This window comes from Thamnophis elegans, chromosome 9, assembly GCF_009769535.1.
Source record: "Thamnophis elegans isolate rThaEle1 chromosome 9, rThaEle1.pri, whole genome shotgun sequence".
Classification (NCBI taxonomy): Eukaryota; Metazoa; Chordata; class Lepidosauria; order Squamata; family Colubridae; genus Thamnophis; species Thamnophis elegans.
Window position 1 is genome coordinate 3,942,536 of NC_045549.1, and position 286,563 is coordinate 4,229,098.

At 45.4% G+C, this 286,563-nt stretch overlaps 6 protein-coding genes across 9 annotated transcripts in view; 4 read left to right on the forward strand and 2 right to left on the reverse strand.

The window, feature by feature from the left end:
• Window positions 1-28,321: 28,321 nt before the first annotated feature.
• LOC116513556 (neurophysin 1-like) lies at window positions 28,322-32,257 on the forward strand. Its single transcript, XM_032224699.1, has 3 exons — window positions 28,322-28,441; window positions 31,098-31,302; window positions 32,138-32,257. Exons 1-3 carry the CDS (start codon window positions 28,322-28,324, stop codon window positions 32,173-32,175), a joined length of 363 nt encoding a protein of 120 aa, XP_032080590.1. The 3' UTR covers window positions 32,176-32,257.
• Window positions 32,258-34,866: 2,609 nt separating this feature from the next.
• Window positions 34,867-41,393, forward strand: LOC116512886 (28S ribosomal protein S26, mitochondrial-like). Its single transcript, XM_032223558.1, has 4 exons — window positions 34,867-35,152; window positions 38,520-38,666; window positions 39,227-39,350; window positions 40,792-41,393. The coding sequence occupies exons 1-4, from the start codon at window positions 34,935-34,937 to the stop codon at window positions 40,921-40,923; spliced, it is 621 nt and encodes a 206-aa protein (XP_032079449.1). The 5' UTR covers window positions 34,867-34,934; the 3' UTR covers window positions 40,924-41,393.
• Window positions 41,394-63,122: 21,729 nt separating this feature from the next.
• Window positions 63,123-171,766, reverse strand: PTPRA (protein tyrosine phosphatase receptor type A). Of its 3 annotated transcripts, none has more exons than XM_032223952.1 (24): window positions 171,559-171,766; window positions 130,719-130,790; window positions 102,818-102,896; window positions 101,486-101,860; window positions 100,492-100,512; window positions 96,400-96,420; window positions 94,600-94,684; window positions 88,095-88,168; window positions 87,486-87,622; window positions 85,281-85,371; window positions 83,021-83,097; window positions 82,279-82,315; window positions 81,137-81,234; window positions 78,770-78,889; window positions 77,437-77,603; window positions 76,208-76,343; window positions 75,225-75,374; window positions 74,400-74,493; window positions 73,114-73,190; window positions 69,224-69,358; window positions 67,580-67,705; window positions 65,561-65,712; window positions 64,191-64,326; window positions 63,123-63,514 (listed from the first exon to the last, which is right to left on the reverse strand). In XM_032223952.1, exons 3-24 carry the CDS (start codon window positions 102,888-102,890, stop codon window positions 63,440-63,442), a joined length of 2,457 nt encoding a protein of 818 aa, XP_032079843.1. In that variant the 5' UTR covers window positions 102,891-102,896; window positions 130,719-130,790; window positions 171,559-171,766; the 3' UTR covers window positions 63,123-63,439. The 3 variants fall into 3 exon arrangements, with proteins under 3 accessions (XP_032079843.1, XP_032079844.1, XP_032079845.1); XM_032223953.1 differs by lacking the exon at window positions 171,559-171,766 and adding an exon at window positions 169,933-169,951; XM_032223954.1 differs by lacking the exon at window positions 100,492-100,512.
• An 11,206-nt stretch (window positions 171,767-182,972) lies between these two features.
• MAVS (mitochondrial antiviral signaling protein) lies at window positions 182,973-203,985 on the forward strand. Its single transcript, XM_032224065.1, has 7 exons — window positions 182,973-183,115; window positions 190,913-191,054; window positions 193,164-193,338; window positions 196,470-196,705; window positions 197,618-198,089; window positions 199,477-199,751; window positions 201,660-203,985. Exons 2-7 carry the CDS (start codon window positions 190,926-190,928, stop codon window positions 202,269-202,271), a joined length of 1,899 nt encoding a protein of 632 aa, XP_032079956.1. The 5' UTR covers window positions 182,973-183,115; window positions 190,913-190,925; the 3' UTR covers window positions 202,272-203,985.
• A 4,568-nt stretch (window positions 203,986-208,553) lies between these two features.
• Window positions 208,554-221,280, forward strand: LOC116513529 (pantothenate kinase 3-like). The gene is made up of 7 exons (XM_032224664.1): window positions 208,554-209,079; window positions 211,968-212,320; window positions 215,846-216,099; window positions 216,804-216,980; window positions 218,727-218,850; window positions 220,139-220,264; window positions 220,765-221,280. The coding sequence occupies exons 1-7, from the start codon at window positions 208,827-208,829 to the stop codon at window positions 220,813-220,815; spliced, it is 1,338 nt and encodes a 445-aa protein (XP_032080555.1). The 5' UTR covers window positions 208,554-208,826; the 3' UTR covers window positions 220,816-221,280.
• Window positions 221,281-229,059: 7,779 nt separating this feature from the next.
• RNF24 (ring finger protein 24) overlaps window positions 229,060-286,563 on the reverse strand; it is a 58,555-nt gene continuing 1,051 nt past the window's right edge. The window contains exons 1-6 of one of the 2 annotated variants that reach the window (XM_032224042.1): window positions 246,069-246,390; window positions 243,424-243,573; window positions 235,712-235,754; window positions 234,262-234,303; window positions 231,812-231,891; window positions 229,060-230,512 (exon numbers count right to left, since the gene is read on the reverse strand). In XM_032224042.1, coding sequence (XP_032079933.1) covers window positions 230,371-230,512; window positions 231,812-231,891; window positions 234,262-234,303; window positions 235,712-235,754; window positions 243,424-243,573; window positions 246,069-246,082 — 471 coding nt within the window. In that variant the 5' untranslated portion in view covers window positions 246,083-246,390 and the 3' untranslated portion in view covers window positions 229,060-230,370. Of the gene's footprint in view, window positions 230,513-231,811; window positions 231,892-234,261; window positions 234,304-235,711; window positions 235,755-243,423; window positions 243,574-246,068; window positions 246,391-286,563 lie in introns of those variants that run through there. The other variant, XM_032224043.1, reaches the window with a different exon arrangement.

A 286,563-nucleotide genomic window follows, 5' to 3' on the forward strand; every position in this document is an offset into this window, starting at 1 on the left:
AGAGATTGAACAACTATATGTCTGAAATGATAGACGGTTTCCTGTCTGAGCAGGAGGTTGGACTAGAAGACCTCCAAGGTCCCTTCCAACCCTCTTACTCTGTTCCTTTGTGTCTGTTCTTTTGTGCCAGAAGAAATCTAGCAGAAATAATGGGATCGGGGAAGGAAAGGTACCAGTTAGGAGAAAGTGTGTGGAGCTAATGGGGGGGACAGAGAAGGCAAGGGACCAGCGACAGAAATCAAGTGAGGCTAATGGGGGGGGGAGGGAAGACAGGGGGCTAGTAGCAAAGCTAATGGGGCAGGGAAGGCAAGAGGCTAGAGAGGAGAAATTATTGGCCAAATCTGGGTATCAGCTCGTGCCCCGGTACGCACTATTAGGCAATCCAGGACAGGAAGATCATTTCATTAAGATTTACTGGGAACGTTCCAGTTCGAAAGCATTCTGTTGCTGGAAGAAATGTCCTTCTGGGTTCAGTTCCAAGTGGGGAAAAAAAGACACTGGAAACATGGAGGCTGCTTGGAAAGATGGTTTAATGGTGGTCAGGACCACATGGCCTGAGCTCCTGAACAGAAAATGGGGGACCCCATGCTTCTAAATGTTGGGTGAAGAAGAAGAGAGAAAGAAGGGGGCTTGCTGGGTTTTTATACTCTGTTCGTCTCCACCTCTCTGTTTCCTGTTCCTGTGTAAGAAATGTATTCTGATTGGTTGTCAGACTCCCATGGGGCCATGCAGGGGCCACTCTCTAAGCAGTGTTTTGAGTCCAGGTTTGATTGGGCATTGCTTCTTCCCAGACGTTCTACTCCCCCTCCCCACCTGAAAAGAACTCTGTTTCAACTGCCACTTGCCTCACATTCCGTTACCTCAAACTGGCAGACGTTCCACTCCTTCCCTCAGGAGCGGACTTGGGCTCCTTATAGTACTAAACGTCGGTACCTCACCAAAATATCTATGCCTTCCACCTATGGAACTGCTTCCAGGCTCAAGGCGGCGGGAGTGATATTCCCTTATGTGTTTCAATCACCAACCACTACTGAGCCGACGGATTGAACCGGATTTCTCCTGCATTGCCCAATCCCATAGTTTCGTTGCGAAGCACAGGTATCCAGCTAGCATTTAGTGTTTAAAGAGTATTGGGACCACCCTGCTGACTGTCTTGCAATCCAGGACTGAGCTGAAAATATTCTTTGACTTTGCAATTATCAACCTGGGTCCTCTATTTTGAGGTTGTATTCCAAGCCATTTTGAGGCTATTTTCCAAGCCATTTTGAGGCTGTTTTCCAAGCCATTTTGAGGCTATTTTCCAAGCCATTTTGAGGCTGTTTTCCAAGCCATTTTGAGGCTATTTTCCAAGCCATTTTGAGGCTGTTTTCAAGCCATTTTGAGGTTGTTTTCCAAGCCATTTTGAGGCCATTTTCCAAGCTATTTTGAGGCCGTTTTCCAAGCCATTTTGAGGCTGTTTTCCAAGCCATTTTGTGGCCGTTTTCCAGGCCATTTTGAGGCCATTTTCCAAGCCATTTTGAGGCTGTTTTCCAAGCCATTTTGAGGCCGTTTTCAAGCCATTTTGAGGTTGTTTTCCAAGCCATTTTGAGGTTGTTTTCCAAGCCATTTTGAGGCCATTTTCCAAGCCATTTTGAGGCCGTTTTCCAAGCCATTTTGAGGCCGTTTTCCAAGCCATTTTGAGGCCGTTTTCCAAGCCATTTTGAGGCCGTTTTCCAAGCCATTTTGAGGCCGTTTTCCAAGCCATTTTGAGGCCGTTTTCAAAGCCATTTTGAGGCTGTTTTCCAAGCCATTTTGAGGCTGTTTTCCAAGCCATTTTGAGGCCGTTTTCAAAGCCATTTTGAGGCTGTTTTCCAAGCCATTTTGTGGCCGTTTTCCAAGCCATTTTGAGGCCGTTTTCCAAGCCATTTTGAGGCCGTTTTCAAAGCCATTTTGAGGCTGTTTTCCAAGCCATTTTGTGGCCGTTTTCCAAGCCATTTTGAGGCCGTTTTCCAAGCCATTTTGAGGCCGTTTTCAAAGCCATTTTGAGGCCGTTTTCCAAGCCATTTTGAGGCCGTTTTCAAAGCCATTTTGAGGCTGTTTTCCAAGCCATTTTGAGGCCGTTTTCCAAGCCATTTTGAGGCCATTTTCCAAGCCATTTTGAGGTTGTTTTCCAAGCCATTTTGAGGCTATTTTCCAAGCCATTTTGAGGCTGTTTTCCAAGCCATTTTGAGGCTATTTTCCAAGCCATTTTGAGGCTGTTTTCCAAGCCATTTTTAGGCTATTTTCCAAGCCATTTTGAGGCTGTTTTCAAGCCATTTTGAGGTTGTTTTCCAAGCCATTTTGAGGCCATTTTCCAAGCTATTTTGAGGCCGTTTTCCAAGCCATTTTGAGGCTGTTTTCCAAGCCATTTTGTGGCCGTTTTCCAGGCCATTTGAGGCCATTTTCCAAGCCATTTTGAGGCTGTTTTCCAAGCCATTTTGAGGCCGTTTTCAAGCCATTTTGAGGTTGTTTTCCAAGCCATTTTGAGGTTGTTTTCCAAGCCATTTTGAGGCCATTTTCCAAGCCATTTTGAGGCCGTTTTCCAAGCCATTTTGAGGCCGTTTTCCAAGCCATTTTGAGGCCGTTTTCCAAGCCATTTTGAGGCCGTTTTCCAAGCCATTTTGAGGCCGTTTTCCAAGCCATTTTGAGGCTGTTTTCCAAGCCATTTTGTGGCCGTTTTCCAGGCCATTTTGAGGCCATTTTCCAAGCCATTTTGAGGCTGTTTTCCAAGCCATTTTGAGGCCGTTTTCAAGCCATTTTGAGGTTGTTTTCCAAGCCATTTTGAGGCTGTTTTCCAAGCCATTTTGAGGCCGTTTTCAAGCCATTTTGAGGTTGTTTTCCAAGCCATTTTGAGGCCATTTTCCAAGCCATTTTGAGGCCAGTTTCCAAGCCATTTTGAGGCCGTTTTCCAAGCCATTTTGAGGCCGTTTTCCAAGCCATTTTGAGGCCGTTTTCCAAGCCATTTTGAGGCCGTTTTCCAAGCCATTTTGAGGCCGTTTTCCAAGCCATTTTGAGGCCGTTTTCCAGCCATTTTGAGGCCGTTTTCAAGCCATTTTGAGGTTGTTTTCCAAGCCATTTTGAGGCTGTTTTCCAAGCCATTTTGAGGCCGTTTTCCAAGCCATTTTGAGGCCGTTTTCCAAGCCATTTTGAGGTTGTATTTGCAGGCGTTCCTAATGGCTGCGACCTTAGAAGGCGTGGGGTGGATGCCTTGGGCGTCAATCAAGAAGCCCAAGAATTCCACCCTAGGAACAGCAAACGAGCATTTGCTGCGCTTAAGTTTTAAACCCGCGCCCCTGAAACGTAGGAGGACCTTCCGTAGTATCTCGATGAGCTCTGAGCGGCTGGAAGCAGCGATCAGAACATCATCGAAATACGGAACTACGCCGGGAAGCCCATGGAGCAAACGGTCCATGAGGCTTTGGAAGATCCCCGGGGCCACGGAAACGCCGAATTGAAGGCGGCGGCAACAAAAAGCCCCACGATGGGTGACGATGGTCTGGGCAGCCGCCGCATCGTCATCCACCGGGAGCTGTTGGTAGGCCTGCGCCATATCCAGTTTGGCGAATGTGCAACCCTGCCCCAGGGAATGGAGCAGGTGTTGCACTACAGGGACTGGATAGGGGTTTGCCTGAAGGGCCAGGTTGATCATCGAATTGTAGTCGGCGCAGATCCTCACCGACCCGTCCGGCTTGACTGGGAGGACGATGGGGGTCTACTAGCGAGAGTGGTCTACGGGCTCGATGACTCCCTGCGCCAGGAGCTTGTCAAGCTCGGCGTCAACCTTGGCCCTTAAGGCAAAAGGCACCCTGCGGGCCTTAAGCCGAATTGGAGCAACCTGGGGATCGAGGCTAAGGGAGATGGGGGTGCCTTTATAACAGCCAAGCTGGCCATCAAAAACGTCAGCGAATTCGGCTAGGACGTCCTCTAGGGAGGAGGAGACCACCCGGTGCACCCCCCCTATAGACAACCCCAGGGGAGGGAACCAATCTAGACCCAAGAGAGCTGGTAGGGAGTTTTTGACAACTAGAATAGGCAGTTTTCCCCGAAAAGAGCCGTACTTTACAGAAATAAGGAAGGACCCAAGGGTTGGAATTAGGTTCCCTTGGTAGTCCCGCAGGGTCGTTTTAGCAGGCAATAGCTGGGCTTGGGAGACTTTGGGGCAGAGACGGGAGAAAACAGCCCAGGAGAGTAAGGAACAGGACGAGCCAGAGTCCACCTCCATCTTGCAGGGCTGACCTTCGAGCTGGACTGAGGCCGCGACCTTCCGGGCTCCGGCGGAGGCTTGGCTGACAGTGCCCTCGGTTGCTTGCGGCTGGCAGATAGTGTAGCAGTCGTCAGCCCGCCGAGCGGGCCACGGCAGTTGGCGGCGCGGCTGCGCTTGGGGCTGGACAGCGGCTTGCAGGAAAGATGGGGCAGGCAGAGAGGCCCGGCACACTCGAGCGAGGTGACCCTGCCTGTTGCAACGGCTCAGTGATTAAAAAAAAAATAGAGAGAGAGAGACAGAGAGAGACAGAGAGAAGGGGAGGAGACAGAAAGAGACAAAGACAGAGAGAGACAAAGACAGAGAGACAAAGACAGAGAGATACAGAAACAGAGAGGCATAGACAGAGAGACAGGCAGAGTGGGAGATATATATATATATATATATATATATATGTTTCTTTTACCTTGTTTTGCTCCCTCGTAAGGCAGAAAGCTGCTTAAAGAAGCTCATTGTTTCCTGAGTTACATCTTCCCAGGACAGTGCATCCTTAAAAAGTTCTAACATCTAAAGTCCACAAGCTCAGTTTTGTCCCCTTAGTTGATTAGAAGCCTCCCATCAGCTGGCAGCTGCTGCCTGAAACTGACTGGGTCTTAATCAGAGTCCCTCTGAAGATTTTGGTTGTCCTAAACGCCCGCGTTGCTTGGGAAATGAATTTTTAATCGCCTCACCTTCGTGAACCGTCCCCATCTGAGGCCGTTGATAAACGAGGACTACCTTTACGGAAGAGAGGATGGCTTTTAACTTGCTGAAATCTTTTCAGACGCCTCAAACTTCAACTCCCAGGGCTATCAGGAATTCTGGGAGTTGAAGTCCCACACATCTGGGGGGGCAACTGGTTAGAGAAGCTTTAGGGCTTCAGCACTGCTCAACATAACATTTGACTGAGGACGAATGCAATTAATTTGTTTACATCGTGTCTGATCCTATAATTACCATTATTGCAGCAAATGCCAGGGATTCCTACCTTACGGGCAGGGAGTAGGGGGACGGCCCTCCTCCTGGCATCTTCCTTCTGGGTTGGTCACAAGTAGGCAGCGCGATTCTCCCTCACAACAAATCTTGTCCCCAAAGCACCTCCCTCGGTTTTGCGGGCCACAGTACATACACTAAAAGAGAAATGAAAAGAAGACAATGAACATTGCCTGCATCAACAGAGGGTGAGAATCAAGATCACATGAAGGGTTAATACCACTTTATAATCCCTTGGTGAGGCCACACTTGGAATACGGCATCCAGTTTTGGTCGCCACAATGAAAAAAAGATGCTGAGACTTTAGAAAGAGTGCAAAGAAGAGCAACCAAGAGGATTGGGGGACTAAAACATATGAAGAACGGTTGCAGGAACTGGGTATGTCTAGTTTAATAGAAAGAAGGACTAGGGGAGACGTGATAGCAGTCTCTCAATATCTCAGGGGTTGCCACAAAGAAGAGGGAGTCAAAACTATTCTCCAAGGCACCTGAGGGTAGAACAAGAAGCAATGCGTGGAAACTAATCAAGGAGAGAAGCAACTTAAAACTGAAGAAAAATTGCCTGACAGTTAGACAGAAGAGCCGAAGTGGCGCAGTGGTTAGGGTGCAGTACTGCAGGCCACTTCAGCTGACTGTTATCTGCAGTTCAGCGGTTCTAATCTCACCGGCTCAAGGTTGACTCAGCCTTCCATCCTTCCGAGGTTGGTGAAATGAGGACCCAGACTGTGGGGGCCATATGCTGACTCTGTAAACCACTTAGAGAGGGCTGAAAGCCCTATGAAGCGGTATATAAGTCTAACTGCTATTGCTATTAGAACAATTAATCAGTGGAACTCCTTGCCTCCAGAAGTTGTGAAAGCCTCAACACTGGAAGTCTTTAAGAAGATGTTGGATAGCCATTTCTCTGAAACAGTATAGGGTTTCCTGCCTAGGCAGGGGGTTGGACTAGAAGACCTCCAAGGTCCCTTCCAACTCTGCTACTGTATTGTATTGTATTGTATTGTATTGTATTGTATTGTATTGTATTGTATTGTATTGTATTGTACTGTATTATATTGTATAACATTCTGGAGGCCTAGCTTTCCTGCTAAGGTGCTCCTTAGCTCCTTCCCCCTTTTAAATCCCAAAGCATTAAGGTACACTGTTGCTCGACCTGGAGGTTCCCTAAATGGGCCACCTCAGGAGTCCCATCTCCCGTGCAATTAGTATTAATTAATTAATTATCATTAACACTAATTAATACCAATTCATTAACAATTAATTAATACTGTTTAATTAATACTTAATACTAGTTAATTAATACTTAGATAATAGTTAATTGATAATTAAATAATATGTAATCAATAATCAATAATAATGAATAATCAATAATTAGATGATCATTGATCATTAATTGATCATTGATCCCTGATTACTAAATATAAAATACTAATAATAATCAAGGAAGTAAGTTGTGAGTAAGTTGTGAAAAGCGTGCAGAGAAGTATAAAAAGAATGTCTTGGGAAGCGTTTAGGGCCACCGGCTGTAGCTAATCCTTGCTGGATTCAGCTATGTCAGTGGAGCTTATTGCAATAAATTGCTAATCTAAGTAATGCTATGTTTGCTAAAATTGTACATGAAACAATAAACCTCCGATCTTAAAATAAGATTTATTGCTTGTGGTTTCCCTTTGTTTTTTATATAGGGATATTTTTTATGACAGAATTGATGCAAAACACTGGCTTTTTCATGTTCAAAATTACTCATGAAATAAACTCTTGATTCAAAGTGGAATTGTGGAGGCGTGCTTGTATTTTCTGTTTTTAGTGTCTCGTTTTACGACAGAATGAAGCCGTGCGTGGCTGGACAGCCATTTGTCTGGAACCGTACAGGGGCTCCTGTTTGAGAGGTGGGTTGGACTAGAAGACCTCTGAGGTTCCTTCCAGTTCTATTAATTGCTGTATCACCTTTGCATTGGGGAGGTGGGGTTTACCTTTCAGCCCACCGGTGTGGCTCATGGACAAACCTGCTGGAAATTAAAAGTTTGGTCACCTACAGACAAGGACAGGAGAACGAGAAAGAAGAGAAGGCTATGGGATTCTTCCTTACGATAGAAGATGGGAAGGGTAAATGCAAACACCTTTGCCTTACCTGTTGGGTTGTTATCTCAGGCACGGACCTCTTCTTCCCTCCTCGGGGGCAGTTCGTGAAGTAGCAGGCTGAAGACAAGGTGAGAAGGCAGAGGAGAAACACCGAAAGGATCTCGGCACGCATCTTAGGAACTTTGGCAAGTTGGCGTATCTGATATTTTGCCTTCTGGCTCTTTCTCTCTGAATCCTGGCTGCATCCCCTGCGTATTTATATTGTTTGCATCTATTGCTTGGAGCCCTGTAACACTGTGCCCTCCCCAAACATTTTCACAGGTGAGTGGGCTCTCTTCCTCTTCCCTCCACAGACCTCCAGCCTCCGACCGACCCCTATAATCCACCCACATAGAAAGCAAGGTACCAGCCAGAGAAATCAAGCAGAGCTAATGGGGATCAGGGAAGACAGGGTGCTAGGAGCAAAGCTAATGAGTCAGGGAAGGCAAGGGGCGAGCAAGGAGATTGTACCCCAGCACGCACTATTAAGCAACCCAGGACAGGAAGATCGTTTCAAATCAAAGATTGATTGGGAACGTTCCAGTCCAAAAGCATTCTGTATTACCAAGACAGAACTCAACAGTTGCAATCTTTTGTGGTTCAACTCATCAAAGACTTAAGGACACTCCTTTGCTCTGCCTTCCCTCAGACTCATCAAAGGTAAAGTACAAAGGTCCCAAACACCTAAGCCAAACACACACACCAAGAGTGGGTTCCTGCCAGTTCTGACCTCTTCCATAGAAGAGGTTCCACAGATCTACAGTGCTGTTTAGAACCGGTTCCAGCTCCCTCCCCCCGTCCGTCCGAGCATCATCAAGATGAAGAGCGAGAGGAGGAATTCTGGGAGTCGAAGTCCACAAGTCTTAAAACTGTCAAGTTTGAACACCCCTGGGGTTTTTTTTCTAAAGGGTTAGGAGTGCAAGGGTCTTGTAACTTGACAGCTTTAAGACTTGGGTGCTTCAAATGCCAGAGTTCCTGAGCCGACATGACTGGAGGAGGAATTCTGGGAGTTGAAGTCTTAAAGCTGTCAAGTTTGAACACCCCTGGGGTTTTTTTTCTAAAGGGTTAGGGGTGCAAGGGTCTTGTAACTCGACAGCTTTAAGACTCGCGTGCTTCAAATGCCAGAGTTCCTGAGCCAACATTTGGTTGCTAAGCAAGAGCGTTGTTAAGTGAGTTTCACCACATTTTACAAGTTGGCAACGCCCATCCAGTCACATGGCTGGCAAGCCACTCCCACCCGGTTACATGGCCAGCAAGCCACTCCCACAAAGCAGGCCACACCTACAGAAGAGGTTCTAAAAAAATTTGAAACCCACCACTCACACACACAAACACACACACACACAAACCCTAACCAAGGTTAAAATTAACCAGGGTTGGTTGCTGTGTGAATGCAACTGCTTGTTCTTTGACTTAAGGAGGCCTGCTTTAGAGAACATAGAGAGCTGCCCTCCAGTTAAAACTCTGAGGATTGATTGTGGAATGCCACAAGAGTTAAAGCGGACAATTTGATACGAAACAGCTCCCATTAACCTATTGCAAGGTGTGTCATATTATATACACTTCCTAGTTAATGTGTCATACTACACAGACTTCCTAGCTGGTAGAAAGTGGGGAACAATATATGGGCTTAAAACAGAGCTGCTAGTTAGCTAGAGATGCTTGGAGTGAATTTTGCCTCTGAGAGACTTGTAGTCAAAAGAAGGACTACGGGTGACATGATAGCAGTCTTCCAATGTTTGAGGCGCTGACTCAAAGAAGAGGGCTTCGGGTGTCAACCTGTTCTCCAAAGCACCCGAAGGCAGGGCAAGAAGCAATGGATGGAAACTAATCAAGGAGAAAAACAACCTAGAACTAAGGAGAAATTTCCAAACAGGAAGAACAATTATTCCGCCACCAGAATTTGTGGAGGTTTTTAAGAAGAGATTGAACAACTATATGTCTGAAATGATAGACGGTTTCCTGGTTGGACTAGAAGACCTCCAAGGTCCCTTCCAACCCTCTTACTCTGTTCCTTTGTGTCTGTTCTTTGTGCCAGAAGAAATCTAGCAGAAATAATGGGATCGGGGAAGGTACCAGTTAGGAGAAAGTGAGTGGAGCTAATGGGGGGACAGAGAAGGCAAGGGACCAGCCAGAGAAATCAAGTGAGGCTAATGGGGGGGGGGGAAGACAGGGGGCTAGTAGCAAAGCTAATGGGGCAGGGAAGGCAAGAGGCTAGAGAGGAGAAATTATTGGCCAAATCTGGGTATCAGCTCGTGCCCCGGTACGCACTATTAGGCAATCCAGGACAGGAAGATCCTTTCATTAAGATTTACTGGGAACGTTCCAGTTCGAAAGCATTCTGTTGTTGGAAGAAATGTCCTTCTGGGTTCAGTTCCAAGTGGGGAAAAAAAGACACTGGAAACATGGAGGCTGCTTGGAAAGATGGTTTAATGGTGGTCAGGACCACATGGCCTGAGCTCCTGAACAGAAAATGGGGGACCCCATGCTTCTAAATGTTGGGTGAAGAAGAAGAGAGAAAGAAGGGGGCTTGCTGGGTTTTTATACTCTGTTTGGCTCCACCTCTCTGTTTCCTGTTCCTGTGTAAGAAATGTATTCTGATTGGTTGTCAGACTCCCATGGGGCCATGCAGGGGCCACTCTCTAAGCTGTGTTTTGAGTCCAGGTTTGATTGGGCATTGCTTCTTCCCAGACGTTCTACTCCCCCTCCCCACCTGAAAAGAACTCTGTTTCAACTGCCACTTGCCTCACATTCCGTTACCTCAAACTGGCAGACGTTCCACTCCTTCCCTCAGGAGCGGACTTGGGCTCCTTATAGTACTAAACGTCGGTACCTCACCAAAATATCTATGCCTTCCACCTATGGAACTGCTTCCAGGCTCAAGGCGGCGGGAGTGATATTCCCTTATGTGTTTCAATCACCAACCACTACTGAGCCGACGGATTGAACCGGATTTCTCCTGCATTGCCCAATCCCATAGTTTCGTTGCGAAGCACAGGTATCCAGCTAGCATTTAGTGTTTAAAGAGTATTGGGACCACCCTGCTGACTGTCTTGCAATCCAGGACTGAGCTGAAAATATTCTTTGACTTTGCAATTATCAACCTGGGTCCTCTATTTTGAGGTTGTATTCCAAGCCATTTTGAGGCTATTTTCCAAGCCATTTTGAGGCTGTTTTCCAAGCCATTTTGAGGCTATTTTCCAAGCCATTTTGAGGCTGTTTTCCAAGCCATTTTGAGGCTATTTTCCAAGCCATTTTGAGGCTGTTTTCAAGCCATTTTGAGGTTGTTTTCCAAGCCATTTTGAGGCCATTTTCCAAGCTATTTTGAGGCCGTTTTCCAAGCCATTTTGAGGCTGTTTTCCAAGCCATTTTGTGGCCGTTTTCCAGGCCATTTTGAGGCCATTTTCCAAGCCATTTTGAGGCCGTTTTCCAAGCCATTTTGAGGCCGTTTTCAAGCCATTTTGAGGTTGTTTTCCAAGCCATTTTGAGGTTGTTTTCCAAGCCATTTTGAGGCCATTTTCCAAGCCATTTTGAGGCCGTTTTCCAAGCCATTTTGAGGCCGTTTTCCAAGCCATTTTGAGGCCGTTTTCCAAGCCATTTTGAGGCCGTTTTCCAAGCCATTTTGAGGCCGTTTTCCAAGCCATTTTGAGGCTGTTTTCCAAGCCATTTTGAGGCCGTTTTCAAGCCATTTTGAGGCCGTTTTCAAGCCATTTTGAGGTTGTTTTCCAAGCCATTTTGAGGCCGTTTCCAAGCCATTTTGAGGCCGTTTTCCAAGCCATTTTGAGGCCGTTTTCCAAGCCATTTTGAGGCCGTTTTCCAAGCCATTTGAGGTTGTATTTGCAGGCGTTCCTAATGGCTGCGACCTTAGAAGGCGTGGGGTGGATGCCTTGGGCGTCAATCAAGAAGCCCAAGAATTCCACCCTAGGAACAGCAAACGAGCATTTGCTGCGCTTAAGTTTTAAACCCGCGCCCCTGAAACGTAGGAGGACCTTCCGTAGTATCTCGATGAGCTCTGAGCGGCTGGAAGCAGCGATCAGAACATCATCGAAATACGGAACTACGCCGGGAAGCCCATGGAGCAAACGGTCCATGAGGCTTTGGAAGATCCCCGGGGCCACGGAAACGCCGAATTGAAGGCGGCGGCAACAAAAAGCCCCACGATGGGTGACGATGGTCTGGGCAGCCGCCGCATCGTCATCCACCGGGAGCTGTTGGTAGGCCTGCGCCATATCCAGTTTGGCGAATGTGCAACCCTGCCCCAGGGAATGGAGCAGGTGTTGCACTACAGGGACTGGATAGGGGTTTGCCTGAAGGGCCAGGTTGATCATCGAATTGTAGTCGGCGCAGATCCTCACCGACCCGTCCGGCTTGACTGGGAGGACGATGGGGGTCTACTAGCGAGAGTGGTCTACGGGCTCGATGACTCCCTGCGCCAGGAGCTTGTCAAGCTCGGATTCAACCTTGGCCCTTAAGGCAAAAGGCACCCTGCGGGCCTTAAGCCGAATTGGAGCAACCTGGGGATCGAGGCTAAGGGAGATGGGGGTGCCTTTATAACAGCCAAGCTGGCCATCAAAAACGTCAGCGAATTCGGCTAGGACGTCCTCTAGGGAGGAGGAGACCACCCGGTGCACCCCCCCTATAGACAACCCCAGGGGAGGGAACCAATCTAGACCCAAGAGAGCTGGTAGGGAGTTTTTGACAACTAGAATAGGCAGTTTTCCCCGAAAAGAGCCGTACTTTACAGAAATAAGGAAGGACCCAAGGGTTGGAATTAGGTTCCCTTGGTAGTCCCGCAGGGTCGTTTTAGCAGGCAATAGCTGGGCTTGGGAGACTTTGGGGCAGAGACGGGAGGAAAACAGCCCAGGAGAGTAAGGAACAGGACGAGCCAGAGTCCACCTCCATCTTGCAGGGCTGACCTTCGAGCTGGACCGAGGCCGCGACCTTCCGGGCTCCGGCGGAGGCTTGGCTGACAGTGCCCTCGGTTGCTTGCGGCTGGCAGATAGTGTAGCAGTCGTCAGCCCGCCGAGCGGGCCACGGCAGTTGGCGGCGCGGCTGCGCTTGGGGCTGGACAGCGGCTTGCAGGAAAGATGGGGCAGGCAGAGAGGCCCGGCACACTCGAGCGAGGTGACCCTGCCTGTTGCAACGGCGGCAGGTCGTGTTGCGGAAAGGGCAGGCTGTGCGGGCATGGCGCCCGCCAGAGCCAAGGCATATCGTACTGGCAGCAGTCAGTGCAGCTGACTGTGGTTGAGGTTTGCATTTCGGCTGTGCCCTTAGCTGCCCCACGATTTCATCAGAAGGGTCCTCCGGGGGTGGCATCTCATCGACCAGGTTCGTTTGCGAAGGAGGGCCGGCAGACGTCTGGGCAGGCGAAGCCAGTTGTAAGCGCTCAATATTGGCCGTGGACTGCTCAGAGAGCTCAGCTGCTCTGGCAGTCTCCACAGCCTGGAGTAAAGTGATGTCTTGATGGCGGAACATACGGCTTCGCAGGTTGACATCCCGCACTCCACAGACAAACTGCTCCATCAAGTTTTCTTCTAGGTTGGTAAAATCGCACTGAGCAGCCATTGTTCAAAGCGACTCTAGGAATTGGCTTATGGATTCGTAAGGCTTCTGCACGCGGCGGCGGAAGGCGAAACGACGTGCGATTTTCAATGGGGTTGGGGCGTAGTGGCCTTTTAGTTTCGCCATTAGGTTGTTCCACCCCAGCTTGTAGGCTGGCCTCGGGGCGGCCAGGGCTCTGGCTGAGGCAAACATCGCGGGGCCGCAGCAGGAAAGGATAAAACTACATTTCTCCTCTTCGGGTTGGCCATGGTTCTTGGACGCAATGAGGTAACACTCAAAGCGTTCCATAAAGCCTTCCCAAGTCTCTCCAGCCGAACCGAAGGGAGAGAAAGGTGGTAGTGCTGACGCCATGGTGGCGGTAATTAGCACGGAGCAAAGAGAAGAGCGTAGAGGAGGAAAGAAAATTTCTCCGATTGCTTCACCGGCGCTTGCGTGCCTGCGGGAATCGCGGTTAGGCAGCTGGCTTAGTGTCTTCTCTTGTTTCACCTAGGCACTGCGGGAATCGCTGCATCCCACCTTCGTCGCCAGTTTTGTGGTTCGAGGCAGGAACGACGCAGATGCCAGGTTTCAACGAGAACAGGTTTATTATTACAACAAGAACAAAGTGACAGCGATTCAAATGCGGCAACCGCGCGCCAAGGTATTTATGTAAACTAGTTAACCAATCAGTGGCCGGGGACTGGGCAGCAACCGCTGACATCAGTACCTCGGCCAATCAAGGAGGATCTGTGGCCGGCAACAGCCTCTGCTGCGTCCCAACCAATCAGGGAGCAGCAGGGCTGTTGCTGGCTTCTTATAGAAGAATGCATTAACCAACTAATGAATATTAACAACCCATGGCACTGGACACGCGACAGTTGCCAACGGAAACTGCAGTGGTTTAACCTCCCACGCAACCTAACACGGACTTCTTTAGGATCGACGTCCCAGGTCAATGGCGGTGATCAGGCACCCTCTTCTACTCTCAAGCGCTGTAGGTACACAATACTATATTATACTTGCCTGTCGGCAGGCCTTGTATTCCCTCTCATCCTGGCCAGGATTTGTTCAGATTTTCTCCTTTCCCTTTCTCGCACAAAGGGTCCTTGGGCTGACTGGAATTTCCCTCGACGGTGGAAGGTGTCCTCCCCCGTTCCTCCGAAGCAAGAAGCCTCGTGGTGCCAGAGGTACCCGGGGCTTGGATCCTTCCACCGGCGTGGGGTCCTGGTCGTCCAGAGCGAAAGATCGCCTGGTTGTCCCATCTGGGGTGCCAGAAATGTAGCAGAAAATGAGACAAGACCAGCTCTTTGTCAGAGGGAGAGGTTTATTTGTGAAAAAGGTTCAGTAGTGATTGGTCAAGCAAAATCTGAACCCCGAAGGGCCGGTTGTTTACAGTCTTTTATACTCTTAGACAACATATCGATTATCCCAAAGTACCCGGCCTTCCTGTGTCATGTAGGCCTCGTACACAATCTCGCAAAACAGAGACAGGACATTCATTACTCAATTACCTCCCTACAGGGGGTATTGGTACCTGTTTCATTATCCTGTTTTAGTTAGGTGAAGCAAACAGAACAATTAATCTTAAGGGTAATTAATCCTTTTCCCCATTCCACGTGGTAAAGAAACTTTAATACCCAAATAATCTGTCTAGTTGTCAAATTCTCTTTCACCTCCAGGTAGCCTTACATCCATGAAGGACTACTCGTCTGAGGGGCTGCCATAAAGAAGAGGGGGTCAACTTATTTTCCAAAGCACCAGAAGGCAGGATGAGAAACAACGGATGGAAACTAACCAAGGAGCGAAGCAACCTGGAATTAAGGAGAAAACTCCTGATCGGATGATTAATCAGTGGGACAGCTTGCCACCAGAAGTTCTGGGTGCTCCATCACGGAGGCTTTTAAGAAAGTCACTTGATGTAGGGTCTCCTGCTTGAGCAGGGGTGGTGGTGGACTAGAAGACCTCCAAGGTCTTGATCTCGTAAATTGTGGTCACATGACTACAGGAATATGATTCAGTTGCCCAACACCCAAAATGCGGTCATGTCAGAACTTTGGAACAGAGTCGTAAGTACTGGACGATCTGTCGTACATTTGGGTTGTAAGATGAGGACCACAAGTACACCTACAAAAGAATTTTCTTTCCCTTCTTTACAGAAAGGTTAGGAGTTTTGTGGCCATCCAGGGTTTTGTGATAATGCTTCCCAGCGCAAGGAAAGCGTTATCTCTTCTCTTCATAAACGACGCTTAAACAATTTTGTCACATGACACAAGAAGACTTTTATTAATTTAGAACTGGTTTGGGGGTAGAATATTTATATTTTACTCTTAAACGGTTATACGCTTTGGATCTCTCGGGGCAGCTTCGAGTTCGAAGCCCTTTAAGGCCACGAAATGCCAGCGCTCCGAACGCCTTAATAAAATTGTGGTTTTCCGTGGTGCTGCTTGCTGGCCAGGTGCATCAGCTGGAGAAGGAGGTCTCCAGTTGAGCCGTCCAGCCCGGTCAAATTCCTTTCGGGAGACGTCCATCCTCTCTCGCCGTTCTCACTTCCGCAGGCAGCATCGGAGACGCAACTCTCTGTAAAAGGATGGGAGGCAGAAGAATTCATTGGGTCAGTTCCAGACAGATAGGGAAGACGGCCAAAGCTTTTACGAGCTCTTGTTTGTGGGGTTTTAGCAGCAACTTACTCTGGGTGGGCTTAGGATGGTCCCGAACCTATGTAGAAGAGGGGGTCAACTTATTTTCCAAAGCACCAGAAGGCAGGATGAGGAACAACGGGTGTAAACTAATCAAGGAGAGAAGCAACCTAGAATTAAGGAGAAATTTCCTAACAGTGAAGACAATTAACCAGTGGAACAGCTCACCACTAGAAATTATGGGTGCTCCATCACTGGAGGTTTTAAAGAAGAGATTGGATGACTATTCGTTGGAAGGGTATAGGGTCTCCTGCTTCAGCAGGGGGTTGGACTAGAAGATCTCCAAGGTCCCTTCCAGCTCTGTTCTGATTGATTGGAAAATATTCCCCTCTGGATTTCTGTAAATTTAAGATCTGGGAATAAATCAGTGTTCTGCAGCCTTGACCTCTTTAAGATGCGTGGACTTCAACTCCCAGAATTCCTGGCTGGGGGATTCTGGGAGTTGAAGTCCATTCATCTGAAAGCGACTCAGGTTGCAAAATACGGAAGGAGGTCATTTTTTTTAATTCTTAGCCGATGGGCCAAACAAGACGCCTGCCATTTCTATCACAGCCACAGTTTGTTTATTGGACTTTTATAAGATTATAGGGAGCTGAGAAACTCGATTGTGCAGTAGAAAAAATGCCGGTACACGTAGTCTTCATTTAGTGACTGCCGTTGGTTGCAACAACTCAGTGATTAAAAAAAAATAGAGAGAGAGAGACAGAGAGAGACAGAGAGAAGGGGAGGAGACAGAAAGAGACAAAGACAGAGAGAGACAAAGACAGAGAGACAAAGACAGAGAGATACAGAAACAGAGAGGCATAGACAGAGAGACAGGCAGAGTGGGATATATATATATATATATATATGTTTCTTTTACCTTGTTTTGCTCCCTCGTAAGGCAGAAAGCTGCTTAAAGAAGCTCATTGTTTCCTGAGTTACATCTTCCCAGGACAGTGCATCCTTAAAAAGTTCTAACATCTAAAGTCCACAAGCTCAGTTTTGTCCCCTTAGTTGATTAGAAGCCTCCCATCAGCTGGCAGCTGCTGCCTGAAACTGACTGGGTCTTAATCAGAGTCCCTCTGAAGATTTTGGTTGTCCTAAACGCCCGCGTTGCTTGGGAAATGAATTTTTAATCGCCTCACCTTCGTGAACCGTCCCCATCTGAGGCCGTTGATAAACGAGGACTACCTTTACGGAAGAGAGGATGGCTTTTAACTTGCTGAAATCTTTTCAGACGCCTCAAACTTCAACTCCCAGGGCTATCAGGAATTCTGGGAGTTGAAGTCCCACACATCTGGGGGGGCAACTGGTTAGAGAAGCTTTAGGGCTTCAGCACTGCTCCACATAACATTTGACTGAGGACGAATGCAATTAATTTGTTTACATCGTGTCTGATCCTATAATTACCATTATTGCAGCAAATGCCAGGGATTCCTACCTTACGGGCAGGGAGCAGGGGGACGGCCCTCCTCCTGGCATCTTCCTTCTGGGTTGGTCACAAGTAGGCAGCCCTTTTCTTTGTCACAACAAATCTTGTCCCCAAAGCACTTCCCTCGGTATTCCGGGTCACAGTACATACACTAAAAGAGAAATGAAAAGAAGACAATGAACATTGCCTGCATCAACGGAGGGAGAGAATCAAGATCACATGAAGGGTTAATACCCCTTTATACGGTAATCCCTCGGTGAGGCCACACTTGGAATACGGCATCCAGTTTTGGTCGCCACAATGAAAAAAAGATGCTGAGACTTTAGAAAGAGTGCAAAGAAGAGCAACCAAGAGGATTGGGGGACTAAAACATATGAAGAACGGTTGCAGGAAATGGATATGTCTAGTTTAATAGAAAGAAGGACCAGGGGAGACATGATAGCAGTCTCTCAATATCTCAGGGGTTGCCACAAAGAAGAGGGAGTCAAAACTATTCTCCAAGGCACCTGAGGGTAGAACAAGAAGCAATGGGTGGAAACTAATCAAGGAGAGAAGCAACTTAAAACTGAAGAGAAATTGCCTGACAGTTAGACAGAAGAGCCGAAGTGGCGCAGTGGTTAGGGTGCAGTACTGCTGGCCACTTCAGCTGATTGTTTTCTGCAGTTCAGCGGTTCTAATCTCACCGGCTCAAGGTTGACTCCGCCTTCCAAGGTGGGTGAAATGAGGACCCAGACTGTGGGGGCGATATGCTGACTCTGTAAACCGCTGAGAGAGGGCTGAAAGCCCTATGAAGCTGTATATAAGTCTAACTGCTATTGCTATTGCTATTAGAACAATGAATCAGTGGAACAGAAATTGCCTCCAGAAGTTGTGAATGCCTCAACACTGGAAGTCTTTAAGAAGATGTTGGATAGCCATTTCTCTGAAACAGTATAGGGTTTCCTGCCTAGGCAGGGGGTTGGACTAGAAGACCTCCAAGGTCCCTTCCAACTTTGCTACTGTATTGTATTGTATTGTATTGTATTGTATTGTATTGTATTGTATTGTATTGTATTGTATTGTACTGTATTATATTGTATAACATTCTGGAGGCATAGCTTTCCTGCTAAGGTGCTCCTTAGCTCCTTCCCCCTTTTAAATCCCAAAGCATTAAGGTACACTGTTGCTCGACCTGGAGGTTCCCTAAATGGGCCACCTCAGGAGTCCCATCTCCCGTGCAATTAGTATTAATTAATTAATTATCATTAACACTAATTAATACCAATTCATTAACAATTAATTAATACTTAATACTCTTTAACTAATACTTAATACTAGTTAATTAATACTTAGATAATAGTTAATTGATAATTAAATAATATGTAATCAATAATCAATAATAATGAATAATCAATAATTAGATGATCATTGATCATTAATTGATCATTGATCCCTGATTACTAAATATAAAATACTAATAATTAATAATTAATAATCAAGGAAGTAAGTTGTGAGTAAGTTGTGAAAAGCGTGCAGAGAAGTATAAAAAGAATGTCTTGGGAAGCGTTTAGGGCCACCGGCTGTAGCTAATCCTTGCTGGATTCAGCTATGTCAGTGGAGCTTATTGCAATAAATTGCTAATCTAAGTAATGCTATGTTTGCTAAAATTGTACATGAAACAATAAACCTCCGATCTTAAAATAAGATTTATTGCTGTGGTTTCCCTTTGTTTTTTATATAGAGATATTTTTTATGACAGAATTGATGCAAAACACTGGCTTTTTCATGTTCAAAATTACTCATGAAATAAACTCTTGATTCAAAGTGGAATTGTGGAAGCGTGCTTGTATTTTCTGTTTTTAGTGTCTCATTTTACGACAGAATGAAGCCGTGCGTGGCTGGACAGCCATTTGTCTGGAACCGTACAGGGGCTCCTGTTTGAGAGGTGGGTTGGACTAGAAGACCTCTGAGGTGCCTTCCAATTCTATTATTGCTGTATCACCTTTGCATTGGGGAGGTGGGGTTTACCTTTCAGCCCACTGGTGTGGCTCATGGACAAACCTGCTGGAAATTAAAAGTTTGGTCACCTACAGACAAGGACAGGACAGCGAGAAAGAAGAGAAGGCTATGGGATTCTTCCTTACGATAGAAGATGGGAAGGGTAAATGCAAACACCTTTGCCTTACCTGTTGGGTTTTATTTCAGGCACGGACTTCTTCTTCCCTCCTCGTGGGCAGTTCGTGAAGTAGCAGGCTGAAGACAAGGTGAGAAGGCAGAGGAGAAACACCGAAAGGATCCCGGCACGCATCTTAGGAAGTTTGGCAAGTTGGCGTATCTGATATCTTGCCTTCTGGCTCTTTCTCTCTGAATCCTGGCTGCATCCCCTGCGTATTTATATTGTTTGCATCTATTGCTTGGAGCCCTGTAACACTGTGCCCTCCCCAAACATTTTCACAGGTGAGTGGGCTCTCTTCCTCTTCCCTCCACAGACCTCCAGCCTCCGACCGACCCCTATAATCCACCCACATAGAAAGCAAGGACCAGCCAGAGAAATCGAGCAGAGCTAATGGGGATCAGGGAAGACAGGGAGCTAGGAGCAAAGCTAATGAGTCAGAGGAGGCAGGGGGCAAACGAAGAGATTGTACCCCGGCACGCCTTACTAAGCAACCCAGGACAGGAAGATCGTTTCAATCAAAGATTGATTGGGAACGTTCCAGTCCAAAAGCATTCTGTATTACCAAGACAGAACTCAAAAGTTGCAATCTTTTGTGGTTTAACTCATCAGACTTAAGGACACTCCTTTGCTCTGCCTTCCCCCAGACTCATCAAAGGTATAAGTACTAAGGTCCCAAATACCTAAGCCAAACACACACACACACACACAAACCCTAACCAAGGTTAAACTAACCAGGGTTGGTTGCTGTGTGAATGCAACTGCTTGTTCTTTGACTTAAGGAGGCCTGCTTTAGAGAACATAGAGAGCTGCCCTCCAGTTAAAACTCTGAGGATTGATTGTGGAATGCCACAAGAGTTAAAGTGGACAATTTGATACGAAACAGCTCCCATTAACCTAATGCAAGGGGTGTCATATTATATACACTTCCTAGTTAATGTGTCATACTACACAGACTTCCTAGTTGGTAGAAAGTGGGGAACAATATATGGGCTTAAAACAGAGCTGCTAGTTAGCTAGAGATGCTGGGAGTGAATTTTGCCTCTGAGAGACTTGTAGTCAAAAGAAGGACTACGGGTGACATGATAGCAGTCTTCAAATGTTTGAGGGGCTGCCACAAAGAAGAGGGATTGGGGTGTCAACCTGTTCTCCAAAGCACCCGAAGGCAGGGCAAGAAGCAATGGATGGAAACTAATCAAGGAGAAAACAACCTAGAACTAAGGAGAAATTTGAAATTTCCAAACAGGAAGAACAATTATTCCGCCACCAGAATTTGTGGAGATTTTTAAGAAGAGATTGAACAACTATATGTCTGAAATGATAGACGGTTTCCTGGTTGGACTAGAAGACCTCCAAGGTCCCTTCCAACCCTCTTACTCTGTTCCTTTGTGTCTGTTCTTTTGTGCCAGAAGAACTCTAGCAGAAATAATGGGATCGGGGAAGGTACCAGTTAGGAGAAAGTGAGCGGAGCTAATGGGGGGACAGAGAAGGCAAGGGACCAGCCAGAGAAATCGAGCAGAGCTAATGGGGTGAGGGAAGACAGGGGGCTAGGAGGAAAACTCATGGGGCAGGGAAGGCAAGAGGCTAGAGAGGAGAAATTATTGGCCAAATCTGGGTATCAGCTCATGCCCCCGTACGCACCATTAAGCAATCCAGGACAGGAAGATCATTTCATTAAAGATTTTTGGGGAACATTCCAGTTCAAAAGCATTCTGTCCTGCAAAGAGGGAAGCCAGAACTCAAAAGTTACAATTGTTTGTAGTTTAACTCATCGAAGGTTGACGCACAAAGAAACGTTTACCTGGATAGGACAAAACATCCTGCTATTGGATAATAGCTTGACACACCCCCTCCTCTCTGTGGCAGCCCCTCAAATATTGGAAGACTACTACCACATCACCCCTGGTCGTTCACCAGTTGCCGCAGCTGTTCATCATACAGTTTAACCTCAGGTCTCCTAATATTGGCTTGAAACATTTTGAAATGTTTGGACTAGATTGATCCGGGAGGTGCAGTCCAGTCTCCTATTCTATTCTATTCTATTCTATTCTATTCTATTCTATTCTATTCTATTCTACTCTACTCTACTCTACTCTACTCTACTCTACTCTACTCTACTCTACTCTACTCTACTCTACTCTACTCTACTCTACTCTACTCTATTCTACTTTACTCCATTCCATTCCACATTCTATTCTGTTCCGTTCCATTCCACTGCATTCTATTCTACATTCTAGTCTAATCTAGTCTGTTAGTAGAAAGTCAGGAACAAAATATTGGCTTACATGGCCGCCTCTAAAAGAGAGCTCCTAGTTGCATAGAGATGCTTGGAGTGAATCTTTGAGTGATTTGAGTGAGCCAAAACAAGGACTAGTGGGTGACATGATAGCAATCTTCCAATATCCAAGGGGCTGCCACAAAGAAGAGGGTTTCCCCCCCCCACCTATATGCCAAAGCACCTTAATAACAAGAAGATCAATTACTCAGTGGAACTACCTGCCACCAGAAGTTGTAGGTGCTCCATCACTGGAGGTTTTAAAGAAAAGATTGGACAAATATATGTCTGAAGTGGTAGACGGTTTCCTGTCTGAGCAAGAGGTTGGACTAGAAGACCTCCAAGGTCCCTTCCAACCCTCTTACTCTGTTCCTTTGTGTCTGTTCTTTTGTGCCAGAAGAAATCTAGCAGAAATAATGGGATCGCGGAAGGAAAGGTACCAGTTAGGAGAAAGTGTGTGGAGCTAATGGGGGGGACAGAGAAGGCAAGGGACCAGCCAGAGAAATCAAGTGGAGCTAATGGGGGTGAGGGAAGACAGGGGGCTAGTAGCAAAGCTAATGGGGCAGGGAAGGCAAGAGGCTAGAGAGGAGAAATTATTGGCCAAATCTGGGTATCAGCTCGTGCCCCGGTACGCACTATTAAGCAATCCAGGACAGGAAGATCATTTCATTAAGATTTACTGGGAACGTTCCAGTTCAAAAGCATTCTATTGTTGGAAGAAAAGCCCTTCTGGGTTCAGTTCCAAGTGGGGAAAAAAAGACACTGGAAACATGGAGGCTGCTTGGAAAGATGGTTTAATGGTGGTCAGGACCACATGGCCTGAGCTCCTGAACAGAAAATGGGGGACCCCATGGTTCTAAATGTTGGGTGAAGAAGAAGAGAGAAAGAAGGGGGCTTGCTGGGTTTTTATACTCTATTCGGCTCCACCTCTCTGTTTCCTGTTCCTGTGTAAGAAACCTATTCTGATTGGTTGTCAGACTCCCATGGGGCCATGCAGGGGCCACTCTCTAAGCTGTGTTTTGAGTCCAGGTTTGATTGAGCATTGCTTCTTCCCAGACGTTCTACTCCCCCTCCCCACCTGAAAAGAACTCTGTTTCAACTGCCACTTGCCTCACATTCCGTTACCTCAAACTGGCAGACGTTCCACTCCTTCCCTCAGGAGCGGACTTGGGCTCCTTATAGTACTAAACGTCGGTACCTCACCAAAATGTCTATGCCTTCCACCTATGGAACTGCTTCCAGACTCAAGGCAGCGGGAGTGATATTCCCTTATGTGTTTCAATCACCAACCACTACTGAGCCGACGGATTGAACTGGATTTCTCCTGCATTGCCCAATCCCATTGTTTCGTTGCGAAGCACAGGTATCCAGCTAGCATTTAGTGTTTAAAGAGTATTGGGACCACCCTGCTGACTGTCTTGCAATCCAGGACTGAGCTGAAAATATTCTTTGACTTTGCAATTATCAACCTGGGTCTTACTTAAGTGCTCCTTATTAAAACCAGGGACGCCAAGTGCCAAAGGCGACTTTCCAGACAATTAGCTGATTTGAAAGAGGAGTGGACAGATTATTAAATCCAACCTTGCAAATATTATTAAGTGTTTCCAGATCTTGTCCAGGGCTGAGAAATCTGCCAACAGGTTGATTGGCTCTGATGAAGGTCGAAGAAGGAAAGAAACAAAACAGAATTTCAACCCCAGATAGATGACCCCGGTTAATAGCTGGTATTACTTGCTCGGCTCCAAGCTGAGCTTGTTATTTCTTTCGGGGAGCTGGGGGAGGCCATTTTCGCCCGCGCCCCCAGGCTCCAGAAAAGCTTCTGGAGCCTGGGGAGGGCAGAAAACAGACCCAATGGTCCAACAAACTTCCGGTAGGGCCCATGGGTCTGTTTTGTGAACTTCCGGTTGGCCCTTTCGGCCTGTTTTTCGCCCTCCCCAGGCTCTGGAGGCTTTTCTGAAGGCTGGGGAGGGCGAAAACTGCACCCCTCAGCCCTCCAGAAGGCCGAAAATCAGTTGGCCGGTGCACTGGAGCTGACGACTAGTGTGCCAGTAGATATGGCTCCACGTACCGCCTGTGGCCCACATGCCACAGGTTCGCCATCACGGTTCTAGGGACTCAGCCTCTGGAGATAGTATTCTGAGAGTGGCTTCACTAGGGTGCTACGAAATGCTATTATCACTTCCTGTGACCTTGGAACTATGCAGCCTAGGATTGCTTTGGCTTTTTTGGCAGCTGCAGCACACAGCTGGCTGGTGTTGAAATGATGAAATGTTCCATCCCTGGAGGTTTTTAAGAAGACTCTGGGCATTTGTCCAGAATCATATAGGACATTTTTGAGGACATTTTGAGGCTGTTTTCCAAGCCATTTTGAGGCCATTTTACAAGTCATTTTGAGGCCATTTTCCAGGCCATTTTGAGGCTGTTTTCAAAGCCATTTTGACGCCGTTTTCCAGGCCATTTTGAGGCCGTTTTCCAAGCCATTTTGAGGCCATTTTTCAAGCCATTTTGAGGCTCTTTTCTGGGCTATTTGAGGCCGTTTTCTGGGCTGTTTGAGGCCATTTTCCAAGCCATTTTGAGGCCGTTTTCCAAGCCATTTTGAGGCCATTTTACAAGTCATTTTGAGGCCATTTTCCAGGCCATTTTGAGGCTGTTTTCAAAGCCATTTTGAGGCCATTTTCCAAGCCATTTTGAGGCTGTTTTCCAAGCCATTTTGAGGCTGTTTTCCAAGCCATTTTGAGGCCATTTTACAAGTCATTTTGAGGCCATTTTCCAGGCCATTTTGAGGCTGTTTTCAAAGCCATTTTGAGGCCGTTTTCCAGGCCATTTTGAGGCCGTTTTCCAAGCCATTTTGAGGCTGTTTTCCAAGCCATTTTGAGGCTCTTTTCTGGGCTATTTTGAGGCCGTTTTCTGGGCTGTTTTGAGGCCATTTTCCAAGCCATTTTGAGGCTGTTTTCAAAGCTATTTTAAGGCCGTTTTCTGGGCTATTTTGAGGCCATTTTCTAAGCCGTTTTGAGGCTGTTTTCCAAGCCATTTTGAGGCTGTTTTCTGGGCTATTTGGAGGCTGTTTTCTTGGCTGTTTTGAGGCCGTTTTCTGGGCTGTTTTGAGGCCATTTTCTAAGCCATTTTGAGGCTGTTTTCCAAGCCATTTTGAGGCTGTTTTCTGGGCTGTTTTGAGGCCGTTTTCTGGGCTATTTTGAGGCCATTTTCCAGGCCATTTTGAGGCTGTTTTCAAAGCCATTTTGAGGCCGTTTTCCAGGCCATTTTGAGGCCGTTTTCCAGGCCATTTTGAGGCTGTTTTCCAGGCCATTTTGAGGCCGTTTTCCAGGCCATTTTGAGGCTGTTTTCAAAGCCATTTTGAGGCCGTTTTCCCAGGCCATTTTGAGGCCGTTTTCCAGGCCATTTTGAGGCTGTTTTCTGGGCTATTTTGAGGCCGTTTTCTGGGCTGTTTTGAGGCCGTTTTCTGGGCTATTTTGAGGCCATTTTCCAAGCCATTTTGAGGCCGTTTTCCAGGCCATTTTGAGGCCATTTTCCAAGCCATTTTCTGGCTGTTTTTCAAAAATGGCCTGAAAGCAGCTCAAAAAACAGCCTGGAAACAACCCCAAAATCGCCTATTTTGCGGGCATTTTTTCAGGCCATATTTAGGCTGTTTTCCAGTGCTCTGGCGCATGCGAAGACCAGCTGGCCGGCATGGATTTGCATGTCAGAAACCAGAAGAGCAGCTGGCGACGGCACAGGCATCTTCCGAGAGGGCTCTGTGTGCCCCTTCTGGTAAACATGCCTTAGGTTTGCCATCACGGATGTAGGATCTCCTGCTCCAGCAGTGGGTTGGATTAGAAGACTTCCAAGGTCTCCTCCAATTCTATTATTCTATATTCTATGCTTCCCTCCAATCTGGATGTAGCGAGCAAAAGAAAAAGCGATCAAAACAAGCAGAAAGTCAACACAGTGTAAGACGTCTTGGCATCCACTGCTGGTGGCCTTGTTCCTAAAATTGCCCAAGAAAATCTCATCCGGATGTCCTCCTGATAGCTAGAGACCTAAATCATGGGTACTACTGTTGAGCCAAATGCTGCCTATTCTATAGCAGGACCTCCAGTATATACTACGTGGTTGTTGTTGTTGTTGTTGTTTTTAATTTTTAAAAAAGATTTTATTGGTAAAAAGAAAATACAACATCCATAACTTGTAAAAAACAATACAACTACATTTCGAGATATTCCCATACTATCAAATCGTTATAAACATCAAAGGTTAGGTATCTTATTCCTTCCCTCCCTCTTCTCTTCCCTCATTTCTTCTTTTCCATACCCTTTTCTTCCCTCCCCCCCTTACTTCCTTCTCTCCTGCCTTCCCTCCTTTCTTTTCTCCTTTCCTCCTTTCCTTCCCCCTCCTTTCCCTCCCTCGGTCCCCCCCTCCTTCTCACACACCTTCCCTCCTTCCCTTCCTCTTTCCCTCCTCCTTCCTTTTCTCTTAATCTCCCTCCTTTCCTCCCTCCTTCCTTCCTTCCTTTCAACTCTCCTTCTCTCTTTCTTTCCCTCCCTCTTTCCCTCTTTACTACCCTCTCCTCTTCCCTCCCTCCTTCCTCCCCCGGTTTCTTCTCTTTCTTCTCTCCTTCTTTCTTCCCACCTTCTTTCCCTTCTCTTCTTTCTCTTCCTCCTCCTTATCCTTCCCCCCTTCTTCTGCCTTTCCTGTTCCTCTCCTTTCTCCTCTCCATCCTGACTTCCCTACTATCCTCCTTCCCTCCCCTCTAACCTTTGTTACATTAACATATTTTCCTCTGCTGAGGACAAGTTATGTGGTTTTTTAAAGAACCAGTGCTTCTTATTGGATAGAGAGCTGTTCTGACCCGCTCCTCCATCCAGTAACGAATGCCGAGACAAGCTTAACTGGAATGTCCTTTAATAGCAAGAAACCAAAACCTCGGTGGCTGAAAGCCAAGCTTAACAAACAGATAATGACCTTGGCAGCAACTCAGGCAAACCTTGGCAGCAATCCAGCCTGCCAAGCTAGTTACGAAAGTTCTCCAATTTTTAGTCAATGCGTTGACTTCTGCAAGAGGAGCGTGTGCACAAGCAGTCCTTTTATAGTCTGGAGAGGAGCCTAATGACCACCAGCTGAGTGCAATTATCTCCTGTAACTGCGCAACTGTTCCTGACGCCTATTAGCTCTTCGGTGCCGGGCATCCAGGAACAACTCACTGCTGGCGTCCGGCTCACTCTCCCTTGTCTCCTCCCCACTGGTCCAAGGCTCAGGTGCCTCCTGGGGGCCAACCAGCCTCCCTGCACCCTGCTCGGAGTCGGAACCCTGTCCAGGGTCCTCCACATCCTCCAGAGCCCATTCATAGGGGCCCTCGATGTCGTAGTCTGGTGGCAGCTCCAACGGCTCCTACTGCTGGGCCACAACAGAGAGCGTGATGGATTGGAGTCTGCAGCACACACTTTGTGAAGGAACTAGTTGATATATGAATAGAATCCAGCGTCCCAAAAATCTGGGTCTAGAATTCCCAACGAAAGGGTCTTGGAAATGTGGTGCTACCTGCCATCTGGGTTGGCTTCAAAAATGGGAAGACCGATTCATGGAAGGTCTGGCGATCGAAGGCTGTTGGACGCCACCTGCCGGGTGATCGATGGGTTTCCTGGTGCAGCTGTTTGGCCTCTGGGAGGACCGACTGCTGGATTAGATAGGGCAGGGGTCCCATCTAGGAAGATGTTGCTTAGGTTCTTCTGTTATTTTGCTCGTGCTGGTTGAGAAATTTGGGAACCAAAATCCCAACTCCTGAAACTGAAGACTGTGGTGATGGTGAAGCTGACGTCTCATTAAGGAAGACACTATCTGTTGTGGCCTGCCAGCAGCCAGGAAAGTTGGCAGCAGATTTGGACAGGGGGGAGGTTGGGGAGGAACCTGGGCCAGTCCTGGAGTCTGGGGAAGGCTCTGATGAGGCAGAAGAACAGCTGGAGCCTGTTCACAGTGTGCGCATGTGCAGAGCTGCCAGACGAAGGGAAGAGCTAAGGAACAAGGGTCGACTTGGGAGTAAGGCCACAGGTGGACGGTGAATGGCCCCTCCCAGAGGAAATCAAAGGGGAGCAACAGGGGAGTGGAGTTTGCAGGAGACCATCAGTTCGCTTAATTGGTTCCTGACTCTCCGAGGCTCCTTGCCAAGTTTTGCAGCTATCAGCCTGGCAGCTCTCCAAGCCAGATAAGGTCTGTGACTGTAAATCCTCCTTTGAAAGACTTTGCTGGGTGTGAATGAGCAGAATTCACAGACAATTAATAAAGGGGTTGTCAGGACCAGAGGTGTGCTTCATGCTCTCGGGAAGCCTCGGTCTTCTAAGTGGTTTCCTCCATTGAGAACTCTTGAAAGGACGAAGAAAACTATCTAGTTGCTCATAACCACTGTGGCAAGAAATCCGTAAAATGGAGCAAAACTCACATAACCACTGTCTTGCTTACCAACAGAAATTTGGGGCTCAATTATAGATGAGGATTACCAATAACTGGTTTATTCCATTGAGGCCTCTTGAAAGTTACGAAGAGAAGCGATCCAGTTGCTTGTCCCCCCCCCCCCCCCGTGACGTCCACCACTTCTGGAGTCTTGGTCCTCGCCCTCCCTTTCCCCCCACTTTGGAGGAAAAACGCACAACCGCAAATTGTCCATATTTGACTGACCTCACGCCTGCGACCTCGGCATATTAGATGAGACCTCTGGCATGGACAGCAATCTCTTGTGCTTTTTAAGAGAGACGGGCGAGGAGGCTGGTGCCCTGCCTACGCAGACCTCCCGGCCGTATAAATGCTGGCAGCTACCAAGAGGGAACCAGGGCGAGGTTTTCTGCACAATTCCATAAACTAGGCAACTAGCAGGGATTGCCAAGATGTCTTACACCGTGTTGACTCTCTGCTTATTTTCGCTGCTCGCTTTTTCTTCTGCTTGCTACATTCAGAATTGCCCCATTGGAGGGAAGCGGTCAATTCTGGACATGGAAGTCAGAAAGGTAAGGTACCTGGGATATTTGACGCAGAATTATGGGTACAGAGGTAGCCATGCTTCAGAATTGTTGGACTCATCTCTTTCTTGGCTACCTCTGATATCTAAGGCAGTGGTGGGATTCAAAAATTTTTTTTACTACCGGTTCTGTGGACCCGGCATTGCTTGGTGGGCACGGCAGGGAAGGATACTGCAATATCCCCATTCCCTCCCCACTCCTGGGGAAAGGATACTGCAAAGTCTCCATTCCATCCCCACTCCAGGGAAAAGGATACTGCAAAATCTCCATTCCGTCCCAACTCCAGGGGAAAGGATATTGCAAAATCCCCATTCCCTCTCTACTCCAGGGGAATGGATATTGCAAAATTCCCATTCCCTCTCCACTTCCTGGGGAGGGATACTGCAAAATCCCCATTCCCTCCCCACTCCTGGGGAAAGGATACTGCAAAATCTCCATTCCGTCCCAACTCCAGGGGAAAGGATATTGCAAAATCCCCATTCCCTCCCCACTCCTGGGGAAAGGATACTGCAAAATCTCCATTCCGTCCCAACTCCAGGGGAAAGGATATTGCAAAATCCCCATTCCCTCCCCACTCCTGGGGAAAGGATACTGCAAAATCTCCATTCCGTCCCAACTCCAGGGGAAAGGATATTGCAAAATCCCCATTCCCTCCCCACTCCTGGGGAAAGGATACTGCAAAATCTCCATTCCGTCCCAACTCCAGGGGAAAGGATATTGCAAAATCCCCATTCCCTCCCCACTCCTGGGGAAAGGATACTGCAAAATCTCCATTCCGTCCCAACTCCAGGGGAATGGATATTGCAAAATTCCCATTCCCTCTCCACTCCAGGGGAATGGATATTGCAAAATCCCCATTCCCTCCCCACTCCTGGGGAAAGGATACTGCAAAATCTCCATTCCGTCCCAACTCCAGGGGAAAGGATATTGCAAAATCCCCATTCCCTCCCCGCTCCAGGAGAAAGGATACTGCAAAGTCTCCATTCCCTCTCCACTCCAGGGGAATGGATATTGCAAAATCTCCATTCCCTCCCCGCTCCAGGGGAAAGGATATTGCAAAATCTCCATTCCCTCCCCACTCCAGGGGAAAGGATATTGCAAAATCCCCATTCCCTCCCTGCTCCACGGGAAAGGATACTGCAAAGTCTCCAGTCCCTCTCCACTCCAGGAAAATGGATACTGCAAAATCCCCATTCCGTCTCCACTTCAGGGGAAGGATACTGCAAAATCCCCATTCCCTCCCCACTCCAGGGGAATGGATATTACAAAATCTCCATTTCCTCCCCACTCCGGGGGGAAAGGATACTGCAACATCCCCATTCCAATCACCTGGGACTCAGGAGGCAGAGAATAGATGGGGTCAGGGTCAGTCAGAGGTGGTATTTACCGGTGCTCCGAACTACTCAAAATTTCGGCTACTGGTTCTCCAGAACTGGTCAGAACCTGCTGAACGCCACCTCTTGATTTAAGGACATCCTTTATAGACAAGAAAACCAATTCTCCCAGAGTCAAGAGGAATATTGATAGAAAGGGTCTGAATTGAAAGATGAAGATGAATCACGGTCAACCAGCAATTCTGTTTAATAGTGCAATTATATGACCGGCTCAAAGGATATTTTTAGCTCCATCGGCAGAGAAGAAAAATGATTCCTTTGTCAATAATAGTTTTTATAGAGGTAATCCTCACACGACAGCCATTTATTTCAGTGATTGTTCGAAGTTACAACAGCCCTGAGAAAAGTGACTTATGACCTTTGTTCATACGGCCGTTGTGTTTTAATTATTGTGCGGGTTCGCGCGGGAATTAGCTGGATTCGGTTTTGCCCTCATCGGTGCCGAAATGACGTACTTGATAAAAGTTTTGCATTCAGAGATTGGATCGTTTCGACCATGCTTGCTTTGGTGGGGTTCATTAGTCGGAACCCTGACACCCTGGGCTAAATTATTTAGGTTCTCTTGTGACCCTAGTGTTGAAAGAAATGTCCTTCTGGGTTCAGCTCCAAGTGGGGAAGGAGACACTGGAGACATGGAGGCTGCTTGGAAAGATGGTTTATTGTTGGACAGGGCCACATGGCTTGAGCCCTGAACAGAAAAGGTGATCACATGCTTCAATGTTGGTGGAGAAGAAGAGAAGGGCTGAGGGAGGGGCTTGCTAGGCTTTTTATACCCTGTTTAGTCCCACCTCTCTGTTTCCTGTTCCTGTGTAAGAAATGTATTCTGATTGGTTGTCAGACTCCTATGGTGCCATGCAGGGGGCTACTCTCTAGGCTGTGATGAGTTCTCAGATGCCTTGTGGTCAGTTGAGTAATATCCCTTCCCCCTACAGCTGCAGTGAGGAGAAGTCTTTATTATGTAAAGTGGGCTAGCCTGGCCTTCTTAATGGCCCATTAGCTGGGGATGGGCAGAAAGCTATAGGCAACTATTCTGTCTTTTGAAACATGTTTCTTTTCACATCCAGATAAATATTCTGCCTTTTCAATATTTCCTAGGATATTTCATTTTTCTGGGAGAAGGCTGGATGATAACTTCCCACACTAGCATGGTGGTTTTCTGTAAGCTGCTGCCTGCAAGATGACAACACACACACCAAAAATGTAGTAAATTGTATTTGCTAAACATTCGGATGTCCGTGTTTTTTTGCTAGTGCATTTCCTGCGGACCTAGGAACAGAGGCCACTGCTTCGGGCCCAACATCTGTTGCGGGGAAGAGCTTGGCTGTTTCTTCGGCACAGCAGAAACCTTGCGATGCCAAGAAGAAAATTTTCTCCCTACCCCTTGTGAGTCTGGAAGGAAACCATGCGGGAGCAATGGAGGAACATGTGCTGCCTCTGGCATCTGCTGCAATCACGGTGAGATATTGGGAAACGGCTATCATGTCACCCCTAGTCTAGAATAGAATAGAATAAGTTGGAAGGGACCTTGGAGGTCTTCTAGTCCAACCCCCTGATTAGGCAGGAGACCCAACACCACTACAGACAAATGGCTATGCGACATCTTCTTAAAGACTTCCAGTGTTGAGGCATTCACAACTTCTAGAGGCAAGGAGTTCCACTGATTAATTGTTCTCACTGTCAGGAAATTCCTCCTTAGTTCTAAGTTGCTTCTCTTCTTGATTAGTTTCCACCCATTGCTTTTTGTCCTGTAGTAAGAGCCGAAGTGGCGCAGTGGTTAAATGCAGCACTGCAGGCTATTTCAGGCGACTGCAGTTCTGCAGTTCAAATCTCACCGGCTCAGGGTTGACTCAGCCTTCCATCCTTCCGAGGTGGGTAAAATGAGGACCCCAATTGTTGGGGGCAATATGCTGACTCTGTAAACCGCTTAGAGAGGGCTGAAAGCCCTATGAAGCGGTATATAAGTCTAACTGCTATTGCTATTGCTATTGTCCTGCCCTCAGGTGCTTTGGAGAATAGCTTGACTCCCTCTTCTTTGGGGCAGCCCTTGAAGAGTTTGTGATTATAGCCAATCTCAATAAAAGTGATTTTAATCCTTCTGTGAAGTTGATTTCCTTACCTGGTTTACCTGCTGGGCAGAGAAAGTGATCTTCGCTGTGCTCTAATATCTAATCTAACCTGTAATTCTGCAGGTCCCAAAGATACAGCTAATCCTAAATTAAAATTTTCCACTCGAACTCTGTTTGTTGATATATTCGCTTCTTTATCTTTGATTTCGTTTTTGCTTTTCCAGAGGGTTGCATGGTTGATTCCGTATGTGATCAAGAATGAGAAGACTCAAGGAAGAACACTGGGAAAAAAAACAATTTTAGATTATGAACTGGTAGATCATACCGAACTGATGTGTTTGCTAAAAGCCTGCAATTCATACATTTGTGCAAAATAAAAGTTGAACAGCCATTAAAATCCAGTGTGTGTTCTTTAGCTTTCCAATAATCAATAGAGCCCCTTCTTGAAGGAGATGGCCGGTTGAATGAATTGTTGAAAAAAATGCCCTTCTGGGTCCAGTTCCAAGTGGGGGAAAAGACACTGGAGACATGGAGGCTGCTTGGAAAGATGGTTTATTGTTGGACAGGGCCGCATGGCTTGAGCCCTGAACAGAAAAGGGGATCACAGGCTTCAATGTTGGTGGAGAAGAAGAGAAGGGCTGAGGGAGGGGCTTGCTAGGCTTTTTATACCCTGTTTAGTCTCACCTCTCTGTTTCCTGTTCCTGTGTAAGAAATGTATTCTGATTGGTTGTCAGACTCCCATGGTGCCATGCAGGGGGCTACTCTCTAGGCTGTGATGAGTCCAGGTATAGATGAGTTCTCAGAGGCCATGTGGAGAGTTGGGTAATATCCCTTCCCCCTACAGCTGCAGCAGAGAAGTCTTTATTATGTAAAGTGGGCTAGCCTGGCCTTCCCAATGGCCTATTGACGAAGTGTGGATGGGCAGGAAGCTACAGGCAACTATTCTGTCTTTTAAAGCATGTTTCTTTCTTTTCACATCCAGAGAAATATTCTGCCTTTTCAATATTTCCTAGGATAGTTCATTTTTCTGGGAGAGGGCTGGGTGATAACTTCCCACAGAATGAATGAATGAATGAACGAATGAATTTATAGATGTATATTTAAGGGCCAATTAGCAATAACAATAGCACTTCAACTTTATATACCGTACCGCTTCACAGCGCTCGCTAAGCGGTTTACAGAGTCAGCATATTGTCCCCAACAATCTGGCTCCTCATTTTACCCACCTTGGAAGGATGGAAGGCTGAGTAAGCCTGGTGAGATTTGAACTGCCAAATTGCAGGCAGCCAGCAGAAGTAGCCTGCAGTACTGCATTCTAATGTGCCACCGCAGCTCTTAGACTTGTAAGGAGTGAGAAAATGAAATGTTTTTTTTTTTTACTGGTTGGGTTTGCTGCAAACAGCCCAGGCAAAGCAGAAACGTGTTAAAAATTCAGATCAAACAATGAAAAATTAGTGCAATTTTAGGCTTTCACAAATAGCCAGTGTTGGATAGAATCAAGGTAACAAATACTTCCAAAGCTACATTAGAAGTTGCTTATTTGATTGCAAGAAGAAGATATTCCATACCTTAGGCTTGCAAGACCTACCGTTGGAATATGGGTAGTCCTCGGTTAACGACCACAGCTAAATTTCGATTGCTAAGGGAGGCAGTTGCTAAGCAAATTGTCTTCATTTTATCTTTTGTTGTCACAGTTGTTAAGAAAATCATTGCAACTGTTAAGTGAATCCTGCGGTCCTTAAGCAAATCTGTGTCCTTCCAATTGTTGGAGGAAATGTCCACCTGGGTTCAGTTCCAAGTGGGGGGAAAAGACACTGGAAACATGGAGGCTGCTGGAAAGATGGTTTAATGGTGGACAGGACCACATGGCTTCAGCCCCTGAACAGAAAAGGGGGTCCCAGGCTTCCAGATGTTGGGTGAAGAAGAAAAGAGGCAGAGATACTGAAAATCCCTGGTTTTGTGCCCTCTTTGGCCTTTGATCTTGATCTTGTACTCTGATTGGTTGTCAGGCTCCCATGGAGCCATGCAGGGGCAACTCTGTAGGCTGTGTTTTGAGTCCAAGTTTGGTTGAGCATCGCTTCCTCCCAGGTGCCCTGTGGTGAGATGGGTCAAGGGCTAATACTATCATGCCTTAATCCCATCCCCATGGAGGTGGGGAGGATCTTTGTTATGTAGAATAGACTGGCTCAGGTCTTTTAATGGTCCATTGACAAAGGTGGGGGCTGTTAAGAGTGAGTCTGCTTCCTGCCTGAAAAACATTTTTTTCCCATTTCTGATCCAGGGAAATATAATATTTTGCCTTTTCAATATTTCCCAGGATATTTCATTCTTCTTGGAGGTGGGGTGTGTGTTTAACTTCCTACACATTGACTCAATCACAGGCATATACAGGTAGTCCTCGACTTACAGCAGTTCATTTAGTGACTGAAGTTACAACGGCAGTGAAAAAAAGTCACTTATGACCGTTTTTCACACTTGCGACCATTGCAACATTCCCCATGCTCATCTGATCGAAATTTGGCAAACGGACTCATACTTATGACGGTTGCGGGGGGGGCATGTGACCCCCTTTTGTGACCTTCTGACGAGCAGTCAATGGGGAAGCCAGATTCACTTAATGACTGGGTCACTAATTTAACAGCTATAGTGATTCACTGAACAACAGTGGCACGAAATGTCCTAAAGTGGGATAAAATTAAATTAACATCTCGCTTAGCAACAGAAATATAGGACTCAATTGTGGTCATATGTTGGCCAGAATTCCTAGAAGGGCATTCCAGTCCCAAACGCGTTCAAGTTGCTTCCGGGATTGAGATGACGCTTTTCCGCCGCTCCACTGAAGGCTCCCCGCGTGTTACGTCATCCCTGACATAACTTCCGGTCTGTGGACTTGGAAGCACAGCGGGCAGCGTTTCTGCTCGCTCCTCTTGCGGTCGGCGGAACTGCATTTCCCGGCGTCCCTGGCGCCACTTCCGGATCCGGTTCAATTTTCGATCGTACCGCGACCGCGCTTCCCGTCCGATGCTGGCGGCGGGGCTGAGGGGCCTTCCCGGCCGGGCCGCCCTACTGGGCTGCGGCGCCCCGAGCCTGATCCCCGCGCGAGGCCGCAAGACCCGCTTCGACCCTCCGGCCAAATCCAAGGCGGACCGGATCAAGGTGCCGCCGCCCGTCGACCCGGCTGAGCTGCTGGTGGTCATCAACCGCTACAGGCAGTACAAGCGGGTGGTGGACGCCCTCAGGTGAGGCCCTCCGGGATTGCTGAGCCCATCATCCCCAGCAGGGAAGAGTCCTTGGAAGGGCAGGGAAGGGACTTGGGGGGCCTGTGAGGCTCTCGGGCCTGCTGAAGAGGAACCTCTCTCTCCCTTGTTTCTCTATCATTCTCCCTTATCTCTCTAGGTCTGCCTGTCTATCCTCCGTCTGTCTCTATGATCTACCTAGGTTAAGGTGACCAGATTTTCACACTTAGCGACCATTTTCACACTTAGCGACCGTTGCAGCATCCTCATGGTCACGTGATCAAAATTTTGATGTTTGGCAACAGTTACAATTTATATTTGTAAAATTTCTTTCTTTCTTTCTTTCTTTCTTTCTTTCTTTCTTTCTTTCTTTCTATATACGGAATCTATATCTACCTATTATTTCTCTGTCATTTATCATCCATCTGTCTAGCTATCTATCTCTATCATCTCTGTCTGTCTGTCTGTCTCTCCCTCTCCCTACCTACCTATCACCTATCTATCTGTCTGTCTGTCTGTCTATCTATCATCTATCTATTTATCTCCGTCTGTCTGTCTGTCTGTCTATCTATCTATCTATCTATCTATCTATCTATCTATCTATCTATCTATCATCTACCATCCATTGATCTCTATTCATCATCATCTATATTTGTCTGTCTGTCTCTGTCTATATCTGTTGATCTATCTATGATTTATATATCTATAGCTACCCATTTCTATTATTTCTCTATCATTTATCATCCATCTGTCTAGCTATCTATCTCTATCATCTCTGTCTGTCTCTCCCTCTCCCTACCTACCTATCACCTATCTATCTATCTGTCTGTCTGTCTGTCTATCATCTATCTATTTATCTCCGTCTGTCTGTCTGTCTGTCTATCTATCTATCTATCATCTACCATCCATTGATCTCTATTCATCATCATCTATATTTGTCTTTCTGTCTCTGTCTATATCTGTTGATCTATCTATGATTTATATATCTATAGCTACCCATTTCTATCATTTCTCTATCATTTATCATCCATCTGTCTAGCTATCTATCTCTATCATCTCTGTCTGTCTCTCCCTCTCCCTACCTACCTATCACCTATCTATCTATCTGTCTGTCTGTCTATCTATCATCTATCTATTTATCTCCGTCTGTCTGTCTGTCTATCTATCTATCTATCTATCATCTACCATCCATTGATCTCTATTCATCATCATCTATATTTGTCTGTCTGTCTCTATCTATATCTGTTGATCTATCTATGATTTATATATCTATAGCTACCCATTTCTATTATTTCTCTATCATTTATCATCCATCTGTCTAGCTATCTATCTCTATCATCTGTCTGTCTGTCTCTCCCTCTCCCTACCTACCTATCACCTATCTATCTATCTGTCTGTCTGTCTATCTATCATCTATCTATTTATCTCCGTCTGTCTGTCTGTCTGTCTGTCTATCTATCTATCATCTACCATCCATTGATCTCTATTCATCATCATCTATATTTGTCTGTCTGTCTCTGTCTATATCTGTTGATCTATCTATGATTTATATATCTATAGCTACCCATTTCTATTATTTCTCTATCCTTTATCATCTATCGCCTTTGTCTCTGTCTATATCAGTGTTTCTCAACCTTGGCAACTTGAAGATGTCTGTGGCTGGGGAATTCTGGGAATTGAAGTCCGGACATCTTCAAGTTGTCAAGGTTGAGAAACACTGGTCTATATCATCTGTCTATATCTATCTATGATCTAGGTATATATTTATATTTGTATTTATTTATCTTTATCTCTCTATTACTCTTCTCTATTGTTTCTCTGTCATCTATCCCTGTCTACCTTCTATCACTTGTCTGTCTATATCCATCCATCCCTATTTATATGAAGTGGGCAGCCATATAAATTTGATTCATCCATCCATCCATCCATCCATCCATCATCTTACCTATATCTATTAAATTTATTCCTGCCCATCTTGCTTGGGTGATTCTGGGCAGCTTACAATAACAAAATATTATTTTAAAAAACTAAACGGTAACATAATAAGTGCATTCAAATGAATAGAGAAATAGCCATGATGGTGGGGAGCACGCAATGGAGTGGAAGTGGGATCTTTCCAATTACAAACAATTTAAATTGAACTGAGATTCCACAGAAGTTTCTCCCAGGTACTAACCAGGCCTCACCCAGCTTAACCATCGAGCCCAGCTTATGTCAGGTGTCCTTATCTGCTGATGTGTCCATTGCTGAGCTCTATTTAATGCGATCATTGTTGGAGCAAGGGAGACCAGGCTGTCCTGATCTAGGCTTCCCCAGCAGCACGAAGCCGAGTCCTCATCCCGATAATCCTCTTTTATTTACAGTAAATTCCTCTCCAGCAAAGACTTTCCTCTCCCACAGTCTTTCAAGAGAGTTCACAATTACCAACCTATAACAGGCTTGGAGAGCAGCCAGGCCGATATCTTTCAGGCGCCACAATACTTGGCAAGAATGCAGGAATGAACTAATTGCCTCCTGCAAACTCCACTCCCCTTTTGCTCCTCTTTTATTCCCTCTGGGAGGGGCCATTCACCATCCACCTGTGGCCTTACTCCCAAGTCCACCCCTGTTCTTTAGCTCTTCCCTTCGTTTGGCAGTTCTGCGCATGCGCACACTGGGAACAGGCTCCAACTGTTCTTCTGCCTCACTAATGTCTGACTGTGGAGGCAGCTGATAACTGGCATATGGCCTTGGCCCCCTCTCTGCCTCCGACACAGAGCTCTCATCCGAGCCTTCCCCAGACTCCAGGACTGGCCCAGGTTCCTCCCCAACCTCCTCACTGTCCAAATCTGCTATCAGATCTGCTGGTGGGCCACAACACAGGCTGTCTAAAGAAATTCACCACCCCATCCCCTCTTTGTCTTTCAATCACATTGTACTTGTCAATCTGTCAACAAGTTGCCATGGTGAGGAAAGGCAGGAAGGAATGCATTCCACACATACCTTCAGCTAGAGTGATATCTCAGATTATTAGGGTTTGTGATGTGTGTACCTCATTGGTGAATGTGATTTATAACACAGACTGAGGGGAGAGAAAGAACAAGGCTAAAGCTCAGCCATAATTCAAATGAGGTTTAGATCTGACTTCAAAGCGGTATTGCCGAAATGGTGCTCCTAATAAATGACTGGATTTCTTTTGAAACTTGGCTTGAGGCTCATGAATTAATTAGGGCATCTTTCGGAAACCTGACAGGCTTTTCCTGACAGTGCCTTTGTTGTCCTCACAACAATCTTCTGAGCGGAGTTAAATGACAGCGCTTAGGGGTGCCAAGGGACTCCCTTGTATTTGGGGAGGAAATCTTTTCACCTTCTGTCCTGGCCTCTCCGCTAGATTTGAGATGAAGGAAGAAATACGATTTAAAACCTACGATCTCAGGCACGGGGAGACGGCGAAGCTGATGAAGAAAGCTCGGGACGAGGAACATCAACACCTCATGGCCTTGAACGACGCAGAAAACAAGCGTTTACTCGAGCGGAGGTAAGATCCGTGCGCACCTGCCTCATTCCACGCATTAGACAGCATCAAGTTCAGGAGAAGTGATAGCATTTCCCTGTCTCGCACTGGGAAGGCCAGGCGTGGATTGACGCGGCTAATTCTGGTTGCAATGATACAGATGTAATGTGGAGTTCTAGTTCTAGGCTGCATAAACAGAGGGATAGAATCAAGATCCCGTGAGGTTTTAATGCAACTCCGTCAACTAATCAAGATGTAACAACACAGCCAAGCAACCCGCTTGCAGCAACAAAGCCAGCACTCCACACACACACACCAATATTTATAGGAAGACAGCAGCTCTGATCACGCTTTGCTCACACAAGCACGAAGCCGAAGGCACCAGCCTGAAGATGGCGAGTGGGACCTCGTCGAAATGTCGCCAAGATACTCTCAATTTATCTATCTATCTATCTATCTATCTATCTATATATATATATATGTATGTATGTATGTATGTATGTATGTATGTATGTATGTATGTATGTATGTATGTTCACATTGTGAACAGTAGGTCGTCTCTTTCTTCCCTATTTCCACGCTAGGTTGGAGCGTCTCCGGCAGGAGGAATTACTGGAGAAGGCCCGTAAGCTACAAAGCGATCAAAACAGGGTGTCCTTTCAGGAGGAATTTCTCAAGAAGAAAGAGATGGAGGTGCTTCAGTTACAGGTAAAGCAGCCTGTTGTGGGCTGTCAACCGCTGGAATAGAGAGAGGAGAGGGGAGAGAGCGAGAGGGAGGGGGGAGAGAGAGAGAGCCCCCCCCCCCCAGCCCCCAGGAGCACTCTATAAGCCTCCCAAAGTCTATGCATGCCCTGTTTTTTTGCAAAAAAAAAAATATGGGCCCATTTTCACAATAAATGGGCCGTTTTTTTGCTCATTTTTGCCCCCACCCCCATAGCCCCCAGAATTGATTTTGATTTGATTTGATTTGTCTTGTATGCCGCCCACTCCCGAAGGACTCCGGGCGGCTCACAATAGACAAGGGAAAGGAGAAGAAAGGAGGGAAGGAAGGAGGGAAGGAAGAAGAGAAGGAGAGAAGAAAGGAGGGAAGGAAGGAGGGAATGTAGGAGAGAAGGAAGGGGGGAAGGAAGGAGGAAAGGAAGGGGGAAAGGAAGGAGAGAAGGAGAAAAGAAAGGAGGGAGGGAAGGAAGGAGGGAGGGAAGAAGAAGTAGGACCGTTGTAAGATAAGATGGATCTATGGGATGTTAAAAAAGCAATCTTCAAGTATATTGTTAACAGTAGGGAAAAATTGTTATAAATACATATTATTAATAACAGTTATGAGATCATATAATTGTGAATGTATATATGAAATTGATAAAATAAAATAAAAAAGACAAGGGAAAGGGGGAAAACTAGACAAAGACAACACTTTAAAAACAAAACCGCAACATTCACAATTTCCGTGGGGCTGGATATTTCACAGGCCCCCCGGCCAGCTGGAGCAGCCAGGACTTGGTGGCTTTGCGGAAGGCCGGGAGGGTAGTAAGGGTCCGGATCTCGACAGGGAGATCATTCCAGAGGGCTGGAGCTGCAACAGAGAAGGCTCTCCCCCGGGGGGTCGCCAGCCAACATTGGCTGGCAGATGGAATCCGGAGGAGACCTAACCTGTGAGATCTAATCGGTCTGAGGGAGGTAATCGGCAGGAGGCGGTCTCTCAGGTATCCAGGTCCGATGCCATGTAGGGCTTTATAGGTAGCGACCAGCAACTTGAAGCGGGTCCGGAGAGTAATGGGTAGCCAGTGCAGCTCGCGGAAGATAGGTGTGACATGGGTGTACCTGGGTGCACCCACAATCGCTCACGCAGCTGCGTTCTGGACTAACTGAAGTCTTCGAACACTCTTCAAGGGCAGCCCCATGTAGAGCGAGAAGCACTTTGCAGGCCTCTGATGGTCTCTGCATTCCCTGTTTTTCACAAAAAATGAGGTGTGCAGAGAGTTTGGGAGGCCTGCAGAGTGCAAAAACTTTTTTAAAAAAATTTACCTCTTCGAAATCTTGGTGCGTCTTATACTCGCCAAAATACGGTAATCATAATATTTAAGGATACAATCTGGTGCTGTTTAGCTTGGATCTCATTCTTGCTCCCTCTTTGCTCTTTCCGTTGCTCCAGGAAGAATCCCAGAACTTCATCACCCTGGAAAACCTAGACCAGCGGATCGAGGAGTGCCTCAACAAGACGCAGAACTACAATTTTGCCGTCGATAAAGAGGGGAGGATAGTTAAGAGGACAGCCATATCGTAGCCCGCTCCCCCACCCCTCTCGCGGGGGGAAGGAACGTTCCCTCCGGACCCCGAGGTTTGCTGCGAGCGATCGAGGGATGCCATACGGCTCCAACCCCATCCGCATCCCTGCTCTCGGAATGGGGAGTGGCGGATAATTCATGCTTCCCAAACTGGCCAAGTCTGATTTGGCAACTGCTCCGGTTCTTTTTCAGAAAGACATGGATCATCTTCAGTGATTTTGGGTGTGTGTGTGTTATTTTGGCATCTCATCCTGAGTTGCTTCTCGTTTTCGATCTCAGTTTTTGCAAGAGTGACCCTGCCTCTGTACGTATGCAAAACCGTTTTTGCTCCTTCCTTTTTCACAGATTGGCTTCGTCGGAAAAAGGCAACGATGTTTAGTGAAGTCTATTTTTGGGGGGTGGGGGTGGGGAACAATTGACCTATTCTCTAGGTTTTCTGGATTGCTCTGTAATTAAATACAATATTTTATTTTCTGGCTCCGAGCTGTTTATGTCAACTCTCGGTGTTGTCATGGGGACAGAACGGGGGTGGGGTGGGGAGTGTATTCCACGGATACTGTCGGCTGGAGTCGGATCTCAGATTATGGCAGCCGGCTTGGGAGGAGTGCATCTTATAGGGCAAATGTGATTTATGACACAGACTGAGGGCAGGAAAGGAACAGGGGTAAAGTTCTGAGAGAAATCAAAGCAGAGGCTTGACTGCGAACAGATCTTGCCTAATGGTGCTGTGAATAAATGACTGGTTTCGTATTGAAAACTTGACTCGATGCTTATGAATCAATTAGGGCCTTTTTAGGAAACCTGACAGTTTATTTGTCCTTTTTCTTTTTCCAGCACCGACTGAGTTCTTGGATGATTAATTCCTAAGCCCCGGTGGCACGCAGAGCCCTCTCTGCGGGCACGCCAGCTATCGCCCCAGCCCAGCTCCACCGTGCATGCGCACGAACCTCCCTCTGGCCAGCTGGTTTTCGGATCTGCACATGCACGGGGAATGGGACGCATGTGGGGGGGGTGCTCATATTGCATTTTGGGGCCTCGTGCAGTACTTCTGCGCCCCGTTCTGAGCCTGGAAATCCTCCTGCTCCAACCTAGAAGCCAAGACCAGGCGAAGGTGTGCGGGGTGCATACGCAGAGGGGAGCACGGGGGTGTATGGTCATGCAGACATGCGGGTGTGTGTGTGTGTCATGCGTGCATGCACAGTGGGCGGGCCACGGGAGGTGTCTGCCCCGCATTGCACTTTTGACAACAAAAGAGTTAGCCACCGCAGTCCTAAGCCATTTTGGAGAGTAACGACCAATGTCATCACCTAAACCTGTGCCTCCTACACAATTAGTAACACACAGATTTTTCAGTACAAGTAGTGCTCCACCTGCAACGATTCACTTAGTGACCATTCAGATTCGCAGCGGCCCTGAAAAACAAGTGGCTTATGAATGTTTTCCAAACGGCCCTCGCAGGAATCCCCACGGTCCCATGATCAGAATTCAGATTGTTAACGGACTCACATGTGTGACGGTTGCACTGTCCTGGGGGGTGGGGGTGGGGTTCACGTGATTTCCTTTAGCGACCTTGTGGACGAGTAAAATAAACAGGGAAGTCAGATTAACTTAACAACTGTGTTCCTAACTTAACTACAGTGAATCAGTTAACAACGCGGCGAGAAAGGTTACAAAACGGCAAAATTCACAATCATCTCACCTAGCAACGCAAATGTTGAGCACAATTTTGAAATCATTCTAATGAAATTGTAATCTTGCTGGAATAAAACTCGCAGACAAAATGCCAATGGTAAAAAAAAAATGCCACCGCATAAACGGTGTAGTAAAAGAATAGTCCCTTAAGTTATTCCTCCAGATTCGATGGCCCTTGGTACGGCCTTGTCTGTAACTCTGCACTGACAGGAAAAACATCTTTGGGGCTATAAGTTTAGAAGGCCAGAACGGAAACTTAAATGCTTAGGGCAAAAACGTGTCCATCCTTTGACAAGAATAAAAAGAATTAAAATGGAATGAAACAGCAGAGCAGAATAGGAACAGAATAGGAATAGAATAGAATAGAATTCTTTATCGGCCAAGAGTGATTGGACACACAAGGAATTGGTCTTCGGTGCATATGCTCTCAGTGTGCATAAAAAGACAAGATACATTCGTCACAAATCATAAGGTACAACAATGATAATTAATCATAGGGTACAAATAAGCAATCAGGAAACGATAGAATAGAATATAGAATAGAATAGAAATATAGAATAGAAATATAGAATAGAAATACAGAATAGAAATACAGAATAGAGTAGAATATAGAATAGAATAGAAATATAGAATGGAAATACGGAATAGAATGGAAATACGGAATAGAATAGAATATAGAATAGAAATGCAGAATAGAATAGAAATATACAATAGAAATATACAATAGAAATATAGAATACAATAGAAATATAGAATAGAGTAGAATATAGAATAGAAATAGAATAGAATATAGAATAGAAATATAGAATAGAAATATAGAATAGAAATACAGAATAGAAATACAGAATAGAGTAGAATATAGAATAGAAATATAGAATGGAAATACGGAATAGAATGGAAATACGGAATAGAATAGAATATAGAATAGAAATGCAGAATAGAATAGAAATATACAATAGAAATATACAATAGAAATATAGAATACAATAGAAATATAGAATAGAGTAGAATATAGAATAGAAATAGAATAGAATATAGAATAGAAATATAGAATAGAAATATAGAATACAATAGAAATATAGAACAGAATATAGAATAGAAATATAGAATAGAGTAGAATATAGAATAGAATATAGAATAGAAATACGGAATAGAATAAAATATAGAATAGAAATATGGAATAGGATAGAAATATAGAATGGAATGGAATGGAACAGATAATATGGAATGGAAAATAGAAGAATAGAATAGAATAGATTTTTTTATTGGCCGTGAACACAAGGAATTAGTCTCTGGTGTACATGTTTCTCAGTGTAACTAAGAATAAATAAAATATACAGCTAGTAATTAAAAATAATAAACCACGAACTGTAGAATTTTAACAAGTGGTGGGGTGGCCTAGAGGTGGCGTTCTCGCCTCACAATCCGGAGGTTTATGCGTTTGATCCTAGGTGTAGAGGCAGATATTTCTCTCTCTGGACACGATGATAATTTATCTGCTGAATATAACTCCGCATTGGCGACAGGAAGGGCATCCGGCCATTAAAACACTCTGCTTGCTCCATTCAGTTGCCCAGAGTCCACCCCACAAGGGATTATGGGGGTCGTTAAAAGATGATGGTGATGATGTAGGCAATTTAATGCCAGAAGATCTCAAATTCACAAAGGATGTTATGTCAACAAGACGTCACAGAGAAAAGCTCCAGCTCAGGAGTGATTCTTCCAAAAGCACACAAACTATTATTTATTTATTCATTTATTTATATTTCATTTATATACTTATATTTCATGTTTCTAGGCCGCCTGTCTTCCTCAAGGAAAGGGTTCTCTCTCTTTCTTTTTTTCATTTCTTTTTCTGAAGTTGTCCAGTCAGGATCCCAGCCTGATAAAATTGAAAAACACAGATTTGTGATCAACAGAATTTACTGAATTGCTGCATTTTCAACTTTCAAAGAAAAGTAATAATGTTTTTTTTTTTAAAAAAAAAATTCTGGTCTGATTAACCTTCTCCAGTTGGAAACAAAATATAAAAGCCAATCAGAGCACATGGAATGAACAATGTAGATTATGCACCTGTGATGGCGAACCTATGACACGCTGGCCACAGGTGGCACATGGAGCCATTTGTTAGGACACGCAAGGCGTTGCCCTGTCGGCTCCAGAGCGCATGCACGCACTGGCCAGCTGACTTCGGCCTTCTTTTGAGGCCGTTTTCCGCTTTCCAGAGGTTCTTGAAGCCTCCGGAGTGTGAAAAAACGGACCTAAGGGCAAACCGGACGTTCAGGAACGGGCTTCCAGTTTGCTCGTAGGGACGGGACCCCTGAAGGCTCCGGAGGGCAAAAAACGTCCCTACGAGCAAACCGGAAGTGACTTCCGGAGCGTTCAGGGGCCTTCAGAAGTCATTTCCGGTTTGCTCGTAGGACCGTTTTTTACCCTCTGGAGCCTTCAGAGGCTTCCCTGACGGCTCCGGGGGGGCAAAAACCGGCCTTACAAGCAAACCAGAAGTGACTTCTGGTTTGTTCGTAGGGCTGTTTTTTCGCCCTCCGGATCATGGAAGGCTGCAGAGGTCGAAAATTGACCCTACGGACCAACCGGAAGTCACCATTCCCGAACTTCTGGGTTCCCCATACATCTGTTTTTCACCCTCCAGAGGCTTCAATTCATATACAGATAGTCCTCGATTTACAACAATTCTTTTAGTGACCGTTTCAAGTTACAACAGCTCTGAAAAAAGTGTCTTACGACCGTTTTTCACACTTGCAACCCTTGAAGCCTCCCCTTGGTCACATGATCAAAATTCGGACCCATGGCAACTGATTCAGATTTATGGCGGTTGCAGTGTCCCAGCGTCACATGAAGAAGCGTGTTCCTAACTTAATCGTGGCTGTGATTCTCTTAACAACTGTGGCAAGAAAGGTCGTTAAAGGGGGCAAAACGTACTTAAGAAATGTCTCGCTTAGCAACGGAAATGTTGGGCTCAATTGTGGTCGTAAGTCAAGGATTACCTGTGCTGGTCACTTTATAACAGTTACTCTTCATATTCTTGCCTTTATCAGCCTGTATTCTGTAATCCTGTCATCGTGCCTCGGCTTACTCTATTTAGGAAAACCAGAGTTGCTCTTGGTTTACTCTGCAGAAACCTTGAATTATCTGTTCCGACCCAAGAGCATGAAGCCAACTTCTGGTCCCGACAAAGAACCCCTTTATTAATTGACTGTGAATTCTGCTCATTCACATCCAGCAAAGTCTTTTGAGGGAGGATTTACAGTCACAGACCTTATCTGGCTTGGAGGGCTGCCAGGCTTATATCGGCTTCCCAAGAGCATGAAGCAAACTCCTTGTCCCCCCCCCCCTAAAAAAAAACCCCTTTTATTAATTGACTGTGAATTCTGCTCATTCACATCCAGCAAAGTCTTTCAAGGGAGGATTTACGGTCACAGACCTTATCTGGCTTGGAGAGCTGCCAGGCCGATCTCTGCAAAACTTGGCCAGGAGTCTCAGAGACTCACGAGCCAATGAAGTGAACAAATTGTCTCCTGCAAACTCCACTCCCCTTTCGGTCCTCTTTTATTTCCTCTGGGAGGGGCCATTCACCGTCCACCTGTGGCCTTACTCCCAAGTCGACTCCTGTTCTTTAGCTCTTCCCTTCGTCTGGCAGCTCTGTGCAGGCAAACACTGGGAACAGGCTCCAGCTGTTCTTCTGCCTCACTGATGTCTGACTCCGAAGGCAGCTGATAACTGTCGGACGGCCCTGTCCCACTCTCTGCCTCCAACACAGAGCCCTCATCAGAGCCTTCCCCAGACTCCAGGACCGGCCCAGGTTCCTCCCCAACCTCCCCACTGTCCGAATCTGCTGCCAGCCCTGCTGGCGGCCCACAACATTATCTCTAAACACCCTCACAATTATATTTGTGTGTTTCCCTTTTGGAATATTGTTTATTCTGTCTTCATGCCTTGCTCCTTGGACAACCTATTTCCTCAAACCATATAATAATGCAAAGGGACTGTTTCATTGAAAGCCACCCCCGCAATCCATCTTGCCAAAGATGTCCTTGAGAAGCTCTCCTACAATGGATCTTTTCATCCAGTGGCACGATCTTCTCCAGAAGAATCCAATGTTTTGGTGCTTTTCCAAATATCAAGTGGATTTACTTCTTGTTTTTTTTTTCCCTCCTGGAAAACGTTTCGCTTCTCATCCAAGAAGCTTCTTCAGAACTTCGATGAGAAGCGAACCGTTTTTCTGAAGAAAGTCCAGCTGGAAAGAAAGCAACTTTGGGGGACAACGACGACCTGGATGATGGAGGATCTCATCTAGACAAAACTCCCAACGGCTTACCAGTAAGTGCTTCACCACTTTATCACTTGGGACTTCTGGAAACGGGCAGCCTCCTCCATCACAAAGTTTGCTCTCTTCAGAGTCCTGGAAAGGAGGCCAGGGAAGAGAAAAGGGCAGATTAACAGAGTTGGAAGGGACCTTGTGGGTCATCTAGTCCAGCCCTCCAAGCAGGAAACCTTACACCACTGAGGCCAAACTGACTGCAGTTCTGCAGTTCTGCAGTTCGGCTGTTCAAATCTCACCGGCTCAGGGTTGACTCAGCCTTCCATCCTTCCGAGGTGGGTGAAATGAGGACCCGGATTGTTGTTGGGGGCAATATCCTGACTCTGTAAACCGCTTAGAGAGGGCTGAAAGCCCTATGAAGCGGTATATAACTCTAACTGCTATTGCTATTGCTATCTATCTATCTATCTATCTATCTATCTATCTATCTATCTATCTATCTATCTATCATCTATCTATCTATCTATCTATCTATCTATCTATCTATCTATCTATCTATCTATCGGATTGTTGGGGGCAATATGCTGACTCTGTAAACTGCTTAGAGAGGGCTGAAAGCCCTATGAAGCGGTATATAAGTCTAACTGCTATTGCTATTGCTATCATCTTTGTTGCTCTTCTCTGCACTTTTTCTAGAGTCTCCGCATCTATAGTTTTATAGATTTAAGTCTGCTTTCCCTGAGCTGGCAGCTATCCAAAGTCTTGGTCCACAGCTTCCGTCCTCTCTGACTAGCTGGCTACCTGGCTACCTCTCGTCCGTTTAAGGCATCTGGAATGAGCAATGTGGACGGGAGATCGAGTCTCGCGTTGATGTACCTCAAAGTTTCCAGGGAACGCAATTCCTCGCTTCCCTCCGGGATACCAGCCGTGGGACCAGTGCTGAGCTCTTGCCAGCTGCAGGCCGATAGAGAAAACGATGCAGAAGGAGACCAGGAGGGATCGTTTGTACGCCATGATCTCTGCGGAATCTTGAAGGATGGGGAAGAATGGAAAATTGGGAATCTTTCTTGGCAGGGTTACTCTCGGCATTCAAGTCTCAACCCAGCCCTATGAAAAGATGTGGGAAGATTAGCACCCACCTCTCTCCTAGGAGAATGAAATATTCTAGGAAATATTGAAAAAGGCAGAGTGTTATATTTCCCTGGATGAGAAATGGGGAAGCAGGCTCACTCGGAATAGCCCCCCTACCCTCCTCAACAGCCCACAGCAGTTGTCAGCACTTAAGAGAGGAAGAGATAGATAGCTCTATTCATAAGCTAATGCCCTCCCCCCCAAGATCCCACAAAGGTAGGATTAGCCCTCTACCCATCTAGCAACAGAACTCATCACATGTCACCTGGGGAGGTTACATCACCCTGCAAGGCTCAACCAAGCTTGGGACTCAAGACCCCTGCATGGCCCCATGGGAGTCTGACAACCAATCAGAATACATTCCTTACACAGGAACAGGAAGCTCCAGGGCGGGGCCCAAGGGAGGGTATTAAAAATGCTGGAAAAACTGCAGACTACAGGAACCATTTGCACCACTCAGGTGACCCTGAGGACAGAGATCAACCTCCCAGTGGCCTCAACGACCCTCTAAAAGGAGGCAAATGACCAGCTGTCTGCAAGGACTATCAATCCTTCCATCCCCCACCATCCAGCCAGAGCAGAAGAAGCTTCTTGGATGAGAAGAGAAACATCTTCAAGAGAAAAAAGCCCAAGAAAGTCGTTGCCTTGTGAAAAAAGCACCTTTGGGACTCTAATGTTCAGGAGGAAGATTTGGAGGCGTCCTTGCTGCTTTCTGGTTGTTTTCTTGCACTAGCACTGATGATGTTCCCTAGTTGGGTCATGAAACGTCTGCAAGAAAACCACCAAGCTCAGAGAGCACCAAGGACTCCACGGTCCTCCTCCTCCTCCTCCAATCTCATTCCCTTGTAGCACTGATGACGTTACCTAGTTGGATCATGAAATATCTGCAAGAAAACAACCCAGCTCGGAGCCCCAAGGAGCCCTCATTCCAACCCTGAGCTACAAATATTCTCCTTTATTGGTAGTAATCTATACTGCTGGCCCCACAACCATCTTTCTTTCTTTCTTTCTTTCTTTCTTTCTTTCTTTCTTTCTTTCTTTCTTTCTTTCTTTTTCTTTCTTTGGGTTCCTTCTTTCTGTGTCTTTTTTGCGTTCCTCCCTGGCTTCCCCTTCCTCCCGCCCTCTCTTTTTCTTCCTTCCTTCCTTTCTCTTTATTTTCCTTCCTTCTTTTTCTTTCTTTCCTTCCTTCTTTCTGTATCTTACTCTTCCTTCCTTCTTTCTCTCTTCCTTTTTCCTTCCTTCTTCCTTTCTCCCTTCCTCCTCCCTCCCTTCCTTTCTTTCCTCTTTTCTTCCAACCTTTCTTTCTCTTTCTTTCATCTTCCTTCCCTCATTCCTTCCTCCTTTTTCTTTCTTTCCTTTCTTCCTTCTTTCTGTCTCTTTCTTTCACTTTGTTCCTTCTTTCTTTCTTTCTTTCTTTCTTCCTTCTCCATCCCTCCATCCTTTTTCTTTCCCTCCTTCCTTCTTTCCTTCCTTCCTTTTTGTATCTTTCTCTTTCTTCCGTCTTTCTCTTGCTTTCTTCCTTCTTCCCTTTTTCCTTTCTTTTTTCCTTTCTTCCTTCTTTCCTTCCTTACTTCCTTGTTCCTTCCTCCCTCTTTCCTTTCTCCCTCCCTCCTTCCTTCTTTTTTCCTTCTTTCTGTTTCTTTTTTCCTTCCTTCCTTCCTCCTTCCCTCCCTCCCTCCCTTCTTTTTCAGAGCATCTACTGCTCACATCACTTATTTCAAGAGCCCAGTTGCACCTAAGAAGGACCTTTTTTCTTTCCTTAAAAAAAAACCACCATTTGCTCTGATTTGTTTTCCTAGAGCTGAGGAAACTATTTTTTTTAATTTTTATTTTATCAATTTCATATATACAATCACAATTATATGATCTCATAACTGTTATTAATAATATGTATTTATAACAATTTTTTTCCCTACAGTTGACAATATACTTGAAGATTGCTTTCTTACCATCCCATAGATCCATCTTATCTTACAACGGTCCTACTTCTTCTTCCCTCCCTCTTTCCTTCCCTCGTTTCTTCTCTCCTGCTCTCCTTCCTTCCCTCCTTCTTTCCCTCCCTCCTTCCCCCTTCCCTCCTTCTCTCCTTCCCTCCTTCCTTCCCTCCTTTCTTTTTTCCTTCTCTTCTTCCTTTCCCCCTTCCTTTCCTCCTTCCTTTCCCCCTTCCTTCTCTCCTACATTCCCTCCTTCCTTCCCTCCTTTCTTCTCTCCTTCCCTCCTTCCTTCCCTCCTTCCTTCTCTCCTTCTCTCCTTCCTTCCCTCCCTCCTTCCCTCCCTCCTTCCTATCCCCCTTTCTTCTCTTTCTTCTCTCCTTCCTTCCTTCCTCCTCTCCTTTCCCTTCTCTCCTTCCCCTTCCTCCCCTTTACCCTTCCCCTCTTCTTCCCCTTCCTCCCCTCTTTCCTACTCTTACATTCCCTCCCATTCTTCCTCTGCCTTTCCCTTTCTCCTATTCCTCTCCTTTCTCCTGAGGAAACTTTAAACGATGCCAAGCAAAGAATGAGCACCCAAATTGAGCAAAGAACGATAGAAGAAAACGGGCACATTCCTGCAACAGACACCCACCACTCCCTCCTTTCAATAATCCAATAGTCCAATTTTGCAAGGCTACGAGGGCAGTTCATTTCACCTGGGCCCCCCAGGTTCACCAACCGCCCACATTTCACTGATCGGGGTGTGCAAAAACTCTGCCCCTTTGCAATCTTACATTCGCCTGCAATTGCAATAATTATATCTGCCCATCTGAGCACCCGGTTTCGTATCCCTCCCTTCACCCAAGTTGCTAAGAAGATGCGAACTTCTCACGAGAAGCTTAGCCCAAATAATTCTGCTCACCTCCGATGGATTCTTAAGTCCTCCTCCTCCGTCCGCAGATCTGACCGGAGCTCAAGCACCACGCTGTGAATACTTATACTCCTTCCCATGTGCGCCGGGAAAATCATTGGTCACCCAATTTGACGTTAGCTGCATCTTAAACTGGGTGGAAGATCTTTTTGAGCCTCCAGGATGATTTCTGCTGAGGTTGTGCAATGCTGGGACTTTTTCAGCCGTCTGTCTTTGGACTCTCTTGAGCTGGCAAAGACTTAATGAAAAAGCCTTATAAAATATTTAGCATCAATTGGTCTCAGCCGGCAAATGGCCTACATTAAGCTTGCAAGCTAAGCAAGATGGGCTGTGGGGAAAATTTGGATGGGACAATTAGAACAGTTAATCAGTGGAACAGAAGTTGCCTCCGGAAGTTGCTAATGCCCCAACATTGGAAGTCTTTAAGAAGATGCTGGATAGCCATTTGTCTGGAACGGTGTAGGGTTTCCTGCCTAGGCAGGGGGTTGTACTAGAAGACCTCCAAGGTCCCTTCCAACTCTGCTATTGTATTAATAGCAATAGCTCTTAGACTTATAGACCGCTTCACGGTGCTTCACAGCCCTCTCTAAGGGGTTTGCAGAGTCAGCCCCTTGCCCCCAACAATCTGGGTCCTCATTTGACCCACCTCGAAAGGACGGAAGGCTGAGTCAACCTTGAACCGGTCAGGATCGAACTGTTGGCAGGCAGGTGAATTAGCCTGCAATATGGCCTTCTAACCACTGAGCCAACACAGCTCTTTCCTTCCTTCTTTTCTTCCTTCCTAAATAGCAGGAGCAGAGTTATATACCGCTTCACAGTACGTTCTCTTAAGGGGTTTAGAGTCAGCATATTGCCGCTCAATAATCTGGCTCCTCATTTGACCCACCTCGGAAGGATGGAAGGCTGAGTCAACCTTGAGCCGGTCAGGATCGAACTGCTGGCAGTCGGCAGAATTAGCCTGCAATATTGCATTCTAACCACTGTGTCACCACCAGGAAGGAGAATGAGAAAGGGAATTAAGAGAGGAAGGAAGGAAGGAAGGAAAATAGCAATAGCCCTTAGACTTATATACCGCTTCACAAGGCTTTAGCCCTCTCTAAGTGGTTTACAGCGTCAAACCTGAGCTGGTCAGGATCGAACTGCAATGCTACACTCTAAGCACTCTGCCACCAGGGCTCTTGTTAGAGAATTCTGTAATTAGGCAGTCCTTGACTTAAAACAGTTCATTTAGTGACCGTTCAAAGTTACCAATGGCCCTGGAAAAAGTTACTTTTGATTGTTTTTCATACTCACAACCGTTGTGGCATCCCCAGGGTTACGTTATCACTTGGCAACTGATTCATATTTAGGATGGTTGCAGTGTTTCGTGGTCATGTGATTCCCCTTTTGTGACCTTCTGGGCAAGCTACGTCAGTGGGGAACCCAGATTCACTTAACAACCATGTGACGAACTTTAACAACTGCAGTGATTCACTAAACAGCTGGGGGAAGATAGGTTGTAAAATGGGGCAAAATTCACTGAACAAATGTCTCATTTAGCAACAGAAATTCTAGATAAGACAGAGACAGAGATAGATAGATGATAAATAAATAGATGGAGATGTTAGATTAGATAGATAGATAGATAGATAGATAGATAGATAGATAGATAGATAGATAGATAGATAGATAGATAGATAGATAGATGATAGATAGATATAGATAGATGGAATATAGAAAGAAAGAAAGAAAGAAAGAAAGAAAGAAAGAAAGATAGATAGATAGATAGATAGATAGAATAAGATGATAGATAGGATAGATAGATATAGATAGATAGATGGAATAGAGATAGGTAGGTAGGTAGGTAGGTAGATAGATAGGATAGAGATAAATAGATAGATATAGATATAGATAGATGGATGGATAGACAGACAGACAGATAGGCTAAAGATAGATAATAGAGAGGTAGGTAGGTAGGTAGGTAGATAGAATAGAGAGGATAGAGATAGATTGATTGGTATAGATATAGATAGATGGATAGATAGACAGACAGACAGATAGGAGAGATAGATAATAGATAGGTAGGTAGGTAGGTAGGTAGGTAGGTAGGTAGGTAGGATAGAGATAAACAGATTGATTGATATTAGACAGATATAGATAGATGGATGGATGGATGGATGGATGGATAGAGAAAGAATACAGTATATGTAGGAATATACATAATTTTGTATTTATTTATTTTGTTAAGTTCATGTTGTGTATATTGGAAGTGGAGGCCCTTTGAGAGCTGTGTGCAACAAAATTTCATTTTATTGTATGCCAATTAGTGTACATTTCAAAATGACAATAAAGGTTTTTTTTTTCCTATTCTGTTCCATTCGATTCTAGATAACTAAATAGCTAGATGATAGATAGATACTTGCAATATTTCTCCTGCGAACCCAGAAGATTGGGGTCTTCTTTTAAGACTCCAGCTGTTTTTAAAATACATATAGAAAACTACGGGTGGGCTGGACAAGAGGGCTGACTTAGTTCGGCTTAGTAAGGCTGTTTTAGTTCGGATTCAAGCTCTAGTAATCGTCCCCGGGGAAATCTAAAATGTGATCTAAGAGAGGCCGGGGCAAACTGGTTCTTTTTCAACGCTGTGATTCTAACTCCCTTCCGCTCAAGCCAACATCCAAGTTGACGGCATCTGGAACCAGGCACATCTGGATGGGTCTGAATTTAGCGCCAGAAGCCCCTGGAAGAGAAGGGACTTTTGTGAACTTTTGTCAGCCTCGGTACTGCTTGTGTCCCTGTTCTGTCTGACGCGACAAAATCTCATTACAAACCCAAACAGAGCCGTTAATTGACAATTGGAAAGTGCAGACGGAGATCTCCCAGGAATCCAAAGTGACCGGGCGTATTTCTGAAGCTGGTTTAGGCGGTGTTGGACTGCACATACCTTAACAACCGGTTTGCTGCTTGTGAGCGCACGGGCCCACATCAACCTCAGATATGCAGATGATACCACTCTAATGGCAGAAAGTGAAGAGGAACTAAAGAGCCTCTGGATGCGGGTGAAGGAGGAGAGTGCAAAAGTTGGCTTGAAACTCAACATTAAGAAAGCTAAGATCATGGCATCCGGCCTTCTCAACTCCTGGAGAATAGATGGGGAAGAAATGGAGGTAGTAACAGATTTTATTTTCCCGGGCTCTTAAGATCACCGCAGATGGGGACTGCAGGCGAGAAATGAAGAAGACGTTTGCTCCCAGGGAGGAAAGCTATGCCAAATCTAGACAGCATCCTAAAAAGCAGAGACATCACCCTGCCAACAAAAGTATAGTCAAGGCTATGGTTTCCCCAGTTGCAATGGATGGCTGTGGAAGCTGGACCATAAGGAAGGCTGAGCGCCAAAGAATGGAGGCCTTTGAACTCGGGTGCTGGAGAAGAAGACTCCTGCATTGAGTCCCTTGGACTGCAAGGCCATCCAACCGGTCAGTCCTGGAGGAGATCAACCCTGGCTGCTCTTTAGAAGGCCAGATCCTGAAGAGGAAAGTCAAATGTTTTGGCCACCTAATGAGAAGGAAGGACTCCCTGGAGAAGAGCCTCATGCTGGGAACGATGGAGGGCAAAAGAAGAAGAAAGGGACGGCAGAGAATGAGGTAGTTGGATGGAGTCACCAAAGCAGTTGGCGTGAGTTTCAATGGACTCCAGAGGATGGTAGAGGACAGGAAGGCCTGGAGGAACGTTGTCCATGGGGTCACGATGGGTCGGACACGACTTCCCAACTAATAACAACAAAACACTGGGGCAGATAGGTGGGTATTTGCGCAGGTAGCAACTACTGGTTTGATCGAACCAGTCTGAACCAGCTGCAGCCCACCACTGGGTTTAGGGTAACAGCAACAAATTAGAAACTTCTTCAAGTTTCACAGGAAGTGTTAATACCACTTTATAAGGCCTTGGTAAGGCCACACTTGGAATACGGCATCCATTTTTGGTTGCCACGGTTTAAAAAAGATGTGGAGACTCTGGAAAGAGTCCAGAGAAGAGCAACAAAGAGGATTAGGGGACTGGAGGCTAAAACATACGAAGAACGGTTGCAGGAACTGGGTACGTCTAGTTTAATGAAAAGAAGGACCAGGGGAGACAGGATAGCATCTTCCAATCTCTCAGGGGTTGCCACAAAGAAGAGGGAGTCAAGCTATTCTCCAGGGCACCTGAGGGCAGAACAAGAAGCAATGGGTGGAAACTAAGCCAGGAGAGAAGCAACTTAGAACTGAGAAGGAATTTCCTGACAGTTAGAACAATTAATCAGTGGAACAGAAGTTGCCTCCAGAAGTTGTGAATGCCCCAACACTGGAAGAGTTGGATAACTACTTGTCTGAAATGGTGTAGAGTTTCCTGCCTAAGCAGGGGGTTGGACTAGAAGACCTCTAAGGTCCCTTCTAACTCTGTTATTCTATTCTATTCCATTCCATTCTATTCCATTCCATATTTTCTATTCCTTTCCATTCCATTCCACTCTATTCTACATTCTAATCTATTCTATCTTTTGTCTTCCATTCTATTCTATTCATCTTTTAATGATGATCAAAAGAGAGAAGGATAAAAAGTTTACCAACACAAGAAGCCTCATCTGCTGGTCGTCCTTTGCTCCCTCTGCAATGGAAATCTTGCAAATCTAATTTTAAGCAAGGCCACGGGCTAATTTTATCCCGCCCGGTTTCTTCTGAAATTGTGTATTTTAAGAAAAAGCAGCAAACACAGCTACTCAAACAAACGGTCCGTCAGGAGGTCGGATGCCAAGAAGCGCGTCATGTCTCCTGCCTCACCGTCCCGTCTGCCAAGGATTGGATTCGAGAGGATAAACAAACATCAGCCAGACGAATGAGGGGGGCATCTCGGCTTGCGAAGGTAGCCGTGGCGGAAAGAACTAATTCAGGAAACACGTTTTGTTTTGTGAAATCGGTTGCCGAGTGTTTTTGTCGCACACACACAAAAAAAAGTACCACATTGGATCCCGGAGTTAGGAAGTGTGGCTTTTTCCGTGGCAGCCCCTGACCTATGGAACTCCTTGCCTCATGAAGTTAGGCAGGCCTCCATTCTTTTAGCCTCCTGCAAGAGTTCTGTATCTCAGACTCACGTTGTGAGTGATGCCACGGATGTCCTGTCCCCCAGCCAGCTTTCATGCCTAAGGCAGGACTAGAACTCACCGTCGCCTGGTCCTTGGTCCAGTCATCCCGCTGGCTTTTATCCCTGAGGCGGGACTAGAACTCACCCTCTTCCAATCATTGGCCGAAAGTTCATCCAATCAGTTTTCAGGTCTAAGGCAGGCTAGAACTCATAGTCCCCTGGTGATTGACCCAAAGTCATCCAGGAACCTTTCATGGAACTAGAACTCACTTTCTCCTGGTGATTGGTCCAAAGTCACCCAGCCAGCTTTCATGCCTGGGGTTGGACTAGAACTCACCGTCAACTGGTTTCCAGCCTGGTGCCTTCACTCAATTGAATCCATGAGGCTAGTAGTCACCGATTGGCTTGGCCCCCAAATATCAATCTAAAATGGGTCAAGGATCTTGTTTGTGTCTTCAAATAAGCCAAGATGTGTTAATTAGGATGGGCTATTTTGTCACCTTTCTGTCCAGGAAGCAAGGCAAATGTTACTTACCAAGTAACTAGCAATGATCAAAGTAGGCCTAGTGTTCTGACCGAGGCTTCCCGAGAGCCTGAAGCCAACTCCTCGTCCCGACAAAAAACCCTTTTATTAATCGACTGTGAATTCTGCTCTTTCACATCCAGCAAAGTCTTTCAAGGGAGGATTTACGGTCACAGACCTTATCTGGCTTGGAGAGCTGCCAGGCTGAGATCTGCAAAACTTGGCAAGGAGTCTCGGAGAGTCACAAACCAATGAAGCGAACTGATTGTCTCCTGCAAACTCCACTCCCCTTTCGCTCCTCTTTTATGTCCTCTGGGAGGGGCCATTCACCGTCCACCAGTGGCCTTACTCCCAAGTCGACCCCTGTTCTTTAGCTCTTCCCTTCGTCTGGTAACTCTGCGCATGCACACACTGGGAACAGGCTCCACCTGTTCTTCTGCCTCACTGATGTCCGACTCTGAAGGCAGCTGATAACTGTCATGGCTCTGTCCCCCTCTCTGCCTCCGACACAGAGCCCTCCTCAGAGCCTTCCCCAAACTCCAGGACTGGCCCAGGTTCCTCCCCAACCTCCTCACTGTCCAAATCTGCTACCAGCTCCACTGGCCACTGACGGGCCATAACACAGTTAGAAACCACACATGGAGAATGAAACATCTGCAGGGCTTCCAAATTCAAATTAACCCATCGTCCATCAATTAAAGGAATGACTTGATTGCAAGACAAAAACGAAAATACGGGCCTAAGAGCATCCAAGGATAATCTTAAGGTTTGTTTCCTCCACCCCCACGGGTGTGTTTGAATCCTCCATCTGGTAGTCCTGGACTTACAACTGTCCATTTAGCGACCGTTCAGAGTTACGACAGAACGGACAAAAGCAACTTATGAGTGTTTTTGACACTTACGACCATTGTATTCCCAGGATTACCTCATTCAAATTCGGACGCTTGGCAACTGGTTCGTATTTACGACAGTCCCAGGTGTGTGTGTGTGTGCGTGTGTGTGTGCAACATGATCCCCTTCTGAGACAAAGAGGGAAGCCTGATTCACTGAAAGTCCTCATTGCTAACGGACCCACCGCCGTGTCCGCTTAACAACGGTGGCCGGAAAGAGGGCAAAGCTCGCCGACGTCTCGCTTCGCGACAAAACGTTTGGACTTGGGTGGCGGTCGCGGAGTCGAGGAGGAGGAGGAGGACGACGCGCGCGGCCTTATTTCCATGGCGGTAGAAGAAAGAACCAGCCCAGTTAAAAAATAAAAAGAAAAGCATTTACTTGGTCAACAAAAATAAATACAAGATATTAAGACATTCGGAATGAGGCAAAGAGAAGAATTACAATTACAGAGAGGAAGGGGAGGGGGACACAGTTTACACAGGCTGCCTTGGCGTAATCCTGGGGGTGGGGAGGCGGGGGGGGGACAAGAAACTTGGTTTTGGCACAAAGCAGGACCCCTCTTGTTAAGGCAGCTACGATGCCCCCTCAAACGGCAAGCCCAAGGAGAGAATGAAAGCGAGACAAAATATGTGCCTATCTATGTGCCCACCGACACCACAATCTGTTTATAATGTATAGCTTTAGGATGGGAAGATGCGCGTATATAAGGTAGCCGGGAATCCACTAATAAGTTGCACCGATAAAGAAGGGTAATTTGTAGCTCGGGGTTGAAATGAGGAGTCCGTGGTGCTCTCCGAACTTGGTGGTTTTCTTGCAGGCGTTTCGTGACCCAACTAGGTAACATCATCAGTGCTAGAAGGGAGTCGGGTTTGTGGAGAGGAGGAGGAGGAGGAGGACTGTGGGGTCCTTGGTGCTCTTTAAGCTTGGTGGTTTTCTTGCAGGCTTTTCATGGCCCAACTAGGTAACATCATCAGTGCTAGAAGGGAGTGGGGTGTGTGGAGAGGAGAAGGACTGTGGGGTCCTTGGTCCTCTCTAAGCTTGGTGGTTTTCTTGCAGACGTTTCATGGCCCAACTAGGTAATATCATCAGTGCTAGAAGGGAGCGGGTTGGAGGAGGACAATGACTGTAGGATTTTTGGTGCTCTCCAAGTTTGATTGCATTCTTGGAGACATTCCATGACCCAACTAGGTAACATCAAGGCTACAAAAGGAGTGAGGTCTGCTCTTTTGGTAGTTCCTTGATAGGGTTAATGGAACTTGGTAGGTGGTGCTACCAACTCAGACAAACGATAAACAACAGCTTAATCAAGGAACTACCAAGAAAACAACACTCCCATCGACAGAGCGAGCCACTTCTATGTACACAAGAGAGGAAACCCCGCTCCCTACTAGCACTGATGATGCTACCTAGTTGGGTCGTGAAACGCCGGAAAGAAAACTACCCAGCTCAGAGAGCACCGAGGAGCCCTCATCTGCTCCAGGTTTCAGCAAGCCTCTGTGGTTTGAGATGTGCCAAGACGGAAGGGAGGACTTCACGTATCAAGGTCTCCTCATCCACGCCCCACACCGGATGGAGCGTGAGAATCTTACATTTTTACTCAGCCGTTTCTGTGATCTAGTAAGATCAGCCCTGCTTCTCTCTAGACTGGCATGAACTTCCAGAGGCTTCCCTCAAGATGCTTCGGCTAGGGAAGAGCGAGAAGATCTAGGATCTCCCAAACTCCTGAAGAGGTTCTTCAACAGCCCAGATTCAGGGCCTCCTGCCCAGTTGGCGTCTTCCCAAGCAAATCTCACAGTTGAGATGGGCCACATCTGGAAGGCACAAAACCCAGGAAAGATGGTAGCAGAGGTGGGTTCCTACCGGTACGGTCGAATAGATAGTAACTCTGGTGGACACGACCGTACCAGTTCTATCCTCGGAGGCGCCAACTTGATTTTCTGTTCTGCACATGCGTGGAAAAATCTTCCTTGAAAACAATGTAAATTTTATTCCTTTTATAATGTTGTGCGCAGAAAGTCTTAAGTGCAAATGTGTATGTGTGTGTTTGATGCGTGGGCGAACGAAGCTAGCGCCCGCGCGCAAACTTTTTCAGGCGCCGAACTGGTAGTAATGGCAGCAGGAAGCCATCCCTGGATGGTAGGTGTCTCCCTCACCCATGGTTGCACCTAAGGACCGATCCTTCTCTCTGCTTGAGAGAATCACACGGGGCAGCTGAACCCAGAGAGGGAATTCACAACCATGTGTAGCCCTTGTTGAGAAACACTGCAATAGATAGTATGCTTCTAACAAGAGACGGGGGAAAGGAAAAAGGAAGCAGGCGGGAAAGGGAGTTTAAACTCTTGGTTTGGGTGGGCAAGAAGGAACACATCCCAAATGCATTGGGGAATGTTATATCCTGCCCCACCACTTGTGTGAAGGAACAAATCACAAATGGTTAAAGTCCACAAATGAAGATACAGTTGGTTCTTCACGTACAGTATTAAGAGATGAACAGAGTTGGAAGGGACCTTGCAGGCCATCTAGTCCAACCCCCTGCCCAAGCAGGAGTCCCTACATTTGCCTCTACCTAGGATCGAACCCACAACCTTCTGATTGTGAGGCGAGCGCCCCGCCTCTAGGCCACGGCAGCTTCCTACTTCGTTACAATGCAAGTAGTATCGTCTTGGTATTTTGATTTCTTGGTTTCATCATTCGGTCGATGAAAAACTTAACTCATCCCCTCTATCGGAAGTGGCATTCTAGCGGTTCGGACTGGTTTGCCCGAAGCGGTAGTGGAATACCCAGCAGTGTTCGGCTAGCTGTTTTACTTAATATACCTTTTATTTACCCTTTTTTGCGGTGTGTTATTTTCAGTGGAATTTAAAAAAAATACGAGCGTACCCTTGTAAACGCAGAAAGCTGCACTCCCAATGAAGAGGGGGAATGAAAATACAGGAAGATGATCCAGGTTGAGAGGAAAATGTTCTTTTTAAAAAAAAAAAAAAAATCCTTCCAGGGGTGAAATGCTCTGAAATCTGCTACCGGTTTTCTTTGCACGCACATACGTACCACAGGCGCTAAGAAGCCTTTTCGGAGTCCGAGTAGAACAGCGGGTGGGGAGAGGGAGGGGAACAGCAGCGCTGCGCAATATAGATTCGCTAGAAAGAGAATATAAATCGTGCGGTTCAGCTGACTACCAGTTCGCCCGTACCTGTAGCATTTTTATTTTACTACCGATTCGGGAAAAACGGTTAACATTTCCCACTACCGCTTCAGGCAAACCGTCCCAAACCGGTAGCATTCCACCTGATTCCTTCCGTATCTCCTTCATTTTTTCCAATCCAACAGGATTCTGCTTGTTTTTCAATTTGTAGTGAAAACAAATCCAATTTTTACAGCGTGACTCACTTGTGCAAAGTAAAGAGAAGGGAGGCCCGCTGACCACAGCAGAGAGAAGAAAAATGAAGAGGCCCGAAAACAGATTTCCGGCAACGGATTCCCGAAATTTTAGCAATAGCAATAGCAGTTCGACTTATATACCGCTTCATAGGGCTTTCAGCCCTCTCTAAGCGGTTTACAGAGTCAGCATATTGCCCCCACAGTCTGGGTCCTCATTTCACCCACCTCGGAAGGATGGAAGGCTGAGTCAACCTTGAGCCGGTGAGATTAGAACCGCTGAACTGCAGATAACAGTCAGCTGAAGTGGCCTGCAGTGCTGCACCCTAACCACTGCGCCACCTCGGCTCTTTCGGGGAAGCTGCAATCCCAGGATATTTGGAACCATCCGCGTTAAGAAGGATAACTCGCGGCGGCCAAGATGTGCCAAGTTTAAGAGTTCTCACTTGAAACACTCTAGAATTATTTTAGCTAAACGTCTGGAAACCGGGATTTTTCTATAAAGAGAGAAAGAGCCCAACTAGAAGAGGAAAATTATCATCGTCATCATCAAAACTCTTTTGGTGAAGTTTAGGGTGCTGCAAATTTGGGGGGGGGGGGAGATGTTTCCGCCAAGCAGGGAAGGATGAGGAGATGGAAGTCATCCAGGATACTTCAGGGTAAAAACTGCAGGAAAGTTGCACGGCCCATAAAATCCCTGGAGGATCTTAAGATGATATTGGACACCCGTTTGTCTGAAATGGGCTAAGGTTTCCAGCTTGAGCAGGGGGGGTTGGGCTAGAAGACCTCCCAGGTCCCTTCCAACGCTTGTTATTCTGTTAAATTCACGCCCAGTCCTGCTTCCAAGTTGAGAGACAAAGTGAAACCATTTGTCGATTCCATTAAAAGAGGCAGGGAGGCCAGTGAAGGAAGGAGATGAATTCCAAAGGAAAACAGTTTAGGCTGAAGCACTTCGACATCCAAGGAATCCTGCTGGAAAACTTGCCGCTCGACAGAAAGACTTAAGGAGATATCCAGATGTGCTAGGCCCTAAGAGGGACCTTTGTAGATGATTCCCCCTCCCAAAAAAAATATGGAGCATCTTCTCCATCACAGCTGGGATCCTCAACTCTCCAAATATGGTTGTTTATTTTTTTTTAAAAAAAGAGAGATCCAATCTAAAACTAAGGAGAAATTTCCTGACACCAAGAACAATCAATCAGTGGATTCTGGCTTATCACCAGGAGTTGTGGAGGTTTTTAAGAAGAGACTGGACAGCCCAGTGTCCAGAATGGTATTGGGTCTCCTGCTTCAACAGGGGGTTGGGCTAGAAGACCTCCAAGGTCCCTTCCAGCTTCTCTTCTTCTGTTATTAGAGTTTATTACATTCCTATGCCGCTGAGCTCCCTTACAAAGTGACTGAGCAGATTACAAACTATATGTATATATCATTCTCCCCCCACCCCCCGCTTATTATAAATTCATATTCCCCAAAGCACACAAAGGCAGAAGAAGCAACGGGTGGAAACTAATCAAAGAGAGACGCAACTTGGAACTAAGGAGCGATTTGCTGACAGTTAGAAGAATCAATCAGTGGAACAGCTTGCCTCGAGAAATTGTGGCTGCTTCAACATTGGAAGTTTTTAAGAAGATGTTGCACAACCCTTTGTCTGAAGCGGTGTAGGGTTTCCTGCCTGAGCAGAGGGTTGGACTAGAAGACCTTCAAGGTCCCTCTTCCAACTCTGCTACTCTATATTCTGTGTCAGTGTTTCTCAACCTTGGCGACTTTAAGTCCTGTGGACTTCAACTCCCAGATTCTGGGAGTTGAAGTCCACAGGACTTAAAGTCGCCAAGGTTGAGAAACACTGTTCGATGTATATATCAAATATATCAATCATCCACACTGCTTATTATAAATTTATGTGTATGGCAATTGCCAGATATGGGGACTTTTAACTACCAGAATCCCCTATTATTCTAGGTTTTATGACATCACTCAGGAACATCTGGTCTGAATTCCAAAGAGCAAGGAAAGTTCCACCCTTTGAACCACTTATGGTGAAGAGGTTTGGAAAAGGAGGCAAAACAAGAAAACATTCTTTCTCGTCCACCAAAATCTCTGCTAAATATTCTTTAAAACAAAAAATAAAATAAAATAATGTAAATCCCAGGGAATTCCCAGGAGACGGAGGAGAAAGAAAAAGCTATTTAAAAAAAATGTTATTGGCGTGCCACTCTTTTTTTTTTCCGAAAGAAAACAGCTGATAGGAAGAAATCTCATTTTGGTTTTTAAAAAGCTTTACTCCCTCAAGGGAAAAATAAAAATAAAAGAGATTTACAAAACAAAATAGAAAACAGAAAAAAAAAAAAAAAAACAGCCGGCATAAACTCTCCAGGACAGAATTATTTTGATTTTTTTTCCTTTGTTTCGACAAATATCACACTATTTAATTCCCCAATAAAACATTGGGAAAAAAAAGTGCCTACAATCTTCTTTATATCTAACACTTTTTTTTGCTACATATAAAATCTCAAAGCTAATTAATAGCAATCTTATGGTACCAACCCTTCTAGAACAGTTAAGATTATATACACATTTGAGGGGGGTGGGAGGCGGGGGGGGGGGAATAAGGGATATTAACAAACAGAATATTACAAAGTATTAAAGAAGGCAACTTTTCTTTTCGTTCTTCCGGGCGAGATCGGCTTCACTTGAAGTTGGCATAATCTGAAAAGGCATCTATATATTCTTGGACTACCTTGTAGCAGAATTCGTACTGTTCCTGTGGATTAGACAGAAGAGACAATGGGAGGTGAGTGATGCAACAAATCAGGGAATCTCTCCCCCCCCCCCCAAAAAAAGATCTTTGGAAAAATCTGGGAACGTCTCAGAATTCCTAAGAATTTGGGGAAATTCACACACAGAGAATTGTTCTGACCGAGGCTTCCCGAGAGCATGAAGCAAACTCCTGGTCTCATCAAAAATCCCTTTTAATAATTGACTGCGGATTCTGCTAATTCCCATCCAGCAAAGTCTTTCGAGGGATTGACCACAATCAAGTTCCCCCCCCCCCAAAAAAAATTCCATCGCAAAGCGAGTTTTGTCCCATTTTAGGACCTTTCTTGCCACCGTTGTTAAGCGAATCGCTGCAGGTGTTAAGTTACTGACATGGTCGTTAAGTGAATCCGGCTTCCCCATTGACGACTTGTGAGAAGGTCCCCAAAGGGGATCACTGCAACAGTCACATGTACATGTACAAATTTCGATCGCATGCTAAATTGTGAGCATGTGACCAGGCGGAGGGAGGCAGCGACGGACGTTAAGTCTGAAAAAATAGTCACTGTCACTTCTCCCCCGATGTTGTTATAACAGTGCACGGTCGCTAAATGAACTGTTGTAAGTGGAGGACAACCTCAACTAAGCTTCGGGGTCCCGTCGCCATGACGGGGGAGGCTTACCAGTGTTTGCACCATGTGCGGCCTCTGTAACCTCAAACTCTTCACCGTCTGGAAGACGTCCAGAATTCCTTCCGCCTTGACCCGTTCCAGGACGGTGCCCAACGCACAGAAAGTCCCCGTCCGGCCGGCTCCAGCACTGGGAAGGAGACAAAGAGGAGATCAACGGGGTCCTTCCTCCTGCAGCTGGGATGGCGAATCTATGGCACGCGTGCCACACGGAGCCATTTGTTAGGCCAGGGGTCAACAAACTGCGGCTCTGGAGCCGCATGTGGCTCTTTCCTCCCTCTGCTGCGGCTCCATCACCGGTCGGTGCCACAATTTTGAGAGGAGCTTCTAGTTCGGGGTGGGGAGAGAAGCACCGTGCGCCAGGAGAAGACTCTATGGCAAGGGGAGGGTTTTGCAGTTGTCTCCACAATTGATAGGGCTTTCGGTTAGGACAGGTAGAGGAAAAAGGACGCCGTGCTAGGAGGAGACTCTATGGTGGGGAAACTGAACTTCCGACCATCTAGGAGGAGACTATGATGGGGGAACTGAGGAGACTCTTATGGTGGGGGAACTGAACTTCCGGTCAGCTAGGAGGAGACTCTATGATGGGGGAACTGAAGTTCCGGTCAGCTCCAGAATTGAACGGGGGGCTTCCGGTTAGGACCTTTGTGGCTCCCGGTGTTTTCTTTTCTGTGGGAAACGGGTCCAAATGGCTCTTTGAGTCTTTAAGTTTGCCGACCCCTGGCATTGCCCTGGCAGCTCCAGCGTGCATGCGCCTGTTGGCCAACTGACTTCAGCCTTCATTTTCCGCTGTTTTTCAATCTCCGGAAACTTCAGAGAAGCACACCGAGCCATATTTGGTGGCACGCCAGCCGTCAGCTCCGGCACACATGCGTGCGCCGGCCAGCTGACTTTTCGCTCTTCCGGAGGATGGCGTTTTCGCCATCTCCCCAGGCTTTAGGAAAGCCTCTGGAGGCTGGGAAGGGCGAAAAACGGCCCCAACGAACAGAAACAAACTTCCTTGTGGTCCAGAGGCTTTCCGGAATCCTGGGGAGGTCGAAAAACAGCTCCAATGGACCAAACTGGAAGTTCGGAAACAATCCGTTTCTGGCTTCCGGAGGGGAGCCGGGAGAGGCCGTTTTCGCCCTCCCCACGCTTCAGGAAAGCCTCCAAAGTCTGGGGAGGGGTCGTGCATGCATGCCTGGTGTGTGTGTGTGTGTGTGTGTGTGTGTGTGGGACTTGGGAAGCAGAGAATACATGAGGGCGTGGCCAGCCAGAGGTGGCATTTGCCAGTTCTCCGAACTACTCAAAATTTCCGCTACCGGTTCTCCAGAACCTGTCAGAACCTGCTGGATTTCACCCGTGGGGCGAACCCCGCTGCTTACCTGCAATGCACCGTGATGGGGTGATTGCCGGACTGCTGCTGCTGCTTCTGCACCGCTGCTATGATATTGATCATGCCTTTCCCGTCGCTGGGGATCCCCACCTCCGGCCACCCGTGGAAGTGGAACTGTCGGATTTGACGGCTTTTGTTTTCCTGCGGGGGAAAAGGGGAGGGACGCTGAAGCAAGCTTGATCCCCACAGAATAATAAAGAATTGGAAGGGACCTTGGAGGTCTTCTAGTCCAACCCCCTGCTCAAGCAAGCAGGAGACCGTATACAACTGCAGACAAATATTTGTCCAATCTCTCGTTAAAAACTTCCAAGGTTGGGGCTTTTTGTGGCAAGTTGTTCCACGGATTAATTGTTCTCGCTGCTGTCGGGAAATTCCTATCTATTTCTAGGTTGCTTCTCTCTGATGTGGTCTGCCGGAGCTGGCAGCAGAGTCGGACAGTGAGGAGGTTGGGGAGGAACATGGGCCAGTCCTGGAGTTTGGGGAAGGCTCGGACGAGGGCTCTGCATTGGAAGCAGAGAGGGGGACCAGGGCCATCTGGGAGTTATGTGCTGCCTCCGGAGCCTCTAGAGTCGGACATCAGAGAGGCAGAGGAATAGGGGGAGCCTGTTCCCAGTGTGCGCATGCGCAGAGCTGCCAGAAGGCAAGAACAGTTAAGACCAAAGGGGCGATTTGGCAGTAAGGCTTGGAGATCATTTGCTTGACTCCCTCTTCTTTGTGGCAACCCCTGAGATATTGGAGGACTGCTATCATGTCTCCCCTGGTCCTTCTTTTAATTAAACTAGACATCCCCAGTTCCTGCAACCGTTCTTCGTATGTTTTAGCCTCCAGTCCCCTGTTCATCTTCGTTGCTCTTCTCTGCACTCTTTCCTGAGTCTCCACATCTTTTCTACATCGTGGCGACCAAAACTGGATGCCGTATTCCAAGTGTGGCCGTACTAAGGCTCTGTAAAGTGGTACTAATACTTCATGTGATTTTCACGTGATTGCTCCATCCAGAGTGATCCAAGGAGTTTTTCTGACTATGAAAGGATCTGAAACAGCCTGCTAACACTGCAGCTTCCCCCCACCCCCACCACACAAATCCTTTGCTTCAACAGGCCTTTTTTCCTTAAAAGGCACAACGTTTGCGAGCTGTAAACAACGGAAAATATTTTTCCCGGTGATCCTTGACTTATGGTGACAATTGGGACCAGATTTTCCAATAGTTAGCAATGCAGTTGTAAAACATGACTGCATTGCTTAATGATGGCCATCCCTGTGGTCTCTGTTGCCACTGTTAAGTGAATTAAGAGCTTGTTAGGCGAGGGCATTTCCTGCTGGTTTCCCCAACTAAGTCATAGGGGAAGCCAGCAAGAAGTGGGAAGTCTTCAAGGTGGCTTGAAAGCAGATTGGCAGGCTGCTGGTGGATGGGAGAGGGGGGGGGAGCACGAGGGCGCAAGAAGGCGTGGTGAGAAGAGTGCATGGAGGTGCCAGGGAGGTGCATCGAGGCTCAGGGAAAGTGTGCAAAGGCATGCAGGAGGCATGGTGAGGCTCAGGGAGGATGGGCAAGGGAGATGTAGTAAGGCTAAGGGAAAGTGCACGGGATGGAGGACCTCAAGTGCAAATGCAGAGGGGATGGGGAGGATGGGAGAGACTTACTCTAGCAACTTGTGACATTCTCTGCTGGCTTCCCCATTGTCTTTCTGGGGAAGCCAGCGGGAAAGGTTGCAAATGGCGATCGCAAGATCACTCTGCAACCAGTCATAAGTGTGAGCAGATTGCTGAGCAACCAGATTGTGATCTCATGAGTCTGGGAACGCTGGGATGCCAAAAACTCAGAGTTGTATTCAGTCGTAAGCACTATTCACTCGGCACCGTCATAACTTTGGTCATTTAACATATAACTCTGGTCGTCAGTTGAGGACTACCTGTACAGTGTATCATCAGCTCTGCATCCTTTTCCAGAGACCAGGAACCTGTCATGACTGGCGCGTCCCTGCAAACCTAGGCCAGGTTTCTCAACACGTACCCTGTTGTTGGTCACCAGCAGATCCCGCACTGTGTAGCTCTCACACTCTTCCTCCTTCTTCAGCTCTATGGTGATGTCTCCGTAAGATACAGAGCCGTCCGAAGGCCAATACTGACCACACTTCTCCTAGCGAGCCAGGAAACAGGAAAGACAGGACCATGAGAAAGCTCACTGAGAATGTCAGCATATTCATGAACTAGCAGAGACATGGTAACTAGGTCGGCCAATGAGGCTTATTTGGAAACAGAAACTTAAGTAAGAAGTCTGGGCGTGGCTCAGCTGTACTAAGCTCTGAACTCGGAAACCAACTTCTCCGCTGACTGTGTTTTGCCTGCAGCTACTACCACGTTAGAGAATTCACTATTGGTATTGCACATTTACTCATTATGTACCGTATTTTTCAGAGTATAAGACGCACCCTTTCCCCTCAAAAAAGAGGCTGAAAATCTGGGTGCGTCTTATACACTGAATACAGCATTTTTAGCCTCCCGAAACCCCGCCCCCTTTGCAAAAATGGCCGTGCATAGCCTTTAGGAGGCTTCCAGAGTGCTCCTGGGGGCTGGGGAGGGCAGAAATGAGCGAACAATGGGCCGTTTTTTTTTGCTCAATTTTGCCCTCCCCAGTCCCCAGGAGCACTCTGGAAGCTTCCTAAAGGCTATGCATGCCCTTTTTTTGACAAAAAATGGGCCTGTTTTTGCAAAAAAACAGGCCGTTTTTGGGAGGTTTACAGAGTGAAAAAAGTATATATTTTTAAAATTTGCCTCTTCAAAATCTTGGTGCGTCTTTTACTCCGCTGCGTCTTATACTCTGAAAAATACGGGTATATAAAGAAGTTCGTGAATCCTGCTAAATCAGTTATCTGTGTGTGCTTTCTGGATTTGGTTCTTCTGCAACAAACTCTGACAGAGAAGAGGTCTTTTGATGCCTTCTCCTTCAAGGCTACGCAAGGGAAGGATTGCCCGGCACCCCAATGGCGGTTCTTGTTAGGTTCTCACCCATGGAGATCAAGGGTGTTCTCAGCTGGTTAGTGAGAGGGAGATCCTGCTCTCTGAGTCTGGTGGTTTTCTTGCAGACGTTTTATTACCCAAACTAGGGAACGTCATCAGTGCTACGAGGGAATGGGGTTTGAAGAGTGGAGGAAAAGAGGAAGGGGGAGGAGAAGAAATGTGGGGTCCTTGGTGCTCTCTGAGCTTGGTGGTTTCCTTGCAGACGTTTCATGACCCAACTAGGGAACATCATCAGTGCTAAAAGGAAGGGGGGGTTGCGAGGAGGAGGAAGAGGACTGTGGGGTCCTTGGTGCTCTCTGAGCTTGGTGGCTTTCTTGCAGACGTTTCATGACCCAAGAAGGTAACATCATCCGTGATAGAAGAGAGTGGGGTTTGTGAGGAGGATTAAATGAAATCACGGGAGGCCCTGAAAAATTAACGTGGCGGGGAAGCCCGCCTTCCCGGCACCCCGATGCTGAGCCACGGCGGAGAAAGAGAAGCCAATCTCCATCTCTCCTTTGCAGGAACCTCGGAGGTATCTAGTTGGCCGTTGCGGGGAAGAAAACGGTGGGTTTTGGAGAGCTTTCGCCTGATCCAGGAAGCGCCTGGATCTCAAGGCCACTTGTTCCTCTGGAGGTTCTTCTCCAGGTTAGCTCACCTGGCCCCTCTCTTCCAGCTCAGTCAACATCACGATGGAGCAGGATTTCCACTCCCAGATCATCCGCCAGAAGTCCTCAATGGTGTGCTGGAGGGGTCCTTGGCTGGCGATGTAGGAATCCTTTTGACGGTAACCCTGGGAAACGTTGAAACGGGCGTCACAAGGATGGATAGAAATCACAATAGCCCTTAGACTTATATACCGCTTCACAGTGCTTTCACAGTCCTCTCTAAGCGGTTTACAGAGTCAGCCTCTTGTCCCCAACAATCTGGGTCCTCATTTTACCCACCTCGGAAGGAGGGAAGGCCGAGTCAACCTTGAGCCGATCAGGATCGAACTGCTGGCAGTCGGCACAATTAGCCTGCAATGCTGCTTTGTAACCACTGCGCCGCTGTGTTCCTCCCTTCCCACCTAGCAATAGCGCTCACACTTACAAACCGCTTCACAGTTTTTTCCAGCCCTCTCTAAGCGGTTTACAGAGTCAGCCCCTTGCCCCCAACAATCTGGGTCCTCATTTTAACCTACCTCGGAAGGACGCAAGGCTGAGTCAACCTTGAACTCCTGGCAGTGGGCAGAGTTAGCCTGCAATACTGCATTCTAACCACTGTGCCACCAGGAAGAAGAATGAGAAAGGGAATTAAGAGAGGGAGGGAGGGAGGGAGGAAGGAAGGAAAATAGCAATAGCACTTAGATTTATATACCACTTCACAGGGCTTCACAGCCCTCTCTAAGTGGTTTACAGAGTCAGCCCCTTGCCCCCAACAATTTGGGTCCTCATTTTACCCACCTCGGAAGGAGGGAAGGCTGAGTCAACCTTGAGCCAGTGAGACTCAAACTCCTGGCAGTCAGCAGAGTTAGCCTGCAATACTACATTCTAACCACTGTGCCACCAGGAAGAAGAATGAGAAAGGGAATTAAGAGAGGAAGGAAGGAAGGAAGGAAGGAAAATAGCAATAGCACTAGATTTATATATGACTTCACAGTGCTTTACAGCCCTCTCTAAGCGATTTACAGAGTCAGCCTCTTGCCCCCAACAATCTGGGTCCTCATTTTACCCACCTCGGAAGGATGGAAGGCTGAGTCAACCTTGAGCCGGTCAGGATCGAACTGCTGTCAGTCAGCAGAATTAGCCTGCAATATTGCATTCTAACCACTGTGTCACCATTAGGAAGGAGAATGAGAAAGGGAATTAATAGAGGAAGGAAGGAAGGAAGGAAAATAGCAATAGCCCTTAGACTTATATGCCGCTTCACAAGGCTTTAGCCCTCTCTAAGCGGTTTAGATGAGCCAAGGTGGCGCAGTGGTTAAATGCAGCACTGCAGGCTACTGCTAGATCAGCAGGTCAACGGTTCAAATCTCACCGGCTCAGGGTTGACTCAGCCTTCCATCCTTCCGAGGTGGGTAAAATGAGGACCCAGATTGTTGGGGGCAATATGCTGACTCTCTGTAAACCGCTTAGAGAGGCCTGAAAGGCCTATGAAGCGGTATATAAGTCTACTGCTATTGCTATTGCTATTGCTATTGCTAGAGTCAGTATATTGCTTCCAGCAATCTGGATCCTCATTTTGTCGACTTCGAAAGGACAGAAGGCCGAGTCAACCTTGAGCCTGGTGAGAATTGAACTGCCAAATTGCAGGCGGCTGGCAGTCAGCAGAAGTAGCCTGCAATACCGCACTCTGACCACTGCACTAAGATATTTCTTTTTATCACACTTGTCTTTCCTGTTAACCCTTTTGCAATCGGTATAACATTCTTTTGGCCTGTTTTGCTAAGTAAGGAGGGGAGATTAACATTGTTGTAGTATATTAATCAGCATTCCACAAAGGAGGATGCTATGCGTACGTGTGTTAATCTTCCTTTTTTAATAACACTTTTTAAAATGTCTCTTTTTTGTTGTGTTTTTCTCTGTCTCAACATTTTGCCGTTTTGTGTTTGAACATTTCTTGAATAAACTAAATATTGTATGCAGAAATAAAAAGGAAGGCGGACGCTTACACTTTAAAAAAAAAAAACCTATTCAAAGATTTCATTCCACAGATTGAATTTTCTCAGCTCGTGTTAGAAAATTCACGAGTGGCGCCGTGGCCTAGAGGTAGATCTCTCGCCTCACAATCAGGAGGCCGTGAGTTCGAGCCTAGGCAGAGGCAGATATTTCTCTCTCTCTGGGCACATTGAAAATATATCTGCTGAATATAACTCCGCCCTGGCAACAGGAAAGGCATCTGGCCAGTAAAAATTCAGCTCCATTCAGTTTCCCAGAATCCACCCCGCAAGGGATTACGGGTTCATTCAACGACAAACTGCAGAATTTTAACCAAGTGTTGTGGTGGCCTAAAGGTGGGGCTCTCGCTTCATAATCCAGAGGCTGTGAGTTTGATTCTAGGTAGGGGCATATATTTCGGTTCCACCACAAAACCGCGTTCGACTAAAGCGCGCTCGACGAAACCACATAGCTGATGTCATCACAGGGCGACAACAGCGCGGAGACAGAAGCACGCTGTAAACGCTAAACCTAAAATTAACCCCTAAACCTAAACCTAACCCCCCTAAACCTAATCCTAAATCTAACCCTAAACCTAACCCTTAACCTAACCCTAAACCTAACCCTTAACCTAACCCTAAACCTAATCCTAACCCTTAACCTAACCCTAAACCTAATCCTAATCCTAACCCTTAACCTAACCCTAAACCCAACCCTAACCCTTAACCTAACCCTAAACCTAACCCTTAACCCTAAACCTAACCCTTAACCTAACCCTAAATCTAATCCTAACCCTTAACCTAACATTAAACCTAACCCTAAACCTAACCCTAAACCTAACCCTAAATCTAATCCTAACCCTTAACCTAACCCTAAACCTAACCCTAACCCTTAACCTAACCCTAAACCTAACCCTAAACCTAACCCTTACCTTAACTTGAATCGGCTTGCTTTTAAAGCGCTATTTAAAGCGCCCTTCTTTCTCCGTGCTCGCTGTTGTCGCCCTGTTGATGACGTCAGTGACGCGATTTATTTATTTATTTATTTATTTTTAATATAAAGATTTTATTGGTAAAAAGAAAATACAACATCCATAACTTGTAACAAACAATACAACTACATTTCGCGATATTCCCATACTATCAAATCATTATAAACATCAAAGGTTAGGTATCTTTCCCTCCCTCTTTTCTTCCCTCCCCCCCTTACTTCCTTCTCCCCTGCCTTCCCTCCTTTCTTTTCTCCTTTCCTCCTTTCCTTCCCCGTCCTTTCTCTCCCTCGGTCCCCCCCTCCTTCTCACATACCTTTCCTCCTTCCCTGCCTCTTTCCCTCCTCCTTCCTTTTAATCTCCCTCCTTTCCTCCCTCCTTCCCTCCTTCCTTTCAACTCTCCTTCTCTCTTTCTTTCCCTCCCTCTTTCCCTCTTTACTACCCTCTTCTCTTCCCTCCCTCCTTCCTTCCCCAGTTTTTCCTCTTTCTCCTCTTCTTCTTTCTTCCCACCTTCTTTCCCTTCTCTTCTTTCTCTTCCTCCTCTTTATCCTTCCCCCCTTCTTCTGCCTTTCCTATTCCTCTCCTTTCTCCTCTCCATCCTGACTTCCCTACTGCCCTCCCTCCCTCCCTTCTAACCTTTATTACATTTGCATGTTTTCCTCTGCTGAGGACAACCTGGTGACGCGATTTAATCGGGCGTGCTTTAGTCGAGCGCGGTTTTGTTGTGCCATGTATATTTCTCTCTCTCTCTGGGCACATTGAGAATATATCTGACGAATAGAACTCTGCCCTGGCAACAGGAAGGCCATTAAATACTCAGCTCCAATCAGTTGCTCAGAGTCCGCCCCCCCGCAAAGGATGATGGGGGCGTTAGAAGAAGATGGTGATGTATTATAAAATTCATGAAAGTAGAAGACTCACGTCAATAAAAGAAGCATTTACGTAATCTGTGTTTTCCTCGCCTCTCTTCACTGGAATGATAACTCGGTTGAACTCATCTGCAGGGGGGGCGGGGGGAGAAGAGACAAAACCACTTTAGAAATCTTTGGTAAGAGGCATTGAAGGAAGGATTCTGGAGTGGCATGATGTGGCTCAGGAATGATGGGTTTCCATGGCAACCCCCCCAAATTGGCGACATCTCCCTGCAAGCCATTCGGACGCAGCAGCGATGCCCACTTTGCAAAACTCAATGGCAGGAAACACAGGTAGTCCTCGGCGTACGATCGCAGTGGAGCCCCAAATCCCTGTCGCTAAGCGAGACACTTGTGAGTTTTGCCCCGTTTTTACAGGGTTTTCTTTTTTGGCCGCGGTTTTTTCAGTGAATCGCTGCAGTTACGGATACGGTCGCTAAGCAAATCGGGCTTCCCTATCGACTCTGCTGGTCAGAAGGTCGCAAAAGGGGGCCGTGTGATTTCCCCTCCCCCCCTCCCAGGACACTGCAACCGTCGTAAATAGGAGTCAGTTGCCAAGTGTCCGAATTTTGATCACATGGCCGTGAGGATGCTTGCAACAGCCGTTAAGTGTGAAAACTGATCATAAGTCACTTTTTTCAGTGCCAGGGGTAATTTGAAGGGTCACTAAATGAATGGCCGTAAGTCAAGGACCATCTGTACCTGGCAAAAAAACCAAAAAACCAGCTGATAAAATATTTAAAAACCGGTTGCTTCTCTGGAACATCAAGCCACGATTCATGGTTTACACCAGTGGTCTCCAACCTTGGCGACTTTAAGACCTGTGGACTTCAAAGCTGGCTGAGGAACTCTGGGAGTTGAAGTCCACAGGTCTTAAAGTTGCCAAGGTTGGAGACCACTGGTTTACACCAATTTAAGCTGTCAGGGTTCCAAATAGCATCCAAAATTAAATCAGAGTCCAAGGCAAAGTGTTCCTCAAAGTCCCAATTGATTAAGACAGCCATGTTGGCACATCTGGGGAAACCTGGATCTGAAAGCTTCCTTGTTTTCCCCACCCAGTTGAAAGTTCAAGAACTTGCCCCCCACACCCACAAGTCCATCCCATGGTCCAATCCCCCACTGCCACGCTGGCAGCTTCCTCCCATCCAGTTCCGGTCAGGTGCAGAGGTGCAGAGATAAAGGATGACCTTGGCTTTCTAGAAAGAATGTTGTTATGGCTACATGTCATCTAACTCTTCGCAATCCCAAACTCCCATTTTCCCACCATAGAAAATGCATAGGAGAATAATTCCTTACATGGGATTATTTGGAGCACCCTGTTCTTCTTCATGTTTGCCGGCAAGTTGCCTGTTCGCATTTTGTCATTCTGGATTTTGATGGAGGTGAGTTTCTGCAGAGAGAGAGAGAGAGAGAGAGAAGCATGGCGTAAGCATCGAAGGACTAAAGAGAGGTGGCTGTTTAAAGGGACGGCCCTGCACGCACCTAGGAACCAGGTGTCAACGCACCTCAGCTTCCCCCAACTATTCAATCTCTCATCCTGCCTTAGACATGCTAGGCGGCTGGGTGAATTTGGGTCAATCACCAGGAGACGGTGAGTTCTAGTCCTGCCTTAGGCACACTAGACGGCTGGGTGCCATTGTATCAAGGACCAGGAGACGGTGAGTTCTAGTACCACCTTAGACTGGGTCATCTTGAACCAATCACCGGGCGACAGTCTCTCCCTCTCAGCCCAACGCACCTCGCAAAGTTGTTGTTGTGGAACAGTAGGGGAAAGAAGGCGTGTTGAGTTTTAGCGGCTTGAATTATGTTTTATTTAAAATAGTAAAGGCAGCACACACACACACACACACACACAAACAAACACACACAGACACTCAACCCCAGACCCATTAATATTATTCCAGCCACCTCCTTGTTCCCTCGTCTTCTACGAGTTGCAAGGATGGCCTGGCGTTTACGACCATCCATGTTAACAACTGCCACAGCCCAAATCTGTTTGTTCGCGGTGAAAGAGACGAAATCCTTTGGCTGAATCGATCGGGTTCGGTCACCAGTCCTTGATCTGGAGATCTCAGGGCTCCGGTGAGCAAATGGCTTCCACCCATCCAACTCGCTCCCTACCTTAAACTCTTCCTCCAGTCCGTTGCTGCTGCTCCCCGAAATTTTGTTGTAAATCTTCTGGAGATGGACTTCCAGCGAAGTCACCTCCAACTCTGTGTCCCCGTATAAGTAATGCTCCAGCAGCGCCTGGTAGATGAACACGTACTGCATCTAAGAGGAGAAAGTTGGGCTCTTTGAGTTTTATTCGCTGAGTTTTATTTTATTCATTTGGCTTCTATTGGCTCGGTGGTTTTCTTGCAGACGTCTCATGACCGAACTAGGTCACATCATCAGTTCCAGAAAGGAGTGGGGTTTGTGGAGAGGAGGAAGGGAGGGGAGGAGGAGGACCCTCTGTGGGCTGGTTTTCACGTCATCAGTGGGAGAAGGGAGTGGGGTTTGTGGAGAGGAGGAGGAGGAAAAGGATCCTAACTCGAGCCCACCCCCATAATCCCAATCCCAGGATGACTAATCCCACCCCTGTAATCCCAATCCCAGGATGACTAATCCCACCCCCATAATCCCAATTCCAGGATGACTAATCCCACCCCCATAATCCCAATCCCAATTTTCCTAATCCCACTCCCAGGATTCCCAATCCCAGGATTCCCAATCCCACCCCCATAATCCCAATCCCAGGATTCCCAATCCCACCCCCATAATATCATTTCCAGGATGACTAATCCCACCCTCATAATCCCAATCCCATACTGCCAATCCCAGGATACCCACCCCAAGACTCCCACCCCCATAATCCCAATCCCATACTGCCAATCCCAGGATACCCATCCCAAGACTCCCACTCCCATAATCCCAATCCCAGGATTTCCAATCCCATAATCCAAACCCCAGGCTTCCCAATCCCAATAATCCCGATCCCATAATCCCAGCCCCAAGGTGATGAGGAGAGCAAGAACGAGTGGAGAAGAGCCAGGCCAATGATAGGATCTGGGGGGAGAGGGGGAATATGGATCCCATCCGAGACGGGTCTTTGGGGAAAGACTTACATCAGTCTGTACCATCTGGCAGCGTTGCGCCCGGATTCGGCTCACAAACCCATATACATCCACCTTCTTCTCGGCGTGCATCATGTCCAGCATGGCATCGATCACAATGAATGTCCCCGTTCGCCCCACACCAGCACTAAAGGACGGGGCGGGGAGGAGGGAGAAGGAAAATATATATATATTTGTGAAATCTGTGGCACACCGGAACCCGGAAGAGCAACAGGTGACAGCTAGCATGTGCCGCTTCTGGCACATGTCCCACGAGTTTGTCATCACGGTTTTAGATCATAGCTCGCAAGCGGGTGAACAGTATAGACTAGGGGGCAGCAAACTGTGGCTCTGGAGCCGCATGTGGCTCTTTCCTCCCTCTGTCACCGGTCGGCGCCACAATTTTGAGAGGAGATTCCGGTGTGGGGGTGAGAGAAGCACCGTGCGCCAGGAGAAGACTCTATGGCAAGGGGAGGGTTTCCCAGTTGTCTCCACAATTGATAGGGCTTTCGGTTAGGACAGGCAGAGGAAAAAGGACGCCACATTAGGAGGAGACTCTATGGTGGGGGAACTGAACTTCCGGTCAGCTAGGAGGAGACTCTAGGATGGGGGAACTGAACTTCCAGTCAGCTAGGAGGAGACTCTATGGTGGGGGAAGTGAACTTCCGGTCAGCTAGGAGGAAACTCTATGGTGGGGGAACTGAACTTCCAATCAGCTAGGAGGAGACTCTAGGATGGGGGAACTGAACTTCCGGTCAGCTAGGAGGAGACTCTATGGTGGGGGAACTGAACTTCCAGTCAGCTAGGAGGAGACTCTATGGTGGGGGAACTGAACTTCCGGTCAGCTAGGAGGAGACTCTATGGTGGGGGAACTGAACTTCCGGTCAGCTAGGAGGAGACTCTAGGATGGGGGAACTGAACTTCCGGTCAGCTAGGAGGAGACTCTATGGTGGGGGAACTGAACTTCCGGTCAGCTAGGAGGAGACTCTAGGATGGGGGAACTGAACTTCCAGTCAGCTAGGAGGAGACTCTATGGTGGGGGAACTGAACTTCCGGTCAGCTCCAGAATTGAACAGAGAACTTCCGGTTAGGACCTTTGTGGCTCCCGCTGTTTTCTTTTCCGTGGGAAACGGCTCCAAATGGCTCTTTGAGTCTTTTAAGTTTGCCGACCCCTGGTATAGACCTTGGCGCCTGGCCCGCCCGGAAATGGCCCTTTTCCTCTTCAAAGGAAATGCACTCACCTGCAGTGGACCACAATGGCGCCCGCATATTGGGGGTTGCAGGTCTTCACCTTCTTCAGGAACTTCAGCATCCCGATGGGCGTGAAAGGCACCCCAAAATCTGGCCAGCTGGTGAAGTGGAACTGCGTCACCAGGCGCTGAGGTTTTTTATTGGTGACGTCGCCCACCTGAGTGGAAAGGGGGCAAAGATTAGCCCTGAGGTCATCTGGAAGCCCCCCCACAAGGACCTCCATGGCTTCAGAGGGAGAGTAGATTGAGGGAGGGAGGGAGGAAGGGATGGAAGGGAGGAAGAGGGAAGCTGGTGAGGATAAGGAAAGGAGAAACACGGGATGGCGAAAGGAGCGTCTCTCCTTATTTTTGTCACCATTTCTTCCTTTCTCTCTTTTTCCTTTCCTTTTCTCCCCTCTCGTCTCTTTTTTCTGTTTCTCCTTTTCTCTCCTTCCTTCTTCCCTCTTTTTGTGTCTCCTTATTTCTTTCTTTGTTTCTGCCTCCTTCCTTCCTTTTCTTTCTTTCTATTTCCTTTTTTGTTTTCTTTCCCTCTTCCTTTTCTACTCCCTTTATTTCCTTTTCCTTCTTTCTTTTTCTTCCTTCCCATTTCCTTTTTCTTTCTCTCTTATTTTTCTTCTCCCTCTCTTTCCTTCCTTTTCTTTCTGTCTCCCTGCCTCCTTTTTCCTTTTCTTCCTTCCTTCCTTCCTTCCTTCCTTACTCTCCCTGTCCATTTCTCCTTTTTTCTCCCCCTCTCTCCATTTTCTCTCTCCTTTTCTCATTCTCTCTTCTTTTCTTCCTCTATCTCCCTGGTTCTGGTTGGCTAGGACTCTTTCTCTTTTTGTGTCTCCTTCCTTCTTTCTTTGTTTCTGTCTCCTTCCTTCCTTTTTTCCTTTCCTTTCTTTTTCTTCCTTCCTATTTCCTTTCCTTTTTCTCTTCCTTTTCTTCTCCCTTTCCTTCCTTTTTTCCTTTCCTTTCTTTTTCTTCCTTCCTATTTCCTTTTCTTCTCCCTTTCCTTTTCTTCTCCCTTTCCTTCCTTTTTTCCTTTCCTTTCTTTATCTGTTTCTCTCTCTCTCCCTCCTTTTCCTTTTCTCTCTCCCTTCCTTCCTCTCCCTCCATTTCTCCTCCTTTTTCTTCTCCCTCTCTCTCTCCATTTTCTCTCTCCTTTTTTCATCCTCTCTTCCTTCCTTCCTCTGTCTCCCTAGTCCTGTTATGGCTAGGGCTGCAAGCATTATATATGAATTTCCGCAGCCCTTTATGCATCCACTTGCCTAACAAATAAGCCAGCCATCGAACAAGGTGATAGGGTAAATAAACCTATTTCGAAGCAAACACCAGCGAGGCCTACCTGTTGAATGCAGAACTTCCGCACCGTGTAGTCCACCAAAATGGTCATATCTTCCACGGAGACTCGGATATTCCCGTACGTCCAGCAGCCCTGATCCGGCCAATACTGGGCACATTTACACTGAAGAGAGAACCACACAATAGACCAAGATTCAGAGCAGAAGAGGAAGGCGATCTAACCACCATCTCCTCAGGGTCAGGCTTCTCCCAAGGGGGGGGGGAGCATCTCTTGTAGGTTTAAAAGCCCTTCCAAAAATTTGGCCGGGCAGCCTCACTGTGGACGTGACCCGGTGGGTTAATCATAGCTCGCAAGCGGGTGAACAGTATAGGCTAGGGGGCAGCAAACTATGGCTCTGGAGCCGCATGTGGCTCTTTCCTCCCTCTGTCACCGGTCGGCGCCACAATTTTGAGAGGAGCTTCCGGTGGGGGGGTGGGGGGGTGAGAGAAGCAAAAATTTGGCTGGGCAGCCTCACTGTGGACGTGACCCGGTGGGTTAACCGCCCAAGTCTCACGGGGGAGTGGAATGGCAGAAAAAAAGGGACCACTCGGTGATCCTATCAAGTCAAACTATTCAACAAGGCACCTGAGGGCAGAACAAGAAGCAATGGGTGGAAACTAATCAAGGAGAGAAGCAACTTAGAACTGAGGAGAAATTTCCTGACAGTTAGAACAATTAATCAAGTTGCCTCCAGAAGTTGTGAATGCCCCAACACTGGAAGTCTTTAAGAAGATGTTGGATAGCCATTTCTCTGGAACGGTATAGGATTTTATGCCTAGGCAGGGGGTTGGACTAGAAGACCTCCAAGGTCCCTTCCAACTCTGCTATTCTAATATCTGCAATCCCCAAATATGGAGGAGGCCATTGTGGTCCACTGCAGGTCATGGCGGTCCTTTTGTAGAGGCACCATTTTTTTAACCGGTGGCCAAATATGACCACTTCATGAGCGGTGGACTTCAACTCCCAGAATTCCTCAGCCAGCCGTGCTCCACATACAACAGTTCACAACAGTGACCGTTCAAAGGTATGACGGATCGTGAAGTTACCATAGTTACACCCTCAAACAGCTTGCCTTGTTGGATCACCGAGTGGTCTCTTTTCTTGAAATAAATGGAAATTTCTCTCTCTCTCTTCCTAGCTGCCCAAATAGCCTTGACTAAAAGAAAGCTGAATCAGGGACACAAAAATAAATGTTCATTCATTTATTATTTTTAACCGCCTTGTTTTTTTTTAAATAAATAATTCAAGATGGTGAACATATCTACTACTTCTTCCTTTTAGTTCCCTCACAGTAGCCACCTGGTGAGGCAGATTGGGCTGAGAGAAAGGGTTGAAGTCACCCAGCTGGCTTACTAAGGCAGGACTAGAACTCAAGACTCCTCTGGTGATTGGCCCGGAATCAGTGAGCCCGCTTTCATGCTTAAGGCATGACCAGAATGCATTGGGGGGATTGGGCCAAAGTCACTCAGGTGGCTGTTATGGCTGAGGTGGGACGACAACTCACTATCTCCTGGTGATTGGCCCAAAGTTACTCAGCCGGCTTACGTGCCTAAGGCGGGACTAGAACTCCCCGTCTCCTGGTGATTGAGCCAAAGTCATCTAGCCAGCTTTCATGCCTAAGGCGGGACTAGAACTCCCTGTATCCTGGTGATTGAACCAAAGTCATCCAGCCAGCTTTCATGCCTAAGGCAGGACTAGAACTCCCTGTCTCCTGGTGATTGAACCAAAGTCATCTAGCCAGCTTTCATGCCTGAGGCGGGACTAGAACTCCCCGTCTCCTGGTGATTGAGCCAGTCATCTATCCAGCTTTTATGCCTAAGGCAGAACTAGAACTCCCTGTCTCCTGGTGATTGAGCCAAAGTCATCCAGCCAGCGTTCATGCCTAAGGCAGAACTAGAACTCCCTGTCTCCTGGTGATTGAGACAAAGTCATCTATCCAGCTTTCATGCCTAAGGCAGGACTAGAACTCCCTGTCTCCTGGTGATTGAACCAAAGTCATCCAGCCAGCTTTCATGCCTAAGGGGGGACTAGAACTCCCTGTCTCCTGGTGATTGAGCCAAAGTCATCCAGCCAGCGTTCATGCCTAAGGCAGGACTAGAACTCCCTGTCTCCTGGTGATTGAACCAAAGTCATCCAGCCAGCTTTCATGCCTAAGGCGGGACTAGAACTCCCCGTCTCCTGGTGATTGAGCCATCCAGCCAGCGTCCATGCCTGAATTGGACTAGAATTCCCCGTCTCCTGGTGGTTGAGCCAAAGTCATCCAGCCAGCGTTCGTGCCTAAGGCAGGACTAGAACTCCTCGTCTCCTGGTGATTGAGCCAAAGTCACCTAGCTGGCTTTCCTATCCAAGGCGATGATTAAGATGCCTTACCTCTTTCCTCTCCTTCAGATTGGTCACCATGACGATTGTGGCTGTGTTTTGCTCCCAAATCATTCTCCAGAAGTCGTTTACCGTTTCTTCTTTGGGCCCTGCCGAGATGCCAGAGTTGAGAAGCCTCCCCAGAGAGGAACAAGATGAGCTGAACTGCTTTGCCCCACGTCGGCCATCTAATCTTTCAGCCCAGATATCACCACCGCAAACCACCATAGCTTTTTCTACGTTTCAGATTGTCTGCTAACCTGACTCTCCTCCCTACAGGGAGTCCTCGACATATATACGACCCAAATTGGGACCAGAATTTCCCTTGCTAAGCAAGATGGTTGTTAAGTGAGTCACATCTGATGTTATGACCCTTTTTTGCCACAGTTGTTAAGTGAATCACGGCACTTATTAAGTGAATCATGCAGTCACGAAGTGAAATCTGACTTCCCCCCCTTGACTGTGCTTGTCGGAAGCTGGCTTGGAAGATCACAAATGATGATCAGATTGTATCAGGTTGTTGCAATCATCATAAATAAATATCGGTGGCCAAGCTTCCAAATGTTGATCATGTGCTTGTGGAGATGACAGTTGTAAATGTGAGGACCGGATGTAAGTCGCCTTTTTCACGGCGGAAAAAAACCAGAAAGTCCAGTTTCCTTGTGAAAAAGCACCTTTGGGACAATCGTGACCTGGATGGCTGAGAATTACCCATAGACTATTAACCCACCAATCGCTTTTATGGCTGTTCGATGTGGCTTCTGTGGCCACAGCCAAATTCACAGTAAACTCTGCTTCCAAAGGATAGAAAACCCCAGGGAAGACATCAGAGGTGGTATTCAGCAGGTTCTGACCAATTCTGGAGAACCGGTAGCGGAAATTCTGAAGAGAGAACCAGCAAATACCACCTCTGGCTGGCCACGCCCCCATCTATTCTCTGCCTCCCGAGTCCCATCTGATCAGGAGGGAATGGGGATTTTGCCGTATCCTTCCCCTGCCAGGCCCACAGAACCATTAGTCAAAATTTCTGAATCCCACCACTGGCCCACCCACGATTTCCGCTACCGGTTCGGGCGAGCCGGTCAAAGCCGGCTGAATGCCGGAATGGGTATTTCTTGCAGTATAGAAATTCAAAGGAAATACATATTATTTACCTTGTGCAGCAATGAACCTGTTCTTCTCCTGATACCCCTGCAAGAACAGATGTGAGACAGGAATGGGGGGGAAAAAAACCAATAGTTTTATCTCTGGCGTTGGTCAAAGACCAAAAATTTTGGCATCTTCTCCTACGGGGGTTAATTCTGTACTTTGCAAATATTCTCACTGCTGTACAAACTATCTTACAGCTAGGAAAAATAAGATTTAACTGTGGATGACCTGACTCTAAGGGGTTAGAACAGATGAAGATGGCAACAAGAATCCACTACGACTTTTCTTCCTTCCCAAAACACCCAAGTCTCCCAGAATGCAGGTAGTCCTCAACTTACGACCACAACGGAGGGCAACATTTCCGTTGCTAAGCAACACATCGGTTGAGGGTTTTTGCCCCCCGTTTTATGAACCTTCCGTGCCACCGTTGTTAAAGTGAATCCCCTGCACTTGTTAAGTTAGTAGCCCGGTCGTTAAGTGAATCTCGCTTCCCCGTTGGGCTCTGCTTGTCGAAAGGGACCCCCGGGGACACTGCAACCGTCATAAATACGAGTCAGTTGCCAAGTCTTTGAAATTCGATCAGGTGACCATGGGGATGCTGCAACGGTCATTAAGTGGGAGAAACGGTCGTAGGTCGTTTTATTTTCAGTGGCGCTGTGACTTCAAACGGTCACTAAGTGAACTGTCGTAAGTCGAGGACTACCTGAACCTTGGGAATGTTGTTCCCAGCCTTTAGCAGACACTTACGTTAATGAACGAGGCGTTGATATAGTCGGAGTCTGGAACCCCTTCAATGGGTGTCAGGTGGACTCTGGAATGGTCATCTAGAAGAGAGAAGGTGACCATGAACGCCAAATACATCAGGACAATGGAGGACCTTCAGTGAAAGTCAAACGAATCTCCAAGAAGTCAACCTTCACAAGGTCTGGTTTTCAGTGCAGAGAAAAACTGGACAAGTGACCACCTATTACCACCTATCATTGTTCTGCAAGATTCAATCTGGGTCATTGACTGGCATTAGACGTTTTATCTTCCGAGTTTTTCTCTTCAGCTACTAAGATTGTTGGACAAGCAGGCTCAAAAACAGCCTGATTGCAGCCTGGGAAACAGGAGCCTCATCTGTCTACAGGAATGTTGATTTAGGTAAAGGTAAAGGTTCCCCTCGCACATATGTGCTGGTCATTTCTGACTCCAGGGGATGGTGCTCATCCCCGTTTCAAAGCCGAAGAGCCAGCGCTGTCCGAAGACGTCCCCGTGGTCATGTGGCCGGCATGACTCAACTCCCGAAGGCGCACGGAACGCTGTTCCCTTCCCACCAAAGGTGGTGCCTGTTTTTCTACTTGCATTTTTTACCTGCTTTCGAACTGCTAGGTTGGCAGAAGCTGGGAGAAGTCACGGGAGCTCACTCCGTTACGCGACGCTGGGGATTCGAACCGAAATTAAACTGTTTTAATTCAACCCAACCTAAATGCTTTAAAAAAAAAAATTGGTCTTCTTCGTCCCCCAAAGAAGCCGTTTCTTTCTCTTTTTTTTTAACCAAGAATTGGAATGACTGGCATTTTTATTTTTGGTGAGATTTTTGCTTCCTTGCGATTCCCGGGAAGGCACGTCTCCTAGGCAACCTCCTTTGCTGCGGTTGGGCACCACAAAAGAAGGGATGGCCAAAAAAATCGATAGTTCCCCAGCTTCTGTTCAACGCCTTCGCAATAACAGCAACTCTCGACTGATGGAGAGGGGTCCCTCTTTTTTTTTTTTTTTTAAAGGAAAGGATATTCATATTTGGAGCTTGGGCTGTTTAAGCAATCAAAATGTGGAGTAGTTTTGATTTGTTGCTTGTATCCTTACGATTTATATTGATTGTTTCCTGAGTGCTTATTTGTACCCTATGACTGTCATTAAGTGTTGTACCTTATGATTCGTGATGAATGTATCTTGTCTTTTTATGTACACGGAGCATCTGCACCAAAGACAAATTCCTTGTGTGTCCAACCACACTTGGCCAATAAAGAATTCTGTTCTGTTCAATTCTATTTTATTCTATTCTTCTATTTTCCATTCCATATTTTCTATTCCATTCCATTTCAGTCTATATTTCTCTTCTCTTCTCTTCTCTTCTTCTATTTTCCATTCCATATTTTCTATTCCATTCCATTTCAGTCTATATTTCTATTCTATTCTCTTCTTCTATTTTCCATTCCATATTTTCTATTCCATTCCATTTCAGTCTATATTTCTATTCTCTTCTCTTCTCTTCTTCTATTTTCCATTCCATATTTTCTATTCCATTCCATTTCAGTCTATATTTCTATTCTATTCTATTCTCTTCTATTCTTCTATTTTCCATTCCATATTTTCTATTCCATTCCATTTCAGTCTATATTTCTATTCTATTCTATTCTTCTATTTTCCATTCCATATTTTCTATTCCATTCCATTTCAGTCTATATTTCTATTCTATTCTATTCTTCTATTTTCCATTCCATATTTTCTATTCCATTCCATTTCAGTCTATATTTCTATTCTATTCTTCTATTTTCCATTCCATATTTTCTATTCCATTCCATTTCAGCCTATTCTATATTTCTATTCTATTCTATTCTATTCTTCTATTTTCCATTCCATATTTTCTATTCCATTCCATTTCAGTCTATATTTCTATTCTATTCTATTCTATTCTATTCTATTCTATTCTTCTATTTTCCATTCCATATTTTCTATTCCATTCCATTTCAGCCTATTCTATATTTCTATTCTATTCTATATTTCTATTCTATTCTACATTCTATTGATATTGTTCCTGATTGCTTCTTTGTACCCTCTGACTATCATTACGTGATATGATTCTTGGCGAATGCATCTTGTCTTTTTATGCACACTGAGACCATCTGCACCAAAGACAAATTCCTCGTGTGTCCAATCACTCTTGGCCGATAAAGAATTCTATTCTATTTTTATAATCGCGCCCACAGTCTCTAGAAAGCAGAAACGGTGGAACATCAATACATACAAGGCAAAATGTTGACGTATCTGTTCTTCTCCTTGTTTTCTTCTTTGGAGGCAGCTTCACAGGTGGCTTGGATCGGACATGCTGGAAGCGCCTGGATGGACACAGCAAATATAAAAATAACTTGGCTGTTACATCTCTGCTAACCACGACAAGCATTAACCAATCAAACCAATTCATTAAACCAATCTTCAAAAAAAATAATGCCCAGAAAGTCCAGTTGCCTCCTGAAAAAAAGCACCATTGGGACAATCATGACCGGGATGGCTGAGAATCAATCTCCCTAGGCTACTAACCAACCAATCACTTTTATGGCTGTTTGACGTGGCTTCTGAGGCAGCAGCCAAATCCAGGGTAAACTCCGCTTCCAAAGGCAGGGATAGAAAACCCTAGGGAGGAGGATATCAGAGGTGGGTATTCGGCAGGTTCTGACCAGTTCTGGAGAATCGGTAGTGGAAATTTTGAGTAGTTTGGAGAACTGGTAAATGCCACCTCTGGCTGGCCTCGCCCCCATCTATTCTCGGCCTCCCGAGTCCCAGCTGATCGGGAGGGAATGGGGATTTTGCAGTAACCTTCCCCTGCCATGCCCACCAAGCCCATAGAACAGGTAGTAAAAAAAAAATTGAATTTCACCACTGGAGGACATTGAGTTGCCAATTCTGCAATCTTAGCATGTCAAAAACTAGGGTGGATTGTAAGTTATACATTGCTTTATAAGTTTATAAATAAATTGTAATACAATTAGGTGATTTCTAGTCCTGCTATAGGCATGAAAGCCGGCTGGGTGACTTTGGGCCAATCAAGCAGGAGAGGGAGAGTTCTAGTCCCGCCTTTGGCATGAAAGCCGGCTGGGTGACTTTGGGCCAATCAAGCAGGAGAGGGAGAGTCCTAGTCCCGCCTTAGTCATGAAAGCCAGCTGGGTGACTTTGGGCCAATCAAGCAGGAGAGGGAGAGTTCTAGTCCCGCCTTAGGCATGAAAGCCGGCTGGGTGACTTTGGGCCAATCACAAATGCAATCTTGTGATTCTATTATTCTTGCAAACAGATTTCAATGAAGGAAACGTGTTGGTGCTAACCTGCTCCACCAGAGGGCAGCAAAGCTTCCCTCTGGCCAAGGTTCAACTTTAGGAGCAGAACCAGAAAACGCAGGTAGTCTATAAGACTATGCAGGTGGACTTCAACTCCCAGAATTCAACCTTCAGTTCAGGAAGTTGAAGTCCACCCTTCTACAAGCTGCTGTAGTTGAGAAACTCTGTACATATTCCTATGGCTACAATTGGGGAAGGAAGGAAAGAAGGAAATGGGAGGGAGGAGGAAAGGAAAGAAGGAAAAGAAAGAAAGAAAGAAAGAAAGAAAGGAAGGAAGGAGGAAGAGCAGGAAAGAAAGAGAAAGAAGGAAGGGAGAGAAAGAAAGAAAATGGAGGGGGAGAAGAGGGAAAGAAGGAAGGAAAGGAGGGAGGGAGGGAAGAAAGAAAGAGAGAAAGGAAGGAAGGAAGGAAGGAAGGAAGGAAGGAGGGGGAGAAGAAGGAAAGGAAGAGAAAGAAGGAAGGAAGGGAGAGAAAGAAAGAAAAATGGAGGGAGAGAAGAGGGAAAGAAGGGAAAAGAGGGAGGAAGGAAGGAAGTAAAGAAAGAAAGAAAGGAGGGGAGAAGGAAAGGAGGAAGGAAAGAAAGAGAAAGGAAGAAAGGGAGAGAAAGAAAGAAAAATGGAGGGAGAAGAGGGAAAGAAGGAAGGAAAGGAGGGAGGAAGGAAAGAGAGAGAAAGAAAGAAATGAGAGAGAGAAGGAAAGGAGGAAGGAAGGAAGAAAAGAAAATAAGAAAGGAAGAGAAAGAAGGAAGAGATTGAGAAAGAAAAAAAGAGGAAGAGAAGAAGGAAAGGAGGGAGGAAGAAAGGAAGAAGGAAAGAAAAAAGAAAGAGAAAGAAGGTATATATAGAGAGAGAGAGAGAGAAAGAAAAGAGGAAGAGAAGGAAAGAAAATAAGAAAGAAAGAGAAAGAAGGGAGAGAGAGAAAGAAAGAGAAAGGAAGAAAGCAAGCAAGAATTAATTCCACTAAGAGAGAAAAAGATCTAACTGGCATAAACTGAATTTCCACCACGGTGGAATCTTTTTTTCTTTTAAAATAAAAAAACCCCACCATTCCAAAACCCGGAAGAATAAATGAGGGGTTGGGGGGGGGGCGCAAAGTGAGATCGTAAGTCGGCCCAGTACCCACACTGAATTCCTCGCGGAAGAGCTTGTTGTCGTCCGCCATTCGCCGGTTAATGTCCTCCTCCAGTTTGTCCACAGGAAGAGGCGGATACTTCCGGTTGGTGCTGGGAGAGCGGGCCAGCAGCGGCATGCTCTGCGGTTCTGCGGGACGGACGGACAGACGGGAGAGAAGCGGTTTGGTTGATGAGACGCCGGCCACAGAGGTCCAGGGGGGGGGGGCAATGGAGAGGGAAGGATGGGGGGGGGGGAGAAGCAACAGCAGGCCCCTCCCCGCTGACTACATTGAGCTTGTAAAAGTAAAGGTGAAGGTTCCCCTCGCACATATGTGCCAGTCGTTCCCGACTCTAGGGGGCGGTGCTCCTCTCCGTTCCAAAGCCGAATGGGGGGCAGTGCTGGTTATGCGTGGGGTCGTGCGCATAGCATTATGGGTGTGGCGGGCCTGCACACGACCCCCCCCCTGTGCTCCCTCCCCCCCGCTTTTGGCACGGGAGCCAAAAAAGGTTCGCCGTCACTGATTTAGACTCTCACGTTGGAAGGGGTCTAACTTGGCGAAAAGCGAGATTGAGGATTTCGAGTTGCCGACAACAGGAGAGGAGGAAAAATCCAGACTCACCAATGTCATCTGTCCGTCCGTTGGACAAATGGAAGGAATTGGAATGGCTCCCCGCCTGTTTGTGTTTTTTGAACCTAGGAATAAAGGGAAAAAAAAATCGGGAAATCAGCAAAGCTTCTCCAAAAAGGTCTCATTTTCTGCAGGAAGAATATCCAACGGGCTTGTCATCCTGACGCAATTTAATGACGGTAGGTCCTCGACTTACAACCATTGGTTTCGTGACTGTTCGACGTTACAGCAGCAATGGGGGGGGAAGTGACTTGTAGCTGTTTTTTTCACACTTACAACTGTCAGAGCGACCCCATGGTCACGTGATGAAAACTCGGACGGCGAGCAACTGACTCGTATTTATGACGGTTACAATGTCCCTGTCAGGCCTGCAGCCATTTTTTATTTTGGATCTTTGGCCCGCCACACTTTCTATTATTCTGCTATGCATTTTCTATGGTGGGAAAATGGGATTGTACGGAGTGAGATGAGAGGTAGCCATAACAACATTCTTTCTAGAAAGCCAAGGTCATCCTTTGTCTCTCTCTGCACCTGACCGGACTGGATGGGAAGAAGCTGCCAGCATGGCAGTGGGAGATTGGACCATGGGATGGGATTGTGGGTGTGGGGGGCAAGATCTTGAACTTTCAACTGGGTGGGGAAAACCGGGAAGCTTTCAGATCCGGGTTTCCCCAGATGTGCCAACATGGCTCTCTTCATCAATTGGGACTTTGAGCAATACTTTGCCTTGGACTCTGATTTAATTTTGGATGCTGTTTTTAACCCTGACAATCCTGGCATCACGTGATTCCGTTTTTGGGACCTTGTGACAAACAAAGTCAATGGGGGGAGCTGGATTCACTTAACAACTGGGTGAGTAACTGTAATTCACTTAGCAACGGTGGCAAGAAACGTTAAAAGTCAAAGATATGACTTAGCTGGCCATGTCGCAGACGTCGAACACATGACCGCAGGACGTTGCATCCATCATAAATACGAGTCAGCTGCCAGCAATTTGAATTTTGATCACGTGACCACGGGGATGCTGCAACGGTCGTAAGAGTGAGAAATGGGTCTTATGTCGCTTTTTAAAGTGCTGTTGCAACTTTGCACAGTCACTAAATGAACTATTAGAAGTCCAGGACTACGTAGGTACATACATACATACCAGTGGTGGGTTTCAAAGTTTTTTTGGAACCTACTCTGTGGGTGTGGCCTCCTTTGTGGGAGTGGCTTGCTGGCCATGTGACCTGGTGGGAGTGGCTTGCCAGCCATGTGTTTTCTTTCTTTCTTTCTTTCTTTCTTTCTTTCTTTCTTTCTTTCTCTCTTTCTTTCTTTCTTTCTTTCTTTCTCCCTTTCCTTCCTTTTGTCTGTCTGTTCCTTTTTTTCTTTCATCTCTGTCTCTCTTTTTCTTTCTTTTTTTCTTTTTTCATTTATTTATTTATTTATTTGTTTATTTATTTATTTCTCTCTCTGTGTGTGTCAGTCTGTCTGTCTCTGTGTGTGGTGGGGGCAGTGGGGGGTTTCAAAAATTTTTGGAACCTCTTCTGTAGGTGCGGCCTGCTTTCCAGGTCCACTGGTGGAACTTCTTCTAACCGGTTCGGTAGATTTGATGAACCGGTTCTACCGAATAGGTGCGAACTGGTAGGAACCCACCTCTGATACATACATACATACATACATACATACATACATACATACATACATACATACGTGTGTGTGTTTTCCTTTCTTTATGCCTTTTCACACTTTTATCCCTATTATCTATTTACTCTTTTACCTTTTCTCAGCTTACATTGTTCTTTCAATGTGTACTTATTGCAAAATGTAATAAAATTATTGGATACGAAAAAAAGTAATATGCTGCAGCTACAGTTGGATTGCACCTACATGGCAGCCACGGGAGGCAACGCGTGGCATAAGAACAAGCCTACGTCAAAAGAACGGTAGCAAAGGGACAGAGAGGAATTAAAATTATATGAATAAAACAGTGTTTCTCAACCTTGGCAACTTGAAGATGTCCGGACTTCAACTCCCAGAATTCGCTGGCTGGGGAATTCTGGGAGTTGAAGTCCGGACATCTTCAAGTTGCCAAGGTTGAGAAACACTGGAATAAAACAAGGCAACTTTCTGAATATTTAAGGGTTTAAGACTCAATCATTTCCTTATAAGCTGGTCTTCAAAGCAGGAGATTGTCCGTGAAGCGTGACCGGGCATAATTTGCGTGTTATCAACATGCAGCAACTGGCATTATCCTCATTTAAATATTCATGAAACCCGTGAATTTGTGCAACTCTGAAATGGCACCACTTCCAGCTCCCAACGGCTATTCTGAAAACCATCTGCTCCTCAAGCAAGGTTGCAACAGATCGAACATACAATACTTAAAAATACAGGTAGTCCTCGTTTTAACGACTGCTCGTTTTCAGTTTAAGGCCTGTTCACTGCACAGCTCATTTAACGACTGCCCAAAGTTACAACGGCATGAAAAAAAACGTAACATAATCCCCAACTGCGGGGATTCACTTAATAACCGTGGCAAGGAAAGTGGGAAGGTAAAGGTTCCCCTCGCGCATATGTGTTAGCCCAGTGGTGGTCAACCTGGTCCCTACCGCCCACTAGTGGGCGTTCCAGCTTTCATGGTGGGCGGTGGGGGGGGGGGGTTGCTGTAACTCTGCTTTATAAATTTTATAAAGTAAAGTTACTTCCCTACTTTATAAATCACCATTACTGTGGAACCGGTGGGCAGTTAGAAAATTTTACTACTAACAGAGATACAAAAGTGGGTGGTAAGTATAAAAAGGTTGACTACCGCTGTGTTAGTCGTTCCTGACTCTAGGGGGCGGTCAGTGGTGGGTTTCAATTTTTTTTTGAACCTACTCTGTGGGTGTGGCCTCCTTTGTAGGAGTGGCTTGCCGGCCATGTGACCTGGTGGGAGTGGCTTGCCGGCCATGTGTTCTCTCTCTCCCTCCCCCCCTCTCTTTCTTTCTCTTTCCTTCCTTTGTCTCTCTGTTCCTTTTTCCTTTTTTTCTTTCATCTCTCACTTTCTTCCTTCCTTCCTTCCTTCCTTCCTTCCTCTTTCTCTCTCTGTGTGAGTGTGTGTGTGTGTGTGTGTGTGTGTGTGTGTGTGTGTGGTGCGTTTCAAAAATTTGACGAACCGGTTCTACCGAACTGGTGCGAACTGGTAGGAACCCACCTCTGGGGGCGGTGCTCATCTCCGTTTCAAAGCCGAAGAGCCAGCGCTGTCCGAAGACGTCTCCGTGGTCACATGGCCGGCATGACTCAATTCCTGAAGGCGCATGGAACGCTTTCACCCTTCCCACCAAAGGTGGTTCCTATTTTTCTACTTGCATTTTTTTTACGTGCTTTCGAACGGCTAGGTTGGCAGAAGCCGGGACAAGTCACGGGAGCTCCCTCCGTTACGCGGCGCTCGGGATTCGAACCGCCGAACTGCCGGCTTTTCTGATCGACAAGCTCAGCCTCTTAGCCACGGAGCCACTGAATTGCTATAAGGAAAGTGGTACACTGGGGCAAAACTCACTGAACCAACGTCTAGCTTGACAACAGGAATCCTGGTCCAGTTGTTGCCTGTAGCTTTTCTTGTTTTGCAAAAGTTGCAAGGAGATGCATTAGGTCGCCTGTTGGCATGTCCGCAGTCACGTTTAACGACACGTGGAGGAAATGTTCCCCGTGTGTGGGGTTTCGTTTCTCAAAACAAACGAGGCCTCGATTTACAGAAGGAGGCAAAAAAGAAAAGGACTCCGCCCTTCCTGTCAATGGGTGGTTTTGTTCCGCAGCAAATTTTGTTTTTTCCAGTTTTCGGTGCGTGGATAATTTCGGGTGACAGCAAATCATCCTTTTAACAATTCCTCGCAAGTGGGAACTCGAACCGTTTCCTGGTTCGAGCGGGGGGGGGGGGGAAACGTTTTCATTCCTGGATTCTTGTTTCATTTGCAAGTGATTTTTATCTCGTCCTCCCCCTCCTGTCTCGTTCCTCTTTTCATCCTCTGCTCCTAACAAGATGGCCAAGGACCTTTGTCCCTGATGACTTCAACGTTATTTTTGGAGCTCAAGAATGAGGGAGGGAGAGTATGAGGTTAGACGTCATCTAACCTTTTCTGCATTTCTCTGAGCGTAGTGTTTAAAAAAACAAACCCCGAAACCTGAATCTTTGTAAAGAATCAACAGACAAGCGAAGGCTTGTTTGCAGGGAAAAAAAACCAAATTGTTGTTATGACGGTTCGTCACCCAATCAGCCAGATGTTCAGATCGGATTTGTCATTTTTTTTTGTCTACCTCTGGAGTCCTTCCCGAGGACGTGGGATAAGCAGATGTTGATGTTTGGTGATGTTCTGACCGAGGCTTCCCAAACTCCTTGTCCCGACAAAAAAACCTTTTATTAATTGGCTGTGAATTCTGCTCCTTCACGTCCAGCAAAGTCTTTCGAGGGAGGATTTACAGTCACAGACCTTATCTGACTTGGAGAGCTGCCAGGCTGATATCGGCTTCACAAGAGCATGAAGCAAACTCCTTGTCCCCCCCAAAAAACTGCCCCTTTTATTTATTGACTGTGAATTCTGCTCATTCGCATCCAGCAAAGTCTTTCAAGGGAGGATTTACGGTCACAGACCTTATCTGGCTTGGAGAGCCACCAGGCTGATATCTGCAGAACTTGGCAAGGAGTCTCGGAGAGTCACGAACCAATTAAGCGAACTGATTGTCTCCTGCAAACTCCACTCCCCTTTCGCTCCCCTTTTATTTCCTCTGGGAGGGGCCATTCACCGTCCACCTGTGGCCTTACTCCCAAGTCGACCCCTGTTCTTTAGCTCTTCCCTTCGTCTGGCAACTCTGCGCATGCGCACACTGGGAACAGGCTCCAGCTGTTCTTCTGCCCCACTGATGTCCGACTCCGAAGGCAGCTGGTAACTGGCATACCGCCCTGGCCCCCTCTCTGCCTCCGACACAGAGCCCTCATCAGAGCCTTCTCCAGACTCCAGGTCTGGCCCAGGTTCCTCCCCAACCTCCTCACTCTCCGAATCTGCCTCAACACGTAGTGTTGAGAAATATCATTGCAGGATGGAAGGTTTTCCAAGCAAAGTTGCCCTTTTTGCAATTGCAGCTGGAGGAAAGGATGTGTCAGGCAGATGTTTAGGCAGGATTCGGCATCGTTAGCTGCCTCTGGAGTCCTTCCTAAGGAACCTGAGATAGGCCGATGTGGATGTTTGATGGCTTTACAAACATCATCGCAGGATGGAAGCTGTTCCTAGCTCTCTGGGCACATTGAGAATGTATCTGCTGAATGTAACTCTGTATTGGTGACAGGAAGGGCATCCGGCCAGGAAAGACTCAGCTCCGTTCTGTTGCCTCCTTAATTCTAGGTTGCTTCCCTCCTTGATTCGTTTCCAACCATTGCTTCTTATCCTGCCTTGGAGGTGCTTTGGAGAATGAGACTTGGAAGGGACCTTTGAGGTCTTCTAGTCCTACCCCCTGCTCAAACAGGAGACCCTATATAATTGCAGGCAAATAGTTATCCCATCTCTCCTTAAAAAACATCCAGTCTTGGGAGTATTCACAACTTCTTGTGGCAAGTTGTTCCACTAAATAGCTTGAAATAGATCTATACTAGTCTCCCTTTATTTATTTATCAGCACAAATGCAACACAAATGTAACAAAGGCAACAGTAAAAATATTGGATTTCTGTCTGGATGGTCTCTTGTGACGAGCCGATAGACAGAGAAAGGAAGCAGTATGCTTCCTCCCATATTTGGGCATACCAGGGGCTGTGACACAATACATACCTATTTCCCTGGCCTAGCTGATAAAGGAGGAGAGCCTGTGGCTTAGTGGCTAATATAACTGTGTAATGTGTAATACAGCCCAGGGTCGATTCCCAGTAAGGGTATGGCTAGCTGATGAGAGCTAAATAGCTTGAAATAGATCTATACTAGTCTCCCTTTATTTATTTATCAGCACAAATGCAACATATATACATACATACATACATACATACATACATACATACATACATACACACACATACATACATACACATACATACAAACGTGGGTCTGTGTGTTTGTGTGTGTGTATTCCAGCATAACTCTGGAGCGCCTCGAGCAATTTCAACCAAACTTGGTACACAGATGACTTACTCTCTGGAAACAAATACTGTGGGGGTAAGACACCCCTAACACTCCTCGGGGTGTGTGTTCTGTTAAGATACAGCCTGTTGTGCCTGAAAATGGCTTCCACTGTACTGCCATAAAATGGCTTCTACTGTACAGCACAGTGGAGTTGCCAGGGTAACGGCTTCACAGTACTCCACAAGGAGGCTCCCTCTCTGGTAAGGGGGAAAATCCAACTTTAGAAATTATATTTGGATATTTTCCCCCTATAAAAAAATACCTGGGCAAGTAAGTAAATGAATAAAGTTTTAGATTGCTTCTTGTGTATTTTTCGATCGTCTCTCGCAGCCCTAGGGGGGGTGGGGGAGGCATACTAATGCAGTGCACTCACCTTAACATGTAGAGGACAATAATAATAAATACTATGACGAGCAGGGAGGAGAGGGCCACCATGACAGCGATGATGGGGGTCTCATCTGGAAGGGGGAGAGAAAACAGGAGAGATTTCAGGGGATCGGTTTTGGCTTAGCCAGTGGGGACCGGGAGCGTTTCAAAGCTCCTCCATTCGGCCCCCGAAAGCTGGGCGAACGTTGGGAGGTGGACAGAAAAACTCTAAAGTGATTTGAACCGAAAAGCCAATTTTTTTACTTGCGCCTGTCAATGCGTTCTGAAAACCACACGCTCTGACAGCCTGGGTTTCATAGCAACAGGAGCAAAGTTGGCCTCGTGGTTAAGGCTAGAAAGCGGAAGGCCCTGAATTCACCTTAGGCGTACAAGCCGGCTGGGTGACTTTGGGCCACAGACTAGGAGACAGTGAGTTCTAGTTCCGCCTTAAGCATGAAAGCCGGCTGGGTGACTTTGAGTCAATCACTAGGAGACGGTGAGTTCTAGTTCTGCTTTAGGCATGAAAGCCAGCTGGGTGACTTTGGGCCAATCACCAGGAGACGGTGAGTTCTAGTTCCGCCTTAGACATGAAACCCAGCTGGGTGACTTTGGGTTAATCACTAGGAGACGGTGAGTTCTAGTCCTGCTTTAGGTATGAAAGCCAGCTGGGTGACTTTGGGCCACCCACTAGGAGATAGTGAGTTCTAGTTCCGCCTTAGACATGAAAGCCAGCTGGGTGACTTTGGGTCAATCACCAGGAGACAGTGAGTTCTAGTCCTGCTTTAAGCATGAAAGCTGGCTGGGTGACTTTGAGTCAATCACTAGGAGACGGTGAGTTCTAGTTCTGCTTTAGGCATGAAAGCCAGCTGGGTGACTTTGGGCCACTCACTAGGAGATGGTGAGTTCTAGTTCCGCCTTAGATATGAAAGCCAGCTGGGTGACTTTGGGTCAATCACCAGGAGACAGTGAGTTCTAGTCCTGCTTTAAGCATGAAAGCTGGCTGGGTGACTTTGGGTCAATCACCAGGAGATGGTGAGTTCTAGTTCCACCTTAGACATGAAAGCCAGCTGGGTGACTTTGGGTCAATCACTAGGAGATTGTGAGTTCTAGTCCTGCCTTAGACATGAAAGCCAGCTGGGTGACTTTGGGCCAATCACTAGGAGATTGTGAGTTCTAGTCCTGCCTTAGACATGAAAGCCAGCTGGGTGACAGGGTCAAATACTGGGAGATGGTGAGTTCTAGTTCTGCCTTAGATATGAAAGCCAGCTGGGTGACTTTGGGTCAATCACCAGGAGACGGTGAGTTCTACTCCCACCTTAGACATGAAAGCCAGCTGGGTGACTTTGGGTCAAATACCGGGAGACGGTGAGTTCTAGTCCCACCTTAGGCATGAAAGCCAACTGGGTGACTTTGGGTCAAATGCCGGGAGATGGTGACTTCTAGTCCCACCTTAGGCATGAAAGCCAGCTGGGTGAGCCTCTTCCTCAGACCAACCCGCCTCACAGGGAAAATGTCGTGGGGGAAAATAGGAGGAGGAAGGTGCAGTGATACGTTTGCCTTTTTGAATGATTTGTAAAAATAATAAAAATAGGTTAAACAAATAAATGTAACAATGGGATGTTACATGCAGTCCTCACTTTACAACCATTCATGGGCCCCTCAATTTCTCAACTAGCAACCCACATTCTGGGCTCAAATTGTAGTCGTAAATTGAGGGCTGGCTGTATTCCAACACTTAGGATAAAAACAGGACCTTTGACCAAAAGATTCACAATATATTTGCCAAAGTGCTGCTTTAAGAGCTTACCTCGCCGAGGATCGGAGTCACCTGAATAAATTCAAAAAAGAAAAGAAAAAAGTTAGAATACATTCCTGCCTCCCATGGCGGCTAATCAAACCAGGATTAACTAGAAGGGAGGCTCAAAAAAGCAGCAATTTGCTATTTAGCCTTTCTCGTATTTGTAGAGCTGAAAGGCGAGATTCGTCTTGTGCGGGGTGTGAAACTCAACACCCCTCAAGGCCAGATCCTGCCCACAGGGTGCTTAAATCTAGGGCCACAGGGCGGCCCTGGAAACAGCAAAGGATCGGCCTGTGGCCCCTCTGCCAGCAAAAATGGCCGAAGAGCCAGCACTGTCCGAAGACGTCTCCGTGGTCATGTGGCCGGCATGACTAAACGCCAAAGGCGCACGGAACGCTGTTATCTTCCCACCAAAGGTGGTTCCTGTTTTTCTACTTGCATTTTTTACCTGCTTTCGAACTGCTAGGTTGGCAGAAGCTGGGACAAGGAACGGGAGCTCACTCTGTTACGCGGCGCTGGGGATTCGAACCGCCAAACTGCCGACCTTTCTGATCGACAAGCTCAGCGGCTTAGCCACTGACCCACCACGTCCCTAGTGGATTTACACCCCTTTTTTTGCAAGGGCTACATAATCCGTTGTGTTAACTGCCTGCGGTAACTCTTTAACATCGTTCTCCTCCGAGTAAGCCACTCCACGCTATCTCAAAACCGCAGCAGATATGAAATTAAAACTTCTCGCCCCCAGGTTAAATGGAACTGGATTATCTGCCGGAAAATATTATCTGGAAATTCTTTTGAAACCCCTTTGCGGTTTTTCACGAGCCTAAATAGTTGCCACACTCAGCAAATGCGTATGACTTATCTAACTCAAGCACATTTATCTGCTAGGCAAAATACAGCAGTGTCAACATCTGGAATTATCTTCATTAGTTTCACACCTGTCCATGTATCTCCTGGGCTTATTACTGTATTTTTCAGAGTATAAGATGCACCGGAGTGTAAGACACACCAAGGTTTTGAAGAGGCAAATTAAAAAAAAAAGTAGGTAGGTAGATAGAGGGATAGAGAGAGAGAGAGAGAAATATAGTAGGGGGAGAGGGAGAGAGAATAGTTAGGTAGGTAGGTAGATAAAGGGATAGAGAGAGAGAAATAAAGAGAGAAATACAGTAGGTAGGTAGGGGGAGAAAGAGTGTGTAGGTAGGTTGGTAGGTAGAGGGATAGAGAGAAAGAAATAAAAAGAAATAGAAAGAGAGAAATACACTAGATAGGTAGGGAGAGAGTGTGTAGGTAGGTTGGTAGGTAGAGGGATAGAGAGAAAGAAATAGAAAGAGATAGAAAGAGAGAAATACACTAGATAGGCAGGGAGAGAGAGAGAGTAGGTAGGTAGGTAGGTAGAGGGATAGAAAGAGAAATAGAGAGAGAGAAATACAATAGGTAGGTAGGGAGAGAGAGTGTGTAGGTAGGTAGGTAGAGGGATAGAGTGGGAGAGAGAAATATAGTAGGGAGGGAGGGAGCGAGAGTAGTTAGGTAGGTAGATAGATAAAGGGATAGAGAGAGAGAAATAGAGAGAGAGAAATAGAGAGAGAAATAAGGTAGATAGGAAGGGAGAGAGAGAGAGAGAGTGTGTGTAGGTAAGTTGGTAGGTAGAGGGATAGAGAGAAAGAAATAAAGAGAGACAGAAAGAGAGAAATACAGTAGATAGGTAGGGAGGGAGAGAGAGAGAGTAGGTAGGTAGGTAGGTAGGTAGGTAGGTAGGTAGAGGGATAGAGTGGGAGAGAGAAATATAGTAGGGAGGGAGGGAGAGAGTGTAGTTAGGTAGGTAGATAGATAAAGGGATAGAGAGAGAGAAATAGAGAGAGAAATACAGTAGATAGGTAGGTAGGGGGAGAAAGAGAGAGTAGGTAGGTTGGTAGGTAGAGGGATAAAGAAATAAAAAGAGATAGAAAGAGAGAAATACAGTAGGTAGGTAGGGAGAGAGAGTGTGTAGGTAGGTAGGTAGAGGGATAGAGTGGGAGAGAGAAATATAGTAGGGAGGGAGGGAGAGGGAGTAGTTAGGTAGGTAGATAGATAAAGAGATAGAGTGAGAGAGAGACATAAATAGATAGATAACTGTTTCTGCTGGCATAGCACCTGATCAATGTAATTCTTATCAATCAGTTAAAGAGCTTTCCAAAAGGGGGAAAAAGTTTTTGCACTCTGCAAACCTCCCCAAAATGGCCCATTTTTCGTGAAAACGCTTCCCCCCCTTTTAAAAATGCATGAATAGCCTTGGGAGGCTTGCAGAATGCTCCTGGGGGGGGGGGTGAGCAAAAAACGGGCCGTTTTTGGCTCATTTCTGCCCTCCCCAGCCCCCAGGAGCTCTCTGAAAGCCTCCATAAGGCTCTGCACAGCCATTTTGGTGAAGGGGGCGGGGCTTCAGGAGGCAAAAAATGCTGTATTCGATGTATAAGACGCACCCAGATTTTCACCCTCTCTTTTGAGGGAAAAGGGTGCGTCTTATACTCCGAAAAATACGGTACTTCGAAACTTGAGGAGCAAAAGGAAATTTAATATGTGAAATGGGAGGTGATCATATCATTCCTATTGGAATTCAAATTTAAAAAATCAGGTGAGACAGTCCTCAGCTTATGACAAGGGAGCCCAAAATTAGGTTGCTCAGCGAGACGTTTGGATCAGTGAGTTTTGCTCCATTTTTGCGACCTTCCTTGCCACAGTTGTTAAGTGAATCGCTGCACTTCTTAATTTAGCAAGACAGGTTAAATGAATCGGGCTTCCCCATCGACTTCGCTCGTTAGACGGTCACTAAAGGGGAACAAATGACCCCAGGACACTGCAACCGTCGTAAGTACGAGTCAGTTGCCCGCTATTTGAATATCGACCACACGGACATAGGGATGCTGCGATGGTCATTAAATGGGGAAAATAGTCGTGATTCCCTTTTTTTCAGTGCCATTGTAACTTTGAACGGTCCCTAAGCAAACTGTTGTAAACTGAGGACTAAATGTACAGGCCTTTCTGTAGTTTCTAGCAAACATTTACGATTGCAAAAGAACCTTTATACCCCTCCTTCTGTAGCCTTGACTGCGACTTTGCCCTGGCCTTGCTTGTGGCGATCAAAAATGCCCCCGAGGTCGAAAGATATAATACTGGTTTTAAAAGGACAAAGTTTTAAAGGACGAGAATCTCTCAATCAAACAGAAAGGGAAGATAGATGATAGATAGATAGATGGATAGATAGATAGATAGATAGATAGATAATAGATAGATAGGCAGATAGATAGATAGATAGATAGATAGATAGATAGATAGATAGATAGATAGATAGTCAGATAGATAGATAGATAGATAGATAGATAGATAGATAGATAGATAGATAGATAGATAGATAGGCAGATAGCAATAGCAGTAGACTTATATACCGCTTCATAGGGCTTTCAGCCCTCTCTAAGCGGTTTACAGAGAGTCAGCATATTGCCCCCAACAATCTGGGTCCTCATTTTACCCACCTCGGAAGGATGGAAGGCTGAGTCAACCCTGAGCCAGTGGGATTTGAACCGCTGAACTGCTGATCTAGCAGTAGCCTGCAGTGCTGCATTTAACCACTGCGCCACCTCGGCTCTTGATAGATAGATAGATAGATAGATAGATAGATAGATAGATAGATAGATAGGCAGATAGATAGATAGGCAGATAGATAGATAGGCAGATAGATAGATAGGCAGATAGATAGATAGATAGATAGATAGATAGATAGATAGATAGATAGATAGATAGATAGATAGATAGATAGATAGATAGTCAGATAGATAGATAGATAGATAGATAGATAGATAGATAGATAGATAGATAGGCAGATAGATATGTATTTAAAGTCTGATTTAAAGATCAGACTCCCCTGATAAGGAGAAGGACCTTGTGGCTTAGTGGTTAACACATCTGCCTAAAATGCAATACAGCACAGGTTCTAATCCCAGTAAGGGTATGGCTAGCTGATGAGAGCTAAATAGCTTGAAATAGATCTATACTAGTCTCCCTTTATTTATTTATCAGCACAAATACAACACATAGATATAGATATATTTATAAGCATAATGTGCTTACCAGCGTGTCCTGTGATCTCAGCTGTAAGTAGAAAGCACACAAATAGAGCATTAGTAAATGATCTCCAAAATTCAACATCATTTCTCTAGTCTTTTGCGGCTCCGTGTTACTAACTAAACCAACTGCAGTGGTTCACTTAATAACAGAGGCAAAAAGGGTCGTCAAATGGGGCAAACTCATTTAACAAATGTCTCACTTAACAAGAGAAATGTTGGGCTCAATTTTGGTTGTAAGTTGAGGACTTCCTGTAAAGACTAGATGGATGGATGGGTGGGTGGGTGGGTGGATGGATGGATAGTTAGGCAGGCAGATAAATATAGATAGAAAGACAGAGAGAGACAGACAGACAGACAGACAGAGACAGATAAATAGAGAGAGAGAGAGTCAGAGAGAGACAGAGACATAAATAGAGAGAGAGACAGAAAGAGAGACAGAGAGAGATAGATAGACAGAGACAGAGAGGTAGGTAGGTAGATAGACTTATCTATAAAGATAAAGAGAGACAGACAGAGAGAGAGAGAGAGAGAGACAGATAAAGAGAGACATAAATAGAGAGTGAGAGATATAAACAGATAGACTGATAGATAGATAGATAGATAGATAGATAGATAGATAGATAGATAGATAGATAGATAGATAGATAGATAGATATAGATAGATAGATAGACAGACAGATAGAAAGAGAGAGAGTGACAGATATAGATAGATAGACCGAGAGAGACAAATAGAGATAGATAGATAGATAGATAGATAGATAGATAGATAGATAGATAGATAGACCGACCAACAGAGAGACAGACAGACAGACAGACAGACAGACAGACAGACAGACAGACAGACAGACAGACAGACAGATAGATAGATAGACAGACAGACAGAGTGATAGATAGACAGAGAGATAGACAGGTATATAGAGATAGATAGGCAAACAGATAGATAAAAGATAGATATAGATATTAAATATAATAAACTTAGTAAATAAGCCATTCCATACTTGCAGTGTTGAAGGCTTGCGATGTCGCTAGTGCACTTGTGAAGTTGGCCTCCACCGTCGTCAACGTTTTATCCGTCGCGGTGACGTTGGGAGGAGATTCGGTGGCATTCGGTGGAAGGGTGGTGGGCCCAGACGTGGGCCGCAGAGTCTTGTGCGAAGTTGTGGCCACGCCCACGCCGGGCACAGTGACGGTAACGTTGGTGGTTGTGGCTTCCGGCACTTGGGGAGGCAGGTGGCTTGGTGCCACGGTTGGTGCCACGGTTGATGAGGTGGTCGGCCTCTTCATTGACGTGGTGGGCTTTGCACTCGTCGCCTGCGTGGTGGCAGTTTTCACTAAACTGGTGGTGGGCAAGGGACTCTCCGTCGGCGGATGTACTAGGAAGAACGGAGCAAAAAGATAAATAAAATAAAGACATTTTCAAGATGTGCTGCTTTTATTCTCTCCTCCAATGCGTAAAGATTTATTTTAAGGAACCAAAAGTAAATGTATTTTACCACGATGTAGGAAAGATGTGGAGACTCTAGAAAGAGTGCAGAGAAGAGCAAGAAAGAGGATTAGGGGACTGGGGGCTAAAACATACGAAGAACGGTTGCTGGAACTGGGTATGTCTAGTTCAATGAAAAGAAGGTTTTCTAGTCCAACCCCCTGCCTAGGCAGGAAACCCTATACCACTTCAGACAAAAGGTTATCCAACATCTTCTTCAAGACTTCCAGTGTTGGGGCATTCACAACTTCTGGAGGCAACTTCTGTTCCACTGATTAATTGTTCTAACTGTCAGGAAATTTCTCCTTAGTTCTAAGTTGCTTCTCTCCTTGATTAGTTTCCACCCATTGCTTCTTGTTCTACCCTCAGGTGCCTTGGAGAATAGTTTGACTGCCTCTTCTTTGTGGCAACCCCTGAGATATTGGAAGATGCTATCATGTCACCCCTGGTCCTTCTTATCATTAAACTAGACATATCCAGTTCCTGCAACCGTTCTTCATATGTTTTAGCCTCCAGTCCCCTAATCCTCTTTCTTGCTCTTCTCTGCACTCTTTCTAGAGTCTCAGCATCTTTTCTACATCGTGGCGACCAAAACTGGATGCCGTATTTCAAGCCCTCACCAAGGGCTTATAAAGTGGTATTAAGACTTGATCTTGATTCTCTCCCTCTGTTGATGCAGCCTAGAACTGTGTTGGCTTTTTTGGCAGCTGCTGCCCACGGCTGGCTCCTATTTAAATGGTTCTCCACTAGGACTCCAAGATCCCTCTGATGTATTGTCTCCGCCCACCAGGTGCCGATCTACAACTCGATGGCGGCTGGCAACATGCGACTGTGGCAGGTAACTCACCTGAAGTTATATTGGCAACACCTAGGTATGTTAAGCAGCTGCTGAATAGGATAACAAGGAAGCATAAACCCATATTGGCCTGTAAAACAAAACAAAACAAATCTTTTGTTAGCGGTCCAGGAAGAAATAATTCCCACACCTTAAAAAGTTACTCAGGAGTCATCAACAATTGAAACTGAACACAATGTCTTAAAGGAAATGGTTATAAAATCATCTTTAATATAAAAGGAATCAAACGGTTATAAAATCATCTTTAGTAAAATCATCTCAATTGTGGTTCTAAGTTGACGATGATGTAGAGATATGTAGCAAGCCCCACACTTATCCACACGGATGATGTTACCTAGTTGGGTAATGAAAAGTCTACCAGAAAACCACCAAGCTCAGAAAGCACTAAGGACCCCACACTTCTCCTCTTCCTCTCTTCTTCTTCGTCCCTGCAAAACCCCACTCCCTTCTAGCACTGATGATGCTACCTAGTTGGGTCATGAAACGTCTGCAAGAAAACCACCAAGCTCAGAGAGCACCAAGGATCTCCCAGTTCAACTAAAAGTATTTTCAACTACTTTAAAAAAAAAAAAAAACTTTAAATCATGCAAATGTGGTTGCTTTAGGCCATGTTTTGTCCTCTGATGCAGGCTTCCTTTGCAAATGAAATGATGATGTTGGATAGGCATTTGTCTGAAACGGTATAGGGTTTCCTTCCTAGGCAGGGGGTTGGACTAGAAGACCTCCAAGGTCCCTTCCAACTCTGCTGTTGTAGTGCATTGAATGTTTTCCTTGGGTTAAATAATAATAAACAGTATCAAAATGTATTAATAATATCAATACATATTAATTAACAGTTGTCCAAGTGAATAAGTGAGGGAACTCAGAGTTCTTCATCTGAGCATAACAAATGTTCTTATTTGGTATTATTTATCCTCTAAAATTCATGGCCTAAAGGCTGCTGTTTCCCAATCCTTATATAAGCAGCTAAGATATTTCCCATTTTCTATCATCAGGTGCCAAAATTATTTTCACTCCAACAATCTACTCACTAAAACAAGCCTCCCCCTCCATCATGATAGGTGGAGAACGAGGACAATTACATTAAAAACAGGAACTTTATGCCCATACAGGTAGTCCATTTAGTGACCGTTCAAAGTTACGACGTCTCTGAAAAAAAGTGACTTATGATCGTTTTTCCCCCCACTTTTATGACTGTTGCAGTATCCCTATGGTCACATGGTCAAAATTCAGAGGCTTGGTACAACTGACTCGTCTTTACGACGGTTGCAGTGACCTGGGCTCATGGGATCAGCCCTTGTGATCTTCTGACAAGAAAAAAAAAATCACCGGGTACTCCAGATTCACTTAACAACCTTGTGACTAGCTTAACAACTGCAACGATTCACTTAACAACCATGTAACTAGTTTAACAACTGCAATGATTCACTTTACAACGTGTGACTAGCTTGACAACTACAATGATTCACTTAACAACTATGTGACTAGCTTAACAACTGCAATGACTCACTTTACAACATGTGACTAGCTTAACAACTGCAATGATTCATTTAACAACCATGTGACTAGTTTAAAAACTGCAATGATTCACTTAACAACCGTGTGACTAGCTTAACAACTGCAACAATTCATTTAACAACCGTGTGACTAGCTTAAAAACTGCAACAATTCATTTAACAACCGTATGACTAGCTTAAAAACTGCAACGATTCATTTAACAACCGTGTGACTAGCTTAACAACTGCAACAATTCATTTAACAACCGTGTGACTAGCTTAAAAACTGCAATGATTCACTTAACAACCATGGCATGAAAAGTCGTAAAATGGGGCAAACTCAGTTAACAAATGTTTCACTTAGCAATGTAACGTTTGGGCTCAATTGTGGTCGTAACCCGAGGACTATCTGTACATTTCATTTGGATATTTAAAGGAAGGAAGGTAAATCAGGAATACAGATAAAAAGGGCCCCAGGATGAAAATCATCATAGTGAGATATAAATTTAAAACAAACAAAACATATAATTCCCGTACACCAAGGAGACACACAACTGATAGAACATGATTACAGAATTGACTGACAATTCACTTAGTGACCGTTCAAAGTTATAACGGCATTGAGAAAAATGACTTGTGATCGTTTTTGCCACATTCACAACCGTTGCAGCATCAACACGATGAAATTCAGACACCTGACGACTGACTCATTTTTATGACAATCACAGCGTCCCGGGGTCATGTGGTCCCCCTTAGCGACCTTTTGCCGGACAAAGTCAACGGGAAAGCCCAGATTCACTTAACAACCGTGTTACGAACTTATCAAACTGCGGTGATTCACTTAATAACTGTGGCAAGAAAGGCAAAGAAGTCTTCAACTTTGTCCCTTTATTTATATATCAGCGATGAAAAACCAGCCCTGCCTTTTTAGTGGGTTTGAAACATGCTCTTTCTAATGAGAATGATTTAACAGTGTTTCCAGGTCCATTCGTGTAAAAACGGGCTGAAAACACCCTATTTTTGGCATTTTTACAAAAACCGTCAACTTTACACTCCATGTGTAAACTATTGGTGAAGCGGTAGGAGAAAGAAATTTTATATTTGAAAACCTTGTGTTATTAAGTTATTACACAGAAAGTTTCACGTTTATCATACCTTTCCTTCCGGAGATATAAAAAGCCAAGTTTTAACCTTTTTTTTTGGAGCCGCAATAATTTTGGCCACTTTTGCTCCAACTTATCTAAATGGAGATCGCTCATAAGAATGTTTTTATTATTTTGTTTAATAGAGCACAACAAGTTGTGCGAGAGGGCCAAGTTTTGTTTCTCTCGACAAAATATATTACGTCCCCAAAGTTGCTGAAACCTCAGAGTCATACTGTCGAAGGCTGCGGTACGGGGTCAAACAAATGACTACTGTATTTTTCGGAGTATAAGACGCACCCCCCCCCCAAAAGAGGATGAAAATTTGGGTGCGCCATACACCGAATGTAGCCCTGCCCACCCGCCGGCTCCCACTCTTTGGCCTCTGCTTCCCAGCAATTTACCTCCTTGCAGCAAACGGGGAAAATGGGGCTTGCGGGGGCTGCAATAGGCTATGGCAATCCATGCTGCCTGAAACAGCTGATGATTGAGAGGCTAGCTTATACTAAAAGTGAAAGTGAAACTTGCTGTTTGCTGCAAGGAGGCAAATTGCTGGGAGGCAGAAGCAGAATTTTTTTTCTTGTGCTAATCAGGCTGTTTGCTGTTTGCTGCAAGGAGGCAAGTCAATAACTATAAATGCCTATAGAATGTTCTAATTATTAGACTTATTTTTTAAACACTGCTTTATTCTTGTTCTAGGCAGCTTAACAAAATGAAGAAGCTTTTTAAAATAAACGCTTGATCTGAAGAGGCCCAGTACTCTTGTATCTCCTTTTAAATAGCAGAGAATAAGATATACTTCCAGAAAGCCACATCAATTTTAACAGCATCTGTACAAGTATAGTCTGAAATGTAACACTAGAAACAGTGTACATCGTCTATTCTGTTTGCTGTTTGCTGCAAGGAGGCAAATTGCTAGGAGGCAGAGGCAGAATTCTCCCCCTTGTTTTCCTCCCCAAAAGCTAGGCGCGTCTTATACTTTGGAGCCTCTTATACTCCGAAAAATACGGCATATCTCTATTGTATCGGCATACATAACACTTTACCAATGTTCACACCAAATTTCATCAAAATAGCAGTAGACTTATATACCGCTTCATAGGGCTTTCAGCCCTCTCTAAGCGGTTTACAGAGAGTCAGCATATTGCCCCCAACAATCTGGGTCCCCATTTTACCCACCTCGGAAGGATGGAAGGCTGAGTCAACCCTGAGCCGGTGAGATTTGAACCGCTGAACTGCTGATCTAGCAGTAGCCTACAGTGCTGCATTTAACCACTGCGCCACCTCGGCTCTTTCACATCAAATCCATGATGATCGAGCGGAGCACTTTTCTGAAATCAAACCACTTGACATGGAATGACCCCCCACTACGGCAAAACTCACTTAACCAGTGTGTCTCACTTAAAAACAGACATTTTGGGCTCACTTGTGGTCGTAAATCGAGGACTACCTCGGTTACCAATAGGGGAGAAAATTTGAAATGAGGGCCAAACAGACCATACTGTCTAATTAGGAAATAGAAGCTGATGTCCTTTTTCAGACTTTCCTGCTGAGATCATAGGATTGGTTCAGAAACTTAAAAGAGCAAAATAGTGTATATCTCAAATTTCAGAAGATTTGTTGAGAAACCGCTGCGGGGGTGGGATTCAACATCCATCCGAACGAATTCGATTCTTCATAGACTTTAAAGAGCTTATTAATACATCAAGCTCCAGAGACTCGCAGTCGAAAGAGTGGAAATGCTCTTTAGAACAGTGAAGGAGAAATCTCTTTGAACAAATACACTAGTTTTGTGCGTTAAACTTTCTTCCTCTCTGCACGTATAGAGGACGGCCAGAAACTGAAGGCTTAATTTTAATATGAATGATTCAAAACACGACAGGAAGTACGTTGGACGTAGAGTCGGAGTTTACGTCCTCCTTTATGAGCAAGAAAAAGCTGGAGTTTAAAATTCTCAAAGTTTAAAATTCTCAAAGTTTAAAATTCTCAGAGTTCGAGGGCCTCGGGGGGGGGGCTGTTTTCGCCCTCCCCAGGCTCCTATAAAGCTTCTGGAGCCTGGGGAGGGTGAAAAAAGCATGCAAAAAAACAGGGGGGGGGGACACTCGTCATGAATGAATGCACGCTGGGGTGTCACATTGCATTATGGGTGTGGCACGCCCGCGCACGACCCCCCTGCGCTCCCCCCGCTTTTGGCACGTGAGCCAAAAATGGTTTGCCATCACTGCGCTAAAGGGATATTTTTCTAACAAAGCCCGAAAAATAAATATTACAGTTCTTTGTGATACTTATTGTATGTATTGCTAAATTAGTAGAGACTAGCCGATAACCCAGTGTTGCCTGGGTAATACAATACAATACAATACAATACAATAGCAGAGTTGGAAGGGACCTTGGAGGTCTTCTAGTCCAACCCTCTGCCTAGGCAGGAAACCCTATACCATTTCATACAAATAGCAATAGCAATAGCAATAGCAGTAGACTTATATACCGCTTCATAGGCCTTTCAGGCCTCTCTAAGCGGTTTACAGAGAGTCAGCATATTGCCCCCAACAATCTGGGTCCTCATTTTACCCACCTCGGAAGGATGGAAGGCTGAGTCAACCCTGAGCCGGTGAGATTTGAACCGCTGACCTGCTGATCTAGCAGTAGCCTGCAGTGCTGCTTTTAACCACTGCGCCACCTTGGCTATCCAACATCTTCTTAAAGACTTCCAGTGTTGGAGCATTCACAACTTCTGGAGGCAATTTCTGTTCCACTGATTAATTGTTCCAACTATCAGGAAATTTTTCCTCAGTTCTAAGTTGCTTCTCTCTTTGATTAGTTTCCACCCATTGCTTCTTGTTCTGCCCTCAGGTGCCTTGGAGAATAGTTTGACTCCCTCTTCTTTGGGGCAGCCCCTGAGATATGGGAACACTGCTATCATGTCTCCCTTAGTCCTTCTTTTCATTAAACTAGACATACCCAGTTCCTGCAACCGTTCCTCATATGTTTTAGCCTCCAGTCCCCTAATCCTCTTTCTTCCTCTTCTCTGCACTCTTTCCAGAGTCTCCACATCGTATGCAGTATTTATTTATAGGGGGAAAATGTCCGGACCAAACGTAATTTCTAATGTTGGATTTCGATCCTTACCAGAGGGAGCCCCCTTGTGGAGTACTGTGAAGCCATTACCATGGCAACTCTGCTGCGCTGTACAGTAGAATCCATTTTACGGCAGTACAGTAGAAGCCATTTAAAGGCACAACAGGCTGTATCGTAACAGAACACACACCCCGAGGGGCGTTATGGGTGTCTTACCCCCACAGTATTTCTCTCCAGAGAGTAAGTAATCTGTGTACCAAATTTGGTTGTAATGGCTCGAGGCATTCTAGAGTTACACTGGAACATATACACACACACACACAGCCATTTTTATATATATAGATCACAAAGCACCTGATCAAATAAATAAAAATCTTAATTGGTTAGGCATCCACAATAAAGGAATCAAAACAATCCCCAAAACAATCAAAGTTAGCACAATATTAGGATAAATCATAATGACAATGTAGGTAGTCCTTGAGTTCCAACCGCAATTGAGCCCAAATTTCCACTGATACGCAGGTTAGGTGAGTTTTGCCTCGTTTTAGAACCTTTCCTGCCACTGTTGTTAAGTGAATCACTGCAGTTGTTAAGTTAAGCAATGCCGTTGTTAAGTGAATCTGGCGTCCCGCTTGATTTTGCTTGTCGGAAGGTTGCAACGCTGAGACATTGCAACTGTCATAAATATGAGTTGCCAAGCTTCTGGATTTTGACCACGTGACCCTGGGGATGCTGCCATGGTCGTTAAGTGGGAAAAATGGTCGTTAAGTCCCTTTTTTTCAGGGCTGTTGTAACTTTGAAAGGTTGTCATGTGAAAGGCTGATATGTACATCAAATTTTCAGAGCCAAAGATGCAAATGTTTCCTTCCTATCTATCTATCTATCTATCTATCTATCTATCTATCTATCTATCTATCTATCTATCTATCTATCTATCCATCCATCCATCCATCCATCCATCCATCCATCCATCCATCCATCCATCCACCCACCCACCCATCCATCCATCCATCCATATACATATAAATATACATATAAATATACATATACATATCCACATGTCTTAAAATTAACAACTCGGCTAATCTTTCTCTCCTGCTGGATAATCTGGCTCAAGCTTGACTTCAAATGGATCTTTTTAATTAGATAAAGAGATAATCTAATTTTTAAATTTAATGAGGATACTCAGACAAGCAATCGGCAGGCCTGCTCTATTTAACCAGCAGGAAAATGAGGCTGGTTTGCAGAGAGTTATGTCGTTATCTTCCCACAATATTTGGGTGGGGAGGGAGTGAAAGAAACGGAGAGCAGCTAAATGAAATACTTTGGCCAAGGACTTTGGGCCAATCGCCAGGAGACGAGGTGAGTTGTAGTTCTGCAAGAGACACCAAATCCAGTTGGGTGACTTTGGGGCCTGTACTTCTCTCTCAGCCCAACCCTCCTCGCAGGGTGGTTGTTGTGAAGAAAAGGAGGAAGAAGTATTAGATGAGTTTGATAGCATGAGTATTATTTATAGGGGGAAAATGTCCGGACGAAACGTAATTTCTAATGTTGGATTTTCCCCCTTACCAGAGGGAGCCCCCTTGAGGAGGACTGTGAAGCTGTTACCATGGCAACTCCACTGCGCTGTACAGTAGAATTCATTTTACGGCAGTACAGTAGAAGCCATTTAAAGGCACAACAGGTTGTATCTTAACAGAAGACACACCCTGAGGGGTGTTAGGGGTTTCCTATCCCCATAGTATTTGTTTCCAGAGAGTAAGTCATCTGTGTAGCAATTTTGGTTGAAATTGCTCGAGGTGCTCCAGAGTTATCCTGGAACGAACGAACGAACGCATACACATACACACACACACACACCATTTGTGCTGATAAATAAAGGGAGACTAGTATAGATCTATTTCAATCTATTTAGCTCTCATCAGCTAGCCATACCCTTACTGGGATTCGAACCTGAAAATGCAACACAAATGTAACAAAGGCAACAGTAAAAATAATGGCTTTCTATCTGGATGGTCTCTTGGGATGAGCCGATAGACAGAGAAAGGAAGCAGTATGCTTCCTCCCATATTTGGGCATACCAGGGGTTGTGACACTATGTATGTATGTATGTATGTATGTATGTATGTATGTATGTATGTATGTATGTATGTATATATATATATATATATATGTGTGTGTGTGTGTGTGTGTGTGTGTGTGTGTGTGTGTGTGTGTGTGTGTATATATATATATATATATAAATGAGGGCTTGCTATCCAGGATTTACGGCCCTTCAGACGTAAGGAGAATATTCTTCAAAACCATTCTGCATCTTACCGACTAGCTTGTCACCTTGCAAGGGAGGAGGGCGGCATATAATTTAATAAATCAATAAAAATAATCTACTTTTTCAGTCTTGCTTCATATTTTAAATACGAATATTTAAAAACTACACGAACAAATCTCGCCCGGCACAGCATGCTCTCTGCTGTTACCGCTTAAACAAAACCCTGTTTCTGCCCACAAGAATAGATTTCTCCTTCAAATAAAAGGGGATCTTTTTGTACAAAAATGGACGTGTTCTGAGGAGGAAAAGAAAGGCCTTATTTAAAGCGGAGAATGCAGCATCGGAGAGGGAAGACCGCGGGAGACTCCCTCGGGCATGTCAACCTTAAGTCAGGAGATGGATTTTCCTGCAGGGAATGCTTTGAAGATTAAGATGGGACTCGGAATTCAAAAGCTGTCTCTGCCACCGTGAGATTAAAAAACTTGAGGTTTCGTTTCCACCTCAATTTTGTCGTTTATGACAAGGGATCCGTCACTGGGTAAATCTGGGCAAGGGTTTAAAATTCTTGTGACACTTTATTATAAGTGTTGTGGTCCACCAGTGGCCAGTGGAGTTGGCAGCAGATTCGGACAGTGAGGAGGTTGGAGAGGAACCTGGGCCAGTCCTGGAGTTTGGGGAAGGCTCGGATGAAGGATCTGTGTCGGAGGCAGAGAGGGGGCCAGGGCCGTCTGACAGTTATCATCTGCCTTCGGAGTCAGACATCAGTGAGGCAGAAGAACAGCTGGAGCCTGTTCCCAGTGTGCGCATGCGCAGAGCTGCCAGACGAAGGGAAGAGCTAAAGAACAGGGGTCGACTTGGGAGTGAGGCCACAGGTGGACGGTGAATGGCCCCTCCCATAGGGAATAAAAGAGGAGCAAAAGGGGAGTGGAGTTTGCAGGAAGACAATGAGTTCCATTCATTAGAGTGTAGATCTGTTCCTGACATCTTGCCAAGTAATTGCTGCTACAGCCTGGCGTTTGGAAGATATCGACCTGGCAGCTCTCCAAGCCTGATCAAGGTCTGTGGTTGTGAAATCTCATGAAAGATATCGGCCGGGAGTTTGCTGGAGAGGAATTCGCTTTAAACTAAATAAAAGGGGTTTTATTGGGACGAGGAGTCGGCTTCGTGCCTTTAGGAATCCTTGTTCAGGACAATAATTTTTATCATTTGGACAGGAAAGTTTCAAAACTGTCTTTTTTAAGACCTTGTTTGCTTTACAGACAAACATCCGTGTAATCCTTTATCCACCGGAATGTCCCTTTTTACCAGAAATGTCCAAATTATGTTGTTCTCTTTGCTCTCCAAAGAACTGTTGCCAGGAGGTGGAAACGATGGGAATGTATGAATGGGCCGAAGCTTAACAAAGACTGAATACCAGTTTAGTGTGAGCCGAGCACAGAATGGCAGGACTGTATCTGATTGGTTTACACGATTTGTCTGGACAGGGATTGGCTCCTTTCCCAAGGGGGAGGATCCCATGTTTTGTCCCTTTAAAAGAAAAAAAACCAGAATTGGGAGATTGAATGGAAGGATTTGGGGGAAAACTTCTATGGGTTTGAAAAGCACACTGGCATTCATTGAACAATATTTCCAAGGAATCATTTTCTCTTTCTTGACTGAAGCTCCTACGCGTTTTCCGCTATCCCACTGGGAATGCAGGCAGTCCTCGGTTTACAACAATTCATTTAGTGACGGTTCAAGTTACAACGGGGCTGGAAAAAGCGACTTACGAACTTTCCCCCCCCCCCCGCGTTTACCACCCTTGCAGCATCTCCGTGGTTCACATGCCAAAATTTAGAGGCTTGGCACAACTGACTCGCACCTACGACGGTTGCAGTGTCCCCAGGGGCACGCGGCCCCCTTTTGCGACGTCATTCCGACGAGCAAAAAGTCAACGGGGCTGCCGGATTCGCTTAGCAACCGGGCTACTAACTTGTCAGCTGCAGGGATTCACTTAGCGACTATGGAAATAAGGGCTGTGGAATCGGGCAAAACTCACTTCGCAAGCGTCTCACTTAGCAACATCAATTCTGGGCTCAATTGTGGTGATAGGTCAAGGACTTCCCGTATGAAAATCCGAATTAAGGGGTCTCGGAAACAAGGAGACGCTGCTTGGCCGATGGCCATGTTCTACTTTTTTTGACAATTTCTCTGTTCAACTGCTTTTACTATTAAAAGCCCCCCCCCCTAAAATTATCAGAAGCTGCCCTGTGGTTTAAATATACAGGTGGGGCTCCTTGTGTGACGATAATGGAGCCCCAACTTTCTGTTGCTAAGCAAAACAGTCATTCAGTGGGTTTTGCCCCCATTTTATGACCCTTCTTCCCACGGTTGTTAAGTGAATCACTGCGGTCGTTCAGTTAGTAACACCGTTGTAAAGTGAATCTGGCTTCCCCGTGGATTTTGCTTGTTAGAAGGTGATGACATGATCCCAGGGCATTGCGGCCGTCGTTAAGTATGAGTCAATTTCCAAACGTCTGAATTTTCAGCATGTGCCCCTGGGGAAGCGGCAAAGGTCGTAAGTATGAAAAAATGGTCATTAAGGCCCTTTTTTCGATGCTGTTTGTAAGTTTGAACTGTCAGTAAAGGTGTCAGGCATGACTCCTTCAGTATCCAAGAAAGAAAAACCTCAACTCCAGTGGAATAGAGATAAAGTGCTTTTACTAGATATGAATTGATAGCAGTGAAAGCAAGATCTGAGCCAAAAAGGCGCTAACAAGTACATATCAAATGATTACCAAACCCCCTCCCTCCAGTTACCCCAGCCCAGTGTCCAATCTGCAACTCCCTAAGGTGTCATGTGGGGTGCATCTTCAAAAGGCCTCATCAGATTGGTATTCTGACCCCCCTCGTCCCACACCAACACACTCCGAGCCAAAGATAAGTTACAGCATTTAATTAACAGGTCCTTGGCAGCAAACCGGCATAGATAAGGCTTGGCAGCAATCCAGCCTACCAAGCTCACAATAATGTTCTCCGACATTAATTCCTGTGTTGACTTCTACAAAAGGGCTGTGTGCACAAGCAGTCCTTTTTATAGTCTGGAGAGGAGCCTAATGACCACCAGCTGAGTGCAATTACCTCCTGTAACTGCGCAACTGTTCCTTACGCCTATTAGCTCTTCGGTGCCGAGCATCCAGGAACAACTCACTGCTGGCGTCCGGCTCACTCTCCCTTGTCTCCTCCCCACTGGTCCAAGGCTCAGGCGCCTCCTGGTGGCCAACCAGCCTCTCTGCGCCCTGCTAGGAGTCGGAACCCTGTCCAGGGTCCTCCACATACTCCAGAGCCGACTCATAGGGCCCCTCGCTGTCGGAGTCTGGTGGCAGCTCCAACGGCTCCTGCTGGGCCACAACAGGTTGGTATGCGAGAGGGTTGGCCTTGACCATCTTCTGCGCCTTGACCATGCGCAGAAGATGGTGAGAACAAAACTCCCTTCTACAGAACTCCTCCAGTACCATACAATTCCCTTCCCCAATACCATGCCCCACCCTCCCCGTTTCTATGGCAGCCAATAGCAAGCAAGCGAAGCAGAGGCTGACAAAAGGAATGGTTGCAAGTTAAGGACTAGAAGATTGGTAGCTCAGGGCAGAGCATCTATCCTTGTGGTCGCTAGAAGTCCAGAAGCAAGACGATGGGAGATAATCCAAAAATATGAATGTCTTCTGGGCACAGGAAACTTCACACTGCAAAAACTGGAGGTCTTTAGAAGGTTCAAGATGAAGATTTGAGCGACATCAGGAAGGAAGGAACGATGGGGAAAAAAGAAGAAAGGAAGAAAGAAAGAAAAAGAAAGAAAGAAAGAAAGAATGAATGTAAGAAAGGAAGGAGGGAAGAAGGAAGGAAGGAAAGAAGGAAAGAAAGAAGAAAGGAAGGAAAGAAAGAAAAGGAAGGAAGGAAGAAGAAAGGAAGGATGGAAGGGAAGAAGGAAGGAAGGAAAAGAAAGCAAGACAGGAAAGAAAAAAGAAAGAATGAATGTAAGAAAGGAAGAAGAAAGGAAGGAAAGAAGAAAAGAAAGAAAGAAGGAAAGAAAGAAAAGAAGAAGAAAAGGAAGGAAAGAAAGAATGTAAGAAAGAAGGAAGAAAGGAAGGAAAGAAGGGAAGAAGGAAGGAAAGAAGGAAAGAAGGAAGGAAAAGAAAGGAAGACAGGAAAGAAAAAAGGAAGAAGGAAAGAAAAAAGAATGAATGAACGTAAGAAAGGAAGAAGAAAGGAAGAAGAAAAGAAAGAAAGAAGAAAATGAAGGAAAGAAAGAAAAGAAAGGAAGAAGGAAAGAAAAAGGAAGAAAGGAAAGAAAGAATATAAGAAAGGAAGGAAGAGAAGAAGGAAGGAAGGAAAGAAGGAAGGAAAAGAAAGGAAGACAGGAAAGGAAGAAACAAAAGGAAGGAAGGAAAGAAAGAAGGAAAGATGAAAAGAAAAGAACGATCTAGTCCAACAGGATGACAAGACAACCAAACTATTTCATGGATTCAAATTCTGGAACTCTGGGGATGAAATGATCTTCGGAAGGAAAGGACGGTTTCGTTCCCTTCCTTTGTTTCCCGCGACTCTTTCCATTTTTGTCCAGATTGCACACACACACACACAAAAGACCAGACAATCACTGAAAAGGTTGTGCCCCTCAGGATCATCTTTTAACACGATCCCCGACAACTCATTGTTGCACCTGCAACAACAAAGCCCCGAGAGAGGTTTTGAACTCTGCTTTGGCAGCCAAAATGCATCTTGGACAAGAGCAACGGGAAGGGAAGCCAAAACTATTTATTATGACTCTTAAATTCCCCTTCTCCAGACTCTCGGTTAGCTTTTAAAAAAGAAATAATCTCAGATTGAAGGCGTGCGAGAGGCATACAAGGGGATCCATTCTTCCCTTGAAGATTTTTTTTTCCCTGCAAAAAAGGGATTGCTACTAAGAAAACCTTTGCAAATTAGTTCCAATGCTCTGTTGTAATTTGAAAAACTGCCAATATCCTCTCTCTCTTTTTTTGCTGTTGCACTTCGGGAAAGTTTAATAAAACAGCTCTTTATATTTTGTTCGTTCTCTGCATGTGTATTCAATGTTCCTGTCTTTTTTTTTTAATACCTTTAAATTAAACCACATACCTATGAATTTAATTGAAGGGCAAGGCACTGAATAAATAAACCTCATAAAAATCTTTCTGCTTTTGACATGGCTCAGTTCAGGCGGGTTAACTTCAATTTATTAGGTGGGTTAAAGAACAATAAATAAAATATGGAGAGGAAAAAAAACAACCCCTCACGAGAGATTAAAAATGACTGCAAGTAAAGGAAGCTATATTTCTTCCAAATTTATAACATCTAAAATGAGGAATCGTAACTCCCCGTTTGAGGGGGAGCATGAAAGATTCATGTAAGAGTCCAAGGAATCTATTAAAAGAGGTGAATAAAACGAATGTGAGAAATTTAACACTTCCAAGCTCAATCTATCTATCTGGATCTATCCTGAAGTTTGTTTTCATGCCTAAAAATGAATTAATTTTCAATCTATCTGTTCTGAGCTAGGCTTCCCCAAAAAGCCCGAGGCATAGTCTTGGTCCCAACAAAACCCCTTTTATTAAACGAAGGTGAGTTCCTCTCCTTCACATTCAGCCAAGGCCTGGCAAACAGTCTTTCCAAGGAATATTTATGACCACAGACCTTATCTATCTTGGAAAGCTGCCATGTAGATATTTTCCAAATGAGGTGCTGTGCAAGGAAAGGCTGGGCACAGAGTCTCTGAGATTCAGGGACAGATCTTCACACTCCTGAAACAAATCTTAACAATCGAACAAAAGGATTGTTTCCTGTAAAAGCCCACTCCCCTTTTGCTCCTTTTATTTCCTATTGCTATTGCTATTGCTATTGCTATTTCCTCTGGGAGGGGCCATTCACCGTCCACCTGTGGCCTTACTCCCAAGTCGACCCTGATTTCTGAGCTGTTCTTTTCTTCTGGCAGCTCTGCACATGCGCACACTTGGGAACAGGCTCCAGATGCTCCTCTGCCTCACTGCTATCTAGCTCCGAAGGCAGCTGAGAACTGCCTTACTCCCAAGTGGACCCCTGTTCTTTAGCTATTCCTTTCGTCTGGCAACTCTTGTGCATGCACTCACTGGGAAGAGGCTCCACCTGTTCTTCTGCCTCACCGATGTCCGACTCCGAAGGCACCTGATCACTGCCAGACGGCCTCGGCCCCCTCTCTGCCTCCGACGCAGACTCCTCGTCCGAGTCTTCCCCAGCCTCCAGGACTGGCCCATGCTCCTCCCCAACCCTCCTCACTGTCCGTCTCTGCGGCTGGCTCTGCCGGCGGGCCACAACACAATCATTGTTTTGTAAGCTGTCATTCTATCAATAGAGTTCTTGATCTACAGTGTCATTGTGACTTATGATACAGGCAGTCCTTGATTTACGACGGCAATTGAACCCAATTTTTTCTGTTGCTAAGCAAGACAGGTGTTAATTGACTTTTCTTCCATTTTACGACCGTTCTTGCCACCATTGCTAAGCGAACCCCTGCAGTTGTTAATTTAGTCACATGGTTATTAAGTGAAACTGGTTTTGCTGGTTGAAAGGCTGCCCCCCCCCCCAAAAAAAAAATGATCGCATGACCCGAGGAAATACGAAACAGTTGCCTGGTGTCTGATATTTTGATGACGTGACTGTGGGCATCCTACAACGGTCGTTAAGTGTGAAAAATGGTCATAACACACTTTTTCCAGTAACGGTCGTTAAATGAATGGCTGTAAGCCAAGGACTATCTGTACTTGGATGTGAAAAGCGTTTTTTATCTTCTATGCACTTTGTTTTTTAAAAAAATCTCTGTCCAGCATTTTTTTTCCTCAAATAATTTTTGGAGTGAATGCGCAGTGAATAAATAACAAGAGTTACTTCGGAGGGGGAAAAATACAGAGAAGCGAGATGCAGAAGAAAATTACATTCTTTGAACTTCGAAGGAATTGGGTTTCAGTCGGCAACAAGACACAATACCCTCGGCAACATAAATTGGAATAAGCTCTCTTCATAGCGCAGATTTCCTCCACTGCAGAAACAAATACAAAACCTCTGAATTTTTGAGAAATCTGTTGTGCTGAACACTGTGCATGGATCAGAGAGTGTGGGAGTCAACGGATGTCGGGAACATACCTAAGTTTATTCTAAAATGTGCTGCAAGTTTGCAATTGTGGCAGAAAAACACATTAAAAAAAATTCCATTAGATTTCTTTTAACTCACCTGTATTATTTGTATACATAGAGCAAGGCGAAGAATATTCCTAATAACCTTCCTCTTTTCCCTGTAACGACAACCCTGTGCGGTCAGGTGGGTTGAGATGGGCTGAGAGAGAATATCAAGACGTCACCCAGCTGGCGTTTCTGCCTAAAGTGGGACTAGAACTCCCAGGCTCCCGGTGGTTAGCCAAAAGTCACCCACCTGGCTTTCAGGCCTAAGGCGGGACTAGAATTCACCATCTCCTAATGATTGGCCTGAAGGCATCCCGAGTCAATCTGGATGAAGGCAATCCAGAGCCAATCACCAGGAGACGGTGAGTTCTACTCCCGCCTTAAGGCATGATAGTCGGCTGGGTGACTTTGGGCCAATCAGGTGGAAATGGTGAGTTGTAGCCCTACTTTAAGCACAGACGTGTGGGCAACTTAGGGCCAATCACCAGGAGACAGTGAGTTCTAGCCCCGTCTTAGGCATGAAAGCTGTCTGGCAGGGCTAGAACTCACCGTCTCCTGGTGATTGAGCCAAAGTCACCCAGCTGGCTTTCACACCTAAGGTGGAACTAGAACTCACCATCTCCTGGTGATTGGCTCAAAGTCACCCAGCCAGCTTTCATGCCTAAGGCGGGACTAGAACTCATGTCTCCTGGTTATTGAGCCAAAGTCACCCAGCCAGCTTTCATGCCTAAGGCGGGACTAGAACTCATGTCTCCTGGTGTTTGAGCCAAAGTCACCCAGCTGGCTTTCACGCCTAAGGGGGGGACTAGAACTCACCATCTCCTGGTGATTGGCTCAAAGTCACCCAGCCAGCTTTCATGCCTAAGGTGGGACTAGAACTCATGTCTCCTGGTGATTGAGCCAAAGTCACCCAGCCGGCTTTCATGCCTAAGGCGGGACTAGAACTCATGTCTCCTGGTGTTTGAGCCAAAGTCACCCAGCTGGCTTTCACACCTAAGGTGGAACTAGAACTCACCATCTCCTGGTGATTGGCTCAAAGTCACCCAGCCAGCTTTCATGTCTAAGGGGGGGACTAGAACTCACCATCTCCTGGTGATTGGCCCAAAGTCACCCAGCCAACTTTCATGGCTAAGGCATAAGAAACTCACAATCTCTGGCTTTCTAACTGCTGCCTTCTATACTAGACTTAATGTCAACTCGCAAAACATCCCTGGCCTGCTCTTGAGTTGCCATAGGCAGGAGGGTGGGGGGAACTGACAGGAGCAGCGTGGCAGCATGAATCAGAAGCACATTTCATGCAACTTTTTCTCAAGGCTGTATCCCAGGATTCCTGCAACAGCTGGAGGGCATAACCTCTACAGCCTGCAACAAAAGTGCTGCAGTTGGAGAATGTGATTTATGACACACCCTGGGAAGTGTGGGGGAAACAGGGTCATAGTTGGGCTGTAAATTACATGGGGTCAGAGCTGGCTTCACTTAGGTACCTGCTGACATGTTGCTCCTAATAAATAACTGGGTTTCTTTTGAAGCTTGGCTGGAGGCTCAGGCTCTCTGTATTTTATATTACATATTAGACTTCTGCATCAAAAGCAATCCAGGGAACAGCAAGAGATATTATTTCACAGGTGTTTCACAACAGCCGTCAAATGCAGTAAGCATTTGAATTAGCCAAATATTTATTTATGATAATATAAACCCGAGATTCTCAACCTTGGCAGTTTGAAGATGTGTGGCTTTCAACTCCCAGAATTCCCCAGCCGGCCCGATGTAGAAAATAATATTCCAACAATAGTTAAGATTGAAAGGGCTTCCTACTGCAGGATTTTTTGTGAAAAGCCGCTTCTGCAGATCCCTGCAATTCCACGAGAAGTTAATTAGATCCCAAAAGATTAAAAAGGGGTGGGGGGGAGACCCTCTCAATTTCCACGCAAATTTAATTTCCCCTTTTAAGATTTGGCACCGAATGCCCCGAAAGAAGTTGCTTTGTAAATTATCAAACGTGTCATCTAAATTGGAAGGTGGTTTTTAAACAACATTCTCTGTGTTGTAGAAAATCTCAAGAGTTTAAATACTTGGGAAAACCAAGGAAGGTTTGCATGCCAATGACTGCATGCCAGAATCAACCCAAAAGAAACACTGGTTTTAATCCAAAATTACGCTTCAGATGGAATTTAAATGGGGGGGATGAAGGGTCCACCTCAAGATATTTGAGTTTGCCAAGTCAATAAGGGAGATTCCCACCAAGAGGCTCTAAGCTTTCGGAGTTGTTGGATCTATTTGCAAATTGGTAAAGGTTCCCCTCGCACATATGTGCTAGTCGTTGCTGACTCTAGGGGGTGGTGCTCATCTCCGTTTCAAAGCCGAAGAGCCAGCGCTGTCCAAAGACGTCTCCGTGGTCATGTGGCCGGCATGACTAAACGCCGAAGGCGCACAGAACGCTGTTACCTTCCCACCAAAGGGGGTCCCTATTTTTCTACTTGCATTTTTTTTACCTGCTTTCGAACTGCTAGGTTGGCAGAATCTGGGACAAGGAACGGGAGCTCACTCCGTTACGTGGCGCTAGGGATTCGAACTGCCAGCCTTTCTGATCAAGCTCAGCGTCTTAGCCACTGAGCCACCACGTCCCTTACTTGCAAATCTGTGTGTATGCTAATTAGAGAGTTAGTTTGGTCCAATGGTTAAGGGACCAGGCTAGAAAGCTGGAGATCATGAGTTCAAGTCATGTCTTAGCCATGAAAGCCGGTTGGGTGACTTTGAGCCCATCACCAGGAGACAGTGAGTTCTAGTCCCGCCTTAGCTGTGAAATTCAGCTGGGTGACTTTGAACCAATCACCAGGAGATAGTGAGTTCTAGTCCCATCTTAGGCATGAAAGCAGCTGGGTGACTTTGAGCCAATCACCAGGAGACTGAGAGTTCTAGTCCCATCTTAGGCATGAAAGCCGGCCAGGTGACTTTGAGCCAATCACGAGGAGATGGTGAGTTCTAGTCCCACCTTAGGTGTGAAAGCCGGCCAGGTGACTTTGAGCCAATCACCAGGAGATGGTGAGTTCTAGTCCCATCTTAGGTGTGGAAGCCAGCTGGGTGACTTTGAGCCAATCACCAGGAGATGATGAGTTCTAGTCCCACCTTAGGCATGAAAGCCGGCTGGGTGACTTTGAGCCAATCACCAGGAGATGGTGAGTTCTAGACCCATCTTAGGCGTGAAAGCCGGCTGGGTGACTTTGAGCCAATCACCAGGAGATGGTGAGTTCTAGTCCCACCTTAGGCATGAAAGCTGGTTGGGTGACTGGAATGTCATGCTGGCTAGGGAATTCTGGGAGTTGAAGTCCACAAGTCTTAAAAGTTGCCAAAATTGGATACCCCTATGTTAAACAAAGGGGAGAAAGTGTTGCGTCTTGTAGCACTCCACAAAGGCACATGGGAAATGAAAAATAAAGAGGGTCAACCTGGTATCTGAAGAGCATAGCAAGAGGAGGGAGGTGACTTGATCTCCATTTTTTGGAAGACTAGAACCAAGAGTTTGACTTTGCAAGGAAACAGATTGCGGAGCACTGATAAATATCAATTATTTAACATTTTAAAAAAATACTCCCAAAGCAGATTTTGGTTAAATATACAGAAAGTTCTCCAACACTTACAAGCTGTTCAACAGTGTGACAGCTTTAATTTGGAGGTGGTGGTAAGTGCCCTTTTGCGGAGACATTTAAAGGGATACATAAAGAATGGTCTCTAGTGAGAAAATCCATGTACCAAGCAGGGAGCGTCTTTCAAATAAGGGCCTACAAGATTACATTTGAATGATAAAACTCGGAATTCTTATGGGAAATAAACTCCTACAGAACCAAAGGTGCTTTTTCCCATTTTTTTTTACTACCGGTTCTGTGGGTGTGGCTGGGTGGGCGTGGCAGGGGAAGGATACTGCAAAATCCCCATTTCCACTCCAGGGGAAGGATCCTGCAAAATCCCCATTTCCACTCCACTCCAGGGGAAGGATACTGCAAAATCCCCATTCCCTCCCCACTCCAGGGGAAGGATACTGCAAAATCCCCATTTCCACTCCACTCCAGGGGAAGGATACTGCAAAATCCCCATTCCCTGCCCACTTCAAGGGAAGGATACTGCAAAATCTACATTTCTACTCCACTCCAGGGGAAGGATCTTGCAAAATCCCCATTTCCACTCCACTCCAGGGGAAGGATCCTGCAAAATCCCCATTTCCACTCCACTCCAGGGGAAGGATCCTGCAAAATCCCCATTCCCTCCCCACTCCAGGGGAAGGATACTGCAAAATCCCCATTTCCACTCCATTCCAGGGGAAGGATACTGCAAAATCCGCATTCCCTCCCCACTCCAGGGGAAGGATACTGCAAAATCCCCATTTCCTCCCCACTCCAGGGGAAGGATACTGCAAAATCCCCATTTCTACTCCATTCCAGGGGAAGGATACTGCAAAATCCCCATTTCCACTCCATTCCAGGGGAAGGATACTGCAAAACCCCCATTTCCACCCCACTCTGGGGCCAGCCAGAGGTGGTATTTGCTGGTTCTCCGAACTACTCAAGATTTTTGTTACTGGTTCTCCAGAACCTGCTGAATTTCACCCCTGCTTTTCCCCCAAAAAGGCAATTTGACTTTTTCTGTTTCTCCACCCCCTCTTGCGCTTAAAGAACTGAAAATGAAAGAATAAAAGAACAACAACAACAACAACAACAACAAAACAAGAAAGTCTACTTGCCTTTTGGAAAAAACACTTTTAGGACAACCGTGATCTCATGATCAAGAAAACCATAGAGAAACTCCCGTAGAGTTTTAAGACCTATGGGTATTGACATCCAAAATCCCAGATTATGTTGGGTTCATAACAGCTAAGGAACAAGGGTCGACTTGGGAGTAAAGCCACAGGTGGATGGTGAATGGCCCCTCCCAGAGGAAATAAAAGAGGAGCGAAAGGGGAGTGGAGTTTGCAGGAGACCATTACTTCATTCCTGCATTCTTGCCAAATATTACAGCGTCTGAAAGATATCGGCCTGGCCGCTCTCCAAGCCTGATAAAGGTCGGTAATTGTGAGCTATCTTGAAAGACTGTGGGAGAGGAAAGACTTTGCTGGAGAGGAATTCACTGTACATTAAATAAAAGGGGTTTATCGGGACGAGGACTCGGCTTCGTGCTGCTGGGGAAGCCTAGATCAGAACATGAATGAATGAATGAACCATTTCTCTGTTAAGATGATACTCAAACACACGATGAATCCACTCAAATGGATTCCTCTTGTTCAAATGGGAAACATCAATGTGAACTGGGTTATTTTTAGGAACATATGCTACGTGTTTTTTAAAACTCTTTTATTAACCATATCAAGGAGAGAAGCAACTTAGAACTGGGGAGAAATTTCCTGACAGTGAGAACAATGAATCAGTGGAACAGAAGTTGCCTCCAGAAGTTGTGAATGCCCCAACACTGGAAGTCTTTAAGAAGATGTTGGGTAGACATTTGTCTGAAATGGTATAGGGCAGTGGTTCCCAAACTTGGCAACTTTAAGACTTGTGGACTTCAACTCCCAGAATTCTCCAGCCAGCAGAGCTGGCTGGAGAATTCTGGGAGTTGAAGTCCATAAGTCTTAAAGTTGCCAAGTTTGGGAACCACTGGTATAGGGTATCCTGCCTAGGCAGGGGGTTGGACTAGAAGACCTCCAAGGTCCCTTCCAACTCTGCTATAGTATTGCATTGTATTATTATTGTATAAATATATTCGGTTTCTGATTTTTATTTGCTACCCCATAACTACATAAACATAGCTCAGAAGCATTAAAATGTTGTCCTATTTCAAAAAGCTTGTTAGACACAATTGTCCGTTTTGACGTAATCAGCCTATTCTTTTGAACATTTGATAATTATTAAATGTTATTGCTTGGAATCCCACTTTTATAAAACCTTGGGCGTGAATTTAGACCGACTACTGCTCGCTGTAACTCCAGCATTTTAGATTCTTAACTTAGCAGATCAAGAGAGAGAATGTGTAACATTCCCTGTACAGATGCCAGTTGAATTGGTTGTAGCCATGATCAACATCCTAAAGAAAAGACAACTGTGAGTGATTTTTGCTGGTCGCAATAATTGTAGAAATGGACATGAATATCGTAAAATTGGCCCAAAGACATCCAGCCGGCTTTCATGCCTAAGGCAGGACTGGAACTCACCGTCTCCTGTTAATTGACCCTAAGTCCCCCAACCAGCTTTCATGCTTAAGATGGCACTAGAACTCACGGTTTTCCTAGTGGTTGGCCCACAGTCACCCAGCTGGCTTTCTTGCCTAAGGTGGGACCAGAATTCTCCGTCGCCTGGTGATTGGCCCAAAACTCCCAATCAGTTTTCCTGATTGATAAGACTAGAACTCACCATCTCCTGGTGATAGGCCCAAAGCCACCCAGTTGGCTTCCCTGCCTAAGGAACTAAAATTCACCACCTCCTGGTGATTGTCCCAAAAAAACCCCAACCAGCTTTTCTGCTCAAGATGGCACTAGAACTCACCATGTCCTGGTGATTGGTACAAAGGCACCCAGCCAGCTTTCATGTCTGGCGGGACTACAATTCACCATCTCCTGGTGATTGTCCCAAAGTCCCCCAAACGGTTTTCCTGCTTGATAAGACTAGAACTCACCATCTCCTGGTGATTGTCCCAAAGTCACCAAGTTGGCCTTCTTGCTTGATATGTCTAGAATTCATCATCTCCTGGTGATAGGCCCAAAGCCACCCAGCTGGCTTTCATGTCTAAGAGGGGACTAGAATTCACCGTCTCCTGGTGATAGGCCCAAAGTCACCCAGCCAGCTTTCATGCCTAAGGTGGGACTAGAACTCACCATCTCCTGGTTTCTCGGCCCGTCCCTTAACCACTAGGCCAAACTGGCTCCCTGATCATGAGGGGGAGCTGCCTGTTTGAATGCAGTCAATTTAGAAACAGAACAATCTAAATAAATATCATTGACTGACAGATACCTCGATTGCTTCATCTGTGTAAAGCATTGCCTAGATCAATTCCACCCCCATGCCCCGCCGAATTAAACAGAGCCAAAAAGTTCCTGTTTCCACAAAGTCCCTCAATTGGCCAGAAGGGAACTCTTTATCTATGTATGTATCGCAAGCACAATTTTCAATTAAAAACACAAAAAAAGGCAACGAGAGATATGAATTTGACGCCTGGCGGGTGAATCATCCGTGCGGTTTTCTTGGCTGAGTTACAAAAGTGGTTTTGCCAATAATACGTATTCCCAGAGATTTTCTTTAAAAACGAAACAAAACCCAACAATTTCTCAGTCTAGCCAACAATCTTGGGAAACCCCGGGTTGCAATGATCGAAGTCTTAACCACAGCCAATCCTGGTTAACCCTTGAGATCAAGTCTGTTCTGACCGAGGTTTCCTGAGAGCATGAAGCCACCTCCTTGTCCTGACAAAAACCCCTTTTATTAATTGACTGTGAATTCTGCTCATTCACATCAAGTCTTTCGAGGGAGGATTTACGGTCACAGACCTTATCTGGCTTGGAGAACTGCCAGGCTGATATCTGCAAAACTTGGCAAGGAGTCTCGGAGAGTCACCAACCAATGAAGCGAACTTATTGTCTCCTGCAAACTCCACTCCCCTTTCGCTCCCCTTTTATTTCCTCTGGGAGGGGCCATTCACCGTCCACCTGTGGCCTCACTCCCAAGTCGACCCCTGTTCTTTAGCTCTTCCCTTCGTCTGGCAACTCAGTGCATGCGCACACTGGGAACAGGCTCCAGCTGTTCTTCTGCCTCACTGTTGTCCGACTCTGAAGGCAGCTGATAACTGTCAGACGGCCCTGGCCCCCTCTCTGCCTCCGACACAGAGCCCCCATCAGAGCCCTCCCCAGACTCCAGGACTGGCCCAGGTTCCTCCCCAACCTCCTCACTGTCCGAATCTGCTGCCTGCTCTGCTGGCGGGCCGCAACACAGTTAAGGAGAACCTTTCTACTGGCCCTGCAGAAGTTTGGAGACCCGATTATTTCTTTAAAAAATGCCCCCATTTGGTGTGCCAACCAATCACAGATTTGCCATCCAAGCTAATTTCTGGAACCACAACTACAGGTAGTTGTCAACTTTCAACCAATTTTGTGATTGTTCAAAGCTATAGCGGCAGTGGGGGGAAAAAAGGATTTATGACCATTTTCCACCCTTAGGACCCTTACAGCATCCCCATGGTCATGTGATCAAAATTCAGATGCTTGGCAACTGGCATGTACTGATGACAGTTGCTGCGTCCCGGGGTCACGTGACTTTTGCGACCTTTCAGACCAGCAAAAAGTCATTGGGGAACCCAAATGCACTTTAAGAACTGCAGACGGTAATTGGTATGTTTGTAACCACAGCAGAGATTGGAAGTTAGTTCTTTAGATATCTTTTTTTTTTAATTCTTTCATCTTTCCTTTTTTCTACTTTTCCTTTTAAGTTTCTGCAGTAATCCCCGCTAAATTTTTCTTTGAATTAAAAATTAGATTAAAAAAAAAAAAGGAAACATTGTACGGCCCCAATAAAAAACCACTTGAACTGTCTCAATGAATTATTCTCTTCGTTAACACTGCAACATCATTCGCTTAATAGATATACATTAATCCCCAAAAGATTCTCCCAAGGTTTTGGTCCAATAAAGTTTACTTCAAAGCACTTTTCCTCCTCCAATACTAGCTGATAACTCGGCGTTTCCCCGGATATTTATTTATAGGGGAGAAATGTCCGAACCAAATGTAATTTCTAATGTTGGATTTCTCCCCTTACCAGAGGAAGCCCACTTGTGGAGGACTGTGAAGCTGTTACCAGGGCAACTCCACTGCTCTGTACAATAGAAGCCATTTTATACCAGTACAGTAGAAGCCATTTTAAGGCTTCTACTGTACTATAAGTCATCTGCGTACCAAGTTTGGTTGAAATTGCTCGAGGCGTTCCAGTTATGCTGGAAAACACACACACATACACACACACGTTTCTATATATTTATTTTCAATATGTAACATTAATTAAATATCTCTAGCGGATAAATCCACAATGGGTATTGTGATCCTTCCTACATACAGCCATACACAAACAAAGAGCCGCTTATAAATCTTTATCTTCTTAAAATAAATGCAACCTTAGGCTTACTTTTAGAGATCATAAACACACACACACACACTCCTCGAGTTATGGCCACTGTTAAGCCCAAAATTTCCATTGCTGAGCAAGGCAGTTAAGTGAGTTTTGCCCCATTTTGTGACCCTTCTTGTCACAGTCGTTAAGTGAGTTGCTGCATTTTTAAAGCGAGTACCGTGGTCGTTAAGTGAATCTGGCTCCCCCCGTGGACTCTGCTTGTCAGAAGGTCGCAAAAGTGAATCACGTGAAACAGCCCCCTCCCCCAGGCCGGGGGGCACTGCAACCGTCATAAATACGCGTCAGTTCTCAAGCGTCTGAATTTTGATCCCGTGACCATGGGGAATGCTCCAAGGGTCGTAAGCGTTAAAAACGGTCGTTAAGTCCCTTCCTTCGGTGCCGTTAACTATGATCGGCCACTAAACAAACTGTTTGAAGCCTGAGGACTTCCTGTATTACAGAAAGTGTCCTCTTCTCATAGGGCAATTTTTGTATCCCAATCCTGCAAAACTTCTATATCCGTGGTTTGTCAGATTATAATCTTTGAATAAATATTTCCCTTGGGGGGAAAAAAAACATACTCATGGCTCTAATTCCAGACATTCACTCTGACAAAGCCTCTGTGTCACCGAAAAAAACTATTCTTTTCCAGCCGGTAGGTTTTTGTTAGCGCCCCGGTTAAAATGAGGCAGTTTGCACACCAGATGCAAATGTGAGAATGACCAGTTTCCATCTCTTTCTAAAAACTATTTCTCTGTATCCGTCGGGGGCACAAGAATGAGGAGAAGCTAAGTTCAATGTAAAGATGTTATCAATTTTTTATTCTTTTTTCCAATATATTTTAGACTGTTTTTGGTAAAGATTTATACCTTGTATGGGTTCTGGGAAGTCGGGGGGGAGGGAAGGTTGGGGGGGGGGTTAGGGGGGAGGGTGGGAGGGAGGGATATATATATTAGGTTTGACGAGAGGTGTTAGATTTTAATGTAAATTGATTCCACATGTATACTGTCTTCTCTTATTTTTTCTTTAAAACTAGGAGATGTTAAGTACATTGATATGGAAGCGGAAATACACCAAGGAGGGGAGGAGTGGGAAATAGAAGGGAGAAGAAAGATGGGAAGAGAGGGATAGGAGAGAGGGTAAGGGGGGAAGATGAGGAGGATAAGGAGGAGTGGAATGTAGAGAGAGGAGAAGGAGAAAGGAAGGGGAAGTAGAGTAGGAAAGGATGATGGAGGGAAGATAGGAAGTAGGAGAGAGGTAGAAGAGGGAGGTGTATGGAGAGCAGAAGAGTTAATAATGGGTTTTTATCTTTTTTGGTCGTTGATGACAAGAGGAACTGTTGCAATTACTATTTAATACTATAGGATACTGGCTATGTATAGTATACATGTGATTGTATGTTATGAAAACGGAAAAAATAAATTAAAAAAAAAAAAAGAATGAGGAGGAGAAAATCTCATGAAAATATATTTCCCTGCGTATTTGATCCATTGGTGAACTCCAGGGTCTGTGGTGCTCTCTGAACTTGGTTGTTTTCTGGCAGACGTTTCACGACCCAACTAGGGAACATCATCAGTGCTAGAAGGGAGAGAGGGAAGGTGCGAGGGAGGGAGATGGAGAGGACTGTGGGGTCCTTGGTGCTCTCTGAGCTTCGTTGTTTTCTGGCAGACGTTTCACGACCCAACTAGGGAACATCATCAGTGCTAGAAGGGGCTTGGTTGTTTTCTCGCAGACATTTTTTACCCAACTAGGGAACATCATCAGTGCTAGAAGGGAGTAAGATTCTCAAAGGTTGAAGTCCGAGCATCTTCCAGCCGCCGGGGTTGACAAAAACCTTGTTTTAGGGTTTCAATTGACACTCATACGCAACACTCAACCGACAGAAAAACTCCAGTGGGAGAATTTTTTGGTACAAGGAAGAAAAAATGCTCAAGCCTCTTAATCTTCTTCTCCTTTTTCCCCCCCAAGATTTCAAAATTATGCCTCACGGAAACTCTGTGGCAGCTTTCTTCCTTGTGAAGGAGAGCTCAAACAAGGACACAATGTTGTATATGCGTGTGGGAAATCTCACATATGCGTACTCATTTCCTTTCCTTAAAAAGATGTTTCTGCGCTAATGGATTCTATTACATCCTTGATCATTTCCTAAAGAAAAATACCAGATTGATCTCAGGACTGACTTGCTATTCAAATGGACATCATTTCATTTAACCAAGCACAACCATCCAGACATTAGAATTAGGAGAACACAGTTTAAAATCATGAATTGTTATCGCAGGAAGAAGACAAAAAAACCTCCACTATCCTTTTTATTCCTTTAAAAAAAAAATGAAATAAGTTCATTATACTCACTAGCTGATAACCTGGCTTAACCCGGGTATGTATTTATCCCAATCCTGTATTGGAGTGAGCCCACTTGCGGAGTAACGTGAAGCTGTTACCATGGCTACTCCACTGTGCTGTACAGTAGAAGCCATTTTAAGGCACAACAGGCTGCATCTTAACAGGACTTGAATCCAAAATGCACACTATCATTGTCAAAAGTACTGTGACTTGACACTATAGATATAATTCAGTCCTTTTCATTTGAGCGGCCCAGGCGTTCCGGAGTTACGCTGAAACACATACACACATGGACACACACACCCCCGAGGGGTATTAGGGGTATCTTACCCCCACAGTATTTGTTTCCAGAGAGTACATCATCTGTGTACCAAGTTTGGTTGAAATTGCTGGAGACGTTCCAGAGTTATGCTGGAACACACACATACACAGCCATTTCTATATATTTATTTTCAATAAATATACAACACAATATGTAACACACACACACACACACACAGAGGGAGGGAGGGAGGAAGAGAAAGATAGATAGATAGATAGATAGATAGATAGATAGATAGATAGATAGATAGATAGAGATAGATGATAGATGACAGACAGACAGACAGGCAGACAGACAGATGGACAGATAGATAGATAGATAAAGCCAGCGCTGTCTGAAGACATCTCCGTGGTCATGTGGCTGGCATGACTCAACACCAAAGCCGCATGGAACGCTGTTCCCTTCCCACCAAAGGTGGTTCCTATTTTTCTACTTGCATTTTTCACGTGCTTTTGAACTGCTAGGTTGGCAGAAACTGGGACAAGTCATGGGAGCTCACTCCATTACAGGGTGCTAGGGATTCGAACAGCCGAACTGCCAACCTTTCTGGTCGACAAGCTCAGCGTCTTAGCCACTGAGCCACCACGTTCCTCTAGATAGATATAGATAGGTAATAATAATAGTTGAATGTGCCTTAAAACCTGCTCGCTGCCCACAATCACTTGGCGAGATGTGTGTGTGTGTGTGTAGACACAGAATTAAATAAATCCTTTTAAAAAACAAACAAGCAAAACGTAATAACGAACATTCACATTCGCTTGCTTTCTTTCCCATCTTTTATTACTGAGCTACTACACTTTTAAGCCGCTTGGGAATCCCCGGGTTGCACCGTTTTGTCTCTGAACCAGGCTGCGGAAATGTTTGAAGGCGGATTAATGTAAGCGTCGGGCTCTGCTTACCCCGTATTCTAGGCAAAATCGGTCACTTGAGGAGGAGGATTCCGTGGACGTCGAATCTTCAACTCAGGAGGGCTGCAAATCAAACAGGCAAAAAATTAGGTTTGACTTTGGAGGCTCCGCTGCAACGAGCACATAAAAAGGAGAAGAAGAAAAATAAAGGTTCTACACTTAGGTGGGAAAAACCGAAAGGTACGAGGAACAGGTTAGGGCAGGGGTCAGTAAACTGCGGCTCCGGAGCCGCATGTGGCTCTTTTCTCCCTCTGCTGCGGCTCCGTCACCGGTCGGTGTCACAATTTTAAGAGGAGTTTTTGGTGGGGCGGAAGAGGAGAGAGAGAAGCACAGTGCGCCAGGAGAAGACTCCATGGCAAGGGGAGGGTTTCCCAGTTGTCTCCACAATTGATAGGGCTTTTGGTTAGGACAGGCAGAGGAAAAAGGACGCCGTGCTAGGAGGAGACTCTATGGTGGCTAGCCTTTTCCAGACCGAGTGTCTCGACAACATAAGCATGCACATGGGAATATGTGCATGTGTGCCTGAACCCCCACAGTGCAATGCGCATGCAGCCCCCATGCATGCATCCCACTCCTCCTGGACGTGCCCCACCACCCCGCACATACAAGGTAGAGACCCTGGCCGGCGGGAGGCGCACGCATATGCACAGTGGAGCCGAAGTGGGGCGACGGCTCACATGCCCACAGAGAGGGCGCTGTGTGCCACCTGTGGCACGCGTGGCATAGGTTGGACATCACGGGAGTTAAGCGGAACCCAGCTCAAATGCAGTTAACTGTGATAGGGATCTTGGAGTCAATCACTTAAATATGAGTTACTGGTATGCGGCGGCAGCCCAAAAAGTTAATACAAATAAATAAATACAAATACAATAGAAGAGTTGGAAGGGACCTTGGAGGTCTTCTAGTCCAACCCCCTGCCTAGGCAGGAAACCCTATACCGTTCCAGACAAATGGCTATCCAGCAACTTTTTAAAGGCTTCCAGTGTTGGGGCATTCACAACTTCTGGAGGCAACTTGATTAATTGTTCTAACTGTCAGGAAATTTCTCCTCAGTTCTAAGTTGCTTCTCTCCTTGATTAGTTTCCACCCATTGCTTCTTGTTCTGCCCTCAGGTGACCTGGAGAATAGTTTGACTCCCTCTTCAATCTTTGGTTGTGAACGGAGTGATATAGTCAAAATCATAAGTGTTAGTACTGCTTTACAAAACCTTAGAATGGAATGCCACATCCAGTTTTGGTCACCCCGTTATGAAAAAGAAAATGTGGAGACTTTGGGAAAAAAAATGCAGAGAAGAGCAACAAAAGAGGACTAGGGAAATGGAGGCTAAAACATAGGAAGAACGGTTGCAGGAACTGGGTATGTCTAGTTTAATAGAAAGAAGGACTAGGGGAGACATGATAGCAGTCTTCCAAGATCTCAGGGGCTGCCACAAAGAAGAGGGAGTCAAACTATTCTCCAAGGCACCTGAGGGCAGAACAAGAAGCAATGGGTGGAAACTAATCAAGGAGAGAAGCAACTTAGAACCGAGAAGTTTCCTGACAGAACAATTAACCAGTGGAACTACTTGCTTCCAGAAGTTATGATTGCTCTAACACTGGAGGTTTTTAAGAAGAGATTGGACAACCATTTGTCTGAAATGGTATAGGGTCTTATGCTTGAGCAGGGGGTTGGACTAGAAGACCTCCAAGGTGCCCTCCATCCCTATTATTCTGTATTCTTTAAAAGAGGGAGGGAGGGAGGGAGGGAGAGAAGGAATGGAGAGAAGAAAGGGAGGAAGGGAAGGCAGGAAAGAATGGAAAGGAAGGGAGGGAGGGAAGAAATGAAGAGTGGGAGGGAGGGAGGATAGAAAGGAAGGAGGGAGGGAAGGAGAAATAGAGGGACGGAAGAAATGTAGAAAGATGGGAGACAGGGAGGGAGGGAGAAAGAAAGGAAGGAGAGAATTGGGGGAGGGAGGGAGAAAGAAATGAAATGATGGAGGAAGGAAGGATGAAGGAAGGAGTAATAGAGGGAAGGAAGAAATGAAGATAGGACAGAGGGAGGGAGGGAGGGAGGGAGGGAGGAAGGAAGGAAGGAAGGAAGGAAGGAAGGAAGGAGAGAATTGGGGAGGGAGGGAGGAAGGAAGGAAGGGATGGAGGAAGGAAGGAAGGGATGGAGAAAGGAAGGAAGGAGAAATAGAGGGAAGGAGAAATGAAGGAAGGTGGGAGGGAGATAAATGTTTATACACTAACTTTATTTTGAACTTACAAAAGTGTCACCCCAAATTTCCCCAAGCTCTTATTTTTTTAACAGTCGACTCTACGATGAAGTCTGTTTAGACATTTCTGGTAACGAACAAAAACTGCAAGGAATTAATATTTCTCACAGCAACGGCAGGTATTTAGCACCTTGAAGTATTTAGCACTCTCGTTTCTCTGTCGCTTGAGCTCAAATTTGTTACGGGCATTTAATTTTCAGAAAAATCACTGCGGCAATTTTTTTTAAAAAAAGGCTTCAACTTCGAAGAGAGACAGATAAATAAGGTTGTGTTACAGCTCTTCGGGAACAGCTGCTCAGCCCAGATGTTGTCATGCAAAGGAAATCTAAGGAAATTATTATGTTATCCAGAGACGCCTGGGCTGTAATTTATTCATTTTCTTACTACCTCAATTTATATGCTCTTTAATCTCCCATTCCCTTAAGTGGGATATTTGCTTTTCTGGTATTATTTGCTCCCTGTATATCATTTCATCCACAATTTAAAAAGTTGCCTGCCATAAAATAATTTCTTTTGCCTCCCAAAGCCCTGTCCCTTCACCAAAATGGCCGTGCTTAGCCGCTAAGAGGCTTTCAGAGAGCTCCTGGGGGGCTGGGGAGGGCAGAAATGAGTGGAAAACGGCCCGAATCACGAACCAATGAAGCGAACTAATTGCCTCCTGCAAACTCCACTCCCCTTTCGCTCCCCTTTTATTTCCTCTGGGAGGGGCCATTCACCGTCCACCTGTGGCCTTACTCCCAAGTCGCACCCTGTTCTTTAGTTCTTCCCTTCGTCCTGCCACTCTGCGCATGCGCACACTGGGAACAGGCTCCAGCTGTTCTTCTGCCTCACTGATGTCCGACTCCGAAGGCAGCTGATAACTGTCAGATGGCCCTGTCCCCCTCTCTGCCTCCGACACAGAGCCCTCCTCAGAGCCTTCCCCAGACTCCAGGACTGGCCCATCTTCCTCCCCAACCTCCTCACTGTCCGAATCTGCTGCCAGCTCCACTGGCAACACACACACAGACACACAAACACACACACAATTAATTTAATCAAACATGCTTTGATTCTCTTCGGACATAAAAATTTGCACTTTTGCTCAGCTAAGTGAGTTTTCAGAAGGGTTTGCGAGCCTCAGGCCTGCCCAAAAAACCACGAAACGGCGAGCTGTTGCTCGTAACAGATGCACCGAGGCAGCGGAAAGTGGGTTTAGCTGTTACTGTGGTTGATGAGGTTCACAAGTCCCAAGGGCTTGCCCACCTGTCAAACCCAACACATTTCCTGCCTTGCTTGCAGAGACTTAACGCTTTGAATTTTAAAGTGACAACTGTAGAGGTTAATCGAAAAGGAGGATCTTTTCAAAAGCCATTCTGGCCTTTTCCAAACGTCCAGAAGTGATCGCTTCGAAACCTTCTCGACTCTGGATTTTCGACGGCGATGGGAGAAAAACCCCAGCCTTTCCACATCATTTATAGCTCGTTCTCGCTTGCTTAATACTCAACTTTGTTTGGGTGAAATCCTAATTACCCTATTTTTCAGAGTATAAGACGCACCTTTTTCCATCAAAAAAGAGGCTGAAAATCTGGGGGGGGGGTCTTATACACTGAATACACCATTTTTTCCTCCCCAAACTCCACCCCCCTCACCAAGGCCTTTAGGAGGCTACCAGAGTCCTCCTGGGGGCAGGGGAAGGCAGAAATGAGTGAAAAACGTGCCATTTTTTGCTCAATTTTGCCCCCTCCCAGCCCCCAGGAGCACTCTATAAGCCTCCTAAAGGCTATGCATGCCCTTTTTTTTTTTGGACAAAAAAGGGGCTCGGTTTTGTGAAAAATGGTCCATTTTTTGCTTGTTTTGGGGGGGGGCAGCACCCAGGAGTACTCTACAAGCCTCCTAAAGGCTATGCATGCCCCTTTTGGGGGGGGGGAAACGGGCCTGTTTCTGCGAAAAATGGGACTTTTGGGGAGGTTGCAGAGTTCAAAAACTTTTTAAAAAAAATTTGCCTTTTCAAAATCTTGGTGGGTCTTATATTCTGAAAAATATGGTAATCCGTTCTAATTAATTCCGAATCGATGCATATGTTTATATCAGTGGTGGGTTCCTACCGGTTCAGACCGGTTCGGCTGAACCGGTAGTGGTTTGATGGCCTGGATCGCTGGAACCTGCAGCGACCCAGGCCAGCCACGCCCCCGAACCGATTCTCCTACGGCGGCAACATCATGATTTTAGGTTCTGCGCATGCGCAGAAAAATTTTCATTGAAAAAAATAATTTTGCTTTCATTTTTTAACATTTTGTGCATGCGCAGACCTATTTATGCGCAATTTTGTTTGTGTGCGCGCACCAAACCGGCAATAACACCGACAGCATTCCACTCCTGGTTTACGTGTTCCGTTAGTTAGAAGGTTTAAGGACCGTTTAATTTCAACGGTACTGAAAAAAATGACTTATGTCCATTTTTCACACTTAAGGACCGCTGCAGCATATCTGTGGTTACACAATCCAAATTCAGAAGCTTGGCCACTGACTCATATTTATGACGGTTGCAGCATCCCGGGGTCATAAGGTCATCTTTTGCGACCAATCAGAACAAGCCAAGTCAACGGGGAAGCCAGCTTTACCTGACAACTGTGTGACTAATGTAACAACTGCAGTGGTGCACTTAACAACTGTGGCAAGTAAGGTCGTGAAATGGGGCAAAACTCGCTTAGCAACTGTCTCGCTTAGCAACAGAAATGATGGGCTCAATTGTAGTCGTAAGTCGAGGAGTATCTTTAGGTGGCTAACTAACTCGTACTATGTAACTCTGGACAGCAATTGCCGATCAGACTAAAAGAAAAATAACAGAGGTAGTCCTCAACTTACAACAGTTCGCTTAGTGACCGTTGGAAGTTACAATGCACTGAGAAACATGATTCATGTCCATTTTTCACACTTATGACCATTGCAGCATCCGCGTTGTGACGTGATTTACATTCAGGATGCTTGACAAGTAACTCATACTTATGACGGTTGCAGTGTCCCAGGATCACACGATCCCCTTCTGCGACCTTCTGATGCGCAAAGTCAATGGAGAAGCCAGATTCGCTTAGCAACCGTGTTACTAATTTAACAACGGCAGTGATTCACTTAACAACTGGCAGGGAAGTTCGTGAAACGGGGCAAAGCTCACTTCGAAACTGTCTCGCTTAGCAAAACCTAACCTCTGGGCTCACTTGTACGTCGCAAGTCGAGGGCTGGCGGTAAACACCACCACCAACTAAAGCAATTCAAAGAGAATCGACATTAGAAATATGTTTGTTGAATCATGACGATTCTTCCTAGATAGCTGGGCAGCCTTTTACATTTCAAGAAACGATCAGAAATAGGAAGCAAACTCACAATTAACTCTAGGAATCCCACCTTGACATTTTGAAAAGTAAAAATAAAAAGGAAAAAGAAGTACACAGAACTAAAAAAGCAAAAAAAAAAGAATCCAACTTACCATCCATGGGCTATTTCCCAATTCTGATTTCTGTGAAAGCCAGACGCAAGGGTAAATTTTTCCCCGCCATTAGCTTGCAAAACTCATTTAAACTTTTAAATATTTCTCCACTCAGTTCTGACATCCGTTTACCTCGAGAAAACCTACTCGGTGTTGATTTCTTTTAAAAGTTATTTTCTCTCTCCTTGAATGAACACCCCACATGCTCTGCGTGCGATGGCTCCAAATCGAGGCAACTCTTCCTGCTTCTCCTACGCTACTCCAAGGATGGGCATTTTTCTTGGTTGAACAAGGAAGCGAGAGCAAGGCAGCGTGTCTTTAGGAAGCAGGGAGAGAGAGAAAGAATCAGCTGCGAAAGGATAAGCAAGAGTCCCTGGGTTTTCCTTCGCTGGGAAATGGCTCGAGAGCACCCTAATTAAGGAGGCAAATCGAAAAGAAAGGTAGCAATTTTCTACCAAACGACATTCAGAGGGAAGTAACCGGGCTGGTTCGTACTGCCAGCCTCAAGGAAGGAAGCTGCAAATTCTCCAATGAAGAGTCATAAATTAATCACTGCTTCAGCTCCTTCAGTCAAATGCATTATCTAAAAAGGATAGAATAGAATTCTACATTGGCCAAGCGTGATTGGACACACAAGGGATTCGTCTTCGGTGCATAAGCTCTCAGTGTGCCTAAAAACCACATCCATCAAGAATCAGAAGATACAACGCTTAGTGACGGTCATAGGATAGTAAATAAGCAATCAAAATCATACTGGGAAACTAAATAAAACAATATAAATTGTAATGATACAAGCAACAAGGTTATAGTCGTAAGTTCATCCGGCCCTCTCAACTCCTGGGAAATAGATGGGGAAGAAATGGAGGTAGTGACAGATTTTATTTTCCCGGGCTCTTAAGATCACCGCAGATGGGGACTGCAGGCGAGAAATGAAGAAGACGTTTGCTCCCAGGGAGGAAAGTGATGGCAAATCTAGACAGCATCCTAAAAAGCAGAGACATCACCCTGCCAACAAAAGTACAGTCAAGGCTATGGTTTCCCCAGTTGCAATGGATGGCTGTGAAGGTTGGATCATAAGGAAGACTGAGCACCAAAGAATGGAGGCCTTTGGACTCTGGTGCTGGAGAAGACTCCTGCATTGAGTCCCTTGGACTGCAAGGCCATCCAACCGGTCAGTCCTAGAGGAGATCAACCCTGGCTGCTCTTTAGAAGGCCAGATCCTGAAGAGGAAACTCAAAGACTTTGGCCACCTAATGAGAAGGAAGGACTCCCTGGAGAAGAGCCTCATGCTGGGAACGACGGAGGGCAGAAGAAGAAGGGGACGGCAGAGAATGAGGTGGCTGGATGGAGTCACCAAAGCAGTCGGCGTGAGTTTCAATGGACTCCAGAGAATGGTAGAGGACAGGAAGGCCTGGAGGAACGTTGTCCATGGGGTGACGATGGGTCGGACATGACTTTGCAACTAACAACAACAACAATAGGAAGGATGAGAAAAGTAATAGTAACACAGCCTTAGGAAACAGTTTGATTAATAGATTGCTCTCTACTTAAATCTTTTCTTGCAGGGGTGACTTATGGGAACTAAGATATAGCAATAAAGGATAATATTTGCAGCTCAGGGTTGAACTGTGGGGTCCTTGGTGCTCTCTGAGCTTGGTGGTTTTCTTGTAGACGTTTCAGGACCCAACTAGGTCACATTATCAGTGCCAGAAGGGAATTATTGAGAGGAGGAGGAGGAGGAGGAGGAAGAGAGGGAGGAGGAAGAGGACGACGACGACTGTGGGGTTAAATGAACTTGGTGTTTTCCTTGTAGATGTTTCACAACCCAACTAGGTAACATCATCAAGAAACTTGATGTTACCTAGTTTTCCTAATAAAACGTCTGTTAGTTAAGCTCAAAGAGAACCTCTCATTTCAACCCTTAGTTAAAAAAGAAGTATTTTGGAGATAAATATATAGTGTGGCCCTCAATTTATGACTGATTACCCAGCAACCATCTAAAGTTACAACTGATGATGTTTAATCGAGTAGGTGTCTTCTTTCACCCACGGGACTCACTAAAGTCCTATTCACAACTCATAAAAACCAAGTTTTCTTTTTTTAAAAAAAATCGTGATTTATTAGCTATGCCATCGTTTGTGAGATTGACACAGCGTGTGAAATGCAAATCTAATATTACAGGTAGCCCTCAGTTGGAAAATAGGAGGAGGGAGGAGTACGCCCACTGCCTTGATAAGAAAATAATAAAGGAGGGATATAAATAAAATACATAAAGGAATGCTGAATATCCAGTGGCTTCTTCTTACACCTACTTCCTATGACTGCTGCGGATCGGAGCCTCAAAGCTTTCCGAAAACAGCGCCATGAAAAACAAGAAAGGTTTCTGCAGGGGTTTTTTTTGGTTGGACTGGGTGTGTGTTTTTGTGTGCTACAACTGCAGTGTCACAACGCAGTCCAATGACCTGGAAAAATCATGCGGTTTCTCTTGCCCATTCATGCATCACAGCCCCACAGTGACACAACAGCGCACATTGGCTTGGAAACACAAGTTGGGGGTGGGTGGGAAAAGCAGATAGCAAGGAAACACACTACACACACACACACACACACAGTCATGTACAGTTTACCACAAGCCAGTAACTGAAAGGCATTATTTGCGGGGGAAGGAAAGCTTGCCGACTTGCGATGAAATGCATCACCCAGGAAGACACACATGGGACATCAAGCCAGCCATTTTTTCTCTTGTTCCCACTCCCCATCTGCCTCCCCAGTCTGTTGAGCTGTGAGAAGCCATGGCTGAAATTTACGCAATGCGCTTTGCGGTTAGGCATAGCCCTTGTCTGAATGACACAATTCTGAACACACAAAAGGGAGGGGTGGGAGGGAGAGGTGTGAAAATATGTGTGTCCCAACTTGGGAACTTTGAAGACTTGTGGACTTCAATTCCCAGAATTCCCCAGCCAGCATGGCTGGCAGGGGAATTCTGGGAGTTGACATCCCCATGTGTTCAAGTGGCAAAGGTTGAGAAACACTGAGTTATGATGGCTGGGGAATTCTGGGAATTGAAGTCCCCATGTCTTCAAGTGGCACTGAGAAACACTGGGTCATGCTGACTAGGGAATTCTGGGAATTGAAGTCCCCATGTCTTCAAGTGGCAAAGGTTGAGAAACAGAGTTATGATGGCTGGGGAATTCTGGGAATTGAAGTCCCCATGTCTTCAACTGGCACTGAGAAACACTGGGTCATGCTGACTAGGGAATTCTGGGAGTTGAAGTCCCCAGGTCTTCAAGTGGCAAAGGTTGAGAAACACTGAGTTATGATGGCTGGGGAATTCTGGGAATTGAAGTCCCCATGTCTTCAACTGGCACTGAGAAACACTGGGTCATGCTGACTAGGGAATTCTGGGAGTTGAAGTCCCCAGGTCTTCAAGTGGCCAAGGTCTGAGAAATATTGAGTCATGCTGGCTGGGGAATTCTGGGAGTTGAAGTCCACACGCATTCAAGTTTCCAAGGTTGGACACCCCTAATTTAAACGGAAGAGTGCTGACACAATGGTACAATTTTTCAGAGAACTGGCAGTGAATCTAATACGGTCCAAACTTCCCACTGCTAAGCGAGACGGTTGTTGAGTGAATTTTGCACCCTTTTACGACTTTCCTTGCCACAGTTGCTAAGTGAATCACCGCAGGTGTTAAGGTACTAACACGGTTGTTAAGTGAATCTGGCTTCCTCCCTTGACTTGGTTTGTCAGGAGGTCGCAAAAGGGGGATTTATGTGACCTCCGGGACATTGCAACCGTCTTAAGTACGTGCCAGTTGCCAAGCATCTGAATTTCGATCATGTGACTATGGGGACGCTGCAACAGTTCTAAATGTGGAAAATGGTCAAAAGTCACTTTTTTCAGTAATGTTGTAACTTTGAAACGTCACTAAATGAACTGTTGTACATCAAGGACTGCCTGTACAGCGCACTCAAGTCGATATCCTCCTTTATAATCATTTCTCTTTTCCACCCTCAGAAAAAAGGGACAAAGCGTTAGGTCACTTTGAGGAAAACGAGGTTAAGTAAACCAAGTTAGATCTGCATTGTAGGTATATTTTTAGATGATTTCTAGGCTTTCCCAGCTTGGGACCCTGGAGAATTTGGAACACACGGTCAACTAAACAAGAGAATATTGTTCAAATAAGCCCTTTCTAAAGTTCCAGGTTTATCAAAAGCACATTATTCAGTTATATGTTCCTTGCTTCCTTCCTTCCTTCCCCTCTCTCTCCCTTCTTCCTCTTTTCCTTTCTTTCCTATTTCTCTTTCTGACTATTTTCTGTCTTTCTTTTCCTTCCTTTTCTTTCTCTTTCTGCCTGTTTTCCTTTCTTCCCTATCTCGCTTCTTATTCAGCTGTGTTTTTTCTTTCTCCCTTCCTCCTCTTTTCCTTTCTTTCCTGTTTCTCTTTCCATTTTCTGCATTTCTCTTTTCCTTCTTTCCTTCCTTCCTTCCTTTCCTTTCTCTTTCTGTCTCTTTTCCTTTCTCCCCCATCTCCCTCCCTATTTAGCTATGTGTTTTCCTTCCTTCCTTCCTTCCTTCCTTCCCTTCCCTTCCCCTCCCTCAAATTCAGCTGTTTCTTTTCAGAAAGCAACTTCCAAAGACGAATCCAGTTTTAAGCAAATGTATAAATATCTGAAAAGAAAAAGGAAACAATTTGCTCCCATCCGTTCTCTTCCTTTCATCTTCCTCTTCATTTCCCCCCTGTCCTCTCACCCCCCCAAATTAGTTCAGGATTTCATTCAGCAGCGCATTCTGCCTTCCAATCTGTTCTTTTTTTTTTTACAGCTTGGTGCCGTTTCCCAAACATCTAGCGATTTCCAATTAGATCCAGAGCCTCCTTTCTGTTATTTTATGGAATGGAAGACTCGGAAAAATCCTTCGGATGCTTTTATTCAGCCACTGGGAAATGAGGACAAAACCATAAATGTTAAAAATAGAAGTGATCAAAGACAAGATAAACAGGCCAAAAGAAAAAGAAAAAAAAGAGAGAGAGAAAAGGCCGAGTTATCTCAAAAGAGGGGAAAAAACAGCTAATGGATTTCAACTCCCAGAATAATTCCACACAACATCATCGTCTAAATACAATGAAGTCAACCTAACCTATCTATCTATCTATCTATCTATCTATCTATCTATCTATCTATCTATCTATCTATCTATCATCTATCTATCTATCATCTTATCTATCTATCTATCTATCTATCTATCTATCATCCTATCTATCTATCTATCTATCATCTATCTATCTATCATCTTATCTATCTATCTATCTATCTATCTATCTATCTATCATCCTATCTATCTATCTATCTATCTATCTATCATCTATCTATCTATCATCTTATCTATCTATCTATCTATCTATCTATCTATCTATCTATCATCCTATCTATCTATCTATCTATCTATCTATCTATCTATCTATCTATCTATCTATCTATCTATCATCCTACCTACCTACCTATCTATCTATCTATCTATCATCTATCTATCATCTTATCTATGGTTGTGACACTAATATATACTATCTATCTATCTATCTATCTATCTATCTATCTATCATCTATCTATCTATCATCTTATCTATCATCTTATCTATCTATCTATCTATCTATCTATCTATCTATCATCCTACCTACCTACCTATCTATCTATCATTCTATCTATCTATCTATCATCTATCAATCTATCTATCTATATATCATCTTATCTATCTATCTATCTATCTATCATCCTATCTATCTATCTATCTATCTATCTATCTATCTATCTATCTATCTATCTATCTATCATCCTATCTATCTATCTATCTATCTATCTATCTATCTATCTATCTATCATCTTATCTATCATCTTATCTATCTATCTATCTATCTATCTATCTATCTATCTATCTATCTATCTATCATCCTACCTACCTACCTACCTACCTACCTACCTACCTACCTATCTATCTATCTATCTATCTATCTATCTATCTATCTATCTATCTATCTATCTATCTATCTATCTATCTATCTATCTATCTATCATCCTATCTATCTATCTATCTATCTATCTATCTATCTATCTATCTATCTATCTATCTATCTATCATTCTATCTATCTATCTATCTATCTATCTATCTATCTATCTATCTATCTATCTATCTATCTATCATCCTATCTATCTATCTATCTATCTATCTATCTCTATCTATCTATCTATATCTATCATCTATCTATCTATCTATCTATCTATTTATCTATCTATCTATCTATCTATCTATCTATCTATCTATCTATCTAGGGTTTCCTGCCTGAGCAGGGGGTTGGACTAGAAGACCTCCAAGGTCCCTTTCCAACTCTGTCATTCTATTCCAAAACCACTTTTCAACAATATTCTCTTGTTTATTCTCCAGGGTCCCAAACTGGAAAAGACTAGAAATTATCCACCTTGCGCTTCTGACCATCCATAGAATCTGTTCCATGTGTCATAATAGTCTGTCTCTCTTTTGTCTTTTATTTTTAGCGTTAGTCTATCCGTTTCTACAGACTAGTACAGTGTTGGTGAACCTTTCCGGCAACAAAACGGAGGCCTGCGCGCACCCGAAACCAAAAGAGCAGCCGCCCGGTGTGCATGCATGCGCTGGGAAGATGATCTTCTGGTTTCCGGCGTGCGCATACGCACTGCCCACCTGACCTTCCGGTTTTTGGTGCGCATGTGCGCGCAAACCCCAGCATGCGCACAGGGGAAGGTGGTTTTCCAGTTTCTGAAGTGCACACGCGCACCGGCCAACTGGTCTTCCAGTTTATGGCATGCATGCGTGCATGAATACCACCCGGCCAGAGCACATGCATGTGCTGGAAACTGGATCTCATCTTCCTGGCACACACATGCGCACCAGGTGGCTTCTCTTCCAGACCAGCTGGCCGGTGCACCGGAACCTGGAAGAGCAACCGGCGATGGCTCGGTGCCCCGGAGAGATGGCTCTGCATGCCACTTCCAGCACACTTGCCATAGGTTTGTGTTGTGGCCCAGCAGGAGCCGTTGGAGCCGCAAACAGACTCCAATAGTGAGGGGCCCTATGAGTCGGCTCTGGAAGATGTGGAGGACCCTGGACAGGGTTCAGACTCCGAGCAGGGACCAGAGAGGCTGGTTGGCCACCAGGAGGCGCCTGAGGCATGGAGCAGCGGTGAAAGCTGAAGGGAGTGTGCTCATGACCTCAGGCCCTGGAGCAGTGGTAAAGACGTCAGGCCTTTGAGCAGTGATGAGGTTCAGAGGTAATTGGTCCCAGACGCCCGGCAGAGGTGGGCAGATAAATGCCAGCAGCAATTAAGGAGACAAAGGAGATAATTGGACCCGGGTGGTTGTGATTAGGCCCCTCCCAAGAGAGTATATAAGGAGAGACTTTGGGAGGAGGCTGTTTTCAGGATTCAACTAATATACTAACGCTGGAGAAGCTCTCGTGTGTATTTCTTATCTTGGAAGTCTGGGTTGCTGCCAAAGTCTTGTCGGTGTGTTAATTTACTGTCTAGCAGTAATCTTGTGTTGGCGTGTTTCACCGTACAGAGGGGGGTCAGAACAGGTTTGCCATCACGGGACTAGTATCTTATCGTCTCCCCCTCTGAAGGGGTGTTTTCACTCTTCCACTGCTGCACATACACAATTAGGTATATTGTCCCTTTATCATAACCTTCTGCTATAATGCCCAATCAAAATAATTCTGCCTTGAACCCTATACGTTGCCTAGCCATTTTTTCTAACCGCATAGAAACTCGGATCCAAAATTTCCTTGCATTTTTTACAGCTCCACCACATGTGGTCGTATGGGCCTGGTAATTTGTTCACCACACAACACGGTCGTGAAAACATAATGAAGGATTTCATTTACCACCCCGAAGTGATTTTCTAGCGGTTCCGCCTCCCTGTATTCTTATGCCTTCGCCACTGTCGTCCGAGAAAGACACAAAAAGCCGTTCTTTTGCAAAATTAAAGTTGTTTTTGTGGTGTCGCGAGAATGCGAGAGCTTCTCCAAAGCCGCAGGGACCACCAAAAGTGGCAGCTACAATTTTCGACTCAAGAAGCCAGGTACCAATTGCTGAATTATGGTTACACAATGAAATAAGGAGTTTCAACTCTCCCTTGCCTTCCGGATAACCACGAGTAACGTTTCTGGGAGAGCGGCAAGCCCATAATGGCTAAGGACATCTCCAAACAGAATTGACACAACACAAAAGCCAGTATTCTCCCCCCCCCCCCACAAGACCCGAAGGCGGTTAACCTCAAGCTTTAAGTCCACAATTAGCTACAACACAACGCCGTGCACTTTGGGGATATTTTATTTCCTGGACTCTCAAACAAAACCAGGTTTTCACATCAGTCAGAAAACAGGATGTGGTCTCTACCTTCAAGAAATGCAAATTCACTGCAGGTTTTTCGTTGGTGCAGGAGTCGGGGGCCCCCATGCAGCTCAACGTATAACGGGTGTGTCAGTGTGCCTGTGTGTTGTGTACGCTCTGCAATTCACCGTTTCAGCACCACCCCAAAATAAACAATCGCTGCTTCCAGGAAAGGCACAATGTAGGTAGTCCTCAACTTACAACCATAACTGAAACCAGAATTTCTGCCCATCAGCAAGGCAGTTGTTAGTTTGAGTCGTGCCCGATTTTACTGCCTTTTTCTTTTTGCCATGTTGTTAAGCGAATCATTTTGGTTCGCTGAGGCTGCCCAAGAGCCTGAAGCAAATTCCTTGTCCCGACAAAAACCCCTTTTATTAATTTCCTGTGAATTCTGCTCATTCACATTCAGCAAAGTCTTTCAAGGGAGGATTTACGGTCACAGACCTTATCTGGCTTGGAGAGCTGCCAGGCCGAGATCTGCAAAACGTGGCCAGGAGTCTCGGGAGGATCAAGAACCAATTAAGCGAACTCATTGTCTCCTGCAAACTCCACTCCCCTTTCGCTCCCCTTTTATTCCCTCTGGGAGGGGCCATTCACCATCCACCTGTGGCCTTACTCGACCCCTGTTCTTTAGCTCTTAGCAATAGCAGTTAGACTTATATACCGCTTCATAGGGCTTTCAGCCCTCTCTAAGTGGTTTACATAGTCGGCATATTGCCCCCACAATCTGGGTCCTCATTTTACCCACCTCGGAAGGATGGAAGGCTGAGTCAACCCTGAGTCGGTGAGATTTGAACCGCCGAGCTGCAGAACTAGAAGTCAACTGAAGTGGCTGCAGTACTGCACTTTAACCACTGCGCCACCTCGGCTCTGAGCTCTTCCCTTCGTCTGGCAACTCTGTGCATGCGCATACTGGGAACAGGCTCCACCTGTTCTTCTGCCTCACTGATGTCTGACTCCGAAGGCAGCTGATAACTGTCATACGGCCCTGGCCCCCTCTCTGCCTCCGACACAGAGCCCACATCAGAGCCTTCCCCAGACTCCAGGACTGGCCCAGGTTCCTCCCCAACCTCCTCACTCTCCGAATCTGCTCTGCTGGCAGCTGGTGGGCCACAACATCGTAAAAAGAGGCAAAACTCAGTTAACAACTCTCCCGCTTAGCAACACAAATCTGGGGCACAGCTGCGGTTGTAAGTTGAGGCAGACCTGTGCACCAATTTCAGAATCTCTTGTGTTTGTTAGTTACCTGCAGCAAACAGGCCCACACCTCCCATGGAGGTGGCTGGTTGGATGCTGGCAGGATGTCAGTTTTCCAGAGAAAGCAAAGAGGCGGGGGGGGGGGGAGGAACCCACACCTTCCCATGGAAGATCCCCACAGGTTAAGCCAGGAAGGAACCCCACTTTCCAGGGAGAAGCCCGCAGATTATCTGTTGGGTGTTTTTGATTGGCATTCCCACTCCGCGAAGCTGTTTTCATTTCAGCCCCAAAGATGCCAGCTTCCAGCTTTTCTCCCCCTTTGGACGCCAAGATCATTTTGCAAAGCCAGGAAGTTGCAATTAAAAAAAAAAAAAAAAAAAAAAATGCATGTTTACTTGGAAAGACCTCTGGCTCCATCGGACGCGCTTGTTCAAGAAGCGCAACGAGATTGTTAGCCGGAAGGTCAAATCCGGCACCAGAGAACAGATCCCAGTTGGAATCCACCAACTTTGCACAGCCGGGGCAGTGGGAGGTGGGGGGAAACTAATTATACGGCTCAACAAGTTATAGGGAGAGAGGGGGTGGGTGGGCTCGAAGTTCGCTTCCTGGGAAAATTCCAATTTTTATGCCCCAAATTTCTCAGGGCCGAAGGAGGCCACCGGAACTAGTAAATACTAAAAAAGCGCATGCGTTAGGTCCCAGACGAAAAGCAGATTGAAAAGGCAGCAAACACCGATTAATAGAACTACCATATTTTTCAGAGTATAAGACGCACTGGAGTATAAGACGCACCAAGGTTTTAAAGAGGCAAATTTTTTTAAAAAGTTGGTAGTTAGTTAGTTTAGTTAGTTTATTGGTTTTGTATGCCGCCCACTCCCGAAGGACTCCGGGCGGCTTACAATAAAAGGGGAGGGGGAATAAATAAGACACTACAAAATTTAAAATACAACAACATTCACAATTAAAGTGGGGCTGAATATTTCAACAGCCCCAGGCCTGCCGGAACAGCCAGAACTGTTGGCTGGTAGGTAGGTAGAGGGATAGAGAACGAGTGTGTAGGTAAATTGGTAGGTAGAGGGACAGAGAGAGAGAAATAGAAAGAGATAGAGAGAACTGCAGTAGATAGGTAGGGAGAGAGTAGTTAGGTAGGTAGGTAAAGGGAGAGAGAGAGAACTAGAGAGAGAGAGAGAAATACAGTAGGGAGGGAGGGAGGGAAAGTGTGGGTGTAGGTAGGTAGGGAGAGATTTCTCAGGGCCGAAGGAGGCCACCGGAACTAGAAATATTAAAAGAGCGCATGCGTTTGTCCCAGACGAAAAGCAGATTGAAAAGGCAGCAAACACACATTAATAGAACTACCGTATTTTTCAGAGTATAAGACGCACCAAGGTTCTGAAGAGGCATTTTTCTTTTTAAAAAGTAGGTAGGTAGAGGGATAGAGAGAAAGAAATAGAAAGAGAGAAATACAGTAGATAGGTAGTGGGAGAGAGAGTAGTTAGGTAGGTAGATAAAGGGCTAGAGAGAGAGAGAAATGGAGAGAGATAGAGAAATACAGTAGGTAGGGAGAGAGTGTGTGTAGGTAGATAGATAAAGGGATAGAGAGAGAGAAATAGAGATAGAGAGAAATACAGTAGATAGGTAGGGGGAGAGAGAGTAGTTAGGTAGGTAGATAAAGGGATAGAGAGAGAGAAATGGAGAGAGATAGAGAAAAACAGTAGGGAGGGAGAGAGTGTGTGTAGGTAGGTAGGTAAAGGGATAGAGAGAAATAGAGATAGAAATACAGTTAGATAGGTAGGCGTTTTCTGCTGGCACAGCACTGATCATGTCATTCTCATCAATCAGTTAAGAGCTTTTCCAAAAGAGGGGGAAAAAAGGTTTTGTTGCACTCTGCAAACCTCCAAAAAAAACGGGCCCGTTTTCACGAACGGGTATGGCATACACCTGTACGTGCAGGTGCTTTCAACACACGAGTCCAGTCTTCTGCTTAGCAACTAAAGTTTTGGGCTCAGCTGTTTTTGTAAGTCTAGGACTTAACCTTGAATACCTTAAGTATAAATTAAATTAAACCGCTTCCCGGTTGCAAATCAGCCATATTGAATGCTTCGATGCTAAAGACCCTTAATTTTTCTACGAAAGAAGTTTCTCTCCCCCCCCCCCCCACTTTTTTTTTGCATTTCCTTTCACCCAGGACAGACTCGCGCTTCAAGGACGACGGCAATCGCTCCATTCCTGGATTTCTTAATCCGATCTTAAGGTTTGCCTTGTGGCAAGGCGGCGGGGTGCAGAGACCAATGAACAAATACACTTCCAAGCTCCAGGACAATTATGCCATAATTATGCCATATAATTATCCAGGACAAGCAGTTTGTTAAGTAACCCTGGGGATGTCAGCCTACAATTTCTCTTACACTTTCAACAGGAGTCTTCTTTTTTTTTCCCCTTCCAAAAACGAATAATTAGCTGTGATATTTCACAGATGGGGTGAAGGGCTCCTCCGAAAATTCAGAACAGCTTTGCATAGACAGGGGGGTGGGGAAAGTCTCTAGCCAGCTCTTGGGCTAAATCTGTGATGGCAAACCTATGCCACATGTGCCAGATGTGGCATGCAGAGCTCTCGTTGGGGGGCACGCACACCATCAACAGCTGCTCTTCTGGTTTCATCCTGAAAAAACGGCCAAAAAAACCAGGCATGCGGGTGCTGGCCAGCTGGTCTTTGATTTGACCAAAGACCAGCTGGCTGGGTGGGGGGGGGGGGCGCATGTACACACATTCCGGTTTAAGCACTCGGTGCCAAAAAGATTTGCCATCACTAGGCTAAATTCACCTTCCAGTCCAAAAATTCGCATTTCATCTGAGCTTACGTAGGGCAAGAGAAGGGGAAACTTGCGGTTTCCTTAATGACCGCGTGATTCATTTAACAAGGGGAATTATTTGATTAACGACGGTGTCCAAAAAAAAAAAAGCATCGTAAAATCAGGGAGAAAACTCATTTAAACCACCACTTTGCTTGATTAGTGATGGAAATTCTTCTACCCCATGTAATAACCGAAACTAAACCCAACAATTAATACTAATTCTTGTACAGCACACTCGATATCCTCCTCTATAAGCATTTCACTTTTCCGCTCTTAGAAAAAAAAGACAAGCTGTAGGTCACTTTGGGGGGGGGGGGGGGAATGAGGTTAGGTAAACCAAGTTAGATCTGCATTATAGGTATATTTGGGGATATTTTCTAGTTTTTTTTCCAGTTTGGGACCCTGGAGAATAAACAAGAGAATATTGTTCAAAAGTGGTTTTGGAATAGAATGACAGAGTTGGAAAGGGACATTGGAGGTCTTCTAGTCCAACCCCCTGCTCAGGCAGGAAACCCTAGATAGATAGATAGATAGATAGATAGATAGATAGATAGATAGAGAGAGAGAGAGAGAGAGAGAGAGAGAGAGAGAGAGAGATAGATGATAGATAGATAGATAGATAGATAGATAGATAGATAGATAGATAGATATAGATATAGATATAAAGATAGATAGATAGATAAGACAGAGATAGATATAAGTATAGATAGATAGATAGATAGATAGATAGATAGATAGATAGATAGATAAAGATAGACAGACAGACAGACAAAAGTGTGTAATAGAGTATAACAGAATGACACAGTTGGAAGGGACCTTGGAGGTCTTCTAGTCCAACCCCCTGCCTAGGCAAGAAACCCTACCCCACTTCAGACAAATGGCTATCCAACATCTTCTTAAAGACCTCCAGTGTTGGGGCATTCACAACTTCTGGAGGCAAGTTGTTCCACTGATTAATTGTTCTAACTGTCAGGAAATTTCTCCTTAGTTCTAGGTTGCTTCTCTCTTTGATTAGTTTCCACCCATCTTTGCAAGGTTCCAGGTTTTAAAAAGCACATTATTCAGTTATAAGTCTATTTTCCTTCCTTCCTTCCTTCCTTCCTTCCTTCCTTCCTTCCTGCTCTCCCTCTCTTCTTTCCTAATTCCTCCTTCCTTCCCTCTCCCGCCGTCCCTCTCGTCTTCCCTCTTTCCTAATTCCTTCCTTCCTTTCCTTTTTATGTGCCACCGAAACCTCGAACGGCCACTATACGAAACGGCCGGAAGTCGAGGACTCCCTGCCAAAGAAATCAAGAGCGTTGAAAGGCGCAGTTCAGCACTCCGGATTCCGTCCAATTTGCAGCCCCATCGTTTGATGGCTGTCGACACCCCGCCTCTTTGTGAGTTTGTGAGTCTGTTTGGGCACACTCAGCAAATATATATATATATAAAAAGCACGCACCACAGCCCTGGGCTGTCCAATCACAAACATTTCTTCCTGTTAGGTTGTGATTAATATTTAGCTGACCCGTTTCCTTCCTTGGATGTGACTTTCTCCTAAGATTGGAAACCTCCTGTCCTATTTCCCTGGCTCTTCTTAAGCCTAAATAAACTTCATTCCCTCGTAAAAATTAGATTTCTAATCCTCCGTTCGTCCCCCGGTTTCTGTTCTCTAAACATCCCGGTTCCTGAAACCTCCCTTTAAAAAATGCAATTCCCAGAACTGGACATTCTAATCAAGTTGGGGTTGGTTGGATGGATGCAGAATAAAATTAAGCATTTATTTCTCGGAGTTGGAAACAATGCTCTTAATTGATACTGACTAAAATTGGACTGGCCTTTTTCGTTTATTTTTGCAACACCTATTTCAGGAGTCAGGGGACGCGGTGGCTCAGGGGCTAAGACGCTGAGCTTCTCGATAAGAAAGGTCGGCAGTTCGGCAGGTTCGAATCCCTAGGGCCGTCTAAGGAATGAGCTCCCGTGACTTGTCCCAGCTTCTGCCAACCTAGCAGTTCGAAAGCAGGTAAAAAATGCAAGTAGAAAAATAGGAACCACCTTTGGTGGGAAGGAAACAGCCTTCCGTGCGCCTTTGGGAGTTGAGTCATGCCGGCCACATGACCACGGAGACGTCTTCGGACAGCGCTGGCTCTTCGGCTTTGAACGGAGATGAGCATGGGTTGTAAGCGTGGAAAACGGTCATCAGTCACGTCTTCCAGTGCTGTTGTTAACTTCACTAAACAGTCACTAAATGAACCGTTGTAAGCCAAGGATTACCTGTAGTAATCTGAATCTTTACCTGAGTTGCTTTCTTTGGAAGAAGGCAATTCCTAATCTTTTAGCATTTTTTCTTCTCTGGGTTTAGATTCCAAATAAAATCAGGAAAAAAACAAAACAGGGCCGTAACTTATTTCCACAGTACAAGTATGATTCATGCAGCTGCTTTTCCATTTTTTATTAAAGAGAGAGAGAGAGAGAAAGAGAGAGAGAGAGAGAAAGGGAGGGAGGAGAGAGAGTTAGAGGGAGGAAGAAAGAAAGAAAAAGAAAGAAAGAAAGAGGAAGGAGAGAGAGAGTTAGAGGGTGGGAGAAAGAAAAAGAGGAAGGGAAGGAGGGAGGGAGGGAAAGAAAGAAAAAATGAAGGGAAGAAAGGAGGGAGGAGGGAGGAGGGAGGAGAGAGGGAGAGGTGGGAGAAAGAAAATGAAGAAGGAAAGAAAGAGGGAGGAGGGAGGGAGGAGAGAGAGAGGGAGAAGGAGGGAGAAAGAAAAAGGGAAGGGAAGGAGGGAGGGAGAGAAGAAAGAAAGAAAAAATGAAGAAGGAAAGAAAGAAGGAGGAGGGAGGGAGGGAGGAGAGAGAGAGGGAGAAGGAGGGAGAAAGAAAAAGGAAGGGAAGGAGGGAGGGAGAGAAGAAAGAAGAAAAAAGGAAGAAGGAAAGAAAGAAGGGAGGAAGGAGGGAGGAGAGAGAGAGAGGGAGAAGGAGGAGAAAGAAAAAGAAGGAAGAAAGGAAGGAAGAAGGGAAGGAGAGAGAGTTAGAGGGAGGGAGAAGAAAAAGAGGAAGGAAGAGAAGAAAGAAGAGTTACAGGGAGGGAGAATGAAAAAGAGAGAAAAGAAGAGGAGGGTGGGAAGAAAGAAAGAAAGAAAGAAAGAAGAAAGAAAGAAAGAAAGAAAGAAAGAAGAAATCCCAGGGAAGCTTAACTTTTGTTACACAGCAAAAGCAAGAAAAAGAGAGAAAGAGAGGGTGGGAAGAAAGAAAGAAAAAGAAAGAAAAGAAAGAAAGAGAAAGAAAGAAAGAAAGAAAGAAAGAAAGAAAGAAAGAAAAGAAAGAAAGAAGAAATCCCAGGGCAGTTTAACTTTTGCTAACAAGCAAAACCCCACCCATTTTGGGAGTGGGGTGAACAGACTCCTGCCTCTTATATAAACTGACATTTGTTCCCTCTTTCCGAAATCCACATTCCCTTCCCCTGAGGCCTCACCCACACCCTTTCCAGAGGAATTCCACAGCAGAGTCTAAGCTTAAAGGGGTTAGAAACCAATTGGATGCAATTAACTAACAGAGGTCAAAATAAGTAAACAAGTAAAAAAATAAGTATCTTTATAAGTAAGGAACAATTTATCCGGTTTCTATTGTTTTCCTACCGTAGCCGGGTTTTGGGACGGTTAAGGCGTCCACGATCCTCCAATGAGATGGTTGGCTACAGAAATTGGATTAAAGAAACGCATAATCAGCTTATTAAGATGGAAAACTTCATCATACAAGAGAGACCGTCGATGTAATTTTCGGAGTTTCTTCCCCCCCCCCCCTAAATTGTGGTCAACTTTGAAAGGTGAAGAACACAAAAACACTTTACGTGGACTTCCTAAATTGTATTCCGTATGGGATTCAATAGGGAACACGGTGGCTCAGTGGCTGAGCTTGTCGATCAGAAAGTTCGGCAGTTCGGCGGTTCGAATCCCGAGCGCCGCATAACGGAGTGAGCTCCCGTGACTTGTCCCAGCTTCTGCCAACCGAGCAGTTCGAAAGCATGTAAAAAATGCAAGTAGAAAAATAGGGACCACCTTTGGTGGGAAGGTCACATGACCACGGAGACAGCGCTGGCTCTTCGGCTTTGGAACTGAGGTGAGCACCGCCCCCTAGAGTCGGGGATGACTAGCGTGCATGTGCGAGGGGAACTTTTATCTTTACTTATTGATAGAATGCTTCCTTCCTCTCTATTTTCAACCCTCAAAGTCATCCAAAGAATTGAATGCCAATCTTCAATTAATGCAAAGCGGTCCCTGTATTGAAACGGTACAAGATATCAAGATAACAACGAAGGGATAAAGGAGTTTCAAAATCTCGTTTTCCTCTCTGGCAACCCACCCCTCTCCTAGAAAAATGAAGATATTTTAGGAAAAAATTAAAAGGGCACAGAGTATTTCCCCTAAAAAGGAGGCAGAAACTCACACACACACACCCTTTGTCAATGGGCCATTAAGGCCTGGGTCGGTTCTACTCTACATAACAAAGGTCTACCTCCTTCAGGCAGAGCCATAATAGGAATTGCCCAAAGCCCTTTCATTACATCATCACCAGCAAGAGTCAACCAAGCTTGGGACTCAGGACAGCCTACAGAGTTGCCCCCCGCATGGCCCCAAGGGAGTCTGACAACCAATCAGAATACAGGCTCAAATTCAAAAGGCCAGAGAGGCTATAAAACCCAGGCACTCTCGGCATCTCTGCCCTTTTTTTCCCTTCTTCAACCAACATCTTCAAGGCATGTGGTCCTGTCCACCATTAACCACCTTTCCAAGCAGCCTCCGTGTTTCCAGGGTCTTTTTTCCTCCACTTGGAACCCAGATGGACGTTTCTTCCAACACATCCACAAACACGGGTAGTCCTCCACTTATGAGCACCACTGCGCCCCAAATGTTCGTTGCTAAGAGAAATGGCGGTGAAGTGTATTTTTGCTCCGGACAGAATTTATTTTTAACCATGGCTTTGTTGGAAGTTAAAACCCACCCCTCTCTCCTAGGGAAATGAAATATTTTAGGAAAATGTTGAAAAGGCGGAATATTTCCCCTAAAAGGAGAAGTAGAAACTCAGCCGCCCCCACCTTTGTCAATGGGCCATTAAAGGGCCCCGAGGCGATCTATTCTACATAACAAAGATCCCCACCCCCATTCAGCTCCAGGGCGACGGGATTAAGGCATGACGGTGTTCGCCCTTTACTCATCTCACCACAGGGCACCTGGGAGGAAGCGATGCTCAACCAAATGTGGACTCACACCCGGCATGGACCCATGGGAGTCTGACAACCAATCAGAATACAAGCTCAGGTTCAAAGGCCAGAGAGGGCATAAAACCAGGCACTTGTTGAGCAAAGTGAGAATTGTCTGATCTCCCATCAATGAGGCTAAGCATTTCTATACATGACATTATTATGTATACATCACACGTTGGATATATGACATTATCCCCAAATAAACGAAGAGCATTACAGGCTAATATTAGCATGTAAGGGAGGGGGGGGGAAACACACCTGGATAGGGTTCCACCCTGCATTTAAAAAAATCAACTTGAATTAAACCCGGAGAGGAAAAAGGACGCACCATTTGAGTGGCCAGCAAACAAACTTTAGGCATGAGTGCCATAGTGCAAACTTCCCACTGCAGAAAATTTCCCGGATTCAATTTGTAATCAGAAGCTGATCTTCCAGAACTTAGGATAACTATATTCTCACTTTGAATGTACACGGATCAGCATACATTAAAATGAAATTTCGATGATGCATGCTGCCCCCTTGCGGGAGTACTGTGAAGCCGTTCCCACGGCAATTCTACTGTGCTGTACAGTAGGCGCCATCTTAAGGCACAACAGGCTGTATCCTAACACTATCACTCTAATGCCCGCTGTCACTGTCAAAAGTACTGTGATTTGACACTATAGATATGATTCATTCCTTTCTGTTTCAGTAGCAGTTATGCTGGAACACACAAACACACACACACACACACACACACAGACAAACACACACAGACACCCTGAGTGGTGTCTTACCTCCATTGTATTTGTTTCCAGAGAGTAAGTCATCTGTGTACCAAGTTTGGTTGAAATGGCATTCCAGAGTTATGCTGAAACATACACACATACATGTTTTTATATATGTATATATAGATGACTCAGAGAAACACCACAGTCTAGTTCAAATATATACATATACAAATGATAATTCTCCAATTTATTACACAAAGACACACTTTTGAATAGTAATGGTAAAGGTTCCCCTCGCACATATGTGCTAGTCCATCCAACCACCTCGTTCTCTGCCGTCCCCTTCTTCTTCTTCTGCCCTCCGTCGTTCCCAGCATGAGGTTCTTCTCCAGGGAGTCCTTCTTCCTTCTCATTAGGTGGCCAAAGCACTTGAGTTTCCTCTTCAGGATCTGGCCTTCTAAAGAGCAGTCAGGATTGACCTCCTCTAGGACTGACCGGTTGGATGGCCTTGCAGTCCAAGGGACTCAATGCAGGAGTCTTCTCCAGCACCAGAGTTCAAAGGCCTCCATTCTTTGGCACTCAGCCTTCCTTATGGTCCAACCTTCACTGCCATCCATTGCAACTGGGGAAACCATCGCCTTGACTATATGCACTTTTGTTGGCAGGGTGATCGATGTCTCTGCTTTTTAATAAGCTGTCTAGATTTGCCATCGCTTTCCTCCCCAAGAGGAAGTGTCTTTGAATTTCTTGGCTGCCGTCCCCGTCCCCATCTGCGGTGATCTTGGAGCCCAGGAAAAAGGGCGCCGGTACTTACCTGATACGCCTCTTCTCATAGTGGGGGAGGAGTAGCCAGGATGGGATGACCTTATCCTCTCGTTGATTGGACTGAGTCAGATAAAGCTCTTGGTCATCTTGGCAGGCTTAATTGTACGCAGAAACGATTCTGGGGGAGTTGGTTTTCCAAATGAAAGGGAAAGAAAAATATTGTTCGAATAAAAACCAGATCTTTTCTTAAGACCCAGAACCGAAGATAAAAACCCTGGCTCCTTTCTCTAGCCGGCTGAAGACCAGATATTGAGTTATATTATGAATCAGAGCAGCTATCATTTTTAAATCTTTTTATCTTTCTTCGGTTGTCAGAAGGGTGGCTGACATCCCAGTTCTTCTGCAACTGAAGACAAAATGCTTGTCCGTGGCATTTCACCTTCTAGAAAGCTTCTCTCTATACAAGCAGGGGGGGGGGAACCCATGCAGTTGAATTTCGCTGGGCTGTTTAATCACGCTAAGCATGGCAGTTTCTAGCAAGTCCTGTGGTCTGAGTGATCCCTTTGCATTATCTGTTCCTCTTCTGGAAATCCCATGACCACCAAAAAAATAATAATAATAAAAGGAAAGGAAACTCACAGGGGTTTTCACAACAAATGAGGGCAGGGTGTTTAACAAACTTGCCCCCCCCCACCCCGTGACTTCAGGGGAGGGAGGGGAGGAAAGGGTGTGTGTGTGCAAACCAGGACGTTGTACTTGGGAAAAGTGGCCCAAAGCATCATGTTCCTCTTTAGAAATCTTACTCTCGGGGGTTACAAGCCAGCAGCTCTGTAAAAAAAAATAGTGTGGGAAATGAGCAAAATACTGAAAGGAAGGAAGGATGGATGGGTGGGTGGGTGGGTGGATGGATGGATGGAAGGAAGGAAGGAAGGAAGGAAGGAAGGAAGGAAGGAAGGAAGGCAGGCCTGGAATTTTGGATGGATGAATGGCCTGGAAGTATGTATGTATGTATGTATGTATGAAGGAATGGATGATGGATAGAAGGAAGACCTGGAATTATGGATTGATGGTCCGGAATTTAGGATGGATGGATGAATGGATGGCTCAGTGGCTAAGAACCTGAGCTTGTCGATCAGAAAGGTTGGCAGTTCAGTAGTTCAAATCCCTAGCGCCACGTAACGGAGTGAGCTCCCGTTGCTTGTCCCAGCTTCTGCCAACCTAGCAGTTCGAAAGCACATAAAAATGCAAGTAGAAAAATAGGGACCACCTTTAGTGGGAAGTAACAGCGTTCCGTGCGCCTTCGGGCGTTGAGTTATGCCGGCCACATGACCACGGAGACGTCTTCGGACAGCGCTGGCTCTTCAGCTTTGAAATGGGGATGAGCACCGCCCCCTGGAGTCAGGAAGGACTAGCACATATGTGCGAGGGGAACCTTTACCTAAACATTTTAGCAAGTCATATAAATCCCGTTGTTGACCAGTTTCTGGATGGTTCTATCAGAAATTTCTGTGTGTCTCCATGCCCTAAATCCCACGCTCACTCAAGGTGTAAAGCTGAAAAGAGAGTACACCTTTCAACAACTCGAAAATCCAAATCAACCACCAAGTTCTTATAGTAAAGAATGCAAAAAGAGAGAGAGAGAGAGAGAGAAAAGTTTTCGAATGGTCTTCACAATCCTTGGGCTTCAAAATTATTGAATATCATTTGGGGAGCTCTCCAACACGCAGTGCTGGCAAGAATATTTCTGAACTAGAAAACTTCTGTAAGAAAGAGGGAGGGGGGTGGGAAGCAAGAATAAAAATCCTCGGCTGACAGATAGAAGTTGTTTTTTGCCGAAGGAGAAACCACAAAGTATTCATTACGAGAGGGCCCAAACTTTTCTGCCCATCATATTCACCGCTTTCTTAATTTGAATCCGTCAGCAACGGGGCACGCCAGCTGTAGCAAACCTGTTCACGTTTACACAACAATGCTGTGTTTACTTGTGGCACGTAGACATTGCGTCAGCGTATGCCGACTTGGGGTGCCTTGAAACGTACAATTGGATGTGCGGTGTCCTAAATTTTAGTTACGGCTGCAAATTACACATTAGCATCGTTTCCTTTAAATATTTTTGGCTCTGTGTGAAGTCCAAACAGCTGCGATTCTTCACGATGTGAAGTTGCAACGCCTGTGTCATTTTATCAATGTTGGCATCTTGATTACATCAGAGAAAGTGTCACAATTTCCCATCTAAGCCAGACTGCAACAATGATGCTTGTCAGAACGCTCAGTTCCTGGGTTGGTACAGGTGGTCCTTGACTTACGAACATTCATTTAGCAAACATTTGGACTTATGACGACACTGGAAAGAGTGAGAATTAACACAAGTGCTTTTGGCTCTACTTGGAAACCACTTCTGGACTTTGTGCTTGAGGAAGGGGGGGGATGAAACTTTGATTTTGAGTTTAACTGATTAGATCGATCTGTTATAGAAACGCCTAGTTTATATTACTATGCAAACGTAAATATTTCAGGTTTGATATTACTTCTTATTATACTGCAGCAAAGAGAGTCCAGAGTCAATGCCTTTTCTTTCTATCTTTCTTTCCTTCTTTCTCCCCTCCCTCCTTTCTTTCATTTCTTTCTCCCTTCCTCTAACTTCTTCCTTCCTTTCCTTCTTCCTTACTCTTTCTTCCCTCCCTCCTTTCTTTCTCTTTTTTCTTCCTTCCTCTAACTCCTTCCTTTCTTTCTTTCTTCCCCCCTTTCTTTCTTTCTCTTTTTCTCCCTCCAACTCCTTCCTTCCTTCCTTATCTTCTTCCTTTCTTTCTTCCCTCCCTCCTTTCTTTCTCTTTTTTCTCCCTTCCTCTAACTCCTTCCTTCCTTCCCTTCTTTCCTTCTTCCTTTCTCTTTCTTTCTTTCTTTCTTTCTTTCTTTCCTCCCTCTTTTTCTTTCTCCCTCCAACTCCTTCCTTCCTTTCTTTCTTCCTTTCTCTTTCTTCCCTCCCTCCTTTCTTTCTCTTTTTTCTCCCTTCCTCTAACTCCTTCCTTCCCTTCTTTCCTTCTTTCTTTTTCTTTCTTTCTTTCTTTCTTTCTTTCTTCCCTCCCTTTCTTTTTCTTTCTCCCTCCAACTCCTTCCTTCTTTTCCTTCTTCCTTTCTTCCCTCCCTCCTTTTTTTCTCTTTTTTCTCCCTTCCTCTAACTCCTTCCTTCCTTCCCTTCTTTCCTTCTTCCTCTCTTTTTCTTTCTTCCCTCCCTTTCTTTCTTTTTCTTTCTCCCTCCAACTCCTTCCTTCTTTTCCTTCTTCCTTTCTTCCCTCCCTCCTTTTTTTCTCTTTTTTCTCCCTTCCTCTAACTCCTTCCTTCCTTCCCTTCTTTCCTTCTTCCTTTCTTTTTCTTTCTTCCCTCCCTTTCTTTCTTTTTCTTTCTCCCTCCAACTCCTTCCTTCTTTTCCTTCTTCCTTTCTTCCCTCCCTCCTTTTTTTCTCTTTTTTCTCCCTTCCTCTAACTCCTTCCTTCCTTCCCTTCTTTCCTTCTTCCTTTCTCTTTTTCTTTCTTCCCTCCCTTTCTTTCTTTTTCTTTCTCCAACTCCTTCCTTCCTTTCCTTCTTCCTTTCTCTTTCTTCCCTCCCTCCTTTCTTTCTCTTTTTTCTCCCTCCCTCTAACTCCTTCCTCCCTTCCTTCCTCTCTACACTTTTCCTCCCCTATTTTTTCCTATTACAGGTAGTCTTCGACTTACAACAGTTCGCTTAGTGACCGTTCAAAGTTGCAACGGCACTGAAAAAAGTGACTTACGACCGTTTTTCACATTTATGGCCGTTGCAGCATCCCCATGGTCACAATTCAAGCACTTGGCAACTGATTCCTATTTATGACGGTCGCAGTGTCCCGTGTGTGTGTGTGGGTGGGTGTGTGTGTCACACGATCCCCCGTTGCAACCTTCTGATAAGCAAAGTCAAGGGGGAAGCTGGATTCACTTAACAACAGGTCGTAAGTGTGAAAAACGGTCATAAGCCTTTTTTTCTGTGCCGTTGTGACTTTGAACGGTCACGAAGTGAACTGTTGTAAGTCGAGGACTACCTGTATTGGTGATGGGTTCAAGAGAAAAAGGAAACTCTCGTTCCTCACCACAAAGCTCTCCCAAACATCCTAAGCCCATGATGGGGAACCTATGACACATGTGCCACAGGTGGCATGCTACCCATCGCCCCAGCCCAGCTCCAAGACGCGTGTGTGCACGCCTCCCACCGGCCAGCTGATCTTTGGGTCTCTGCCACGCATGCACGGGGGGAGGGCACATGCGGGGGACACACGCACGCATGCATGGGGGTGCATGGGTGTGGGGCACTTACATTGCATTTGGGGGGTTTGCACAAATGCATGCATCCCCGTGCCCCATTTTGGGCCTCCTGCACCAACCTGGGGATGCGCATGCATGCGTGGGGGAGGGGGGCACTTGGATTGCATTTGGGGGGTTTGCGCGCACGCGCTTTGGGCATCACCGAAAGGTTTAGCCATCTCTGTCCTAAGCAAACCCCCAAAAAACCAGCAACCCCAGAAGAAAAAAACGGGGGTCAACTACAACCTACAATGTAAGAACTGCAACGGTCACTATGTGGGACAAAGAGGCAGAAGCGTGGCAGAAGGCATCCATCAACCCCAACTGGCCGTCAGAAGAGACAACGGACCTTCTTCTATTCCACAACATACAGACAGATTTAACCGTAGTTTGGATTGGGAAAATGTGACCCTCCTAGGCGAAGGGCTAAGTCCCAAAAATGGAGCCTGGCCCTTGGACAAATCGGCCATCGACGGACACATAGACGTTAACAACAGCTACAGACGATGCCAAAGAGACAATCAAGCAGCCCAAAAGGACTCCAGCCACTCTCCACCAGGAATCCGCACTCAGACCAAGGTTAACTTCGGACCAACAATCAAGTAAATTACCCCCCCCCCCAAATCAAGAAACTGCCAAAGAGCCATCGGTAAACAGCCCAACCAAAGGGATCTCTAAGGCTGCCCTCAACCCGCAAGACCCCAGAATATAAACTGACAGCAAACAACTCTCCTTAACAGCACTGATGATGTTACCTAGTTGGGTCATGAAACGTCTGCACGAAAACAAGTGAGCTCAAGTTGGCTTTTCCAGCAAGCCGGCCTGGCCTGAACAAAATAAAATAAATGATTGATTAAACTGTTAATTTTAATCTAATGTTTAAAATGTTTTGTTAAGATTAATTGGGTTTGTTTTTCGATACTCTTATCTAATTTTCTTTTTAACTTTTGTAATATGTGTTGATTTCTTGCAGATGTTTTTTTTTTAATGTTCTACGCCGCTCTGAGTCCTTTGGGAGAAGCGCGGCATATAAATCTAATAAACAAACAAACAGAAAGCACCAAAGACCCCTAAAATATTCATCTCATTTTTCCCTTCTAAAGGAATGCAGGAAAGATATAAAATCTTCCTCCTCCCAACTCCCCACTTCCTTCTAGCACTGATGATGTTACCTAGTTGGGTCATGAAACGTCTTGAAGGAAACAAGCAAGCACAGAGAGCACCAAGGACCCCACAGTCCTCCTCCACCTCCCTCCTTCATCCTCCTCTTCCTCTCTGCAAGCCCCACTTCCTTCTAGCACTGATGAAGTTACCTAGTTGGGTCGTGAAACATCTGCAAGAAATCAGCCAAGCTCAGAGAGCACCAAGGACCCACAATTCTTACAAAAAAGCATCTGTCTGGAGAATGTGACGCTCTGCAGCATTCGGGGGGGAGGGGGGAATCATAACGCAACGACTCTGAAGAAACGTCAGACCTAGTTTTGAATCTATAAAATGTCTCCAGGACTAAGATTATTAAGTTTTTTCCCCCTTGGGCAGAAGTCTCTGGAGAATCCAGGGACAATTTTATCCTTCCCCGAAAACACCTTGACCCAAAACCTACCGTATTTTTCAGATTATAAAACGCACCGGTGTATAAGACGCACCAAGGTTTCGAAGAGGTAAGTAAGAAAAAAAAGTTTTTTTGCCTTTCCCCAGCCCCCTAGAGGCACTCTGCAGGCTTCAGCAGGACTGGGGAAGGGGGGGGGGACCCCCAGTTTTTGCAAGAAAGGGCTCATTTTTTACAAAAATGGGATGTGGGGGCAAGGCTTCGGGAAGCCAGAAATGGCTGCATTCGGTGTATAAGATGTGCCAACATTTCCACGCTCTTTTAGGGGGCGGGGGGGAGGTGCATCTTATACTCCGAAAAATACAGTATTTATTTGCACAGATCGGTGAAGAGGTGAAAATGGTGTTTTTTAAAGTCCTCCTTCCCTAATGCTGATTTACAATACAATACAATCCAATAGCAGAGTCGGAAGGGACCTTGGAGGTCTTCTAGTCCAACCCCCTGCCTAGGCAGGAATCCCTATACCATTTCAGACAAATGGCTATCCAACATCTTCTTAAAGACTTCCAGGATTGGGGCATTCACAACTTCTGGAGGCAAATTGTTCCACTGGTTAATTGTTCTAACTGTCAGGAAATTTCTCCTCAGTTCTAAGTTGCTTCTCTCCTTGATTAGTTTCCACCCATTGCTTCTTGTTCTACCCTCGGGTGCCTTGGAAAATAGTTTGACTCCCTCTTCTTTGGGGCAGCCCCTTAGATATTGGAAGACTGCTATCATGTCTCCCCTGATCCTTCTTTTCCTTAAACTAGACATACCAAGTTCCTGCAACCCTTCATCTGTTTTAGTCTCCAGTCCCCTAATCCTCTTTGTTGCTCTTCTCTGCACTCTTTCCAGAGTCTCCACATCTTTTCTACATCGTGGAGACCAAAACTGAATGCCCATATTCCAAGTGTGGCCTCACCAAGGCCTTATAAAGTGGTATTAACCCTTCACGTGATCTTGATTCTCTCCCTCTGTTGATGCAGCCTAGAACTGTGTTGGCTTTTTTGGCAGCTGCTGCACACGGCTGGCTCCTATTTAAATGGTTCTCCACTAGGACTCCAAGATCCCTTTGATTTGAAGGAATCCATTGGAGGTACAGATTCAGGTAGTCCTTAATTTACAACAGTTCATTTAGCGACCGTACGAAGTTAAAACGGCTATGAAAAAAGCGACTCACGACCATTTTTCACACTGATGACGGTGGCAGCATCCCCCATGCGATTTGCATTCGGATGGTTGGTTAACTGCTTCGTATTTGTGACCCTTGCTATGTCCCAGACTGTTGCTGTGATCCCTTTTGCGACCTTACGACAAGCGGGGAAGCCTGATTCACTTAATGACCATGTTACTAATTGAACCATTGCAGTGATTCACTTAACAATGCTGGCAAACAAAAGTCACAAAATGAGGCGGAATCCGTTTAACATCTCGCTTAGCAGCAGAAATTTTGGGCTCAACTGTGGTTAGCAATAGCAATAGCAGTTAGGCTTATATACCGCTTCATAGGGCTTTCATCCCTCTCTAAGCGGTTTACAGAGTCAGCATATTGCCTCCAACAATCCAGGTCCTCATTTTACCCACCTCGAAAGGATGGAAGGCTGAGTCAACCTTGAGCCGGTGAGATTTGAACCGCCGAACTGCTGAACTGCAGTCAGCTGAAATAGCCTGCAGTGCTGCACTCTAACCACTGCGCCACCTCGGCTCTATAAGTAAGTCAAGGACTAACTATGGTCAATGGAACAGCTTGCCTACTGTAGTGGGGGACGCCCCATCGCTGGAGATCTTCAAAAGATTGGACGACCCCTGGGTCTTATTATCATATGTGGTGGACGTGTGTAGAAGCAAAAAAATACTGGACAAAAATACATACACGGTTGGAGAAGAGGATAAAACAGCACCTTGATTTAATGCCAGAAATATTGCTGTTGGGGATTTTTACCTATAGTAAAGAGAACACATATTTAATTATTCACGTATTAACCACCGCTAGAATTGTATTTGCACAACATTGAAAAAAGTGAAGAGATCCCTACTGATGAGAAGATGATTAGGAAAATATTAGAAATGTGCAGAAATAAACAGATTAACGCTGGCAATTAAGGAGAAAGAGCAAGCTGAATATTGTATGCTACGGGAATTGTTTTATCAATAGTTAGAGAATAAAAATGGAAATTGGAAATAAAAGGAGGAGTTTAAAGAAGGGTAGGAAATATGTTAAGATAGAGATGTAAACGATATCATTGTTAATATTATGATAGGAATACTGTATTTTTTCAGAGTATAAGGCCCACCTTTCCCCCCCCCTAAAAGGGCATGGAAATGTTGGTGTGCTTTATACACTGAATACAGCCATTTTGGCCTCCTGAAGCCCCATCTCTGCATCCCATTCTTGCAAAAAAACAGGTGGAAAACAGGCTGTTTTTCGCAAAAACGGAGGCGTTTTTGTCTCCCCCCCAGCAGTACTCTGCAGGCTTCAACAGGGCTGGAGGAAGGCAAAAATGCCCCCGTTTTTGTGAAAAATGGCCCGTTTTCTGCAAAAACAGGAGCATTTTTGCCTCCCTCCCAGCCCTGCTGAAGCCTGCAGAGTGCTCCCGGGCGGGGGGGGGGGGGGCGGGGAGGACAAAAACTTTTTTTCCCCTTACTTACCTCTTTGAAATCTTGGTGAGTCTTATACACTGGCGCATCTTACAGCCCGAAAAATACGGTATATTAAATATTATTATTACATTTTCATTAGAAGATACATTAAGAGTGAAAAATGAAAAGGCTTTTTACTATGTTCAACTGTTTAATAGACCATAATTTTAAGATTAGAGGATTAATACTAATGTGAACGATGTTGTAAATTGTGATGGTTATTATTGCACAGAGATCTTGGTACCCAGATGGCACGCTGTTTAAAGGAAGATGGGATGTTCATATTTTAATAAATAGATAAATAATAATAATAATAATAATAATAATAATAATAATAACTGATGAAACTGTTGATCACATACTCAGCTGCTGTAAAAAAAATTGCGCAGACTGATTATAAATTGTGGCACAATTCAGTAGCACAAACGATCCATTGGAATTTGTGCAAAAATTATAATATTAAAACAGCAACAAACTGATGGGAACATCAGCATGGAAAAATCACCGAAAATCAGATGGTCAAGATCTTGTGGGATTTCCATATACAAACGGACAAAATACTGGCGCATAATACACCAGACATCACACAGACATCGCAATACCAGGTGATAGCAGGGTTGGCGAGAAGGAACATGAAAAAATTGCAAAATACCAGGACTTAAAAATCGAAATTCAACGACTATGGCACAAACCAGCAGTGGTAATTCCAGTGGTAATTGGCACACTCGGTGCTATTCCAAAAGCACTGGAATTACATTTGAAACAGTTAAAAATAGAGAAAATCACCATCAGTCAAATGCAAAAAGCCGCACTGCTTGGATCTGCACGCATATTACGAAAATACGTTACGACGTCCTAGGCCCCTGGGTGGGACCCGACTAGTAACCAATGCCAAATCCGGCGAAACAACTGGCCGCTGTGATACAATTGTATAATAGTAGATTGGACAATAATTTGTTCAGCCTGGTAAAAGGACTCCTGCCTTGGGCAGGGGGTTGGACTAGAAGACCTCCCGAGGTCTCTTCCAGTTCTAGGATTCTATGATATGTTGATGTCCTGAATGGGGCGAATTGACTCATTTTGGGCACCTGGATTCTGAAGGTAATTTTGGCTAGCTGGCAGGCGAATCACGTCATTCATCAGTAATTTGTGCTTTAAAAATCAATGTTAGCAATCCAGCCTAGGATCTGCGGGTGAAAGTCTGCCAGTTCAAAGTGCATTCCTTCATTGCAATGATTACATCACGCAGGGAAAGACAGCGCGGTGCAGTGGTGAAAGGCAAGGGGTTACAAACTAGGAGATTGGGAGTTCTAGTTCTTCCTTGGGCACAAAGCTAGTTGCCCCCGCGATCCCCCCATTTGCAACCTTCCCAATTGGCTTCTGACAAGCAAAAACGGGGGGGGGAGTTGGATTCTCTTAGCGACCACGTGATTCGCTTAGCAACCGTAGCAAAAAAAAAAGGATTTAAATTCAGACGCGCCTCACTTAATGATCGCCTCACTTAAGCCATGGAAATCCTGCTACCCTATTTTGTTGTACAATCCTGCTAAATTCAGGACGGATCCCACTAAGCCATGAGGACTAGCTGCATTTAAGGAGCAGTTTGCAATCCTTGGGAATGATTGCAGAGTTAGCATGTATTTCCATCCTCCCCCTCCCCTCCGGTCGATTAATTATTAATTGACTCAAAAATTGGCTCAGTTCTGTAATTGGTATCTGGAAACCCCATGACTTTTTTCACTGTGGTGTTTAATGCACCTTTGTGTTTCTTTTCAATAATTTAACTTTGTAGGCAAGCAAGAGCGATCCTGTTGCATTTGAAAAAAAAAGACTGCAAGGAAATGTTGAGTTTGATCCAATACCTTTGCTTGTTTAACAAGCTACATAAACACAGTAGCCATGCTCTCTTTGCACAACTGGAGCTAAAAGTTTTGCAACAGTAACAGTCCAACAGTAAGTTCAAAAAGAAACAACTCAATTTTTCCTCCTCATTTGAAAAGATGGAAAAGATAAAAAACCTTGTTTAAAAAACAAAACGATCACGAGGTTTTTGTAGCCAGCTCCGAACCGTTGACTCAATCTTGAAACTGTCAGATCACTGCTCCGATTTCCAAATAATTCAAAATTATCTATACCTCCAAACCCAATTTTCCAGGCCCTGCCAGCCTCCGCTCTAATTAATAATTCTTCCTTTATTGGAATATATGCATGGGTGTGTGTGTGTGTGTGTCGCACTCAAACATATAAACATCAACAGGTATTATAATCCCTAATTCAAAGGATTGCAACAGATGGAAAAACATGGCTAAATAAGATAATTATTCCCTTTCCCGAATGCCATCACTCTGCTAAACAACTAATTCCCATAACAGTCAAATTATTTACTAAGACTCGATTACTATTATTCTTCTCATCCTTCCTAGTTCCTACCTCTTCCCACTTATGATTATAACCATGTTGCTTGTATCTTTAAAACTGATAGTTTTATTTGTTTCCCACTATGATTTGACTGCTTATTAGTAACCTATGACCATCACTCAGTGTTGTATCTTATGATTCCTGATGAACATATTCTATTTTATTTTTCTTTATGTACCAAAGACAAATTCCTTGTGTGTCCAATTACACTTGGCCAATAAAGAATTCTATTCTATATTCTATATTCTATATTCTATATTCTGTATTCTGTATTCTATATTCTATTTAAATACAAATATGAAGAAGCTAACCTTAATGGAGAAATCAAGTTTGAAATATAGGAATAGCAAAATCTGAGAGGAATTACAAGATAGATAGATGATAGATAGATAGATAGATAGATAGATAGATAGATAGATAGATAGATAGAAATAGATAAATAGATAGGTAGGTAGGTAGGTAGGTAGATAGATAGATAGATATAAATAGATAAATAGATAGGTAGGTAGGTAGATAGGTATAAATAGATATAGATAGATAGATAGAGATAGATATAAATAGAGATAGATAGATAGATAGATAATAGACAGACAGACAGACAGACAGATAGATATAGATATAAATAGATAGATAAATAGATACGTAGGTAGATAGGTAGATAGGTATAAATAGATATAGATAGATAGATAGATAGATAGATAGATAGAGAGAGAGATAGAGATAGATAGATATAAATAGATATAGATAGATAGATAGATAGATAGATAGATAGATAGATAGATAGATATAGATAATAGACAGACAGATAGAGATAGATAGATAGATAGATAGATAGATAGATAGATAGATAGATAGATAGATAGATAGATAGATAGAGATAGATAGGTATAAATAGATAGACAGATAGATAGAAATAGATAGATATAATAAATAGATAGGTAGATAGAGATAGATAGATATAGATAGATAGACCGACATATCTCCTCGAACAATATTGCATGAAGTTTCTTGAAGACAGAACATTCTTAAAAACAATGATTTTTTCAGACTGTAAGGAGAAAGAGAGACCTGCTATTATGAAGAGGTTTCATTATATCCAGACTTTTTTTAAATGCATCACCGGAACATTTTAGGTACCCTATGATGTTCTAAGGATGAATTCCCAAAGGAGGAAGATTGCACAAATTATAAGGAAATAATTAGTTTAAAATCCGTGGGGCCTTTGGAAAGAACATTAAAGGTTTTTCAGAAGAACAAAATGTTACTTATTCCGCAGTAGCAACCGACTTAAAAGGGTCACAGAAGCTTTCCCTTTTGCTCCACGGACGAAGCCAAAGCAGGGAGAGATTCCTAGTCGATCCCTCTCTCCAGGGGATCAAGTTTGAAATCCCTGCTGTGGTTCAGAGCACACAATGGGTAGAGACTTCAAGAGTCAAACAGTCTGGGTTTGAGTTACAAGGCACTTCCCGCGATGCAGGCCGGAGATAAGGAAGGGCCCGGCCCCATTGACATTTTAAGTCACAGTTCGGATCCACAGCAAGAAAGAAAAATCATCCTTCAAACTACTTTTTCAGCCCCGGGAGGAAAGGGACACTGCAGGAGGAGGGTTCTCTCCTACTAAAATCCACCTTTAAATGAAAATATTTGTAGCACAGGGGTCTTTGGTGGTCTCTGAGCTTGGCTGTTTTCTTGCGGACGTTTCATGGCCCAACTAGAGAACATCATCAGTGCTCTGATGGTAGTGGGTCGTGAAATGTCTGCAAGAAAACAGCCAAAATTGAGAAACCATCAAGGAGCCCTCAAAATCCACCCTTAAATACAGGCAAGTCTCGACTTAATAACCACAATCGAGCCCAAAATTGATGTCGCTAATTGTTCCCAAAAGTATATCAAGCTTTAATTTCTGTAGAGGCAGTCCTTGAATTAGGACAATAACCGAGCCCAACATTTCTGTGGCTAAGCTAGAAAATGGTCAAGTGCCCCGTTTTACAACCTTTCTTGCCACGGTGGTTAAGAGAATCTCACTGCAGCTGTTCAATTAATAACAAGGTTGTTAAGTGAATCCCTCTCCCCCCCATTGGCTGGGCTTGTTGTACGGTCCAATTGGTGGGTCCTGGATCCCGTCGCAACCGGTACGCTGCGATGGGGCCGGGCATCCACCTCGGGCATCCACGCACACTGCGCACACTTGCGCATGCCACTGCCCTGCGAGGCCCCAGCTGCTCGGCGGAGGTCGTGCATGCGCCGTACGCTGTGTGCACAATTGGCCGATTTCCCTCAAAAAGCGGTAAGGAACGCAGGTGGGCCCAACGAGCCACCGTTCAGGTACGGTGGCCGCTTCTCCCAGCTGCCACCGGTATGCCCATACCGGGCCATACTGCCCAGAACCCACTTCTGGTATGGTCGCAAAAAGGGATCACATGACCTCCCAAACCCGTCATAAATATGAGTCAGGTGCTGAGCATCTGAATTTTGATCACATGACCCCCGGGGGGGTGTCACAACCGTCGTAAGTGTGAAAAAATGTCCAGGGGTTGTGTTTTTTTCCAGTGCTTCTGTCACTTTGAATAGTAATTTAAGTCAAAGGACTGCCTGTGCTGAATCTCAGAATCAGAATAGAGCTGGAAGGGACCTTTGGAGGCCTTCTAGTCCAGCCCCCACCCTACTCAAGGAGGAGACCCTATTTCAGACAAGTGACCATCCGGTCTCAATCCATCGCTTTGGATGGATGGAGGCCAACCAAAGACAAAAGTGGGGGAAGACCTCCTCTGAATCCCACCCAAATATTTCCTTTTCCTTTCGCCTCGGCTTTATAGATGTATACACATACATACATGCACATGTACACATCATGCATTCACACACAGACACACAGACACAGACACACAAAATGCCCCTTTTGGGAAAGGCCTCGAAAAGTCGCCTTTCGCAACAGGCTCTGCTCTCATTCCTTCCTGCATCTCGGCTGGGCCGGAGGGAGAGAAGGAAAAACAGGGTGGAAAGCATCTGTATGAATGCCAAGCGGGCTGGGCCAGAGCCCTGGGCTCACTTCCTCACCGCCGGAAAAGAAGAGAAGGGCCTTGTTAAGCCACCACGGTTAGATAGATTTCCCCCCCCCCCGGATTCCCCCAAAAATGATGCATGCGCTTCCTGTATCGGAGAATATACATATAGATATTACGTGCTTTTCCCTTATCTTGGCATGGAAGGATGTTTCTCGCATCAGACAAACTTGCAGATTCTGGGAGGGGTCAGCAACGCAGCTCCAAAAAAAAAAAAAAAAAATCCACCTTCTCCAGAAAAATATTCCATTCCCCCCCCCCCCGCCTCTCCCGTCTCTTCCCAAAACAACCCACCCCTTTGGCAGATCCAAATCGAAAGAAAAAGCAGTCGGAAATACTTTTCCATCGAGACATCGTAGGTAACCCACGGTCAGGAAAACACCCAGCAACAGGGGAGGGGAGGGGGGAGGCTTTGGGGGCTGGGGTGCAAAGGTGGATTCCGGAGCCTTGCATGGCTGGGCAGCCCGTAAACCTGGTTTGTTTCCTGGCAATAACTAGGTTAAAAGCAAGTTTGGAAGGGGGCAGCCCAGGAGGATGGGGACTGGGAAAGGAGGAGGGAAGAAGGTAATCTGCCTTCCATTAAAATACTAATATTACTAGTATTACTAGTATTACTAGTATTACTAGTATTACTAGTATTACTAGTATTACTAATATTACTAATATTACTAATATTACTAATATTACTAATAATAATAATATTACTAATAATACTAATATTACTAATATTACTAATATTACTACTAATAATAATAACAACATAAGAATAAGAATAATTCATAAGCACCAGTCTATGATAATTGCGAACATTTTTAAATGTTCAGTTGACATAGTTTCATGTTTCATGAATAAAAGAGATGATAATAATAATAATAATAACCATCTATATTTGCAATTAAAGGTTCAGTTGACTGAGTTTCAGGTTTCATGAATAAGAGATAATAATACTAATCACCAGTCTATCTTTGCGATACATTTTTAAATGTTCAGTTGACTGTTTCATGTTTCATAAATAAAAGAGATAATAATAATAATAATAATAATAATAATAATAATAATAACCATCTATATTTGCAATTAAAGGTTCAGTTGACTGAGTTTCATGTTTCATGAATAAGAGATAATAATACTAATCACCAGTCTATCTTTGCGATACATTTTTAAATGTTCAGTTGACTGTTTCATGTTTCATAAATAAAAGAGATAATAATAATAATAATAATAATAATAATAATAATAATAATAATAACCATCTATATTTGCAATTAAAGGTTCAGTTGACTGAGTTTCATGTTTCATGAATAAGAGATAATAATACTAATCACCAGTCTATATTTGCGATACATTTTTAAATATTCAGTTGACTGTTTCATGTTTCATAAATAAGAGATAATAATAATAATAATAATAATAATAATAATAATAATAATTATTATTATTATTATCATCTATATTTGCAATTAAAGGTTCAGTTGACTGAGTTTCATGTTTCACCAATAAGAGATAATAATACTAATAATAGGAATCGCCAGTCTATATTTGCGATACATTTTTAAATGTTCAGTTGACTTGTTTCATGAATGCAAGAGATAATAATATTAATAATAAATAAATAATAGTAATAATGAGGAAATTTGCACTGGGGAGGGGAAAGGGGGGAAAAGGGGGGGGGATTCCACCACCCCAAAAAGAGAGAAGCTCAAAGGAGAGTTTGAAGGGTTCCTTCTGGGAGGGGGTAAGGGGGGTGCTGCGGATGATGGGAGATGGATTCCAGCTCCAACCTTCAAAGGGGGCTGACTTGCACGCCGAAAGGAGGGGGTGCAAAAGAGCAAACGAGAGAGGGGGGGGTTAAGGGGGGGTTGGGGAGGCGTTCCCCCCCCCGCAGAGAAAAGGAAGAGGGGGGAAATGACTCGGACTTACGACGGGCGGAGCTCACAGCCTCCTCCTCCGGTCCCGGGCGCGACGGCGGCGGCACCTCCCTTTCCCCAGCGGCGGCTGCCGAGCCTGCCCGCCGCCCTCGCCGCCACCGCGGTGCCGCTCCATGCACGGGGCGACGAGCGAGGGCGGCGGCGGAGGCGCTTCCAGCAGCCCGAAAGGAGGAGGGGGAGGAGGGTCCGCAGCAACGGCCAGCGCGGGCGGGCGGGCGGCGCTTCCCAACCAGGCGCTCGCGGGCGGCGGCGGCGGCGGCAGCAACAGCGGCGGCGTCTCCCTCCCTCCCTGAAGCCCCGGCCCACGCGCCCGCTGGCGCATGGAAGCCGCGCGGCGATTGGGCGGATGAGAGGGAGGCTCTGGTTGGATGGGGCCGGACGCCACGCTCCGCCCATCCCCACCCCCACCCCCTCTCCCCTTCCCCCCCGACCCGACCCGACCCGAGAGGGCAGCCCGTGCTCGCGCCCTGGGACTCGGGAAGCCTCGGCCACCTTCGGAAAAGGGAGGGAGGGAGGGAAAGAGGGAGGCCGTTGGCATGGCAACGGGCGGGGAAAGGGAAGGAGGGGGGGGCGTGGAGGGCCCGGGAAGGGGAGGATGAAAGTAACAGATTACAGAGTTTGATTTTATTTATTTATTGTTTTGTTTTATTTTATTTTATTATTTATTTATTTTATTTATTTTATTTATTTTATTTATTTTATTTATTTTATTTATTTTATTTATTTTATTTATTTTATTTATTTTATTTATTTTATTTATTTTATTTATTTTATTTATTTTATTTATTTTATTTATTTATTTTATATTTTATTTATTTATTTTAGTTTATTTTATTTACTTTATTTGTTTATTTTGTTTGTTTTGTTTGTTTTATTCATTTTGTTTGCTTTATTTATTTTATTTTATTTAGTTTATTTATATTTTATATTTTATATTTTTTTTATTTATTTTAGTTTATTTTATTTAGTTTATTTGTTTATTTTGTTTGTTTTGTTTGTTTTATTCATTTTGTTTGCTTTATTTATTTTATTTTATTTAGTTTATTTCTTTATATATTTTATTTATTTATTATTTTATTTAGTTTATTTAGTTTATTAGTTTATATGTTTTATTTATTTTATTTTATTTGTTTTATTCATTTTGTTTATTTCTTTTATTTCTTTTATTTATTTTCCTTAATTTGTTTTTCTTTTCTTTTATTTCTTTTATTTATTTTTATTTCTCTATTTTCTTTTATTTCCTTATTTCCTTTTGTTTCTTTTCTTTTATTTATTTATCTTTTATTTATTTTTATTCATTTTATTTGTCAGCATGTAGAAGGTAACAGGTTGTTAGCATAGACATGGGCATTGTCACATGAGATTGGTACAGATAGATGGATATTAATAAGTACGACATGGCCATGAACACATAAAATGAGCACATATCAATGGAGGTCATCTAGTCCAACCTCCTGCCCAAGCAGGAAACCCTACATCTGCCTCTACCTGGGATCTAGGATCTCTACCTAGGTAGTCCTCGACTTGCAACGGTTCTGTTTATTGGCCATTTGAAGTTGTAACGGCACTGGGAAAAGGGATTTATAACCGTTTTTACACATTTATGACCATTAGAGCCTTCCCGTGGCTACGTAGTCAGAATTCAGGCACTTGGCAACTGGCTCTTATTTATTTAGAATATTTAGAATATTTAGAATATTTAGAATATTTAGAATATTTAGAATATTTAGAATATTTAGAATATTTAGAATATTTAGAATATTTAGAATATTTAGAATATTTAGAATATTTAGAATAACAGAGTTGGAAGGGACCTTGGAGGTCCTCTAGTCCAACCCCCTGCTTAGGCAGGAAATCCTACACCACTTCAGCCAAACGGTTATCCAACATTTTCTTAACAACTTGGAGCATTCACAACTTACGACGGTTGCAACATCCTCGCGATTCCCCTTTTGCTACCTTCTGACGTCAAAGTCAAGGGGGAAGCTGGATTCCCTGAACAACGGTGGTGAGAAAGGTCTTCAAACGGGGTAGAATTCACTTAGGAAGCATCTCGCTTAGCAACAAATTTTGGGCTCAAGTGTGGTCGTAAGTCGAGGACTACATTTAGCAGAAAATGCAGCTGGAATAGGGAAAGTGGAAGAGGAAAGAGGGGTGGGGGGGAAAGCAGACCAAAATTATATTGAATTATACATTATGCTTTATTATAAAACATAATATACAATATTAATATGTATATTGTCATTATATTTGACCTACATTCATTTCAATGCATAATAAAACACATATTTGTATAGCATATTTTATAGTGTATTATTTTACATAATAGATACTTACTACATATTTCAAGTGTGTAATATATATAAAATGATCTATTTATATCATATTTAATAAGATATAAAATGTACCATGCTACTTCATTATATATCATAATATGTAACAAATATAATTTAATATAATTTATATTGTCATATATAATAAAGTATATTAGTAATATAGATAGTATCTAGTTTGTATATGATATAATAGCTATATTAATAATAAATAGTATATATATTTCATAAATATACAATAAAATTTAATAAAGTATATTAGTATAATAGTATAGACTAATTACATATCATAATATACAATAAATATGTGATCATCAACATCAGCATCAACATTGGTTCCTTTTGCGCCAAACATAACCTTCTTTCTTTAGCCGGAAATGGGACGGTTTCTGAGCTTCTCAATCCACCCAGTGCCCACCGCAGGTGAAGTTAATATATTATTGATTACATAATCTATATATATAAAAGCCAAATACCACTCACTCACCACAAAATCTTCAGAACCATAAAGCCTACAAATTTGAAATTTGGCATGTATGTTCCTCTTGGCTTCTAGGTGCTTGCTAAGAAAGGATTTGTCGAAATAACCATCAGATCATTAGTATTTCTTATGCAATAATTAACATGCTCTGATGCTAAGGAATTCTACTCCCCCTCCCCACTTGAAAAGAACTCTGTTCCAACTGCCAGTTGCCTCACATTCCGTTACCTCAGTTCAAACTGGCAGGCATTCCACTTCTTCCCTCAAGAGCGGTCTGGGTCTCTTTACAATACTAAGCGTTGGTACCTCACCAAAATGTCTACACCTTCCACCTATGGAGCTGCTTCTGAACTCAAGGCAGTGGGAGCGATATTCCCTTACATGTTTCAATGACCGACCACCACTGAGCCAATGGATTGAACCGGAGTGAACCGGATTTCTCCTGCATTGTCTGATCTCATAGTTTTGTCGCGAAGCACGGGTATCCAGCTAGTATATAATATGATTTTTTAAATATTAAAGTATATAATAAAGTGCATACAAGCAGGCCTCGACTTATGCGCGTTCAAATTTGCGAACTGGTAGGGAAGGTAAGTGAATCCCACTGCTGTAACGGTCACTAAATGAACTATTGTAAGTCGAGGACTACTTGTATTGGCGTCTGCATTGAAGGAAATTCTTGAGAAGAGCCACGGATAGCTAAGAAAAACAAATTGATGGGTCATCAAACTGGTTTGGTTTAGGTTTGGATTATTAGATTTATATGCCGCCCTTCTCCCAAGGACTCAGGGTGGCGTATAACATTAAAAGAAACACATAATTCAAAAGTTTTTAAAAAATTAAATAGAATATCCCAAACAAACCCAATTAGAATTAACAATAACATTTAAAAAAATTGAATTAAAATTAACAATGATCAATAGTTTATTTTGTTTTGTTCAGGCCAGGCTGGCTTGGTGGAAAAGCCAACATTTTAGGGTGTGTCGGAAGGACCGGAGGTCGGGGATTATGCGAAGCTCCGGGGGCAGCTCATTCCAGAGGGAAGGCGCTCCCACAGAGAAGGCTCTCCCCCCTGGGGGTCGCTAGCCGACACTGTCTGGCCGACGGCACCCTGAGGAGGCCAACTCTGTGGGATCGCACTGGACGGTGGGAGGCTACCGGTGGGAGTAGGTGGTCTCGCAGGTACCCTGGGCCTAAGCCATGGAGCGCTTTAAAGGTCATAATTAACACCTTGAATCACACCCGGAAGACAACCGGCAACCAGTGCAGGCCGCCTAAAAGGGGTGTAACATGGGAGCACCTAGGTGCCCCCATGATAACCCGCGCAGCCGCATTCTGGACCAGCTGAAGCCTCCGGGTGCTCTTCAAGGGCAGCCCCACGTAGAGAGCGTTACAGTAGTCCAGGCGAGAAAGGACGAGGGCATGAGTGACTGTGCACAGAGCATCCCGATCCAGGAAGGGGCGCAACTGACATACCTGGTAAAAGGCCCCTCTGGTCACGGCCATCAGGTGTTCTTCTAAACTAAGCGGCGTATCCAGGAGGACGCCCAGATTGCGGGCCCTCTCTGAGGGGGCTAAAATTTCTGCCCCTATCATCAAAGATGGAACAGGATGCACAAATCGGGATGACAGAAACCACAGCCACCAACTGGAGTTCTCACTGGAGGCACAGATGACCAGGCTCAAATTTCCCTCCTTTGGACACATGATGTGAACCCCCAGATCTCTGGAGAACATTCCCTGATGTTGGAAAGGGAGAGGACAACCAGCAGCTGGGTGGATGAGTTCAGTTACGATGGTGATGGAAGCCCCCTTGAAGATCTGAAAGACCATCTGGGAGACATGGAGAAGGCCTACATCACGGCTAAGATTTGACCCTGACTTAATGGCACAGCGGAGCGAGCCCCATGTATGCATCTTTCAATCATCCTTTGAGAGATCATCGGTTTTATAAGCCAGTTGTGAATTTATTCAGTTAACTGTCAAACAAAACAGAGAGGAGGAGGTCAACTTGTTTTCCAAGACACCTGAAGGCCAGAGAAGGAAGAATGGATGGAAACAGATCAAGGAGAGATTCAACCTGGAAATAAAGAGGAATTTTCTGGGCAATCAACCCATGGGACAGAAGTTGCCCTCAGAAGTAGTGGGGAGCTCCATCACTGGGAGCTTTCAAGAAGAGACTGGACTGCCATCTGTCAGAAACAGTGTAAGGTCTCCTGCTTGGGCGGAGGGTTGGACTAGATGACCTACAAGGTCCCTTCCAACTCTGTTATTCTGTCAAAACAAAACAGGCTTTATAGCTGACGAGTGGACCCATACCTCGGGCAAAAATGTGGCGCAGCATCCAAACTCAACTTTGGGTCTAAGTTTATTAACGGATGAGTTCCCATGCTTGTATTTTAGCCAGAATTAGATGAGAAGAAGAGTTTTGGGTTTTTTTTTTACAGCTTACCATCTGTTCCAACCTCAGGAAATTGAAACACCTGCAAAATCAGACGGTAGCATCTGCCTAATTTCATTTTGGGAGGTATGATTCCCCCCCCCCCTCCCTGCCCCATGGCAAGCCTCTGAATAGGGACAGGAAGGAGGTGGGACTTCTATAATTGGAGTTTCCCGTGGAATTTTTAAAATGACCGACAGCCACATCGCGAGGTTGGCTACGTTGCAATTAAATATATATATATATTTCGCCAATCGAAGCAAGAGTGACTCCACCTTTGATTTGGGTGGCACTAAACTGGCACAAGGCCTGTTAACAAAACACGCCCAATGGAAAAGCTATTAACCGAATGAATTGTTCCACTACTAACACCCTCGTCAGGGTTCCTATAAAAAATGATAAATGGGTACTGTATACCTTAAAGGTCTTCGTGACCCACTATTTAAGCTGATGTTGCAATGTAATTTCCTTTTAAACCATCATTCATTGAATCAACTTTTGAGAGCCAGTTTGATCGGATGGCAAAAAAAAACAGACTAGAAAACAGAAAGCTGGGAATTCTAGTCCCTCCTTAGGCATGAAAGCCGGCTGGGTGACTTTGGGCCAATCACCAGGAGACAGTGAGTTCTAGTCCCACCTTGGACATGAAAGCCAACTGGGTGACTTTGGGCCAATCACCCGGAGATGGTGAGTTCTAGTCCCGCCTTAGGCATGAAAGCCGGTTGGGTGACTTTGGGCCAATAACCAGGAGACGGTGAGTTCTAGCCCCACCTTAGGCATGAAAGCCGGTTGGGTGACTTTGGGCCAATCAACCAGGAGACAGTGAGTTCTAGTCCCACCTTGGGCATGAAAGCCAACTGGGTGACTTTGGGCCAATCACCAGGAGACGGTGAGTTCTAGTCCCACCTTAGGCATGAAAGCCGGCTGGGTGACTTTGGGCCAATCACCAGGAGACAGTGAGTTCTAGTACCACTTTAGGCATGAAAGCCGGCTGGGTGACTTTGGGCCAATCACCAGGAGACGGTGAGTTCTAGTACCACTTTAGGCATGAAAGCCGGCTGGGTGACTTTGGGCCAATCACCAGGAGACGGTGAGTTCTAGCCCCACCTTAGGCGTGAAAGCCAACCGAGTGACTTTGGCCCAATCACCAGAAGTCGGTGAGTTCTAGTCCCTCCTTAAGTATGAAAGCTGGCTGGGTAACTTTGGGGCAGCCCCTCTCTCTCAACCCACCATATCAGGATGAGATGAGCCAGTGGATCAATCCCTATTGCAACCACTGGATCAACACTGACAAAAACAGATCTTGCACCTGATGGCGAAATATTATTTCAACCTGGAAATAAGGAGGGATTTTCTGATCGTGAAGACAATCAACCCATGGAACAGAAGTTGCCTTCGGAAGTGGCGGGAGCTCCATCACTGGCAGCTTTCAAGAAGAGACTGGACTGTCATCTGTCAGAAACGGTGTGCAGGGTCTCCAGTTTAAACCGAGGGTTGGGCTAGATGACCTATAAAGTCCCTTCCAACTCTGTTAATCTGCTAAAGTCTAATAAAGACGGATTTCAACAGCAGGATCACTGTTCCATCCACAGGTGGCCCACCCTGAATTAACGTGATCAATTAGGAAAATTCAGCAAAAGGCTGCAGGGTATATGCTTTATTTGCAAGATTTCCCTGATTTTGAAAATAACCTTTGGCTATTTTGTGGTGAAACCAGCACTAAAATTTCCAGAAGCTCAGCAGAATGCATGTTTCCTGTCATCGTCTCCTACACTTCTCTATTTTTTTCCCCCTGAATAATGACTGGGGTCAAATATTACTGTGTTTCCCAAAAAATAAGACAGGGACTTATTTTCTTTTGACCCCCGAAATAAGCACTTGGCCTTAACCTCAGCCCAGGGTCCGCGGACCAGTTGATCCAGAGAGGGCCCAAAGTTCCCTCTCTGTTTCTGGCATACTCTTGCCAGCTCTAGCGTAACTGAGCCCGCCGTTTCTTTTTGGGGCCGCCACTAGGAGAAGGGGTGCGGTCAGTTGCTCCCAGTTGGGCCCAGATCGGGCGAAACGGTAGTAACGGTGGCGGGAGGCTCCATCCACCCGCCCGGACACTTCTGCGCATGCATGAGCAAACCAGTAGTAAAAAAAAAAATGGAAACCCACCACTGGGCGCGATAGGTAGGTGTTGTGGCCCAGCAGGCGCCGTTGGAGCTGCCACCAGACTCCGACAGCGAGGGGCCCTATGAGTCGGCTCTGGAGGATGTGGAGGACCCTGGACAGGGTTCCGACTCCGAGCAGGGCGCAGAGAGGCTGGTTGGACACCAGGAGGCGCCTGAGCCTTGGAGCAGTGGGGAGGAGACAAGGGAGAGTGATCCGGATGTCAGCAGTGAGTTGTTCCTGGATGTCCGGCACCGAAGAGCTAATAGGCGTCAGGAACAGTTGCGCAAGTACAGGAGGTGATTGCACTCAGCTGGTGGTCATTAGGCTTCTCTCCAGACTATAAAAAGGCTACTGGTGCACACGCCCCTCTTGCAGAAGTCAACGCAGGAATTAATGTCGGAGAACAATATTGTGAGCTTGGCAGGCTGGATTGCTGCCAAGCCTTATCTGTGCTGGATTGCTGCCCAAGCTTGTCTGTGTCGGTTTGCTGCCAAGGACCTCTCTGTCTGTTAATTAAATGCCGTAACTTATCTTTGGCTCGGAGTGTGTTGGTGTGGGACGAGGGGGGGTCAGAACAGGTAGGGTTTGCAAGAATCCATTCTGCGTGGATGGCAGGTGCACATGGGAAGTGTGGGGCATGTCCCCCCCTTCCTCCCCAGGAAATGGCGGGGGACTGGCTGCGCATGTGTTTAAATATTTTAGGAGAGGGCTTATATTCGGGGAGGGCTTATTTTAGCACATGGACTCAAAAGTCCGATTGGGCTTATTATCCGGGGAGGTCTTATTTTGGGGAAAACAGAGTAGCATAAGTTTTATGTGCAACATAGAATGCAAAAATTCTGTAGAGATTCTCCATCATCCAGTCGCAAAGGTGGTTTTTTCAGGAGGCAACTGGACTTTCTTGTTTTTTTCTTCTGAAGACATTTCACTTCTCATCCATGAAGCTTCTTCAGCTCTAACCAGATGGTGGGGAAAGGAAGGATTGATGCTCCTTGCAGACAGCTGGTCATTTGCATCCTTTTAGAGAGTCATTGAGGCCTCTTGGAGGTTTATCTCTGTCCTCAGGGTCACCTGAGTGGTGTGAATGGTTCCTGTATATTCTGCAATTTTTCCTCTGGAAATCCGTTCCTACTCCCACACCATTCCAAGGGCCTTCATCCCAAATCATATAGCTGTAAAAGTTTGTAGAGATTCTCAGTTATTTCAGGTCTATCATAGGACACAGATAAACCTCTAAGTGGCCTCAACAACTCTGTGCAAAGCAGCCATGAGGTGACCATGCTCACCAGCAGCCACCCAGCAAACCCCCTCTCCAGCCTGGTACACTGACATAGGGAGTATCATTCATATATCTATCTATCTATCTCTCTCTCTCTCTCTCTCTCTCTATCTCTCTCTATCTATCTATCTCTCTATCTATCTATCTATCTATCTATCTATCTATCTATCTCTATATATATCTATATCTATCTATCTATCTATCTATCTATCTATCTATCTATCTATCTATCTATCTATCTATCTCTATCTATCTATCTATTTCTATATCTATATCTATATATCTATATCTATATCTATATCTATCTATCTATATCTATCTATCTATCTATCTATCTATCTATCTATCTATCATCTATCTATCTATCTATCTATCTATCTATCTATCATCTATCTATCTATCTATCTATCTATCTATCTATCTATCTATCTATCTATCTATCTATCTCTATCTCTATCTCTATATAAAATTCATTTCCATCAGCTGGAGAAAAAATCGAAATGTTTTGGCCCTTTCGTGCCATCTAGTGACCGAAATCGGAATTACAGGCACAGAAAGACCAGCATGACAGTTCAATAATACGCCTTAAGTTCCCTAAACTTCATCTCTCATCATTCTTGAGGGATTTGCTGCAAATTTGAGTAGGGTTCCGAGTTTCATTCAGCCACAGACTGAAGATTGGAGGCTCAAAGACTCTGATCCTGTAATCTTGGAATCTAGGCAGTGGAAGAGGGTAGAGATGAGAGAAATACCGAGAGTGAACAGCCAAAACATAGATGCAGAGAGAGACACAGATAAAAAGAGAGGAATATGGGAGGAAAGTCAAAAAAAAGCATAGGAATGAAAGTACTGAAGTGGGCAAGAGACGATGGATAGATGATTTCTTTTTATGGTTATTGTTCTGATTTGCTTCTCTCTCTCTCTCTCTTCCCCTTTTTATTGTTCTGATTTACTTTTCTCTCTCCCTCTCTCTCTCTCTTTATTGTTCTGATTTGCTTCTCTCTCCCTCCCCCCTCCCTCTTCCTTTTTTAGGTAGGTGACATGATTAGAAGTTAGGTAAGATAGAAAGTGTGCCTCTGCGCCCGGATATCATCACGTCCGTTTCTGATCCTCTGCGCATGCGCAGAAGGTTGCGCGCACCCCCACTTTGCGAACCGTTAGCAGAGATCTCCCCCCTGGGTTGAAGGAAAGAGGACAATCAGCAGCAAAGAGGATGAATTTGGTTACATGAGAAATGATGGATCACCAGAAAGGTTCGGTTAGGGAAGAGATCATCGCGGGGAAAAAATCGATTTGGTTGCCAAGAATCGAAAATGCCTTGAGGGCCTTCAATCCATCAATGGATCGGAGCAAAGGAAGTGGTGGTTTATTGGAGCCCCAGAACAAGAGATCAATAAAGCCCCAATTCAGTCCCTTGGTTTGAAAAAGGACAGCGAAGGATGGTGCTATCGTCAGAAGAAGGAAACAATTGTTGCATCTCCATCTGTGCATTTTTGGGAAGATGAAATTATTTTCCCCGAAAAATATATGAACTTTAGGTAGGCCTGTTGGGTCTGCTCAAGAAGCATGCGCATGTGTAGGGGGGGGGCTTTGCATTATGGGTGCTGACATTATGGGTGTTGTTCAAAGTTCCAATTTATTAAGACAGCCATGCTGGGACATCTGGGGGGGGGGACCCGAATCTGAAGCTTCTTCCGTTCCCCCCCCCCAGTTAAAGTTCAAGATCTTGCCCCCACACCTACAAGTCCATCACATGGTCCAATCTCCCACTGCCATGCTGGCTGCCCCACCCATCCAGTTCCGGTCAGGTGCAGAGAGAAATGATGACCTTGGCTTTCTAGAAAGGAATTTTGTTTTGGCTACATAACATTCTACTCCGTACTATCCCCCCCTCCCATTTCCCCACTATAGAAACAGCATAGTAGCATAGAAGTGTGGCAGGCTGCAGGCCGGACACTCACATTTTTTGGCACCCAACAACAAAAAGGTTCATCATGGACTGGTATACAGGGTTTCCTGCCTAAGCAGGGGGTTGGACTAGAAGACCTCCAAGGTCCCTTCCAACTCTGTTGTGTTGTTTTCTTCCTCTTTCTCACCTTCCCACTCTCTTCCCTCTTCTGCTCCCTCTGTCCTTCTCTCACCTTCCCTCCTTTTTTTCCTCTCCCTCTCCCTTCCCTCTCTTCCCTCCCTCGCCACTTCCTTCTTTCCCCTTCTCTTCCCTTCCTGCCTCTTCCCCTCCCTTCCTTTTCTCTTCCCTTTCACTCTCCTTTCTCCCTCCCCACTTCCCTCCTCTCCTCTCCTCTTCCCTCTTTCACCCTTTTCTTTCTCTTTCTCCCTCCCCACTTCCCTCGTCTCTCCTCTTCCCTCTTTCATCCTTTCTCTCCCTCCCTCTTTCCCCTCCCTTTCTCTCCCCCTTTCACCCTCTTCCCTTCTCTCTCTCTTCCCTCCCTTTTGCCTCTCCCTCTGCCCTTCTCCCTCCCCTCCCTTCTCTCCCCTTCTCTTTCTCCCTTTTTGTCTCTCCCTCCCTCCCTCCCCTCCTCTCTCCCCCTTTCCCCTCCCCTCCCTTTCTCTCCCCCTTTCACTCTTCCCTTTTCTCTCTCTCCTTCCTCCTTCCCTCCTCTTCCCTCCCTTTTTGCCTCTCCCTCTGCCCTTCTCCCTCCCTCTCCTGGGCCTTCTCCAGCAACCCAACCTTCCCAAACGGGCCGAGCGGAAATGAGGCAGGCAGCGGGGAGGAGGTGGGCGGAGGGCGGGCGGAGAACCTTCCCCTGGAAGAAGGGCCCGACTTGCGCCGTTTGCAAAAGAAAGCAGCCGCCGGCCTCGCCCCGACGCCGCCCAGGCCTCCCCCAAAACCCAGAAAATCAGGTAAAAAAAAGACCCCGAGAGCGCCAGGAAACCCGCTGCCCCCCCCCCGCTTGCAAAAGAAAAGAAGAAGGGGAAAGTTGCAAAAGAAAAGGTTACCCCGGAATAACCCCGCTTCCCTCGTGGATGCAGCGTTGCGTGGGAAGTGTGGGGGGGGGGAAAGAGAGCCGATGGAAGACTTAGGATAGAGTAACCAGAGTTGGAAGGGACCTTAGAGATCTTCTAGTCCAACCCCCCTGCTTAAGCAGGAAAAAAGAAGAAAAGGTTTAACGGAGGGGGAGGTTTATCACGCAATCGGATGCTGTGTGTGTGTGTCCACAAATCTTAAAAGTGGCCAAGTTTGAAGACCTCTGAACTAAGCATTTCTTTGAATTGCCTCCATTCTCACGCGGGTTCCTGAAAAACACGCATCGGCCCGCCCAGACTCGAAACGGCAGAAGATCTCCTGGCTGAGCAGGGGGGGCTGGACTAGAAGACCTCCAAGGTCCCTGACTCTGCTCTTCTGCAATTCTCTGCAAAAGTCTCCCACGCGTGGCTGGAGGCCAGGCCGTCATGTGTGCGTGCAGACAGAGACTTAATTTAAAAAAAAACCTGCAGAAATGCAGGATCGGAATCGATCCTTTGCAAAGAGATGGATTTTTTTCTCCACCCACGCGTGACCCAACTCCTAACCATCCTCTAGAATCAGACCTTGATTTTGCTGGCTTAAGAGCTTTAACTTTCGGCCTTGGAAAGTCCACCCATCCGCTTCCGATCTTAAAACATTTAACAAGAGTTGGAAGGGACCTTTCAGGTCATCTAGTCCAACCCCCTGCCCAAGCATCTACGTTTGCCTCTGCCTAGGATCGAACGCACAACCTCCTGATTGTGAGGCCAGGGCTCCACCTTTAGCTTGGTTTTCCCTTGATGGCGAGTTGCACTTAACCAGGATTGCAGCAGGGACCCATCCTGGTTTGTGGGATTTTTTTGGGCCCTCTAGCTGAAGGACCGAAGTCCAGGAAAGCCCAGCTGGCTTCTTTCTTTCTTTCTTCTTTCTTTCTTTCCTTTCTTCCTTCCTTCCTTCCTTCCTTCCTTCCTTTCTCCTTCCTTTTTTCTTTCCTCCCTCTCTTTCTGCCTCTGTTTCTTTCTTTCTTTCTCCTTTCTTTCCTCCCGATCTCTCTTTGTCTGTTTCTTTCTTCCTTCCTTGTTTTCCCTCTCTTTCCCTTTCTCTCTTCCTTTCTTCCCTCCTATCTCTCTCTCTTTCTGCCTGTTGGTTTTTCTGTCCCTTCCTTCTCTTTCCTCCCTCCCTATCTCTCTTTGTCTGTTTCTTTCTTCCTTTCCTTCTTTCCTTTCCACTTACTTCTTTCTTTCTCTTTCCTCCCTATCTCTCTCTTAATCTGTTACTTCCATTACTCTCTTTCTGTTTCTTTGTCTGTGAAGGCCACAATTGGCTTTTTTCAGGCTGATGCCGTGGCGTGCATATTTTCCAATGCGACAAACTAAGACAGGAAAATTCATTTTATTACAGTTTAGCAGAATATTCAGACCAAAGGAATTCCTCTCATGGAAAAAGAGAACCCGGAACCTTAGCTTGCATCCCTTTTTACAGTTAATATAACAAAGAAAAATGAAAGAGGAAAGTTGATAGGACAGGACAAAAGTCACCTCCCCCTTTGCCTAGGAAATCAATGACGTGTAGTCAAACATGTCACGTATTTGCATCCAATGTTCATTAAAATGAGATTTGGCATCTGAAGGGGCCTAAATTGTAAGGCAAAAAGGTTGTTCACAAAAGAGATAAACCAGACAGACAAACTTTTTCTTATCTGGAGCTCCTCTCCAGCCAGCTTGATCAGTTTAGGAATGTTAAAAGCTAATAAACCTGAACATCATTTTAAGAGAGAGAGAATAAATCAAATTACAATACAGAGTCATTATGTTTGTTAACAAATTACAAAACCCACGCCATTTGCCCCTCACTGTTTTTCTGTCTCTTTCTCCCTTCCTTCCTTTCTCTCTCTCTCTTCCTTTCTCTTTTCTTTCCTCCCTATATATCTGTCTCCATTTTTCTGTCTTCCTTTTTTCCTTTCTTTCTTCCCTGTGTCTCTTTCTGTCTGTTTTTCTCTTTTCCTTCCTTCCTTTCCCTTCCTTCCCCATGTCTCTCTGTTTTTCTCTTTTCCTTCCTTCCTTTTCCTGTCTTTCTTCCCTATGTGTCTCTTTCTGTGTTTTCTGTTTTTCTCTTTTCCTTCCTTCCTTTCTCTTCCTCCCTTTCCCCCCTGAGTCTCTTTCTGTTTTTCTCTTTTCCTTCCTTCTTTCCTTCCTTCTTCTCTTTCCTCCCTTTGTATCTCTTTATGTCTGTTTTTCTCTTTTCCTTCCTTCCTTTTCCTTTCTTTCCTCCCTATGTGTCTCCTTTGGTCTGTTTTTATGTCTTTTCCTTCCTTCCTTTCTGTTTGGTATTGGTATTGGTATTTATTCGATTTGTAAGCCGCCCTATTCCCCGAAGGGACTCAGGGCGGCTGAACAAAAACCAGGGGAAGGGGAAACAGATACAGAAAGTAAGACAAACAGGACAGTGATACAACAATTTAAAAAACACAGCAAGTGTAGGGGGGGGGGACTCAACCCCAAGCTTGCTGGGACAGCCAGGCCTTAACGGCTGTCCGGAAGGCCTAAAGGGTGGCGAGGGTCCGAATCTCCACGGGGAGATCGTTCCAAAGGGCCGGAGCAGCCACAGAGAAGGCCCTCCTCCGGGTGGTCGACAGCCGGCATTGGCCGGCAGATGGAATTCGGAGGAGGCCTAATCTGTGGGATCTAATGGGTCTATGGGAGGTAATTGGCAGGAGGCGGTCTCTCAAGTACCCAGGTCCAATACCATGTAGGGCTTTATAAGTGACGACTAGCACCTTGAAGAAAGTTTTCCTTTCTTCCTGCCCTATCTCCCTCTTTCTCTCTCTATCATTCTCTCATCTCTCGCTTTCTCACTTTTCCCTCCACCCCCCACTTCGTTGGTACCTGCTGCAGTTGCGACCCTCCCACTGGATTTCAGGAAAGCCCCTAACCATGTTTGCTTAGCTGCAAAAGAATTTTGATTTTGCAATTTTTCTCTCAAAAGAGAGAATTCTGGGACGGTTCTGGGTGACAAAACAGCCAAAGTATTCCCTATTTTGTTTTGTTTTTTTCCTTTTGCAATCTTCTCCTTTAGCTTCAATACACATTTTTTTTATTGCTTCCTGCATGTTTTAATCCCACCTGAGGGCTTTAGGAGAAATTTCCTTCCAGGATGAATTTTCAGATTGCAAAGTGTTGCTCTGTGTGTGTGTGTGTGTGTGTGTTGGGGGCGTGGCTTTCAGAATGAATGGAAAGGTCCACCCTCCCCTCCATTCATCAGATTGGGCAACAAAAGCACTGTTGAGAAATTTCAGATAAATCCTTAATTATCCCCAAAAAATGGAAACCTTTTCTGCTGCTCAGGTGAAGATTGGAGTTTTTCAACTGGCAGATTTTTTTTTAAAAAAAAAATGATCCAAGCATCTGATTAGATTTCCAGCAATTCTTAGAGAATTTTAAGGCACGAGACTAGAATAATATATGCACAATTAAAAAAAAACAAAACCTTAGTTTTCTCTGATTATAATATTTGGAATACAGGAAGTTCTCAACCCACAACAGATTATTTACTCACTGTGACTTTGTAGCGTTCCTTTGGTCACATCAACATTCAGATGCTTGGCCATTGACTCATACTTATGACGATGATTGCGGTGTCCCTTTTGCGACCTTCTGACAAGCAGATTCACTTAACAACCCTGTACTAACTTATCAGCTGCAGTCATTCACTTAACAACTGAGGCAAGAAAGATTGTAAAGGGGGGGCAAACTTCACTTAACAACCGTCTCGCTTAGCGACAGAAATTTTGAGCTCCGTTGTGGTCGTAAGCTCAGGACTTAACCTGTACAGTGCATTGTGGGTTCTTCTTTCAATCGAATTCTTAATTTTTGCACTTCTATTGCTGCGTCTCCAATCCTGCAAGCTTTTTTTGTCCGGCTCAGATCCTAAATTGTATTTCACCAACGTTTTATAAAATGAGACGTTTTGAATTTTGGGCACGAAGAGATTTCTCCGGGGAGTTAGATTTAAACCCAAATAAATAAATCGAGACTGGGGAGGTTTTCATCTTTGCCTTGTTACAAATGAATCTTGCAACCCGAACAAGATAATTAACTTCCCACCAAGAGCAGGTCTGGTGATTTCCCACTTCATAAAAATAGACATTTAATAAAAGAGTGAAGGGAGAGAAACCTGCACTTTAATCTTTCTGTGTGGTTGCCCCAGACATTCAGTAAATCCATTTATTTATTTAGTTTATATCTCACCTTTATTATTGTTTATATATGCAATTCAAGGCAGTGAAGAAAAGTAATCTCTCTCTTTTTGCACAATAATAACCCTGTAAGATCGATTGAAAGAGGGATTGACTTAGTTGTTTAGCTGGTTTTCAGGTCTAAGACAGGATTAGAACTCACAACCTCTTGGTGATTGGCCCCAAATCAACCAATAGGCTTTCATGTCTGAGGGAGGACTAGAACTTACCATCTCCTGGTGATTGGCCCAGTAGACTTTCATGTCTGAGATGGGACTAGAACTCATCATCTCCTGGTGATTGGCCCCAAATCAACCAATAGGCGGGACTAGAATTCACTATCTCCTGGTGATTGGCCTAAAGCAGTGTTTCTCAACCTTGGCGACTTTAAATCCTGTGGACTTCAACTCCCAGAATTCCCCAGCCAGCTGTGTTGGCTGGGGGATTCTGGGAGTTGAAGTCCACAGGACTTAAAGCCGCCAAGGTTGAGAAACACTGGCCTAAAGTCACCCAGCCGCCTTTCCTCCCTAAAGCAGAACTAGAACTCATTGTCTCCTACTTTCGGGCCTGGTGGCTCGAAATTGGCTCTCTTTTACGATCCCTTGCAAACTTTTTTGGGTAACAGATCTTTCTGCAAACCATTTATATGGTCCTGCTCCTTCGGTAGAAGTGACTGGGCCATAATGGGATTTGATCTCTTCTCAAGACCCCTGTTAAGCACTAGCGAATTTGAAATTTGGAGCCGCTAGTCCACCTTGTTGTTTGTCGAATCCTGCGTCACCTGGGAATCGATCCTTGGCGTTTTATTTGGAAAAGCTTACCCAAACGATGGGAGATCTCTGCAATCACAAAGGGTCTCCATCGCCTTGGCCACTTTGAAGGCTTGTTGTAAGACTTCAACTCCCAGAATTCCTCAGCCAGCAATATAATCCCAAATAATTCAGATTCCTGGGATTTCTCCCGAGGAGACGACAAAGAGAGGGGCATTTTTCAGAGGGCGCCCAGCCTGGAGAAAATGGCATCTTTGTAGGCTGCACCAGCCTGTTGCTATTTGTGTATTGGCAACACAAGTGTGTAAACAGCCGATATTGGAATGCCCTTTGAAGTGGCAATTGTAATGACCTTCAGACTGGCATTCTTTATCGGTTCCTTAGAGCAGTTTTGCTTTTTCATTACACAGCAAAGATAATAACATCTTATCTTCTATCTATATATTGTATTTTTTCGGAGTATAAGACGCTCCAAAGTATAAGACGCACTTAGCTTTTGGGGAGGAAAACAGGGGGGGGGGGAAATCTGCCTCTACCTCCTAGCAAGTTGCCTCCTTGCAATAAACAGAAAACAGTTCAGGCAATATACACTGTTTGTAGTGTTACATTTGAGTCTATACTTCTACAGATGCTGTTAAAATTGATGTGGCTTTCTGGAAGTATCTCTTATCTCTGCTATTTAAAAGGAGATACAATAGCCCTGGGCCTCTTCAGATCAAGCATTTATTCTAAAAAGCTTCTTCATTTTGTTAAGCTGTCTAGAACAAGAATAAAGCAGTGTATAAAAAAATAAGTCTAATAATTTGAACATTCTATAGGCATTTATAGTGGTTCCACCACAAAACCGCGGAGGACAAAATCGCGCTCGACGAAAGTGCGCATTTGACGTCATCACAGTGCGACGAAAACATCGCGCTGTGATCGAAAAATGTAAAAATAAAGCGAAAACCTTACCCTAACCCCCCAAACCTAACCCTAAACCTAACCCTAAATCTAACCCTAAACGTAACCCTTAACCTAACGCTAAACCTAACGCTAACCCTTAACCTAACGCTAAACCTAACCCTAACGCTCTAAACCTAACCCTAACCCTTAACCTAACCCTAACCCTAAACCTAACCCTTACCTTTATGTGAATCGGCTTGCTTTAATTTTATTTTTATTTCAATTTTTAATTTTTTTCGTCGCGCTGTGATGACGTCAAATGCGCGCTTTCGTCGAGCGCGATTTTGTCCTCCGCGGTTTTGACGGGTCACGTTTATAGTTATTGACTTACCTCCTTGCACAAAACAGCCTGTTTAAGTTTAGCCTGATTAGAAGGGAAAAAAAATCTGCCTTTGCCTCCTTGCAGCAAACAGCTTTCACTTTCACTTTCAGTTTGATCAGCTGTTTCAGGCTGCATGGATTGCCATAGCCTATAGCCACCCCCTCAAGCCCCATTTTCTCCTTTTGCTGCAAGGAGGTAAATTGCTGGGAGCCAGAGGCCAAAATGTGGAGGCTGGTGGGTGGGAGGGGCTACATCCAGTGCATAAGGCGCATCCAAATTTTCACCCTCTTTTAGGAGGGAGAAAGGTGTGTCTTATACTCTGAAAAATACGGTATATAACTATGACTATGTGTATGTTCCAGCATAACTCTGGAACGCCTCGAGCAATTTCAAACAAACTTGGTAAACAGATGACTTACTCTCTGGAAAAAAATACTGTGGGGTTAAGATCCCTCGGGTGTATGTGTTCTGTTAAGATACAGCCTGTTGTGCCCTCTGGAACGAGCTCCCTGTTGCGATCCGGATCCTTACTACCCTCCCGGCCTTCCGCAAAGCCACCAAGTCCTGGCTGTTCCAGCAGGCTGGGGGGAACTGAGAAGCATCTACCTCCACAGAAATTGTGAATGTTGGTTTTGTTTTTAATATGTTGTCTTTGTCTCATTCCCCCCTTTCCCTCGTCTTTTGTGAGCCACCCGGAGTCCTCCGGGAGTGGGCGGCATACAAGACAAATAAAACTAAACTAAACTAAAACGGCTTCTACTGTACAGTAGAAGTGCAGTGTACTGCAGTGGCGTTGCCATGGTAACGACTTCACAGTACTCCAATGGTACTCCCTCTGGTAAGGGGGAAAATCCAACATTAGAAATTACATTTGGTCCAGACATTTCCCCCTATAAATATTCAAAAGCATGTCATATTTCAAGTACTGGTAGCCCTCAACTTACCAGAATTCATTTAGTGACCATTCAAAGTTACAAGGGCACTGAACAAAGTGAGTTACGACCATTTTTCACACGACCATTGCAGAATCCCTGTGATCACCTGAGCAAAATTCAGACATATGGCAGCTGGCTCCTATATATGACGGTTGCGGTGTCCCGGGGTCCTGTGACCCATCTTTTGCAACGTGAAAAGTCAGTGGGGGAAGCCAAATTCACTTAATGGCTATGTTATGCCTTAGCAATTGCAGTGATTCACTTAACAACCGTGGCGAGAGCTGATCACATGGCTCTGGGTCAGTTTTCAAGCGTCCAAATTTTGATCCCGCAACCTTGAAGATGCCGCAACGGTCGTAAGTGTGAAAAACAGTCCTAGGTCACTTTCTTTCATTGCTGTTGTAAGTTCGAACGGTCACTGAATGAACTGTTGTAAGCCGAGGACTGCCTGTTGTGTAGATTAAGCTGTTCCTCTTGTTTTTTCCTAGTCACTAACTGGAGATGTCCGTCCCGGGAAGAGAACTGGCTGAAGAGCAGGTGAAGAAATATATTTATCGCAACCTAGACATGTTCCATCGCGTCCAAGTGAGCCAAATGATCCACTTGCCGTGTTTCACCGAAACAGACCGGGTAATTATACAGTCTTTTTACACACACACACACACACACACACACACACACACACACACACTTTGTGTAAAAATTGGGGCTGCTCTGGTAAACAGTTTTGAATTGATCGCAATAGCACTTACATACCACTTCACAGGGCTTCACAGTCCTCTCTAAGCACTTTACAGAGTCAGCCTCTTGCCCCCAACAATCTGGGTCCTCGTTTTACCCGCCTCGGAAGGATGGAAGGCTGAGTCAACCTTAAGCCGGCCAGGAACGACCTCCTGGCAGTCGGCAGAATTAGCCTGCAATATTGCATTCTAACCACTGCACCACCAGAAAGAAGAATGAGAAAGGGAATTAAGAGAGGAAGGAAGGAAGGAATGGAGCCAGGAAAGAAAGAAAGAAGGGAGGGAGGGAGGGAAGGAAGGAAAGAAAGAAAAGAAAAGAAAGAGCAATAGAACTTAGACTTATATACTGCTTTGTGGTGCTTTTACAGCCCTCTCTGAGCAGTTTATAGAATCAGCCTCTTGCCCCCAACAATCTGGGTCCTCGTTTTACCCGCCTCGGAAGGATGGAAGGCTGAGTCCACCTTGAGCCGGTCAGGATCGAACTCCTGGCAGTCGGCAGAATTAGCCTGCAATATTGCATTCTAACCACTGTGTCACCAGGAAGGAGAATGAGAAAGGGAATAGAGAGAGGGAGGCAAGGAAGGAAGGAAGGAAAGGGAAGGGGAAGAGGAATAGCTCTTAGCCTTATATACCGCTTCACAAGCCTTTACACAGCCTTCTTTAAGCAGTTGCTAAGTGAATCTGGCTTCCCCATTGACCTTAATTGTCAGGGGGTGGCAAAAGGCGATCACATGATCCTGGGACATCGCAATCGTCATAAATGTGAGTCAGTTGTCAAGTATCTGAATGTAAATCGTGTGACCATGAGGATGCTACAAGAATGGTCCTAACGCCGTGATGGCGAACCTATGGCACGCGTGGCACAGGTGGCATGGGGAGCCATTTGTCAGGGCACGCAAGGCACAGCTGATTTTGGCCTTTTGAGGCCATTTTTCGCCCTTTGGAGGCAGGGTTCCCTGAATGCTCCGGAGGGCTAAAACCAGCCCTATGAGCAACCCGGACTTCCGGTTGGCTCTTACGGCTATTTTTTGCCCTCTGGAGCCTTTAGGGAAGCCCCCAGAAGGTCCCTGAAGGCTCCGGAGGACTAAAACCGGCCCTATGAGCAAACTGGAAGTCTGTTCCTGAACTTCCGGTTTGCCCGTAGGGCCGGTTTTTCGCACTCCGGGGGCTTCAGGGAAGCTCTGAAGCCTCTGGAGGGCCTCCGGGGAGAGGGGGCAGGGGATGCTGTTTTTGCCCTCCCCAGGCTCCTATAAAGCCTCTGGAAAGGGCGAAAAAAGCACACCAAAAATGGGGGGTGAGCGCTGGTCGTGCGTGCATGCGCATTGGGGTCATGCGCAAAGCATTATGGGTGTGGCACGACCACGCACGACTCCCCTGAGCTCCCCCCTTGCTTTTGTCACACGAGCCAAGAAAGGTTCGCCATCACTGTCGAGGGCTATCTGAGTCTGCTTCAGCTCCGGCCCACCTCGCAGTTCGAAAGCCTACAGCTGCAAGTAGATGAATAGGTACCATTGGGGAAAGTTAACAGCATTCCATGATCCTTGGCCTAGAGTAGAGATGGCTAACCTTTTTGCCATCGCAGGCCAAAAGCGGGGGCAGTGCAGGGGTGTCGTGTGCATGCGTGCCCACCCCCATAATTTTAGGCGCCCTCCCCTGCGAGTGTGCGCGCGACCCCCGCTTTTGGTGTGCGATGGCATGGTGGACCTATTTTTTGCCCTTCCCAGGCTCCAGACCCTTTCTAGGAGCCTGGGGAGGACAAAAGCGATCCTCCCAACCCTCTCGGCGGCCATCTGGAGGCCGAAAACAGCCTGCTTCCTGATTTCTGGTAGGAAACAGGAAGGCCTGAAAATTGGCTGCATGTGCCGAAGCTCAGCTTGCGTGCCCACCAATATGGCTCTGTGCGCCACAGGTTCGCCACCACGAGGCCACCACGGGCCTAGAGTCATGTCGTCTACCTTTTTACAACTTTTCCCCCCCTCCCTTCCTCTCCTTTTCGTAGCAAAAGATCAGAGCGAGCTGCGCCAACGAAGGAAACAACGAGACCACCTTCCTTTTCTTTCAGCGCTTGTGCTGCAGGGAAGGCTGGGTGCCGCTCTTTGTCGACGAGCTCCGGGAACAGAACATGAGCGAATTGGCTGACAGGCTGGATGCTCTGTATCGCAGCAAACTCCTTCGTAAGACGCTTTTCCTTCTCTTGCAGATTCTTTGTGCTTCTACCCCCCCTCTCGGGGCAAAAAAGCCGGCTTTGGAAGGAAGGTTGGCTCCTTTGGGACCCCCAAAACCTCCCCTCTCTCCTCCTCACCCCCAAGAGAAGGTCCGGGAGGACTTTGGAGGTCTCAAACAAATACACCTTGGATGGAGTGTGAATTCGTTCATCCCTAAAGTATTTGTCTTCTCCAGTAGCTGACACTGTGATACAGGTAGTCCTCAACTTACGACCACAGTTGGCAGCAGAATTTCCCTGGCTAAGTGAGGCAGTTGTTAAGTGAGTTGCAATTTTTACAATTTTTTTTCTTTTTTGCCACAGTTACAGGGGTGGGTTTCAACCGGTTCGCGGCGGTCCCTGCGATCCGGTTGGTCGCCGAACCCGGAAGTAAGTAACTTCCAGGAACGGTGAAGGCCCCTCCCCCGTGCCCGCGCGCGCCCGCTCCTTACCCAGTTTTGCCAAATTCTGCGCTTCCACGCATGCGCAGGACGCATACAGCGCCTGCACGATCCTCCAGGAGCAGCTGGAGCATCGCACAGATGCTAGTACGCATGTGCGTGCGCGCGAGGACGCCGCCGGCCTCGTTCCAACCGAACCGGTTGGAACGGGGCGAGAAACCCACCCCTGCACAGTTAGTAAGAATAACGGAGTTGGAAGGGACCTTGGAGGTCTTCTAGTCCAACCTCCTGCTCAAGCAGGAAACTTCATACTATTTCAGACAAATGGTTGTCCAATTTCTCCAGTGATGGAGGAGGACCCACAACCTCTGGTGGCAAGCTGTTCCACTGGTTCATGAATGTCAGGAAATTTCTCCTTCGTTCTCTCCTTAGAGAGATTCTCCCCTCTTAAGAGAATCAACGAGTTGTTAAGTGAATCGTGCGGTTGTTCAGTGAATCTGGCTTCCCTTATTGAAGGGCGCAAAAGGGGATCCCATGACCCAGGGAAGCGGCCACCGTCATAAAAGCAGGCCAGTTGCCAAGCTTCTGAATTTTGATGACGTGACCGCAAAGATTCCACAAATGGTTGGAAACGGTGAGAACCAACCGCGTCACATTTTTTCAACAGCGTCGTAACTTGGAACGACGGCTAAATCAGAGCTCTCCAAACTTGGCAACTTGAAGACTTATGGCGGTGATGGCGAAGCTATGGCATCCGTGCTGGAAGTGGCACATAGAGTCATCTCTGGGCACGCAAGACATCATCTGTTGCACTTCCGGATCCCGGCACACCAGCTAGCTGGTCTTCACACTCATGGGAGTGCCAAAAACCGGAAGAGCATCCGCACCGGAGAGATTATCTTCTGGTTTCTGGTGCACATATGGGTGCCGGCCAGCTGGTCTTCGCACACACATAAGCGACAGAAAGAAGACAGCCAGGTGGCCGGTGTGCATGGATGCGCTGGGAACCAGAAGATCATTTTCCCCGCACGCGCATGTGCCCCAGGCGGCTGCTCTTCTGTTTTCCAGCACGCACATGCGCACACCCATTTCGGCACTCGGTGCTAAAAAGGTTCACCAACATTGTCTTATGGATTTCCAATTTTCCTCATTTCCTAAGTCAAGCTGGCTGTGGAATTCTGGGAGTTGGAGTCCACAAGTCTCAAAAGTTGCCAAGTTTTGGAGAGCTTGTGGGCTCAAGGGATGGTCGTAAGTTGAGGACTGCTTGTACGTGGGAAAGATTTTGGGAGTCACGACTACCATATTTTTCGGAGTATAAGACGCTCCAAAGTATAAGACGCAGCTAGCTTTTGGGGAGGAAAACAGGGGGGGGGGGGAATCTGCCTCCCAGCAATTTGCCTCCTTGCAACAAACAGCAAACAGTACAGACGATATAAGCTGTTTGTGGTGTTACATTTTAGACTATACATCTACAGATGCTGCTAAAATTGATGTGGCTTTCTGGAAGTATATCTTATTCTCTGCTATTTAAAAGAAGATTACAATAGCACTGGGCCTCTTCAGATCAAGCGTTTATTTTAAAAAGCTTCTTCATTTTGTTAAGTTGCCTAGAACAATAATAAAGCAGTCTTTAAAAAATAAGTCTAATAATTTGAACATTCTATAGGCATTTATAGTTATTGACTTGCCTCCTTGCAGCAAACAGCAAACAGCCTGATTAGCACAAGAAAAAAAATCTGTTTCTGCCTCCCAGCAATTTGCCTGGTGGAGCAAACAGCAAGTTTCACTTTCAGTTTAAGTGGGCCTCCCGATCATCAGCTGTTTCAGGCTGCAGGGATTGCTATAGCCTATTGCAGCCTCCACAAGCCCCATTTTCCCCATTTGCTGCAAGGAGGGAAATTGCTGGGAGGCAGAGGCCAAAGGGTGGGGGACGGTGGGTGGGCGGGGCTACATTCAGTGTATAAGACGCATCCAAATTTTTGCCCTCTTTTAGTGGGGAAAAGATGCATCTTATACTCTGGAAAATACGGTAAGCGGTATCTAGGCAGCGGTCGGATAAAGAGGCAGCATAGCCCTGAACAGGATAATGCCCTCTGGAGTTTCTTGGGTTGTAAATGGGAGAAATGTACTTTCTGACTTGCAAAATTCTGCTAATGTAGTTTTACAATACAGGTGGTCCTCAACTTACAACCACAACTGTCGCCAATTCTTTCTGTTGCTAAGCGAGATTAACAACGATCTCCGCCGAGCAACAGAAATTTGAATAGAAATGCCCCGTTTTGCAACCTTTCTTCCCACCGTTGTTCAGCGAGATCGCTGCCGTTGTTAAGTGAGGAACACGGTTGTTAAGGGAAACCCGGCTTCCCCGTTGACTTTGCTTGCCAGGAGGTCGCAAAAGGAAGATGACGTGACTCCGGGACATTGCTAAATGTGAGCTAATTATCAAGCACCCAAATTCATGAGGATGGTGCCACAGTCAGTAAGTATGAAAAACCGTCCTAAGCCACTTTTTTTTCAGTTCGGTTGCAACTTTGAACGGTCACTAAATGAATGGTTGTAAGTTGAGGACTGTGTGTAAAGTAGAATTAGGTCACCTGGTGGCATTTCCTGTCTGTTCTAGTAGGACTGACACTGCATCTTTTCCTTCTCTCTCTCTCCCTCCATATAATGTCCGCCTGCATGCAACGTTGTCCTCCCCCAGCCCCGCGAAAGACCCCTCCAGCAGTTTCGGCAACCCCAGCTGCCCATCAGCCTTTGGCTCCGCCTCTCTGCCCTGAAGCAAATCAGCAGAATCATCCTGGACATGTCCTATCATCTCCTCCGCGATTGGCTGCTCCATCTGCCAATCTGCCCCCCCAGGATACGGGGGATTGCCGGATTCCCGTTCAAGAAAACAGCCATCCGGCTGAAAAGACCAAGTTAGCGGTATATCCTAAGGTATGTGTATCCATGCGTGTGTGTATGCATGTATGTATGTATGACATTTATTTGCTGCTCATCTTGCTTGAGGTGACTCTGGGCAGCTTTTGGATTGATTTTTAGATTGATTGCTTAAACGCCAGATGATTGCTAGCTCTTTCAGTCAGTTTATGTTATGTTATGCTATGTCATATAATTATATTATATATTATATATATTACATCATATATATATACTATTATACATACATTATTTTATATGTGATATATATTACATCATATATAGCATCATACATTATGTACATATTATATTATATATAATTATAATGTATACTATTGTATATTCTATATTGTTTATATTATAGCATTGCATAGCATTATTATTTTATTTTGTATTTTTATCCTGCCTTTTATTACTTTTTATAAATAATTCAAGGCTACAAACATACCTCCCCCCCCCCCCCCGGTTTTCCCCACAATGACGACCCTGTGGGGAGGGTTGGGCTGAGAGGAAGGAACTGGTCTGGAGTCAGCCAGCCGCCTTTCATGCCTAAACTGGGACTAGAACTCACCGTCTCCGGGTGATTGGCTAAAAGTCACCCAGCCGTCTTCCATGCCTAAGGCGGGACTAGAACTCACCGTCTCCTGGTGATTGGCCCAAAGTCACCCAGCCAGCTTTCATTCCTAAGGCAGGACTAGAACTCACCGTCTCCTACTTTCGGGCCTAGTGCTTTAACCAGTAGATGAAACCGGCTTTCATTGGCAGTTCTGTGCATCAATCCCGGTAGTGTGAGAGACAGGAATCCTATCACCCCAGGCTGGTGAGTTTGCTCCTTTACAGCAATGCTCTGCGCAGTGTACAATATAATCAGTATATAAACAGTGTATAAAATTAGCTTAACGTCAGAAATAATATCCTCCTTTTTTGCAGACCGCAGACAAAGGAGCAGAGCCAGGTTTTTCCTCCACTTCTGACGTCAGTTCGGCATCTAATATCGGAGCGGCCGTCGGAGGAGACGCAGCGGTTGAGTCTCCAGGGCCATATCCTGTGAAAGAGTCGGTCCCGCTTCCCTCTCAAGCGATTTCAACCTCGGCTGAGGTGGAGCAGAAGTGGGACGGACGTCAGCACCGCCCGGTGACGGTGAAAAACGGGTGCTTTGGCAATGTGCACCGCTCAGAGGACAGCGTGACGAGTTCAGCGTTGCCCACAGGCACTTCTAGCAATCAGCCCGAAGAGGATTATTATTCGAGCGATAGCGGCTTGTTGGCGTTGGGCGGTCCGAGAGAGGATTTGGCGCCCGAACGGAAGGTCCATGTCCTCCGAGGGGACCAAAAGTGGGGAAATCCGCCAGCTGCGGACAGTCTACAAAGTCGCCAAGATAACCCGAGGAAAAATCTCCCAGGTGAAAAGCTAGGGTCAAACTCCAAAGGGGAAAGGTCGCATAAGCCTCCCGCACAAGAGTTGAGGGTGTCCTGTCTTGATTCAAACAACCAGGTTGCCCCAATGTTGTTGGCCTACATCAATGGTTCCCAAACTTGGCAACTTTAAGACTTGTGGACTTCAACTCCCAGAATTCTCCAGCCAGCTCTGGTGGTTGGAGATGGCTGGAGAATTCTGGGAGTTGAAGTCCACAAGTCTTAAAGTTGTCAAGTTTGGGAACCACTGGCCTACATCAATGTTGGCGAACTTTTTCGGCACCGAGTGCCGAAACAGGAACACACACACGTGAGGGAGCACTGGAAACTGGAAGAGTAGCTCCCCTGATGTGCATGTGCGGGAGTGCCGGAAACTGGAAGAGCGGTTCTTGGGTGCACTGGGAAGCTGAGCTTCCAGTTTTCAGTGTGCACATGTGCGCTGATGACCTGGAGTTCTGGTTTCTGGCATGCACACGCGCCAGAACCCAGACAGTTAAAGGCCGGTGGCTGACGTGCCCAGAGAGATGGCTTTGCTTGCCACTTCCGGCACATGTGCTAGAGGTTCGCCCTCATGGGCCTACATCAACGGTCCCCAACATTTCTGGCTTGGTGGCCTGTTGGGGAGGGAGGGGATAGTTCCATGTGAGTGGAAGCTGGGCAGGGGCAAAGGCGTGCAACTCTTTGTGTAAGCGGTAGGCACAAGCCCTCGCCCACCATTTGTGCAGCCCGCTTCCAAACAGGTAGTGGGACGCAGCCGGTGGGGGGGGGGGGGAGATCAGGGACCCTCGGCTGATCTCCTTGCAAGATGTCGCAGATATTCCTCAACGTACGACTACAATTGAGACTAGAATTTGGGTTCCTAAGCCACGTGCGGCTTAAGGAAGTCGTGGCCAGTTTTACGACTTTTTATTCCGCAGTCGCTACGCACGTCAGCACAGTTGTTAAGCAAATCAGGCAGTCGTTAAACAACACCCCGCTTCCCCTATTGTTGGAAGCAGGCTGGGAAGGTCACAAATGGGGATCAGGTGACCCCGGGATGCTGCAGTCGTCATAAATACATGCCCGGTTGCCAAGTGTCCCGATTTTGATCATGTGACGGTGGGGATGTTGCAGCATTGTGAGTGTGAAAAACTGTCCTAAGTCTTTTTTTTCTCCCTCCAGTATGTTGTAAATATGAACCATCGCTAAACAAAGGATTGTAAGTCGAGGATTATAATCTGTGGTTGTTTGTGCTCTATGTACCGCTATATTTCACACTTGGTGTTTAGTAGTTACGCTCCCGGAGGAGGGCAGCTGTTGGGTGCTCAGAAAATGCACGACTTATAGTGTGTCAGTGGTGTGCAAATAAATTGTGTCGATACTGTTTCTGTGCAGCTTATGAGGGCTCGCCGGAAGAGCAGACGCAGCCCTTTATGGATCCTTCGTCTTGTCACGCTCCAGCGAACGATGCCCAGCTGCAAATGGGAACAAAGTCTCCATTTCCGGTAACGAGCCCAATGCGTCTCCCGCCTTCGGATTTGGACGGTGTCTCTTCCGTTGAAAGAAAGGCACCAAAGCCTCCTCGGGAGGTTTCAGCTGCCGGAGGCGATAGAACCTCAGGTGGCTTTAAGCTTCCCAGCACGGGTGCCTTGGGAGGAAGGCCGCAGCGGGTAAGTTGGAGAGCAAGAAACGGGGGAAGCCGAGGTTGTCCCAGAAAGAGTAAGGGGACAACTGCAGGGGAGGGTCAAGACGGGGATATAGAAAGCTTTGGGCAGTCCTCGACTCTCGGCTGTTTAGTGACGTGTTCTGACCCACCTCGTTCCACACCAAAGCACACTCCGAGCCAGAGATAAATTACAGCATTTAATTAACAGACAAACAGGTCCTTGGCAGCAACCCAGCACTGACAAGCTTGGGCAGCATTAAACGTAGATAAGACTTGGCAGCAATCCAGCCTGTCAAGCTCATACAAAGTTCTCCGACATTCGATTCTGTGTTGACTTCTGCAAAGAGGGCGTGTGCACAAGTAGCCTTTTTATAGTCTGGAGAGGAGCCTAATGACTACCAGCTGAGTGCAATTACCTCCTGTAATTGTGTAATTGTTCCTGACGCCTAGTAGCTCTTCTATGGCGTGCATCCAGGAACAACTCACTGCTGGCTTCTGGATCACTCTCCCTTGTCTCCTCCCCACTGGTCCAAGGCTCAGGCGCCACCTGGTGGCCAACCAGTCTCTGCTCGGAGTTGGAACCCTATCCAGGGTCCTCCACATCCTCCAGAGCCGACTCATAGGGCCCCTCGCTGTCGGAGTCTGGTGGCAGCTCCAACGGCTCCTGCTGGGCCACAACACTGACGGTACAGAGTTAGAGCTGCTCGGAAAAAATGTGACTTACGACTAGCCCTGGCACTTGGAACGGTGGCAACACTGTCATGGTTATGAGGTCAAAATTTGGGCACTTGGCAACCAGCACGTGTTGTTGCCGAATCTGCTTAACAGTTGCATGATTCACTCAACAGCTGTGGTGATTCACTTAACCACGATTGTAAAACAAGGTCCTAAAATTCACTGCCTCCCGATGGTCATCCAGCCGGCTTTCATGCCTAAGGCAGGACTAGTATTCCCCATCTCCTGGTGATTGGTTCCAAGTCACCTAGATGGCTTTGATGCGTAATTTAGGATTAGAACTCACTATCTCTTGGTAATTGCCCCACAGTCACCCAGCCGGCTTTCATGGCTAAAGCCGAACTAGAACTTCCTGTTTCCTGCTTTCTAGACCATCACTTTAACCACTGGACCAAACTGTTTAATATTTGTGGCTTAACTGTCTATTGCGTTGCTTAACATTGTTTCGGGCGATTCCAGTCATGACATGTCCTCAGATAGGCTTATTTATTTACGGTCTTAAGATTTCTCTCCCACTTTTTCCTCTGGGAGCTTGACCAAAGAATTTCTTCCTCTGTTGCAAGATCCCTGTAAGGTGGATGAATCCGCACAGGCAGCTCCAAAAGTGATTTTTCCAAAGGCAGCTGATCTTTGTTTTTCCTTGAAGAGGTTTCGCTTCTCATCCAAGAAGTTTCTTCAGTTTTGAATGAATGGTGGAAGGATTTCTATTCCTTGCGGTCGTCTTTCAAACCTTCACCATTCGGTTAGAACAGGGGTGTCAAACTCAATGTCATTGAGGGCCACATCAGCGCTGTAGGCTGACTCCGGGAGAGAAGCTGGGTGTGGCCAACTGGGTGGGCGTGGCCACCTTGACGCCACTCCCCAAACCGCTGGCATGTTTCCTCTTCGCATTGGATAGACCGGGCTGAATCCATGCGGGACAGCCCCTTACATTTTCCAGGACAATCCTGCAGGCTGGATCCGACCACCTCCAGCCCGTGGGCCTCGAGTTTGACACCCCTGAGTTAGAACCAAAGAATCTTCTTGAACGACAAGCAAAACGTCTTCTCAGAGAAACAAAGCCCAGTTGCCTTTGGAAAAAGCACCTTTGGGAAAACCATGATCTGGATGACGGAGAATCTCCACAGGGAATTATTAGCACAGGCGTTTATTTGACCTCTTTGTCCTGTCTCCTTAGGGGATGGAGACTCGGCCTTCCGCTGTTGAGGACCATAAGCGAGACAGCCGCATCTTTCACAGCAACTGTAGTGAGAACGATATGCCTTCCAAGCCGGGCCTTCTGTCTGCAGAGCTCAGTTCAGACGGTGCCGGCGAGACCGGCAATGTGTATTCTGGGTCGTCAGAAAGATTACGCATGAGCAACAGTGACTCCGCTTCGGTGAGCACGAGCAACAGCGACCCCATTTTGATCAGCGAAAGCAGCTTGGTTACCCATCCCCCCATGAGCACCACGTGGGAAAGAAATCGGCCGAGCGGTGCCATTGACGCTACTCTTCCCCCCGAGGTTGACGCTGGCGAAGAAGAGACGTCCTTCAGGAGTCACCATGTGCTGGTGAAGGAGAATCAAAGTATGGATCTCATGGGGGTTCCTCCGGAGAGGGCCTCCTGGCGACCTTCCCCGGATTCAACATCCAACGGTCAGCCAGAGAACAAAGCCAAGGACCAGCCGGCGGGTCCTTCTCTTCTAGACGAAAAAACGAGTTCTTCACACGACAATTGGATGCTTTTTGCGGGATTTGTTGTGGCCCTTCTGGCAAGCGCAGCTTATGTGCTGTATAAGAAGAAGTAAGCACTGGAGACACCGATCGGTTGTTGGCCGACTGAAATTCACACCCAGCCACAGTCCCTTCCTCCCGTTGCTTGATCCTCTACGGAAGGGAAGCTCGCTGTCTTTGGCTCGCTTTCCGTCACCGATGCGTGATGCGTTGAATCCTTACCCTCACAACACGCCTTGCTTATTTCCTGTAGTCTGCCTTGGGGTCATTAATAACGTCTTTCGATCCAGGTTATTTTAGATCGGTGCCTTCAGTGGCCTCATTTCCCCCCTCCCCCCGAATAGCCAAGCGGATCAGAACTAGGACTTTTCTGAGAAATCGCCAGAAAAGCAAAAAATCTGGACATCATAGCAAAATCATGAACGCTCGCTTCCACATCGTTGGCCAGGGAATTGCAGGATCTTGGCGGATTTTCATTTTTTATTTTAGAAAAGGTCGCATCGCAAAGAATACGCCGGCTGGTGTGGACGAGTGACCGCCTTCGTGATTCTAGTGGATCGGTCCATTGGATGTGGCTTAGAAAAGAGAAAGGCAAGCAGCATCTTTGCTTTGTCCCGAACACGACGTTGTTTTTTGGATACGCAAGATGTTACTGTCGAATCCTTAGAAAGTAGCATTTGGATGCCCAGCTCCGTTTTTCCGGAATTAACGCCCGCTCAGGGAAAAAGCAGTAGACTTCACCGAACTGTTTGGGAAAACCCTTGTTCTTCCTTTTCCATTTCTTGAGAAAGAGGAAGCGTAGAAGTTTGTTTTTCAATGATTACAGGAAAAGCCTGTAACACGAACTGCCGCTGTTTGGAATTTTATCCATTGATGTTAATGGAAACAGAATATCTTCATTCTGTTTTATTCTGGATGTTATATTTTTTCTGCAGAGGTGGTTACGGCGTGATCTTCGGAAAGTCATTTGTTCCTGGCCATTAAATGACAGGCAGTCCTCGATTTAATGGCCGTAATGAAGGATGATAGATTAGGATGAGTCTGCTGCAACATTCCTGTGGTCGAACAGTCATAAGGCAAGGACTGCCTGGCACCCAAAAAGGGCTAGATTTCACCCTACTGAGAATTTGGGGGGAGGGAACGACGTGAAGGCTTAATTGCTTGTCTTTTTTTAACGAGCAAGTTAAGCAGGCTGGCTGGGAAATTCTAGGAATTGAAAGCCAGAAGTTGCACAGAAACACTGATTCAATGTGTTCTGTGTATCCACATATGCACCGTCTCCCCAGGAGTTAAATCGGGGTGTGTCCATTCACACTAGTATATGTGTCTATTCATACCGATTATGGTTCCATTTAAAAAAAAGAAAAAGTAGCGTTTTCTTTCTACTTCTGACAGATAGTCAAACCCAAGTTTCAGCTTTCTTTCTTTCTTTCCAACGTTCTGTAGCGTTGGGAAAATCAAAACGCTTGAGACTTCCGAATCGAATAACTTTCTTGTCATTAACCAGGAAAAAGAATGAAGGGGGAAAGGGGGGAGGGAATTTCAAATATACAGAGCATCCAAAAATAAAAAGGAGGAGTGATGCGTAGAAAATATGCTAAAAGGCTTCCTTCTTATTAGCTTAAAACTAAGCTAAACTTTAGAATTATAGAGTCCCTGGCAAAATTATAGACCCCTTGACAAAATGGAGAATTCCTACTAGAGTTCCTTCCCATTCTTCCCAGTACATCTGCTCACCAAACTGGTCTCTCACGTGCTGATTAAAAAAAAAAGTTATTGGGTGAAAAATGTGTTGTTATTTCATTCCTCCCAGTTTAATTTCCAGAAGGTTTATTTTGTTCGTGACAACAAGCTGTTGTGTAGATAAATTTTGGATGTGTGGGAGCAAGAAACTTCCAATGGTACAGATTTATATGTGAATAGTAATTTTGTAGAGAAACCTCAGATTTTATTTCGCTGTAATTGAAAGCCACTTTATTTGTGGACTTCAACTCCCAGAATTCCTGAAAAAGCTGGCTCAGGAATTCTGGGAGTTGAAGTCCACAAGTCATAAAGGGGCCATACTTCCCCACCTTTGCCATGGTCACTTAAATTCACCCAAAGTGTTGATTTGGAAATTGGCATTCATCCTGTACTTTCCATTCTTAATTTTCTTTGGAGTTTCGATGGATCCCTAAAGAAATATTCCACTTGTATATATTTTTTTAAAACCACATTTCTTTCCCATAAAAAAAAAACTCACCGTGACTTGTTCCTTGAAATCTCAGCAACAAGTACGTTCCCATTTCAGTAGGAAAGATTTAATGGAGAAGACGGATACTCATATAGTGAAGAAAGTAAAACATCTGGGTATTCATTTATCAGCGAGATGTGCAACTATAAAAGAAGATTATTAGCTTTAGCAGAGTAAGGAAGACACTCAGAGATGATTCACACCCTGGTCAGTGTCTCTTTTCACTTCTACCTTCGGGCAGAAGACATCAAAGTATAGCCAGCCGAACAAACAGGTTTAAAGATAGTTTCTATCCTTGGTCTGTGAGACTTTTCAATACAACCACAATCATTCCATGCACACGCTATTTTTTTTTCTTTCTTTTTTCGTTTCTGCTATAATTTTGCTCCAGTGACGTTAAAACCAATTTCGTTGTATTTAAGTACAATGACAATAAAGGTTATACTTACACTTATTATGCTAAATTGATTCAGCAAATTAAACTTGACTTGGAAAAGTGGAAAAACCTGCAGATATCACTAATAGGAAAAATAGCCACCATTAAAATGAATAATCTACCGAGATTACTATACCTGTTCCAAACAATTCCAATAAAGCTGGAAAAGAAATACTTCGAGGAATTAAACAGATTAATATCAAAATTTACCTGGCAAGGTTAAAAAAGCAAGAATAAGTCGGAAACTGTTGCAAGACTCTAGTAATAGAGGAGGCTTTGGGTCGCCAGATTGGGAGTTCTATTACCAGGCATCTGCACTTATGTGGCTAAAAGAATGGATAACTTTTGAGACATACACAATTATTAATTTTGGAGGGACACGATTTGCAACTGGGGTGGCATGCCTTTCTATGGTATGGAAAAAATAAATATTTCCAAGGACACTACATTAGAAATGCTCTGTTTTCAGTATGGGCAAAAATTTGCGAACCAGTAGGGAAAGTAAGTTGTTGGAAAAGTGTGAAACCAAGTTTGATAAATACCAGGTAGTCCTTGACTTGCAACAGTTCACTTAGTGACCGTTCAAAATTACAACGGCACTGGAAAAAATGACTCATGTCGATTTTTCATACTTACGACCATTGCAACATCCCCATGGTTCCGTGATTTATTCGGATGATGGACAGCCAACTCATTTTTATGACGGTTGCAGTGTCCCGGGGTCATGTGATTCCCTTCGTGACCTGACAAGCGAAGTCAATGGGAAAACCAGATTCTTTTAACAACGGTGTAGTAATATAACAACTGCAGTGATTCACTTATCAAATGTGGCAAGAAAAGTGATAAAAAATGAGGCAAAACTCACTTAACAAATTTCTCACTCAGCAACATATAAATTTTGGGCTCAGTTGTGGTCCTAAGTTGAGGACTAACTGTACCTTGCAAGATTTTTTGTTGGTTGCTGTACTGGTGCAATTAAGAAAAACAAGTAAGGTAATTAACAGGTATGGTGGTTATGCACCTAGGTAATTAGGTTCCACCACAAATCCGCGGTAGACTAAAGCGCACTTGACGAAAGCGCGTACGTGACGTCATCACAGCGCGACGAAAACGGCACGCTGTGAGCGGTAAATTTAAAATTAACGCGAAAACCTTACCCTAACCCCCCCAAACCTAACCCTAAACCTAAGCCTAACCCTAACCCTAAACCTAACCCTAACGCTAAACCTAACGCTAAACCTTAACCTAACCCTAACGCTAAACCTAACGCTAACCCTTAACCTAACCCTAAACCTAACCCTTACCTTTATGTGAATTGGCTTGCTTTAATTTTATTTTAATTTTAATTTAATTTATTTTTAATTTTATTTGTCGCGCTGCTGATGACGTCACATACACGCTTTGATCGGGCGCACTTTAGTGGACCGCGGTTTTGACGGGTCACGGGTAATTAACCATACTTGACATGTGAAAATCTTCACTTACCTAGAGGTATTCTCGGCTTCCAACCATTCATTTAGCAACCGGTCAAAGTTAATGGCACTGCAAAAAAAATGTTTTACAATCAGTCCTAGTGTGTCTATAGAGGGTCACGTGACCAAAAATTGAATGTTTGGCAACCCACCTGTACTGCAATTTGATAGTTAAGTGAAGCAGCAGTCGCTAAGTGAATCGGCAAGTATCCTTAAAATAGGACTTCGGGTTTCCTTTACTTCGCAGATATCAATGCAAGACAGGTTGTAAAAGTTACTTTTTCTTCACCACCTGCAACAGGCTCCATGAGGTCTGTTTAAACACTTTCCCCTTATTTCTTCCATTTGTACGCTGAATGTATATTAATGGGAGCTGGATTAGAAGATGGACATAATTTTAAAATTGGAGGAAGAAATAGTAGTAATGCTGATGATGTGTGTGTGTGTGTGTAATGTATGTATATATGTATATGTATTTGGATGGATGGATGAAGAAAGAAAGAATATAGATGATAGATAGAAAGATAGAGACAGATAGATAGATAGATAGATAGATAGATAGATAGATAGATAGATGAGATAGATAGATAGATGAGATAGATAGATGAGATAGAATAGAGAGATGATGGATGGATGTTGATGTTTATTGGTCTTGTATGCCGCCCACTCCCGAAGGACTCCGGGTGGCTTACAATAAACAAGGGAAGGGGATAAATAGACAAAACAACACTTTAAAATACACAACATTCATAGTTACCGTGGGGCTGGGTATTTCAACAGCCCCCCAGCCTGCTGGAGCAGCCAGGACTTAGTGGCTTTGCGGAAGGCCGGGAGGGTAGTAAGGGTCCGGATCTTCACGGGGAGGTCATTCCAAAGGGCTGGAGCTGCAACAGAGAAGGCTCTCCCCCGGGGGGTCACCAGCCGACATTGGCTGGCAGATGGGATCCGGAGGAGGCCTAGTCTGTGAGATCTGATCGGTCTATGGGAGGTAATCGGCAGGAGGCGGTCTCTCAGGTACCCAGGTCTGATGCCATGTAGGGCTTTATAAGTAACGACCAGCACCTTGAAGCGGGTCCGGAGACTAATGGGTAGCCAGTGCAGCTCACGGAGGTGTAACGTGGGTGTACCTGGGTGCACCCACAATCGCTCGCGCGGCTGCGTTCTGGACTAGCTGAAGTCTTCGAACACTCTTCAAGGGCAGCCCCATGTAGAGCGATAGATAGATATAAAGAAAGAATAGAGATAAATGATATAGGATAGAGATAAAGATAGATAGGTAGGATAGAGATAGATGATAGACAGACAGACAGATAGCTAGATAGATGAGATAGATAGATGAGAGAATAGAGAGATGATGGATGGATGGATAGATGTAAAGGAAGGATAGATAGGATAGAGATAGAATAGAGAGATGATGGATGGATGGTTAGATAGATAGATATAGATATAAAGAAAGAATAGAGATAAATGATAGAGATAGGATAGAGCAGTGTTTCTCAACCTTGGCAACTTGAAGATGTTTGGACTTCAACTCCCAGAATTCCCCAGCCAGCATTCGCTGGCTGGGGAATTCTGGGAGTTGAAGTCCAGACATCTTCAAGTTGCCAAGGTTGAGAAACACTGGGATAGAGAAAGATAAATAGGATAGAGATAGATGATAGATAAGAGATTTGGATGGATAGATGTAGATATATGGAGTAGATATATATTTACATATTTATATTTTGTGTGTGTGTGTGTGTGTGTGTTATGTATGTTTGGGTAGATACACACATTCTCTTGACAGCAGGCAACACAATTTCATTTTTTATATGGGCCAGTGTGCTCTCAGTCAAATGACAGTTATTTTAAGATATTTTGATGGGTTAAAATGCAAAGGATCTGAAAAGTCTAGTAGTAAAAATCAAGGCGCAGCATGAAAAAGATGGAATTCATATTAAATATAAAGAAGGCCAAACTAATTTCACACACATAGTGCAGTATATATTTTGCACATCGATTAATATGCTTGCATTTATTTCCTGCTGCAAATTCCCTCCCTGTTTAGGTAGCCATGGAGACCCGGCCTGGCCATCATCACCTTAAATCCAGCCTCTAGCATCATTTTTTTTTCCATTGGGCAGACCGACTGTCAGTCTCCCCTGCGGAGCAGCGGATTGGCTACGGCGATTCCGTTATTCACCCCGCCCCTTTCAGGCCTAACTCTCAGTACTACATCTTACCGCGCGAGGCTTTTATTTTTTGGGGGGGCTTTTGTCGCTCAATCAAGGCAGACGCACGCTCATTGGAAGGATTCCCCTTTCATCCCAGCCCCGCAGGCTTCGCTTCATTCTCATTGGCTTCTTTATCTGTCGCCGCAAAGGCGAATGCTTCCGATTGGACACATATCTTTTTTTGAAGGCCCCGTACTCTGAGGGAGGAAAGAGAAGGCGAGGGAATACTTCGACGCAGGCGCAGTTGCCCGCTTTGGCTGCTGTCGCCGCGGCGTATGGAGCCGCTGCAGAATGGAAGTGACAAGCGACAAGCTAACGCGGAGCCGCCGCCGCCGCCGCCCGCCATGGAGACGGGAAGCGAAGCCGGAGGATCCTCGGAGGAACGGCGGCGGCGGGGGGTATCGGCCTCGGGCATCCGTCGGCGCGCAAGCGGGCCGAGCAAGGCGGAGGCCGCCGCGGGCCGCGAGAAAGAGCGTGATGGCCCCGCCCCCCGGCCGCGCCCGGATTGCCACCGCAAGAGCCGCCCCCGTGAGTGGCCACTAGAGGGCGCGGGCGCTCAAGTGGGCGGGGCCCAAAGGGAAGGGGCGGGGTCTTCGGGCGATTTTGAAAAAAAAAAAACATTTAAAGCTGCAGCTCAGTAATGGGGGTTCAATGGGAAATTGGGGGGCGCCTTTTGTTTAAGGGGGACCTCCGGCCTCCTGCAGGCTCAGGGTGCAGAAGGCCCGAGGATTGGAGGGCTAATAGAATTATTTGAACTCACAACAATCCTGCGAGGTAGGACAGCTTCTCTTCTTATCCTTACACTCTGATGGGCATGATGTCAGAGTAAGAGATTCCTCCTTTTGTTTTATACCTTCCATTTCTTTAGCTAATTAATTGTTTAATGCCTGTTCTGCTTTTTTTTTTTTTTTTTTGCAAAGTGCAAAAAAAATCATTTATCCCTGAAGGGAGTGCGATATAGGCTGTGTGTGTGTGTGTGTATACGTACAAAATTGGCCCAGATATCATATCTTGGCCTGGCTACTATATTTGTTTTTAGACTTTTTTTGTTCGTGGGTATTAATTGAGAGTATCTCTCTCTCTCTCACCATCCATTCTATATGTATCTATCCATCATCTCTATCTCTCGATTCATCCATCCATCATCTATATCTTTCCATGTATTTACTGATCCATCTATCCATTCTGTCATCTATCCATTCATTCATAGATTCTATCTATCTATCGCCATTTCCATCTCCTTCCAATATATATCTGTCTGTCTATCTGTCTATCATTTCATTCTATCTATCAATCGTTTCTTTCTATCTATCATTTCGTTCTATCAATCATTTCATTCTATCTATATCTATATTATCTATCTATCATCTAGCTGGTATTTATCATCTATCGATTTCTATCTTATCTATCATTTCATTCTATCTATCAATTATTCTGTCTATCCATCTATCATTTCATTCTATCTATCAATTATTCTGTCTATCCATCTATCATTTCATTCTATCTATCAATTATTCTGTCTATCCATCTATCATTTCATTCTATCTATCAATTATTCTGTCTATCCATCTATCATTTCATTCTATCTATCAATTATTTCATTTTGTCTATCTATCATCTATCTATGGTATTTATCATCTATCGGTGACTGTCTATCTATCATTTCATTCTGTCAATCATTTCATTCTATATCCATCTATCCATCCATCCAATTTATCATCTTCACAACATCCTTTTCCAAGTTCTCTGCCTGGATTTTAACAGCCCAGGTTTTTTTTAAAAAAGAAATAAAATTTGGCCAATGATAGATGAATGGTGAGCTGAAAAAAAATGGCTGCACTTTTTATTTATTTGCTTATTTGCACATGGCATCTACAAAGGTCATGTAATCACTGATAGACAAATATAAGTCTAATACAGCATCAATATCTATCTATCTATCTATCTATCTATCTATCTATCTATCTATCTATCTATCTATCTATCTATCTACCTACCTACCTACCTACCTACCTACCTACCTACCTACCTACCTACCTACCTATCTATCAATCTATCAATCTATCAATCTATCAATCTAATCTATGGTATCATCTTCTCTTATCTCTATGAAATTTCACCATCTTGTGTGACTCTGGCCGACTTTCATAGTTACACACCTTTCCAAAATTATGGCTTATCTGGTGAGCCATGTATTTATTTATATCCTGCTTCTTAATAAAACACCTGCAAAGATTTAATAAATTTCAAGTATGCCAAAAATATAGGACTGCTCCACCAAATATCTCAAACCAGTTTCTCTAAATTGGGCTATCTATTCTGGGCTGCAGAAATCCAAAAGACTCCCTCATACCTTTTCTGAGTTCTCTTCCTGGATTTTAACAGCACTTAGCCCAGGTTTAAAAAAAAAATCAAACAAAATTTGGCCAATGATAGCTGAATGGTGAGCTGGGAAAAAAGGGGGTTTATTTTTAATACTTTTTTTTGCATATGGCATCTATGGAGGTCATACAATCTCTGATATACAAATATAAGTTTAAATAAAGCATCAATATGTATACATATAGAAATACATATACATATATATTGTCGTAAGTCGAGGGCTGCCTGTCTCCTGCCTTTTATTACAAAAAGAATGGTGCACATTCTGAAACATGAGATGCTTAACATAAGCACAGATTACAGCAACTGGGTTACGAGAAACGCCAGGGAGGGATTTTTATGATCAGAGGGAGAGATTATCTGTCATTATCTGTCACATTGGAAAGATCGGATTATCAACAGCTTCCTATTTTTTTCCTGCCAAAAGTTTGAATATTGGATTGAGGAAGGAGAGAATTCTCCTGCTGCAGTTGATAAGCCATTCTATTATTCTATTCTATTCTATTCTCTTCTCTTCTCCTCCCCTCCCCTTCTCCCCATCCCCATTCTGTCTTTGTTTGGTGAAGTGCTGAAATAGTTGCATTAAAATGTAGAGCTGATTTATGGTTTTAAAAAGAATGTGTGTGTGTGCATGTGTGGATAGATAGATGATAGACAGACAGACAGACAGACAGATAGAATCTGCCACATAGAACCATTTGTTTAGAGACCGTTCAAACATACAACGGTACTGAAAAAAGTGACTTATGACCATTTTTTCAGACTTAAAACCATTGCGACATGTCCATAGTCAAATTCAGACCCTTAGCAACTGACTCCTATTTATGATGGTCGCATCATCCCAGAGTCACGGGATCCCTTTTACGACCTCCTGACGCACAAAGTCCACGGAGGAGCCAAGAAAGGTCGTACAGTGGAGCAAAACTCCCTTAACCGCCGCCTTGCTTAGCAACAGAAATTGGGGGGGGGGGACACACACACCCTCCCCTCCAACATCACATTTTAAATCCATTTTTCCCCCCTCCCTCCTTCAGCTTTCCCTTGGTTCGGCTTGGACATCGGCGGGACGTTGGTGAAGCTGGTTTATTTCGAGCCCAAGGACATCACCACGGAGGAGGAGGAAGAGGAAGTGGAGAGCTTGAAAAGCATCCGCAAGTACCTGACCTCCAACACGGCCTACGGCGCCACCGGCCTCCGCGACGTCCACCTGGAGCTCAGGGACCTTACGCTGTGTGGACGTAAAGGCAATCTGCACTTTATTCGCTTCCCCACTCACGACATGCCCGCTTTTATTCAGATGGGCAGCGAGAAACATTTCTCCAGCCTCCACACCACGTTGTGTGCCACTGGAGGCGGAGCGTATAAATTTGAGCAGGACTTTCTCACAGTAGGCAATTCTTTTGGCTTCTCTCCCCCACCCCCCGCCCCCCCCCCGCCTCGCCCCTTTGGGAAAGGAACAGGATTCTGAAAAGGGGTGTGTGGATAAACAGGTGGTCCTCGAATGACGAACTACAAGGGAGCCCAGGATTTTGTGCAGATGGAAAATATAATGTGGATGTAAAAACTTGTTAAGGGAGTTTTTTCCCATTTTATAACTTTCCTTGCTAAGTGAATAGCTGTGATACTATCTTATCTATCTATCTATCTATCTATCTATCTATCTATCTATCTATCTATCTATCTATCTATCTATCTCTATTATATCTCCATCCATCTATCATCTATCACCTATATCTATTATATATCTATATCTATCTATCGATCGATCTATCGATCTATCGATCTATCGATCTATCGTCACCTGTCTCTATCTATTATATATCCATCCATCCATCCATCTCTGTCTATATATAGCAATAGCAATAGCAGTAGACTTATATACCGCTTCATAGGCCTTTCAGGCCTCTCTAAGCGGTTTACAGAGAGTCAGCATATTGCCCCCAACAATCTGGGTCCTCATTTTACCCACCTCGGAAGGATGGAAGGCTGAGTCAACCCTGAGCCAGTGAGATTTGAACCGCTGACCTGCTGATCTAGCAGTAGCCTGCAGTGCTGCATTTAACCACTGCGCCACCTAGATATATCATCTATCTATCACTTATCTATATCTATTATATTTCTATCATCTATCTATCTATCAGCTATCTATATCTATGATATTTCTATCAGCTATCAATCAATCACCTATCTCTGTCTGTCTGTCTGTCTGTCTATCTATCTATCTATCTATCTATCTATCTATCATCACCTATCTATATCTATTATATTTCTATCTATCAGCTATCTATATTATATTTCTATCAGCTATCAATCAATCAATCAATCACCTATCACTCGAGCCCTTGTGATCTCTAGACTGGAATACTGCAATGGGCTCTACATGGGGTTGCCCTTGAAGTGCATCCGGCGACTGCAGCTAGTCCAGAATGCAGCCGCGCGAGTGATAGTGGGCGCACCGCGGTTCGCCCACGTTACACCTGTCCTCCGCGAGCTGCACTGGCTACCTGTTGGTCTCCGGGTGCGCTTCAGGGTACTGATGACCACCTTTAAAGCACTCCATGGTAGTGGATCTGAGTACTTGAGAGACCGCCTTCTGCCGATTACTTCCCTAAATCGACCAATTAGATCGCACAGACTGGGCCTCCTCCGAATCCCATCTGCCAGTCAATGCCGACTGGCGACCACACGGAGGAGAGCCTTTTCTGTTGCTGCTCCGACCCTGTGGAACGAGCTCCCCATGGAGATCCGTACCCTCACCACTATCCAGACCTTCCGCGCAGCCCTCAAGATCTGGCTCTCCCAGCAGGCCTGGGGATAGGCTTCCAATTCACCCGCCCGAGTGTTTGATTGTTGAATGAAAGTTGTGTTTTACTATTTTTTCTTTGTTCACATATTGTTTTGTTTTTGACCTTGCACCCCCCCCTCCCCCCCCCCCCTGTGGTTGTAAGCCGCCCTGAGTCCCCTCAGGGAAAAGGGCGGCATATAAATCCCAATAAACTACAAACTATATCTATCTATCTATCTATCTATCTATCTATCTATCTATCTATCTATCTATCTATCTATCTATCTATCATCTATCTATTATCACCAATCTATATCTATTATATCTCCATCCATCCATCTATCTATCTAGTTTTCCCCAAAATAAGGCAGGGTCTTATTTTCTTTTTACCCCCGAAATAAGCGCTTGGCCTTATTTCCGGGGAGGTCTTATTATTTTTGAGGTGCAGGAGGCGGCGAGCGTGGTCACCTCCTGGCTGCTGCTGTGTTGCGATATTTTTGGGGAGGGCTTATTATCCAGGGAGGTCTTGTTTTCGGGGAAACAAGGTAGGAACCCGGCTGTTAAGTGAATCTGGGCTTCCCCATTGGTTTTGCTTGCCAGGAAGTCACAAAAGGGGATCACGTAACCTTGGGACCAAGCCAAGGTCAGTTGCCAAGCGCCTGAATTTTCATCCCATGACCATGAGGATGCTGCGAAGGGCGAAAAGAAGTCCCAAGTCCCTTTTTTCAGTGCTGTTGTAACTTCAAATGGTCGCTGAATGAACTGCTGTATGTCGAGGACTACAGTGCCTGTCGTTTGCCAATGGCAGCCTTCGTTGTGATCCCTTTAAGCCCATGTAATCTGCTGATCTGGGTGCGAGAGGGTAGCTTTTCAGCAGATATATTGGGTTGGTTTTAAAACCTCTAGTTCCGTGAAGCTTTGGCAAGTGTGCCGGAAGTGGCAGACACCGCCATCTCTCCGGCCACGCGAGCCGTCGCCCGTTGCTCTTCTGGGTTCCGGTGCTCCTGTCCAGTTGGTTTTCATACGCGCGGCAGTGCTGTAAACCGGAAGAGCAGTTGCCCGGTGCACATGCACCTGCCGGGAAGCTGATCTTCCCGTTTCCTGTGTGCACATGCACCCTGGCCAGCTGGTCTTTGGTGCGTATGCACGCCAGAAACCGGAAGATCATCCTCCCGGGGCGTGCATGCGCACCGGGCAACTATACCCTTTCAGACAAGAGGTTGTTCAGTCTCTTCTTAACACCCCTCCCCTCCCCCCCAGTAAAACCCAGAACTTCTGGTGGCGAGCTGTTCCATTGGCTCATTGTCATTTTTAGGCCGTTTCTGCCCCACCCCCCAACGGTCTTTTTTTCAGTTTTTCGGGCTGTTTTGAGGCACTCCGATGCCCCCGAAGACCAGCTGGCTGGCACACATGTGAAGAAGAAAGCGGAGAAGGGAGGAGTGGGGGAAGAGAGGGGAAGAAGAAAGGAGGAAGGATGAGGAGGGAAAGGAAGAAAGGGTCAAAGCAGAGGAAGTAAGGGAGGGGAATTAAGAGTAGGAGAGAGGGTAAGAAGGAGAAGGGGAGGAGAAGGAGGAGGAGAGGGGAAGAAGGGAGGAAGGAGAGGAGGAAAGAAGAAAGCGGAGAAGGGAGGAGGAGGAGGGAAGAGAGGGGAAGAAGAAAGGAAGGAGGAGGAGGGAAAGGAAGAAAGGGTCAAACAGAGGAAGTAAGGGAGGGGAATTAAGAGTAGGAGAGAGGGTAAGAAGGAGAAGGGGAGGAGGAGAGGGGAAGAAGGAGGGAAGGAGAGGAGGAAAGAAGAAAGCGGAGAAGGGAGGAGGGGGGGAAGAGAGGGGAAGAAGAAAGGAGGGAAAGGAAGGAAGGGCACATTGGAAGCCAGAAGAGCAGCTGGCGATGGTGCATATGCCCACAGAGAAGTCTCCACATGCCACAGGGTGTAGGGTTTCCTGCCTGAGCAGGGGGTTGGACTAGAAGACCTCTAAGGTCCCTTTCAACCGTGCGATTCTATTCTTACCTGTTTCTTAGAGAGAAAGATCACCCTCCCGCCCCCCTCCGATCATTCCCACGACCCCCTCCGCCCCCCCCCCAAAGCTTTCTCTCTGTCTCTCTTCAAAGCTTTCTCTCTCCGAACAGATGGGCGACCTCCAGCTGTGTAAAATGGACGAGCTGGACTGCCTTATCAAGGGGGTTCTCTACATTGATTCGGTGGGCTTCAACGGACACTCGGAGTGCTACTATTTTGAGGACCCCACGGATCCCGAGAAATGCCAGAAGGTCCCTTTCAACTTGGAGGACCCTTACCCTCTCCTGCTGGTCAACATCGGCTCCGGAGTCAGCATCCTGGCCGTCTATTCCGAAGGCAACTACAAGCGAGTGACCGGCACCAGGTGAGGGCTCGGTCCGGAGGCTAGTTGTGCCCCTGGGGGCGGAGGGGTGTGTGTGTGTGTTTCCACGTCGGACCCAGAGGCTTTCAGTTCAGGTGGTCCTCGAGTTACGAGCACAGCTGAGCCCGCTATTCGCAAAGTGAAATGTTTGTTCCAGTGGTGTTTGCCCCGCTTTACGACTTGTTTTTTTTTTTTAGAAAGTTTGTTTTTTAGTTTTTCTCTTTCAAATTGATCCACAAATATAAGACTCTTATAATTACTTTTAACGTTTATCGATTCGTCATTAATCTTTTATCATTATTTTCTTACAAATATATAGAATACAGTTTGGGTCACTTTCTTGCCACCCCGTGCCTCCCATCTTATTTCACAACAACCTTGCTCCTTCCACCTTCTCAACCTCCCTTCTCTGCCTTCTTCTTTCCTCCTCTCCTTCCTCCCTTCTTCCCCTCTCTCCCTCCCCTTCTCCTCTCTTCTCCTTCTTCTTCCCCTCTCTCCTACTCTTAATTCCCCTCCCTTACTTCCTCTGCTTTGACCTTTTCTTCCTTTCCCTCCTCATCCTACCTCCTTCCCCTCCTCCTCCTCCCTTCTCCGCTTTTTTCTTTCCTCCTCTCCTTCCTCCCTTCTTCCCTTCTCTTCCCCCCTCCTCCCTTCTCTGCTTTCTTACTCTCTCTCCTTCTCATGATTGATCATGTCTTCTTTGCCAGCCTCGGAGGAGGGACCTTTTTCGGCCTCTGCTGCCTCCTGACCGGCTGCTCCACCTTCGAAGAAGCTCTCGAAATGGCCTCCCGGGGAGACAGCACGAAAGTGGACAAACTCGTGCGGGATATTTACGGAGGGGACTACGAGCGCTTTGGCCTGCCAGGTTGGACCATAGCATCCAGGTAAGGCCACCCGGAGATGGTTTCCGCTGAGGGCGTTAACACAACCCAGACACACATCCCCCTCGTCTGTCGTCAGGCTGGGATCCTCACAAGTCAAGGTTGTGTGGCTGGCTTAGTAAATCCACCCGTGACCCGACAAGCACGCATGACAAAAGTGCGCCGACAAAACTGCGTCGCTAAAACCGCGACGTCATCACCACGGCCACAACAGCGCGGCGACAGAAGGCCGCTTTACAACAGCGCGGCGATAGAAAGCCGATTTAAGTTAAGGTAAGGTTTAGGGTTAGGTTTGGGGTTAGGTTTAGGGTTAGGTTTAGGGTTAGGTTTAGGGTTAGCGTTAGGTTTAGGGTTAGGTTTAGGGTTAGGTTTGGGGTTAGGTTTAGGGTTAGGTTTAGGGTTAGCGTTAGGTTTAGGGTTAGGTTTAGGGTTAGGGTTAGGGTTAGGGTTAGCTTTTGAATGCTAGTAAAAGCATTTTGCTGAGCGCTTCGGAGGGCGCGGATTTGCCCTCTGCGGTTATGTCGGCGCGCTAGGGTCGCCTCCTTCCTTAGCGCTTCGGACGGCGCGGATTTGCCCTCCGCGGTTATGTCGGCGCGGAAAAGGGCTTCGCAGTTTTGTCGGTGAACCAATCCACCTGGGTGGCAGAGAGCAGGGGTCCCCCAACCCCCCAGGCCGCGGACTGGTACCAGTCTGGAGCTGGTTAGGAACCAACCCCCACACTTGGAGGTGAGCGGTGGGTGAGCAAGTGAAGCTTCATCTACGCACGAGTGCCTGCGAAAACACACACACACACACACCAGTCTGTGTAAAAATTATGTTCCACGAAACTGATCCCTGGTGCCAAAAAGTGTGGACTGCTGGCATAGAGTCCCAAAGGTGCTTTTTCAGGAGCCAATTGGTCCTGGTTATTCTATTCTATTCCATTCGATTCCCTATTCTGTTCTCTTCTCTTCTATTCCATATTCCATTAATTATTTTATTCCATTCTATTCTATTCCCATTCCATTCTATTCTATTCCCATTCCATTCTTTTCTATCCTACATTCTATTCTATTCTATTCCCATTCCATTCCGTATTCTGTTCTGTTCTATTCTATTCTATTCCATATTCCATTAATTATTTTATTCCATTCTATTCTATTCCCATTCCCTATTCTGTTCTATTCTATTCCATATTCCATTAATTATTTTATTCCATTCTATTCTATTCCTATTCCATTCTATTCTATTCCCATTCCATTCTATTCTATCCTACATTCTATTCTATTCTATTCCCATTCCATTCCGTATTCTGTTCTGTTCTATTCTATTCTATTCCATATTCCATTAATTATTTTATTCCATTCTATTCTATTCCATATTCCATTAATTATTTTATTCCATTCCATTCTATTCTATTCCATTCCCTATTCTGTTCTATTCTATTCCAATTCCATATTCCATTAATTATTTTATTCCATTCCATTCTGTTCTATTCCATATTCCATTAATTATTTTATTCCATTCCATTCTGTTCTATTCCATATTCCATTAATTATTCTATTCTATTCCATATTCCTTTAATTATTTTATTTTATTCTATTCTATTCCATATTCCATTAATTATTTTATTCCATTCCATTCCATTCCCTATTCTGTTCTATTCTATTCCCATTCCATATTCCATCAATTATTTTATTCCATTCCATTCTGTTGTCTTCTCTTCCCATTCCATTCTAAAAACTGCCTGTCTCCCCTTCTTCCATCCAGCTTTGGAAACATGATGAGCAAAGAGAAACGAGAGGCGGCCAGTAAGGAGGACTTGGCCCGGGCAGCCTTGATCACCATCACCAACAACATCGGCTCCATCGCACGCATGTGCGCGCTGAATGAGGTACAGCCTATTTGGAGCTCAGGGTTGAAATTCGAGGTCCTCGGCGCTCCCTGAGCTTGGTGGTTTTCTCGTGGACATTTCATGACCCAACTAGGAAACATCATCAGTGCGAGAAGGGAATGGGGTTTATAGGGAGGAGGACTGTGGGGTCCTTGGTGTTTCCTGAGCTTGGTTGCTTTCTTGCAGACCTTTCTTGACCCAACTAGGTAACATCATCAGTGCTAGAAGGAAGAGGGGTTTAATAGGGAAGTTTATAGGAACTCGCCTTGTGCACTCCTTGGCCGTGGCTCTGCGGACTAGCATCGGTCTGCTTGTGGCTGGACTTCATTGGAATAATTCTGGGGTTTGGAAGAAGGGAGTTGGGGAGTGTGTATGTGTGTGTGTGAGAGAGAGAGAGACAAAGAGAGAGCGGGACAACACAACTCCCTGAAAAGCCGAAAGTCCCTGCGCCTGTTTCCACTGTGGGAATGAAGCTGGGTGCTTCCAGCTTCTTTACAGTGCTGCCTTGTTGCGACCATGTCAAGCAGCATTGTACAGGGCTATGAAAGACCCCAAGCACGTCTTCTTCGGCGGCGGCGGCGGCGGCCCTGGGCTCACGCAATTCCCCTTTTGCGACTCTCTGTAGGTCAGTGAGCCTGTGGGCTAATGTGGAGAATCAAAACCCCAAATCTGAGCAGAGGGTCGGACTAGAAGACCTCCAGGGCCCCTTCCAACTCTTCCGTTATTCTGAGAAGAAATAACAACTTCTCGATCGATTGTGTGCCCTCAAATCCGCGTCGACCGTTAATAACCCCCTGCGCAGATTTCCTCCAGGTTGGATCTGACCTCATGTAGGTGCTTCAGGTCTCCCACCTGCCCACCCATCTCCATCGAATCCATCCGTCTGGCTGCTGCTTCTCTTTGACCTAAATCAGGGGTCGGCAACCTTAAGCCCTCGAAGAGCCGTTTGGACCCGTTTCCCACAGAAAAGAAAACGCCGGGAGCCGCAAAGCCCTTCCCGCGCCTGACTATTTCCTGAGTGGACACAAAACTGGCATATTATGTAGTTGAATTCAATGTTCTGTTTTCTTCTGAAACTTTCCTTTTCTTGGATTTATTCACGGTTGGCCCACCGGGGGTCGAAAAGCTCAATTAATCGCCTGCCGGGCAGTTGTGATACGTATTTTGAGCGACAGGGAGCCGCAGCAGGGGGATGAAAGAGCCACATGCAGCTCCGGAGCCATCTTAATTTATTCTTCCTTAGCATCAGCTTCTAATATTATTTTTTTCTCTCTCTTTTCCCCCCCAGAACATTAATAAAGTGGTTTTTGTGGGGAACTTTTTGAGAATCAACACAATCTCCATGAAGTTTCTGGCCTACGCTTTGGACTACTGGTCAAAGGGACAACTGAAGGCTCTTTTTCTGGAACATGAGGTAAAAAGTTACGCTGTGGGTCGGAGTTTGTGTTGTCTTCCCTTTTCCCTTTAAAAAAAACCACCCCTTGATTAGTTTCCACCCATTGCTTCTTGTTCTGCCTTCAGGTGTCTTGGAGAATAGCTTGACTCTCTCTTCTTTGTGGCAACCCCTGAGATATTGGAACTCTGCTATCCTGTCTCCCCTGGTCCTTCTTTTCATTAAACTAGACATACCCAGTTCCTGCAACCGTTCTTCATATATTTTAGCCTCCAGTCCCCTAATCCTCTTTGTTGCTCTTCTCTGCACTTTTCCAGAGTCTCAACATCTTTTCTACATCGTGGTGACCATATAATGTGACACACCTTGCAGTACATTAATGGGAACTGTTTCGTATGAAATTGTCCACTTCAACTCTTGTGGCATTCTACAATCAATCCTCAGTGGCATGACATGTAGTAATATTTAAACGATGCATTTAATCATTTAGGGTTTCTTCTTCTTCTTTTGTTTTAAAACAGGGATATTTCGGAGCCGTGGGAGCTCTCCTGGAGCTGTTGGAGTCATCCTGAATCCATGAAGAAAGCCCGAATCCCGGGTTCAACAGGGCCCTTTTTTTTTTTAACCCAAGACGGAGTTCATTTGATTCCATTTTGTAAAAACCAGACGGCCTGGTCACAGCTGAAACGAAGGGATCGTGAATGACGTCTCTGCCGAAAAGGAAAGACAAACGGAGTTGTTTGTTCTCAGCGGTAACCGCGCATGTAGGTTAGTTGGTCAGAAAGCTTCTCTGGCTATGACAACTGTGTGGACGGCACAAATGTGAAGACGAGGGTTTGCTCTCGTTTGGGTTGAGTCCCGTTTCTTTCGGGGACGTCCAGCTGGCTGCAGCAATGGTGGCGTCAAACAAGGTTTGTGCTCTCCTCAGAATTATTTTAAGGGTGGTTCTGTTTTGTGCAGCTGACTTCACCGTGGCGTCCAGACACGCACAATATGAAAACCCACCAACCGTATTAAAATTGATTTTCTTAAAAGAGCGGTTCTCGTCCCTTGATTGCGACTACGGGGACTGGTCTCCCACTAACTGTCCCTGTGCATTTCGTTCTGCATTTAGGCAAGAAAAATGAAATGCACAGGGACAGCATAGGTGGTACCTTGCTCAATAGTAGTAACTGTGAAAGGGATCTTGGAGTCCTAGTGGACAAGCATTTAAATAGGAGCCAGCCGCGTGCAGCAGCTGCCAAAAAAGCCAACACAGTTCTAGGCTGCATCAACAGAGGGAGAGAATCAAGATCACGGAAGTGTTTATAAGACCTTGGTAAGGCCACACTTGGAATACGGCTTTCAGTTCTGGCCGCCACGATGTAGAAAAGATGTGGAGACTCTAGAAAGAGTGCAGAGAAGAGCAACAAAGAGGATTAAAGGCCTGCAGAGTTAAAACATATGAAGAACGGTTGCAAGAACTAGGTATGTCTAGTTTAATGAAAAGAAGGACTAGGGGAGACATGATAGCAGCCTTCCAATATCTCAGGGGTTGCCACAAAGAAGAGGGAGTCAAAACTATTCCCCAAAGCACCCGAGGGCAGAACAAGAAGCAATGGGTGGAAATTAATCAAGGAGAGAAGCAACTTAGAACTGAGGAGAAATTTCCTGACAGTGAGAACAGAAGTTGCCTCCAGAAGTTGTAAATGCCCCAACACTGGAAGTCTTTAAAAAAATGTTGAATAGCCATTTGTCTGAAGTGGTGTAGGGTTTCCTGCCTAGGCAGAGGGTTGGACTAGAAGACCTCCAAGGTCCCTTCCAACTCTGCTATTCTACTGTATAATAAACCGAAGTGAGAGAGGAGAGGCAAAAGGGGGGAGGAAACGAAACCCGGGTTCACAATTTTGTTTACAATGCGACAATGAACCATCGGCTTTCTCCTGCAGAAAATTAAAGGGATGATCAAACATTTCGGTGCTTATTTTCTTGACCTGTTTGCCATAGATCTGGGGGTGGGGTGGGGTGGTTGTCAAACTCGCATCGTCATGTGACACTTTGGGATTTCCCCCCCCTTCTGGTAAGCCGGGGGGGGGGGGCAGGGTCAGCACGTGACCCAACTGGCCTGCAGTTCGCGGGTTTGACACCCCTGCCATAGATCAAAATCGACCATAGAAACCACTGTGGCCGAGAAGAGAGTTGGTAGAATAGAATAGAGTAGAACAGAGAATCGAATAGAAAAATGAGAGAATAGAGTAATTAATACAAGAGAAATAGAAAGAAGAGAACTGAACAGAACAGAGGGTAGGATAGAATAGGGAGTAAGGGAGCAGAACAGAGCAGAATGGAATATTCTTAATTGGCCAAATGTGACTGGAATTTGTCTGCAGTGCTGAAACTCTCAAGCAACAAAATGATATAAGACGCCAATAGAATTGTAGATATTATTGTGAATAGCTTTGAACTTTGCTTTTAAGTCTTTGCTATTCAACAGTGCCATGAGTTCAAGTCTTAAACCGACTGGAGTTGAATAACGGTGTTACAGAAATGCCTTAGGGCCCTCTTTCCTCTCTGGCTTTTCAAGCGCCGAAACTCCTGAATCAATTCCATCGTACTTTGCTCTTTCGGTGATTTCTATCTTCCTTGCTTTAAATGATCTTCCGTTCTCCTGCTGATTTGCCACAATCTCTCTGAAATAATTTAGATTCAAGGTAAAGGTAAAGGTTCCCCTCGTGCATACGTGCTAGTCGTTCCCAACTCCAGGGGGCGGTGCTCACCTCCGTTTCAAAGCCGAAGAGCCAGCGCTGTGCGAAGACGTCTCCGTGGTCATGTGGCTGGCATGACTCAATGCCGAAGGCGCACGGAACGCTGTTCCCACCAAAGGTGGTTCCTGTTTTTCTACTTGCGTTTTTTTTACGAGCTTTCGAACTGCTAGGTTGGCAGAAGCTGGGGCAAGTCACGGGAGCTCCCTCCGTTACGCGGTGCTAGGGATTCGAACTGCCAATGTTTCTGATTGACACCTGAGCCACCGCGTCCCTTCCTTAGATTTACAGAATACTAAAAAATGGTTTTGCCCTACGTGTTGTTTCCTGCAAGAGGCTTCGATCTTGCCTACCCTGAATATGAATTTAGTGACAATTTCTATTTCTCTCTCCACTTATAAATCACTTATTGGAACAGAGATGGGAACACAGATTGGGTATCGGTGTGGGTTGGAGCAAATTTTTATCACATCACACAACCCAGTATACCTCTTCATAGTTCCCCCGGGGGAGTAATTGTTTTTTTTACACCTAAAGTAGGTTAAAAGTTAATGTATAAATAGATTGAATTCACAACCCAGTTCCATACAGCTAAGTCCTCAATCACAACTGTGCCCATCAGTTCTAGAAGGGATTGGGGTTTGAAGAGGAGGAGGAGGAGGAGGAAGAGGAGGAGGAAAAGGACTGTGGCCTCCTTGGTGCTCTCTGAGCACTGTTTTGTTGCAAACATTTCATGATCCAACTAGGGAACATCATCAGGGCTAGAAGGGATAGGGGTTTGGAGAGGAGGAGGAGGAGGAGGAGGAAGGGAAGAGGAGGAAGTGAGACCTTCAGTGAATTTAGTCCCATTTTACGACTTTTCTTGCCCTGGCCGTTAAGTGAATTGCAGCAGTCGTCATTAAGCGAATCTGGCTTCCCGTTTTGACTCTGCTTGTCAGAAAGTCACCAAAGGGGATTGTGTCACCCTGGGACGCTGCGGCCATCATAAGTAGGAGGCGGTTGCCCAGGCTCTGAATGTTGATTCCGAATTTTGACCGCGTGACCTTGGGGATGCTACAACGGTCGTAAAGTGTGAAAAATGGTCGTAAGTCACTTTCTAAAGTGATGTTGTAACTTTGAATGGTCACTAAATGAACTGTTGTAAGTCGAGGACTACCTGTGCTTGCTGAGCTCAACTCTTTCCATCCATGGCCTGTAGGGGGCAGGCTAGTCCTTCCCAAACAGCCTGGAATGAACAGTTCTTGGTGCTTAAATCTTTTTCAGATATTCAGATATTTCCCAAATGTTCGAATATTTTTCAGACTCAAATATTAATAGAAAGAGAGCTGATGAGAACAGGGAGAATTTAACTTAAGGCTGCAAATGAGCTCAACATTTCTATTGCTCAGCGATAAGTGAGTTTCATTTTATGACTTTCTTGGCACTGTTGTTAAGTGAATCCTTGCAGTCTAATGTAATAAGTATGGTCTTTAAGCAAATCTGGCTTCCCCGTTGATTTTGCTAGTCAGAAGATTGCAGAAGTGGGCCACATGACTCCCGGAACACTGCTGCGACCGTCATAAATACGAGTCAGATGTCAAGCCTCTGAATTATAATCGCGTGACTCCGGGGATGCTACAATGGTCGTAAGTGTGAACAATGGCCCCTAAGTCCCTTTTTTCCGTGCCTTTGTAACTTCGAATGGTCACTAATAAACAAAAAGGTTGTAAGTTGAGGATTATCTGTGTTGCAAAATCACTTGCCCCAGAGGGTGCTTTTAACTCTGCACCAGCATTTTACAGGAGATATCTTGGTGTATATATAGGGACATGGTGGCTCAGTGGCTAAGATGCTGACCTTGTCAATCGGAAAGGTCGGCAGTTCGGCGGTTCGAATCCCTAGGGCCGCGTAACAGAGTGAGCTCCCGTGACTTGTCCCAGCTTCCGCCAACCTAGCAGTTCGAAAGCATGTAAAAAATGCAAGTAGAAAAATAGGAACCACCTTTAGTGGGAAGGTAACAGTGTTCCGTGCGCCTTCGGTGTTGAGTCATGCCGGCCACATGACCACGGAGACGTCTTCGGACAGTCGCTGTGCTAGGAGACTCTATGGCAGGGGGAACCGGACTTCTGGTTGGCAGCGGGAAAAAGACGCTGCGCTAGGAGACTCTATGGCAGGGGGAACCGGACTTCTGGTTGGCAGGGGGAAAAAGACGCTGTGCTAGGAGACTCTATGGCAGGGGGAACCGGACTTCTGGTTGGCAGGGGGAAAAAGACGCTGTTCTAGGAGACTCTATGGCAGGGGGAACCGGACTTCCGGTTGGCAGCGGGAAAAAGACGCTGCTCTAGGAGACTCTATGGTGGGGGAAACCGGACTTCTGGTTGGCAGGGGGAAAAAGACGCTGCTCTAGGAGACTCTATGGCAGGGGGAACCGGACTTCTGGTTGGCAGGGGGAAAAAGACGCTGCCCTAGGAGACTCTATGGTGGGGGAAACCGGACTTCCGGTTGGCAGCGGGAAAAAGACGCTGCCCTAGGAGATTCTATGGTGGGGGGAACCGGACTTCCGGTCGGCTCCAGAATCGAGTGGGGGGCTTCCGGTTACAACCTTTGCGTCGCCGACCCTGGGCAGGGGTCTGGACTAGAAGACCTCCAAGGTCCCTTCCCACCTATTCTAAAATACTAACTGCAGTGGTTCACTTGAGAAGTGCGGCCAGAAAAGAGTGAAATTGGGCAAATTTGGCTCACTTAATAACCACCTTGCTTAGCCGTGCAAAGTTTGGGGCGGTGGTCGAAGACCACTTGCCTTCCAGGAACTGCCCTGGGCTGCAGTATGGGTGCGTGTGTGTGTAGGAAAACCATGTGTACTGGCCCAATTGACAGTTCTGTGCAAGATACGTGCGAGACAGGCACCTGAAATGCTACGCTCGCAAAGTGTCCCGGCAATCGGAGATGGTAAACATGGCTCGGCCTCCTCCCTCCAGACTTGAAAGAGTTCCAGATTCTTCCAACTGCCAGCCTAGCTTGCATCTAATTCTGCTTTCTGCAAGTGTTTGCAAATTGCACTTGGCAATCCAGAGAGAGAAAAGAACGAAAGGGGGGGGGGAGGAAGGGGCGGCACATGAGAGCAGTAATGCGGTATTTGAGGGGCTGCCCCCCCCCAAAGAGGAGGGGGGGCTCAATTTATTCTCCAAAGCACCCCAGAAGGCAGGACAAGAAGCAACGGGTGGAAACTAATCTCAAGGAGAGGGATTTCCTAACAGGAAGAACAGTGGAACAGCTTGCCACAAGAAGTTATAGAGGCTTCCTCACTGGAGGTTTTTAAGAGGAGACTGGACAGTCTGAGATGATAGGTCAGGGACGGCTGACCTTTGTCTCCTCGCGGGCCAAAATCATTTGCTCACACCCATAATGCGTATGTACCCCTGTCCACGCGCGCATGGCCCCCTGTGCATATGTGCTACCCCTCCCCGTGCCCGATTTGGGCCTAGCGGGCCTCCCTGAAGCCTCCTGGGAGCAAAAATCACCCTTCCGCATGCGCAGTAGGGCCCCGAAAATCAGTTGGCCAGCGGGAGGCGCCCGTGGAGCTGAGATGGGGAGACGGCTCGCATGCCCGCAGAAAGGGGGGGAAAAGACGCTGCGCTAGGAGACTCTATGGTGGGGGAAACTGGACTTCCGGTCGGCTCCAGAATTGAATGGGGGGGGGGCTTCCGGTTACAACCTTTGCGTTGCTGACCCTGGTATAGGGTCTCCTTCCTGAGCAGGGGGCTGGACTAGAAGACCTCCAAGGTCCCTTCCGGCTCTATTCTTTGTGCAAGGAATGGAACCAAACCAAAAGACATCGGCTTTGGATGCCCCATTTGGCAGGGTTCACACGACATGGTTAACGAAGGAAATCTATTTCCTGTGTTTTGACAACATGCAGGTACGGTCATGAGATTTACATCCCGGATGCTTGACGGCTGACTCATATTTATGACGGTTGCAGTGTCCAGGGTGTGAGTGTGTGCACATGATCCCCTTTTGCGACTTTCTGACCAGCAAATTCAATGGGGAAGCCGGATTCACTCAACAACCGTGTTACTCGCTTAACAGCTGCAGTGATTGGCTTCAGGGGTGTGTCAAGAAAAGGTCGTAAAAGGGGCCAAAACGTAACACGCGTCTCACTTAGCAGCACAAATCTTGGGCTCCATTCTGTTCGCAAATCGAGGACTGCCTGTATTACTACCACGTTTGCCAGTAGAATTCCCCTCTTTTTGTTGTTTCCTCTTACGACGACGTTACTAAACTGGGAAGTGCTTGCTTGGATTGGAAATCTGTGTGTAGCAGCCCTCCTCTTCCTCCTCCTCTCTGCAAACCTCACCCCCTTTCTAGCATTGATGCTGTAATCTAGTTTGGTAATGAGACATCTGCAAGAAAACCACTAAGCTCAGAGAGCACCAAGGATCCCAGTCCTCCTCCTCCTCTTCCCCCCCTCCTATCTGCAAACCTCATCCCTTCTAGCATTGATGTTGTTACCTGATTTGGTAACGAGATGTCTGCAAGAAAACCGCTAAGATCAGAGAGCACCAAGAATCCCAGTCCTCCTCCTCCTCCTCCTATCTGCAAACCTCATCCCCTTCTATCATTGATGTTGTTACCTGATTTGGTAACGAGATGTCTGCAAGAAAACCGCTAAGATCAGAGAGCACCAAGAATCCCAGTCCTCCTCCTCCTCCTCCTATCTGCAAACCTCATCCCCTTCTATCATTGATGTTGTTACCTGATTTGGTAATGAGACGTCTGTAAGAAAACCGCTAAGAGAGCACCAAGGATCCCACAGTTCTCCTCCCTTCCTCCTCCTCCTCCTCTTCCCACAACTGAAGGCAGATTATCTCCGGAGGATTATCCAAAGCCCCTTTGCCCCATACAGATCCATCATCCGCTCTGTGATGTCCAAAATTTGCTTTTTATTTACATTTCAAGTCAAATCGCATGCGAACGCCCGCCCCGGTTTTTCTTTTTCTTTTAAGAGTGTGTGTGTGTATGTTTGTGTGTGTGTGTGTATGATTAGCAAAAAAGATGCATTAGAATTTTAAAATAGCAATTAAATATACAAAAATAGAGCTTACAAAATAAAACCCCAGCGACTCAATTTCTTTTGTCCTTTTCTTTAAAAAAAAAATTCTGCTGCAGAAATATATATATATATATATATATATATATATATATATATATATATATATATATATATATATATATATATATGTATATATATATATGTATATATATATATATATATATATATATATATATGTTGTATTTGTGCTGATAAATAAATATCAGTAATTATATATATATATATATAATTAGTGTACAAATATGTCTGGATCCATGTTGGACCACTAAGGTTCATAAACTCTCAAGAGTCAGGCATATTTACAAAATGGTGGGGGGGTTTTTGGGGGGGGAGAAACAGGAGGGGGACGACTGGACTTGGGGGTCCTCTAAGGTGGTTAAGGACAATTGTGTGCCTGGGCTGTTCTTGCCAACTCCATGAAACTTGTTGCCAGAAATCAGGAAATGATGTTGTTATCGGAGGGCCCGAAGGAACAGTGATGTATATCAGGGTGTCCAACTTTGGCATGGCTGCGGGGTGGGAGGGGGAGAGTGCATAAATCAGATGGAAGTCCAGATTTTGATGAGCGGAAAATAAAGGATTTGGAAGGAAAGTGTTCTCGTTTCGGTAGCTTGCCGTTCTCAGCTGCCCTCCAGATGGTTTGCGGGCTGCTGTTCCTAGAATTCTCAGTTTGGAATGGCTGGGGATTTTGGGAGCTGTTGTCCTACACCAGTTTGGGGATGGGATACATGTGCAATGGAGGAGTGGTGCGGTGGCCTAGAGGTGGAGCTGTCGCCTCACAATCAGGAGGCTGTGAGTTCAATCCTAGGCAGAGGCAGATATTTCTCTCTCTGAGCATGGGGAGAATGCATCTGCCAAATATAACTCCGTATTGGCAACAGGAAGGCATCTGGCCAGTAAATACTTCACTCCATTCAGTTGCCTAAACTCCACCCCGCAAGGGATTATGGGGTTGCTAAAAGAAGAAGAAGATGATGATGATATAAGTGCAATGGGTAGAAGCCATTCCAGTTGCTTCCCCATAATTTTAATAAAACATTTGTGAAAATCGGACAAATTCTGGCTGATTTCACACAAGAGGGAAACATGATTCTCGGCAATATCACGAGATTCCAGGAAAGATTGGGGTGAGCTTTTTCACAATTCCTCAGCTTTCCCTCATATATTTATTTTTCATCTTGGTCGACCAGCGCGTACAACCTAAATCTGGGCCGGGAAGACTTTTTTTTTTTTTTTTACGACCGCCGGTCTCTACCTAGAGGAATTGTACCACCCAAATCTGCCTGTCACTCTTGCAAAACCCGTTTCAACACTCCATCAGGGCCCCGAAATGTATCTCACTTTTACATTGGAAAAAAAAGAAAGAAAATCAAATCCACGCAAATTCTGCAAGATATCTTTCTGTGCCGGCAAACCATTCGGGGAAAAATTCCCATGAGGGGAACGAGAGACGGAGGCCGTACGGCCAGTCCCATCGTCCCTACAATGTCCAAGGAATTTATTCGGGACCTCATCGGCTCCTCAATGTCTCCGAAAGTAGCCGACAGTCGGCGAGAAGCTTTTTCTTCCCCTCCTTCCCTTTTCAACGGGGAATCCCCGAGGCTCGGGGAGATTGGCAAACGCCCCCTCCCCAAAGTCACAATTCCGACAGAACCCCATTCTCGTTTTAAACCAAGCCGTGTTTCCTCTGGAGGCGACTCCTTTACCGATCCCGAAGTCGCGGGAATTGCAACGAACGACACACAATCTTATCCTTATCCCGGCTCTTCCTCCAACGAGGATTTCCTTGCTTGGATTTCGGCCCCGGGATCTCCCCCAGCAAATCTGTGAGAAGATCATCCTACATGCTGGAATCGAACACAATTTTTCTCACGTTGTGGCCTCTCTCTCTCTCTCTCTCTCTCTGGAGAGGAACACTTGCTCCCTACGGCGAATCCCATTTTTGAAGGCTCCCTTTCTCGCTCTCTCTCTCTGGCCGTCTGATTTGAATCCAAAACCGACAGCTGACCTCCGCACGCCTCTCTCGGTAAAGTGCACGTATAAAAATAAAAATAAAATTTAAGAGACAAACAAAACCGCAGACTCGCCAGTGTCCTGGCGGGTTCTTGTCCTTTCGGGTTTTTCCCCCCCTACTCGGAGCATCGGTTCCCCTTCGGTGCGTCCCGGATGTTTTTCATGAGATAAAGGGAGTCCGGGAAAATGCTTGGAGGCCGTGAGCGGCAGGGTCAGAGACTGGCGAGTCTCTGTGGGAATTGGAGTCTGTTAGGGAGAAGAAAGGGGCAGCCGGTGGGGAGCTATACGATGTTGGCTGTGCCGGGCAGGGGTTCCTGGGGCGGTCCGGGGTGATCCGGCTTGCTGTGAAGCTGGGCCAACTGCAGGACGGCCATGTTGCAGAGAGGACAAACTTTCCGGACCTCCAACCATTTAATGAGGCATCTGTCAGGAGAGAGAGAGAGAGAGAGAGAAAGGAAGAAAAAAGTAAGCTTTACTGATAGTCCTCAGTTTATGACCACAATTGAGCCTAGGGTTCTGACCTAGGCTTAACCAGAGCAGGAAGCCAACTCCTGGTCCCGACAAAGCCCCTTTTATTCATTTCCTGTGAATTATGCTCATTCACAGAGAGAAAAGTCTTTCAAGGGAGGATTTATAGTCACAGACCTTATCTGGCTTGGAGAGCTGCCAGGCCGAGATCTGCAGAAATTGGCAAAGAGTCTCGGAGAGTCACGAACCAATTAAGCGAACTGATTGTCTCCTGCAAACTCCACTCCCCTTTCGCTCCTCTTTTATTTCCTCTGGGAGGGGCCATTCATCATCCACCTGTGGCCTTACTCCCAAGTTGACCCCTGTTCTTTAGCTCTTCCCTTCGTCTGGCAACTCTGCATGCACACACTGAGAACAGGCTCCAGCTGTTCTTCTGCCTCACTGATGTCTGACTCCAAAGGCAGCTGATAACTGTCGGACGGTCTTGGCCCCCTCTCTGCCTCCGACACAGAGCCCTCATCAGAGCCTTCCCCAGACTCCAGGACTGGCCCATCTTCCTCCCCAACCTCCTCACCGTCCGAATCTGCTGCCAGCTCCGTTGGCCACTGGCGGGCCAAAACACCTAGCATTTTTTTGTTGCTAAGCAAGAGTGGTGCAGTGGCCTAGAGGTAAAACTCCCACCTCACAATCAGGAGGCTGTGAGTTGGATCCTAGATGGGGGCAGATATTTCTCTCTCTGAGTGCAATGAGAATGCATCTGCTGGACAAAACTCCACATTGGGGACAGGAAGGGCATCTGGCCAGTAAACACTCAGTGCCATTCAGTTGCCCAGACTCCACCCCACAAGGGATTATGGGGTCATTAAATAACATCAACAAGTTGTTAAATGAGTTTGGCCCCATTTGGTGACCTTTTCCCCACAGCTGTTAAGCGAATCCCTGCAGTTGTTTTCAATAAATCATACGGTCATTAAGGGAATCCATTCCCACCCACCCCCCATTAGACTTTGCCTGTCGGGAGATCAGCTGGGAAGATCACCCGTGGTGATCCCATGATCCTGGGACACTGCAAACTTGTCATAAACACAAGCCAGTTACCAAAGTGCCCGAATTTTGATCATGTGATTGCAGAGATGCTGCCAATAGCACCCCACGCAGTCAGATGCTGGCTGGGGAATTCTGGGAGTTGAAGTCCGCAACACCTTAAACGTCCCCCCAATTCGGAGAGCACGCTACTAGTCGATCGTAACTTACTTTCTGTGGAACGCATGTTTGCAGGGGCAAATTCCCAGCTCATCTTTGGGTCTGAATTCTTCTAAACAAACGGCACAGATCTTGAAAAAAGAAGCAAAAGAAAGGATTTGCAGACAACCCGAGTTTGCAAGGGGATGTCAAAAGTACAGAAATGGGACAAGAAAAGGGATTGGGGAAAATGTTAATAAAACAGCCGAAAGGAATTTTCTGGAAAACGAATAAATGCCACTTAAGTTGTCTGTGAGGACAATTCTCCCTGCGTCAATTTTAAAAAAAGGCTTTAGCCTTTTTACGCTAAGGCTAAAGCGTCCTTGGAGGGAAACCCGTTCGGAGGGAGGGAGTTTGCAGGATTCGTCAAACGGGTTTTGGGGAAGGAATTCCGTGCTGTTTTGCTATGGTGAATGAGGTGGTGGGTTTCTACATTTGACAAGACAGACAGATGTGATAGGCAGGCAGATGGATTAAAGAGACAGAGAGGGTAGAGAAAGAGTAAATAGATAAATTAGATGGATTGATTGATAGATTAGATAGAATAGATAAGAGAGATAGGGAAAGAGAGAGAGAGAGAAAGATATAGATAGAGAGGGGGGAAAGATATATAGATAGAGAGGGGGGAAAGATAGATAGATAGATAGATAGATAGATATTACCCTCTTTCCCCGAAAATAAGACTTTCCCGGGTAATAAGCCCAATCAGGCTTTTGTGTACATGCGCTAAAATAAGCCCTCCCCGAAAATATTGCAACACAGCAGCAGCCACGAGGTGACCACGCTCGCCGCCTCCTGCACTTCAAAAATAATAATTTACTAGGTATATGTACTGACTTTACAGTGGTAGAGACTAATTTGATTCTGCACCTAATAACTGCAGCAAGACTGTTGGTGGCGCAATACTGGAAGAAGGAAGACTTGCCTACAATCCAAGAATGGACATTGAAAGTTACAAACTTAGCCGAGATGGCTAAAATTTCGGCATATCTTAAAGATCACTCAAATGAGAGATATAAACGAGACTGGAAAAAATGGATTGACTATATACAAAATAAATACGGGACCAAGAAACTCCAGTTAGCCTATGCTTAAGATCAGGAATGATTTAAACTGTTTAAAGTTAGTTCAGTAAGAAGAAGCTAAGGTCAATGTAGAATGTCATTAATTTCTTTATTTCTTTTTTCTCAATAGATTTTAGACTGTGTTAGTTAAAAATCCATACCGTGTACGGGTTCTGGGAAGTTGGGGGGGGGAAGGAGGAGGGGGGTTGGGGGGGTGGAGGGAGGGGCATACAAAAAAATTGTACTTCAATGTTTTAATGATTGACGAATGATGAAATATTTGTGTTTTTTAAAAGAAATAAAACCTTTAAAATAATAATAATAATAATAATAATAATAATAATAATAATAATAATAATAATAATAATGGCTCCCCCAGAATAAGGCCAAGCGCTTATTTCGGGGGTCAAAAGAAAATAAGACTATGTCTTATTTTCGAGGAAACACGGTAGACAGATAGAATAGATAGATATGTAAATAGATTAGATAGCTAGAATAGATGATAGATAGATAGATAGATAGATAGATAGATGATAGATAGATAGATAGATAGATAGATAGATAGATAGATAGATAGATAGATAGATAGATAGATAGATAAATAGATAGATGATGGAGAGAGGGCGAGAGAGATTGATAGATAGGTAGATGGATGGATGGATAGAATAGATGGATGAATGATAGACACTCCAAATGCAGTTTGTTACCCAGGCTAAATTACAACGAAGATGTAGACATGACAATGGAGATGACATAACAAAATAGAACGTAGAATCACAGGTTTGGAAGGGACCTTGGAGGTCTTCTAGACCAACCTCGTGCTCAGGCAGGAAGACCTATACCATTTCAGATAAGTGGTTGTCCAATCAATTTTTAAAAAAACCCTCCAGTATTGAGCCAAGGTGGCGCAGTGGTTAGGGTGCAGTACTGCAGGCCACTTCAGCTGACTGTGATCTGCAGTTCAGCGGTTCAAATCTCACCGGCTCAAGGTCAACTCATCCTTCCGAGGTGGGTGAAATGAGGACCCAGACTGTGGGGGCAAGTTGCTGACTCAATTTACTAAAAAAAATTGTAAACCGCTTAGAGAAAGCTGAAAGCCAAATAAATAAATAAATAGTTATGGAGCACCCACAAGTTCTGGAGGCAAGGAGTTCCACGGATTAATTGTGGAGATAAATTTCTTCTTGCCCTGCCTTCTGCTGCTTTGGAGAACAGGTTGACAACCCCTCTCCTTCGTGGCAGCCCCTCAGAGATTGGAAGGCTGCTATCATGTCACCTTTAAGCCTTCCTGCCACTAGACGCATCTATTTCCCTCAATCGTTCATCGTATGGTTTAGCCCGAGATGCTGAGATCTTAATCAGTCAATGGTAGTTTAAGCAACCGACGGGCCAGCTTACCTCGTGCAAATTCAATTCTTTGACTTTCTCCTTTAGGATAACCTGAAAACAAAGAATCATATATTGGCAGGGGAATGCTATCGTTGCAAAAGATAGAAAAAAGCAAAATACAACCCCAAAATTTTCTGAAGTCTTTATAAATGCATTTGCCCCCCCAACCCTGTTGTAGCCCGCCAGCGGAGTGAGGAGGTTGGGGAAGAACCTGGGCCAGTCCTGGAGTCTGGGGAAGGCTCTGATGAGGGCTCTGTGTTGGAGGCAGAGAGGGGGCCAGGGCCGTCTGACAGTTATCAGCTGCGTTCAGAGTCAGACATCAGTGAGGCAGAAGAACAGCTGGAGTCTGTTCCCAGTGTGTGCATGCGCAGAGCGAAGGGAAGAGCTAAACAACAGGGGTCGACTTGGGAGTAAGGCCACAGGTGGACGGTGAATGGCCCCTCCCAGAGGAAATAAAAGGAGCAAAAGGGGAGTGGGCTTTTACAGGAAACAATCCTTTTGTTCGATTGTTAAGATTTGTTTCAGGAGTGTGAAGATCTGTCCCTGAATCTCAGAGACTCTGTGCCCAGCCTTTCCTTGCACAGCACCTCATTTGGAAAATATCTACATGGCAGCTTTCCAAGATAGATAAGGTCTGTGGTCATAAATATTCCTTGGAAAGACTGTTTGCCAGGCCTTGGCTGAATGTGAAGGAGAGGAACTCACCTTCGTTTAATAAAAGGGGTTTTGTTGGGACCAAGACTATGCCTCGGGCTTTTTGGGGAAGCCTAGCTCAGAACAGATAGATTGAAAATTAATTCATTTTTAGGCATGAAAACAAACTTCAGGATAGATCCAGATAGATAGATTGAGCTTGGAAGTGTTAAATTTCTCACATTCGTTTTATTCACCTCTTTTAATAGATTCCTTGGACTCTTACATGAATCTTTCATGCTCCCCCTCAAACGGGGAGTTACGATTCCTCATTTTAGATGTTATAAATTTGGAAGAAATATAGCTTCCTTTACTTGCAGTCATTTTTAATATCTCGTGTTTTTTTTTCTATATATATTTTATTTATTGTTCTTTAACCTACCTAAAATGCAAACCTCACATTCGTTTAATAAAAGGGGTTTTGTCGCAACCAGGAAGTCTGCCTCGGGCTTTTTGGGGAAACCTAGCTCAGAACAACTGTTATCATGTCTCCCCTGGTCCTTCTTTCTATTAAACTAGACATACCCTGTTCCTGCAACCGTTCTTCACATATTTTAGCCTCCAGAACCCTAATCATCTTTGTTGCTCTTCTCTGCACTCTTTCTAGAGTCTCATCTTTTTTTTTTTTTTAATATTGTGGCATCCAGAAGTGGATGCAATATTCCAAGTGTGGCCTCACCAAGGCATTAGAACATAGGTGCTGCAAATAATGAGAATTTACTCTCCATTGCATTGCCTGGATAATGGAAAATCAGCTCGGGCTCACCTGTTTATAGGCGTAAAGTTCTTTATGAGCTTGATGTCTTAATCTGGAAAACAAAAAACCAAACATATATATGTAAAAGGAGATTTAAATACACACACGGGGGAGGGGGGAAACACACACAAAATATAGGTAGCTCCCCTCAGTTCTCCCACTCCTCTCCCACTCCTCCTCTCTGCAACCGCTCCTTCCTTCAAGCATGGATGACGTTACCTAGTTGGGTCCTGAAACATCTGCAAGAAAACAGCCCAGCTCAGAGAGCACGGATGCCCCCGCTACTCATCCTTCTCCTCCTCTTCCTCCTCTCTGGAAGCCCCATCTCCTCCTTGAGTGGATGATGTTGCCTACTTGGGTAATGAGATGTCTGCAAGAAAACCACTAAGCTCAGAGAATACCCTCCTCCTCCCTTCTAGCACTGATGATGTTACCTAGTTGGGTCATGAAACGCCTGCAAGGAAACAACCAACCTCAGAGAGCACTAAGGATCCCACAATTCTCCTCCTCACCTTCCACTTCCTCCTCCTCTTTCTCCTCCTCCTCTCTGCAAACCCTCCTCCCTTCTAGCACTGACGACGTTACCTAGTTGGGTCATGAAATGCCTGCAAGAAAACAACCAAGCTCAGAGAGCACCAAGGACCCCACAGTCCTCCTCCTCCTCCTTTCCCCCTCCTCTCCTTCCCTTCCCCTTCCTCTCCGCAAACCTCACTCCCTTCTAACACTGATGATGTTCTCTAGTTGGGTCATGGAACGTCTGCAAGAAAACCACCAAGCTCAGAGAGCACCAAGGACCCCATAGTTCTCCCTCTTCCTACTCCTCCTCCTCCTCCTCCTCCCTGCAAACCTCCCTCCCTTCTAGCACTGATGACATTCTCTAGTTGGGTCATGAAACGTCTGCAAGAAAACCAACAAGCTCAGAGAGCACCAAGAACCCCACAGTCCTCCTCCTCCTCCCCCCTCCTCCTCCTCTCCACATGTCCCACTCCCTTCTAGCACTGATGATGTTCTCTAGTTGGGTCATGAAACATCTGCAAGAAAACCACCAAGCTCAGAGGGCACCAAGGACCTCCTATTTTTCTCATGTCGGGTGATAGGGTGATCAAGTACGATACCAAAGATTTCTGGCCCTCAAAATGTACAATTTGTCCCCCGAGAGAGAAAATATAAAAGCGGTTGAGGAGTTGGTACGGAGACAGAAGGGTTTCCTCAAAAGAGAGGACACCGTGTTTTTTTTAAAAAAACATTGTCCCATTGGTGAAACGCAGTGAAAATAGAATTTACGGCTCTGGTTTCCCCCTTCCGTGAATTAAAAACACGCGCGCACAACGCCCAGAACGCTCCTCTTTGGGACAAATGGCCGCGCATGGAATATCAAACCTTTGGTGCGCCGGAGACATTATCTCGGAGAACAATAAAGAAAGATTCCACTAAGTAATCCTGTGAGTCACTCGGCTTTGAAACAAAGGAGGAGGATAAAAGGCAACGCGTCAGCGTGAGGAGCTGAGCGAGTAGCAAGCATCATGGGCTTTGGAGTACCGCAGAAGTACAAAGAGGTTTGAGATAGGAGGCAAAGAGCACTTTCTACTTTAAGTTATATATTTTTTAAAAAGGCCTCTTTGTGCTGTTTCACACCCTAACACAGAATTCAAGGATGCATTTAATAAAATAAAAAAAACTCAGAATGTGCACAGATCTTGTGATGAAATCCCACAGCAGACGTCTCCGAAGGGTGTGCAAGACCGTCTGGGACAGAACGGAGAAAGCCGAGCACCCTGGTTTGGATCGGAGAGGATTAATTCAGAATTTGCTTTGGAAAGATTCCCACTGACCATCTGGTTCCGACATCTTGGGAGCTGCAACACCGAGGGTGTGAACCTGAAGTAGCTCTGTGATTGGGCCCTTCCAAATTCTAGATGGGAACCTCACAAACGAAACCCAACCTTCCTCCCGTCTTCTTCTCCATATCATCTCCATCGCTTTCTTGGTTTTTCTTTTTTAATCCAACTCCATCTTCTTCTCATCTCCATCACTGTTTCCTGCATTTCCATCTCATCTCCCTCTCCAGCTATCTCCATCTCCCTCCATCTCATCTCCTTCTTCTCCATCTCTATCTCCATCTCTTTCATTTCCTTCTCTATCTCCATTTCCTTCTCCATTTTTTCCATCTCTATCTCGTCTCCATCACTGTCTCCTGCATCTCCATCTATCTCCATCTCTCTCCTTCTCCATCTCATCTTTTTCTTCATCTCCCTTATTTTCTCCATCTCCATCTCTATCTCCATCTCTTCCATTTCCTTCTCTATCTCCTTCTCCATTTTCTTCCATCTCTATCTCATCTCCATCACCGTCTCCTGCATCTCCATCTCATCTCCCTTTCCAGCTATCTCCATCTCCCTCCTTCTCCATCTCATCTCCTTCTTCTCCATCTCTATCTCCATCTCTTTCATTTCCTTCTCTATCTCCATTTCCTTCTCCATTTTTCCATCTCTATCTCATTTCCATCACTGTCTCCTGCATCTCCATCTATCTCCATCTCTTTCATTTCCTTCTCTATCTCCTTCTCCATTTTCTTCCATCTCTATCTCATCTCCATCACTGTCTCCTGCATTTCCATCTCATCTCCCTTTCCAGCTATCTCTATCTCCCTCCTTTTCCACCTCATCTCCTTCTTCTTCATCTCTCTTATTTTCTCCTTTTCCATCTCCATCTCCTTCATTTCCTTCTCCTTCTCCATTTTCTTCCATCTCTATCTCATCTCCATCACCGTCTCCTGCATCTCCATCTCATCTCCCTCTCCAGCTACCTCTATCTCCCTCCTTCTCCATCTCATCTCCTTCTTCTCCATCTCCATCTCATTCATTTCCTTCTCTATCTCCTTCTCCTTCATTAGCTTCCCATCTCCTTGTCAATCCCCATTTCTTTCTCCGTCTCTATTTCCATCTCCTTCTCCATCTCATCACCATCACCTTCTCTTTGGCTCCCCTCTTCTGCTTCAACCCTGCTCCCATCAACTCCAAGAAGTTTCCAAAACTCTACGGTAGTTGTGCTGCCCCAGCAGTGTATAGCTAGTGTAGGAATTAAGAACTGTCTCCTTTAAGAAACTACATTTCCCATAAGGCAGTCTCTGCCTGCATTTCCCATGAGGTAGTTTCTTAAAGGAGACAGTTCTTAGTTCCTACACGTAGTGTAAAAAGAGGATGATTTTATCCCCATGCTGAGTGGAGATGTAGAATGCTACTATTCCGCTTCACAAAAGCAATTAAACTGCCCGGCTATAAACTTTGGATGTGGGCAAGATGCCCCGATGGCCAATTATAAACAGAGATGTGATCACATGTCATGGAACTACATTTCCCACAAGGCAGTCTCTGCCTGCATTTCCCATGAGGTAGTTTCTTAAAGGAGACAGTTCTTAATTCCTACATGTAGTGTAAAAAGAGGATGATTTTATCCCCATGCTGAGTGGAGATGTAGAATGCTACTATTCCGGTTCACAAAAGCAATTAAACTGCCCGGCTATAAACTTTGGATGTGGGCAAGATGCCCCGGTGGCCAATCATAAACAGTTCACATGTCATGGAACTACATTTCCCACAAGGCAGTCTCTGCCTGCATTTCCCATGAGGTAGTGTCTTAAAGGAGACAGTTCTTAATTCCTACACTAGCTATATACTGCTGGGGCAGCACAGTAGTGAAGACTAAAACACCCAGCCCACCCCCCCAAGACCAACAACCATCATCTCTCACCTACACCTTTCCTACAACCTTCAGGAGAACAGTTCATGTTTCACTTCCTCCTACAGAGCTGGCCTTGGCTGTTTTCCAAACTTCTAATGGAGAAAGCCCATCCTTCTCTCCAAACTGGACCCAAGAGAGGAGTCCTGGGGCCCCTGGAGCTGCCACCAATTTGGGGAGGGATTCAAATTTTCTCTCTTGGGTTTCCCACAACGGGTTAGGCCCTACAATGTCACTCACCCAAGTCCCAAGCCATTAGCACCCTGCGTACCATGTAGGTTAGCATGCAATGAAACATGCATTATTTCTCTGTTCTATCTGCTAAGCGAACGTAATTTTCCTTTATACTTCCTCATCTGTTCCCCTGTGGGCAGGAACTTGCTTCGGTTTAAGCTGGGCTCCCCGTTGTGCAATGTGTACACTTAGCAAGCACAACTTACTGAACCGACTCTGAAGCAAGAAGCAAGCCAACTTGACTCGGCGCTCGCGCTACAAACCCTTGCTTAATCCCCTTCTGCTTCAAAGCACCGGAAGGCGGGACTTTGCAAACCGGAGGCAAAGCTATAAGCGATTTGATCGTTTTCCAGAGGAACGGCTTCACCCCTGCTAAAATCCATCCTCCTCCCCCGCCCCAATCACCCATCTGCACTTCCTCTTAAGACAGGGGGTCTGCAATCTGTGGTTCTGGAGCCGCATGTGGCTCTTTCATCCCTCTGCTGCGGCTCCCTGTCGCCAGTCAGCTCAATTGATAGGGCTTTTGGTTAGAACAGGTAGAGGAAAAAGGATGCCGCGCTAGGAGGAAACTCTATGGTGGGGCAACCAGACTTCCAGTCATCAGAGGAAAAAGGACGCCGCACTAGGAGGAGACTCTATGGTGGGGGAACTGGACTTCCGTTCATCAGAGGAAAAAGGACGCCGCACTAGGAGGAGACTCTATGGTGGGGCAACCGGACTTCCGGTCATCAGAGGAAAAAAGACGCCGCACTAGGAGGAGACTATGGTGGGGGAACTGGACTTCCGTTCATCAGAGGAAAAAGGATGCCGCACTAGGAGGAGACTCTATGGTGGGACAACCGGACTTCCGGTCATCAGAGGAAAAAGCACGCCGCACTAGGAGGAAACTCTATGGTGGGGCAACCGAGCTTCCAGTCATCAGATGAAAAAGGACACCGCACTAGGAGGAGACTCTATGGTGGAGGAACCGGACTTCCGGTCAGCTCCAGAACTGAAGGGGGGGGGGGGGCTTCCGGTTACGACTTTTGTGGCTCTTTTGAGTATTTAAGGTTGCCGACCCGTCTTAAAACAAAGGTTGGAGTAACCCAAAAGTAGCTTGGTAATTTCCCCCCAAAGTGATGATCCAGGTGCCTCCAAGCAGGTGGGACTGGATTTGGACTAGACCTAAAACTAATTTGCAATTTTGCAATTAGACCCAAGAGTAAGCTTTGCAATTAAGACCTAGCTCTGGGATTTCACCAAAGAATAACTTGGCAATTTTGTAGTTGGACCTAAAGCTGGCCTTGCAATTAGGTTAGCTTTAAGGTCTTGGATTAGACCCAAGACTAACTTTGCAATTTTGCAATTAGACCCAAGACTAACTTAGCAATTAAACCCAGGTTTTGGGTTAAATCCAAGACCAACTGCCATTTTTCAAGATGAACTTTGCAAATAGACCTAGCTCTAGGATTAAGTCAAAGAATAACTAGGCAATTTTGCAATACTACTCAAGATTAACTTTTAAGGTAAAGATAAAAGTTCCCCTCGCACATATGTGCTAGTCGTGCCCGACTCCAGGGGGCGGTGCTCATCTCCGTTTCAAAGCCGAAGAGCCAGCGCTGTCCGAAGACGTCTCCGTGGTCATGTGACCAGCATGACTCAACGCCGAAGGCGCACGGAACATCTGTTCCCTTCCCACCAAAGGTGGTCCCTATTTTTCTACTTGCATTTTTTACCTGCTTTCGAACTGCTAGGTTGGCAGAAGCCGGGACAAGTCAAGGGAACTCACTCCGTTACGTGGCACTAGGGATTCGAACCGCCAAACTGCCGACCTTTCTGATCGACAAGCTCAGCGTTTTAGCCACTGAGCCACCGCTTCCCTTTTTGTAAAGATCAACTTTTCAATTTTGCAATTAGACCCAAGACTGACTTCGCAATGAAACCCAGGTTTTGAGTTAGATCCAAGACTGCCATTTTTTTCTCAAAACGACTGATTGTCCTGAGCGGGTTGAAGAGAAACTATGAGGACTTCCCAACTCAAGAATTTGAACAAGTGTTCACTCATCCTGAAGAATGTGAAGGAGGAAGACAAATAGCTGAGCCAAACATTCGAACATTCTTCAACTCAAGTAAGCCTCCTTAATAATTTGCTTATAAACATTTGAAGACTTACTCATGACTTACCTGAAATCAACATTTGCATTTTTAAACAAGAAGTAATGACAACTACTACTTGACTTAAAGGTAAAGGTTCCTCTCACACGTATGTGCTAGTCGTTCCTGACTCTAGGGGGCGGTGCTCATCTCTGTTTCTAAGCCGAAGAGCCAGCGCTGTCCGAAGACGTCTCCGTGGTCATGTGGCCAGCATGACTCAATGCCGAAGGCGCATGGAACGCTGTTCCCTTCCCACCAAAGGTGGTTCCTGTTTTTCTACTTGCATTTTTTACCTGCTTTCGAACTGCTAGGTTGGCAGAAGCTGGGAGAAGTCACGGGAGCTCACTCCATTACGTGGTGCTTAGGGATTCGAACCACTGAACTTCTGACCGACAAGCTCAGCATCTTAGCCACTGAGCCACCACTTCCCGTACTCCTTGACTTACAACAGTTCATTCAGTGACCGTTCAAAATTGCAGCAGCACTGAAAAAGGGGACTTAAGACGTTTTTTCACATAAGTTTTGCAGCGTCCGCTGATAATTTGGATGCTCGTTGACTGACTCATATTTATGACGGTTGCAGTGTCCTGGGGTGGTGTGATCCCCTTTTGAGACTTAGGTGACTTACAACTGTTTTCCATTCTTATGACCGTTGCAGGTCACATGATTGGCTGATATTTATGACGGTTTTTACGTGTCCTGGGGTCACTTTTTGACGACCTTCTGACGAGCAAAGTCGATGGGGAAAGCCAGATTCACTTTAACGACCGGGTGACTAATTGAACAGCTGCAGCGATTCACTTAACAAATGCGGCAAGGAAAATCGTAAAATGGGGCAAAACTCACCTAACGGATTTTTCACTTAGCAGCACTTAAATTTTGGGCTCAATTGTGGTCGTAAATCGAGAACTACCTGTACAGTCTCGAAATCTTTAAACTTTCTTAACTTTAAATCTTTAAAGTTTCTTAACTTTAAATCTTTAAACTTTTTAAACTTTAAATCTTTAAACTTTTTAAACTTTAAATCTTTAAACTTTCTTAACTTTAAATCTTTACACTTTCTTAACTGTAAATCTTAAAATCCTTAAACTTTTTAAACTTTAAATCTTTAAACTTTTTAAACTTTAAGTCTTTAAACTTTTTAAACTTTAAATCTTTAAACTTTCTTAACTTTAAATCTTTACACTTTCTTAACTGTAAATCTTAAAATCCTTAAACTTTCTTAACTTTAAATTTTTTAAACTTTAAATCTTTAAATTTTTTAAACTTTAAATCTTTAAACTTTCTTAATTGTAAATCTTAAAATCCTTAAACTTTCTTAACTTTAAATCTTTAAACTTTTTAAACTTTAAATCTTAAAATCCTTAAACTTTCTTAACTTTAAATCTTTAAACTTTTTAAACTTTAAATCCTTAAAGTTTTTAAACTTTAAATCTTTAAACTTTCTTAGCTTTAAATCTTTAAACTTTCTTAACTTTAAATCCTTAAACTTTCTTAACTTTAAATCTTTAAACTTTCTGAACTGTAAATCTTAAAATCTTTAAACTTTCTGAACTTTCTTTGAGTAAACTACATTTTCCCCCACACACAAAAGGAAAGGGGTGTTTGTTTCTTACCTTATCAAATAGCAGCAGAAAAGTAAACTGAGAATAAAGACAAAAATCGCCGTGCCAAAGACCACGATGTATATGTTGAGAGGCAGGTTCTGGAATCCAATGTTTGGCATCCTGAAACTATAATGCTGGAAATCTGAGCTCATGGATGGTCTGTGGAAAAAAACAGGAAAAACCACATGGTGAGAATTCAAAATTCTGTTTTTAAAAAATAATGATAATTAAAAAAAAAAAAGAATTCAAAACTCAGGGGAGGGGTTTACACCCCATCTTTCAATGCCGCTCTTGAAACAAAACAAAAAGAGGATACAGGTGTGCCTCGACTTAACGACCATTCATTTAGTGACCATTCAAAGTTGCAACGGCCCTGAAAAAAAAATGGAATTAGGAGCAGTTTTCTGATCCCCCTTTTTGCAACCTTCTGACCATGGAAAAAGCCAGATTTCGCTTCGCCACCTGGTGACACGCTTTAAACAACAACGACAAGGATTCGCTTAACAACTGTGGCGAGAGAAGTCGTAAAATGGAGGCGCGTCCTACGGTCCCCATTTATTTGCACTCATTTTATGTGTTCATGTCCATGTTTATACTTATACCTGTACATGTTTGGCAAACTAAATAAATAATAAATAAAATAAAGGACCCAAAAGCCACAATGAAAGACTAGGAGAAAAGGCAGATTCTGTTTCTCCAAATATCCAAAGGATGGAGCATCAAGATACAGGATGGAAATCGAAATTGTTTTTGGATTGGGGCAGTCAAAAAAAAAAAAAAAACCCCAAGGAAAATTTACCCATATTAGGTGAAACAAAACTAGGTATAGAATAGTATAACAGAGTTGGAAGGGACCTTGGAGGTCTTCTAGTCCAACCCCCTGCTTAGGCAGGAAACCCTACGCCACTTCAGGTGGGTGGGAGAAAAGGATTGTTGACATAGCTCTTCTTATTTATTTATTTTTTTAAAAATTTAAAATTAGAAATCAGGGTGATATAAAATCCAAATAGAACTAAAGATCAGTGGGAGAGGGGGAAGAAAAAGAATCCAGGCTTAAAAAAAGAGAGAGAGAAAGGAAAGAGGAAAAGAAAGGACTTCGGATTTTTTTTATTTTTGGGGTAAAGTATAAAAATTATAGCCTTGACATTTTTTTACACGTTACATTTTTAAGAGAGAACAGCTATTTCTGTAACAGGAGGTGTTATTTTGGGGTTTTTTTTGAGTTTACGGCAGCATAAAATGGGAAGGAAGGGAAGGAAGAAGAGACAGAGGAAAGAGAAGGAAGAAACAAAGAGACAAGGAAAGGATGAAGGAGGGGAGAAGAAGGGAGGGTACCGAAGGGGAAAGGGGGAGGAGAGGAGAGAAAGGGAAAGGATGAAGAAAGGAAGGAAAGGAAGAAGGGACAGAGGAAAGGAAAGGAAGAAAAAGACACAGAGAGAAGGGAAGGGTGAAGGAGGAAAGAGGAGAAGAAGGGAGGGTATCGAAGGGGAAAGGGGGAGGAGAGGAGAGAAAAGGAAAGGATGAAGAAAGGAAGGAAAGGAAGAAGGGACAGAGGAAAGGAAAGGAAGAAAAAGACACAGAGAGAAGGGAAGGGTGAAGGAGGAGAGAGGAGAAGAAGGGAGAGTATCGAAGGGGAAAGGGGGAGGAGAGGAGAGAAAAGGAAAGGATGAAGAAGGGAAGGAAGGGAAGAAGAGACAGAGGAAAGGAAGAAAAAGACACAGAGACAAGGAAAGGGTGAAGGAGGGGAGGGGAGAAGAAGGGAGGGTACCAAAGGGGAAAGGGGGAGGAGAGAGAGAAAAGGAAAGAATGAAGAAGGGAAGGAAAGAAGGGAAGAAAGGAAAAGAAAGGGTTCTGATTCTTTTCGGTGGGTAGAACACAAAAGAGTTACACCCTCAAACTTCTCCCTTTCCTAATAGATGCCAGCCATTTCTATAACCGAAGTCACAGATACGGCTTGTAGCTATAGTTAGAAATATATTTTGCTTTTATTAGACTTTATGATCACATAAAATGCAAATAAAAGACCACAAGGGAAAGGGGGAGGAGGGGATCACTCCTCCATCATGAACGCCAAGAAACCCAAAATAGCAAAATACAGGAAAAACCCCATTTCAAACCCAGCCCGGGACTCCGGAACCCACCCACAGCATAGACCAAATGTGTCCCAGACCCATGGACTGCCCCGTAGTTTCCCCTGCCCTCCTCTCCTTCACCCACCCCGCAACCTCCATCCTATTCGAACCACAAAACAGAGCAGGGATGATTGACAAGCATAAGCCCCCCGTTCTCCCCCCCCCGACAAACCTTTGGACTTCAACTCCCAGAATTCCTGAGCCAGCCTGGCATTCTGGGAGTTGAAGTCCACCGTTTTGCCAAGCTGCCCTCATCCATAAGTGCCCATCCCTGGAAGACAGTTCCAGAATACACTTCAACAAGAGTTGGGGACCTTGGAGGTCATCAACACCTCCCCGCCTTTCTGCTCAAAACAAGAAACCAATAGTCGTCCAGGCCTCCAGGGGAAATCTGCAGGCAGACGGTGCCCCTCGAACCCAAGGCTGAGCCGGTAGCATTTGGCAAGTTCTCAGGTACGCCACCTCCCTTCGGTGGAAGGGGCGCCTGGTCGACAGGCTCCAAAAACTGGTGAAGACACTCACATGTTGTGCGGCATGGTCCCGAGACACCTCCCAGCCAATTTTTCGCGGCACGGCAAAAGTTGCTTTTAACGCAAAGCTCCAGAGAAAGTGGATTTCTTTTCCCCCCCCCACCCCTGCAAAACAGCTGTGCAGCAGCTGCCACTTGTCAGCGTGGCAAAGGCTGGCTTTGCATCCGGTTGAAAACACCCTCCGGAGTAGGCTTTGGGGGGGTGCCTTTAATTCTAATGGGGCTGGCGTTTCTCCCAGGCCGCTCCGGCTGACCGAACCGTCTGTTCCCTCCGTCCTCTTCTGGAATCAGATCCCTAATTTCGCTGGGCTTCCTTCTTGAGAAGCTGTGAGCATTCCTGTCTTTTCAAGGCGTGGCTTTCCCAAGCTTGGTCCTCCGTTTGCAAGAAGAAAAGGGGGAGGGAGAGAGGGAGGAAGAGGAGGAGGAGGAAGGAGGAGAGGAGATTTCCACGGGGCACCAGAAGCTGCAAGGGGAAATTTCCAAACCGCCCTAAAAATAGATCTTTTGTGTTTTCTTCCCAGCCCGCAGGCAACTTTTCACCACCCAGCTGCTTTTCGGCTGAATCCCTTATTCCGAGAGCCCCTAAACAGGATAAATTGGGAGACGGTGCAGATTGTTTCCCTCTGGGAAAGTCTCCAACTTCTCCACCCCAATGCCAGGGCTTCCTTGAAGGAAGCAGCAGGAGGCGTGCGTTGGTAAGTCCTGGTAGGATACGGCTCTGTGCATGCAACTTAGAACGAACGAGAAATTTCCTGACAGTGGGAACAATTAATCAGTGGAACTCCTTGCCTCCAGAAGTTGCGAATGCTCCAACACTGGAAGTCTTTAAGAAGATGTTGGATAGCCATTTTTCTATAGTGGTGTTGGGTTTCCTGCCTGAGTAGGGGGTTGGACTAGAAGACCTCCAAGGTCCCTTCCAACTGTTATTCTATTTATTTGATTCAATTCTATTTTATTCTATTCTATATTTACTCTATTCTATTCTATAGTATTTATTCTATTCTATTCTATAGTATTTATTTGATTCAATTCAATTCTATTGTAATTCTATTCTATAATATTTACTTTATTCTATTCTATTCTATTCTATTCTAATTCTATTCTAAACTTCTGCATAGCCCACCCTCATTTCCTCCCTAACTAGGAGCAGATCTACAGAGTATTTTTCCACACGGTTCAAAGAGAAAAACACATGACTTAAAAAAAAATTCTTTCCACCCCCAAGAAAAAAGTCAATTTAGGCTACAAGAAAGACCTCGTGGGGAGGCATTGCTTGCCAGACCAAGGAATTTACCCACTATGGGCGCACCCCATAGGAGAGAAATATTTTTTTTTGGCCTTAAAACAAAATAGGAACGGAACAGAATAACAGGGTGGGAAGGTACCTCGGAGGTCATCTAGTCTAAACCCCCCTGCTCAACCAGGAGACGCTAGATCGTTTCTGACAAGTGGCTGTCCAGCCTCTTCTTGAAAGTCTTCAGGAATAACTCACTGACTATTTTTCCTTTCATATATACAATATAATACAATAGCAGAGTTGGAAGGGACCCTGGAGGTCTTCTAGTCCACCCCCCTGCCTAGGCAGGAAACCCTATACTGTTCCAGACAAATGGCTATCCAACATCTTCTTAAAGATTTCCAATGTTGGGGCATTCACAACTTCTGGAGGCAACTTCTGTTCCACTGATTTAATTGTTTTGAATGTCAGGAAATTTCTCCTCAGTTCTAAGTTGCTTCTCTCCTTGATTAGTTTCCACCCATTGCTTCTCGTCCTGACCTCAGGGGCTTTGGAGAATAGCTTGACTCCCTCCTTCTTTGGGGCAGCCCCTGAGATCTTGGAAGACTGCCATCATGTCTCCCCTACTCCTTCTTTTCATTAAACGAGACATACCCGTTCTTCGTATATTTTAGCCCCCTAATCTTTGTTGCTCTTCTCTGCACTCTTTCTAGAGTCTCCACATCTTTTCTACATCGTGTCGACCAAAGCTGGATGCCGTATTCCAAGTGTGGCCTTACTAAGGCTTTGCAAAGCAGTGCTAATATCTCATGGGATCTTGATTCTGTCCCTCTGTTAATGCAACCTAGCATGTTTTTGGTGTGCGTGTAACACAGGGGAAGGGTTTTCAGGGGGAAGGTGAGACAACGCCACTACGAAGCGATGTGGTCACCTTCCTTACTCGACACGGATTTGCGCAAAGCGAGAAGTAAACAGAAGAGGCGGTAGGAAAACAAAGGGGGGGGGGAAACTGACAGCATGGCGAACGGGCAAATTCCAGGAAATGTGAAAGCAACACACCCACAAAGACATCATCCTTAGCATCTGCACAGACTTCCTGTCTGCAAAAGGAATGGACCCAGTGACTCTTGATGGAAGCCGCAATCTAAGATACGGTGCAAGGTTTAAAAAAAAAACTTGGAATTTGCCGTAAGGTTGTTGTTGGAAAGAAAATCCACCTGATTCAGTTCCAAACAAGGAAAAAAAGACGCCAGAGGCTGGAGGCTGATTGGAAAGAAAGCCCATTTATTGGTGAACGGAACCACCAGGGTTTGTGGTTCTGGGACAGCTGACAAAGTGGAGTTGAGAGTAGGGTGGGTTTTTTAACACCTTTCTTGATTCCTATGGGGTCACGGCGGGCTCTATAGGCAAAAGGGGGAACGCAAATCCTAGGTGTTTGCCTGAGCTAATCTTGTCAGCCTCTTTTTGTCGCTGCTTATCTGGAGTTTCTGTCTGACCCAGTCTTTCTGAATGGATTACCCAATCTGCATTTCTAAAGGATGGCCTCCTGAGTTTCTGCTTGGGGCAGGGAGACTGGGGCTGGTTTCTGCCCCCCCTCCTTTTGAGGGAAATATAATAATCTGCCTTTTTCAATGTTTCCCAAGCTATTTCATTCTTCCGGGGGGGGGGGGTGAGGAGTGGAGGGCTTCCTACAATGTGTTGAGTTAATGCCGCCTTGGAAAAACAACCATGTCTGTGTGATTCTTTCCTTCCTGAGACATGTCTTACTTTTTATTTATGTATTTATATCCTGCCTTTTACAGGTAGCCCTCGACTTACAACAGTTCTGTTCTTTCCCCTCTCCTAGGATGAGCTAGGAATAACAATGCAGGGTGTTTATATTCACTGCAGGTCTTTCAAACTCCTCCATTCACTTTTCCACCATTTTTTCAAAACAGTAGGGGAATATATATATATATATATATACTCTTCCTTTATATATCCTTCATATATATATATATATATATATATATATATATATATATATATATATATATATATATATATATATCCTTCATATATATATATCCTTCATATATATAAATATATATAAATATATATAAATATATAGATATATATATATACATACACACACACACACACACACATATACATACACACACACACACACATACTCTTCATTGCTTATTAGTGCTTTTGCACACGGCTTCAAACGTAGGAGCACCTGGAAGGCGATATTATGTTTGAATCTGGAGCCAGCCCAAATTCCAAGCTCAGCTACTTTTACAGTTGTGAACAAGTGTTGGGTTCGGAAAGCCAAGAAGAGGCTTCAGGCTAGAAAGAAGGGGAGGAGGGGGAGGGGGAGGAGGAAGAGAAAAAGGAGGAAGAGGAGGAGAGGAGGGAGTCAGAGAAGAGAAAAAGGGGGGGAAGGAGGAGGAGACAAAAAGGGGGAGGGGAAGGAGGAGGAGGAGGAAGAAGAGGAGGAGGAGGAGGGGAAGGAGGAAGAGGAGGAGGGGGAGAACGAGGAGGAAGAGAGAAAAAGGAGGGGAAGGAGGAGGAAGAGGAGAGAAAAAGGGGAGAGGAAGGGAGGAGGAGGAAGAAGAGGAGGAGGAGGGAAGGAGGGAACACGGCGATTTTCACACTCGTGGACTTCAACTCTCAGAATTCCCCAGCCCAAGGATTCTGGTAGTTGAAGTCCAGCTATCTCGAGGTGGCTTCGGTTGAGAAAAATTGCTCTCTACCACAAGTGGAACACGAGGCCACCAAATGATTCCTCTCGCTAAAAAGGCGGATGCTATTTTGAGATGCATTAACAGGAAGGCAGATCCTGAGCAGCCACTGCCCCGGTCAGTGGCCTCTTGCAAAACTCTGCCAGTTCTGGGCAGCCCAGCATCCAGAAAGGGATGGGGGGGGGGAAAGGGGAACCGTGAGGAATCATGAAAAGGATTTTGAACTGTTTGACCTACAGAAGAGATGATGAGGAAGAAAGATCATCGGTTTCATAGACAGCCCTTGACTTTTGACTGTAACCTAGCCAAGAATTTCCATTGTTGAGCCTTGAAAGGCAAAAGTCCAAGCTGAACCAGATATGACTTTTTAGGTGGAGATCATTTAAGGGAATGCTGCCGTCGTTAAGTAGACACAGTGGTTGTTAAGGGGCTTTGGGCCAATCACCAGGAGACAGTGAGTTCTAGTCCCCTTTAGGCATAAACCTGGCTGGGTGACTTTCAGCCAATCACCAGGAGACAGTGAGTTCTAGTCCCACCTTAAGGCATGAAAGCCGGCTGGGTGACATTGGGTCAATCACCAGGAGACGGTGAGTTCTAGTCCCACCTTAAGGCATGAAAGCCGACTGGGTGACATTGGGCCAATCACCAGGAGACGGTGAGTTCTAGTCCCACCTTAAGGCATGAAAGCCGGCTGGGTGACATTGGGTCAATCACCAGGAGACAGTGAGTTCTAGTCCCACCTTAAGGCATGAAAGCCGACTGGGTGACATTGGGCCAATCACCAGGAGACGGTGAGTTCTAGTCCCACCTTAAGGCATGAAAGCCGACTGGGTGACTTTGGGCCAATCACCAGGAGACGGTGAGTTCTAGTCCCACCTTAAGGCATGAAAGCCGACTGGGTGACATTGGGCCAATCACCAGGAGATGGTGAGTTCTAGTCCCACCTTAAGGCATGAAAGCCGGCTGGGTGACATTGGGTCAATCACCAGGAGACGGTGAGTTCTTGTCCCACCTTAAGGCATGAAAGCCAGCTGGGTGACATTGGGTCAATCACCAGGAGACAGTGAGTTCTAGTCCCACCTTAAGGCATGAAAGCCAGCTGGGTAACTTTGGGCCCATTGCCAGGAGATTGGAAGTTGGACTCCGGAATAAAAACTGGCTGAATTACTTTCGGCCCAGCACCAGGAGATGGTGAGTTCTAGTCCCAATTTAGGCATGAAAGCCGGCTGGGTGACTTTGGGCCCATTGCCAGGAGATTGGGAGTTGGACTCCGGAATAAAAACTGGCTGAATTACTTTCGGCCCAGCACCAGGAGATGGTGAGTTCTAGTTCAGTCTTAGCTATGAAAGCCAGCTGGGTGACCAGGGGGCCAGTCCCCTCTCCTTCAGCCCAACCCGCCTCACAAGGTTGTTGTTATAGGGGAAATAAGAAGAGGAAAGTGTGTGGGATCCCTTCCCTTCCCTTTGTTTGTAAAGATAAGGCAGAATGCAAGTAAATAAAACAATGATAAATCCACTGTTGGAATAGGCTGCTTCATAAAGTCCTAAGATTCCCTTATCACTGCTTTAAAAACAGAGAATATCCCTGGCTTTGCTTTTGCAGATCCTGCCCCGAGCCTGGGGTTGGACTAGATGGCCTCTGAGCTCCCTTCCAATCTCTTGATTCTCAGAACAGCTCAGAGCGGCTGGGACAAACTCCAAACACAATCAACTTTGGAAAGTTTCATTTTGGGCAGATAAAGAGCGCATGGGTCGTTCCATGCCCTCTGCATTTCTATCATTATTCTCCCCCCCCCTGTTATCTAGGCCATTCCCAGAGTTTGCAACCGCCTATCTCTCTCTGCCGTTTGGGGAGTTTATTAATATCTTTAAAATCCTGATTAGCGAGGGACCAAATATATCTCTGTTGCTAATGTTCTGGATGGGATCCAGAGCGAAAGAAAAAAGAAAATGCAAGCTGGGGAAAGCTGTGAGTTCGGGCGAATTGTGGGAGGAAAGAATTGGGGGGGGGGGGGAGGCCAGGACTTTGGGGACAAGGAGTTTGACAAGAGGCGAGTTAACATCAGAGGATGCCTCTGTCCATGCGTCACGCATCGCTGTACTTCTCCTCGCACAGCTGTTGCTCCCGATGATGACAAAATCGGGCATTATGCCTTCGGAATCCACTTGCAAAATGTAGGTTTGTGGAACTTGGGTAGGCGTGTCCCTCCACTCTGCACATGCTCTTGTTGACTGCTGGTTTGTGATTAGGGTTAATCACGAACTAGCATAATTAAGGAAAGGGGAAAGGAAAGGGAGCAGAGAGGGGGGAAGGAAGGAAGGAAAAGGGGGAAGGAAAGGAAGAAAAGAGAGGGAGGAAAGGAAGGAGGTAAGAGAAAAGAAAGACATAAAAAGGCAATGGAAAGGAAGAGAAGAGAGGGGGGAAGGAGAAGGGGAGGAAAGGAAGAAAAGAGGGAGGAGAGGAAGAGGGGGAGGAAAGAAAAGAAAGAAAGAAAGAAAGAAAGGAAAGGAGGAGGGGGAGGGAAAGGAAAGGGAGAAGAAAGGAAAGGAAAGAGGGAAGGGAAAAGAAAGAGAGAAAAGGGAATGGAAAGGAAGAGAATAGACAGGGGAAGGAGAAGGGGAGGAAAGGAAAGGAAGAAAAGAGGGAGGAAAGAAAAGAGAAAAAAGGGGAAAGGGAAGGGAGAAAAGAAGGAGAAAAGGAAAGGGACAAGGGAAGGGAGGAAAGGAAGACAGAAAAGAGAGGGAGGAAAGGAAAGAAAAAGGGGAAGGGAGGAAAGGAAGACAGGAAAGGAGGAGAGGGAGGGAAAGGAAAGGGAGAAGAAAGGAAAGGAAGAAGGAAAGGAAAGAGGGAAGGGAAAAGAAAGACGGAAAAGGGAATGGAAAGGAAGAGAAGAGACCGAGGGGAAGGGGAGGAAAGGAAAGGAAGAAAAGAAGGAGGAAAGGTAAGAGAAAAAAGGGGAAGGGAAGGGAAGAAAAGAGAGGGAGGAAAGAAAGATAGAAAAGAGAGGGAGGAAAGGGACAAGGGAAGGGAGGAAAGGAAGATAAGAAAGGAGGGGAAGGGGGAGAGAAAGGAAAGGAAATTCTAATGAGCACATGGACCAATCCAGACAGTCCTCTGGGGAGCAATTCAGAAGAATTTCATCGCTTTCTCCAACATACATTTCCAATTTCCCACAATCCTGAAAATCCCTGCTGGTTTTTCTATCCAAGAACCTCTCATGACAGCCTCTGGAAGCTGCCAAGCCCAGAGAGTTTTTGCAAAGGGCTGCTCTCTGCTGAGGTTCAAGAATGCAGGACAAGGCTTACATCAAATTAAGCATTTGACACAATAGACAATCTTCCTTTTTGTAGCATTACACTGAAAAGTTGGATTCGGGATCCTTTGGCCCTGGAAAGCCTTTTTCCGTGTCTAATGATGGAAAAGGGAGGAACTGGTCTGTGAAGCCGTTCCAGGGACATTGAAAATCCACACTTTACATCCAGTGCACAAAAAAGGGGCCTCTTCTGGGGAGATTCTACCTTATTTTTTTTGCTTTCTGCAAGTTTTTATATTCACCAGTTTTCGTCTATTTTCACCTTTAGCAAAAAAAAAATGTTTATTATCAAAACTTTGAGGAAAGAAGGCAAACAGGATGAATTAGGACAGTAGACTTCAAGTCCCAGAATTCCCCAATCATTAGGTATATGGCTTTAAACTCTTAGAATTCCCCAGCCAGAATAAGTGGACTTCAACTCCCAGAATTCCTCAGCCAGCGTGTTTGAACTTCAACTCCTAGAATTGCTCAGCCAACATGCTTGAACTTCAACTCCCAGAATTCCTCAGCCAGCGTGTTTGAACTTCAACTCCCAGAATTCCTCAGCCAGTGTGTTTGAACTTCAACTCCCAGAATTCCTCAGTCAACGTGTTTGAATTTCAATTCCCAGAATTCCTCAGTCAGCGTGTTTGAATTTCAATTCCCAGAATTCCCCAGCCAGCATCTGTAGATTTCAAGTCCTAGAATTTTTCAGTCCCCATTTGTGGACTTCAACTCCCAGAATTCACCGGCCAGCATATCTGAACTCCCAAGTTCCAGAATTCCTCAGCCAGAATGTGAACTTCAACTCCCAGAATTCCCCAGCCAGTGTGTTTGAACTTCAACTCCCAGAATTCCTCAGTCAACGTGTTTGAATTTCAATTCCCAGAATTCCTCAGTCAACGTGTTTGAATTTCAATTCCCAGAATTCCCCAGCCAGCATCTGTAGATTTCAAGTCCTAGAATTTTTCAGTCCCCATTTGTGGACTTCAACTCCCAGAATTCACCGGCCAGCATATCTGAACTCCCAAGTTCCAGAATTCCTCAGCCAGAATGTGAACTTCAACTCCCAGAATTCCCCAGCCAGCGTGTTTGAACTTCAACTCCCAGAATTCCTCAGTCAGCGTGTTTGAATTTCAATTCCCAGAATTCCCCAGCCAGCATCTGTAGATTTCAAGTCCTAGAATTTTTCAGTCAGCATGTATGGACTTCAACTCCCAGAATTCCCCAGCCAGCATGTTGGCAGGAAAATCCTGGGAGTTGAAGTCCATCCATCGTAAAATTGCCAAAGCTTGAGAAATGCTGGGTTAGGAAACCACTTTTCTAAGCCAAATTCTGGAGAAATGTGACACTCGGCAAAAGAGGAACTGTGACCCAGAGAGAAAATTCCACGGCGGCCGAAATGAATGGAAATTTCCAGCAGATTTTCACCAGAAGCCATTTCCTTGGGGAAAGTTCCAAGGGGTTTCTCGCAAATGTGTCCCATTCTTTAAAATTCCCATGTATGACGCCAGAAAGAAGGTGTTAGGAACACAGGGCCAACTATATAAGGAATCTGTCCTTGTAGTTACTTATTGTGAATAATTTCAATTCCTTTCAGATCTGGAATCTTCCTATCCTGGGTCCCGGGCACCAGAAGATTTCTCAAATTAAATTAGTCTGAAAACAGGAGTCCTGATATCAAGGTCCAAAAATATACGAATCTCACTGCATCTCGATTTACTCCCATAAGTTCTCACAAATTTTCTAGAGCAAGAGTCGGCAACCTGCGGCTCCGGAGCCACGTGTGGCTCTTTCATCCCTGACCAGGTTACATATAATGCCCATCAAAATTTGGGGCGGTTTGTGTGGGGAGATTACAGAATGGGCCCCCAGCAAATCAAAAAGGAGAACTGATCGCGGTTTGTGGTAGCATTTTTCCCAACTGTCGAATTTTATATCAAGGCAAAAGCCTTTTTTAATGCAGACGAAAAGTGAATAAAATTAATTGAGGGGAGGAGAAGGAGGAAGAAAGGAAGGAGAGGAGAGAAGAGAGGGACGGGAAGGAGGGAGAGAGGGGGAGGGAAGAGAAGAAAAAGAGGAAGAAAGGAGGGGAAGGAAGAGAAAGGGAGGAGTAAGGAAGGGAAGTGGAAGGGTGGGGGAGAGAGAGAAGGGGAGGGAAGAAGAAGAGAAGGGGAGGAGAAAAGAAGGGGAAGAGGAGGGGAAAGGAAGTGAAGGGAGAGAGAAGGGGAAAAGAAGGGAAAGAGGAGAAGAGGGAGGGAAGTGGAGGAAGAGAAAGGGAGAGGAGAGAGAGAAACGAAGGGAAGGGGAAGAGAAGGGGGAAAGAAGGGAAAGAAGAGATGAAGAAGAGAAGGGAGGGAAATGGAGGAGTGGGGAGGAGAAAAGGGGAAGAGGAGGGGAAAGGAAGAGAAGGGAGAGAGAAGGGGGAAAAATGGAAAGAGGAGAAGAGAGAGGGAAGTGGAGGAAGAGAAGGGGAAAGGAGAGAGAGAAAGAAAGGGAAGGGGAAGAGAAGGGGGAAAGAAGGGAAAGAAGAGATGAAGAAGGGAGGGAAATGGAGGAGTGGGGAAGAGAAGGGGAGAAGGAGAAAAGAAGGGGAAGAGGAGAAGAGGAGAGGACAGAGAGGAAGGAGAGGGGAAGAGGAAGGAAAGGGCGAGAAGGAGAAGAGAAGGAGAAGGGAGAGGAGGGGAGAAAAGAGAAGGGGAAGAAGAAGAGGAGAAGAGGAAGAGAAAGGAAGCTGCAAAGCAGAATTCGGAGAGAGGGTGGATATGGCATCTTGTTTCCAAAAACCAGTGACCCAAAGCCTCAGGAATGCTGGTGGGTGTTATTTAAAGAAGGGGAAAGTTCAGCTCCGCAGCCCCAGCTGGTTGCGATTTCAACCTCAGCTATTTTTTAACTTGGCAACTGTCACCGCCCGGCCGGGAAGGGCAGAGGCAAAACAGCGGTTGAAAGATCTGACTTGGATTCTGCATCAGGAGGGCCTTCGGTTTCATCACCAGGCCGGTTAAAGGAGCAGGCAAGGCTGAATTGGCACCCGTGCCCACCTGCGCTGGGGCCAGGATCGGCTAAGATTCTCCACATTATGCAGATCAGGAAACTCCAAAACTCCACAGAACGTGGAATAAGCAGAGTAGGAGGGGACCTTAGAGGCCATCTAGTCCAACCCCCTGCTCGAGCAGGCAAATGGCTGTCCAACTTCTTCCAATGAAATTAAAACACATTTTGTTAAAAAATGCATTTCAAATAATGCATGGACGGGCTATCAAGCCTCCTCTTTTCTCCTTCAACCTACGATACACCTAGGAGTAAATCTCTCCTTCCCAACTACAATCTTGTACCCAATTGTCCCTTTCCAGCCTCAGCTTGCTTCGTTGGGCCCTTGGGAATAAAGCCAGAGGTGTGTGTGTGTGTTTGTCTATGAATTTCCGCAGAGATAGCCTGAACACAAATCATGAATGCATACCCAACCAGCCAGGCTTAAAACAAACAACAGTTGACATTTGTGGGCCACAAAACTAGCGCGAAATACACACCAACGCACACCCCCTCCATGCATAAACCACACACCATTGTCGTCTTGAGTATTTGTAAACATTGTGCAGCCGGTGAGTCACTTCTGAAGATGGCAGGCTGGTGTGCATGCATGAAACAACAACAACAACAAAAACCCTACTACCCTGTTTTCCCAAAAATAAAACCTCGATGGACAATAAGCCTAATCGGGGTTTTGAGCGCAAGCCCTCCCCGAAAATATCGCAACACAGCAGCAGCCAGGAGGTGACCACGCTCGCCGCCTCCTGTGTCTCAAAAATAATAAGATCTCCCCGAAAATAAGGCCAAGCGCTTATTTTGGGGGTCAAAAGAAAATAAGACTCTGTCTTGTTTTGGGGGAATGCGTTCTGCGTATTGCCACAACGGGTGTTTTTGCACAAAAAATGATATCCAGTGGATAGTCAAAAGATTGTATCGTCATCTGTTCGGGTGGATTGCTGTTGAGTGGGGAAACGGGGGGGGGGGGGTTGGACTAGAAGAACTCTTAAGGTCCCTTCCAAGTTTGTTACGTGTACGTTAGTCTAATCAGGAATATTCTTGGATTGCAAAAAAAAATGTCTACGCTGCATTTCAACACCAGACACTTTTTCTCCCAAGTTTGGGGTAGGGGGGAGCTTTCTAGAACAACCTGGGGGATGGAATCATCGGTTTATAGGCCTGGAAGGGACCTTGGAGGTCTTCTAGTCCAACCCCCTATACCAGCAGTCTTCAAACTTGGCAACTTTAAGACTTGTGGACTTCAACTCCCAGAATTCTCCAGCTGGAGAATTTTCCTCTACCTGTCCTAACCGAAAGTCCTATCAATTGTGGAGACAACTGCAAAACCCTCCCCTTGCCATAGAGTCTTCTCCTGGCGCATGGTGCTTCTATTCCCCCCCCCCCACCGAAAGCTCCTCTCAAAATTGTGGTGCCAAACGGTGACGGAGCTGCAGCAGAAGGTGGAAAGAGCCATATGCGGCTCCAGAGCCGCAGTTTGCTAACCCCAATTTAGGCTACAAGAAAGACCTCGTGGGGAGGCATTGCTTGCCAGACCAAGGAATTTACCCACTATGGGCTCACCCCATAGGAGAGAAATATATTTTTTTTGGCCTTAAACAAAATAGGAACAGAACAGAATAACAGGGTGGGAAGGTACCTCGGAGGTCATCTAGTCCAACCCCCCCTGCTCAAACAGGAGACGCTAGATCGTTTCTGACAAGTGGCTGTCCAGCCTCTTCTTGAAAGTCTTCAGGAACGGTGAAGCCACAATTTCAAGTTATTCCATGGGTCGAGTGCTCTAACCACTAGGAATTTTCCCCTTAGTTCTAAGTTGCTTCTCTCCCCGATTAGTTTCCCTCCGTTGCTTCTTGTCCTACCCTCAGGTGCTTTGGAGAATAGGCTGGTTCCCTCTTCTTTGTGGCAGCCCCTCAAATATTGGAAGACTGCTATCGTGTCACCCCCTAGTCCTTCTTTTCACTAGAAAGATCCAATTCTTGCAACTCTTCTTAGTATGTCCCCAGCCCGCTAATCCTCTTTGTTGCTCTTCTCTGCACTCTTTCTAGAATCTCAACACCTTTTTGTATTGCGGTGACCAAAACTGGATGCCGTATTCCAAGTGTGGCCTTTCCAAGGCCTTATAAAGTGGTATTAACACTTCATGTGTTCTTGATTCTATCTTTCTTCTCTATCTTTTCCTCTCTTCCTCTTTTTTTTTCTGTCTTCCTTCCTTTTTTTCCACTTTTTTGTCTTCTCCCTCCCTCCCTCTCTGAACTATCTCCTTCCTTCCCTCCACAATGATGGATGGATCTCCCTCCCTCCCCTACCCAAGCCTCCTCCCTCCTCCTCCTCTAATTTGCCTCCCTTCTCTTGTTCCACTTTTCATTTCTTCGTTTTTTTCGACAGGTGACAGGAAAGGCAATTTCTCCTGCTGTGTTTCGCTTTCACTTCTCCAGTTCCTGGCAAGCCACAAAACAGTCATTTATAATAAATTACAATCGATAGCTATACTGGGAAATGCCCAGGCAGCTCATCCCCATCGCATCCCATAACTTTTCTGCGGACCGCCAAAATTTTCTCGTGGACCACCAGTTGGCTGTTCTAGAAGTTTTCTTCCCAAACATTGGTAGGTTTATTGGTTTATTGGACTTATATGCCACTCTTCTCCCAAAGGACTCAGGGCGGTGTACAACATAAAAACACACATTACAAAATGAAAAGAATGTACGAATACCTCCAAGGTCCCTTCCATCTTTACTATTCTGTATTCAGTTCAACCTTGAAGCCACCAATATTCTCTCCTATGTGAAATTCCACCGATCATTTCATGGATTGTGCCCTGTCTGGTCCATTGAAATTCTGCAGACACACAGAGAGCCTCCCGAATGCACGAATATCAACATCCAGGGTGCATCTCCGCAAGGCGAAACAATCTTGAAAAACTGTCTGAGCAGCATCGGATCAATATCTCAAAAGGTTTAGGCTGAGATGCTCGTGGTTTGCTTTCTATTTGTGTCCCCCCCATCCCCTCCCCCAGGCTAAAAACCAGAAGTTCTTCACAGTCATGACAATTGGCTAGAAAATGATGAGTCCCATCTTCCAGAAAATTCAACAAAGCCTAAGGCTGTCCTTATGTTTATCTATAAGTCGATATTTCGCAGCGGGGGGGGGGTGGGATTAAAATACAGGGGGAAAGGACACACAACAACCACCCTTGGCAGGAAGAGGACAAGGGGGTGGGGGTGGGGAGATTGTGTCAGATTATGCAATGAAATATTAATTTATATTTCACCAACTTTTCAGAACAGCAACTGCAAAATAATTTGCCTTCATTCTAAAGCGCGTGATTAAAATTCAGAGAGAATTTTGGGATGCATTATTTGTGGAAGGTCATGCACGCATGGTGGTGGTGGTCACGCGTGCATTGCATTATGAGTGTGGGTACGCACACACATGCAGTCACACATACCCGCTTTCGGCATGCCACGGCAAAAAGGTTAGCCAGCACTGATCCCTGACGCTATTATTCGAATTTTAAAGAGATCATGTTTTTGTCTTTTTAATGCAAAGTGTTCTGGACTTGGAAAACGAAAAATAAATAAATCAGCCCGAGTTGCCTGTGGATACTAAAACAAACAAACAAACAAATAAATTGCAATTAATCACAGTTCACACCACCTGGAAATCCCCTGCATACGATAATGCTAACCGGTGGAGGAGTAATTCATCACGGTGTTGTTTGGAAGAAGGAATGAAAAGGAAACACCAGATGAATTTACACCTAATTGGGGTCCGAAGGGCCAAGCTGCATTTCTGTGTATTTTCCATAGCTCTGATTGGTGGATTGAGGGGTGTGGAGCAAACGGATCTCTTTAATCTGCTGGCTGCTAATCCACAAATCAGTATCAAATTGATAGCGAGAGAGATTTATTTTTTTCCTTTGCTTGCAAGTCCCGTTGGTTTCTCTTCCCTCGAGCTAGGAGCAGGCCAAGAAACCTAAACCCGGCTTGTTAAAATTAAACTGATTGAGTAATATTTGACTCCAGTTTTTCAACTCTGGGAAATCAACCTAAGGGTGAACCCGGCCAGCCAATCAAAAGCTTGCAAAGCGTTGTAAGGGGAGACGTGTTTGGCTCCTGGTTGAATTGACACCGGGAGTCGAAGGGGGACCTATTTTTATGCCTTTGCTGTATTTTATGTAACTGGAACCTTGAAATGCTTCAAAATGGAATAATATCCCACCCCACCTTTAGAACCATTGAAGGGCCAAGGGCCAGAGAGATTACGCTCAAAAGGTCAGGATGGCATAGGGGAAACTGAGTCAGGTTGTGTCACTCTAGGATACTCCAGCTTAGGGGGGGTGTGGTGGTCTTGCAAATGGGCCGGACTTCAGCTCCCTGAATTCTTAGCTGCGATGGAAAGGACATCAACTGGCCAATTCTCCCAAATTTATTTCTTTTTTTAAATGAAGGGAAAAGAAGGAAGGAAAGAATGAAGAAGGGAAAAAGAAAAAAAGAAAGAAAGAAAGAGGAAGGAAGGGAGGGAGGGAGGGAGGAACGGAAGCAGGAAAGGAAGGACAAGGAAAGAAAGAAAGAGGGAGGGAGGGAAGGATGGAAGGAAGAGGGAGGGAAGGACAGAAGAAAAGAAAGGAGGGAAGGAAGGAAGGAAGGAAGGAGAGAGAGGGAAGGATGGAAGGAGGAAAGGAAGGAAGGAAGGAAGAAGGGAAGACAGAAAGGACAAGGAAGGGAAGAAGGAGGGAGGGAGGGAGGAAAGAAAGAAAGAGGGAGGGAAGGAAGAAAGGACGGAAGAAAGGAAGGAAGGAAGACACCAACTGGCCAATTTTCCCAAATCAATCAATCAATTAATCTATCTATCTGCCTGCCTACCTACCTTTAAATTTATAAATAAATAAATAAAGACACCAACTGGCCAATTCTCCCAAATTTATCAAGAATCCATTGGTTTGCAGCAAGTCCTTGAGTTACGATCATAACGAAGCTTGTCCTTCACAGTCATAACTTGGGACGGCTGCAAAGTGGGTGGTTCGGTCACAATTTTGCAACCCTTTTCGTGGTGGCCATTAAGCAAACAACGCAAGTCATCACGCGGACCATGGTCCAGGGGGCCTGAAGCGCAGTCAGCCACGTGACCACGAAGGGGGAGAGGCGACCGTCAGAATTCGAACCTGGGTCCCAAGTACTGCACCTCCAGTGGGTCCGTCGTAACGGCTGTAAACTCAACGTGACTTACTACGCCTTTTCATATATATATATATTTTTGGCAGCGGTCGTTAAGCAAAACAGAAAGAGAAATCTGACCCACATCGTGGCGCCTGGCTTGTTCTTAAATTGTTATTCAACGGGTGGAACGAGGTGGCTAAAAATAAACCGGCCCTGGGAAGCTCCCGTCTTAAAAAGGATGACTTCTCCCTCTCCGTGCTGAAAACGTCACTCTTTGCTTTGTGTATATTATTATTATTATTATTATTTTTACAAAAGAAAAAGCAACACACCCCATGCTGGCAAGCACATCCTGGGCGGTGGAGCGAAGGTTGCCACAGCCAGAAATAAAATCGCAGAAAAACGAGACAAACAAGTGGGATAGTTTCAAAAGAAGAACACCCCACCCCCCCAAAAAATATGGTTTTTCACCCTCCCTTAGTTAAATTCTATATTTTGAGAAGAAAATACAGAGAGAGGGGCCTTATAGCCGCAATGGCGAGCCTATAGCATATGGAACCCTTTGTGGGTACGCGAGCCGTTGCCCCAGCTCAGCTCCAGCACACATGTGTGTGCCTCCCGCCGCCGGCTTATTTTCGGGTCTCTGTTGTGCATGCGCAGGGCGCATGCGGGAGATGTGTGCGCATGTCTGGGAGTTGGGGGGGTTACACATGCGCCCCTCCGTGACCTGTTTTTGGTCCCAGGAGTCTCCAGGGAGGCCTGTTAGGCCCAAAACTCACTGTGAGGAGTGCGCTTTCCCCACCCCGAGGCCCGTTTTTGGTCCCAGGTGGCTCAGGGAGGCCTGCTAGGCCCAAAACCCACTGTGAGGTATGCGTTTTCCCCACCCCGAGGCCCGTTTTTGGTCCCAGGCGGCTTCAGGGAGGCCTGCTAGGCCCCAAATGGGGGCCATGTGTGTGTGTGTGTGTGTGGCACATGCGCATGTGCGGGAGGAGCACAGGGGGGTTATGCACGCATGCTCAGTGGCACGTGCGGGATGGGGTCGCGCACGCATTGCATTATGGATGTGGGCACGCATGCACACATATGCTGTCGCACAAGCACGCTTTCGGCACGCAACCACAAAAAGGTTAGCCATCGCTCCCTTATCGGATACGGTTATTTGGGGGAAATCATAATTCCCAAGTGCAGGTAGTCCTCGTTTAGTGACCGCTCAAAGCTACGCCGGGCCTGAAAAAAGTGAGTTATGATCAGTTTTCACACGACCGTTGCAGCATCCCGATGGTCATGTGATCAAAATTCGGAGGCTTGGCAACTGGCATGTACTTAAAACAGTTGTAGCATCCCTAGGTCTATTCTGCATTCCATTCTATTCTATGAATGATTCATCAAAAAAAGGAACATTGAAACTCTGATGGTAGGACTTCCGTGGCTGAGTTAACCGATCCATTTATAAAGCTCATATTAAGATTGGGTACAATTTGTGTACTTGCTCTAATTATAAATGTCATTGTTTAAGCACACAATGTCCAGTTTTACCATTGGGCCCTCTCTGACCAGGTACACAAGAGAGTTAACGCACAATATTTTTAATATCAAATAAAAATGGGAAGCAGGGCATATCGATGGAAAACACACAGCCTTTTAAAGCAATTTGCAATTCTTTTAATGAGGAAAATGGCATTTTAAAAAATGATGATTATAAGTAAGTAAATGCCAGGCCCTAAGGAGGAGTCCTGGTCTTTGGAAGAAGAGCTGAATCGTTAAATCTGAATTTTTATTTTGCGCAGGGCAGTTTTGCAAGCACAAAAGTTAAAAAGCCAAGTTTGACATGCCCCGCGCGCAAGGAAGGGCGATCAAATAATAAAACTGCTCCTCCGTTAGTACCCGCGTAAAAGGCATCACAGAAAGACAAATGCAGCCTGACAAATTTCTAGTCCGTTCTACACAATTCAGAAGCTGAGCTGAATTCACAAAACCAGTCACGCGTCTACCCATCTCGGCTTCAACACAATAGATTGCACGCTGTCAAACACACACACACACACACCACACACACACACACAAAGACACACACACAAAGACACACACACACACACACAAATCCAGTGATCACGAATCCATTGAAAGAGCGACACCGCAATTGCAGAATTCGTCACGCAACTAGACCCACATACACAATTCACTCCTAAGTGCACAAAGTTATTCCACACCAGAAGTCCTCAAAATTCTTCAACACATCAACCCTTTTCAAGAAGTTGCAGTTTGTTCACTGATCCCCAAACTGTTTAGGATATGAAAATAATTTAACTCATCCGGGTAGCACTGGCTTTATGGATTGGGCAGGGGTTGGACTAGAAGACCTCCAAGATCCCTTCCAATCCTTATGATTCTACGTTTGCAGGAAACAGCATCTGCCTTGGCCCAGTTTGTGTCCCATCCTTACAGGTATGTCCTCGGCTTAAAAACAGTTCATTTAGTGACTGCTCGAAGTTGCGACAGAACTGGAAAAAAGGGGTCTTATGACCGTTTTTCACTCTTACGACCGTGGCAGTATCCCCATGGTCACACAATCAAAATCCAGATGCTCAGCAATGGGTTCACGCTTACGACCGGTTGCAGTGTCCTGGGGTCACACTTTTGAGACCGTCTTCGGACAAGCAACGGGGAAGCCAGATCTGCTTTAACAACCGGGCAATTCACTTCACAAGAAAGTTTGCAAAATGGAGCAAAACTCACTTAACAAAGGTCTCACTTAACCATAGACATGTTGGGCTTGCTTGTGGCCGTAAATTGAGGACTACCTGTACAATATTAATTAATTAAACAGACTTTTCTGCTTTTCAAAACGCAAAATTCATAAAACGGTGAAGAAACTTTTGCATTCATGAAAATTTTTCGCCCCCGTTAAGGAACATGTTGGTGTGCGTCTTCCCTTGCTCATCCCAGCACCAACGAAGACCAAGTTTATTTTTTATTTTTTACCATTCTATCAGTTTGTTTTATTCACTTTCGGGGGGAGAGTGGGGGGGGGGGAACGAGATAAGGAACCGAAGGTCGACTTACAGCAAGTTGGTCATTTGCATGGAGATGGACATCGGTGAGGTTTCGAGCCAACGGCGCAGCCACCTCGCCAGAAGCACCACCGAGCTGGGAGCCGAGACACAGTTCCGCTAACCCCCAACCCCGCCGGCCGCCTGAGCTAAACAGGGCTGGGCAATCCGACGGCAGTGGAAATTAAAGCCCAGCCTGACAAGGCAAGGCAAGGATGAGTGATGAGGACATCTGTTCCAGGGCAGCTGCAGCCAGGTGTTCTGACTGAGGCTTTCCAAGAGCATGAAGCAAACTCCTTGTCCGGACATAAACCTCTTATATTAATTGGCTGTGGATTCTGCTCATTCACATCCAGCAAAGTCTTTCGAGGGAGGATTGACAGTCAGACCTGGAGAGCTGACAGGCCAATATCTGCAAAACTTAAATTTAAATATATAAGCTGATAAGGAGGAGGACCTGTGGCTCAATGGTTAAGACATCTGCCTAAGATGTAATACAGCCCAGGTTAGAATCCCAGTAAGGGTATGGCTAGCTGATGAGATCTAAATAGCTTGAAATAGATCTATACTAGTCTCCCTTTTATTTATCAGCATATATATATATATATATATATATATTTGTGTGTATATATATACATACACACACACACACACACACACACACACACATATATATCTATTAGATTTTTTTACAACCCCTGGTAAGCCCCAATTATGGGAGGAAGCTAACCGCTTCCATCATCTGTCAATTAGCTCGTCACAAGAGTCCATCATGACAGAAACCCAATATTTTTACTGTTGCCTTTGTTATATTTGTGTTTTTTTATTTGTGCTGCTAAATAAATAAAGGGAGACTAGTATAGATCTATTTCAAGCTATTTAGCTCTCATCAGCTAGCCATACCCTTACTGGGATTTGAACCTGGGCTATATTACATACTAGGCAGAAATCTTAGCCATTCTATTTATTTATCAGCACAAATAAAAAAACATACATACATACATACATACATACATACATACATACATACGTCATCGCGAAATCGCCAAACTTGAAATTTGGCACGGCTGTTGCTCTTGGCTTCTAGATGCTCGCTAAGAAAGGATCTGTCGAAATGACCATCAGATCATTAGTATTTCTTCTGCAATAATTAACACACTCTGATGCTAAGGAGTTCTACTCCCCCTCCCCACCTGAAAGGAACTCTGTTCCAACTGCCAGTTGGCTTATATTAACATGCTCTAATGCTAAGGAATGAGACATTCTACTCCCCCACCCCACCTGAAAAGAACTCTGTTCTAACTGCCACTTGCCTCACATGCCGTTACCTCAGTTGAAACTGGAGGACGTTCCACTCCGTCACTCAGGAGCGGTCTGGGGCTCCTTAGGCTTAGAGTACTAAATGTTGGTACCTCAGCAAAATGTCTACGCCTTCCACCTATGGAACTGCTTCTGGAGTCAGGGTGGCAGGAGAGATATTCCCTTATATGTTTCAATCACCGACCAGCACTGAGCCAAACGGATTGTGAATTTCTCCTGCATAGCCCGATCACATATTTTTGTCGCGAAGCACGGGTATCCAGCTAGTAAATAAATATCCACTCACAAAATTGGGTTGCAGTTGTAAAGGTTCTTTCTCCCTCCAGCACGAAGGACCAAAGAAGGGGGAAACCGGGTTTTTGGAGAGAATTTCTCAACTTTTAAAGCTAAGAGACCAAGATGAATAAAGCAATGTGACTTTGGTTCAAAAGAAAGAAAAAATTAATCAAGCTTGTTTCCTGGGACATCATGGGACCTCTTCATGTGGGTAATATTTTTTTGGCAGCCTATAGAAGTGATTTGGCATGACTTCAATTCTTAACTTCCACTTTAATGTACTGTCTTGGTGGTCTCCCACCCAAGGAATCCAGAAAGTCTGATTCTGCTTAGCTGTTTTCAAGATTAGCCGAGATATAACATCTGGACATCTGCTATATATGTTCAGGATCAAACTATCATTCCTCGTGCAGCCTTCTCTAAACTGGTGCTTGCCAGATGCTTCCATAATCCCCAGCCCTCGTGGCAACATCTAAATGACTAACCGTTTCCTGTTGGTGATACAAGATCTCTTTTCCCAACCCTTTCTTTAACCCACGATTCACTGAATCATGGTTTATGCAACTCAATTTCCTGAGTTTGCAGAACTCGGGAAGTAAGAAAAAGAAGGCCCGTCATTAGTACTACGAAGTCCATGGCATCAGAGGGGGGGGGAGTGATGAAATACATGGGGAGGAAGCATGCAAATGTTGTGAATTATGTACAGGTAAGTCCTCGACTTACAACAGTTCGCTTAGTGAACGTTAAGTCACGAGCGCACGGAGAAATGTTGACCGAGGAACGTTTTTTTCAAAGTTACAACCGTTGTAGCATCGCCATAGTCTCGTGATCAACATTGGCAACTGACTCATAATTACGACGGTGGCGGTGATCCCCTTTTGTGACCCGACAAGCAAAGTCAATGGGGAAGCCAGATTCACTTAACGACCGGGTTATCATCTTATCCACCACTGCAGTAATTCGTTTAACGATTATGGCAAGGAAGTTCTTAAAATGGGGCCAAATTCATTTAACAAATGTCTCACCTAACAGGAACTTTGGGCTCAATTGTGATCATAAGCCGAGGACCACCCATGACATTCGTTTAGCAACCAAAGTTATAACGACATTGGAAAAAAGTGATTTAGGACCACTTTTTATACCAATAACCGAATTGGGAATTTAAAACCACAGCCTTACATTCTCTTCAAAACTAACCATCTTCCTTAGTGATGTCAGTTCCAGTTCTAATTGTGGTCGTGACTCCCAGATCTCTGTCCTACACAGACTTACGACGCCAACTGAGACCAAATTTTCGGTGGCTAAGCGAGATACGTGTTAAGCGTTGTCAATTCTGGGAGTTGGTCCACGCATCTTTAAATCATTAAACCTTAGAAATTCTAATCTAGACTCTCTCTATATATATATAGCAATAGCAATAGCAGTAGACTTATATACCGCTTCATAGGCCTTTCAGGCCTCTCTAAGCGGTTTACAGAATCAGCATATTGCCCCCAACAACAATCTGGGTCCTCATTTTACCCACCTCGGAAGGATGGAAGGCTGAGTCAACCCTGAGCCGGTGAGATTTGAACCACTGAACTGCTGAACTAGCAGTCAGCTGAAGTGGCCTGCAGTACTGCACTCTACCCACTGCGCCACCTCGGCTCTTATATGTCGTGCTCGACCAACGGCAACAATTGAGTCCAAGATTTCTATTGCTAAGTGAGACATTTAAATTAATTTTGCCTCGTGTTATCACTTTTCTTCCCACTGTCGCTAAATGAATCCCAGCAGCTCTTAATAACCTGCTTAAGTGACTTCCGCATTAACTTTCCTTGTCAGGAGGTCGCAAAAGGGGATCGCGTGACACTGGGGCCGTCGCAAATATGCGGCAGTTTCCAAGCATCTGAATCTTGACCCCATGGCCACTGTAGCCGTTGTAAATAGGTCAGTTGCCAAGGGTCTGAATTTTGATGGTGGTTATGGGGAAGACTGCAACGGTCGTAATTGCGAAAAATGGCCACAAGTCACTATTTTCGATGCCGTTGTAACTGTCACTGGATGAGCTGTTGCAAGTCGAGGACTATCTGTACGTGGGGAGGGATCATGCAAATGTTGTGACAACCTTTATAACTGTTCTGACTTTCCCCACAAAAACCCCTTTTATTAATTGACTGTGAATTCTGCTCTTTCACATCCAGCAAAGTCTTTCGAGGGAGGATTTACGGTCACAGACCTTATCTGGCTTGGAGAACTGCCAGGCTGATCTCTGCAAAACTTGGCAAGGGGTCTCGAAGAGTCACGAACCAATGAAGCGAACTGATTGTCTCCTGCAAACTCCACTCCCCTTTCGCTCCTCTTTTATGTCCTCTGGGAGGGGCCATTCACCGTCCACCTGTGGCCTTACTCCCAAGTCGACCCCTGTTCCGTAGCTCTTCCCTTCGTCTGGCAACTCTGCGCATGCGCACACTGGGAACAGGCTCCAGCTGTTCTTCTGCCCCACTGATATCCGACTCCAAAGGCAGCTGAGAATAGTCAGACGGCCCTGGCCCCCTCTCTGCCTCTGACACAGAGCCCTCGTCCGAGTCTTTCTCAGATTCCAGGACTGGCCCATGGTCCTCCCCAACCTCCTCACTGTCTGAATCGCTGGCGGGCCACAACAACAACACTTCCTTTAAGGTAACCCACAACTCCTGCAACGCTGACACAACCTTTCTGCTTTGGAAGACCGTTTTAGAAAATCTGGATCTTCCTCCGGCCTGCTTCCTTTCCAGCTCCCCTGCTGCTATTTGGCCAAGAGCTGAGTTCCGATTTCCAAGTTTCTTATCCTGGAATGACTTCGAGGCTAGTGTAAATATTTTGGAGCACTTCCACCCAGTTTTGGGCTATTGTTGTTTAAAACAATATGGAGCGTTGAGTTCTCAGTTCCCAACGTTCTCTGCTGCTCACCCTCCTTTTGCAAGCTACACCATTCCTGCCCGCTTCAAACTCTTGATTCATTTCTTTAGAACAGCCTCGGAGTATCATCCAGAGATGTGAGGACTTCAACTCCCAGGATTCTTAGCAGCAGCCCAAATCCTGGTGGGGAATCCTGGGAGTTGAAGTACCACTTACCAAGAAGGCCTCCATGTTGGAAGATATCCTACAACCGACTTTCTCGACTTTTTTTTTCCAAAAGAGAAGCTACTTATCAGGTTCAGAGATCAACCTCTTCATGTTTCACTGGGAATTCAACTTATTATTCTTATTATTATTATTATTATTATTGTTGTTGTTGTTGTACAATTGTATCACAGCGGCCAGTTGTTTCGCCGGATTTGGCATTGGTTACTAGTCGGGCCCCACCCAGGGGCCTAGGACGTCGTAACGTATTTTCGTAATATGCGTGCAGATCCAAGCAGTGCGGCTTTTTGCATTTGACTGATGGTGATTTTGTCAATTTTTAACTGTTTTAAATGTAATTCCAGTGCTTTTGGAATAGCACCCAGTGTGCCAATTACCACTGGAATTACCACTGCTGGTTTGTGCCATAGTCGTTGAATTTCGATTTTTAAGTCCTGGTATCTTGCGATTTTTTCATGTTCCTTCTCGGCGACCCTGCTATCACCTGGTATTGCGATGTCTATGATTGTGACCTTATTTTTCTCAACCAGTGTGATGTCTGGTGTATTATGCGCCAGTATTTTGTCGGTTTGTATACGGAAATCCCACAAGATCTTGACCATCTGATTTTCGGTGACTTTTCAGGCTGATGTTCCCACCAGTTTGTTGCTGTTTTAATATTATAATTTTTGCACAAATTCCAATGGATCATTTGTGCTACTGAATTGTGCCGCAATTTATAATCAGTCTGCGCGATTTTTTTACAGCAGCTGAGTATGTGATCAACAGTTTCATCAGCTTCTTTGCAAAGTCTGCATTTGGCATCATCAGAGGATTTTTCGATTTTGGCCTTAATGGCATTTGTGCGGATAGCTTGTTCTTGCGCAGCCAGGATTAGTGACTCTGTTTCTTTCTTTAATGTACCTGTTGTTAACCATAACCAAGTTTGTTCACTGTCCACTTTATCTTTTATTTTTTCCAGAAATTGGCCATGCAGTGCTTTGTTCTGCCAACTCTCCATTCTTGATTTTATCACATCTTTTCTGTATTCTTGTTTCGTCTGTTGGGCCTTCAGTAGATTTTTGTTCTTTACTTCGATTAATAGATGTTCTTGACTTTCTTTTAAATAATCAGCCAGTGCATGTTTTTCTTCTTCAACTGTTTGCTTCACTTGTAATAATCCTCTGCCACCTGATTTTCGGGGCAGGTACAGTCTATCAGTATCACCACGTGGATGTAAACTGTAGTGCATTGTCATTAGTTTCCTGGTTTTTCGGTCCAAAAGGTCCAAATCAGCTTGTGTCCAGTTAACTATACCAGCTGTGTATCTTATAACTGGTATTGCCCAGGTATTTATGGCCTTGATTGTATTTCCACCATTCAATTACAATCATTATTATTATTATTATTATTATTATTATTATTATTATTATTATTATTATTATTATACAATTGTATCACAGCGGCCAGTTGTTTCACCGGATTTGGCATTGGTTACTAGTCGGGCCCCACCCAGGGGTCTAGGATGTCGTAACGTATTTTTGTAATATGTGTGCAGATCCAAGCAGTGCAGCTTTTTGCATTTGACTGATGGTGATTTTGTCAATTTTTAACTGTTTCAAATGTAATTCCAGTGCTTTTGGAATAGCACCCAGTGTGCCAATTATCACTGGAATTACCACTGCTGGTTTGTGCCATAATAGTTGAATTTCAATTTTTAAGTCCTGGTATTTTGCGATTTTTTCATGTTCCTTCTCGGCGACCCTGCTATCACCTGGTATTGTGATGTCTATGATTGTGACCTTTTTAATTCTTATTATTATTATCTCTTATTCATTAAACATGAAACTCAGTCAACTAAACATTAAAAATGTGTCACAATTTGATTTGTGCTGATGGTTGATACAGGTTGCTCCCAGCATCCTAGATATCAACCAAGTATCTTCTTAAAATGTACAATGTTCCGCGTAGGGCAGTTTTTTTGCAGTTCCACTGGTGTTATTGCAGGAAGCTGCCATTCGTGGATGCATCTTGTAAAATTCTTGGACATGGTGCCAAGTGCCCCGATGACAATGGGTATCCCTGTTACATGCCAGAAGTTGTGAAAGCCCCAACACTGGAAGTCTTTAAGAAGAGGTTGGATAGCCATCTGTCTGAAATGATGTAGGGTTTCCTGCCTAGGCAGGGGGTTGGACTAGAAGACCTCCAAGGTCCCTTCCAACTCTGCTATTGTATTGTATTGTATATATGAAAGGAAAAAAATAGTCAACGAGCTACACAACAGCGGAGTTAAAAACTCAAAGCACTCAAAGTTCTTTTCCTTCCTAACATTTCTTGGGTTCTCGGGCAGGACAAAGCCATCATTGGTTAACTTCTGAAGGGGACATCAAAACTAAACAACTATGGAGGGTGTGTGTGAAGTTCAAGGTCCCAACCGCTGATCAGAATGTCGAAATCCTGGAAAACAGTTCCCGGTCCTTGCTTTGTTGACACACAACCGTTGACCTCAGCACTGGAGAGGAGGAATAGGTCATATGGCCGGTTTGAACCTTGAATGCACCCCAATGACCCATGGATTTGCCCAACGAAGGTTACGACCAAACATGGCAAAAATGCCTACCAAGGCATCATCAAAAATGGACATTAGTCACAAGGAGAACATCCGTTCGCAAATCCCCAGGGATATGTACCTGTTGTGGCCTGCCAGCGGCCAGAGGAGCTGGCGGCAGATTTGGACAGTGAGGAGGTTGGGGAGGAACCTGGGCCAGTCCTGGAGTCTGGGGAGGGCTCTGACGAGGGCTCTGTGTCGGAGGCAGAGAGGGGGCCAGAGCCGTCTGACAGTTATCAGCTGCCTTCGGAGTCGGACAACAGTGAGGCAGAAGAACAGCTGGAGCCTGTTCCCAGTGTGCGCATGCGCAGAGCTGCCAGACGAAGGGAAGAGCTAAAGAACAGGGGTCAACTTGAGAGTAAGGCCACAGGTGGACGGTGAATGGCCCCTCCCAGAGGACATAAAAGAGGAGCGAAAGGGGAGTGGAGTTTGCAGGAGACCATTAGTTCATTCCTGCATTCTTGAGTTTTGTCCCATTTTTCGATGGCCACAGTCATTAAGTGAATCACTTCAGCTAAGTGAATCTGGCTTCCCCCTCGTGACCGTTAAACCTTGGGAAGTGAACCGCTGCAGTTGCTGAGTCACGGTTGTTAAGTGAATCTGACTTCCCCACTGACTTTTGCTTGTCAGATGGTCGCGAAAGGGGATCATGTGATCCCCGGGACACTGCAACCGTCGTAAATGTGAGCCAGTTGCCAAGTGTCTAAATTTGGATCACGTGACCCCCCCGGGGTTTTTTTTGCAACAATGGTCGTTAAGTGTGAAAAAACATGCCTAAGTCACTTTTTTCAGAGCCGTTGTAACTTTGAACGGTCGCTAAACGAATGGCCGTAGGTCGAGGATTACGTGCAACCGTATGAGATAGGGATACAAGCAAAATAAATGTTGAGTCCACTGGACTAAAGTTTCAAGCATTCAAACATGTCTGACTGGAATGCTAAACAGCTGGAGAAGAGATGGTGGTCCAGGACTAACATCTGTAGAAGATTGGAAAGAGAAGCATCTGTGGCGGTGGGTTTCTCAAAGCCAAATCAAAAGATAAATCAAGAATCTTCCCCATCACCCTCTTCCGAGAATCATATGGATTTGATTGTTTCCTTAAGATTAAGGTTGACAGAAAGACGTGACTTATGAGGCCGGAGTTTTTCCTTCTTCTTCTTCTTCCCATGTTGAGAAAAATTCAACCTGAGGGAGGATAAATGAATCTTTGAAGCTCAGGAATTCTGGGAATTGAAGTCCACAAATCATAAAAGGGCCACATTTCCCTCTGTTGGCTCAGGAATTCTGGGAGTTGAAGTCCACAAGTCATAAAGGAGCCATATTTCCCTCTGCTGGCTCAGGAATTCTGGGAGTTGAAGTCCACAAGTCAAAAAAAGGGCCATATCTGTTGGCTCAGGAATTCTGGGAGTTGAAGTCCACAAGTCATAAAGGAGCCATCCTTCACCCATGTTAGCTCAGGAATTCTGGGAGTTGAAGTCCAAAAGTCATAAAAGGGCCATCGTTCCCCACCTCTGCCTTAGACCAAACAGGTCACTAACAGAAAGCAAAGGTCTCCAAACTTGGCAACTTTTAAGACTGATGGACTTCTACTCCCAGAATTCCCCAACCAGCATGTGGAACAATCATGTGATTCTTTTAAGAATTGCATTGATTCCTTTAACAACAGTGGCAGAAAAGGTCACAAAGCCCTTAAAACCAGGCTATTCCGACAGGCCTGGGGCTAATGAGTCTTGTCCCCCCCTCGAATGGTATGGTTGTTGTGTGCTTTTAAACTATGGTATTGTTTTGTCTGTCTTTTTATTCCTTATTTGTACCCTTCCCCTTTGACTTGGGTTGTGAGCCGCCCTGAGTCCCCTTCAGGGAAAGGGCAGCATGGAAATATAATAAATTCAATTCAATTCAATAATATGGAGCAAACATCACTGAAGAAGCGCCTTGCTTAGCAGGGGAAATTTTGGTTTCAATTGTGCTGTACAACAAAGACTCCCCTGGCTGGTTATCTTCAGATATTATTGATTTATAAAAGAGATTTATATAGTTGCCCATCTTATAGCACACAACTCTGGCTGGCAGGCTACAATAATAAAAACACAAGCAATCAACAAACACACACATACACTACACACACACAAAGGGATTGTTGTGGCCGGCCAGCAGAGCTGGCAGAGAGGGGGCCAGGGCCGTCCGACAGTTATCAGCTGCCTTCGAATTCGGACATCAGTGAGGCAGAAGAACAGCTGGAGCCTGTTCCCAGTGTGCGCATGTGCAGAGCTGCCAGACAAAGAGAAGAGCTAGTCGACTTGGGAGTAATGAATGGCCCCTCCCAGAGGAAATAAAAGAGGAGCAAAAGGGGAGTGGAGTTTGCAGGAGACAATTAGTTCGCTTAATTGGTTCATGACTTTCTGAGACTCCTTGTCAGATTTTGCAGATATCGGCCTGTCCACTCTCCAAGCCAGATAAGGTCTGTGACTATAAATCCTCCCTCAAAAGACTTTGCTGGATGTGAATGAGCAGAATTCACAGTCAATTAATAAAAGGGTTTGGGGGGGGGGGGGACAAGGAGTTTGCTTCACGCTCTTGGGAAGCCGATATCATCCTGGAAGCTCTCCAAGCCAGATAATGTCTGTGACCGTAAATCCTCCGTGATCCAGATGCTTTGCAACTGACTCATATTTGTGAGGGTCTCAGTATCAAGGGGTCACATGATCCTCTTTGGCGACCTTCCAATAAGCAAAGTCAATTGGGGGGGGGGGGGAGAGAAGCCAGATTCGTTTAACGATCGTGTTGCAAGCTGAACAACTGCGGTGATTCACTTAACAACTGTGGCAAGAAGGGGCGTAAAATGGGGCCAGGCTCACTTAACAAATGTCTCGCTCAACAACAGAAATCTGGGGCCCCATTGTGGCTGTAGGTTGAGGACTACATGTCTTATAATTGTCGCCAAATTTATCATCTCATGGTTCAAAGGAGACTCTGCAATCCCATTCTCTTTGCAAATAAAAACACCATTGGCCAACCTAAAATTGCACTTCAAATCTCAGAATGTGCTTCCTAACTAAACTTTCAATTCTGTCAAGAGGTCAGAGGTCAGGGTTAATCTTTAATGGGACAGCAAACCAGCAATGAGAGTTTTGTCATCTGTCGGCTAATAAATTAAGTCAACTGCAAAAATTTGTCAGAAAAAGGAAGGTGTCAAAAGCTATATGGCGAAGAAACGGTACTGTAACATTATACAGGTAGTCCTCCCTTTACAACAATTCATTTAGGGACCGTTCAAAATTACATGTCTGTAACAGTCGTCTCCCTATTTTTCATTCTTACGACTGTTACAGACATGGTCACATGTTCAAACTTCAGATGCTTGGCAACTGGCATGTACTTATGACGGCTGCATGTCCCAAAGTCACGCGATTCCGACAAGCCAAGTCTATGGTAGTGTTTCTCAACCTTGGCAACTTGAAGATGTCCGGACTTCAACTCCCAGAATTCCCCAGCCACCAGGATTTGGGCTGTTGCTAAGAATCCTGGGAGTTGAAGTCCGGACATCTTCAAGTTGCCAAGGTTGAGAAACACTGGTCTATGGGGTGGCCAGATTCCCTTTACAACCATGTTGCTAACTTTAATGGCAGCGGTTCACTTAACAGCTCTGGCAAGGAAGGTCGTAAGATGGGGCAAAACTCACTTAGCAACTGTCTCGCTTAGCAATAGAAATCTGGGGCTCAATTGTGGCCCTGTTGAGGAATTCTGGGAGTTGAAGTCCACCCAAGGTTGAGAAACACTGACATAGGAACTTAACTAGGCCCTGATTAGTTCTTAAGTCATATAGTACATAGCAGGAATGAGAAATGGTGGCCCCTTTATCAACTGTGGACTTCAAGTTGAAGTCATAAAGGAGCCATCGTTCTTCATGATTGGTAGAACAGTCATGATTTCAATGTTTGTCCAGACATATTCAAGCTGTTGACCTCATTAGTTGTTGATCATGGGACTTCCCAACACAGGGAAATCCCTTCCTTTATCAGAAAAGTAATGTAGTTTCCCTACCACTCCACGCTTCCTTGTATTATTTGCAGGAAGGAAAACTTGCAATATCCCGCTTGCAGTGTGGAAACCTTCGGCAACGTTGGCAGGCTGAGAATTGAGATATCTGGGGACGGATCTCCCATGGATGTCCAGAGGTTAAAAACATGGTGCAACCTTTAAATCAGAAGCTGATGCAATTCAGTCTGGCATTCAGACTAATCGGCCATCAACAGACACGTAGGCATAAATAACATCTGCACACTGGGCCAAAGAGACAACTATTGACAAGCCAATATAAGAACAAAAGGACAAGTAACACCCAGAAGAGTGGAGATTAATACAAAGATTAACACTAGACCAACATTCAAGCTAACAGTAAACAGCCCAGCCAAAAAAACCACCAAGACCATTCCGACCAAAACTGCTAGGGCAAGCTGCTAGAATATTAATTGAGAGCAAACCCCACTCCTTCTAGCACTGATGATGTTACCTAGTTGGGTAATGAAATGTCTGCAAGGAAATAACCAAGCTCAAACAGCACCAAGGACCCCCGCAATTCTCCTCCTCCTGTTTACCCCCTCTTTCCCCCTCTCCTCTCCTCCTCCTCCTCTCCACAAACCCCACTCCCTTCTAGCACTGATGACGTTATCTAGTTGGGTAACGAAACGTCTGCAATGAAACAACCAAGCTTAGAGCGCGCCAGCAACCCCTCACTGATGTAACACATTAATTCTAGAAAATAAAATTATAGATAGATGGGTAAGTAGGGCATGGAGAAAGCAATAATATAGTCTCACCTTGTCTAATTTCTCTAGTAGAATCCTGGATCCTATTTAAGATCCGCTTTGAATGAGATCTGGACTGCAGCCAATCTGGGAACGTTTCCAAGAAATTTATGGCTACCATGTCTGAGCTAAGATATCTAGATCAGTTTTTTTTAAAAATTGTTTTCCACATAAAAGGAAAAATGCGGCCCGTTTTCCATCATTAGGTCTTTGATCCCGACTGCAGAATTATTTGAAATGAAAAAGTTGCATAGCCTGAATAGCATGATAGCCCGATGCAGATAATCACTAAAATATGTGAGATTTCTAGAATTTTTCGTTGCCATCTGGTATCGTTTGCAAACGGCTCTGATCTAGTTCCCCTGTGCGAAAAGCGGCCATTTCTGGGAAATAAAAATGTGGAATATATAAAAATTCAATGGTAGACATTACCTCAGGGCGGGCTCAGAATTATACGATCCAGAAAGCGTTCCACCGTGGAACTTCAGCTGTACAGAGACTGGGCGAGAACACAACAGAAGAGACGCGACATATTGGAGAAGCCAACAGAGATCATTTTGGAGACAGAGGCTGATTACCTTCCCTGCAACTCAACATTCCTAAAAGATTAGACTCCCAACATGAAAGACTTAAGATGCCAGAAACAGAAAACAAAATGAGACCAACATCAGCCATGCTGGCAGGAGATGAAATGCAATCATTAGAATAAGGCAAGAGAGTTGCAGCTGTGTAGGAGTACAAAGTCATATGAAACAGGCCTGGAGAAATATTCTACTGAATCCTGAAATCCAGCTACTATCTGTCCATCCATGCATCCATCCAATATGTCTATTATCTATTACCCAACTATCAATCCATCCATCCTTCCATCCATCATCTATTTATTATCTATTGTGGGAATAAGGAGAACTTTCCTGACAGTGAGAGCAATCAACCCATGGAACAGAAGTTGCCTTCAGAAGTTGTGGGAGCTTCATCACTGGAGGCTTTCAAGAGGAGACTGGACTGCCCTCTGTCAGAAATGGTGTGTAGGATCTGCTGCTTAGGAGGTGGGATTGGACTAGATGACCTACAAGGTCCCTTCCATCTCTGTTAATATCTATGTTTTGTGTATTTATCTATCTGGTTATCCATCCATAATCTATGTATCCATCTATGCATCTTTCCATCTCTATATCCATCCATCTATCCATCTCTATATCCATCGTCCGTCCATCCATATCATATGTCTATGTCTATTATCTATTATCTGTACTCACCATCCATCCTCTATCATCTATGTATCATCCATCATCTATCAATTATGTACCCTCTATCAATTATGCACCATCTATCAATTGTTTATCATCTAGCTAGCTATTCATCCATCTATCATCCATCCACCGTCCATCCATCCATCTGTTTATTATCTATTATTCACCATCTATCCATCATCTATCATCCATGTATCATCCATAATCAATTGATCATGTATGAATTCTTTAGCTAGATGATAAACAATTGATAGATAATAGATACTATCTTCTATCAATTATTTATCATCTAGCTAGCTATTCATCCATCTATCATCTATCCACTGTCCATCCATCTGTTTATTATCTATTATTCACCATCTATCCATCATCTATCATCCATGTATCATCCATAATCAATTGATCATGTATGAATTCTTTAGCTAGATGATAAATAATTGATAGATAATAGATACTATCTTCTATCAATTATTTATCATCTAGCTAGCTATTTATCGCTCTATTTCTCTGTATCTATCCATCCATCCAATGTCTATGTCTGTTATCTATTACTTATCTATACATCTCTCCATCCATCATCTGTTTCATCTATTTATCATCTATCTAGCAATAGCAATATCACTTATATACTTATATACCACTTCACAGTGTTTTACAGCCCCCTCTAAGCATTTTACAGAGTCAGCATATTGGCCCCAATAATCGGGGTGATTTGAGTGACCTCAGAAGGATGGAAGACTGAATCAATCTTGAGCCAGTGAGACTCGAACTGCTGACAATCGGCAGTCAGCAGAACTAGCTAGCAATATTGCATTCTAACCACTGTGTCGCTACCTATCTAGTTAGCAATCCATCCATAATCTATGTATCCATCTAGGCATCCATCCATCTGTATATCCATCCATCTCTCATCTATCCATCGTCCGTCCATCCATCTCATATGTCTATGTCTATTATCTAGTACTCACCATCCATCCATCCTCTATTATCTGTGTATCATTCATCATGTACCAATCAATTATGTACCAATCAATAATTTATCATCTAGCCAGCTATTCATTCATCTACCATCTATGTATCCATTCTTCCATCTATTCAACCATCTATTCATTATATCTATTTATCATCCATCCATCCCATCTCCACCCACATTCATTGTCTTCCTGCACACAACCATCTTATGAGGAAGGATAGGCTGAGAGGGGTTGGCCTCAAGTTGTGGGGAGACCAATCCCCCGCATCCTTTAATCACTTCAATTAAGTGCCTCTCCTGATTCAAAATAAATACACTGATTATCTGAGACGGGCGGGGAATTATGGTCCCTTTATGAATACTGGACTTCAATTCCCAGAATTCCTGAGCCATCATTCCCCATGTTGGCTCAGGAATTCTGGGAGTTGGAAGTCCACAGGGCATAAAAGGCCCATCGTTCTCTCATGCTGCTCAGGAATTCTGGGAGTTGAAGTCCACAGGGCATAAAAGGGGCACACTTCCCTCATGCTGGTTCAGGAATTCTGGGAGTTGAAGTCCACAGGGCATAAAAGGGCCATAGTTTCTTCATGCTGGCTCAGGAATTCTGGGAGTTGAAGTCCACAGAGCATAAAAGGCCCATAGTTCCCTCATGCTGGCTCAGGAATTCTGGGAGTTGAAGTCCACAGGGCATAAAAGGGCCATAGTTTCTTCATGCTGGCTCAGGAATTCTGGGAGTTGAAGTCCACAGAGCATAAAAGGCCCATAGTTTCCTCATGCTGGCTCAGGAATTCTGGGAGTTGAAGTCCACAGGGGCCATAGTCCCCACCCCCCTGATCAAAGAATTAGGGTTGAAAGGAATCTTTCACACTACAGCAACTAGATTTAAATTTGGATGTACAGATTTAAAGGCAACACACTTCATCAATCCAATTTACAGGGCTGTGAAGTTGTGGGCTGAACTTGTGGGTTAAATCTGGCCCTATAGGTTAATTTACCTATTGTGCAATTCCAAGTTCATTCAATAGCTGGGTTGAGGATACAGGTAGTCCTCAACTTACAACAGTTCGTTTAGTTAGAAGTTACAACAGCACTGAAAAAAGAAAGTTATGACCACTTTTGCAGCTTCCCCATGGTCATGTAACTTACACTCAGATGCTTGACAACTGACTCACATTTATGATCGTTGCAGTGTCCCCTTTTACGACCTTCTGACAAGCAATGAGGAAGCCAGATTCACTTAACAACCACGTTACACTAATTTAATGGGATTCACTTAACAAACCATGGCAAGAAAAGTTGTAAAATGGGGCAAAGCTCACTTAACAAATGTCTCTCTTAGCAACATAATTTTTGGGTTCAATTGGGGGTCGTAAGTTGAGGACTAGTTGCATTGTCTGAAAGCTGCCTATGCATTTCCCCAGTTTAACTAACAATCTGAACCAGACGTCACTTTTAATGAAGCATGCAAACCGGCGTCTGCATTTCCTGCGTCGGATGAGGAGAGCACATCTTTCTCCTTCTGTCCTGGCCACTTTTTACGGAGGCACGACAGAGAGCGCTTTAACAAACTGCATCCCTGTTTGGTTTGGTGGTAGCAGAGCCTCAGATAGAAAGCCCATACAGAGAGTGGTGAGGACAGTGGAGATGATTACAGGAAGCTTGCTTCCTGTTATTCAGGAACCTGCCTATAAGCGCTATGTGCTTAGAGCTCACAGCATCGTTAGAGAGCCCACACACCCACTTCACAGTCTGTTTCTGTTGCTCCCCACTGGGAGGAGGTTTAGAAATAGGAGGAGAACTAACAGATTCTGTAACAGCTTTGTACCTTACACCATCCGTCTGGAAAACTTGCAAGATTTGTTTCTCTCGCCATGTACATGTATATATCCGGACTAGACTGTGCTGTTTCTCTGTGTCATATAACATGTGGGTAGATACATAATTTTGTACTTATTTATTTTGTCATATTCGCGTAGTGTATATTGGATGTGAGAGCTGTGCGCCGCGAAATTTCATTTTAATGTATGCCGATTCGTGTACATTCAAAGTGACAAGAAAGTTATTATTCTATTCTATTATTCTTTAGCTCGCCTTTCTGCTGTCAGACGACAGAAGTGGGTACATGACCCACCCTTTAAAACAGGGGTCACCAACCTTTCGGACCTCAGGGACCACTAAATTCATTTTTAAATTTCGCGGACCACGAATATGATCTGCCTAATGAACGGCTGGGTGGGTGTGGCTAGGTGGTCATGTGACTGGGTGGGCATGGCCAACTCAATGTCACTCACGTCGAGAGGTGCCTCGCAGGAATCTTAGGGCCCCAACTGGAAGCAGTTGCTGGAGCTAAGCAGCCCCCAGGAGGAAGAGTTGGCAAAACAGCTCAGTTCAAATTGGATGTGGCCGAGAAGGAGGCTCAGCAGAAGCACCTCACTGAGGACTAGGAGCATAGGCTTTCCAAGCAGAGGGAAGACCTGCGGGAGTGCAAGGCCAGGTGCCGGCGCCTGGAGGCTCAGCAGGCTGAGATAGTCAGCCAGTTCCAGGCCATGTTGCAGTCCCACTGGAACGAGACCCTCCGGCTCTTCGCCACCAGCGGCTCTTCCCTCCAGCCTTCGCCCAAAGCCCCCCGCCAGGAGGCTGAAGCAGACCCCAAGTCGGAATTTCTGCCCCCCCAAAAAAGACCCCGAAGGGGGAGACTCTCTGCAGCAACACAAGCGTTCATTGCATGTATCCGTCCCAGGGGTCGTAGTTTGAGGACCCCGGATTTAGTGCAATATAAAAAAGGCAAATAAATTTTCTGCGGACCACCAAAATTTTCTCACGGACCACCAATGGCCAAAGACCACCAGTTGGTGACCGCTGCTCTAAAAAAGTTGTGCGATACCCACATCAGTTTTGTGAACGGCGCAGACTGGGAAGAAGATGGGAAAATATTAAGTCCTGCCAGAATTTGGATGTGAAGTTTGGCAAAAAGCTCCTTTCAAAATCATTCCAAAATTTCCCCATCTTCTTTTCTTGCCATTCTTTCTAGGAAGATCATTAAAACTATTTGGTTCCAGCTTTTTCCTTCTCTAAACTTCAGTTCACCTCTGCAAATCTGGGCCCTTTGGAGCTGCGGTACCGGTAGTCCTCGACTTACAACAATTCATGTAGTGACCATTCGAACTTACGGCGACTGGTGACAAATCCTCACCCTTATGGCCGTTGCAGCACCTCCCCCCCAGGGTCACGTGATCAAAAATTCAGATGCTTGGCAACTGACTCCCATTTAATGACGGTCGCAGTGTCGTGCGATCCCCTTTGGCGACCTCCTGACAGGCCGCTAAGCGAACGTCTGCCGTGATTCCCTTAACAACCGTGGCAAGGGAAGCCAGGTTCACTGTCTTGCTCAGCAACAGAAACCTTTGGCTCAGTGGTGGGTCGTAAGTCGAGGATTCCCTGCACCACAATCCCCATGCTTTGCAACCACCTTGTGCTTATGGGGAAATTCTGAGATGGGAAAACTAAAATGTCTGGATTATCCGCGGTGAACAGGCCTCGAAGGCCAGGACGAAACACAGCGAGGGGCCTGGCACGACTGTTTTGCCGACAAAAATCAGCAGGAGTGATTCCCCAGTTTTAAAGAGGAGAGTATAATAAAAACGGTGGTGTAAGCACTGGGATAAGCTGAATTCTTCCTTTCTTTTTTAAACAAAAAACATCCCCTCAAATGGATCCCTGCTGAGGCAGAATATTCTAGCAGCGTCATGCCATCAATACAGTTTTTCCCTCCCATGAAATGGGAGTATTTGTCCAGTCATAAAAATATTGCCCATCCCTGCGAACGGCTCCGATGCGTCTCTGGTTACACCGAAGAAGGAAGCTTGTCTGAAGCCTTTAGGGGGACGCGGTGGCTCAGTGGCTAAGATGCTGAGCTCGTCGATCAGAAAGATCAGTAGTAGGCGGTTCGAATCCCTAGCGCCGCGTAACGGAGCGAGCTCCCGTTCCTTGTCCCAGCTTCTGCCAACCTAGCAGTTCGAAAGCTCGTAAAAAATGCAAGTAGAAAAATAGGAACCACCTTTGGTGGGAAGGGAACACCGTTCCGTGCGCCTTTGGCGTTGAGTCATGCCAGCCACATGACCACGGAGACGTCTTCGGACAGCGCTGGCTCTTCGGCTTTGAAACAGAGATGAGCACTGCCCCCTAGAGTCGGGAACGACCAGCACATATGTGCGAGGGGAACCTTTACATTTTCCTTTACCTGAAGCATTTTAATGGGGCAGAGGCAAGATCCTTATCGCGTAGAAAAATTATACGGGTGGTCCTCGACTTACGACCATAAGCAAGCCCAAAGTCTGTTGCTAAGGGAGACAGAGGTGAAGTGAACTTTTTCTCCATTTTTTGACCCTTTTTTTGCCCCCGTTGTTAAGTGAATCACTGCGGTTGGTAAGTTAGTAACCAGGTTGTTAAGTGAATGCGGCTTCCTCATGGACTTTGCTCGTCAGAAGGTCGCCAAAGGGGCCCCCAATGGTCGTAAGTACGAACCCGTTGTCAAGCACCTCAATTTTGATCACATGATCATGGGGATTGCTGCAAAGGTCGTAACTGTGAAAAAACGGTTGTAAGTCACGTATTCCGGTGCCGTTGTAACTTTGAACGGTCACTAAGTGAACTATCGTATGACGAGGACTACCAATATTGACTATATCGAGGATTTCCTACGGCATCATTAGGATACAATACCGCTACTCTGGACTGCTGGTTCCCCAGAAGTTTACTTTATCAATACTCCCTCTTCAAATGAGTTTTTCCTTTGAAAAAAATGTAAATTTACGGTTCAGAGGTGGGGAAGAAGTTTGAAAATTAACTCACCAGGCCCTGTTAAAAGAGCTACACATCTACTCATATACCGCTTATTAATGTTTAATTTCAACAAAACATCGAGTTACCAATGTGTGCAGAAAAAGCATCCTATAAATGAGGCAGGAAAAAGGGGTGTGCGGTAAACTCCCTACAGGGACGACAACAAGAAGAGAAGAGGACAGAGGGAGGGGAAGGGAGGCAGAGAGGAAGGGGGAAGGGAAGAAAGGGAAAGGAAAGGAGGGAAAGGAAAGAGAAAAGAAGGGAAGGGAAGTGGAGCGAAGGGAAAAGAAAGGAAAAGGGAAGGGAAAGAAAGGAAAGAAGAGAGGCAGAGAGGAAGGGGGAAAGGAAAGGGAAAAGAAAGGAAGAAAATGGAAGGGAAAAGAAGGGAAGGGAAAAAGAAAGGAAGAGAGGTGGAGCGAAGGGAAAAGAAAGCAAGAAAAGGGAAGGGAAGGGAAAGGAAGGAAAGAAGATAAGAGAGACAGAGAGGAAGCGGGAAGGGAAGGAAAATAAAGGAAGGAAAGGAAAGGAAAAGGAAGAAGAGAAGAGAGAAGAGACAGAGAGGAAGGGGAAAGGGAAGGAAAGGAATGGAAGAAGAAAAGAGAATGAAAGACAGATAGGAAGAGGAAGAGGGAAGGGAAAAGAAAGGAAAAGGAAGAGAATTCTTTCTGAAATATAATATTCTGGCATAATCATGCCACCAATAAATAAATATGTGACGTGCACCAAGGGATCATCTTGAAGAAGATAAATAAACTTGCTCCGGCATAAATAAACATGGTAAGTAAGTAAATTATGACATGCAAAATCTTGGAAAAGATAAATAAATTCACCCAGACAGCCTTGTGTTGAAAGCAATAGAAAGCCAAACAGAAGAGGAGAGTTGTCTGGCAATGCAGCTACAGAAACCCCCAATTTCATTGTATTTTTTTTTTTAAAAAAACCCAGATCCTAAAGCTCTCTTCTGCATTTAGCAGGGATCCTGCACGAGGCAACCCCCGAGATGTTCTTGCGGGTTGCTAAGCACAGTTTGTGCACGATTTCGGAGATGAAAAGGGAACAGAGGCAGGAAGGGCATCACGCCATGGCCAAATCTTGCCAAGGGTTCTTCTTTTCACCCATCCGTACACCACAACACACACACACACACACACACACACCAAGTGCGACAGGACTCTGGATATTTGCCCAAAGAAGAGCAGGCAGGGAGTCAACTCAAGGAGCAAGTGAACCACATCAGCCGGAATTAGGAACACCCAGGAACAAAACCAGTTGTTTTGCTAAGCTTTTCTCCAGCTGCAATTTTAAAATCCCCTCTCTCAGCTTGGCCTATGGATTTTTCCTTTTCTTCTTTTTCTTTCTTTCTTTTTCTTTCTTTCTTTCTTTCTTTCACTTCATTCTCTTTTCTTTTTCCTTCTTTCTTTCCCTTCTTTCTTTTTCTCTTCCGTTCTTTCATTCATTTTCTCTTTCCTCTTTCATTCCTTTCTCTTTCCTTCCTTCTCTTTATTTCTTTTTCTTTCCTCTTTCTTTCTCTTTCTCCTTCCTTCCCTTTCTTTTTTCTCTTTCTTTCTCCTTCTTCCTTTCCTTTGTTCCTTTCTTTCCCTTTCCTTCCTACCTTCTTTCTCCTTCCTTTAGCTCTTTCTCTTTCTTTCTTTTTCCTTCCTTCCCTTCCTTTCTTTCTCTTTTGTTCCTTCCTTTTCTCTTCTTTTTCCTTCCTTTCCTTTCTTTCTCTTTTCTTCCTTCTTTCTTTCTCTTCTTTTTCCTTCCTTCCTTCTTTTCCTTTTTCTTTCCTTCTCTTTTTCCTTTCTCTTTATCCTTCCTTACTTTTCTTTCTTCCTTTCTCTTTCTTTCTCCTTCCTTTCTTTCTCTTTTCTTCCTTCTTTCTCTTCTTTTCCTTCCTTCCTTCTTTCCCTTTCTTTTTCTTTCCTTCTCTTTCTTCTTTCTCTTTATCCTTCCTTCCTTCTCTTTCCCTTCCTTCCTTCCCCTCTCCTCCCTGCAAGAAAAGCAGACGCTTCCCTGCCACGCCAATGCCTCCTCGGTGTCGGAGACACACAAGGGACTCTCCGCGTCTGCCTTCCTTTTGCCCAAAGCTAGAAAAATGGTGTGGCTTTCCTCCCGCAGCTTTTGAAAGAGGTGAAGCTGGGTGGTCTGCTTCGTGCCTTTTGAAGCCCGGGTGGAGAGAAAGAGAGCAGGGATCTCTTGGGAATCAGGGGGGGGGGGGGAGAATAAATTGTCTGCTGAGCTGCTTTCTTGCTCTAGAAGCCAGATCAATACCAACCGGAGCTGAACGGACAGCATGTTCGGGCTCGGACACCGGCCAAATCAAATAGCAAGGACTGAATTAGAAATGAGGACAGTACCATGGGGAGCTGCCCTCCCTCTCCCTCCTTCCCTCCACCCACCCCCCCCAGGCAAGGAAGTTGGGGAAGACAGCCCAGCCCTACAAAACGTCCCAGCTGACAAAACAGTGCATTGCCAAAAAAATAAAATAATAATAAAAGGCAAAGACACCTTCCTTTTCCATGAATCTACTATCCACACCTTTTCCAGCTTCAGGGATTTAAACCCCCCACTCCCCCATCCAACAGACCTGGTTGGAAGGATGCACCCCTCAGCTCCAGAATGAAGGACAGACACACGGACACAAACAGTGTCCCTAGCCGGATCCCAGAGGCAAGTCTACGGATTTGACACCCAGCAGGTGCCAATGGGGCGATCCTAAATCATGCCATTAAAGAGAAGGAAGGTGCCCCCCCCAGCAGGGGGATCAGTCGGGGTGCCTCCCCTAACTCCCCCAGAAGATCCAGGGACCTCC

What these genes read in the sequence shown, in the direction of transcription:
- LOC116513556 (XM_032224699.1), top strand. Translation starts at nt 28,322, where the DNA reads ATGTCTTACACCGTGTTGACTCTCTGCTTATTTTCGCTGCTCGCTTTT. An exon ending in TGGACATGGAAGTCAGAAAG is followed by an intron (nt 28,442 to 31,097) that starts GTAAGGTACCTG and finishes TTTTTTTGCTAG; the next exon opens with TGCATTTCCTGCGGACCTAG. An exon ending in TGGCATCTGCTGCAATCACG is followed by an intron (nt 31,303 to 32,137) that starts GTGAGATATTGG and finishes TTGCTTTTCCAG; the next exon opens with AGGGTTGCATGGTTGATTCC.
- LOC116512886 (XM_032223558.1), top strand. Translation starts at nt 34,935, where the DNA reads ATGCTGGCGGCGGGGCTGAGGGGCCTTCCCGGCCGGGCCGCCCTACTG. An exon ending in AAGCGTTTACTCGAGCGGAG is followed by an intron (nt 38,667 to 39,226) that starts GTAAGATCCGTG and finishes TTTCCACGCTAG; the next exon opens with GTTGGAGCGTCTCCGGCAGG. An exon ending in TGGAGGTGCTTCAGTTACAG is followed by an intron (nt 39,351 to 40,791) that starts GTAAAGCAGCCT and finishes CCGTTGCTCCAG; the next exon opens with GAAGAATCCCAGAACTTCAT.
- PTPRA (XM_032223952.1), bottom strand. Translation starts at nt 102,890, where the DNA reads ATGGGTTTATGCTTCCTTGTTATCCTATTCAGCAGCTGCTTAACATAC. An exon ending in CGGACGGACAGATGACATTG is followed by an intron (nt 87,623 to 88,094) that starts GTGAGTCTGGAT and finishes TCCGTCCCGCAG; the next exon opens with AACCGCAGAGCATGCCGCTG. An exon ending in CCCATCACGGTGCATTGCAG is followed by an intron (nt 64,327 to 65,560) that starts GTAAGCAGCGGG and finishes TCTCCTTCCCAG; the next exon opens with TGCTGGAGCCGGCCGGACGG.
- MAVS (XM_032224065.1), top strand. Translation starts at nt 190,926, where the DNA reads ATGTCCGTCCCGGGAAGAGAACTGGCTGAAGAGCAGGTGAAGAAATAT. An exon ending in GTTTCACCGAAACAGACCGG is followed by an intron (nt 191,055 to 193,163) that starts GTAATTATACAG and finishes TCCTTTTCGTAG; the next exon opens with CAAAAGATCAGAGCGAGCTG. An exon ending in CCCGAGGAAAAATCTCCCAG is followed by an intron (nt 198,090 to 199,476) that starts GTGAAAAGCTAG and finishes GTTTCTGTGCAG; the next exon opens with CTTATGAGGGCTCGCCGGAA.
- LOC116513529 (XM_032224664.1), top strand. Translation starts at nt 208,827, where the DNA reads ATGGAGCCGCTGCAGAATGGAAGTGACAAGCGACAAGCTAACGCGGAG. An exon ending in AAGCGAGTGACCGGCACCAG is followed by an intron (nt 216,100 to 216,803) that starts GTGAGGGCTCGG and finishes CTTCTTTGCCAG; the next exon opens with CCTCGGAGGAGGGACCTTTT. An exon ending in GGTTGGACCATAGCATCCAG is followed by an intron (nt 216,981 to 218,726) that starts GTAAGGCCACCC and finishes TCTTCCATCCAG; the next exon opens with CTTTGGAAACATGATGAGCA.